The sequence below is a fragment of the Schistocerca nitens genome, chromosome 2 (assembly GCF_023898315.1).
Source record: "Schistocerca nitens isolate TAMUIC-IGC-003100 chromosome 2, iqSchNite1.1, whole genome shotgun sequence".
In the NCBI taxonomy this organism is placed as follows: Eukaryota; Metazoa; Arthropoda; class Insecta; order Orthoptera; family Acrididae; genus Schistocerca; species Schistocerca nitens.
In genome coordinates this window covers 1,067,771,476-1,068,055,307 of record NC_064615.1, presented here as the reverse complement: position 1 = coordinate 1,068,055,307, position 283,832 = coordinate 1,067,771,476, and the positions used below count along the sequence as shown (strand labels likewise).

Genomic DNA, 283,832 nt, shown 5'->3' with positions numbered 1-283,832 from the left:
AATCGGTAAACAAATGGCTCAAAACGCCTTTAGTCATGTACTAGAGAAAATTTATGCTCGAGGCATACAATCATGAATCCTATTTAATTTCAATATATTATTTTTGGGCCGGAACACTGAACCAATGCTCGGTACATTCTTGATACATTTGTATTTTATTCACTTAGCTGACTCATCTTTGATTACCTTATTCTTAGAGATAGTATGAGTATATTTCATTAGTAGTTGTTGTCTCAGCTTCTTTGTACATGCGAGTAACTTTTGGTAATAGTACAGTTCTGAGTGTTCAAAACACACTACGTTTAGTTGACTACTAACTCCACTTATTGGTCCTCTGCTGTTGTGTCAGTTCCACATCTGCAATCATGTACTTACTTCATTGAAGTGTATTTATGCTGAGCTAAAAATAATGTTTCACGTCTGTCATTATGTTATTCAATTACACTCCTGGAAATGGAAAAAAGAACACATTGACACCGGTGGGTCAGACCCACCATACTTGCTCCGGACACTGCGAGAGGGCTGTACAAGCAATGATCACACGCACGGCACAACGGACACACCAGGAACCGCGGTGTTGGCCGTCGAATGGCGCTAGCTGCGCAGCATTTGTGCACCGCCGCCGTCAGTGTCAGCCAGTTTGCCGTGGCATACGGAGCTCCATCGCAGTCTTTAACACTGGTAGCATGCCGCGACAGCGTGGACGTGAACCGTATGTGCAGTTGACGGACTTTGAGCGAGGGCGTATAGTGGGCATGCGGGAGGCCGGGTGGACGTACCGCCGAATTGCTCAACACGTGGGACGTGAGGTCTCCACAGTACATCGATGTTGTCCCCAGTGGTCGGCGGAAGGTGCACGTGCTCGTCGACCTGAGACCGGACCGCAGCGACGCACGGATGCACGCCAAGACCGTAGGATCCTACGCAGTGCCGTAGGGGACTGCACCGCCACTTCCCAGCAAATTAGGGACACTGTTGCTCCTGGGGTATCGGCGAGGACCATTCGCAACCGTCTCCATGAAGCTGGGCTACGGTCCCGCACACCGTTAGGCCGTCTTCCGCTCACGCCCCAACATCATGCAGCCCGCCTCCAGTGGTGTCGCGACAGGCGTGAATGGAGGGACGAATGGAGACGTGTCGTCTTCAGCGATGAGAGTCGCTTCTGCCTTGGTGCCAATGATGGTCGTATGCGTGTTTGGCGCCGTGCAGGTGAGCGCCACAATCAGGACTGCATACGACCGAGGCACACAGGGCCAACACCCGGCATCATGGTGTGGGGAGCGATCTCCTACACTGGCCGTACACCACTGGTGATCGTCGAGGGGACACTGAATAGTGCACGGTACATCCAAACCGTCATCGAACCCATCGTTCTACCATTCCTAGACCGGCAAGGGAACTTGCTGTTCCAACAGGACAATGCACGTCCGCATGTATCCCGTGCCACCCAACGTGCTCTAGAAGGTGTAAGTCAACTACCCTGGCCAGCAAGATCTCCGGATCTGTCCCCCATTGAGCATGTTTGGGACTGGATGAAGCGTCGTCTCACGCGGTCTGCACGTCCAGCACGAACGCTGGTCCAACTGAGGCGCCAGGTGGAAATGGCATGGCAAGCCGTTCCACAGGACCACATCCAGCATCTCTTCGATCGTCTCCATGGGAGAATAGCAGCCTGCATTGCTGCGAAAGGTGGATATACACTGTACTAGTGCCGACATTGTGCATGCTCTGTTGCCTGTGTCTATGTGCCTGTGGTTCTGTCAGTGTGATCATGTGATGTATCTGACCCCAGGAATGTGTCAATAAAGTTTCGCCTTCCTGGGACAATGAATTCACGGTGTTCTTATTTCAATTTCCAGGAGTGTATATTGCTAGTGTATGTAGTTAAGTAATACTCACTCCATTAACATTTAAAGCATAGGATAGCACATTTACTTCATATCCGTAGTGTATTGCAGCTGATCAGTTTGCTCACGTGGCAATCCATTTCCACTCGATCGGACGCTGAAACCACAGGTAGTCTCTCTCGACCTACCAATAAAGTTCATCAAGTAATTATGGACGAGCGTAATGTTAAATTCCTTAAACCTATAGGACACCATGAGCTGCTCTGTCTCATCTAACATAAGGGTACCTACGGTCGCATTCATGCCTCCATCTCATAACCTCAATACATGTAGGTGTGTCCTGTCACACACTACACCAAAATAATGGCCAGCTCCAACCTTATAAATACTTCAGGGACGTGTCCTTCACGTCTCAACCACAACCACTGTTCAATTCTATTACACTGCAATTCCTTGCTACACGAGGTGAGTTTATTCTTACAACTTATCTGCATATTTTTCTTAACACTGAGCAATCTCTTTTACTATTAATTAATTAGCTCTACAGCATACAATAGGTTTCACTATCACTTCAGATCCTGCTTGTAAACGAACTTTTATATCTTGAAACGTCCCCTTAGAACATTTTATACAGGACTGTGCTTAAACTGACGCACAATATTTTTAGCGCAACGCAATCTGACTTTCAAAAAATCCCTATGGAAGAATGGCCCTGACTAACATTAACCTATGCGTTTCACAAATCGCTTTTTTCACAATTACAATAACAAAGAAATCAAATGCACACACTTATTGATACAATGTTGGTCGAAAGCTAAAATTTTCTCACAGTCCATAAAGATAGTCCTGATCATTCATCATAATAGTAATTACAGTTTTTTTTCACAAAGTCTCATTAGTAAAAGAAATTGCACACAGAAGTAGTGGATTTCCATGCAGTCTTGAAGAAGTAGTGTTGTCCTTCCAACGGAAAGACAGTGCTGACTCTTGACATGCTGACAGGTAATGGGCCACAACAGAGCAAACCCACAGCGGAGTCAATCGAAGTTTTGAAGAATATCGTTTGGTAGGTCATCACAGAGTAGACCCACTGCAGTCCTGGTAGAGATTACGGTATTGGTGGCCCACCAGAGGCGCAGACCCACTTCAGTCCTTGCAGAAATAATGGTACTGGTGAGTCAGCAAAGACGCAGACCCACTGTAGTCCTTGTAGAGACGGCCAGCAGCCATCTGTTGCAAATGTGCAGGTGCACAATCACCATCGAAGAGTCTTGCGGACAATATAGAGCAAGTCCATAACCACCACTTGTGCACTCACAAAGTTTTTGAATTGTCCTGAGAACCAGCAATGCTGTTAACCAGTCCCTTGCTGAATTATTAACACACGTGCAAACACTAACAGTCCCTACTTCTCACATATTGTCCATATACTATGACCAATAGAAACGTGTGCAGTGAAATGTAACTTACAAGTTACTTAATTTGATGAACTGCTGTCCATTACAATTTTATAACATAAGAAAACAATAACAAGGTACAAAATACATCATTCAAGAACATAACAATACAGATAACATTTGTAGTACAGGCTTTACAACAGAATAGAAATAAACATATACATCATTGTTACAGGAATGATGAGATAAGTAGATACATAAAAGTTCAGAATAACCTTCGAAACATCAACTTCACACATGAGCATTAAAACAAAACAGAATAAATAATATCTAAGCATATTTACAAGTTAAATAACATATTATTAAAACCAATTATATTTGAGGATAACAGTATTCCTCATCATAGTGAATAGTATTAGAAAAAAATTCTATGAAACTACACAGAGACAGGAAGAAAACAAATACACAAGGGTACACAAACACATAGTGGGATAACACAATGGAAAGGACAGGGTTCGTTTTCAGTGTAACTTTTGGTACTGCAGTATTTTGCGAACAAAACCTTTTTTGTTCTTGGAGATCTCCCTTCGTTCATCATTATTCCCAAAAAGTCCTATCTGTACCTCTTTTCTGTGTTCTAACCATATTTCTTTCAAAATAAATATGGCTCATTGTACAATATTCATTTAGGCCCAAATCGTTTTCATATAACTTTCAAAGCATTCTTTCCCTATTCTCCATAGTTAGGTTCTTATATAGTCTACCCCCTCTTAAGCTAACTTAAATCTACTGAGCTCAGATGCTAAACTAAGGGACGAGGCAATGCAGCAGTACAAAACAATTAACACAAACAGCAATGATAAAAAATTTAAATTCGCAAAGCAAGCAGCAATATTACAACTAATATACGGCACTGTGCAGCAAACAAGAAAAATAAATCAGTAGCAAAACTAGCTTAACAGAGTAATACAAAGTGAAATTTAGTAGCACTATGCATGGCAAACAGCAGCAGCAAATTCTGTAACTAATACCTAAGCATGGCAAAGATCAAGCAGAAAAAATATTACACTAAAGACAACAATGCAGATAAGGGAAATGTCTATTCACATCTTAATATCTATGTCATTAAAGTGGTGCACCACAAAAACTAATTCTACAAAAAAATTACCCAGTACTTGAAAAGAAAATTATATATGCAGTTATTGTTATCAGTCCCTTCTATTTGTTCTTTCCATTCCAAGAGCTCCTTTTTCGAAGAATGTGTATCATAAAATGATTATTTAATAGATCTGTTGACAGAAAGTGTTCACATTAGCAAATGCATTCTATTTTATAAAAGCAGTGCTGCAACACAGTTGGAAACTAGATATCAAATGAAATAAGCAACTATGAAAAGCAAAGCATTTTCAATAGTCATGTGACATTTCATAAGTTAGTAGAAATTCTCTCAACTCTCGTAGAAAGACACTTGTCCTAATCAGGTGTGCAGTTGTACGAATATTTCCCATCAATTCATAAGCATTTCAGTAAGTAGCACAAAATACGAGTAATCATATGTTTCCAAGTAATGAGCGTGTCGTATTTGCGATTCTTTCTACAAAGGAATGTCAATAGCGAGGTTAATGGCCTCTTTTTTTTTTTTACCTAATGGCTGTTTCTCCAGGTGGCTGGCACAGGTGGCCGCTCAAGACGCATTACGTCAAGGTCACTTACCTTTCTTACCGAAATATTTACGACAACAGTTTCCGCTACAGTGGCAGTCTCGTATAAAAATATTTCACAGGTCAAGAATTTGCGTTACAAATCTGTAGAAACAAAATCCTATTGATATAACAGTGTCCAAAAAATTTTCGTCGGCATTGTAATACATTCACGCATTTACATACATTTCATAACTCTTAAAGTACGATTCTTGGTTTCCAACAACCTGTTTCACAAACCAGAGTGAGTCCCTAACCACTACTCATTATTCCTTACCTTATTCGTCGACACTTCTTCAATATTTTATGATAACAGATACATAGCATACTCAAATAACTCATATAGTATCAGCTTATTGATCATAAACATACCGCAACAGCATAATACACATAATCATCGTAGTAATATCATAACACCTCAGTCAACTCTCAAAATCGTTGTAGCTTCCTCCAACAATTTCAAAGCCTAAAAAAAAATTCTCTGCTCATGTCAAAAGTGTCATCTGCCTCAAACGTACTTTAAAAATCGTGATCCCATACCAAATACATTATTCAAAGCTCTCATAGTATCACAATGGCTCCGAAAAAATATGAACAGTTCACAAAGTACAAACAACATACAATTTCGTAAGTGTGAAGTTATCCAACGGTGTAATTACGTAAACGTCTGTCACTGATGTAGTAAAATAAATGTTTGTCTCTCTCAGGTAAATAATCAGATAGCTGTGTAATTCTGTGTTAGAGAAATAAGGTACCGATGTGTAAAGTTGTATAAGCAAATACCATATTAGCTAGGGCTCCTTGTGCTCGCCAAACACATGGTACACAAAGTAAGCGTGTACCCCCCTGAGGATTAATGTAATTATACCCTCAGGTGTTACAGATTACAGCAATGGAATGAAATGTATCACGGAAAACTTTCTTTGCAATTCAAAAATCTTTAAAAATAAATGTTTTATGTACAAAATTAATCACTCAAATGCGTGTACTGTAGCGCTAAATGTGCGTCTTGTTGCAATATAATCTCTGTGGAAGTGTCGTAGTTATCGTCCTCCGAAAGCTAAGTTCTGCAGAAGTCAATGTACTTACCTCATGATACACAAAAGTGAAATGCTTTGCGTATAGATATCGTAGTTGTTATGCTTATTGGCGTGATGAAGAAAGTACTGTACTGTAACGTATTGTTGTGCCATGAAAAAGGCTGTCTCATTGTTGCTATACCACAAGAGTTACTACTAAAACATGTTTTTCTTTCCAGAAGAATTCAGAAAACTGTGCAGATATAAAACAGATACACCGCAAAAGCAACATTGTAAATTGTCACTCATTAGTAGCGTCGTGATAAAAATTGTGTAGCTGTCACGTAAACTAACCACTGTGTCACCTAGTATCTCTCAGAAAGCACTTTAAATTCAGAATGTATTTTCAAATAAACCAAAATGTTGCATTAAAATCTCATTAGCAGTACTAGTAAATGTTCTAAGTATGTGAGCCTTATAGTCGTTACGTAATCGTGGGACAAACAAGCAAGAATGCACACACACAATAACACTGTGTCGTCTGTTCACAATAACAATGCATTCGTAATTTCTGTTTAAATAAGTTCTCTTGGTTCTTGACTGAATATTTAACTTCAAACAGTGTTGCATGTTAACAGATTCTAAGTCTGACAATGCATACTAGAAATGTGAAGTGAAACGTTTTATGGCAAAGACAAAGTTAAAAAGCAGATCATCTTTCAATAAACGGTTTTACATGTGAAATGTGGTGTAAACCTTTACTCTTCGTAGTGCACAGAGTTTCAACTTCAAAGCAATTATCATGTTGTATACATCGGTAAAGAATGCTAAAATTTTTCTCAAGGCTAGCGTCTTATGTTATTGTTCTCGGAGCCAGCGGGCGCACGTGGCTGCCTGCTTGTGCGAGTCATTGTCTGTCTCTTTGTTGGCACGCGCCGTTATTGGGATTAGAAGACCTAACTTCTACAAATTCGCCTTGCCGAGAGGACCCAGCTCTGTTAGAATCCCGCCAGTTCTGATGAAATTCAGGTCTGTCGTTATGTCGGTAGTTTACATAGTTTCTTTTCTCTCTGTCATGTGGTGGAGAATTTCTCCCGGAATCGTAACTGTGCGCCGAACTGTTGCGTCTGAAGTTATTCTGCCTCCCTTGATAATAATTGTTTTGGTTTCCATATCGTCTGTGTCTCTGGCTGTCTCTGTGATAGTCATTACTATGGAAATGCGATCTTTCTCTGTAACTATTATTACTCTGCCAATGGTTGTCATATGGGTGGTGTCTGTTTTGGTCACGATTTGCGTTGTAAGAATAGCCTCGTCGTGTCCAGTTATTATTTCTTTCATCGCGGAATTATGACAGATGTGACCTGTAATTGTTGTACACCTGTTTTCGCGTTCCGCGATTGTCAGTGTCGATTTCCAGTTCTTGTAACAGTCCCTGAAAAGCTTCAATGTCGTCTTTGCAACGTCCTGCTAAAATAATATGTCGTAAATGTTCAGGCAATTTGAGTAAGCAAATGCGGATGAGTTCTGAGGGGCTGTATGGGTTTGAAAGATACTGATTCTTATGCAACATGTCTTCAAAATATTTCACAAGACTGGAAAATTCGGATTGTTCGAAATGTTTCATCATTATGATGTTATGTTTTACTCGGTCTTGTGTAGCTTGAGACCAATATGCTGAGAGGAAGGCATGATAAAAATCTCCTACACTGTGACAATCGTGAATGACCGATCGCATTCTTACAGCTGGTTCATTCTCCAAGTAGCCACACATAAATTCTAATCTGTGCTCCAATGACCAGTTGGGAGGAAAACAATGAGAGAATTGATGGAGCCACGCTTGTGGATGAATGTCGTTGGCAGAATTCTTAAACGTTTTGAATTTACGTGTAGTAATGAACAGCTTATAGTCAAAATCATCGTGTCGGCGAGTAGCATATCGGTCATTGTTACGTCGTGTCGGCGGTTCCATCTCAAAATCCAATGCGCCTTGCCAATTTCTTTCATAATTTCCGAAATGTCCTATGTTATTATTTTGTGGTTGTTCCGTATTTCTATGTCCCTCTTCCTGTACTGGAGCGCGAGTGTCCTCTGAAGTATGTAATTCTTGTATTACCTGCGTCAACTGATCTTGTACTTCCCGGATTTCTCTTTTGTACTGTGTATTGATTTGATTTTGATTTTGTTTGAATTTTCTAATTTGTTCATACTCTTCTGTGTCAGTGAAGGCTACAGGTCTTGTGTCATTCAGATCATCATCTACCTTTGTAGATAAGTTAGTGACCTGATCCGAAAGTTCGGATACTTTCTCTGATAGTGAACACATTTCCTCAGTGTGTTTTTCTGAACCAAGTTTCAGAGTGTCCATTTGTGTTGAAATCGAATCTACTGTGTCCTTCAAGTTTTCTTGAGTTTTTGCAAATTGCGTAACCGAATCGGTAGATGCAACTGAGTCAATTTTAGCTTGCAGGGTGTCGTGATTTTCATGAACAATAGTTTGCAGTTCTTTTATGGCTGCTTCGTGATTCTGTAATGCATTTTCATGACGCGAAAAAATAGGTTGGAAATGCTCACAAATTTGTGTTTTTACGTCATTACAGACTTTTTGACATTTCGATTCAATGTGATGTAACTCAGTAGTTAAATCCTCACGTGTTTGTTCAAGAGTTTGCTCCAATGAGTCTAACTTTTGAAGCTTTTGCTGTGTTTGTCTCTGATTTTGTTCCATTGTGTCTAACTGTTGCTGTGTTTGTCTCTGGTGTTGTTCCATTGTGTCTAACTGTTGCTGTGTTTGTCTCTGGTGTTGTTCCATTGTGTCTAACTTTTTAAGATTTTGTTCCACTGTGTCTAACTTTTGAAGATTTTGTCCCATTTGTTGCATTAATTGCAATAATAATGTATTAGTGTCTGGAATCTGTTTCTCTATGCTTTTTTGCAGTGAATTTGCACCGGCAACATTCACATTTTGACAAGTGGAAAATGTGTCTTGACTCATTTGAGAAAACGGTGAGAACCCAAAACCGGAGTCTACAGTATTTGCAATATTGTGTTCTGTCATTCCCGATTCCTGAGGCGAGCTGTTGCCGACCGATCGATCGATAATGCTTCCCTGTTCACTAATTGTTTCACTGTCCACGCCATTGTTTGCCGTCCGCTCCATTTCCCTATGCACAATTACCAAATTACTACTTTGAACATTAGTTAATTCATTACTCTGCGGCGCTAACAGACTGCTTTCGTCTTCACTGTCATTTCTCAGTTTACTTTGGAGCCTAGTGTTACGTTTTTCACACGCCATTATTGTCACAGTATTTCACACGACAACACAGAAAAACACAATTTGAAGAGCAAAAATAGGGGAACACATTAACATAGCACTGAAAATAATAACTAGTTAATTGCAGCTGCGAAATACTTGGTGCAAATCTACATGCGTGCCACACCTGTTTTACTGTACAACAATGAAAGACTGCAACTACAAAGGAGATTCTCTCTACAATTACGCGCTAGCAATAAACAAAATCTACACTAATTACACAAACTACAAGAAAAAAATCAGAAGATTCCAGTGAAGTATCCTAGGCTAAGGGTCGACATATGAAACGTCCCCTTAGAACATTTTATACAGGACTGTGCTTAAACTGACGCACAATATTTTTAAGCGCAACGCAATCTGACTTTCAAAAAATCCCTACGGAAGAATGGCCCTGACTAACATTAACCTATGCGTTTCACAAATCGCTTACCTCACAAAAATCTTGGTTACTCGAACTACTGCAATACCGCGGGCGCCACTACTGCCAGCTAAATAAAAGATTCAAACTATGGAAGGCACTAACTACTGATAGGGATAGTTGGCAAATGAAAGATATTAATAGAGAACAAACAATGTATTTACCTTGATATCATTATATATATATATATATATATATATATATATATATATATATATATATATATATATATATATATATATATAGCAGTTCATGAAAAATTTCAAAACTCCGCCATCTCTCTCCCCACATCCACCACTGCTGGCGGCTCACCTCCAACTGCGCAACGCTACGCGCTGTTCACAGCCAGCTGCCTAACACTACAATGGCGAGTATTACAACAATGTAGAGCAGCCACAGACTGCACACACCACAGCCAGTGATTTTCATACAGAGGTGGCGTTACCAATAAAAAAACCTAAACAGCCTACTTACAATCTCTTTAAATTACTGTTGGTGGACCATTTGCAATAAAACAACACTTTGTAGTTACTATATTACCCGGGTTCTATACATAATTGTTACTCAAATATGTTGCTATCTTAATTACGTCATACTTCTCTCTTGTTTACGTCACTGTTAGGTTTGTCACATTAGGTATTTTTCTTCACTAATCGGTGGATAGAATGGTTCCAGAACTCATGGCTTGATAGCCATGACGGAAAATTTTTCATATTGGAAAGAAGGGGTCGAAATTTTTGTGGACAGGAAAGATGAAGATTGAGTGGAATCTGAAAGGGAAAGAAGATCTCTCACAGCTGGGACTGCACAGCTGCCACACTGTGTAGAGGTTACAGAACAACCTCCTCCCTACAGCATTCATTGGTTTCAGAAAATTTTTCGTAATGGAAAGAAGGGGTCGCAATTTTTGTAGATAGGAAAGATGAAGAATGAGTGAGACCTGAAATGGGAAAGAAGATCTCACACAGCTGGGACTGCACAGCTGCCACACTGTGTAGAGGTTACAGAACAACCTCCTCCCTACAGCATTCATTCTTAACCTTTGACCACGCCACGTCGATCTGAAAATACTTTATGATGCCTTTTCAGAACCTGTCTCAGTTCTTCCTTCTGATTAGCCGAAATTTTATTGATTTCCTGCAATTTAGCTTTTATTTTGTCCAAAATAATTGCTTCTTCTTCTTCTGTGTTTAGCTTACTGTTACTAAGATTAACACTTTCGTCCCAGTATATCCTATTTTTCAGAACTCGTATAGGCAGCTCCCAAATTTCATCATTAGTTACTACATGTTTATCACTAAAAGGTACTGTAATTTCTCCGGTTATTGGCAAGACCATTTTTAACTGGCTTCTTTCAAAGTCAACAACACTCTGATATTTTGACAGGAAATCTATGCCAATTAAAACTTCAATACTGAGATTGTTTACAATTAAGCATGGATGATCAATTAAATTACCATTAATGTTAAAGGGCAGCAAAGCTTCTTGCTTTACTGTTTTTGACACCTTGCCAGTAGCACCAATTATTCTTAGTCCTGATACCCTCATTACTGTAAGCTTGTCTTTACCTGGTAATGCATCAAAGAAGGACTGAGATATCGCACTCACCTCACTTCCACTGTCTAAGAGACAACGTACATTGATACCCAACATATTCACTATTACTATAGGGTGGCTTATTCTAGGTTGTACAGGTGGTTCCTCAAACTCATCCAATAGTTCCTTTTGAATTTGTCTCCAACTAAAGTGATCGCCATCTGTCTTCATTACATTTAGGTCAAAGTGTGTAGGGGTTTCCTGAATGACATTTTCAGCTGCCTTTTCCAGTCGATCTATTAATTTCAAATCGAAACACCTCACGACTTCCTTACATTTAGTTTGCTGAACATCACCCAAATTACTGTAGTCTGAGCGACTCTGCGCCTCCAGACCGGGCATAACACTAGTTACAGCTAAACCACTTTTGCTATTATCGTCGGGTTCTTTCTCAAGTGACAACTGGTCACAGCTACTGGGTTCATCGACCCCCAACAGGCTACCCTCTACATTCTCACTTACCTCCTGCCCTAAATCTAATAGTACAGTATCAACATCCTGCACAGGCACTTTAGATAAGAGCACATCATCCTCATCGTAAATATAAGCATGAATTTCTTCTGCTTCTTCACCTGACAATTCAGTATTTTGTAGCTCTTCCCTACCATTACACTGCTGCGCCTTCTCTTTCTCTTCCCACTTAGAAAGCGTCTCTAACACGGTATCTATCAAATACTGTGAGTGATCTAATATTTCTGTTGTATCCTTAGATGCTACCGACACTTCATCCACATGTTCAGTTTGAGTATTCTGATCTGTCTTACCAATTACTGTAACTACTGGCTTAGGAAAAGTAACCGCTTGGTGAGCGCCAGTATCCTCATAGACGGGAACTAGTTTTCCTGCCTCTGCCTACTACTGTTTCCTTTATTTATATTATAGTTAACTGGCACAGCATTGCTTTCCGTACTGTTGTTTACCTGCATAATTTTGTTTGGAACAAAATTATTATCATTTGGATGCCATTGTTGGTTCTGATAATTATTTCTCCAATTCCTACCTCTCTTAGGATGGCGAACACCTACTGTTCTGATGTTTACGTTGCCATTCTGCTCGTTCTTAAAATTACTACTATTGTTATTAGCATTTCTGTTATTACGTGCTTGCTCCTCATTGGCAGCAACACGTTCTACACGTTCCAAACATTCAATGAAACGATCCAGATTGTCTTAAGGGGCAGATATAATTCTAGTTTGCCAATACCATGGCAGTTTGGCTTCAAGACCTAGTATAATCATTTCCGGTTTTAGCTTTTCGCCCAAATGTGACAAACGTGAGATCCATGACCTAGCAAACTCTTTAATAGATTCCTTGCCTGCATTGAAGCGTTTTCCACTCCAAAATTCTCTCAACACCTCATTTTCCTTATTACTGGACCAATACTCATTAATGAAAGCTGTTTTAAACTCCGCTAATGTTTTACACTTCAACATAACATCAGCTGACCAACGCATGGCGTCACCTGCTAAATGGCTTCTCATAAATGAGATTTTCTCTCGTTCAGACCAAGTTGGTGGAATCACATCTTCAGAATCGTTCCAGAAATCTAGTTGGTGGATATTTTTATCTGGATCGAACCGCAAGAACTGCCGACACCCGATAAAAGCGGCGTTAGCAGCTACAACTTGTTGTATACTACCATTACCAGAAGTTACTGAAGCTACTTTACTCTCAATGTTAGCAATGTTAGTACTAATATTTTCTACTCTCATTTCAACATTATCTACTCTTTGTACAATATGAGTAGTATCAGTTTTGATTGCATCTATGTCTGCTTGACATATGTTTACTTTTTTATTAACATCTTTGAACCTATCTGAGCACAGTTCAGATTCCGCCTCGATCTTTTCTGCGAACTTGTGCTACAGCTTCGCATCTTCCATTTGGAAGTCTTTGCGAACCTCAGCAACTTCGGATTTTACTGTTTTATACATTTCAGAAAATTGTTGAGCAACCTTTTTCTTAATATCCTCATGATTGTAATCAATTTTATAATTCAAACTGTCTAGATCCTCTTTCAACTTATCGCAACCAGCCTTGAAGGTATCGTCCATTACCTCCAATCGTTTATTAAAATTTGTTTGGCTGGCCACAATCCTATTCTTTACCTCAATTATATCAGATTTTAATTCAGCATTACTGCTTTTGACCTGAGTTATTTCAAACTTTAATTCAGCTGTCATTTTTGCATTACTGGCAGCTATTGCTTGTAATATAACATTCAAATCAATAGCCCCAGCATCTTTGGGTTGCTCACTAGCTGGCTTTTTATCACACTCAGGTGATGAAAAACTAGCTCCAACACCAGAATCATCAAAACTAAATGAAACTTCTGATTGATCAGTTATATCTAACTTATCCTTTTTAAACTCTACCACCTCTGATGGCTGTTTTGTTTTTAATTCATCAGATAAACTATCATCCAATAAATTAACAATTTCTGATTTCTGCTTTACTACAGGTGTCTCTATTATTGAATCATTGCCCCTTTTCACACTATTGTCATGAGACAATACTTCATATTTCACTTTAATATTACTACTTTCATGCATATTTACATTTGAACCGTTGTCTGGATTTACAGTTCCCTCAACAGACATAGGTTCTGATTTAAGTTTAACTTCAGTGTCTTTTGGCGGTTCCATCGTCGACAGTCTTTTAGTGCAGGTTAGTAAAATTTTTAACAGCTTTTCACTTAACTTAGTTCCTTCTGCATGACGTACGGCGTTGCCGGCGCGGCGTACCAGGATTACTGATGCGACGTGGCACGTTGAACTGCAGACGGCACTCTGACGGCTGTTGTGGGTTTGGGTGGCCCGCAACTGTAGGCACGGCTCCGGCTGCTCCGGCAGACGACTGCGATGAGGCGAAACTGGCTTCTCGCGATGCCGGCAGCGCCGCTAGACTCGGTGCCAGCTCCGTTAATCCCGATGCGTCGTTAATCCAATTGCGTCGTCCACATACACACATAACACTTTCACTGTTCTATTACTCAGCTGCGTGTCGCATTTCACTCGCTAATCCGAATATTTAAAAATCACTTTCACTTTTACTCAGTTCGATTTCTGTTTCCCGGCCGATGCACCATATGTGGGGCGGCGGATAGGAATATATGTTGCTGTTATATAAAATTTGTTTGAATGTTGAAACACTGCATTTCCCTGCCGATTAACCATATGTGTGGCGGCGGGTGAAATTATTGTTCTTAAAAATATTCCTATTATTTTTGCTGTTGTTTGCCGTTCTCAACACTGGCTCTCTAACTACAATATTGGCTACCAGAAAGTGATTAGCAAAACGTGAAGCCTGTAATTGGAATTCCTAGTGCCCACTTCATCTGAGAATACACTTATAGCTGCAGCTTATAGCTCTGAGGAATTAGGAGATTGCCGGGATTCATAATCAAAAACAATTTTCTAAAATAGTTGAGTATATTCTGAAAGTCACAGATGAAAAACAAAAGTATCCACACAACCTAACTAACAGAGCAGTTCAGAGTCTAATGCGCTGATGCAACTATAAATGTCCGAATTAAATGTTAAAATGAATGCTCGCCATAATTTGATGATTAGTTTCATCAAACGCCACACTAAATAATTGGTAGAATGTCTGTTCCGCGGCGGCACGTGAAAATACGACAATACGCAAACTGAAGATCGATAATTAAAGTCATCCCAGAATTAACACTTCACTCAAAAATGATTTCATGGTTACGCGTATCCCGAGTAACTTAATACGGCATCCGAGGCGGTTTGTAACAATGATACCGACGCGACGCGACTCCCGACACACATCACGTACTATTCAGTGTCTGGACAGAACTGGTGCCTTGCCTTCCTCGTGCAGCGTTCTTATATATAAAGCCGCAGTGCGGACGGCTAAGGGAACGCCTGATCAAATCGGCTCTCCCGACTAGCCGCTGGGCTAGTAATGCACCACTTTAAGTTACCTAATAAATCATAGCTTCTCTTGCTGATGGCTGATGAAGCTCTTAATTTAAATGTGCATTCAGCACACAGGTAAGTATTGATAATAAAATTTTGACGTGGCTAAGTTAAATATTTTGGGCGAGAGAATTAATTTAATTACACTGCACGCAGTAGACGAGCTCTGAACTGGCCCTTTGGAGATACGCTATCGCTGTAGTTTTATAGGTATTCAAATGAAACTTCTCACATCCTTATGGTGATAGCGGATCTCCATTCTACTTAAATATAAACATCCTAGCCTTATTTATTAGCCTACTTAATCTATCTTGCTTCCTTAAGTTTTAAGACGAAAACCAGAAAATCATGAATTTCCACTAAAATTTTAATTTGTGAAATCCAAAGTACTGTTTTTATTAAATTATTATGAAAGATGAATCTAAATATAAATTTTGAAGTCTCTAGCTCTTTTCTGTTGCTCCAATGATTTTTACAGAAAAACGTCCAAATTTCGAAAATGGCTAAAGTTATCGAACTGATATGCAACACATATTAATTTAGTATTACTCCTGACATGCTAGAAACATTTTAGGTTATTTATTTGATTTTTAAAGTATTGCGCAACATTTATGAAGTCAGAGCTAGTTACAGCGGACTGGGATGGCACACAATGGAAAGGCTGATGTGAATTTACTACGGCATGAGTAGGCTGCTTCCCTACAGTGCGAGACGTAAATATCGAAAAGTGAACAACAACAATATCAGTACCAGATGCGTCTAAACAGAACCAACGCGCTCTTATTCTTTACTTGGCTGCCTAAGGACAAACACTGGCAGATATCCATTGGAGAATGAAGACTGTATGTGGGGCACCTTGTGTATTGAAAAAGACAGTTGTGGAACTGTGCGCCAAGTTTATCTGTTAAACCGCCATCTGCCTCTGACACAGTGAATCATCTTCGTCTTCTCGGAAAAAACTGAGATGCCAAGATGATATACCTGCTTTCTCAGAAGCTTGCGGCAGAAAAGTCGTACACAAACGGCAAGCTTTAGCCTAAAGAGCGAAAAGCACCTTCTATGCTGATGATTATGTCATCATTACTCAAAAAGGAGCTTTAAAATCGGTGGACGGACGTTCTCTGGACCTCTAGATGTCCTCGTTATCTACGAGGTGCTACCCAAAATTTGCAAGGATATCCCCGTAAAAACAAGAAACCTTACCTATCTTAGTTTCCAGTGACACCTTCAAGATAGCCCACTCGTATCTGTGTGGAACACTTACCGTGATTTTCCCACTATTTGAAAGGAATGCTGAAAGTCTGCTCACTGAATCGAGTTCAGAATTAGTCGCGGTACCGCCTGAATTTCTTCTGTCGACTAAAAGCGCCACCCTTACAACTTCAATTCCATTTTCGGAAAGAAATCTCAAGGGGCTAAACCAAGCGAGTATTCTTTTTGCCAGGAATACTTTCGCAATTGGTGGGGTGTGAGGATGCTTTGCATTGTCATGATGCAGGACGCAGTTTTTATTCTCCAATCTCCCACGCCATTTGTGTGTGACGTCCTCCATCAGTCTCCTCGAAACACCGCAGAGGATTCTCCTTCCCCCTCTCTCTGCCCATATCCCCCTTCAGCCCCTCTCTGTCCATTCTCTCCACCCTCTCTCTCCATCCATGCCCACTCTCTATGCACCTCCTCCTGCTCCTCTCTCTTTCGATATCCTCCTTCCCCCCTTTCTGTCAATTTGCCCCTACCCCCTCTGTCAATCTGCTCCTTTGCTCATCTTTTCTTCCCCATACCCCTCTAATTCCATCTCCTCATTCCCCTTCTCTTGTCGTCCTCCCACCTCTCCCTATTCATCTCCTCTGCGTTCCTTCCTCTATCCTTCTCCTCCTCTCTTCTCTCTCTATCTCCTCCTTGTGTCTTTCTATTTCTTCTCACCTCTGTTCGTCTCTGCCTACTCTTCTTCTCTGTCTCTTCCTCCCCCTGTCCCTACCCATCTGCTCCTGTTTCCTTTCTGTGTCCATGTCGTCTTCTCTCGTCTCTCTGTCCATTTCCCCCTTACTCTGTCTATCGCCTCCCCCCCCCTCCCCCCTAGTTTTGCATGTACAGCCAGTGGTGTATGTGGTTACTGTCTGCGGAATGTGTTGTGAATAGAGTTAGTAGTAAAGGAGTAATAAATTACAATGTCATGCATGATGTGGCAGCTGTTCATGCAGCTCAACATTTGACGTCATATCTCCTAAAGAATGTGTCGTACAACGATATACTTTTGTAGGCACTGTCAGTGACATTTGTGAATAACGCCTGTGAAATGTGTTGCAAATAGAGTTATTAGTAAAGAAGCAATATTTTAAAACGTCCTGCATGATGCTGCAGCTTTTCACATATATCAGTATATGTTGGCGTATCTCCTGAACTGTGTGTCGTACAACGATATATTTTTGTATACACATTCAATGGCATATGTGGATTCTGTCAGCAAAAGTGCTGTGAATAGAGTGAGTAGCAACGAAGCAATAAAATTTAAACGTCTTGCGTGATGCAGCAGTGTCTCACACATCTCAGTGTTTATAACGTAATATCTCCTGAACTGTGTGTCTATCTACTATCTATCTACATCTATACTCCGCGAGCCACCTTACGGTGTGTGGCGGAGGGTACTTATTGTACCACTATCTGATCCCCCTTCCCTGTTCCATTCACGAATTGTGCGTGGGAAGAACGACTGCTTGTAAGTCTCCGTATTTGCTCTAATTTCTCGGATCTTTTCGTTGTGATCATTACGCGAGATATATGTGGGCGGTAGTAATATGTTGCCCATCTCTTCCCGGAATGTGCTCTCTCGTAATTTCGATAATAAACCTCTCCGTATTGCGTAACGCCTTTCTTGAAGTGTCTGCCACTGGAGCTTGTTCAGCATCTCCGTAACGCTCTCGCGCTGACTAAATGTCCCCATGACGAATCGCGCTGCTTTTCGCTGGATCATGTCTATCTCTTCTATTAATCCAACCTGGTAAAGGTACGTTGTCCAAGACGCGACGCACACTAGCGACTGCGACGGGTCGCTACGTGACGTCAGAAGTTGCCTGCTGGCGCATGCGCAGTTCGAGTTTGGGATGCGACGCGCGACTGTTGCGGCAGCTGTCGCAGCACTGCACCAGTGAGCAGTGTTGCGACGGAAGTCGCACGACACAAAGACGTACGGCTGCCAGAAAGCCACTCAAGGAAAACTGAAATGAGCCACTCACAGGATGGGATGCTCTGTGAGCTGGTCTCGCAACATCCTTGCCTTTACGATTTGAAGAACCCTAAATATAGAGACACTATGTTCAGAGACAGAATTTGGGAAGAAATTGGTGCACAGTTGAAACTGGCAGGTGAGTGAAATATATAATATTTTCCCATTAATGCAAATTTTTCAGGCCTGTTATGAAAATCATATAATCCATGCAGATGTAGAATTAGAATGATGAAAATGAACTTGAAGGTCAATTTTCGCATTACTCTTTTTTGTGACGATAAAAATTGAAAACGGCAAGTACATTATAAAATGAACAATCTAAAGTATAACGAGAAAGTTACATTTTACAATACCTTCACTTCGAAAGTAAACGGTAGATTGGTGTCTTGATGATACCTTCTAGTTGTGAAAAACCACCACCAGATTGTTGTACAGCTTTCTGTAATCAATAGATGTTCGTTTTTGAGGAAGGCGTTTCTCAACAGATTGCGCAAACAGTTTGCTGCAATAAGTAATTTGTCACATTCACTTCAATTCATTGGTAGAAGGTGGTGCTCAAAAAACTTGTGCCAAAAGTGCACTACTGTTTTACAAGGCCCTTCTGGTCTGACACAGTTCACAACTGAAATTCGTCTTTTGTAAATGCTGGAGTCATCTTTTGAGTGCAGCTTGGCAAGATTAAATGTTCATGTCATCCATAACGATGTATGCTGTCAGAATATAAGAATATGGAAGTTCATTTGGATGGGAATAAAGAGTCAGTCGGCTATGAGAGTTGCCTTAGCTTGTTCCAAAAGTTTCTGCATGGGAGAAACTGACAAGTATAATTTGGGGAAATTTTGTGAACAAGCACGGACATTATTTCTTCCACATTCCTGCTAGTGTATACTGTAGACGTTGAGAATGAATATTCTAGAGATGTTTAAGGTGAACCCTATCTTGTTGTCAAGAACTTGAAACAATGCAATGACGCTAGCGTGCGCTTATTGTTAATAAACTTATCTTTCATTGGAATTTTAGGTGAAATGTGCAAAAACACATGGAGGAATATTCGGGACTCGTATCAGAGAAATAAACGAGAAAGAAAGCTTGGAACAGGTTCAGATGCCTCAGCAAAACCAAGAAAATGGGTTCTGCTTGATCACTTGGCTTTAAGAAACCTACATTTCGTGGCATTTTAAATGAAATTGTCAAGAGCATATGGAGAAATATTAGTAACTCATACCGGAGAAATATATGACATAAAATGGTTTCATTAGGTCCAAACGTGTCAGCGAAACAAAACAAATGCATTCTCTATCGTGTGATGACCACACGATTCTCGTTGCGCGTCGACAGAACTGGCGGCTAGTCGCGACGCTCCCGGAGATATATGAGCCCAAATCTCGGAAACGGAGATCGATATCATTCTGATCTCAACTTTAAAAATAATTTCGATATGTTAGCTTCTTTTCATCGGCAACGATGTATGACCTAACGTGAACCATACGTAAAGTAGCCAGCGACCACATTTTTCACTGTGCACAATTCAAATTTTATGCAGTAGGTTACTTGTAAATTAAGTATCGGAATAACTGTGACGAATATCGGAAAAATAGACACCTCATTATCAAGCTGTGATGTGAAACTGTAAGATACGCAAACATCAATTTTTTGTGCCTTTTACTTTCCTCACAATTGATAGAGAAGTAATATACAGCGAAAAAAACACGCAAAACCGGAAGAGATACTTTTCAATTTTTTAAAGTAAAAGGAGAATCTGTATCGAAAAAGTAACTCTGGGAGCCGATGTAACTTTGTTGCATTTACATACAGTATTTTTTACAGCAAGAAAATCGGAATTCTTATTTTTCTTATGTATTTGAATCCGCCGCCGCCGCCGACCGGAGCTTGGGAAACGGCGACGACTCCAGTCGTGTTGCGGCCGTGTCGCCGTCTGCCAGGGTGGGAAAAGAGGAGGGGGCAGCGTCGCAGTCGCAGCCAACTGTCGCGTCTTGCACAACGTAACTTTAGGGTCCCATACTGATGAGCAATACTCAAGAATCGGACGAACAAGCGTTTTGTAAGCTACTTCTTTCGTCGATGAGTCACATTTTCTTAGAATTCTTCCTATGAATCTCAACCTGGCGCCTGCTTTTCCCACTATTTGTTTTATGTGATCATTCCACTTCAGATCGCTCCGGATAGTAACTCCTAAGTATTTTACGGTCGTTACCGCTTCCAATGATTTACCACCTATGGCATAATCGTACTGGAATGGATTTCTGCCCCTATGTCATGCAGTGATATAATTTTTCTGGTACATTCAGTTGTTTATGGGATTACTGTCTGCAAAATGTGTCGTGAATACAGTAGTACTAATGAACTAATAAAATGGCATGCTTCATGCACTGCTGTTTTCCTGCATAACATCAATAATGTAGAAAGCGATAAACTTTTTTTCCCTTCATCATTTTGTGCAGATCGTCAGCGAGAAAATGTTTCGTAAAAGTTTGAAATTATGTGTAAAATTTTTTGTAAGTCTGTAAGAGCTCTCTTTCTCGAATACTGGATAACTATAGTATGGATATTCGCGCGTCGTGGGTTACACCGCTTTTTGCGCCCAATCCACCCCTTTGATCGGTGACTCATCCCCACAGCGATGATTTCGAGACAAATGTGATGTGTGTGGAGTCCGCATAGCAGGCGGTGGCCGATGCGCAGTCACCAATTTTCGACCAAAGCGCTCGGCGAGTTCATTCGTTTACACGTAAGGGGAGGCCGATGTCGTTTGCCAGCTTTCGGCCGGTCAGCGACGTGCTGCGATGACAGTCCTTTACAGAAAATATTAGGTATAAAAATCAGTTGTACGTTACTTAGAGCGTTATATGTCAGCTTCATCATGACGTGCCCTTCATTTCCTTAATGGGCATAGTTATTGTGATACTTGCATTTAAGTAAGATAGAGAAGTTCGGAAAAATATGCATTGAAAAATAGGGGTCGCTATGATTTTGTGTTTGTAAAATGCCCTCTGTGGCATTGTAGCGATGAGGAAGCGACTTTGCCTTACTTCTCTGGTATCTGTATTACTAATCTGGTGTCTTGCTGCTTCGGTAGTCCCTTGTCGCACAGTAGTAGCGCTCAGGCGGCATGTTCCATGTAGGTTTGTGCTCCCGCTGAAGTGGAGAGGGTCGGGATGCCAGTTGTTAAATGTTAACAACGTTTTGTACTGTACTCGTTTTAATGAAAAATACTTTGAAACATACGCCACAGAATTTCCAATAGGGCGGCTCTTGCCTAAGCCGTTATATTCAACCCGTTACAACACATTAACACAATGCTCACTTTCCGTATTCGTGATAGATACTGCCCAAAACACGTGGCGTTCACTGATAACTAATACCTTCACTTTAACTTTATTTCTTGTGTAACAGCTGGAATATTTACTCGTGACCGTTCTTTTGGAGCCGCCCCCGGTTACTCAACAGTGCGTTTTGAGTGGCGCCTCGCTACTAACTCGCTCTGTCTTCCCGACGCACAAGAGAGACCCCACCTTTCTCCCTCAGCCAATAGGGACGCTTCACTCGTCTCCTAACGCATATATATACACTGCTGGCCACCGTAAATGCAACACCCTGAAGGAAGCATCCGAATCAAGTGAAATTTACACCATGGGTTTGCAGCGATGAGATATGCAACTGATTAGAATTTCAGCGCAGACGCACATCACGCGCGCCTGTGGCGCCACCTCGTAGCGCCATTTAAGGCTTGGCGATTTCGACGAGTGTACGTTCGGCACGTGTGTTTACCTTGTGGTTGTTTCACAAGACGATCAGTTATGCCTCGTAGACAACAGCGAACATCGTTTGATCAAGTATCCGAGTTCGACAGAAGAAGGATAGTGGCTTACCGAGATTGTGGATTATCATACAGAGAAATCGCTAGTCGTGTTGGACGAAACGAAACAACTGTAATGCGGATATGTGACCGTTGGATGCAGGAGGGTACGACGGACCGACGTGGTCGATCGTATTCACCTCGGTGCACCACTGCACGTGCTGATAGGCAAATTGTGCGCATGGCAGTGACGGATCGCTCAGTGGCATCCCGAACCGTAGCACAGCACATTGCGTCTGTAACGCATCATCCAGTGTCTGCGCGTACCATTCGACGCCGTTTACAGCAGAGTGGTCTGTCCGCAAGACGTCCATTGCTTCGTCTACCATTGATTCAGAACCACAGACGTCTCCGTCGCCAATGGTGTGATGACAGACGGATGTGGACGGCAGAATGGAATGACGTTGTGTTTACTGACGAGTCACGCTTCTGTCTGCAGCACCACGATGGTCGGATTCGAGTGTGGAGACACCGTGGAGAGAGGATGCTGGACAGCTGCATTATGCACCGCCACACTGGTCTTGCACCGGGTATTATGGTATGGGGCGGTATTGGATATTACTCTCGCACGCCTCTAGTACGCATTGCCGGTACTTTAAATAGCCGGCGCTACATATCCGAGGTGCTGGAGCCAGTTGTCCTTCCTTACCTTCAGGGCTCGGCCACAGCCATATTTCAACAGGATAATGCGCGACCACACGTGGGACGCATTGTCCAAAGGTTCTTCGTCAATAACCAGATTGAATTGCTTCCCTGGCCGGCTCGCTCTCCGGATCTTTCGCCGATAGAAAACATGTGGTCCATGGTTGTTCAACGAGTGACCCAGATTACATCCCCAGCTGCCACACCAGATGATCTTTGGCAACGTGTGGAAGCTGCTTGGGCTGCTGTACCCCAGGAACACATCCAACGTCTCTTTGACTCAATGCCGAGACGTGTGGCAGCGGTGATCTCCAACAATGGCGGCTACTCTGGCTACTGATTCTGGCAGGAACCACATGTCACAGACGTCTGTAAACGTAATCATTTGATACTTAGTCAACAGGTTATCTACAAAATAAATTTTGTTGTCCTACCTCTTGTCCTTCTTGGTGTTGCATTTACGGTGGCCAGCAGTGTTTATATATACATCAAAACTTTTAGCCAATGGGCTTTTAGATTGCTGTTGCCAGGTGGATCTGACGTCACGTTTGCGGACATTCTGACAGAAGTTTGTCTCGGAACACCAACCCCCGGATAGTCGGGTCTTGTCCCTACTAAGGCTGCACAACATTGCCTCCTATGATATTATCGTTAATGCTCCTTGCTGACACATAACTGTCAGATGTACATGTAGCTTGGCTGCTACTGAGCAATCCCGATTGCATAAATGTGCATAATACTTAGCATAATCACATGAAGGGAATACACGGATGCATTACATTTGGTGGTTATTTCAGAATATGTTCCTGCATACGAAATTTGGCTAACTTATTGAAGTTTTCTTTAAATTAGGGTGGAAGTCTCTGTCACTAACCTCAAGAAAACTAATTAATGTACCACTCTCATTTGCGATCGCGCGCAGCAGCAATTAAACTGGTGTGAAATACCCACTATATTCCTCGTATTTCACAAACGGTTTAAGATAAGAAATGAGATTCTGGAAAATGATAGTACGCAAAGAGGAGAGCATTGTACGATATGATAATTATGTAAAACTTCGTTATCTACTGTGTTATTCTACTAACTCGATGAAAGAATGTAATTTTTAAGGGCCATCGACAGCTGGTGAGACGAGGAACGCTATGGGTTTTGGAATAATGAAAGTGAAGACATTATGCGATTATTTTTGTAACGAGGATGTGCTTTTTCATAAGATACTTACCCTACTTTTTCGCAGTTTTTCAACTAATAAACTTAACAAACCACAATTACAGAATTATCTCGCAGTTATGTCTGCACAACATACTAGCGAGATGACACAGTATAAACTCCGTCGTGGCATGCGTCGTGGCATGAAAGCAATGTGACTGGAGACAGGACGTCGCTGGAGGGTTTAGCACCTCATCTGGGCATATGCAAGTCACCTAACTCCTGTAAATTCCAGGGAGGGGCGGGGGGGGGGGGGGGACCGCGAGAGACTGATGCCACGTTCAATCACATATCATACACGTTCGATTGGGTTCAGATCTGGCGAGTAGGAAGGCCAGCACATCAATTGGAAGTTGCTACTGTGTTTCTCGAACCACTCCATCACACTCCTGGCCTTATGACATGGCGTATTATTTTGATCCAAAATTCTACTGCCATCGGGAAACATAATCGTCATGAAGGGGTGTACCTGGTCTACAACCAGTGTAGGATACTCCTTGGCCGTCATGGGACCTTGCACGAGCCCCACTGGACCCCTGTATGCCCACGTGAATGTTCCCCAGAGCATAATGGAACGCCGCCAGCTTGTATCCGTCCCACAGCACACATATTAAGGGACTGTTCTCCTGGAAGACGACGGATTCACGCCCTCCCATCGGCATGGTGAAGAAAATATCCGAATTCATCAGGCCACGCAACGCTCTGCCACTGCGCCAAAGTCCAGTGGCAGAGGGGACCGCGAGAGACTGATGCCACGTTCAATCACATATCATACATGTTCGATTGGGTTCAGATCTGGCGAGTATGAAGGCCAGCACATCAATTGGAAGTTGCTACTGTGTTTCTCGAACCACTCCATCACACTTCTGGCCTTATGACATGGCGTATTATTTTGATCCAAAATTCTACTGCCATCGGGAAACATAATCGTCATGAAGGGGTGTACCTGGTCTACAACCAGTGTAGGATACTCCTTGGCCGTCATGGGACCTTGCACGAGCCCCACTGGACCCCTGTATGCCCACGTGAATGTTCCCCAGAGCATAATGGAACGCCGCCAGCTTGTATCCGTCCCACAGCACACATATTAAGGGACTGTTCTCCTGGAAGACGACGGATTCACGCCCTCCCATCGGCATGGTGAAGAAAATATCCGAATTCATCAGGTCACGCAACGCTCTGCCACTGCGCCAAAGTCCAGTGGCGATGGTCACGTTCTCGTTTCAGTCGTAGGTGCCGACGTCGCGGTGTTTACATTGGCACATGCATGGGTCGTCGATTGCGGAGGCCCATCGTTAGGAGTGTTCGGTGCACTTTGTGTTCAGGCGCACTTGTACTCTGCCCAGCATTAAAGTCTGATGTTTGTTCCGCCACAGGTCGCCGCCTGCCCCGTTTTACCAGTCTGCCCAGCCTATGACATTTGACATCTGTATTGACAGGTGGCCGGCCACCCCCACGACGTCTGGACGTGTAAGTTTCGCCTATTGTTGAAGACACTCACCACAGCACTACTCGAATACCAGACAAGTCGTGGAGTTTCCGAAATCCTCGTGCCGTGTCTCCGGGCCGTCACAGTCTGCCCTCGGTCAAACTCTGATAGATCGCGCGCCTTCCCCATTCTATACACAGACAGCTCGCTCACTGACACTGCGTGCACCGTGCGTGTGTCTGACTACCAGTCATTCCTCGCCAGGTAACGCTGCTACCGCCTGGGCAAGTTTGTATCGCTACTAAGTCGGTGATCAGAATGTTCTGGCTGATCAGGGTACGCTCTAATCTACCCTCTCCTTCCATGCTGTTGCTGCTATCCACCGTCGTGAAGTCTTTTCTGGCGACTTGAGAGGGGTGAGATTTACAATAAACTTTTTACTTATCTTTTCTTGAACAGTTGGCTCCAGTTCTTCACGTCTAGGGGTCCGATTCTTGAAGCTGAAATTCTAATTTTTTACGTTCTCATTGTTCAATTGATCTAAGTAATTTTGAAGAATGTCGTTGCAGAATTTTTGTTTTTACGTTAATTTGTTGTAGCACATTTACTATATCACTCTGTCTTTTGAATTTTCACATTATCAAAGCCGAAATTACATTGTTCGCCCAAAATACAAAAATAAGTCCGATCACATCAGAGGCATGCTTACAACTACGTGGTGTCTCTCCGCAGTGCCGTATGATTGTTAACCGCGCGTGCTGTATGATTGTTCTCCTGCCTGGGTTACTTCCCTTCAAGTGGACTCTCCCAACATTCCACTGTTTCGTTTATCTCAGCCAGCGTCAGTAGTATCGTTGGTGTGTGTCGTTACGTGAACGTTTAAGTTCCTTTCTTCGTTTGTTTCGTTTTTGTCACTGTTAAAATGCTAACCATTGGAGAACGTGTGTTTTTAGTTGAACAAGTGTTCAAAGCTGGCGGTAAATACACAGTTTTAGTTCGTCAAACATTTAATTCAGTTTTTCCGCAGACAACACTCCAACACTGCGATACTGTGCGAGATTTGATTAACAAATTTCGAAGTACGGGTTCAGTGACAGGTGCACCGAGAAGTGGTCGTCCTAACGTTTTGTCTGAGGATAAACTACTCGATATTTCCGATAAAATGTCCATGAGCCCGAACAAGTCAGTAAGAAAACTCACCCAGGAAATCGATGTTAGTGTCGGAACGGCCCACACGGCTGTAAGGAAAAAATTACCATTTTTCCCATACAAAATGACAGTCATGCAAGAACTGAAAAATACTGATCATGGCAAGAGACTGCATTATTGTCAACGGTTCAAAGATTTCGTTCAACAAAATGGAAGGGATAATCTTAATGAAATGTTTTTTACTGATGAGGTGTGTTTTCATTCATCCGGGTACATGAACTCGCAAAATTCTCGTAGGTGCAGACTGCAAATCCATTGTGTATTCATGAGGAGCCACTTCAGTCTGTGAAAATAGGAGTTTGGATTGCAATTTCTAGGAGTCGGATTGTGGGTCCCATATTTTTCAACGAAACAATAAACGCTCAACGATACTTCAGTGATATTCTGTACCCATTCATTGGAGAACTCGTTTTAAGTGAAATACTGAACGGTGATTTTCAACAAGATGGTGCAACCGCGCATACAGCTCGCGTTTCAACGTCACTGCTTACTGATGTTTTTGGTGATCGCATAATTTCACAGGGACTTGGCCTCTACGATCGCCTGACCTAACACCACCTCACTTTTTCTTCTGGGGTGCGAAAGCAACTGTCTATAAAAACCGTCCAAAATCCATCGATGAATTGAAAAGTGCAATATCCACTTTCACTGCTTCTGTTACAGAAGAAATGTTGCAGCTTTTGTTTGGAAACATGATTAGATTAATTGAATTGTGTATTCAACAACAGGGGAAACACTTTCAACATTTAATGTGAAAATTTGTAGGTAAAAATGAATATTCAATAAATTAGTAACTTGTATTTGACTGAGTTTCATTTCGGTATATTCACTGCGGCATACGGCACGCACGGCTAAAATCATACGGCAATGCGGACAGACTTTTTGAACACCCCGTACTTCACTCTGCGGTAAGAACAATATTCCAAAGGGTTTGCAATTTTATTAACAAATGAATTTCTGTTAGTTTAGATTATTATTTTATTAATGAATCCAGAAATAAACACAATAAACAGTACTAGATTGCGTAATTGATAATAGAATTGTTAACTGTTCCCAATATTTCGTAATTTCAAATGTTTCTAAAAAAATAATTTTAACTGAGCTAGTAAATATCGATTGTAAGAACGAAAATAAAGTAATTCTTTTACATAAATTTTAGCTTGAAATATAACATATTGCGTATAAAATTACACGAAAATTTCGGAAAAACAGCTGAGATAATACTGACCGTCCAAAATACGAAAAATATTATTGGTATCGACTACTACTGTTGGCGATAAGTAATGCTAGAGGAGGGTGTCCCTTTACAATGTACATCCATTTTTGTAACGTAAAACAATCGTTAGTGTTGACTTGATTTTGCTGTGTAAAGGGCCCTGCAGCCATATCTGGAACGCCAGCAGTCGCGCTCAATGTCTCCCCTCGTGGCCGCTTCATGCCGTCATGCTTCCACGTGCCGTTCACCTGGGACGCTGACCAGCCTCCAAGAAGTCGCTACAGCCGGGCCCCGGCCATGTCCTGTGCCAGAAGTTCCCGAGTAACACGAAAACGCGAATTCAGCAGGGAGAAGCTGCGTTTAAACCTCGGCGCAGGCGAGAACGTGATGCTCGCACGGCAGGACCATGCGCTCAGTTGTTTCTGCGAGTCTACTGACGCGGCCTTGAAATCTTTGCCGTAAGTTGCCGCCGCCGGGCTGCGACCCACGGTCCTCCGCCTGACTGTCGAGCCCAGGTAGCCGACGACTCGCCAGACGACCGCCATTGCTTCCCTGCCGTCGGTCCAGACTTCGACTTCGGGCAGCGTCCTGCCTCAAAACACGCGATATCACTCCCATGCTCCGCCCATAGCCGCAGCTGGGCAACGTACGGTGTCCTCGGTTCTACCGTCAAGGTAGCGCGCCGTGTCGGCGTTCCTCTGTGTAAGCAGCTCGCGGCCCTGTTCCTCTGACCATTACCTCGCGTACTCGAGGACGGAAACACATTCGAATGACTGTATGAGTCGTCTGGATTAATTAAAGACATGTTTGTGACCATCCTCTTGCTTTCCACACTCTACAGCCATTTTTGAGCAGTTACATGGTGTAATCCATCTGTATAAATCAGTAAAGAAGTGATAAAGAAGTTACCGTATCCTCACCAGGATCTTCTTCTACTGCTGCACACGTAGTGACGTGGGCCGGTCAAATGTCCAGTGGGCAGGACATTTAGAAATGGGCATTTGCCTGGGAATTTGCCCAAAGCAATTTAAAATGCCCAAATCTGTGCATTTATAAAAAAGTAGTTTTTAAGGTTTTTACTGCTAGAATGTATAACTTACCTATTTAAATAAGGGATGGGACGATACTCTCAACATCAACATTACAAGTTAGTAAATGTTTAACTTTAAACATACGTATGTCATTCATTGGCTTTCTTACTAAGAACGAAAGGAAAGAAGAGAGAAGCACTTTTATTTCTTTACTAGCATTCCAAATTACTGTACCAAATAAGTGCGCCTGTTACTGACAGCTGCTTTCGTGTACAATGTCCTTTTTATTTTTACCACTTCTATTCTTTACGCTCTCTCTCTCTCTCTCTCTCTCTCTCTCTCAAAATGGTTCAAATGGCTCTGAGCACTATGGGACTCAACTGCTGAGGTCATTAGTCCCCTAGAACTTAGAACTAGTTAAACCTAACTAACCTAAGGACATCACACACATCCATGCCCGAGGCAGGATTCGAACCTGCGACCGTAGCGGTCTCGCGGTTCCAGACTGCAGCGCCAGAACCACGCGGCCACTTCGGCCGGCCCTCTCTCTCTCTCTCTCTCTCTCACACACACACACACACACACACACACACACACAGCCGGCCGCCGTGGCCGAGCGGTTCTAGGCGGTTCAATCCGGAACCGCGCTGCTGTTACGGTCGCACGTTCGAATCGTGCCTCGGGCATGGCTGTGTGTGATGTTCTTAGGTTAGTAAGGTTTAAGTAGTTCTAGGTCTAGGTGGCTGATGACCTCAGATATTAAGTCCCATAGTGCTTGGAGCCACACACACAGACACACACACGCACACACACACACACAACGCGTTGAATAGCTGAACGGTGATAAGTTGGTATAAAAAACATTGTCCTTACGTCATCACTTTGTAATATAACACATTTTACAACCCGAGTCAAATCTCTGAATATTACTGGAGAGTGATTATGGATAGCAAAACTATTACTGAATGTACACTCCTGGAAATGGAAAAAAGAACACATTGACACCGGTGTGTCAGACCCACCATACTTGCTCCGGACACTGCGAGAGGGCTGTACAAGCAATGATCACACGCACGGCACAGCGGACACACCAGGAACCGCGGTGTTGGCCGTCGAATGGCGCTACCTGCGCAGCATTTGTGCACCGCCGCCGTCAGTGTCAGCCAGTTTGCCGTGGCATACGGAGCTCCATCGCAGTCTTTAACACTGGTAGCATGCCGCGACAGCGTGGACGTGAACCGTATGTGCAGTTGACGGACTTTGAGCGAGGGCGTATAGTGGGCATGCGGGAGGCCGGGTGGACGTACCGCCGAATTGCTCAACACGTGGGGCGTGAGGTCTCCACAGTACATCGATGTTGTCGCCAGTGGTCGGCGGAAGGTGCACGTGCCCGTCGACCTGGAACCGGACCGCAGCGACGCACGGATGCACGCCAAGACCGTAGGATCCTACGCAGTGCCGTAGGGGACCGCACCGCCACTTCCCAGCAAATTAGGGACACTGTTGCTCCTGGGGTATCGGCGAGGACCATTCGCAACCGTCTCCATGAAGCTGGGCTACGGTCCCGCACACCGTTAGGCCGTCTTCCGCTCACGCCCCAACATCGTGCAGCCCGCCTCCAGTGGTGTCGCGACAGGCGTGAATGGAGGGACGAATGGAGACGTGTCGTCTTCAGCGATGAGAGTCGCTTCTGCCTTGGTGCCAATGATGGTCGTATGCGTGTTTGGCGCCGTGCAGGTGAGTGGCACAATCAGGACTGCATACGACCGAGGCACACAGGGCCAACACCCGGCATCATGGTGTGGGGAGCGATCTCCTACACTGGCCGTACACCACTGGTGATCGTCGAGGGGACACTGAATAGTGCACGGTACATCCAAACCGTCATCGAACCCATCGTTCTACCATTCCTAGACCGGCAAGGGAACTTGCTGTTCCAACAGGACAATGCACGTCCGCTTGTATCCCGTGCCACCCAACGTGCTCTAGAAGGTGTAAGTCAACTACCCTGGCCAGCAAGATCTCCGGATCTGTCCCCCATTGAGCATGTTTGGGACTGGATGAAGCGTTGTCTCACGCGGTCTGCACGTCCAGCACGAACGCTGGTCCAACTGAGGCGCCAGGTGGAAATGGCATGGCAAGCCGTTCCACAGGACTACATCCAGCATCTCTACGATCTTCTCCATGGGAGAATAGCAGCCTGCATTGCTGCGAAAGGTGGATATACACTGTACTAGTGCCGACATTGTGCATGCTCTGTTGCCTGTGTCTATGTGCCTGTGGTTCTGTCAGTGTGATCATGTGATGTATCTGACCCCAGGAATGTGTCAATAAAGTTTCCCCTTCCTGGGACAATGAATTCACGGTGTTCTTATTTCAATTTCCAGGAGTGTATTAAAACAGCTGGCACCTGTTTCTTGATAATAAATGTATACTTAAATGTATTCTTAAACGTTAAACTGTTTTCATTGGAAAAAATGCTTTATTATCACATGCAGACACATTTGAGACAGACTACAGTTAGCCATTCAACTCCTTTCTGTATCTACGGGGTGTTCAAACAGTCTCTCCGCATTGTTAGCCGCGCGTGCCCTATGCCGCAGTGAATATACCGAAATGAAACTCAGTGAAAGACAAGTTATTAATTTATTGAATATTCATTTTTAATTACAAATTTTCACATTAAATGTTGAAAGTGTCGCCCCTGTTGTTGAATACTCAGTTCTAATCATGTTTCCAAACACAAGCTGTAACATTTCTTCTGTAACAGAAGCAGTGAAAGTGGATATTGCAGTTTTCTATTCATCGATGGATTTTTGACAGTTTTTATAGACAGTTGCTTTCGCTGCACCCAAGAAGAAAAAGTCAGGTGGTGTTAGGTCAGGCGATCGTGGAGGCCAAAGTCCCTGTGAAATTATGCGATCACCGAAAACATCAGCAAGTAGTGACATTGAAACGCGAACTCTATGCGCGATTTGCACCATCTTGCTGAAAATAACCGTTCAGTATTTCACTTGACACAATTTCTCCTATGAATGGGTACAGAATATCACTGCAGTATCGTTGTGCGTTTATTGTTTCGTTGAAAAACATGGGACCCACAATCCGACGTCTAGAAATTGCAATCCAAAACCCTTTTTTCATAGAATGAAGAAGTTCCTCATGAATACACAATGGATTTGCAGTACTCCACATACGAGAATTTTGCGAGTTCGTATACCCGGATATATGTAACCACGCCACATCAGTGAAAAACGTTTCTTTAAGAATATCCCTTCCATTTTGTTGAACGAAATTTTTGAACCATTGACAATAATGCAGTCTCTTGCCATGATCAGTATTTTTCTATTCTTGCACGACTGTCACTTTTAACATTTTAACAGTGACAAAAACAAAACAAACGAACTAAACTTAGACGTTCACGTCAACACGTGACACACACCAACGATATTACTGACGCTGGCTGAGATAAAAGAAACAGTGGTGTTGTGGACTGGCAAGACGGGTAGCCGAAAGGCACACGTTTAAGCTCACGCAGGATGGCGTGAGGTCTGGAACAGGTCAGGGATATGAGACTAGCAAAAATAGTACGTATCTGTTGGAATACTTAACTTTAATCCATAATTGGTGAACATCGGTCTGACGGTACATGCATCAAAAGATAAATAGCAAATGATAATGGCGCCTTGCTAGGTCGTAGCAAATGACGCAGCTGAAGGCTACGCTAACTATCGTCTCGGCAAATGAGAGCGTAATTTGTCAGTGAACCATCGCTAGCAAAGTCGGCTGTACAACTGGGGCGAGTGCTAGGAAGTGTCTCTAGACCTGCCGTGTGCCGGCGCTCGGTCTGCAATCACTGACAGTGGCGACACGCGGGTCCGACGTATACTAACGGACCGCGGCCGATTTAAAGGCTACCACCCAGCAAGTGTGGTGTCTGGCCGTGACACCACAAGTGGAATGTTAGGAGAGTCCACTTGAAGCAATGTAACCCAGGCAGACGAACAATCATACGACATGCGCGTCTAACAATCATACGGCACTGTGGAGAGACCTTTTGAACACACCGCACTTCCTTATGACTGCAGTGGTGTGATGATAACATGAGAACAGTAATATAAAAAAAGATTTAATAAGCAACAATCGATGACGATGATGCTGGAATCGTTCGATTCCGATACTAGTCAATTTGCTAGAGAATCGACGATTCTTGGACTCGTGGAAACGGAATCGGCACATGACTCATCCCTAATTAAAATCATTATGGATAAACTTTATTTACTCTAATGTTTTTGCAGAAGTAAAGTATACTGAAAATAAACAATACTTCATTTCAATACTTATTTGTAAACTCGAGATTTATTTTCTTTTTTTTTTTTATTATGTACTACCCCAAGGATTGACCTCATTAAAATGTATAGTTACGCCTACAGTCCAATTTATTTCCCCAAATAACTCTTCCCTAACTCTCAAGCAGCTTTTTCAACTTGGTTACCGAACCAGTACAGAAGTAGTGCTGGAAAACACATTTCCCTACACAAAATACCAATTTAAAATTTTTTATAAGTGCCGCTTATCAATTAATCTTTAAAATGCATAAATGCCCGGGCATTTGCCTAGGCATTCATCCTGGACATTAGCCCCAACTTATCAATGGTGAGGCATTTTACATCAGCATGCACACGTCCATCCCTTCTTCGGCATTGAGCCACGACTCCTGTCACTCATCCCTTCCACCCCAGCAGAACCCTTAACCAGCTGCGAACTTGGCGAGCTTCTCTGGGCTGTGGGAGGATGGTGTCTTCCACCGCGAAGACCGCTGTTTTGTTTCAGGGTCATGAACCACAGACGTGATTCACCGGTAATTTTGACCCTGGGCTTGAAACATGGGTCATCTTGAACCGTTGTTTGCTGTTCAGTGCGCACCTAATCCCGGTAGTTTCATTGTTTGGTCTTCAAAAGACGGGGAACGGACTTCAGCGTAATTCTTCTCGTGTTCATTTCATCAGCTAGAATACATTGACCTGACTCGGATGAAGTTCCAGTCATTACAGAAACTGCATGGATTGTCCGCCTTCTGTCCCTGTGGGTCAATTCAACCACTTTCGCGATTGTTTCTGAAGTTGTGCGCGATGTCAGTCGACCCGACTGTTTGTCTTCCTCCATAGACTCCTGGTCATCTTTAAATCGTTGAAACAACTCAAATGTTTTTGCTTGGCTCAAAGCTTGCTCATCAAAACCCTCTCCTAGCAGGTAGTGGGTTTCAGCTGCAGTTTTGCAGAGCTTAAAACAAAACTTGATGCAGATCCTCTGTTCCTTCACGGCGGCCATTTCGGAATTCCTAGACACAGCAGAACACGGTGTAAAGAAATCAGCAACGAATTTCAAATCAATGCACTCACAATGACGCAGTGTGGCAGACTTGAAGTTAAAAGTCATAATTGGGGCGCCTGGCAACGAAAGATTGTTTGGGCGCAATATTCACCCAAATCCTCGAAAATTTTGGGTAGCACCTCCTACTGAATAAATAGCCAAATGACACAGAACCCATTTAATAAGCAGTCTTGCGCTTTGCAACGAAAGAACAGAGATGCGTTTCGAAATCTGAGCGTCTGCCGGACTATAGTGCCACAGAACACTTTAGCAAACCAAAAGATGATGATTTTATTTTGAACTGTGCTCAGCACAATCGTGGAGCACAAGTCCATGAACCATGGACCTTGCCGTTGGTGGGGACGCTTGCGTGCCTCAGTGATACAGATAGCCGTACCGTAGGTGCAACCACAACGGAGAGGTATCTATTGAGAGGCCAGACAAACGTGTGGTTCCTGAAGAGGGGCAGCAGCCTTTTCAATAGTTGCAGGTGCAACAGTCTGGATGATTGACTGATCTGGCCTTGTAACACTAACCAAAATGGCCTTGCTATGCTGGTACTGCGAACGGCTGAAAACAAGGGTAAACTACATCTGTAATTTTTCCTGAGGGCATGCAGCTTTACTGTATGGTCAAATGATGATGGCATCCTCTTGTGTAAAATATTCCGGAGATAAAATAGTTCCCCATTCGGATCTCCGGGCGGGGACTACTCAAGAGGACGTCGTTATCAGGAGAAAGAAAACTGGCGTTCTACGGATCGGAGTGTGGAATGTCAGATCCCTTAATCGGGCACGTAGGTTAGAAAATCTAAAAAGGAAAATGGATAGGTTAAAGTTACATTTAGTGAGAATTAGCGAAGTTCGGTGGCAGGAGGAACAAGACTTTTGGTCAGGTGAATTCAGGGTTATAAATACAAAATCAAATAGGGGTAATGCAGCCGTAGGTTTAATAATGAATAAAAAATAGGAGTGCGGGTAAGCTACTACAAACAGCATAGTGAACGCCTTATTGTGGCCAAGATGCTGAAGGAATTAGATTAGGAAATGAGACACTTAAATTAGTAAGGGAATTTTGCTATTTGAGGAGCAAAATAACTGATGATGGTCGAAGTAGAGAGGATATAAAATGTAGACTGGCAATGACAAGGAAAGCGTTTCTGAAGAAGAGAAATTTGTTAACATCGAGTATAGATTTAAGTGTCAGGAAGTCGTTTCTGAAAGTATTTGTATGGAGTGTAGCCATGTATGGAAGTGAAACATGGACGATAAATAGTTTGGACAAGAAGAGAATAGAAGCTTTCGAAATGTGGTGCTACAGAAGAATGCTGAAGATTAGATAGGTAGATAACATAACTAATGAGGAGGAATTGAACAGAATGGGGGAGAAGAGGAGTTTGTGGCACAACTTGACTAGAAGAAGGGATCGGTTGGTAGGACATGTTCTGAGGCATCAAGGGATCACCAATTTAGTATTGGAGGGCAGCGTGGGGGATAAAAATCGTAGAGGGAGACCAAGAGATGAATACACTAAACACATTCCGAAGGATGTATGTTGCAGTAGGTACCTGGAGATGAAGTAGCTTGCACCGGATAGAGTAGCATAGAGAGCTGCATCAAACCAGTCTCAGGACTGAAGAGCACAACAACAACAAGTGGGAGCTACAAACAACATTGGACGAGAGGTGACTGACGCAGTCTCAGGATCACAAGTATACACACTAATGACATCTGACCTCGATCTTTGTTAATCTGGAGATGCAGTTGTGCTACATCCCGGAACTGCGTAACTGTGGATATCAGCTAGATACCATGCGTTGTCAAATGTTTTGCAGGTCCTATACTGCTGGCGATACTGCACTGCTGAACTTGCATTCAGCAGGAATGACCAACCGTAGAGAAAGAATCAAGAGACTGGTATGCTCACGCTATTCATAGTATGGACAGCAGCTATAGATCGCAGCGATCCGTCGCATGGACGATAGATCGCTTCGTAGATCGCACGTGTGCGGGCAAATCGCAGCGATCGGTCGCTGATCGCTGGTCGCGTGGCAGTCCCAGGTAGTCGGATGGATCGCGCATGCTTTTGGTACGTTTGTCTAGTTATTAAGCGAGGTTGTATATTTTTGTTTCGTTTCGCTTCGCCCACGTTGAGTAAGAGTTTTACGTTAGTATTTATACACTGAAGAGCCAAAGAAACTGGCACACTTGCCTAATATCGTGTAGCCCCCCCCCCCCCCCCCCCTCGAGCACGCAGAAGTGCCGCAAGACGACGTTACATGGACTCGACTAATGTATGAAGTAGTCCTGTAAGAACTGATACCATGAATCCTTCAGGGCTGTCGATAAATCTGTAAGAGTACGAGGGGGTGGAGATCTCTTCTGAACAGCACGTTACAAGACATCTCAGATATGCTAAATAATGTTCACATCTGGGGAGTCTGGTGGCCAGTGGATGAGAAAAGTGTTCCTGGAGCCACTCTGTAGCAATTTTGGACGTGTAGAGTGTCGCATTGTGCTGCTGGAATTGCCCAAGTCCGCCGGAATACACAATGGACATGAATGAATGCAAGTGATCAGACAGGATGTTTACGTACGTGTCACCTGCCAGAGTCGGATATAGACGTATCAGGGGTCCCATATCACTTCAACTGCAAACGCCCCACACCATTATGAAGCCTCCACCAACTTGAACAGTCACTTGCTGACAAGCAGGCAGTCTCCTTACCCGTACACATCCATCAGCTCGATACAATTTGAAATGAGACTCGTCCGACCAAGGAACGTGTTTCCAGTCATCCACAAGTCAATGTCGATGTTGATGGGCTCAGGCGAGGCGTAAAACTTTGTGTCGTGCAATCATCAAGGGTACACGAGTGAACCTTCGGCTTCGAAAGCCCATATGGATGATGTTTCGCTGAATGGTTCGCACACTGACACTTGTTGATGGCCCAGCATTGAAATCTGCAGCAATTTGCGGAAGGGTTGCACTTCTGTCATGCAGAACAACTCTCTTGAGTCGTCGTTGGTCCCTTTCTTGCAGGATCTTTTTCCGGCCGCAGCGATGTCGGAGATTTGATGTTTTACCGAATTCCTGACATTCACGGTCCACTCGTGAAATGGTCGTACCTGAAAATCCTCACTTCGTCACTACCTCGGAGATGCTGTGTCCTATCGCTCGTGCGCCAACTATAACACCACGTTGAAACTCACTTAAATCTTGATAACCTGCCATAGTAGCAGCAGTAACCGATCTAACAAGTGCGGCAGACACTTGTCTTATATAGGAGTTGCCAGCCTCAGCGCCGTATTCTGCCTGTTTAAATACCTCTGTATTTGAACACACTTGCGTATACCAGTTTCTTTGGCACTTCAGTGTAGTTATTCAGCGACCACAAACCACTGTGCGAAGTGTCGACATTAAGAAGTAATACATTTGGCAGTGAAGAGTATTTTGAACCTTATACTGTAGATGTACAATTGATGGGAAATTCATGGTAAGAGTCAAGATACATTGAGCTCAGTTTGATGATTTTGAGTTATTTATGGAACAGTTACAAGCGTTATAAAATTTTTTTACTTCTAAAGAAAATGACTTACCGTAATACAGGGTCCGGCATAAAAAACTCCCCGATTACAAAGTAACGTGCAGCGGACAGTAGAAGGAACAGAGTGGTGGAGGGCGCGTCGTTAAGTAGCTGCCTACGTGCCGTTTTCAGTGTACGCCATGGCGTGGTCTGGTGAACATCGTGCCTTCGTAGTGGAAGATTTTATTCAAAATGGCGAATCGCCTATTAATACTCAACGTGCTTTTCGCGTTCGCTTTGCGCTCGGACGACGGGACCCTGTTCCCGATAAGAAAACAATTTATTCTTGGGTTGCTAACTTTCGTGAGACAGGTTCCGCATTAAAAAGGAAACCACCTGGACGACCACGGACTGCAACAGGCCCCGGAAATGTTGATGCAGTTAGAGCTTCAGTTCAACAATCTCCTCGACGATCCGCTAAAAAGCATGCGGCAGCATTACGGATATCTGATCGAAGTGTGAGAAGAATCTTGCATCGAGATCTTAAAATGCATCCTTACAAAATTGTAACTACGCAGGAACTGAGTGAACGAGACTGTGGTGTCCGTGTAAGTTTGTGCCAAGACCTTCTTCGGAACATTCGTCCCAACGATATTGTGATTTTTTCTGATGAAGCACACTTTCACCTTGCCGGAACAGTGAACAGCCGAAATTGCAGGTACTGGTGTGAACACAATCCCCAAGAACTTCATCAACGACCACTTCATAGCCCTAAAGTAACAGTATGGTGTGCTGTTTACAATTCCGGAGTGATCGGTCCTTACTTTTTCGAAGAAAATGACAGGAATTTAACCGTCAACAGTGAACGCTATTGTGCCATGCTCCGCGACTTTCTCCAACCGCAACTAAGGGAGCTTTTTGGTGAAATAGAGAACGTGTGGTTCCAGCAAGATGGTGCTACAGCCCACACAGCGCGGCAGTCACTGGCATTGGTGAAGGAAATGTTTCCTGGACATGTGATCTCGTTGCGTGGAGACATTGGCTGGCCCCCACGATTGCCGGACTTAACGCCCTGTGATTTCTTTCTTTGGGGCTATTTAAAAGCAAAAGTTTATGAACAACGTCCACAATATTTACGAGCCCTGAAAGAAGCAATTACACAAGAGGTTGAAGCTATTCCACCTGAAATGACTCAAAGAGTAATGAATAACTTCAGGGAAAGACTCAATCAGTGTGTCGACAGTGCAGGAAGCCATTTAAGGGATGTTTTATTTAAAAAGTAAGACCATAAGAGTATTTTCTAAAATGGCATAATATGTACTTTTATTTAGTATAAATAAAATTGTTCTACCTTATTTGGTTTTGTTTTTATTAGCTTTCCTTAAAGGGGAGGTTTTTCTGCCGGACCTTGTATTAGGAGCAGATCTTAATTTGAATCTTCAGGGCAAATTATTATGCAGCTACATTCAAGTTCCTTGTTGTTTCATAAAATCTAACTCTCCCTTGTACAATTTATGTCTTGCTCGAACAGTCCACGGGTATACAGCCGGTTCATAGTGTCACAATATTTCGGCGATCAGACATGTCGCCATCGTCAGGTGGACTGACGAACTGAGCTCCTGAGTGCGGGCGGCCGATTTAAATCCCCTCCCCCCGCGGGCCGCTCTTTTCGCCGTTCGCGCCCGCGCGCCGGTGGTCGCGAAGACGCGGGCGTCGGAATCTGTCGTAGAGTCGATGTGCTTGCTAGTCCGCCCTGGTCGCCAGTTCGTACTTCTTGCTGAGAGTCTTCTTAATTACATTCAAAGCCGGGTCCCAAGCCTTGCTGAGATTGTAGCCGCAGTCTCGGTTGATAAGATCTTCCCTGGTGCGAATTTCGATAGCCTCCCTTATAACGCTGTCCCAATATTTAGAGGTCTGAGCCAGGATCTGAAGAAGCACAATTTATGTCTTGGTTACCTACTTATTGGAATTCGCTTACTTTCTTCTACAAAATATCACTCGTTACTCCAAAGCACTCGTTTTCAATTCACTTTTAACATTCCACTTCACTAAGCCACTCAGTAGATCCTGTGCTTAGCTTGGCCATGATTAGTAACAGCGCTTTGTGGCAACAGACATTCACACACACACACACACACACACACACACACACACACACGCTACTACTACTACTACTACTACCACCACTACTACTACTATTATTGTTACTACTGATGGTTCTCATGCTTCTGAAAATTCTCAGAGTGTGAAAGGACGATATGTCTGTATTGTGAAGGATTTGCTCTGGGACCATACAAGAAATTCAGTTGTGATTCCGAGTATTTTTACCGCACGTTCGTAGTAAAATTCTTAACAGTACCTAGTGTTATATTTAAGAAATTTACATTTTGTACCATTAAACATTTTTCCACAATTTTTGGAATCACTATAGCCCATAACCTAATTCTGAGAAACTTTTGCACGTGCTTACATTCCGTGAGAATTGTATAACAGTTCCACATCTCATTATGTAGATATTTTATTCGCAGCGGCAGTTCTAGATGATTTATCCGTCGCATAGGTCTAAATCTGTTATTTCTCGCGCTTTGTTTCAGTTACAATTTTGAATCATACGCTATACAACATGACATATCCCTCCCTTCTCGAAGCTGATTTATTATTATTATTATTATTATTATTATTACATTATAACGAGGAGCATTAATATTCATATTCTTCCTTGTCACAAATATTTCGTTGTTTATTTGCGAATGCATGACGTTTTCCGAGTGAATTGTTAGGCAGGAACCTAAGAGTACAGCTTTAATTGCTGCGACTGAAACTCCAATTAAATTTGTAGTTTTTCTTCTCACAAATATTTGTCTCTTTATTTCCCAATAAGTAGCGCTTCCGAGTGTGTGGTTAGGCACGAACCTAGGAGGGCAGCTTAAATTGCTGCGAATGAATCGAGGAACAATAATATTCATACTCTCCCTTGTCACAAAGTCGATAGCCGATTATGCGGTCGTCGATATTGCGCATGACGTTAAAATGACATCACGTTTGCGGGAATTGTTATGAAACGAACATTGCCCTACAGTTTCGAGCCGGTTTGTTGTGCACTGTGATTTCATTCCGGTTAGGCAAAGACGTGTGGTCAATTCTAGTATCCGATTCCACCCGTTGGCTTTGAGCAATGACGTCGTACCTAAGACAAAGACGCTACAAAGAGGCAATCTTTGAAAACAACTGATCGTATCCCAGCTTGCTTCAGGTTGGACCCCTGGAAGCGTTTTCTTGTACGAGCGCGTTTCCGTGTCGTATCGTTCTACTTTTCACCGTGTATCAGCGTTGTTTACCTGCCTTTTCGGTGTCGGTGTTTCGCAGTTTTACCCCAGGCTAGCTGGGAAGTTTTTGGTGTGCGTAGTCCTCTCGTGCCGGGCCCCTCGCTACGTCAGGTGGACCCAAGTCTACCATGGAGGTGTCCGCGGATCAACCTTCGCCACAAATCGCCGGTGGATAGCATCGACACAGAAACCGATCGCCTGACAAATGTCCACCGTCCCGTGTCAAGAACCGTTTTTCCGTGTCGGAGTCGTTCGATGAATCACCTACCCCCTTAGGAGTTGATCTTCCTCGAAGTGAGGCGCGGAACGTCTCGGCTGTGTCTGACCGCCACCTGGCTGTACCTAGGAGTGCAACTCCTCGTACGTTGTCCCGCCACCGTGGCGAGTCTCCTGGGCACCCTGAGCCAGTCAGAAAGTCCTCTGGCCGTCGCTCCAGTCCCTCCTCCGACCACGCAGTTCGTGGGTGGTGACAGCGGCTCGTTCTCTGATACCTCCTTCCTGAAGGACGCCGCACCTGACGGTCCTGTGGATGAGGAGATGGCTCCTGCTTCCTACCCTCCATCTCGAGAGCCCGTCAAGTCCTCTGAAGAAAGATAAGATACTCACTATTGTGGTATATACTGTCACTAATTATAAAAATCTGAACACTGAGCTCCAGCGGCACATTTTCTGTCAATTGCGGGCTGTTTACCAAAAATATCACGTGAAATACCTGCTCGACTGTAGGGACGACCATCTTACCATTATTGAATTTGCCAAATCAAGGGCGATGCCTTACTTTGCCCACGAACTGTCGGGAAATCGTCGAACCAAAATCGTCATCAAGGACTTGCCACCAGACGTTAAGGCAGAGGAGATCAAGGAGGAACTGCTTCAGCTCTGTTTCGACCCTTTGGTCCACCAGTATAGCAAGAGGGATCCTGAGACTCACGCATTGATCCCCTGGCCTACTGATGTCGTTTCCCTTTCCCAGAAGGAGGATGTAGAGCGGATTTACCAAATCCAGTACCTCCTGTACACGAAGGTTCGGATTGAATCGTACAAGGGCCGCAATGGCACCATCATCTGTCGCAAATGCCAACGTTTACGACACACTGGGAATTACTGCTCCCTACCGGCCCATATTTAGTGGAGAACTGCACACTCCCCGCCTCAGAGAAACTCACATGCACCAGGTGTTTGGGCACTACCCCTGATCCCCACCACATGGCATCCTGGAGGGGGTGCCCTGTTTACCAGAAGGCACTGAAATCTTCACGTCCTCCCAAAAAGAACAAATCGACCTCTTCCACCGCAACAGGACACCACCAACTTACCTGTTTCCTGGTGTGCCTCCCTCAGCAGCTGTTCTGGTACCAGCCACTCGGGCACCAGACATTTCTGTAGCTCCTGTGACCCTTTTTGCCCAGACTCCCATGTCATCCTATTGCTGCTGCAGCTCGGTCTCCTCCTCATTGTCCAACTTCCATGACAGCTTCCACTGCTCACCGACTACAGGAACCAGCTGCAGCCCCCTCCAGTCCACTTGTGACCGTATTCCAGCCCTCTGCCTACCACTACACCCGCCCCTGCCTGCCACAGGGGCCAGCAGCCTACTCAGGACGTTCCCCCAGTGGTGGAGACTGTTGCATCCTTTCGGGAGGGCATGCACGAAATCCTCCAGGTCATCTGCTTCTTCATGAAACCCCACATCCGGTCTGTTAATAGTGACACTCCAAGATCATCGCCCTATTGGAAGGACTTAGCCAAATATTGTTGTAATGGCGAATCGATCGCCACACCACCATCAGCCCCCTCGAGATCTTGTCACCTGCATTTTTAATGCCAATGGCATAAAACAGATGATGATGGAGGAGGCACAGCAGTGTTCCTCAGCAAAGCTCTTGTCCATACCCAAGAGACTCTCCAGCCAATGTAACACACAGAGCCAACACCGTGTTACTAGAGGAGGCCGAAATGCACGCGTTTAGCTCATGCAGGCTGGCGTGAGGAGGGAAGAACTATACTGCCGTGAGGTCTGGAACATGACAAGGAATGAGAATCCAGAAAGCGGACGTGAATAGTTTGATATTTAACTTTAATCCATTAATGATGAACGTCGCTCTTGATGGTACATGATTCACAATATTATCTGTTCAGAATACATTGTTATAGTAACTGAATATGGCGCCTTGCTAGGTCGTAGCAAATGACATAGCTGAAGGCTATGCTAAACTGTCGTCTCTGCAAATGAGAGCGTATGTAGTCAGTGAACCATCGCTAGCAAAGTCGGCTGTACAACTGGGGCGAGTGCTAGGAAGTCTCTCTAGACCTGCCGTGTGGCGGCGCTCGGTCTGCAATCACTGATAGTGGCGACACGCGGGTCTGACATATACTAACGGACCGCGGCCTATTTAAAGGCTACCACCTAGCAAGTGTGGTGTCTGGCGGTGACACCACAGAGGCCATAGCAGTTACCATTTCCACACACCTTGGTGGCGTTACCTTTGCAGCAGCATATTTGAGCCCAAACAAGCCACTGCTTGAAGCAGACCTTCGCACATTGAGGTCCTTCGACAGGCTCATCGTTGGGACTGATCTCAGTGTCGAGCAGCCGGCTTGGCATTCTCGGATCTCTAACCCCAAACGCCAGCACCTCCTTGATCTAGAGGGTACTTTAGTGCTGTCAGGCTATGGCATCCACGAACCTACACATACATCAGTCTGCTCTTAATGCCAGTCAGACATTCTAGATGTGGCCATATTCAAAAACGTCGCCGTTCAGTTTTCACTGGAAGCTCTCCACGAACTGGCCTCCGACCGTGACCCAGTACTCCTACACCTCACGGATGATGCTCTTTCATTTAATGCTCATTCCACTGTGATCCTCACCAATTGGGACAAGTTTGCCAGAGTACTTGTTATATCCTAGCCAGTAATGCCAACCGAGCCCGCTGCCAAAAAGGTTGGCAGCATCAAAGTCCGGACGCCGTCCGCATAAGCAGCGCCAGCGATACAGGAAATCGCCGCAAGTCTGCACGCGCCACCGCTGGCTTCTGGCTTCTTAAGCACTGGAGTCGCGAGCGCTAGGACAGTTCTGTATTCGCCGCTCAGTTGTATACTCGCCACCGAATTGTGTACTTGCTAGTCAGTTGTGTGTTCATCGCAGCAGAGTTGTTGTTTGTCGTCAGCCGATGCTGACCTAGCCGCTCCGACTCGAACTAGACAGATTTCTGTAGAACATGTTCACCACTGTGTTCTGTATCGTCGTTAATAAAGATAAGTACCGACTTTCATTTAATCCGAGTGTTTGGGTTTTCATCTTTCTGTTCACTGTTCCAGCGGACCGGTCGGCCCGCTATTAAAAGTGTGGCGGTGACTTCGTAGGCCGTTTCTACAGCGAAGTGTTGTCGCTACGAAGGCCGTCACAAAAGTACTTAATAACACAACTCAGCACGACCTCAACTTGATAACACCAGCCAATGGTTCAAATGGCTCTGAGCACTATGGGACTTAACTGCTGTGGTCATCAGTCCCCTAGAACTTAGAACTACTTAAACCTAACTAACCTAAGGACATCACACACATCCATGCCCAAGGCAGGATTCGAACCTGTGACCGTAGTGGTCGCGCGGTTCCAGACTGTAGCGCCTAGAACCGCTCGGCCACTCCGGCCGGCCACCAGCCAATACAGTCTGTGCTGTGGATTACCTTACTGCAAAAATACAGAAAGCAGTGAAGGTCTCCACCTCCAATGTATCTCAGGCTTGAAGCCCCCTGGACGATTTGCCTCTCCTGTTATGGAAGCCGAAGGTGCAAAAGAACCGCTACTGCCAACGGTGTAAGCAGTTTCGTGATCCTTGGGTCAAACGCCAAATAAGATGCCTCCAGTGCGAATTCTGCCACCGGCTCACCGACTGGAGGTCTGAATAATGGGAGAACAGGATGTCCGCTTTCCTCCTACACCATAAGTCTACCTGGGCTGTCATTCGCACCCCGTAACATGCCAGCGACTGCCCATCCTATTCTAACGGCAGAGGGCTTGTCGTATGATACCCTCCAAATTCTGGAAGCGCTGGCTGATGCGTTCAAGGCCCGAAACCACCCCTTTGTCCAGGACCTTTTTCCGGACGAACTACAGGATGAACACAATGTCCTGATCGCTGTTGCTGTTTTCTGCAACCCTCCACCTCTGTCTGCCCCCCACCTAGCGTCCATGGCAAAAGTCCAGTGGATCCTACAATGGAAGCAGAGGATTCGATGAAATTTTAAATGAATATCTTTGCCACCTTCTGCGCATGCCTCTCATCTTGGTCACCAAAATTTTAAACTGGAGTCTCATGTCTGGCCTTTTCCCCCCATCAGTGGAAACAAGCCAAGCCGATTGTGGTCCCCAGGTGGTTCAAGGATCTTTTGGTTCCCACCAACAACAGGCCCATCAGCCTCCTAAATACCATGGCGAAGGTCCTTGGATCTGCGACCCTCCACCGACTTTTCCAACCTCTGGCGGCGGCTGGGACGATCTGACTTGAACAGTTTGGATTTACTTCACACCTCTCTGCCAAACTTCAGGTCCTGCGAAACACTGAATACATCAGCAAAGGCTTCAACACCGCCAAGTCGACAGCTGCCGTTTTTCTGGACTTGCGGAACGCCTACTACAAGATCTGCAATGACAACCTAGTGCACAAGATGCTGATGCAGACACCTATATCGGATATCTATGTCAAGATCCTGGATGACTTCCTCCGCAGTAGGACTTTCCTAGTGGCTCAATGGGGAATGCGTACCGGCATTTGCCAATTGTTGGCAGGCACTCCACAAAGATCAGTGTTGTCTCCCATTCTATTTAATAACTATGTTAATGATATGCCAGTCATCCTGAGTTGCATCTGGCGCAATATACTGACGACATAGCACTATATACTACTGGCCACATTACTGGCACCGTCGTCGCCTGCCTCCAGCGACAGGTGGACACTACCATCACCTGGTGCTGGACAAACAAAACAGCTCTCAATGGTGCCAAAATGACAGCAGTCTATTTCACCAAACGGCGCACAGTCCTCTGTTGCAATATTTCGATTGCAGGCGTGTAGGTGACCTAGTCTCCAGCAACCACCTATCTAAGGGTCCGGATGGACCACGAGCTGCTATTCCACTGTCATGCAGAGCATGTCGCCAACAAGAGGCAAAAGCTGACCAGAGCTTTGTACCCCTCTTCCGCAGTAGGGAACTTAACCTGCATACCAATCTCTGCATCTACCGAGCAGTTGACCTGCCTGCCCTCACATATGGCTCTGCTGCCACGATTAGTGTCACCAGGATGCGGACATTACAGCACCTGCAGAACAAGGTACTCAGGTGGAGCCCGCACACCCTGCCACTCACGAGAATTGTGACTCTATATGAGGAAGCAGATATTGTTCCCCTCAAGACGACCATATGCGACAACGTGCAGCGGCTCTATGGAAAAGTGGATGCCCTGTGGGACACTGTCCAATGGTTACGCCATGATGGGACCACACTTCCACGCCACTGGCATCGACATCTGGTTCCTCTAACCATTCTAGAGGTATCGGATTCCGACCTTGGCTAACGATAGGCCTGGCATGCCGACCATGGATGCATCCTTTGGCGGGACTAGCCTCCCATTTTACGTCCAATACTTTCCCACCCTACCTGCCCATGTTGGACTAAGTTTTTATGCCTGACTGATGAGTACTGTCACCATTGCAGGATGGTACAGGACTTGAAGTCCACCGCCACACCTCCAAAGTGTATTCCAGTGATGCAGCATCAATGCCCAGTGGTTCAATTTACTACTCCACCAACACAGTTAGACTGCGAAATACCGGTGATGCTGTAGTGTACCATATCAGATTTAAAAAAAATGATCATATCCATAAACAAACGAATAGAGCATACGACAAAATTGCAAGCACATTTCACACGATGAACCCATCAATTAATCACTCAGCCACGAATTATATCGATATGAACTAAAAACTAAACTAAACTGAGTCCGAATAGGCCTCTGAAAGCCCAACGGTACCGACCGATCGCCGTGTCACCCTCAGCCCACTGGCGTCACTGGATGCGGATATGGTGGGGCATGTGGTCAGCACACTGCTCTCCCGGCCGCATGTCAGTTTACGAGACCAGAGCCGATACAATTGAATCAAGTAGCCCCTCAGTTTGCCTCACAAGGGCTGAGTGCGCCCCGCTTGCCAACAGCACTCGGCAGACCAGATGGTCACCCATCCAAGTGCTAGCCCAGCCCGACACCGCTTAACATCGGTGATCTGGCGGGAACCGATGTTACCACTGCGGCAAGGACATTGGCGAAATGAACTAAAGGTAACGAAAATAAATGAGAACAGGTCATGTCTGATATAAATTAGTATCGTAGTTCACGCAAGTAAGAAAAGCACAGAAAACCTTTAAAGCCATTAGAGTGTAGTGCATGGTGAATCAATAATATTGTGAAATAGCGTTAATTTTTAATAATAATTATTGTCTCTAACGGGACTACCGCGAGATTGTGAGCGTTTTGGGTGGGAAGAAACTAAAATCCAACACAACAACGGGAAAATGGAATATATAATTACATATATGAAACATAAAAAGAACAGATGCATGAAATATGGAGAAACCGACTAAGAAATCCTCAGAGGAAGGCCAATACACAAGCAACGAAAGTTCACAAAAGTAACAAAAACTGGAATTGGTAACTAGAATTAACCTTTATATGTCAGTTCTAGTTACAGATTTCTACCATTTCATGGTTGATGATTTACATTGTTTTTCCAGCTGGTGTTTGCACTGAAATGTAATAGGATTTTTACATTTGTAGTTGTTCTCTAAACTACTGCCAAAAAGTAATATATTGGAATCCACAACTAGAGCTGGCCTGTACGTTTTAATTCTAATTAGCGATTCCAACCATTACACTGTTCGTTATTTAGGCCGTTTCTGCAACAAATGTGCACTACAGTGTTACAGGATTTCTACATGAAAAAGACGAATGTTGGAATCGGTATGTACAATGTTTGTTTGTTAGTTTTTCGCCATAGTTCGGAGATCTAATAACTCTAGAAACCCTACAAAAAGCCAGTCAACACGCTTACTGCATAGATGTTCGAAATTGTGAACCTTCGAATGGTTGTAACCGGTAATTAGAATTGACTTGTTGTGTTGCTCAATTCTGGTTACCGGTTCCAACAATTTCAAGGTTCCTTATTTAGATCGTTTTTCCCGCAGGTGAGTACACTAAAGTGTAGCAGTTTTCCTGCATTTGTAATTGCTCTGCGAAAAAATTACAAATGTTCGAATCGGTACCTAGAATTAAGCTACATAGGAGGTCAATTCTAGTTACCGATTCCAGCCATTTCATTGTTCATTATTTAGATCATTTTTGCAGAAGGCGTGTGCACTGCAATGTGATAGCATTTCTGCACTTGTCATTGCTCTCTGAACTACTGCGAAAAAGTATCTAATAATGAGGTCGGTAACGTGAGTACATAGGTCAACTCTGTTACCGATTCCAGCAATTGTTACATTTTCTGAATTTTCGTTATTTGTGTATTGGCTTTTTTTAGGACTTTATTATTTATTATTTATCTCACTTTAAATGTTGTTTTGTCACATTTTAGTTTCTCCTCGCTCTAAACCCCCACTTTCCTTCGGCAGTTACGTTAGACTCAATAATTATTATTATAAATTTACGCTATATTATGATATGACAACTTGACCACGCGGTATATTGTAATGGAATTTAAAGGTTCTCTGTGCTTTTCTTAACCGCATAAATTACGACAGTAATTTATTTTAGCGCCCACCCATACACACACACACACACTCATATATATATATATATATATATATATATATATATATATATATATATATATATATTCCGTTATCTTCAGTTTGTTTCGATGTAATTTGTGGGTAACAAGTGAGTAAATAATCGCATGAATTGTGATTGTAATTTTATCATATGCTACATCCCTGTCTTTACCAATATCATCCGCTATTTTCAAAGATTGCCTCTATGTATGGTGTCATTGTTCAAAGCTGCCGAGTGGAATCGGACACTAGAATTTATCCGAGATGTGAAACAACATATACGTGAGCTCTTCCCAGTGAGCTCAATAGCTGAGTTCATAGACTCTTCGTGAGATACCTATATCTCTGACCGTTTTTAATCTGTGCTCAGCGATGCAGCTGTAAGGACGACTGGCTGGCACAATGTCGCGAAGGAAAACTAACAGCAAGTCGGAGATAAAGACAAGTCCTTCGTTGGCAAAGACGGATCCGTCGTCGATGAGGACGGGTCCGTCTACGATGAAGACTGGGGCGTCGTCGACCGTGTATCCGTCGACTGTGGACTCGACGATCGTTCGCATGCCCTACGACCGCTTCGGTGTTGATACGTTTCATTTCTGGAACGGAGACGTATACGAGGGTGAATTCTGGGCCACAACGGAGAAGACGTACCAAGAATTTCATTTATATCGAGATGGTAAGAGTTAATCACTCATTAGATACAAAAACAGATATAATTTTTCTGATCACCCGAATGTTCGATACCAACCGTCGGCTCTGACCTGTTAACTAACGGCTGCCGTGACGTCACGTTTTGGTGCGTAGTCTGAATTGAATTTCTGTGTAGCCTTACACTCTGTCGGTCGTAATCCGTTTTTTTTTTTTTTTCTTTTACATAAAGTAATTCGTTATTCGCGAAATATGGAAGCAAGTGAGGGACAAGGTCTGCTCCTGGTTTCGAAGATGTGGAAAATAATGGGAATTCGGAACAACATATTCCTCATGGTCGTTTCACTATTGTGAAATTAGTAGATGAATTGAGAGAACCAAAGAATGTCATCAGTTTTGGCAGGCAGTACAATTTAATTGCTTGCTACTGTAAGTGCGGTGTTATGGCAACGACATGACGTTGTCCTAGGTACGAAGAAACGCAAACGCGATTTGTCTATGTGGTGCTGCTGTGCAAAAGATCGTATGTGGCTGTCTATTCGTAGAGGGACGTGTTTGAGAGATCGAGCCTTCCTATGAAAAGTATTTTATTACTATCTCCTATTTGTCTTGCTGTTCATGAGACAGAAACAGACCATAAAACTGTTAAAGACTGCTATTCGTTTAATTGGGAAGTTTGTTCGGATTTTGTCATGAGGAGCAAAATTGGTGGGGCAGGGGTTATTATAGAAATTGACGAACAGCACGAGAGAGTCCTGATATTGGGCCGTGGGTGTAGGAGGCTGTTGTTTCAGGGAATCTCTCTTCTTCAGAAATAATTTTTAAGGTAATAAAAGACAGGGCAGCTTGTAATATGTTTCACTTAGTAAAAAGTTAGATAGCAGATGGATCAGTCATAATGTCAGATGGGTTAGCATATTTGTAGATAGCAACTTAGTTCACGTCGAGGAGGAGGTGGTTTGAAAAGAGAGATTTTTTTTTAATTATTAAAGAAGTGCCCAATTTACGAGAGAGTGGTTACCTCGTGAGCCAAGAGAACAGCTTAATGTCGCAATAATAGATTGGTTTAGCCGGAGGTGTAGGTTAGCATGGAATGTGAAGATTTGAATGTGAGTTGGCGAAGCCAACGAATCTTGCAATAGAAAAAGTGTTTATGGTGAGATACTGATCTGTAGCGCAACCTTTGGTCTAGGTTAGGTTGGAATGCAACATCTAGTTTTGAGTTCGGAAAGCTAACGTATCTGAGAGCAGAAAACCTTTCTATGGTGACAGACAGGTCTTTATCGTAGCCAGAGGTCTAGGATAGGTTCGAATGCAACTGTCTGGTTGTGAATTGGCGAAGGCAACGAATCTTAGAGCTGAAAAGATTTATCTGGTGACACACTGATTGCATCGTAGGCTGAGGTCCATGTTAGGTTATAATTCAACAGTTTTCTCTTTAAGGCCATGAAAACCACATGTTGTAAGAGACTCACCTGTAGTGTAGCAAGAGATCTATGCTAGGTGCAGTGTGCCAATTTCGTTAAGGGTGTCGAAGGAAACGTATGTACGATGCCTGGTTGATCTGTATTGTATGTCGTAATACGTGATGCTCTCCGCAATATTCTACTTGTATTTACGATTTTGCGGAATATTTGGACTATGTAGTTTAATTGCGGGAAAAATGCAGCTGATATTATCTACGAATGAGTATTGTCATCGGCTGACACCATACTAATGATTTAACGTTATCAGTTTGTCCGTTATGATGTTCGTTTGGTTTAGTTCCTAATATGACTCGATTCACGAGGAATTACTTATTAGAAATATTTCACTGTTTAAAAGTATAATATGAGCTATGGTATTCACGAGGCAAACATTATTTCCGAGGGTAATGGGAGCTATTATCAACAGTAGCAGACTTTGGAAAAGTAGCTGACCCTGTAAGCGTGTTTCTAGTTTATTTTTCGTTTTATGTTTTGACTCTTTCGTTTAGTAGCATGTTTTTTTTCAGTTAAATGGGCTGTATTTGGAGAAAAGTAATGTGTATTTCTTACTTTGGTAGTTTCTGGCGTTTTTAACAGATACTGTTAGTTATAGTTTAGTTATAGTTCTCGGTTATGATTCGATTTAGTGTCCAACAATTCATCTGCAGTATTTGTAAATTCGTAACGAAATGATCATATAACTGAAGTGTATTTTCGGATAGTCTCCATTTTTACCAGAACCATTTCTTACCACTTCGTATTTGCGTTATGACGTCCGTTGTAGCGGTAGAGTGTGTTTTTACAATAGGGTCTGTTCGATTCCTTTTCCGTTCTAAACTCTGCTTCTGTCATCATGATATTCGTAATCCGAAGTGTTTTTTTTGCGACGTTGTTTGTTTTTTACTCAACGTTTCCGTCTATTACACTGAAGAAATCCATATTGATATGACCTCATCTTGGGCATAATATTTACGACGCTTGTCCCACGTTTTTTACGACACTTGTCAAAGCCAACGCTGATCATTTTCGGAGGTCGGAAATCGTTGAAGTTGCAGGAGCTCGTAGAGCCGGCGTTCCTTTTGTTGACCTATTATAGAAGTGGGGCGGGAAGCAGGAACAATAATCACTGCATTCGACATCGTGTTGCGCAAGGAATGGGCCGCCGCGAAGAAATAAGCCCTATATCGACCACGTAGCGTTAACAATGGTAGTAAATGCTTCAATGTGTATATAATATGACATAATAGTATCATTAAATATGTAATTGTTTTATAAAGTAACAGATGTACTTAGTGGCATGTAAGTTTTGTAAAGAAATCGGAATTTAACAATAAAAAGGTTGACCGAGGACTGATTCTGAGGCTTTTGTGTGTGTGTGTGTGTGTGTGTGTGTGTGTGTGTGTGTGTGTGTGTGCGTGTTCTTATCATCCTAGTAGAGAGGTTTATTAATAACCCACAGTAGAGACAGGGACTTGTAAATTTTAAAATTTTGCCGGTGAATGGATTATTCGGCTAAAATGCACTTAACGGTGGCTGTGATTCTTCCGCTATGTGATGCTTCTTGTGATTCGTTACCGTTGGTCGTAGCCAATCGCGTGATAGTAACGGTTGTGAGTGAGAATCTCTCGTTCCTATAATCTTGGTTGTCACGAATATTTGGCTGGTTTTTTCTGAATATGTCACGATTTCCGAGGTTGTAGTTCGGTTGGATAGTATCTCAGCTTAAATTGCTGCAAGTGAAACGGGAAGTGCTGAAATTTATAATCTTGCTGTCACAACTATTGGGCGTTTTTTTTTCGAATACATCACTATTTCTGAGGTTGTGGTTAGGTTTGGACCTAATGACACAGCTTAAATTGCTTGCAGCAAATTCAGCTACAACAATGAAATTTTTGACATTGGTTGTCACAAATATTTGGCTGTTTTTTTCCGAATATGTCATGATTTCCAGATTTGTGGTTAAGTTGGGTCCTAATGACACAGCTTAAATTGCTTGCGACAAATTCAGTCGCAACAATGAATTTGTAATATTTATTTTCACAGATATTTGGCTGTTTTTTCCGAATATGTCATGATTTCCAGATTTGTGGTTAAGTTGGGTCTTAATGACACAGCTTAAATTGCTTGCGACAAATTCAGTCGCAACAATGAATTTGTAATATTTATTTTCACAGATATTTGGCTGTTTTTTCCGAATATGTCATGATTTCCAAGGTTGTGGTTAGGTTGGGACCGAATGACACAGCTTAAACTGATCTCAACAAATTCACTTGCATCAATGAAATTATAATTTTAGTTCCAACAAACAGAAAAATATTTATCTCTTCTTCCGAATTTGCCACAATTTCCGAGGTTGTGGTTAGGATGGGACCTGAGAGCACAGCCTAAATTGTTGCGAGTGAAAGGTGGAGCAAAGATGTTTACAATCACTTTAATCATAAACTTTTCGTTGTTTTTTCGTAATATAGTCCTATTTCCGGGTATGTGGTCAGGATGCGGCCTAACAGACCAGCTTAAATGACTGTGAGTGAAGCAAAATACTAGCAAAAATATTAACTTCATTTACAAAGTATGTGAAATTATGAACGAGCAGTATGATTAGCTACCCACATCCGACTCAGTACTGGGCGTGTTCACTTGACAACACCTACCAGACGAACCGTTACCCAACAGCAGCACGCAGCGGAGAAGTCGCTGACACCGAACAGAATATTCGGGTGAACCATTGAAGACTAATTCTTCGAAGACTCACCTGAGCATAACTAAAGTGCACGTCATTTATGACGGCGGCCGAGTTTAGGTTCGTTCTGCGCATCTGACGTCACAAAACACAGTCAACCAATGAACAGAGAACGACGTTGCCAGAGCTCGACTGCAGTGCAGAGCACGGACGAGTGTCTTCAGTTTTAGAAACTTTCAGTCATAAGTAAAGTAATTGAACAAAAGCAATGTCTTGATAGCAGACTTTCTTTTATAGAAAGTTTGGAAAAAGCATTATTTACAACAATTGCTTCATATTCTATTAATTAATTAAACCAAACAAGCAATAAGACTCCTAATTCAGGCGATAGCAAGGAAAGGTGTTTGTATCATTCTCACTAACCGCTTTTTCGCAATAAAGAACAGTGGTAATTGTTTATTTCCTATTGTACTTCGACGAAACGTGAGTAATTCATATACCACCATTGTTTTTCGGTATTTTGCGTGATATTTTAAAGTTCTCCGGGAGATATATTTAACAACGAGCCGTGTTAGCATAACGGTTAAAGTGTCTGACTGCCAAGCGAAAGGTTCTGAATTCAAACCTTGATCGGTGCATAATATTTTCTGTAACGGTTGAAGTGTCTTACTTCATGAATTTTATTCGTTTGAATGTAATTTTTTGAAATTTCTAGTGGCAACTAAAATCGACCATACAGAAAGTATACGCTATGGAGTTTTACCTCTGCAAACTCTTCAAAATTTCGTGCAATGGTTTACTACATCTAATGCTGCACAACATCGAAACAAAATTAAGTTTTTTATGGTGGGAAGGTATCAGTCAAGAAGATGCGTAAAAATCAAATTTTGGGGCCAAATAGTTTTTGTGAGATCGAATGATAAAGTGTGTCAAGGCAGTCGAAACACCATGTGTCTGCACAGGCGAGCAGTGCAATGATGACAAAATCGCGCACATCGCGGAATGTGGGGAGCACGTCTCTGTAGCAGCGAAAGGGTTAATGCGGCCGTGGTGGCTTTACTTCATAAACTGCGCGCTCCCCCCAAAACGTAAGTTTACGTACTATGGCGCTGCTTCTCTTGGCGCATACAACTGGCAACGCAGCAACCTCCCGCGTCTGGGCGGGCATGCGCGAACCGCCAAGATAAAAGAATTGAACTATAGCAGGTAGTTAGTCCAAATACTGTGGAGAGTGATAAACGACGATGAATAGTCAGTGACTTTACAGCCGAATACCAGGCGATCTGCTACTGGGCAGAGGGAAAACCAACTGAAAATGTTTTGGAGATGATTTGCAGTTTCAGCATTTGCCTTACAACCAAAGCAAACCTTGGTCTGACCTGGGAAATGGGAACTATTTCTAATTTAATTCTGGGACGATACGTCCAGGGCAAAAACTTTTAAAAACCTGACATATGGGAAAGTGTTTCTGTTCACACTATTTGATCAAAACTACCTGGACAGAGAATGAAACAACAAGTTTACTGTTATCAGCCACTGTTTATTTACCTCCCCGACGCATTTCAAAGGCTTAAACCTTCATCATCAGGTGGTTTCACATTTGTTAGTATGATATATGTGTGTGTCATGTTACGATTTTTGGAGGGATTCTGGTACTGTCAAGTGGAGAAACAAAACACTATTTCAGAACTTGATTTTAGGGTTTTTCAACAAAAACTAAACATATATATAACGGTAAAAATAAAATGAGTAACATAGAATACCTCCAGAGATCACATGTTCCTTTCACTGTCGTAACACCTTAAGGCATACTTTCACCTTTTGTAAACAAAGATGGCGTCTGGAAGCTATTAGGTGCAAGGATGATGTACCAAAAGAGAAACATTATCAGAAAGTACAAAGAAAATACATCATAAAAACAGCATTACGGAATAAGTTTTAAAGTAGTTTGGAGATATTTGTTTTGAGGTGTTCAATACATGCTTTGGAATGGATATTTCAGGTGGTATATAAATCCGATTCTGTCACACTCGTTTATATAGTCAGGCAACATGTTGCAGACTTTTACTAGATTAATGATATTGACTACATTGGTAAAATTGTACATAAATAACAATTTTGGTTGGAATTCGGAGAGAGGGATGAAAGGATGGAGGCGGCGGAGAGTAAGAGAAAGAGAGACGGAGAGGGGAGAGAGTGGAAGGAGTGACTGGATCACAGCAAACTTTCCGAAGCAGGGGGTTCTAATATTATATCAGTTACATGTACTAACTAACTAAGGTTGGGGTAATATATTGGTTAACGCTTTAAAACATGCAAATAGCTGTAAAATTTGTGCTATTGCTTGATGTATATGTAGTTTCAAGCTGACAGGGGCACAATCTGTTGGTGTGATGTTATATTTGTAAATGAGGTTAATCCATTGTATATTGGGGGGATATCATGGTAACATAACTAAATGTTTAAGGCAAATATGTATTCCTCTGTGCCAACGGATCCCACACTGCAGATAATTAATGCCAACCTACGAAAGCACAACAAAAACCTTCAACTCACGTTACTGAAGTAATGGACCTGATCGAATTCACCCTTCCGCACAACTATTTCAAATTTAACAATAAACTCTACAAACAAACAGATAGCCTGTCAATGGGCTCAGACCTTTCTGGACTGTTAACTGAAATATTTATAAACAATTTAGAAGGCAAAATCCTGAATCCAATCACCACATACTCAGAAATATCATCGACTACTACAGCTATGTGGATGATACCATCATTTTAATCAGTGGCCCAAAAGATAACATCAGTGAGTTGAATCATATTCAACAAGTCCCACGAAAACATAAAATTCACAGTTGAACACCAAGAATGTGGCAGTATAAATCTCCTCCTGTCACCCCACAGCCCACAAAACAGCAGCATTCCAGTACATGATCAATAGAACTATCCAACTAACACTCTCTGAAGATCAGTGTGAACAAGAAATTGAGATAACAAAACAAACAGCTGTTGCAAATGGTTATAACAGTTTCATAGTAGACATCACAAAACACCCAATAACGGGATAGGAGCCACATCACAAAAAAAAAAAAAAAAAAAACAGAAAGAAAATAACATCTTCCATACAATCCAGTTTCTAGGTAATATTTCATTTCAGTTGCCAATGTCCTCAAACGAAAAGGCATACAGATATATTTTACCACAGACAAGATTGGCATAAGATACCTCACAACAGCCCCACACGAAACACACTTCATCACACAGGTGTGTCCAAAATTGAATATTTCGACTGTGACTGCTTCTACATATGCCAGACTGGTAGATCATTTGAGATTATATTCAAAGAACACATGGCAGCACTAAAAAACTAAAAATATCATACATCTGCAATAGTCAACCACCTGTATGAAACAAAACACCATGTTAACAACACAAGTATCAGCATCCTACACATCCAGCCTAAAGGCAAAAAAGTAGACATTTTTCAAATACTGCAAGTATACAAAAATCAAACACAACAACCTGAAACCATCTGAAACGCCAAAAATGACAATATTTCCAGTAGTATCATCTCTGTTTTCAACAACTGTCTACATTATTAAATTTGCAATGCAAACACACGTGCACGCACACACACACACACACACACACACACACACACACACACACACACACACACACACACACACGAGCGCGCACACACACACACGCCTACACGGACGCACCTTAAAATTTACCATAAGTATGTAATGTTACCATGACATCTCCCAAGTGTACAATGGAATTGATCTCATTTACAAATATACCATCGCACCAACAGCTTGTAAACCTTGTCAGCTTGAAGCTATATGTGCATCAAATAATGGCACAAATTTTACATCTATCTGTATATTTTAAAGCATTGACCAATGTATACACCAACATTTAGTTAATTATTACACGTAACTGATATAATATTAGAACCCTCTGCTTTGGAAAGTTTGCTCTCATCCAATCACTCCTTCCACTCTGTCTCTCTCTCTCTCTCTCTTTCTCTTCCCTTCCTTCAGCCTCCAGCCTTTCATCCCTATCTCTGAATCACAAGCAAAATTGTTATTTATGTATAATTTTACCAATGTAGCCAACATAATTATTGTGGTTAAAGTCTGCAACATGTTGCCTGACTACAAAAACGAGTATGAAATTTAAGCTATATGAATTTGACAGAATCGGATTTATATACCACGTGAAATATTTATTCCAGTGTATGTATTCAATACCTCAAAACAAAGATCTCCAAATCTCCTTTAAAACTTATTCAGTAATAATGTTGTTATGATTTATATTCTTTATATTTTGTGATAATATTTCTCTTTTGCTATATGATCCTTGGGCCCAATAGTTTCGAGACGCCATCTTTATTTACAAAATATGAAAGTATAAATGGGATATGCTACGACAGTGAAAGGAACCTGCAACTACTGGAGGTATTCTATTTTACTTATTTTATTTTTACCATTACGTATGTGTTCAGTTTTTTGACAAAGAGAAAACCCAAAACCATGTTGTGAAATAGTGTTTTGTTTCTCCACTAGACAGTGCCACAAATTTCTCCAAAAATCGGAACACAACACATACGTATGGCATACTAACAAATGTAAATCCACCTGACGATGGAGATTTAAACCTTTGAAACGCGTCGGGGAGATAAACAAACAGTGGCTGGTAACAGTAAACTTGTTTCATTCGATGTCAGTAAGGGATACGGTTTAGCGTAACCTAAAGTTTTCGCATTTAAATTCTATCTGGACAGTCCTATGTAATGAGGAATCGATTACTAGATGTCGCAAGTAACAGACTCGCCAGTATTAAAAGGAGATGGGGAGTATTGCGAAGACAGTAGAGAAGCAGTAACAGAACTATGGGTTGGTCAGCAGAGCTCACTCATTTCGAACGTGGAGTGCTCACTGGAAGTTACCTGAGTAACAAATGCTTCAGCGTCATTTCAACCCTTCTAAGCCTGCCCAAGCCGACTGTTGGTGACGTAATGGTGAAGGGCAAACGCAGAGGAACAACAGCAGCTAAACAAGATCAGGCAGACCTCGTGTACTGTTGGATGCGGACCACCGAGTATTACTCTTCGTTGATCCATTATGGATCTGTGTCGCTTGGCCACCAAGAGCTGTTGCAGGACGATTGATTCACGGATCCAGTTATATAGCTCCTTCCGTGTATAGCGATTTTACGACTATGACGAATGGGACCTGAAAATGGCGTCAATGTAATGCCAAAACTGGTAGCACATAGAAGTTCATAAAATAAAATGAATTTCTACAATACATACGGCTGTTGGTAAATTATTGCATCAAGAAAAACCGAGTATTACGGAAGGTGATCATAAAAAATCCTATGACATTAGAGGAAGTTATCACTAGCGAGTTTCCAGTACTACCAGTGGTCCAGCTAGCACAGTGAGAGTGCGTAGAGAGTGAAAAAGAAGGGATATAATGGCAGAGCAGCTCCTCATAAGCCACGCATTTCTGTGGTCAGTGCTAAGCGACGCTTAAGGTGGCGCAAAGAGCGATGCCGCTGGACAGTGGATGACTAGAAATTAGTTATCGAGAGTGATTAACCACGCTATACCCTGTAGCCATCCGATGGGTGGGTTTGGGTTTGGCGAACGTCCGTAGGACAGTACTTGCCAACATGTGTAGTGTCAACAGTGAAGTACAGAAGAAGTGATGTTGTGGTATGGAGAGTTTCTTGTGATTATGGCATGGTTCCCTTACTGCACTTCAGAAAATGTTAAATGCAGAAGGGTACTGCATACTGCATACAGTAGAGGAACAGTTCGGAGACGATTACTGTAACAGCATGGCAATGCACCCTGACATTCCTGAACTGCACTGGTCAACCAAGAGTCCCGACCTCACCCCAACACAACGCCTTTGGGATAAGTTAGAATATCGCCTTCATTCCAGACTCAGGAGTCCAACACGACATCCTTCTCTGGTACCGGGTATTGGGGAAGAATGGGCTGCTATTTCTCCACAGAAATTCAGACACCGCATTGAAAGTCTCCCCAGAAGAGTTCAAGCCGTCGTAAAGGCGAAGGGTGGACGCATCCCATGTCCACTAATAGCTGTCTGGATGCTTTTGATCAGATAGTGACAAAGTCGACAACTTGTTCGACACTGCCGATCGAGTACAAATAATTTGTACAGGGTGGCAACCAGTCAAGGAATATTTCAGGGAACTGCTTTTAAAAAATTATTTCAAAGGCCCCAGTCAAGCCTTCACAAATTTTCTCCCAGAGTAACTTCGGCTGTGCCTACGTGACTAAAGCTGCCAACCTTTCGGAACCAACGCAGTTTTGTCCGGCTAAAACTGCTGACAATAGACACCTTCAGCTCTCTGCTGAATGTGCTAGCGAATTCACGCCATCAGTTTAGTCAACACCGACTGCTAGAAGCAGGTCACATGTGTGGATGCTGGAGGATTCTGCAAAGCAGAACTCAGTCGCTTCTCTCACTTGTGATCCAGACCTCGAGTAGAACTGACGTCCTTGTTGAGAGACAGAGACTCTGTTTCTGCGCCCCGTGATGGGCCGCCAGCAGATCTTAACATGAACCGCCTCCCCTCCCGTGGCCCGCTTCCTTTAGTTTGTCCGACCTCTTAGACTGGCCTAACCTAGGGACTTCCTACCGCAGGAGCGCCCTACATATCCCGTATACTGAAATATATGCTCTGTACCTGACCAAATTTCCTGTTCTCTCAGTTAACATCGGCTGTGGAGCCCACTCCCAAGTACTGACATATAAGAAGCGTGAACTGCGTCAGATGCTGAACGATCACTGTGCAAGACTCGTAGATAACGGGTACTCGTGTAAGGCACTGTTATCAACACCTAACATGGTTTGAAGGGGACCTCACTGTGGATCTCCATCTGGCTCGGTGGTCGAATCGCGCAGTATCCCAATTTATGGGGCAGTCAGATGTGGAAGAGACCCTATGTTGGACTGCATGGGAACGAGAGGGAAGGCATAACTCATCGTCAAGGTTCCAGTCGACCACAAGGGAGGACCCCCATTTGTGCGCTGCGCAAATCGTAACCCTTTCACATCTGTGCCTGTGTCATCCGAGAACAAGTAATCTGCTGCTTGTAATGCAGGGCGAGTCAAAAGTCCTTGGACACCTTCATAAGTTGGAAGATTAAAGGGAAAATTGAAATGTGATGATGGGAACATAGATTTGATGCGGGGCCTCAACTTTTGGAGTGAATGTCATTCATGACCGCCATCTTGAAATCCGCCATTTGGGATTCAAGTCATTTTTTTAAAATGGGAAGGGGGTGTATGACACTTCAGATAACACTCGCTTGAGCTCTGTAATTTAGTGGTGTAACTTGTTTTTGTCTTATCTTGTACAGTTTAGAGGTTATTAATTTCAAATTTCGGAAATTACCTTCATACCGACTGCTACAACACATGTTCTAAGTGTTGTCCATCCTGTGCAGTGCACAACTGTAGTCGCCGAAACCACTCTGACTGCACACGGAGGAGAGCGTTCCCTGCAATTTGGTCACAGGCGTGTTGTATGCGTTCATCCAGGCGTCTCAAATCACAGATGCTCTCAGCATACACTATCTGCTTAACATGTCCCCATAGATAAAAATCAAGGGGCGTTAAGTCAGGGGATCTGGGCGGCCACTTCACGGGACCACAGCGACCAATCCACTTCCCTGGCAGTTGTTCCTCCAACCATTCACGGACACCAATGCCATAGTGTGGAGAGGCTCCATCATGCTGAAAATAAAATGGGAAAATGCCGTCAGCGTTCAGCATGGAAGCGAACACAAGGTCCTGCAGCAGCATCAGATATTGTGGCACTCAGGGTGTTGTAAATGAAAAATGGCCCAATGATGCTGGTGTCCCATATGTCACACCACACCATAACCTTAGCTGGACTATGTTCTCGAATTGGGGCAACCCAGTTAAGATTTGCGTCACTCCAGTATCGACAATTATGTCGATTAACCACCCCGTTCAAACTTACATACGCCTCGTCGCTGAACAATAATCCCTTGGATCCAGTTCGTGTTGCTCAGTATCCCACAGGCAGAACTCCAACTGGTGATCAGGGTCATCCTCGTTAAGACGATGTAGCATCTGTAGCTTGTAACCATGCCACTTATTGGTGTGCAATATCTGGACAATGGGGGTTTGGCTTATTCCATTTGCTAGGGCCACACGACAGGTACTTCGTTTAGGACTTCTCACAAACGACGCAACAACCGCAGTTGCAGTTTCCTCATTGGTGGCAGTCCTTGGTCGACCACTACGTGCCCTATCGTCAACAGAGCCCGTCTCCCGTAATTTGGTGATCACGTGAGCTACCGTGGTGTGCGATACCAGTTCTCTGTCTGGGTGCCATCTGCTCTAGTCAGCTGCTATTGTTCGGGAGCTGTGTTCCCCTGATAAAAGGATGATTTCGATCTCCTGTTCAGACCCATTTTAGATCACCTCGAACAAAGAGAGACATGAGTTGGTATCAAGGTAACTTTGAACATTAATAACCTGTAAACTGTACAAGATAAGACAAAAACAAGTTACACCACTAAATTACAGAGCTCAAGCGAGTGTTATTTGATGTGTCATACATCCCCTTCCCATTTAAAAAAAAATGACTTGAATCCCAAATGGCGGATTTCAAGATGGCGGTCATGAATGACATTCACTCCAAAAGTTGCGGCCCCACATCAAACCTATGTTCCCCTCATCACATTTCAATTTTCCCTTTAATCTTCCAACTTATGAAGGTGTCATCTCACATCATTGGTTGGAGACTAGAAGAAGCCAGAGTAGCAAAAAACTATCCCACACGTAGGATGGCGTTAATGCCAGAACATAAACGAGTGCGTCTGGAGTGACACCGTGATCAGGAAGCATGTACTGCTGATGACTTGCGTCGCATTGTGTTCAGTGACGAATCGCGGCTTTGCGCTACGCTAGATGACCATCGTCGGCGAGCATATCAGCGACGTGAGGAGTGGTCCCATTCTTTCAATATTTCAGAGAGGCACAGAGATGTTTTTCTTGGTGTCTTGGTGCGGGCGGTCATCAGGTATGACTTCAGATCGCGGTTGGTTGTGATTCAGGGAACTCTGGCGGCACAACGGTACGTCATAGACGTACTGCGTGCTCATGTGTTATCTCTCATGTGACTAAGCGTAGTGCCGTTTTCAAGAGGACAATGCTCGTCCACATATGGCAAGTATCTCTAGGAATTGTCTACACAACGTTCTGGTACCCTGTGGCTAGCGAGATCACCGTATCTGTCCCCGATAGAAAGTGCAGGATCAGCTGGGACGCCAACTCCGTTCCAGTGCTAATAACCAGGATATCAAGGTCCAGTTACCACAGTCGTGAGCCAGCTTGCCTCAGGAGAGGATATAATGACACTCTGATATCCTTACCAAGCGAACCAGTGCTTGAATCCATGTCCAGGGGTGGGGGTGGGACAGATAATTGAGGTTTTACTGCAAAATTCTTTGTAAATTTTACTCGATTTTGTAATCAATTAAGTAACGTCACGTAGCCTCTTAACCACTGAAGTTTCATTTTGTTTCCTCCCCTCCTTGTGGGTGCTTCACGTTTTTGTCAGGCAGTGAGAATATCATCACCGCCATCAGCCATGGAACGTCAAAAGTTGGCGAAAGACCTCCTCTAGAGTTCTCGACGCATTACGGTTTTCAGCCTTCTGCATCGATTTCGATTCTTCTTCTTTTCCTAATGTCCATCAACAAATGTCAGCGTGCGAACCATTCAACGACACATCATCGATGTGGGCTTTCGATGACTCTTGATGACTGCACAAAACAAAGCTTTACACCTCGCCCGGGCCCGTCAACATCGACATTGGACTGTTGATGACGGAAACATGTTGCCTGGTCAGACGAGTCTCGTTTCAAATTGTATCGAGCTTATGGACGTGTACAGGTATGGAGACAACCTCATGAATCCATGGACCCTGCATGTCAGCAGGGGACTATTCAAGATGGTGGAGGCTCTGTAGTAGTGTGGGGCGTGTGAGTTGGAGTGATATGGGTCCCCCGATACGTCTAGATACGACTCTGACAGGTGACACATACGTAAGCATACTGTCTGATCACCTGCATCCATTCATGTACATTCTGCATTCCGACGGATTTGGACAAATTCCAGCAGGACAGTGCGACGCCCTACACATCCAGAATCGCTACAGACTGGCTCTACGAACACTCTTCTGAGTTTAAACACTTCCGCTGGCCACCAAACTCCCCAGACATGAACATTACTGAGCATATCTGGGATGCCTTACAATGTGCTTTTCCGAAGAGACCTCCAACCCCTCGTACTCTCATGAACTTATGGACATCGCTGCAGGATTCATTGTGCCAATTCCCTTCAGCACTACTTCAGACATTAGCCGAGTCCATGCCACGTTGTGATGCGGGACTTCTGAGTGCTCGCGGGGACCCTACACGACATTATGCAGGTGTACCAGTTTCTTTGGCTCTTCAGTGTATAATTCACTCCATTTTGTTGCCTGATCCATTTGCTTGTTTTTCCAATATGCTTCTCCTGCAACCTGCATTACTGAATCAGTTTTCCTTATAGCGATCGTACATGGGTAAGGCTGGTTAACAGAGCGAACGCATTTCGTAAAGGACCTGAACGTACTGCTTAAACGAAAATGTGTCCCGTCTTTTAGCGAATATTGAAGTCATCTGTTCAATTTTAGTCAAAAGGTTACTTTGAAAGGATAACAAATCACTTAAGTAGTATGTTGAGTTCGTAAGTAACACGCTTCCTAAGAAAGGATAGACCGAACCGTGCAGATAACAACAGTTAAATTCAGTTCCGCTTTCACACTGAAGTTTGCTATTGCTGTATTACTTTTCTAAATTAAACTTTAAACCATCACGCAATTATAGTGGTCGCCTCGATAAAAGTTCAAGTATGCAGGTTGTCTACAAATTACTTATACAAAAGTAGCCTTTAATTATGAAAAACGTAAATAACTTACAGAAACGTTTGATGCATCGCTGAATGCAATAAATCTTCAAGTTTTATTTACAACTGTTCAGTGTAGCCATGTTTGTAACACGACAAATGCCCCATTTGTAGTCAGTTTCCTGCCAAGTCTTGATGTATGGTGGCAACTGCTTGTGTTATCCGTTGTCGCAACTCGCCGACGTTCATCTGAAGCAGAGGAAAAAAAACTCTCGAATTTAACTGCTGGCCGACCCTGATCCCACATCCTATTAGACATACAGCCACTACCGAGGAAACGATTGTGCCAATTAATAACAGTTTTGTCTTTGAAGTGGTGATTTCTGATATTAAGTCCTGAACTGTCTCTAAACTGTAGTAGCGGATTTGGAGTCATGAAGCCATAAACAACACAGCGCACATTGTGCACCGTTATGCGACTCGATGACGACCGCTGGAATAACTCATTTGAGCATGCCACCTAGCGGGAACGTCGGTAACTAACGAAGTTAGGCGGGAATATTACTTAAATATATTCTGCGTTCAGTGGTGTATCAAACATTTCTGTAAGTTATCTACTCTTTCCAAAATTAAAGCTTACTTTTTTGTAACTAATTTATAAACACCCTGTAATGCAGCCTGTCAACGGATGCTATCAACTAAGAATGACGATATTGCTTATCCGCTGTTTTCGTGTACCTTGAGCGAATAAATCGATTAATCACTCACTGTGTCCCATCGTTCGATTGAAAAGTCGATGTTATCAATATCTGCAAACAACTCACAGTTTTTTGCACAACTCGACTGTATACAACCATTCCATACATAACCTCAACAAGGACTTCTTCGTAGGGATGGGCATTTGCAACTTTATAGTGGTGAGCAAGTGAGCGTGTTCTTCGCAGAGAGGAAGACACGGAGAACACTTTGTGGCACCACCAGTGTGCTCCCTGTCTCTGGCCCACACTTGCTTTGCCTGGTTACTGGTAACGCTGTTATACGGACCATATGAGAGTCACTGTTTCTGACTCCCCCTATAGACATTTACAAGCTCGGACAACTATCACTGGCTATCGTTAAGCTAATACTTGACATATCTAGTTTATGTCACCTGTAACCGACACCATATTAGCTAAGTAGCTTCGCCATACTCAAACTCATATTAAATTCAAAGCTACGCTACTGGCCATTAAAATTGCTACACCAGATGATAAACGGGTATTCATTGGACAAATATATTACACTAGAACTGACATGTGATTTCATTTTGACGCAATTTGGGTCCATAGATCCTGAGAAATCAGTGCCCAGAACAACCACCTCTGGCCCGTAATAACGGCCTTGATACGCCTGGGCATTTAGTCAAACAGAGCTTGGATGGCGTGTACAGGTAGAGCTGCCCATGCAGCTTCAACACGATACCACAGTTCATCAAGAGCAATGACTGGCGTATTGTGACGAGCCAGTTGCTCAGCCACCATTGACCAGAAGTTTTCAAATGGTGAGAGATCTAGAGAATGTGCTGGCGAGGGCAGCAGTCGAATATTTTCTGTATCCAGAAAGGCCCATACAGGACCTGCAACGTGCGGTCGTGCATTATCCCGCTGAAATGTAGAGATTCGCAGGGATCGAATGAAGGGTAGAGCCACGGGTCGTAACACATCTGAAATGTATCGTCCACTGTTCAAAGAGCCGTCAATGAGAACAAGAGGTGACCGAGACGTGTAACCGATGGCACCCCATACCATCACAGCGGGTGATACGCCAGTATGGCGATGACGAATACACGCTTCCAATGTGCGTTCACCGCGATGTCGCCAAACACGGTTGCGACCATCATGATGCTGTAAACAGAACCTGAATTCATCCGAAAAAATGAGGTTTTGCCATTAGTGCACCCAGGTTTGTCGTTGAGTGCACCATCGCAGGCGCTCCTGTCTGTGATGCAGCGTCAAGGGTAACCGCAGCCATGGTCTCCGAGCTGATAGTCGATGCTGCAGCAAACGTCATCGAACTGTTCGTGCAGATGGTTGTTGTCTTGCAGACGACTCCATCTGTTAACTCTAGGGATCGAGACATGGCTGCACGATCCGTTACAGCCATGCGGATAAGATGCCTGTCATCTCGACTGCTAGTGATACGAGGCCGTTGGGATCCAGTACGGCGTTGCTATTACCCTCCTGAACCCACCGATTCCATATTCTGCTAACAGACATTGGATCTCGACCAACGCGAGTAGCAATGTCGCGATACCATAAACCGCACTCGCGATAGGCTACAGTCAGACCTTTATCAAAGTCGGAAACGTGATGGTACGCATTTCTCCTCCTTTTACGAGGCATCACAACAACGTTTCACCAGGCAACGCCGGTCAACTGCTGTTTATGTATGAGAAATCGGTTGGAAACATTCCTCATGTCAGCACGTTGTAGGTGTCGCCACCGGCGCCAATCTTGTGTGAATGCTCTGAAAAGCTAATCATTCGCATATCATAGCATCTTCTTCCCGTCGGTTAAATTTCCGCGTCTGTAGCACGTCATCTTCGTGGTGTAGCAATTTTAATGGCCAGTAGTGTATATGTTCTATTCGGACCCCGAAGGGCACGCTGCATCTTGGCAGAATGACGCTACTGGCTGGTGCGTCACATGATACAGTTCCCTTTAATACTGCTCATTGCCCACCTACCTTCTTAATGAGCACACCACTCTAAATCGTGTCCTGTGAATGAGAAGCAGGGTGGTACACTTACCGCGCGGTATCTTATGTAGCAAAAAGTGTGGATATAGGCTAAAGTTCAAGGTTATATGGATGCTTACTGGTTTTCTGGTCCAACACTGAATTACCGAGTGATTGCTTGACTGTGGCGTGTCTGTCTGCTGATAAAATGCGAGACAGTCGGCGGCGAAGCCAGAACCTGCGACCAACTAATTTTGAAAAGCTTCGGCATATTAGTCGTCAACCTCTCCGAAAGCAGCTCCTACGAAAAGGCTTGGGTCACTACACCTCTGTCTTCGAAAAAAATCGAGATCAAAGTTGAACGCACATGATCTGTTTGATACCAGGTGGAATCGTTAGAACACTCGAAAATAAGGATATTTTGTGTTTACATACAAGACCCAAGACACAATAGTTGCTGAGAAATCGAAGAATTGCTCTATTTGATCCACTGCAGACATACTTTAGTAGCAGCTAAGACCTGCATTGGATCATGGTCAACTTTCGTGAGCGTGGGTTCAAGTTGCACTTTCTGACAACGTTTTTAGTAATTGGCAAGAGACTGAAAGCTGCCACGAAATTTAGATATTTGTTATTTTCAATTAAATAATTTTTCTTCTGAAGGAGGAAATGAGTGATTGGTACAAGTGCGTACGAACTTTGACAACATATGTTTGCTTCTTGCTGCAGATCGTGTTTTTTCCCACAAAATGTATTATTTCTTTCAAGAAATATCAAGATGAAGTAGTAAAATTTATATATTGTTATTTTACACAAAACAATTTTATTGTGAATGGGAAGGAGGGGGGTAGTGTTCAGCGTTGGTGCTACTGACTTCGCTGACACAAGCTTGTTCCTGGTTGCATGTCTGTAGCGATTTTTTTTTTGTTTTTCTCACGAAACAAAAATGGTGAATCTAGTTTCATTATTTTTTTCATGCAATATGAATGATTAGTGTGCCCCCATTTCTCTCTTCAGTCCATATCACATCCTCATAGACACCACACTAGCAATGATATGATAAGAAGATTGCAGCACTACATTGATAACAATGGTCATCACTTCGAACACCTTCTGCCACCTTTTTGACTTTCGTTGACCTTCAAAGACCTTATTGTTACACATCATTGGATTCGTCTCGATAGCCGCTATCAGAAAATAAGTACCAAATTATATCATCGCATTTAAAAAACAAAGTTGACCTTCATATCTCTGAAGCGACCCCACCTAGCAACAAAAAACCAACGTCATATTATGGCCTCGTTGTCCCATGCAACTTTTGTCCCACAAACTTTTCAGTTCCTATCATACTTTCAGAGTTATTCTAGGTGGCAATAGTTGTGATTCATCCTGTATGTATATACAGGCGTCTAGGACTTGTAGAGAGGAGTGAGTAAATAATATTTTGAATAGGAACCCATGTAAGGAAAAGGCCAATTCAGATGTTTAGCTCATCCACTTCTGCTTGAGGAACTGAATTAGGCATGACACAATACAATTATTAAGTAACAACTCGAAAGGAAACATATCGAAACATTCGTTTATCACTTAAGCACATTTCTTTCTATTAAAACTTAAACATTACGTGTTTACATTGTTCCCAAAGAAAAAAGAACCCAGCATACTCTACGTACAGAGGGTAATGTTTAAGTGTTAATAGTAACAAATGTGCTTAAGTGATAATGGATTTTCGTTATGTTTCCTTGCGAATTGTTACCTAACAATTGTAGAGCATCAGACTTAATTGAATACCTCAAGCAAAAGTGGATGATATGCAGTGTTCACCCATGTTGGGAACTGAGAATCTCAACGGTTTTTGCCTCTTTTCTCTATGGATACGGCAAGATATCGGTCGTGGGAATTCCAAGACCATATAAAAATCTCTACAGTAGTTTCACATATTAGCTCAAACAAACAAAAAGAAGTGAGCAGGGGACTTCCGTTTATATATATATAGATATAGAAGGTTTAATAAAATATTTTTATATACATGATTACAACTTACACTTTGCATCTGCTTGCAGTAATGTTCGTTTAGCATGCTTTTGACGGATGATTAAGGCACTGTATGTTCTAATCGCGAAAAGCTATTTGTTATGTGATATAATTACAAGCTGACAATTTTCAGGCTTTTTTTTATTTTACTTGTACTGTGGAACCTTGCTTCTTGCTGAATTCCATGATTCCAGGTCAACGGGACGCACCCTATAGGTTTTAATGAGTGAGTTTGAGAGTTTCAAGAAGTGTAACATAAATAGCCGAATCTTTTGATTGCATTGACTTAGAAGCTTAAAATTTTACCCTGTTAAGGAACCATAGAGTTTAATATATTACATAAATTCAAACTTGATAGGTTTATCCTGAGAAAAAGGGTTTTTAACAGTCAGGTCCTGCTTTTACCGATTAAAACACGGAACCGTAAAAAGATAACAATTTTTACGTTGTTTTCTGAAGGCACGATTTTACGCTTATGGACATTTAAAACAAGCTGCCAAACTTTGCTCCTCTTATGAAACAACGACAGCATATTTTTCCAGCCATTTTTCAGCAGTAATTCATTATAGACAATCACATCATCTGTGAAAAGTCTGAGGTTACCATTAATTTTGTCTGTCAGTCATTAACAGACAAGCCTAGGGAATCCGGAAATGCTTCGCAATTGCTAACTATGTATGGGAGACGGATATGTCCTTCTCTCCCCCCCCCCCCCTCTCTGACAGTCTTCACTTCCTCCATATCTCACTCCACCTTCTCCTCATCCCTCTTTCTGTCCATCCCCTCATGCCCCCTATCCCCCTCCACCACCTCCTCCCCTCTTAAGGTACGTTGTCCAAGACGCGACGCACACTAGCGACTGCGACGGGTCGCTACGTGACGTCAGAAGTTGCCTGCTGGCGCATGCGCAGTTCGAGTTTGGGATGCGACGCGCGACTGTTGCGGCAGCTGTCGCAGCACTGCACCAGTGAGCAGTGTTGCGACGGAAGTCGCACGACACAAAGACGTACGGCTGCCAGAAAGCCACTCAAGGAAAACTGAAATGAGCCACTCACAGGATGTGATGCTCTGTGAGCTGGTCTCGCAACATCCTTGCCTTTACGACTTGAAGAACCCTAAATATAGAGACACTATGTTCAGAGACAGAATTTGGGAAGAAATTGGTGCACAGTTGAAACTGGCAGGTGAGTGAAAAATATAATATTTTCCCATTAATGCAAATTTTTCAGGCCTGTTATGAAAATCATATAATCCATGCAGATGTAGAATTAGAATGATGAAAATGAAGGTCAATTTTCGCATTACTCATTTTTGTGACGATAAAAATTGAAAACGGCAAGTACATTATAAAATGAACAATCTAAAGTATAACGAGAAAGTTACATTTTACAATACCTTCACTTCGAAAGTAAACGGTAGATTGGTGTCTTGATGATACCTTCTAGTTGTGAAAAACCACCACCAGATTGTTGTACAGCTTTCTGTTATCAATAGATGTTCGTTTTTGAGGAAGGCGTTTCTCAACAGATTGCGCAAACAGTTTGCTGCAATAAGTAATTTGTCACATTCACTTCAATTCATTGGTAGAAGGTGGTGTTCAAATAACTTGTGCCAAAAGTGCACTACTGTTTTACAAGGCCCTTCTGGTCTGACACAGTTCACAATTGAAATTCGTCTTTTGTAAATCCTGGAGTCATCTTTTGAGTGCAGCTTGGCAAGATTAAATGTTCATGTCATCCATAACGATGTATGCTGTCAGAATATAAGAATATGGAAGTTCATTTGGATGGGAATAAAGAGTCAGTCGGCTATGAAAGTTGCCTTAGCTTGTTCCAAAAGTTTCTGCATGGGAGAAACTGACAAGTATAATGTGGGGAAATTTTGTGAACAAGCACGGACATTATTTCTTCCACATTTCTGCTAGTGTATACTGTAGACGTTCAGAATGAAAATTCTAGAGATGTTTAAGGTGAAACCCTATCTTGTTGTCGAGAACTTGAAACAATGCAATGACGCTAGCGTGCGCTTATTGTTAATAAACTTATCTTTCATTGGAATTTTAGGTGAAATGTGCAAAAACACATGGAGGAATATTCGGGACTCGTATCAGAGAAATAAACGAGAAAGAAAGCTTGGAACAGGTTCAGATGCCTCAGCAAAACCAAGAAAATGGGTTCTGCTTGATCACTTGGCTTTAAGAAACCTACATTTCGTGGCATTTTAAATGAAATTGTCAAGAGCATATGGATAAATATTAGTAACTCATACCGGAGAAATATATGACATAAAATGGTTTCATTAGGTCCAAATGTGTCAGCGAAACAAAACAAATGCATTCTCTATCGTGTGATGACCACACGATTCTCGTTGCGCGTCGACAGAACTGGCGGCTAGTCGCGACGCTCCCGGAGATATATGAGCCCAAATCTCGGAAACGGAGATCGATATCATTCTGATCTCAACTTTAAAAATAATTTCGATATGTTGGCTTCTTTTCATCAGCAACGATGTATGACCTAACGTGAACCATACGTAAAGTAGCCAGCGACCACATTTTTCACTGTACACAATTCAAATTTTATGCAGTAGGTTACTTGTAAATTAAGTATCGGAATAACTGTGACGAATATCGGAAAAATAGACACCTCATTATCAAGCTGTGATGTGAAACTGTAAGATACGCAAACATCAATTTTTTGTGCCTTTTACTTCCCTCACAATTGATAGAGAAGTAATATACAGCGAAAAAAACACGCAAAACCGGAAGAGATACTTTTCAATTTTTTAAAGTAAAAGGAGAATCTGTATCGAAAAAGTAACTCTGGGAGCCGATGTAACTTTGTTGCATTAACATACAGTATTTTTTACAGCAAGAAAATCGGAATTCTTATTTTTCTTATGTATTTGAATCCGCTGCCGCCGACCAGAGCTTGGGAAACGGCGACGACTCCAGTCGTGTTGCGGCCGTGTCGCCGTCTGCCAGGATGGGAAAAGAGGAGGGGGCAGCGTCGCAGTCGCAGCCAACTGTCGCGTCTTGCACAACGTAACTTTAGTGTCCACCGCCTCCTCCCCCTATCTCTCTCCCCCTCCTCCTCCCCTCTTTCTGTCCGTCCCCTCCTCCCCCTCTCTCTCCACCTCCTCCCCAATCTTTCTGTCCATCTCTTCCTTCCCCCTCTATGCCCACCTCCTCTTCCCCCCTGTCTCTGACACTGATACTCGTTTTTTGTCACTGCTGACGAAACTTTCATTGGGAGTTGAATTCGCTTAAAACGAATGAGAAAATGGTTGGTGTCATCTTCATATGAGACAGAGCTCTTCTGCTGAGAGCTGTGAGGATAGTAGCTCCCATGACAGTATTTCACATAGTTTTAATCTGCGAATGGGTTGAGTTACAAAGTTTCAGACGATTCAGATTCCGTAGTAGTATTCTAATCACAAGTCGATAAGCCATAAATAGAACTTTCTGTTAAAACAGATTGTGACGAAGAAAACAAAACACTGTGTAGTTGTGGTCACAATGTTTGTTTAAAATTATGTATTAGGAGAAAAAATACATAAGAGAAAAACAATCCGTTTAATGTTTAAATGTGCTGCTATCGTAGTTAAAACTGATTGCGAAAAAGAAGACGAAACAGCACCAATTTTTAAGCACGGTATGGAACATCATTTTCTTTCTCGCTGTCGGATTTAACAGGAAACCTGTGCAATGTTGTTCGCCAGGGAAGTGTACTACTACGCTTGCTTTCTATATACAGACAAATCGTAGTTTAATGTTGTTACCAAAAGTCTCGAAAAGATATTGACAGATTTACTTCGAAGTTTTAATGATACGGAGGTATACATATATACAGTGTGGTCCATTGATCGTGACCGGGCCAAATATCTCACGAAATAAGCGTCAAACGAAAAAACTACAAGGAACGAAACTTGTCTAGCTTGAAGGGGGAAACCAGATGGCGCTATGGATGGCCCGCTAGATGGCGCTGCCATAGGTCAAAAGGAAATCAACTGCGTTTTAAAATAGGAACCCCTATTTTTATTACATATTCGTGTAGTACGTGAAGAAATATGAATGTTTTAGTTGGACCACTTTTTTCGCTTTGTGATAGATGGCGCTGTAATAGTCACAAACATATGGCTCACAATTTTAGACGAACAGTTGGTAACAGGTAGGTTTTTTAAATTAAAATACAGAACGTAGGTACGTTTGAACATTTTATTTCGGTTGTTCCAATGTGATACATGTACCTTTGTGAACTTATCATTTCTGAGAACGCATGCTGTTACAGCGTGATTACTTGTCAATACCACATTAATGCAATAAATGCTCAAAATGATGTCCGTCAACCTCAATGCATTTGTCAATACGTGTAACGACATGCCTCTCAACAGCGAGTAGTTCGCCTTCCGTAATGTTCGCACATGCATTGACAATGCGCTGACGCATGTTGTCAGGCGTTGTCGGTGGATCACGATAGCAAATATCCTTCAACTTTCCCCACAGATAGAAATCCGGGGACATCAGATCCGGTGAACGTGCTCGCCGTGGTATGGTGCTTCGACAACCAATCCACCTGTCATGAAATATGCTATTCAATACCGCTTCAACCACACGCGAGCTATGTGCCGGACATCCATCATGTTGGAAGTACATCGCTATTCTGTCAAGCGGTGAAACATCTTGTAGTAACATCGGTAGAACATTACGTAGTAAATCAGCATACACTGCACCATTTAGATTGCCATCGATAAAATGGGGGCCAATTATCCTTCCTCCCATAATGCCGCACCATACATTAACCCGCCAAGGTCGCTGATGTTCCACTTGTCGCAGCCATCGCGGATTTTCCGTTGCCCAATAGTGCATATTATGCCGGTTTACGTTGCCGCTGTTGGTGAATGACGCTTCGTCGCTAAATAGAACGCGTGCAAAAAATGTCCATAGTCCCGTAATTTCTCTTGTGCCCAGTGGCAGAACTGTACACGACGTTCAAAGCTGTCGCCATGCAATTCCTGGTGCATCGAAATATGGTACGGGGGCAATCGATGTCGATGTAGCATTCTCAACGCCGACATGTTTGAGATTCCCGATTCTCGCTCGATTTGTATGCTACTGATGTGTGGATTAGCCGCGACAGCCACTAAAACACCTACTTGGGCATCATCATTTGTTGCAGGTCGTGGTTGACGTTTCACACATGGCTGAACACTTCCTGTTTCCTAAAATAACGTAACTATGCGGCGAACGGTCGGGACCCTTGGATGATGTCGTCCAGGATACCGAGCAGCATACATAGCACACGCCCGTTGGGCATTTTGATCACAATAGCCATACATCAACACGATATCGACCTTTTCTGCAACTCGTAAACGGTCTATTTTAACACAGGTAATGTATCACGAAGCAAATACCGTCCACGCTGGCGGAATGTTACGCGATGCCACGTACTTATACGTTTGTGTCTATTACAGCCCCATCTATGACAAAGCGAAAAAAGTGGTCCAACTAAAACATTCATATTTCTTTATGTACTACACGAATGTGTAACAAAAAATGGGGGTTCCTATTTTGAAAAAAAAAAAAAGCAGTTGACATCCGTTTGACCTATGGCAGCGCCATCTAACGGGCCAACCATAGCGCCATCTGGTTTCCCGCTTCAAGCTAGACGAGTTTCGTTCTTTGTAGTTTTTTCGTTTGATGCTTATTTCGTGAGATATTTGGCCCAGTCACTATCAATGGACCACCCTGTATATAGGGTGACAATTGTTGAATTATATGAAATGAAATCGTCAAAACGTGTGAACGATTCGCATTACGACGCTCAAACTCCAAGGTTGGCCATGGGGCATGATGGGAATTAAGATGTTTGGTTTAGCGACGAAACCCACGTTCATTTGGATTGGTTCGTCAAAAAGCAAAATTTGCGCATTTGGGAGACTGAGAATCCGCAATTCGCCATCGAGATGTCTCTTCACCCTCAACGAGTGACTGTGTGGTGTGCAGTGTCCAGTCACGGAGTAATCGGTGCAATATTCCTTGATGGCACCGTGACTACCGAATGGTACGTGAAGGTTTTGGAAGATGATTTCATCCCCATTATCCAAAGTGACCCCACAAATATATTAAAAATAACTAGCCTATGTTATTAGAGTATCGTGTAAAAATTTGAAGTAAATCTGTCAGTAACTTTTCGAGACTTATGGTAACGACATTAAATTACAACTTGTATTTATATAAAGCAGTAGGGGTCCTAGTACACTTTCCTGGTGAACACCTGAAGTTATTTCTACTTCTGTCGTCGACTCTCTATGCAAGATAATATGCTGCGTCCTCTGCGCCAAGAAATCCTCAACCCAGTCGCAGTTTGGCATTTGCAGTAAGACAAGTGACGGTCGGCAGGCTACGGCGAGTACCGCACGGCGGACGGCCAGATGTACGTGACGGCCGAGTGGCGACAGGACCTGGTGCCTCCCGGCTCCTGGATGGAGATGTACTACCCGGACGGCGGCCGCTACGCGGGTGAGGTCCGGGACCTCGCGTACAACGGGCCGGGCTCCTACGTCTTCAGGTGGGCGCTTCGTACCTCCTGTGCGATGGCTGGCCGTAATGAGAGGTCCCCAGGGGAGGGGGGGTTCGACGTTTTGAAATCGTCTGCACGGTGATGTAGGTCAAGGTGGCGGGTATCAAACCCTGCTGCCATTCACTCTAGTGGGCCCTCGTTTGCGGGTAACCGACGAAAAACGAACTCGAAATTTGACGTGATGCTTTTCACCTTTAAAAGAAGAGACTTTTTAAGAGACTCGTTGGACAGCTTAACGGGTAAGGTATATACCTCATTCTCAAGAGGTTGTGGGTCAAATCTCGTTAGACCTGGTGATATTTTTTATTTTTAAATCTTTATCGTATTGACCTTGACCTTTTACCCAGTTAATAGCATTAAATGTATTTTTATATTTCTATTACTTAGTCACATCATTTTAATCAACATATTAACTTTTACAGTGGCTCCAATTTTTTCTTCCTATCATTCTTTTTCCACTTGGGATCTCTGAGTATGGGAATTTAACTACCTTTATTTATCTATCATAATATTTAAACATCTGAAAGCACCGATATAACATCTAAAAAACAAAAGACGAAATAATCTATTTACATTGACTGTGCAATTGTGTCAAAAATTTATTTTTCAGTACAAGGTGTACATTTCTTTGGACATAAAAAACATTTAGAACATTAATTCTTACTCCATTAAGGACAAAGTAACTCAGATGATGATTTAAAGAAAAGAAGGGATTGTAAATAAATCGAAATTCAGGCAGAGTGAGAAACGGAAATAATGACTACAATAACATGTACAAAAATATGAGATGATAAAACAGGAGAAATTAAATCGAAATTAATACTTAAAAATAATTAAATTCACATGCACATAGGTTCGAGGTCGATAAGGCATGAGAGGAAGATAAAATGAGAGAAATTTGAAACTGTTAATATTTTGATTAAAACGATGTAACAAAGGAACAGAAATAAAAAATATATTTACCGAAATTGATTGTATTAAAATAATGATTAGCGCCCTTTCGATACAGAACTAAAAATAAAAAATTTCAGTGGACCTGATAAGTTTCTAACCGAATAGCTCTTGCATATGAGGCCTATAACTTAGTGCTCAACGAGTCTGTTAGCGAACCTTTTTTTAAAGTTGAAGAGTATTACGCAAAATTCCGAATTTTTTTCGTCGATTACTCGGGGCCCCACCAGGGTCTAAATCACTTTGTAGATGATTTCAAACAGTCGTACCCATCGCTGCGGACTTCTCCTCGTTAGTTAGTTAGTTACATGTGCCACAGAGCACCTGAACGATTCTTTTATCGAAATGACGTGGAACGATTTAGTTTATAGGATATGTCTACATCATAAGTGTTAAAATTAATGAATACACTATTATTTTAATCCTACTCATAAACTACACTTAAAACAAGTCTTTTCCTGACTATAAGTCCTTAAGTGGAAATTCGTCAATGGAATGGAAAGACTGTCCATGAGAAAAGATTTAAGTTGCTTTGCTACTTGTCAGGCATTTTATGTTGTCGGTCAAATGGTTAACAGTTTTTACTGTTGCACATTCAAGTTCTTCCTGAGCCAATGACGGATTTAATAATTGGTAATGTTCATTTTTCCCTCTGGTTTGTAAGTATGGGCACTACTCTGCTTCAAAAGCTGTAAAGCATTATTTGTTACGAATTTCATCAGCGAATATATGTACTGTGATGGTGCTGTTAAAATACCATTCGTAGGTGAACATCCCATATTATGCTTATTGCCCTCTTTTATGTAATCAGCACTTGCTTTTTTAGTGACCAGTTACTTCAGAAAATTATTCCATAATACATTATTGAGTGCAAACATGCAAAATGTGTCAGCAAAAGTAGCTGAATTTAATTGTTTGAGAAGCCCAGTAATATGTTCCTCCCTGGACAAGTTGTCATGAATATGTACACCAAACAATTTGTAGCATATTACCCGCTTTACTGTCTCCTGCTCATGTGCTGCACCACGTGTTGGTACTACTTTATTTATTTCACTGAACTGAATATGATTTTTTTTCAACATTCACAGAGAGTTCATTTTCTGAGAACCACTTAATAACTCTTTGTAAAACATCATTAACAAGGACTGGCTCTCCCAAGGCTGTCAGTAGTTCTAATGGAATGTTGTCTACTCCCGGAGCCTTGTTTTGACTTGGGTCTTTCAGTGCTCTGTCAAACTCTTCATGCAGTATCATATCTCCCATTTCATCTTGTTCTACATCCTCTTCCATTTCCATAATATTGTCCTCAAGAACATCGCCCCTGTATAGACCCTCTATATACTCCTTCCACCTTCTGCTTTCCCTTCTTTGCTTAGAACTGGGTTTCCATCTGAGCTCTTCATATTCATACAAGTGGTTCTCTTTTCTCCAAAGGTCTCTTTGATTTTCATGTAGGCTGTATCTATCTTACCCCTCGTGAGATAAGCCTCTACATCCTTACATTTGTCCTCTAGCCATCCCTGCTTAGCCATTTTGCAGTTCCTGTCCATCTCATTTTTGAGACGTTTGTATTGCTTTTTGCCTGCTTCACTTACTGCATTTTTGTATTTTCTCCTTTCATCAATTAAATTCAGTATCTCTTCTGTTACCGAAGGGTTTCTACTAGCCCTCGTCTTTTTACCTACTTGATCCTCTGCTGCCTTCACTATTTCATCCCTCAAAACTACCCATTCTTCTTCTACTGTATTTCTTTCCCCCATTCCTGTCAATTGTTCCCTTATGCTCTCCCTGAAACTCTGTACAACCTCTGGATCTTTCAGTTTATCCAGGTCCCATCTCCTTAAATTCCCACCTTTTTGCAGTTTCTTCAGTTTTAATCTACAGTTCATAACCAATAGATTGTGGTCAGAGTCCACATCTGCCCCTGGAAATGTCTTACAATTTAAAACCTGGTTCCTAAATCTCTGTCTTACCATTATATAATCTATCTGAAACCTTCTAGTATCTCCAGGATTCATCCATGTATACAACCTTCTTTCATGATTCTTGAACCAAGTGTTAGCTACGATTAAGTTATGCTCTGTGCAAAATTCTACCAGGCGGATTCCTCTTTCATTTCTTAGCCATAATCCATATTCACCTACTACTTTTCCTTCTCTTCCTTTTCCTACTGTTGAAAATGGTTCAAATGGCTCTGAGCACTATGGCACTTAACGTCTGTGGTCATCAGTCCCCTAGAACTTAGAACTACTTAAACCTAACTAACCTAAGGCTATCTCACACATCCAAGCCCGAGGCAGGATTCGAACCTGCGACCGTAGCGGTCACGCGGTTCCAGACTGGGACTTAACATCTGTGGTCATCAGTCCCCTAGAACATAGAACTACTTAAACCTAAGGATATCACACACATCCATGCCCGAGGCAGGATTCGAACCTGTGAACGTACCAGTCACATGGTTCCAGACTGAACCGCCTAGAACCGCACGGTCACACCAGCCTGCCCTACTGTTAATTTCCAGTCACCCATGACTATTAAATATTCGTCTCCCTTCACTACCTGAATAATTTCCTTTATCTCATCATACATCTCATCAATTTATTCATGATCTGCAGAGCTAGTTGGCATATAAACTTGTACTGCTGTAGTAGGCGTGGGCTTTGTGTCTATCTTGGCCACAATAATGCGTTCACTATGCTGTATGTAGTAGCTTACCCGCACTCCTATTTTTTTATTCATTATTAAACCTACTCCTGCATTACCCCTATTTGATTTTGTATTTATAACCCTGTAATCACCTGACCAAAAGTCTTGTTCCTCCTGCCACTGAACTTCACTAATTCCCACTATATCTAACTTTAACCTGTCCATTTCCCTTTCTAAATTTTCTAACGTACTGCCCAATTAAGGGATCTGACATTCCACGCTCCGATCCGTAGAATGCCAGTTTTCTTTCTCCTGATAACGACGTCCTTTTGAGTAGTCCCCACCCGGAGATCTAAATGGGGGACTATTTTACCTCCGGAATATTTTACCCAAGAGGGCGCCATCATCATTTAACCATACAGCAAAGCTGCATACCCTCGGGAAAAATTACGGCTGTAGTTTCCCCTTGCTTTCAGCCGTTCGCAGTACCAGCACAGCCAGGCCGTTTTGGTTAGTGTTACAAGGCCAGATCAGTCAATCATCCAGACTGTTGCCCCTGCAACTACTGAAAAGGCTGCTGCCCCTCTTCAGGAACCACACGTTTGTCTGGCCTCTCAACAGATACCCCTCTGTTATGGTTGCACCTACGGTACGGCTATCTGTATCGTTGAGGCACGCAAGCGTCCCCACCAACGGCAAGATCCATGGTTCATTGGGGGGGGGGGGGGGGGAGTCTTCAAGTATGCCTCTGATTTTATGGTTGACCCTCTTTGCCTCACGATCCACGTGTATGACGCCATCATAATCCCAGAAGACTGTCACTGTGACTTATCCGGCAGAGGGGTTGTCTTGAATTCCTTCTTTTGTAGTGGATGAGGATGGTGCCACTCCATGGACTGCCTTTTTGTTTCCTGAGCAAAGTGGTGCACCCAGCTTTCGTCCACCGTAACGATCTGTGACAGAAAGGCCTCTCTGTCGGTCTCGAAACGCTCCAGCAATTCAGATGAAATGCCCTTTCTTTGAATCTTGTGGCCCGCTGTGAACAATCGTGGAACTCATCGTGAGCACATCTTTGAATATCCGAGAGTCTCGATCATTGCAGACGCACTTCCAATGCTGTCCGACAACTGTAGACCCAATAGTCGAGTTGTGATGGCACAAATAATGGCATCCGCACGATTCAGCATGTTTGAAGCAGTGGCTGTGACAGGACGTCTCGAGCGTGGTTAATCATGGACTTCTGTTTGTGCTTTTTTTTCTGAGGATGTAACTTTCTTTAACCATCGCCCAACTGAACTCCTATGAACTGCAACATCGCCGTACACTGCACACAAACGTTTATGGGTGTTCACCACGGTTTCCTTTTCTGCACACAAGAATTCAAAAACAGCCCGCTGCTTGTAACGTGAGTCGTATGTGGACGTCATTTTGACACTGTGCTATGGCTCTGCTACCTGCCAGAACGGTTCGAAAATCACCGGCGCACAGAACAAACATCAAATGTGAGGCAACAACAAGGACGCTGGTCTATGTATATTAATGGCTTTTTAAAAATAATGTGGGGTATTACTTATTGAACGACCCTCGTATATCGCGTGTGAGATGTCGAAAACTAACCCATGATTGGTTTTCACTTTTGCCCCTATCGTCTGTATTATGATACGCAGGTCTTCAAAGCCCAGGCCCTACTCCCCTCGTGATTACCATGTTCTCCAGAGAGACGTTCTGTCACTTCGTTCTTCGCCCGTGAGACTTGTTTGCCCTCGACAGAAGCATCTAAGTCATCTAACCACTGGACTATATCACGGTGCACTTCCAACAACTTAGCATGGATTTTTACAGTGTTGTTCCGTTTAAAATGCGCAAAACGAATTACCACAGAGCATTCTATTTCATCAATGGAGTTGTAACGTTTCTTTAAAAATATTTATGTCTGTTAATGAATATACTATGCGACATATTTGTCCTACGGAAAGTTACTGTGCAATGTGTTGTTGACCAACTAGTATGCTTCATCAGTTTTACTGTAATCGAAAGAAAATTAAAACAATTTGCAAAACCAGTATGCATTGCCTATAATGAAATCACTCCCTCTGAAATTTACTCAGTCTCGTGAGCACTGATTTCTATGGCCCTGCGCATTAAACTGATAAAATTCCCTATGCAAATAAACAATGAAATACAAGTTTCTTAGCTCTTGAGTCGCATTGGATGTAATCTTGAGTAGTAGGACAACCTGTGTGTCACCCCATGCTCCATTGTTGCCAGATGTATCCAAGATGGTGGCGATGACGCCATCCAAGACGGCATCGTGTAGACTTGGCAACAGCGCATGACGGTCATTCAAGATGGCAGATTTTACGGGGAGTTTGAATTTTGGTGGAAAGATAGGTCAACTGGTCTACCTTCACTAACCTAACACTCCAGAAAAAAATTGACAGGAAATTCAAATTCCAGCAGGATAATACATCACACCACGAAAATGGCGGGAAAATAGACCAATTGGGCTATGTCCACTAATCTAAACTCCCACCCCCTATAAACGTTCAAATTCCAACAGGATAATGCACCAAACCGCTCTTGTTTCTACTAAGCAAAGAAAATCTCAGGAAAATAGCTTACTTGGCCTACCTCCACTAATCTAAGTCACCCGACCGCCACCTCTTCCTACGAACTGGCAACAACTTTTAATTTTTCCAGTAAACAAAATTCAATTCCCATATGTCTTCTAAGCTAACAAAAATTGCGCGAAAGAAAAGACACTTTACTAACCTCAGTCACCAGACTGCTACCACCTCCTAAGGATTCGTGGGAAAAGGACTTGGACATAGGACTTTATTTAAACAATTTCATACAGGAGTGTGCATCACATGGTCATGTTCAAATGGTTCAAATGGCTCTGAGCACTATGGGACTCAACTGCTGTGGTCATCAGTCCCCTAGAACTTAGAACTACTTAAACCTAACTAACCTAAGGACATCACACACACCCATGCCCGAGGCAGGATTCGAACCTGCGACCGTAGCAGCAGCGCGGCTCCGGACTGGAGCGCCTAGAACTGCACGGCCACCGCGGCCGGCCACAAGTTCAGGACTCCAACTGACTTAGTACATATCATTGCCACCAGAGAGCGCCACCGTGACGTCGTCCAAGATAGCGACTGTGACGTCAATCAAGATGGCTCCACCCAGTGTATCCACCATGTGGTTTAAGATTGTATACTTGGCCTACCTGCACTAACCTAACCCCCCCCCCCCCCTCCCCAAGAAAATGGCGGGAAGTTCAAATTCCAGCACGATAATGGCGGGAAAACCGGATTTGTCTTTATTATTATTTAAACAATATCATGCAGGTGAGTTCGCCACGAGGTCTAAAGTCCAACTGGCTTCATACACATAGCCACCAGTAGAGTACTTCATTCAAGATGTCGGATTTTGGCACAAAGTTTGAATTTTGGCGGGAAGATACGCCAAATGAGCTACATCCACTAACCTAAACCTTCATAAAAAAAATTGGTCATAAGTTCGAGTTCCAACACGATAATCGGTCATACCTACGAAAAAATGGTCTGAAATAGGCCAATTGGGTCACATCCACTAACCTAAGTCCACTTCATCCTACAAATTCTTGCCAACTTTGAATTTTGGCGGTCAGTTATGTTTTCGCTGCTAAGCTATGAAAATCAAGTCAAATAAAGTACACTTGTACTAACCTAAGTCACCTCCAGTCGATTGGCGGGAAAAGAACTGAAGTCTTTATTTCAAGCAGTATGGTCATCACTTATGCTCCAACAGACTTAGTACACATCTTTGAGATGGCAACACCCAGTGCGCTCGCTACTAGGTCCAGACTCCAACAGACTTAGTTGAAATAGTCGCCGGCAGAGGAGGCTACCCCTGGCGCCACTAGTCAGCAGTAGCCCGTGCGCACGCCACTGGTCCAGTGACCGCTCACGTCACAGCCCTTGGTCGGACGGTGCCAAAGTTGTTTTCCTGGACAGTGGAATCTGCCCTGACATCACACAACCGCCGGTCCACCACGTGGCTTGCTCGACAAAGAACGCTCTCCCTAAGTTAACTGATCACGCAAGTCTCATTATTCAACCCACATGGCCCGATTACCGAATCCGAGATCATCACGAAAACACACACGCGTATGCGTGAGCCATCGCTCGCGCCGAGCTACCTACCTCCACAAGTCAATCTAACACAAAGTTCCCAACTCAAATCCCTATCTAGAAAAAAATAACAACTCCTATAGGTAAGAAAACTTGTTCACTATACTTTCAACTATCTGTTTGAACTACTTTTCAATGTCCAGACCGCCACCTGTTCCCAGGAACTGGCGCTGAGTTTGAATTCTGACGGTAAAGAAAGGTCACTTGCACTTTCGCTACCAACCTAAGAAAACTGGAGCAAAGAAAGCACAGTTGTACTGACCTCAGCCACCTGACCGCAACCTTTTCCTAGGAACCGGCGCCAAGTTTGAATTCAGGCAGTAAAGAAAGGTCAGTTGCACCTCCGCCACCAACCTAAGGAAATTGTTGCAAACAAAGTTCACTATCACCAAGCCTCCAGGACGCAACCTCTTCCTAGGGGTTTTTGGTAAAAGGACTCAGCCTGCACTAGGCCCTTGGATGGAGGAATGAATGTACTTTATTTAGGGATGAAGTATATGTATCACAGAACACACACACCGACATGTCCCACAGCATAAAGACCTGCAAACCACTCCTACATAACTCATTTATAATGCTCTACACACACACTTGCTAATTGTAAACCGTCAAAAATAACACATCGCACAGCCTACAGACATGCGAACCGCTCGTAAATAATGCAAAACATTTACGTTCAAATAGCCAAACAACTCCTAATTTTCCGAAATAATTTCAATGCAGACCTGCAAACTTCTCCTAAATAATACAGCACAATGATGTGTAGAGGTACTAAGTACTCGTAAACTATTCAAATAGCGCATATAAAGGCCTACAGACCCGCTCCCGAAATAATGCAATCAATGCGCGTGAGCACAGTCCACGGCCCTTCCCCCCCCCCCCCCCCCCCCGTGCATTGAGTACACAGGAGGTAGCGATAAGTGACGTATACTGTGCATGTGTCTTACGTTCTTCTTGCGAGTCCTAGCACCATGTCATAGACGTAACCGATCGGATGTTAAAGCAAAAAACTCTATCGCAACAGCTAATGCATGTTATATCACAAGCAGTCTTCGTTCTACAGATGCACACAAGTACCCATGTTATATGCTATACCCGCTTTACAAATCGAGGTACGACATTACCTCTGAATGAGGTGGTGTTTTCTGTGCAAATAGCGTGACAGAGATCGTACAAATACGTATTATCAGCCAACAATTCAACCTGGTCATAAAATCAATGAACTTTGTAAGTGATTCCGTTAAGGAACGTGGTATGTAAGAGGGAGGTATTTTCGACTCCCTCAAACGTATAATTCTATACAATTTCCATCGCATTCTGTCTCTAGACCACATCAGACGTACCATGATATGTCCAATGAGTTATAGGCGTTGACTGATTGACAAGGAGCACAAACAGTTGTAGTAGGCGATATGTCAATTGAGGTCCTAAGGGGGAAAAATGTACACTATCTAGTCAGATCTCTAGTCTTACTCTATATGTTAGAAATTATATATCATTTGGAATGAGGTCTCTCCATTCAAGCACATACTTGCATAGCCTCACACCCACATGTCAATCATATTTCATGCACTCTCATATCCCTAAATGAGTCACCATTCTGGAACCTATCTGCTACAGTAATAATCCAACATAGTCTTAGTCAGTCCCTATACATCTAGCAACTGCCCCCATTTATACAGCTTTAAACATGTGATCATGCCATTTTAAGTGTGAACTGATCAGAAGTCGGACAAAGCCATATCCACCACCTTCTGCAGTCTGTCTAGAAACAGAGCGAACAGAGTTACTGCGACAGGACCGTGTTTTGACCATTCGGCGGAAATGCGTGCATTGTGGTGCGTTCCCAAACTACATACAAGTACTACAGATCCACGTCCATTCAAATCTAAAAGCCCAACATGCTATCATCGTTTATTCTCTATCCCCCCCCCCCCCAGCAGACAAAAATTAACAACTATAGAAGCTCAAATAACTTCATCCGATATAGAGCTCACATAGACGCCATCACTCGCGCGATGGCGCAAAGCTGCGTTGGCGGTCCAGTGCGGAGAGACAGAGACAGAGAGAGAGATTTCGCAATGCTTCCCAGAATAGCACAGCGTGCAGCTCTCGAGGCATTCCTAACGGCATACTTCGCCCCTCACTGAATTTACCCCTCAAACAACTGCTGCTACTGCTCCCTGTGTCGAACAAATCTATTAAATACACACTTATTGATACACTACAGAGGCTAGTTTAAAGTTTCATCACCTCTACTCAAGGAGAATGATCGTATCCCAGGTACTATACTGTAAATCGCAAGAAACGCCCACTGTGGCCCTGTTTAGTTGTTTGAAACACTGTTTTCAAACGCTGTTTTTTGCTGGTGGTTATGTGCACTAAGCCAGTTGGACTTCGGACCTCATGGCGAAGACAAGTCCGGTGTTCCCGCCATTATCATGCTGGAATTTGAACTACTATCCATTTTTCTTGGGGGTGGTGGGTTAAGTTAGTGGAGGTAGGCCAAGTGTACAATCTTAACACCATGTGTTGGATACACTGGGTGTACCCATCTTGATTGACGGCACGGTCGCCATCTTGGACGACATCACGGGGGCGCTCTCTGGTGGCGACGATATGTACTAAGTCAGTTGGAGTCAAGACCTCATGGTGAATACACTGGGTGCCGCCATCTTCGATTACGTCACAGATGAGAGCGCCCGCCCTCTGGTGGCAACGATATGTACTAAGTCAGTTGGAGTCCTGACCTTGTGATGAACAATCCTGCTTGTAATTGTTTAAATAAAGTCTTATGTCCAAGTCCTTTTCCTGTGAATCCTTTGGAGATGGTAGCAGTCTGGTGACAGGTTAGTAAAGTGTCTTTTCTTTCACGCCATTTTTGTTAGCTTAGTAGGCATATGGGAACTGAATTTTGTTTACTGGAAAATTAAAAGTTGGTGCCAGTTTGTAGGAAGAGGTGGCAGTCGGGTGACTTAGATTAGTGGAGGTAGGCCAAGTAAGTTATTTTCCTGAAATTTTCTTTGCTTAGTAGAGATAAGAGCGGTTTGGTGCATTATCCTGTTGGAATTTTAACTTGCCGCCATTTTCTATGGGGTGGGGAGTTAGGTTAGTGGACGTAGCCCAATTGGTCTATTTTCCCGCCATTTTCGTGGTGTGACACATTATCCTGCTGGAATTTGAATTTCCCACCAATTTTTTTCTGGACGGTTAGGTTAGTGGAGGTAGTCCAGTTAACCTATCTTCCCACCAAATTCAAACTCCCCGCCACAATCCGCCATTTTGGATGACGTCATGCACTGTTGCCAAGTCTACACGACGCCATCTTGGCTGGCATCATCACCACCATCTTGCATACATCTGGCAACAATGGAGAGTGGGGTGACTCACAGGTTGTACTACTACTATCTTGGTATTCTGTCTCTCCACAGTAGGCATACAAAATATAGAATCTTGGCTCAGCGAAGTGTGGTTGAAAGGAAAACGCCGAGCTATGCCATTCGTTGTTCCGATGGTGTGGTGTGCGCCTAATGACCATTATTCAGACTGTTACTTCTGTCTTACAAATATTTCGGGACATTCAAGCAAAACTAGACATAAAATGAAGTATTCAAATGTATCTTCAGTGCATTTGCCTATGCCCCATGATGAGGGGTTGCCTGTTCCTTTCTGTAACTTGAAAGCCACCGAACCAGACACCATCTCAAGTGAATCAGAAAGTTTTGAAGATATAGAAGAGTACTGCCCTTAATATCATGACAGTTCGCCTTAACTGTTTAATCAAAAGGAATTGAACGATTTGGTTCGCGACCTAAAACTTTCGAAACAGCAAGCTGAACTCTTGGGGTCGAGACTGCAACAGCGAAACCTTCTAGCTCCAGGGACAAAAATTTCCTGTTTCAGATCAAGAGGTGCTTCCTTCACTCAATATTTCGATCATCAGAATTCAATGTGCATAGGTAGAGATGTCAATGGTCTGATGATGCAGGTAGGTGTACAACATAATCCAAAGGAGTGGCGACTATTTACTGACTGCAGTAAAACCAGCTTGAAAGTAGTACTCCTGCATAATGGCAATGCATTTCCATCGGTACCTTTGGCTTGTGCAGTAGACACGAAAGAAACTTATGAAACTATGGCTCTGCTGCCAGAGGCAATCAGATATAAGGATCATGAATGGCAGCTCGGCTGTGATTTAAAAGTAGTTGCACTCTTTACAGATTTACAGGTTGGATTCACGGAATACTGGTGCTTTTTGTGTCTTTGGGACAGTCGTGACACCAAGAGCCACTATACAGTCAAGGAATGGCCTATAAGGAAGTTTCCCATATTAAGTGAGGCAAAGCTGAAAGAGGGTATATTTGTTGGACGACAAATAAGAAAATCGCTGAAAGGTCCAACCTTTGATACCAAACTCACAGATATCCAATTAGCTGCTTCGTTTTCTTTTAAAGCAATTGTGAAGGGCTTTTTGGGTAACAGAAAAGACAAAAACTATTACCATTTAACATGATCTGTTGGACAATTGTAAAAACTAGGGTGTAGAATGTCGCTTAAAATTCGCTTTTTGCATTTTCACCTTGATTTCTTTCCGGAAAATTTGGGAGCCGTAAGCGATGAGCATGGTGAACGCTTTCACCAAGACATTCTTGCCATGGACCACCGTTACCAAGGCCGTTGGAACCCTTCGGTGATGGGTGACTACTGCTGGGGTATTGTTAGGGTGAGTGATGAAACGGCAAACAAAAGAAGAGCTCCGTCGTCGCATTTTTCAAAAACCAAAGACGATTAAAGGTGAAAATATCTCCTGAACTAATTTGAACCTTTTATTGGCATCATGACCATATATACATACAAAATAGTATTGATTTTAAACTTTGTGTATGTGAATTTTTGTTTGACTTAATTGTGTCAATTTTCTCTATTACCATTTTTTTCTTCTGCTGTATACCTAGGAAATGTGACGTCATAGAGAAAAATTGATTTTACCAGTGCATTCCGCACCCCAAAATTAGGTAAATCCACCCACTTACAAACCAGATGTAGAAGAAAAGTTTAAATTTGTTAACTAGTGGAATTAGCGATCATGGAGCACATGTGCGGAGACGGCAGATAGGTTTCGCTAGGCTGGAATGTGGGTCGGCTGGGGAGTGTGCTGAGACAGAGCGCGGATTTGCGATAAACGCTGCGTCCGGGTGGCGCAGCGGTTAAGGCAGAGCTATCCCAGGTTTAACTCCTGGTCCAGCACACATTTTCACTCATCGCCACTGATTCTGCACAAGGTCTCACTGCAGCTGACATCATTACTTCCTTCCCTTTCATTCCCTTTCTCCCCCGTTCCTCATTAAAAAAAAAAAAATGGTTCAAATGGCTCTGAGCACTATGGGACTTAACATCTATGGTCATCAGTCCCCTAGAACTTAGAACTACTTAAACCTAACTAACCTAAGGACAGCACACAACACCCAGCCATCACGAGGCAGAGAAAATCCCTGACCCCGCCGGGAATCGAACCCGGGAACCCGGGCGTGGGAAGCGAGAACGCTACCGCACGACCACGAGATGCGGGCGTTCCTGATCAATCTACGTAATATTCATGACACCATCACCACACACTTCACCCAATGGCGATGAATTTCAGTGGGTCGCACTCCATGCCAAAATGGAGAACACTGATTACTCGCTGTTCTTTCAGTGAAAACATTCCCATGTCTAGTTTCAAAATCACTCCCTAATCTTGCTACAGCCTCCAGAGAAGGATGACTGCATGCGGCCCAAAGCAAGGATCAAAGCAGCCAAAGAAGTTAGCACGTATCACACGATTGGTAAAAATAAATAAATAAATAAAATGAAATCCGTAAAATTATGTTTATGAAAAGTTATTATAAACTGAGTAATTTCAATATGAAACTCGCGCAACATAATGCTACTCTTTAACTGGTCCATCTGTTTCTGTTTCTGTTATTGTTAATGTTAAGTACATTCGATACTACTCATAATGACTTCGCATTTAATGTCATATTGGCTATTACGGCGAAATCTAACGATCCTGTCTGAATCATATGTAAACGGTATATTTAAAAAAATCGCTTACTTAGACATCGCTTATTGCGACTAATCATATAAAACGAAGTATTTCTTATTACATGTCTGCTATAAAGTCCAATGTTCATTTTTCTTTGTTACGCATTTGTGGATTATCAACAGCAATATAACACTTATTTTCGAACCCTTGTTTTGTGCAGATTGTCGGTCTCAAACCAGTATGTGGCTTTGTGTTTCTGTGTTCTCTATTTCTTATTTATTTATTTGCAACATGTTCCATTATAATATTTGTAACACTGCATGTATGTACTGAGTGTGATCAACGGTCAATGCAACTATAGCTATAAGAATGTCGCAAAAAAGATGAAAGTAATTTTGAAGAAAAGCCACACGTAATGCGATTAGAAATGTGAACACAGCGATCCTTCGCACACTCAACGATTTCAGCTGTTTGGGAGGACAGAGAGAAAATACAGTCTCTAACAAATGACAATAACGAGGCGTTAAAACAAACGCTTCGTCCAATGCAAAATGCGTACACACATCTTAAATGCAAAAAGCAAACAAAGATAAAAGATTACATTGGCCGTATACTGTAGTATGCGTTATGGCATTCCTTTTTAAAGTTAAAGCAGCAGTTTAAAAACCCAAACAACATTTTTCTTGCTACGATTGTAGAAAACTAGAAAATTAATTTTCAATAAGAGTTATAAGTACAGAAGTGCAATAATAGTTCATTCGTTACTGATGTCTCGCGGTTATGTTTGTAGGATATTTTCAATGCGTTAGGTACAGTACATTACATATATGCAACAATTCAAAGATAAATACAGGAAAAAATGTAGGCCCTTGTGTAATTTGTGTATACAGCACTGACTTTTCATTTTGGTACTGTTGATTAATTTCTTTTAATACAGTAACCGGAACGAACTTGTGTCATTCATGACTATTATGCTACATGGCACTTACAGTAACATTCAAACATGCTCAACATTTAATCGCATTATTATACAAAACTGTGTTTGACATTAAAGAACAGTTTACTTTGTTTGCTACTTTTTCTACATTTACTAGAGGTTTTTACATTTTGGTACTGCTGATTAATTTCTTTTAATACAGTAAGCGGAACGAACTTGTGTCATTCATGACTATTATGCTACATGGCACTTACAGTAAGTAACATTCAAACATGCTCAACATTTAATCGCATTATTATACAAAACTGTGTTTGACATTAAAGAACAGTTTACTTTGTTTGCTACTTTTTCTACATTTACTAGAGGTTTTTACATTTTGCCGGTATGTTATTGGTGCATGCACTGCATAAACTTAAGAAAAATTCCTCTCCGCAAATATTGTATTCTAAATACTGTAGGTGCATTTATTTCTGCTATTTTGAAGTTACTCTACAGCAGCTTACAATTTACAGACACGAAATTTTTATTAAAAAACAATGAAAAAACTCAGGTTGTGCAACTATCGGCTGTAACGACCGCAAACGATTGGTCCTTTCGACGTCGTTATAACTGGTTTGTATTGTACAAAATGTGCGGTCCTAAGATACTCGTCTTCTTCAGTGTGACCCAGGTAAGCTAAAACGTTGGACACTCTTGCCGTAGACTCTTAGAGTGTCGTGTGCCGTACAGTGCTGCCATCCGCATAATGCATACACGAAGATCACCCACCTGTTTTAAACCATACTGCATGTTTCCGTCTGCTTCCGGTCCTGAGAGAGAGAATTATAGACCTTAGAATTTGAATGCATGTCGTAGGAATAGAGGAATAGAGCGCAAGGGTGTGTCCCACTGTATATAATTTTTGCAGGGACTGCTCGATGCTGCACTGCTGGTGGCAAGATGGCCGCCCCAGACTCCTTCCGATACCCACCATCACAGATCCATACGGTCGGCGCTGGCTGGCTATCCCGCAGGTACGTGGCATGCACGTGTCTCTGTCTTGGCATACAAAACATCGGAAGGATATATTGCAGGGTAAGGACAGGTGCACAGTTTTGTAAGAGATCGCTCTCACCGAACTTACAAAGATTTTATGTAAAGCTGGACGAAGCTCATTTCTTAACCAACAATTTGAAAATCATTCTATTGAATATTCAAATAACATATGGGAATGCAGTTACGTAACGTCCTTGGCAACCGCCAATACTTCTATGGGTGAATACCCCGTCATTTTCAAGACGCAAATGAACTGTCAGATCGTCCTGCGTGACAAATTAACCACCTGGTGGCTTGTGCTACGCAAACCTTGAACTGCTGCTTATGCAGGAAGACAACTATTACCACAACAAAACCAAAGATAACCAACGTCGGATGTTATCAGTGGTGAAATATTAACTGACAACTGCTGTTCAATCCATCTGAATGTTTGCATCACTATGGAGATGGAAAAGGGTGGCTATCTTCTCTTCCTAGATGTGCCAGTCAAGAGGAATTGATCAAGAGGAAGCTTGATGGTATTTTGGGACATGTCATTTATAGAAAGCCACATACACTAATTTGTATCTTCAAGCTGATAACATCACCGTTCATCTCATATGACGAGGTGCTACATGCGTCATAGCGCCTCCGCCATCTAAGATTCTGTAAGTTTGTCTGCTGAGTCAGCCCACCTTGAAGTCTGCCATTCGTCAGAATGGATATAGTGAGAGAAACATCAGACGAGCAGCTGCGCTAGCGACAAACCATGGATGGGATGAGTGACGAAAATAATGATGTATCACTGAGGTGTAAAACTTTTTTGCCTTACGCTATTTCCAGCAGGATTAGTCGTATTTTACGGAAACACGGTGTGAAATGCATTTTCAAAATGGTTCAAATGGCTCTGAGCACTATGGGACTTAACTTCTGAGGTCATCAGTCCCCTAGAATTTAGAACTACTTAAACCTAACCAACCTAAGGACATCTCACACATCCATGACCGAGGCAGGATTCGAACCTGCGACCGTAGTGGTCGTGCGGTTCTAGACTGTAGCGCCTAGAACCGCTCGGCTACCACGGCCGGCGAAATGCATTTTCCATTTCCAACTAAGATTAAAGTTATTCCAGGGTCTGTAGAGGACGATCGTCGTTTGCTTAAGGCGGGTTTTGACCATACCCCGTGCAGTTGTGGCACCTGTGCAGTTGTGATATTTCATGCATTCATACCTTATGGAGCCCAACATTCAAAAATTAATCAGACCATCATGACTGTGAAGAACTGATTTATAGAGCATACACGTTTAAAACTTGGTACCTATCATCCGATGGTAAATAACAATACAGAGATTCTGGCATGCACTTACAGCTACTGGGATGGTGTTATTAAGGAAAACGTTGACAGCGGAGTGACGTGTGACCTCGTAAATAGAGACTTACCTGTTTTTCTTAAATTCTGTCCAGAATCCTGCTCTCACCCTGACCAAACACCAGACACAATAAAGGAATCACTGAGTGGGTCTATTGAAAAAATGGAAACATTGGGTCATTTAAAATTCAGTAGTAGTTGCCGCTTGGAAACATGACAAATAAGAGACGACAATTACACTCTTCTTCGTAAATGTTGCAGACGGTCTTTGCTTGTGCGTATTGTGGCGACAATTAATTGTGGAAGTCATGTGTTGCTCTTTGCTGATTGGGGGTCTAATAATGTGTTATAGTTCACAGCAAATTCAAGACACTTGACACTTTGCCTTTTTATGCAATGGGATTGTACCCACATTGAGAGAGTGATATGTTGCTGCAGGTCATTTATTACGCATTTAACCACTTTTTCTGTTGTTCTCTCAGGGTGCATCAGTTGTGTACTATAACTTACATTCGAGTTGTACACAGTTGCGTGTTCAGTGGGTGACTTAGAGCGCTATCTACATGCATTCGTTAACAGCACATGTCTCCATACAATAGTCAGCATAGGGCCTCCAGAGCGTGCTTGATGAATCATGTCCATCGATGGAAAATATATTTCAGTAGCCTCCTCTAGATGAACGAAGACGTTTGTGAAGTACTCCATTTCTCTGCCACATCTTGGACGTAATCGAGTCTTCAGTTTCATAACTGCAGTGATTCTACGTTAGTGACAGGAGTTCGTGAGGTACTGCAATCCCTATGTATACACTTGCTTAACAGATTTTGCTTGTGTTGAAGAGACTGTGTTCTGCCCACTGGTTTAGTGCAGCATGGCGTGTAATTCCACATGTCAAACACCACTGCTATGCATTTCTGTTTTTGTTCTACGATCATTTCTCTCTCCCCAGTACCTTATTTGTATGGAACCGAAACACTATAACAATTCTACAGAATTGATAGCAGCCGCTCAACCATGAAATCCAAGTTTTCTCACCTCCCACCTAACCGTCATAGTACTTGCAGTGTATCCTGATGCGGTTTGCAGTTCCTGTGTGATGGTCTGGATAGATGTCTGCCTGTTACAGATTACGACCCTCTTCAACTGTCAGCAGTCTCTGTCAGTCAACAGACGAGGTCGGCCTATACGCTTTTGTGCTGTACGTGTCCCTTTACGTTTCCACTTCACTATACCATCGGAAACATGGGCCTGGGGATGTTTAGGAGCGTGAAAATCCCGCATACAGACGTATGACACAAGTGACACCCAATCACCCGACCACGTTCGAAGTCCGTGAGTTCCGCGGAACGCCCCATTCTGCTCTCTCACGACGTCTAATGACTACTGATGTCACTGGTATGGAGTACCTAGCAGTAGGTGGCAGCACAATGCACCTAATACGAAAAAACGTATGTTTTTGGGGGTGTCTGAATACTTTTGATCACATAGTGTAGGTTTGACATGGCTAACTGTGATATCCAATCATAATGAGTAATAAATTCATTTCGTAAACAGCTGCACAATATAGCAATGCAAGGGCTCAAATCGATCTGCTGTAGAGTACAAACAGGGTGGACAATACGGCTGTAGAAAAATGGATACACAGAACGTCCTTTCATCGGCTCTGCTAAGCAGATTTTCACATCTTTGTCGCAATATAGACTGCGGTGTTTATTATAGTAAATGAACCTATATCGGTGATGTCTTTCCATCCATTTCGTCTGCGGGAGCGCTGTTGATTATCATACAGTGCTGGACAACTGTGCTTTACACTTGTTTGAGAGAGTCTTGGCGGGATACAGCACCGTCCAGAAGTGCTAATTGAAAATACCTGCAGTCTTTTCTCGAATTTGATTGGCTGGAAGACTAAATGTCAAATAATTTCCTAGAACTGAAGAGAATCGAGATACCTAGGCAGTGTGAGTGTGGATGTATCGTAATTTCTTTGGATGCTGTACACATATAAACGATAATTGGAAACGTGTATATTTTAGAGTGTAAAGTTACTGTTGTCAGTATTCCGACATGTTCAAAGAAAATGACTATGTCCAGTTGTAAGGGAGACATAGATCTGACGTGGAAAATTGCGATTTCAGCGCTTTGATAGCTGTAAGGAAAGTTGTGGTAAGGTCTTATGGGACCAAATAGCTAAGGTCATCGGTCCCTAAGCCTACACATTACTTAATCTAACTTAAAATAACTTACGCTATGGACAACACACACACCCATGCCCGAGGGAGGAGTCGAAGCTCCAACGGGGCAGCCGCATGGACCGTGACAAGGCGCCCTAGACCACGCGGCTACCCCGCGCAGCTAGCTGTAAGGGAGATGAAATATTTCACCTGGAAAATTATGTCCACTCATAAGAAGGATATAGCTTTACGTGGGCAATTTATATTTCCAGAACCACAGTCGTTAGGAGGCGGTTTCTGATACTTATCTCACTGTCGAATGTTACCAGATTTGGGCTGCAGTCGTAATGTTTGATTCCAATTACACTGGTAAAAGTGTGGCTCATTTCCTAGGATGACTCTGCTGCCGCCCAGGTGCGTGGCAGACGTAGCCGATGACTGAAACTAATGGGAATATCCAGCTTAAGACATGAGCCACCGCTGAGTCTCCCGAACTGGTAAAGTGCGGTACAACCGTGTCGCCCTCTGAGCAGATGAATAGCGAACCAATAATCAGTATGTGTTGGCCTCCGTGATCATGTGTGTTGTGAGTAGTCTCTGATTTTTACATGGATATTTGATAAGATTCAATATCGATCACTGAGAAGTGTTGGTGCTGGACCTATTGATAACATCCATATTCATACTGCTCCCATCATCCTGGATACCCTGTGTAGAGGGGATGTTGGATGTGGATGGAACTGTCAGGATGCGCCATATTAAAACTTGTCCGTGTTTCCCAAGTGATTTATTATTTCCAGCTACAGTGCCCCTGTTCCTCTTGGTCTTTCTTACCGGGTTCTGCAATGCAGAGGACACCTCTTCGCTGTCTGAAAAACGGTTTGGCATGGAGTGGCTGCCTCAGCAACCCATGCAACGCCCTGTGGCCCTCGCCTCGGGATGCCTCCGGCGTGTGTTTGGAGTCAATAGGACTGCCCACAGTAGCGAGCCGTGGCTGGGATCGCCACTGGCTGGCTGCGGACCCTGTGTTGGCCTCAGAGAGTCGAACCAGCGACCTGTTGTGGACTGCAACACTGGCGCCCCATCTGCTGCTGCGTGTAGCAAGTGGTGTGATACACTCCGCCGTGCAGGAGAGCTGTTACACTTGAATGCCTTGTTAGTGAACTGGCGCCTATTGATATGCGGCTGCGCACCTCTGCCGCTCGAGCCATGTACTCGTAAGACCTGGGTTGGGCCAGTGCGCCCCTTCTGCCTCTAACTTGTGCCATGCAAACCACTGTGTTTACTCTTTTCAGTGGGACTACAGCCCTGTGGCCTCCATTCTACTTCGCAACCACTGGTAGGGTAACTTACTGTCAACAGGCCCACACCTGGTTGTATCTTGTATGCTCAGAAATATTGCACCATAACTAACCTTTTCCCATCTTAAACAGTGGTACCGCTACACCTGCATGGCCGGGCAGTCCTCTCCAATGGCTGTAGACCTGGCACGATAACTGATACGTGTGTCCATGGCGGCAACTGCCACTGGGCGACTCTCTGCATGTCGGCATCAGGACATGATCGCGCGTTATGTAGAAGTGTTTCAGCTATCTCTGACATCTAACCATGACAAATGTTACTAAGAAATGAAATGTGATTTACGTGTGTGGTGTTTACTGCTTCTCAGTACAGTTCAGTGGACTCTGTCTTGCAGTGGTATTCATTGTTGTTACTATTCTATCAAGTGATAGGCCCTTCCTCCTTCTCCTCATTCATCATCCTGGTGTAACTGTGAGGACCAACTTAGGAATTATATAGTGCTTTAAAAACCAATAGTAATGTCAAATTCCCGATTGATCAATTTCTTGTTTCCGATAGTGGTATTGTGAGCACACACGCCAGTCAATCTCCTGCCCGCCGTCTCCTGCAAATCATTTAAGGACATAGCAAAACTGAGCTGAAATTTGAAATATTCTGCTACCTCCAACTTAATGGGCTTACTGCCAAATGACCTACCTGTGCCAATATCCACCAACAGGATGCAAGGAAGAAATCTGGAAGGAGGTCATAAATCAATTAAGAGAACAATAGGTTTGCCCCTTAATGTATGAAACCTACACTAACAAAATGTGTCATGATGAACTTTGCCCTACAACTCACATGACCATTGGCACTGGATATTTGCACAGTGGCAACGCATTGCATGGTCTGATGAATTCCAATACCTTCATCATCATGTCAATGGGAGGATGTGAATCCGTTGTCTTCCGGGGGAAGAGCTCCTTAACACTTTTTTAATACTTTTACAGGACGGAGACAAGCTGCCAGCGGCACCATTATGCTCTGGGGAACATTCACGTGGCCATCCATGGGATCAGTGGAGCTCGTGCAAGGCACCATGAATCGTACACTGCTTGCAGACCACGTACATCCCTTCATGGCGATCATGTTTCCCGACAGCCGTGGAATTTTTCAGCAAGATAGTGAACCGTGTCACAAGACCAGGAGTATGATGGAGTGGTCTGAAGAAAGCAATAGCGAGTTCCAGTTCATGCGTTGGCCCCTCAGTTCGCCAGATCTGTACCCGACCGAAAACATCTGGGGTGTTATTGAACGTGGCGTCAGAGATCATCGCCCCCTCTCCGGAATTTACTGGAGTTGGGTGACTTGTGTGGGCAGATGGAGTGCCAGTTCCCTCCAGCGTCCTACCAAGTCCTCACTGCTTCCATGCTGCGAAGTGTAACCGCTATTGTCCATGCCAGTGATGGACTTACCGGCTATCATAGTGTTCTGGCTGATCAGTGTATTTACAGATGATGCTCATGATAGCTTTCGCTCTTTCTTAAAGTACCGTATGCACTACATAAGACTTGCACAATTTATGAGTTTTATTCTTTGCTTGACATTCCGATCTCTTGTTCGAATTAATATTAGCAGGTCTCTGATTCTGTCTAGGCCCTGACTCCAATCTGAGGCTATTGTTTTTAGTGGACAGCCATAGATTATAAGTGGCAAGGCCGGTTCCCGTGAGATCACCGAAGTTAAGCGCTGTCGGGCGTAGCCGGCACTTATATGGGTGACCATCCAGCCGCCATGCGCTGTTGCCATTTTTCGGGGTGCACTCAGCCTCGTGATGCCAATTGAGGAGCTACTCGACCGAATAGTAGCGGCTCCGGTCAAAGAAAACCATCGTAACGACCGGGAGAGCGGTGTGCTGACCACACGCCTCTCCTGTCCGCATCCTCAGCTGGGGATGATACTGCGGTCGGATGGTCCCGATGGGCCACTTGTGGCCTGAAGACGGAGTGCTGTAGATTATAAGTAATGCAGTGCGTTGCTCCACCTGGTTGGTCCACGCTATCTGCACATTACTGTAACCCTTCAGGTTTTTTAAAAAAAGAAAAAAAACTTTTCTTTATTTTCGCTTCCTCTGCTTTACAGTAAAGCAATGTCCGCCCCGTTAGCTGAGTGGCCAGCGTGACGGACTGCCGTCCTAAGGAGCCCGGGTTGGATTCCCGGCTGTGTCGGGCATTTTCTCCGCTCCGGGACTGGGTGTTGTGTTGTCTTCATCATCATTTCATCTCCATCCGACGCGCAGGTCGCCCAATGTGGCGTCGAATGTAATAAAACCTGCACCAAGGCGGCCGGACCTGCCCCGCGAGGGGCCTCCCAGCCAATGACGCCAAACGCTCATTTCCGTAGTAAAGCAATAACTTTTCCATGAGCTGGATAGTGTCTTCATTGCTCCTTACTATGACTCCAACGACGTAAGAGGGATTCTGGAAAAAGACTAAGGACTTTTCTGTGGGACTCCATTGAGAAAGTGATGTCGTTGCTACATGTTCTGTTAATCGAAATCTTTGTTTTTATTTCTCTTACGACGCTCTTTAAAATGGTCATATAGGAAGACAAGTCTGGTAGCAGCCAATTACATTTACACTTACGCTGGCCACCCAACTCCCCAGAGGTGAACATTATTAAGCTTGTCTGGGATGCCTTGCAACGTCCTGACCTCCTCGTACTCTTACGGAATTATGGACTGCCCTGTAGCATTCATGATGTCATTTCCCTCCAACACTACTTCAGACATTAGTCGTGTTGCGATACTTCTGCGTAATCGCGTTGGCCCTGCATGATATTAGGCAGGTGTACAAGTTTCTTTGGCTCTTCAGTGAAATTTTGATTGCTATATTCTTTGCCATTAAGTTGATTTTTAGTGTATCACATTCTACATTTAGCTTTATGGTCTGAATGAACTTACTGATATACTATCGTGCGTCTTTTTCATGTTCTGCTCGTCTCGATTACTGAATTTTTTATTCTGTTAGCTTACTGTAATATCGCTGATATTCTTGCAGACAGAGAACTCCAAACAATGGTTGAATGTGCAGACTGCTACGTTTACATGCAAAACAACTCCACAGACGAAAATCAAATATCGGGAACAATTTTCAGCTGCCGTGTTTACTTTAGATTTTGCTAGGCCCTTTAAAATTCGTTTCCCCGATTAACAATTGTTTTACGCGAATGGCCTCTGGTATGAACTATCCGGGTTTCCGATTTAGCACAACAGTTATTTCTCGCCAGTTCAATATAGGAAATGGATATCTTCTTCCTTAATATAATATTACTATCTCAGTAAACAAAAAGGGTTTTGTTGGTACAAGCCGGCTAGGCTATCGTTCGATGATTTAATCCTGCGTGTATATCAGTACAGCGAAACTGGACCACACGAAAACCTCCCTCGTGCAATCATACTTAATTGCAAATGGTCACAGGAGAAACGTTGAAGAAATATAATAGTTTCTGTGAATATAGTCTCGCAACTCAACGTTAATCTGCAATGAACAATACATACCAAATTACCCTGTAACGATGCGCTAATGAAAGGCATGAAAGATGCGAAAACATAAAAAGCATAAATCAAGGAATAAAAAAACCAAAGGACCTATATAAGACACAGTGCCTATGACGTATGGCACTAAATGCTTGGCAACGCAGTGTTTGTAAACACAACACCTTGTAACGACAGACGGTAGCTGCAGTTCCGTACCTCAATCGGTAAAAACGGAACCCTTATAGTCTCACTTTGCTGTCCATATGTCTGCCCTGTCCGACTGTTCATAACCCTTTTATCAGAAACGGATAGAGATATCAAGTTGAAATTTATATCACATACTAATGGCTACGGTACCTTGACTACGTGAAAAATTTGAACTTCAAAGTCAGTGTAATCAAAAGAAACGGCAGTTTTGGTCACAGTCGCAAACTCACTCATCAGTCCCTGTAGGGTACTACCCACTGACCTAAAATCGTGCAATTTGGCAAGAAGCGAGGTTTCACAGTACAAGTGAAGGGAAAAAATTCCAAAATTGTTAGCTTGTTATTATATGACACGAAAGAAATATTTTTTGTCATTTGTTCCCCGTTTGCCTGTCCGTCAATTAAGACACCTGTTCCTCAGGAACGAGTGGATGATGTACCAGGTTGAATGTACCGAGTTGTACTTTATGTCAAATACTAATGTCTTGCTGGTATAAATAATTTAAGCTTCTGAGTCAATACAATCAAAAGATAAGGCCACATATGTCACATACCTGTATGTTGATATTTGCAAATTCACCCATCAAAACATACAATGAGATGACAAAAGTCATGGGATAGCGATAGGCACATATGCAGGTGGCAGTAGAATCGCACATACAAAGTATAAAAGGGTAGTACATTCGCTGAGCTGTCATTTGTAGTCGGGTGATTCGTGTGGAAAGGTTTCCGACATGATTACGCCCGCACAACAGGGAAGAACAGACTTTGAACGCGAAATGCTAGTTGGAGCTAAATGCACGTGACATTCCATTTCGGAAATCGTTTGGAAATTCAATATTCCGAGATCCACAGTATCAAGAATGTGCCGAGGGTACTAAATTGCAAGCATTATCTCCCGCCACGACGGCCTTCACTTAACGACCGAGAGCAGCGGTCTTTGCATAGAGCCGTAAGTGCTAACAGACAAGCAACACTACGTGAAATAATAACAGAAATCAATGTGGGACGTACGACAAACGTATCCGTTAGGACAGAGCGGCGAAATCTGGTGTTAATGGGCTGAGGCAGCAGACGACCGACACGAGTCTTTTCCTAAGTCGCGAGATCAACAGCGGAGCCTCTCTTGTGCTCGTGACCATATCAGTTGGACACTAGACGAGTGGAAAACCGCGGACTGGTCAGATGAGTCCCGATTTCAGTTGCCAAGAGCTGACGGTAGGATTCGAGTGTGGCACAGACACTACGAAGCCATGGAACCAAGTTGTCAACAAGGCACTGTGCAAGTTGGTGGTGCCTCCATAATGATGTGGGCTGTGTTTATATGGAATGGCCAGAATCCTGTGGTCCAACTCAAACGATCACTGACTGGAAACAGTTTTGTTCGGCGAATTGGAGACCCAAACAACGATGCAGCATATCACCAGACCATAGCTATTCGCAGTTGGTTTGAAGAACATTCTGCACAATTCGGGCGAATGATTTGGTCGCTATGATGCCCCGACATGACTCCCATCGAAGATTTAAGGGGCAGAACCGAGAGGTCAGTTCGTGCACAAAATCCTACAGCAGCAACAGTTTCGCAGTTATAGACTGCTATTGAGGTAGCATGGCTGAATATTTCTGCAACCGAGCGAGGTGGCGCAGTGGCTAGCACACTGGACTCGCATTCGGGAGGACGACAGTTCAATCCCGCGTCCGGCCATCCTGATTTAGGTTTTCCGTGATTTCCCTAAATCGCTCCAGGCAAATGCCAGCATGGTTCCTTTGAAAGGGGACGGCCGGCTTCCTTCCCCGTCCTTCCCTAATCCGATGAGACCGATAACACCCCTGTCTGGTCTCCTCCCCCAAACAATCCAATCCAATCCAATATTTCTGCACGGGGCTTCCAACGACTTTTTGACTCCATGCCACGACGAGTTACCGCACTACGTCCGGAAAATAAGGTCAGAAACGATATTATTAGGTATCCCATGACTTTTGTCGCCTCAGCGTATAAATGAATTACCTACATATATGGCCAGTTGAATCACATTTCCATTGGAGTGTTGGAACATTGGTTTCCGAAAAACGGTTTTAATGGTCGTATATAAGGGATAACTATAAAAATTTAAAGATTGTTGTTGTTGTTGTGCTCACTGACTGGTTTGCTGCAGTTCTCCATGCTCCTGTGCAAGCTTCTTCGTCTTCCAGTACCTACTGCAACCTATATCCTTCTGAATCTGCTTAGTGTATTCATCTCTTGGTCTCCCTCTACGATTTTTACACTCCACGCTGCCCTTCAATACTAAATTGGTGATCCCTCGATGCCTCAGAACATGTCCTACCAACTGATCCCTTCTTCTAGTCAAAATGTGCCACAAACTCCTCTTCTCCCCAATTCTATTCAATACCTCCTCATTAGTTACGTGATCTACCCATCTAATCTTCAGCATTCTTCTGTAGCACCACATTTCGAAAGCTTCTATTCTCTTCTTGTCCAAACTTTTTATCGTCCATGTTTCACTTCCATACATGGCTACGCTCCATACAAATACTTTCAGAAACGACTTCCTGACACTTAAATCTATACTCGATGTTAACAAATTTCTCTTCTTTAGAAACGATTTCCTTGCCATTGCCAGTCTACATTTTACATCCTCTCTACTTCGACCATTATCAGTTATTTTGCTCCCCAAATAGCAAAACTCCTTTACTACTTTAAGTGTCTCATTTCCTAATCTAACTCCCTCAGAATCACCCGACTCAATTCGACTACATTCCATTATCCTCGTTTTGCTTTTGTTGATGTTCATCTTATATCCTCCTTTCAAGACACTGTCCATTCCGTTCAACTGCTCTTCCAGGCCCTTTGCTGTCTCTGACATACAATTACAATGTCATCGGCGAACCTCAAATTTTTTATTCCTTCTCCATGGATTTTAATACTTACTCCGAATTTTTCTTTTGTTTCCTTTACTGCTTGCTCAATATACAGATTGAATAACATCGGGGATAGGTTACAACCCTGTCTCACTCCCTTGCCAACCACTGCTTCCCTTTCATGTTTCTCGACTCTTATAACTGCCATCTGGTTTCTGTACAAATTGTAAATAGCCTTTCGCTCCCTGTATTTTACCCCTGCCACCTTCAGAATTTGAAAGAGAGTATACCAGTCAACATTGCCATAGCTTTTTCTAAAATGAGATTTTCACTCTGCAGCGGAGTGTGCGCTGATATGAAACTTCCTGGCAGATTAAAACTGTGTGCCGGACCGAGACTCGAACTCGGGACCTTTGCCTTTTGTGGGCATGTGCTCTACCAACTGAGCTCGCCAAGCACGACTCGCGCCCCGTCCTGACAGCTTTACTTCTGCCAGTACCTCGTCTCCTACCTTCCAAGGAGGAGCACTTGCCCGCGAAAGGCAAAGGTCCCGAGTTCGAGTCTCGGTCCGGCACACAGTTTTAATCTGCCGGGAAGTTTCATATCAGCGCACACTCCGCTGCAGAGTGGAAATCTCATTCTGGAAACATCCCCCATGCTGTGGCTAAGCCATGTCCCCGCAATATCCTTTCTTTCAGGAGTGTTAGTTCTGCAAGGTTCGCAGGAGAGCTTCCGTAAAGTTTGGAAGGTAGAAGACGAAGTACTGGCAGAAGTACAGCTGTGAGGACGGGGCGTGAGTCGTGCTTGGGTAGCTCAGTTGGTAGAGCACTTGCCCGCGAAAGGCAAAGGTCCCGAGACTCGGTCCGGCACACAGTTTTAATCTGCCAGGAAGTTTCAGCTTTCTCTAAGTCCACAAATGCTGGAAATGTAGGTTTGCCTTTCCTTAATCTGTCTTCTAAGATAACATTCAAAAAATGAATTTGTGTGATTGATTTTTTACTTGTTAGTACGAGGCCTGTTCAAAAAAATTCCGGAACATTAGTAATTTCACCAATGGCGTGTAGGAGCGAAATTCGGTTGGCATCCCTGCACAAGCCTGTGTTTAACGAGTAACTGCTGGAAGATTCATTGTTGTATGTCTGTTAGTTACTGTTCAGTGCAGTATTGAGTAGAACGTTGTGTCGTACATTTTGTGTATTCGGAGATGGTAGAGTTAGAGGAGCAACGTGTCTGCGTTAAATTTTGCGTGAAAGTCAAGAAAACCTGTACCGAGACACACGAAATGATGGAGGAAGCCTACGGTGATGAGTGCTCGGTGTTACGAATGACACACGGTTTGGAAATGACCGGAAGGAAGTTAAAGACGTCCTCGTTCAGGACACCTTTCGACGTCTACCGACGTTGCTCATGTCAGGAACGTCAACGAAATTGTGCTTGCCAATCGAAGACTGACTGTCCGAGAGAGTGAACAAGAATGTAACATTACAGTTGGATCATGTCATAAAATGCTGACCCAGCATCTTGGCATGCATCGTGTTGCCGCCGAGTTCGTCCCACGGCTTGTGTGTCAAGACCAGAAAGACCTTCATCTCGTAATGTGTGAAGAGCTTTTGTGTCGCGCAGATGGGAACGAGATGTTCCTTAAGGAGGGTAGGACGTCAAACGGGCCGTCTTGGAGCAGGAGAGACACCACAGGACATTTTATTTTCCACTGTCTATACTTTTACGAATAAATTCATAAAACTTTGTCAGCATGACCAGGAAGGATTCAGGATTCACAATCATAGCAGTGGAAGTTCAAAAAATAACAAAATATTTTTTTTTTACATGTGAAAGTTCATCATTTTTTAACTTCTATTGGCTGCGTTTGTTGCTATAGGTACACGTTTCTTCATAAGCAAGAGAGATTCTTCGATGAATTTTGCACAGCATACAAACCACACTTACAGGTGTATGAAAGCCTAGAAATTACTTAATTTTTGAAAAAATGAATGTGCTGTTACATTTTAAACTTCATGTTTAGAAAAAACTCAAATTTTATAGTTAATTATCTCAATTTTTACGACAGTTTTTAATAGATTTGGAAAATTCTAGAGTTTCATACACCTGTAAGTAAGGTTTGTATGCTGTGCAAAATTCATCGAAGAATCTCTCTTACTTATGAAGAAACGTGTACCTATAGCAACAAATGCAGCGAATGGTAAGTGAACAAAAGGTGAAATACAAGTGTAAAAAAAATAAATTATTTGCTTATATTTTTGAACTTCCTCCCATTATAAATGTAAATCCTGAATCCTTTCTGGTAATTGAGACAAAGTTTTATGAATTTATTTTTAAAAGTATAGACAGTGGAAATTAAAAATCCTGTGGTGTCTCTCCTGCTCCAAGTCGTCCCGTTTGACATCCTACCCCCCTTAAGAGAGTTATAACTGGTGATGAGGCGTGGGTCTACAGTTACGACGTTGAAACCAAAGTTCGATCTTCACAATGGGTCGGGAAAGGTTCTCCAAAATCAGAAAAAGCTCGTCAGGTCAGGTCAAATGTCAAAGCCATGCTGATAATTTTCTTTGTCCCTGTGGCACGGATTCATGATGAACTAATCCTTCAAACTGTTAATCGATGGTACTGTCAGGACGTGTTGCGATTCCTGCGAGAAAATATGAGACGGAAACGGCCTGAAATGTGGCGAGACAATTCATGGCTTTTGCATCACTATAACGCATCCGCAAATTCATCCCTGTAGGTGCGTGACTATTGCACAAAAAAAGAAATCACTGTGCTCCCTCATCCTCCGCACCTCCAACATGGCTCCTGCGGACATTTTTTTATTCCCAAAGTTGAAAGGTCGGAGATTTGCAATGATAGACGAGGTAAAATGAAATTCGCAGTCGGCGCTTTGCGCGATCCAGCAAGAGGCGTACCAAGACTTCCTCCAGAAATGGAAACGGCGTTGGGAGCCTTGTACACTACTGGCCATTAAAATTGCTACACCAAGAAGAAATGCAGATGATAAAAGGGTATTCATTGGACAAATACATTATACTAGAACTGACATGTGATTACATTTTCGCGCAATTTGGGTGCATAGATCCTGAGAAATCAGTACCCAGAAGAACCACCTCTGGTCGTAATAACGGCCTTGATACGCCTGCACATTGAGTCAAGCAGAGCTTGGATGGCGTGTACAGGTACAGCTGCCCATGCAGCTCCAACACGATACCACAGCTCATCAAGAGTAGTGACTGGCGTATTGTGATGAGCCAGTTGCTCGGTCACCATCGACCAGACGTTTTCAGTTGGTGAGAGATATGGATAATGTGCTGGCCAAGGCAGCAGTCGAACGTATCCAGAAAGACCCGTACAGGACCTGCAACATGCGGTCGTGCATTATCCTGCTGAAATGTAGGGTTTCGCAGGGATCGAAATGGTTCAAATTGCTCTGAGCACTATGGGACTTAACATCTGAGGTCATCAGTCCCCTAGAACTTAGAACTACATAAACCTAACTAACCTAAGGACATCACACACATCCATGCCCGAGGCAGGATTCGAACCTGCGACCGTAGCAGACGCGCGGTTCCGGACTGAGGCATCGAGAACCGCTCGACCACCACGGCTGGCCCGCAGGGATCGAATGAAGGGTAGAGCCACGGGTCGTAACACATCTGAAATGTAACGTCCACTGTTCAAACTGGCGTCAATGCGAACAAGAAGTGACCCATACCATCACGCCGGGTGATACGCCAGTATGGCGATGACGAATACACGCTTCCAATGTGCGTTCACCGCGATGTCGCCAAACACGTATGCGACCATCATGATGTTGTAAACAGAACCTGCATTCATCCGAAAAAATGAGGTTTTGCCATTAGTGCACCCAGGTTTGTCGTTGAGTGCACCATCGCAGGCGCTCCTGTCTGTGATGCAGCGTCAAGGGTAACCGCAGCCACGGTCTCCGAGCTGATAGTACACGCTGCAGCAAACGTCGTCGATCAGTTCGTGCAGATGGTCGTTGTCTTGCAAACGTCCCCATCTGTTGACTCAGGGATCGAGATGTGGCTGCACGATTCGTTACAGCCATGCGGATAAGATGCCCGTCATGTCGACTGCTAGTGATACGAGGCCTTTGGGATCCAGCACGCCGTTCCGTATTACCCTCCTGAACCCGCCGATTCCATATTCTGCTAACAGACATTGGATCTCGACCAACGCGAGCAGCAATGTCGCGACACGATAAACCGCAATCGCGATAGGCTACAATCCGACCTTTATCAAAGTCGGAAACGTGATGGTACGCATTTATCCCCCTTACACGAGGCATCACAACAACGTTTCACCAGGCAACGCCGGCCAACTGCGGTTTGTGTATGAGAAATCGGTTGGAAACTTTCCTCATGTCAGCACGTTGTAGGTGTCGCCACCGGCGCCAACCCTGTGTGAATGCTCTGAAAAGCTAATCATTTGCATATCACAGCATCTTCTTCCCGTCGGTTAAATTTCGCGTCTGTAGCACGTCATCTTCGTGGGGTACCAATTTTAATGACCAGTAGTGTATCAGTTGTGAAAGAGAAACCGTGCACAATAAGGTAAGCATAGAAAAATTTTGTGGTCGAAGTTCCGGAATTTTTTGAACAGACCTCGTATTGCACGTATTGGTACAGACTGAAATCCTCGTGTCACAGTACTGTAGCATGCCACTTGGTTGTATGCTCTTCCATAGTATGTAGACTGAAGGCCATACCGTTTTTAAAGCAAATAAATGAATTTCTGAATTGCACACAGGTGCAGACTAAGGAGAACGATCTGTGCTTTGTGGTGCCTGTGCGGTTCTTGCCAGTGGAGCCAGAGGAGGAGGAGGAGTTGATAGAGGAGGCAGAGGGCGACATCGTGAGCACCGAAGAGGAAGAAGAGGTCCCGGAGGAGGAGCTGGCGGCGGAGCCCGAAGTACCTCCCAGGCAGCCGCTCTCCGCCCGGGCCGCCAGCCGCCGGCCCTGACCATCGCTGCCCACTGTCTCATTTGGCTACCTAGATCATTAAAAGCTCTCCTTTCCGCCTCTCCAAAGCTTTGTGCTGCGAAGTACCTGAGTATACAAGTGAAACATATTATTACGAGTGACAGCTATGACCGCCATCTCTAAAACCGGCAGCAGGTAGAAGGCACTGGGTGTAGTCCCACTATTCATCACAAATACCTGCCTGACAGAAAACGTAAAGTACACAGAACAACAGGAGGAAACGAAATGAAATTCACAGATTGAGAGCGTATGTGGTTGCATTGTAAGTAGGCTATTTAGGTTCTTATATTGGTAACGCCACCGCCACGTAGCACTCTGTATGAAAATCACTGGCTGTGCTGTGTGCAGTCTGTGGCTGGGTGGCATTGTTGGAATTTGCTATTGTAGTGTTGGGCAGTTGGCTGTTAACAGCGCGTAGCGTTGCGCAGTTGGAGGTGAGCCGCCAGCAGTGGTGGACGTGGGGCGGGAGATGGCGGAATTTTGAGAGCGGATGATCTGGACGTGTGTCCATCAGAGACAGTACATTTGTAAGACTGGATGTCATGAACTGCTATATATATTATGACTTTTGAACACTATTATGGTAAATACATTGTTTGTTCTCTATCAAAATCTTTCATTTGCTAACTATGCCTATCAGAAGTTAGTGCCTTCAGTAGTTTGAATCTTTTATTTAGCTGGCAGTAGTGGCGCTCGCTGTATTGCGGTAGTTCGAGTAACGAAGATTTTTGTGAGGTAAGTGATTTGTGAAAGGTATAGTTTAATGTTAGTCAGGGCCATTCTTTTGTAGGGATTATTGAAAGTCAGACTGCGTTGCGCTAAAAATATTGTGTGTCAGTTTAAGCACAGTCACTTATAATTTTTCTAAGGAGACGTTTCATATGTCGACCCTTAGCCGAGGATACCTCACTGGAATCTTCTGATTTTTTCTTGTAGTTTGTGTAATTAGTGTAGCTATTGTTTATTGCTAGCGCATAATTATAGAGAGAATTTCCTTTGTAGTTGTAGTTTTTCATTGTTGTTCAGTAAAACAGTTGTGGCATGCATGTAGATTTGCACCAAGTATTTCGCAGCTGCGCTTGCAATTAACGAGATATTATTTTCAATGCTATGTTGATGTGTTCCTTATTTTGCTCTTCAAATTGTGCTTTTCTGTGTTATCGTGTGAAATATTGTGACAATAATGGCGTGTGAAAAACGTAACACTAGGCTCCAAAGTAAACTGAGAAATAATAGTGACGACGAGCGTAGCTTATCAGCACCACTGTGTAGTGAATTAACAGACATTCAAAGTAGTAATTTGGTAATTGTGCATAGGGAAATGGAGCGGGCGGAAAATAATAGCGTAGACAGTGAAACAAACAGTGAACAGGGAAGCATTATCGATCGATCGGTCGGTCGGCAACGGCTCACCTCCAACTGCGCAACGCTACGCGCTGTTAACAGCCAACTGCCCAACACTACAATAGCAAATTCCAACAATGCCACCCAGCCACAGACTGCACACAGCACAGCCAGTGATTTTCATACAGAGCGCTACGTGGCGGTGGCGTTACCAATATAAGAATCTAAACAACCTACTTACAACATAACTGATCAGGAAAGTACTTGGGCTCGAACAAACAGGTCTGTATGAACGTTTGGTTACAGGACCATTATGTACCTCTGAATGTGCTGGTGGGTGTCGTTTTTCTTCAAAACTCTGCAGTAGTGCTCTAGATGTCACGGTAGATGTAATTGTAGACGCCATACGCAATGCAGCAATCTTAACTATAAATGTAAATGCTAAATGTCAATAAACTGCTCCGAGCAATGCGAATGACTGCAAAACGCACAGTGAAGAAATGCAAGTTGATCGCATGGCGTATTTGCACTTTCTATTATATCAGTGTTGAACGTCACGTCATTGACACTTTTGAAGTTGTTCACTGGTTCACCAATATCGTAGCCAGCGTTCTGCCACGCGTAACGAAGCGTTGGTCTGTATACTCCCGCAGGTAACAGATTGTAAATGACAGAATGCATATTCATGATAAAGAATCTGTCGTGCAATTTCGGCTGCATATTACTGGAACATGGTTTAATGAAGTCTTATTCTCTTGGCACATATTTTATATTGCCTGAAGAAATACACATCCAGAGGTTGTTCATATTTTGTAGTTTTAGGCGGAATGATTTTTAAATCTACATGTTTTCCGCCAGATGCTTCCAGTAGTACTCGTTCATCCTTATGTCCAGACCAGGAGTCACAAAGTACTAATGACTTTCTCGACAAATGTGGATTCAAAACTGACAGCAAAAACGTCTTCAGATGTTGTTTCGTTATCTTCCCACTCACACTTGCATCGACGACGACATTTGGAGGGCACCGCGTTTCTATTTTCCTTGCGTGCGCAGCTCGTGGTCGTGTGGTAGCGTTCTCGCTTCCCGCGCCCGGGTTCCCGGGTTCGATTCCCGGCGGGGTCAGGGATTTTCTCTACCTCGTGATGACTGGGTGTTGTGTGATGTCCTTAGGTTAGTTAGGTTTAAGTAGTTCTAAGTTCTAGGGGACTGATGACCATAGATGTTAAGTCCCATAGTGTTCAGAGCCATTTGAACCTATTTTCTTTGACACGCGGGGTCCAAACTTTCGACTGGATTCTTGGAAGCAAATATAGAGTTTGTCTGCCAATCGTCCGTCCATTGATATAGCAACATCGATCGTGTAACTATGTGTTGCACAGTTAACTGATTGCAACATCGCGACAGTGTTTCTCTCCCCTTTCATGGATAGTGTTCTGTCACAAGAAAGTTCATAGTTGAACTGACTCTGATCACAGTTCCATACAGAACTAATATCGATGTTTTCTCTCGTAATATGCTCATTGACGTCAGCAACAAACGTGTGAGCTCTTTCAATCAGCTCTTCTTCGTCATCCTTATCTTTTCGTGCTTGGAGCATAGTGATACGGCGTGATGTTTTCCTAAACTCCTTTTTCAAATTAGTAATAATCCTAGTGAAGCTGTAACGTTTGTACACCCGAGATTTCTGGCTACGTCCAATGCCCAATGTTGTAAATGCCAATAATGAACGGCCGGCCGAAGTGGCCGCGCGGTTCTGGCGCTGCAGTCTGGAACCGCGAGACCGCTACGGTCGCAGGTTCGAATCCTGCCTCGGGCATGGATGTGTGTGATGTCCTTCGGTTAGTTAGGTTTAACTAGTTCTAAGTTCTAGGGGACTAATGACCTCAGCAGTTGAGTCCCATAGTGCTCAGAGCCATTTGAACCAAGCCAATAATGAACGGCGGAACCGCATTCTCGCGCTTCATCTAATTTCGCCATTACACGCTCCTTGATGGTCTTGAACAGCAGTGTACTATTTCCTTTGAAAACTGTATTTCCTTCTCTTTTCTTTGCCACGTAATCCAGTATGTTTTTAATATTGCTTTTAGACTTCAGTTTAGGGTATCTTTTCAGAAGCTTATCGTATGTGACGAAACCTCTTACGTAATAATCATCGTACATGTTCTCCAGTGTGTTGTCATCAAACGCCGTGGTGATACTTGCAACTTTGACCTTCTTCTTGGGAGACGGTTGGTACTCACTGTCACTGCTTCCATCGCCTCTTCCCGCACTTGCCGTAGCACTACCGTTTGCAATGAGTTGTTCGTCATTATGATCCCTATCATCATCATTATGTGTTAGTGTTACAACAGTATCTGTTTCTAACTTATGATCATATTTCTGCACTGTAATAGATACCAGAAAACATGCGAATGATTCGTCTTCTACATCAATACCATCTTCACGAAGAAGGGTTCTTCGTAAATTCATCTCAACCAATCGCAATACATTAGCAGGATTGATTACCAATCGCCGAGCCATCTGACGCTTCAATACACAAATAATGTCACAAAACGCAACTTCAGAGGCACACAGCACCGTCCCTACTGGTCCAGACTGGTGTACAGGCAGGTCAGTGTGCAAGCAGCATGGCATACGCAGAGGCCTCTAACGGACGACTGCAGAGTTCTGCAGATGCGGGAGTATCACTAGTGCAATAAGAGACCTATACATTATTTCTCACACGATTTTGGTGTATTTATGTTTGTTCGAGCCCAAGTACTTTTCTGGTGAGTCAATCTCACAAAGAACTTGGCAGTATGAGCCCACTTACCAGTATGGCATTGCATCCCTTTGGCCTGAATGCATGTACTGATTCGGTTGGGAAGGGTATAATAAAGCCGTTATATCCTCTCTTGAGGCAAGCTCAGCCACAATCGTTGCAACTGGTCCTTTATTTGCACTTGGATGGACTTGATATCTGACGTTAGTCTCTGCCCAATGGTGTGGTATGACACGCAGTGTTGAAGAGAGTCCATTACTTGTTCTGGGATGGCAGGCACAGATGTGTAAAAATTTTAGTGAGTGAAGAAATCTGCAGCTTGAGGCATAAACTTGACACAATACTTATCCTTTCTAGGAATACCGATAGGTCAATCATATTTCAAGACCATACAAGGAAATAAATCTAGTAATATGCCGTTGTTTGGGTGTAATAACCTATATGCTTAGAAACTTTCTTTCAAAGTACTTACATTTTCCAACAATTTCAGCCTTGCCTGCCCTAGACCGCCACGTGCAATGTGTAAATCTGCGGATGTGGTTTCTTGTTTTATCCTGTCATTATAATTCCACTATCTTGTTGGCACTGCAGAGAAAGGCAGCTGCAAGTTAAAAAAAACTATCAATGCATCTCCTCCTGCCTTGGAAGGTGAAGATAACAGAGTCCAAATGCTTCAAGAGAGTGAATCTAAAGGCAGTGCCACGTATGTCTGCTACATTTATCTTCAAAACATATTTGCTCTTTGCAAGTGTAGACAATAATTCATCTTGGCTTGCTATCTGAGTATGAAGTCAGTCATTCATTAAGTATTAATTGTGAGTTTAAAATCACAATGGAGTAGAAGAAAGGCAGTAGACTTCCTGATCATCGTAAGTGTGGTCCAGTTGCTTGAGGTTACATGGAGTCCAGCGGCATAGGCCGAGGTGAGTGGACACAGCTGGAGTGGTAGCGCAGCAGCAGTTGTGTGGTACAGAGTGCAGAGTAATTTAACTTAATTTGAGTTTTTCATATACTTCTGTGAAGAAGTGAACTATATCTGTCTAGAGTACTGTGTAGACTAGTTTTTGGCAAATTACCTTGAGTTTTTGTTTTTGTGTAAAACTTAGTGTAACATGAAACTTCCTGGCAGATTAAAACTGTGTGCCCGACCGAGACTCGAACTCGGGACCTTTGCCTTTCGCGGGCAAGTGCTCTACCAACTGAGCTACCGAAGCACGACTCACGCCCGGTACTCACAGCTTTACTTCTGCCAGTACCTCGTCTCCTACCTTCCAAACTTTACAGAAGCTCTCCTGCGAACCTTGCAGTACTAGCACTCCTGAAAGAAAGGATATTGCGGAGACATGGCTTAGCCACAGCCTGGGGGATGTTTCCAGTTAAAGCATCTGGAATGACAGTACCTACTTGAAACTATGTGCAGCTTAATGATCAGCGCCATGGACATCGTATATGGTTTGCTTGAGCTCTTCTAAGACTGTTTTTCTACTGCATTTTTGTCCATCAGAGATAGACAAAAAGTCTGCAGCAAGTATAGTGAAAATAACATTATGCTGCTCGTGGACATGTTAACACTATGGGCCTGTCTGTGCATCAGGAATACCTTGTTTACAGGATGCATTGTAAGTTTTCTGAGAACAGTTTTATTTTGCAGTACTGAGGAAGTGACATAACTTGCACCCTGCATGATCAACGCAGGCGGAACTGATGCTATTGTTGTGATGAAGTCAAAAACTGTGAAGCTATCCACTGGGTACATTTGGGATTCTGTTTGATTAGTAGGATGTCTTCTGAAGAGGGGTCCAGTAATTTTAAAACCACGTGATAAATGCCCTGTCCTGTGACTATTAGATGATGATTTTACTGATTGACGAATACCCATAAGAAACTTGCAATAATGGGAGGTGTTGAATCTAATTGTACCACACATCATCTTTGTTCCCTGACATAGTGACATTGTAATGTGTGATGCCATTCTCAGTTAAAAAGGAGGTAGAACAAATACTTCGATATATTTTTTGGAATGTAGGTTTTGGTGGCAGACTGACATGTGGTATACCCCAAGATCTTCGTGAAATTGGAACGTGGAAGTCTGGTTGTGAATTGACAAAGCCAACAGATGTGATATCCTGAGAATAATTCATGTTATGGCACTTCTTTTACACACATTGGATTTTGGTGAGTGGTTATACCTGCCATTTTAATGTCGTGGATCACAGTATATGAGTTAAATATTTCTTAGTTATGGCTAACAGATGAACATTTTTGGCTTAAGAGCGAAGATCAGCTACCTATGCCTTACAAGACTGATCAGCCAAGTTGTGTTGCTAATGAAAATGTAACCTAGAGGCAACAGCATACGTATGCTTGCGAAAATATGCAGTGAGAAACACACATTCTTGAAAACAAATGGATGTCGCAGTCTGCTGCAATGACAAGTTTGTGTAACAGCTGGGAAATTTCCAGGCCAAGAAAGCAAAAAAATGTGCCCTTTGGCTAAGTACATCCATTACCTAGAATGCTGCAAAGCGGAGCTGTAATCACTTCATATACAAATCCCAATTTTTAGTTTCATCGCAAAATGCAGGAAGAGCTGAAAGCAACATTGCGGTGCGGTCATTGAGGATAAGTTAGAGGCTGCTGCTAGGTGATGGATGCTGTTTCTGATTGTTGACGTTGTGATAAATGGTCACCACGGTTTTGGATAACGCTTTCTGTTGTTGATTTGATCCTCCACCAATTTCAGCGGCCCTTTCTTAAAGCGGAGTAGATCATTCGTAAACTCTAAAATAGTACTCCGCTAATGTGTTAGAATCACACAATTTCACATCATGAAATGGACAACAGGTATAAGGCACTAGATAATTGTGCCTTACCTTGAAGAAATACCGTGTCGGTAGTCCTCAATAATGATATCAAAGTGTGCCAAGACCTTATCACACTAGATCCTTAATCATTATTTCTACTGGCAAATGGACATTCTCCATAATAATAGCAAATACTCCATATATAAATACGGATGTACATATTTCAAGTCCACTTGTGGGATATGACAAGCCTCGTGACACCGTTGTACCGGTTCACAACACACATCATTCTTTATGGATTATATATCTGTCATGTGTAGTTCTGGAACTGATCATTTGTTATGCTTAGAAGTATACTTATTTTAAAAGGACATATTCGTAGAAGAAACAGTGAAACATAAGGGCAACCAAATACGTAAACTTGATATTACATAAACGAAAACTTAAATGTGGATTGTCGAACAGGGATTTTAACTGCAGTCTGCCTGTGTTCTAATAATCACTGTACCGTCACGCTCGGGCCAGCTCCACAGGAAGAGAGAGAAAGTTTGTGGTAACTTCCTATGGGACCAAACTGCTGAGGTCATCGGCCCCTAGGCTTACGCACTACTTAATCTAACTTACACTACTTACGCTAAGGACAATACACACACACACACACCCATACCCGAGGGAGGCAGTCGCGCGGCGAACCGTAGCAAGGCAAGAGAGAGAGAGAGAGAGAGAGAGAGAGAGAGAGAGAAAGACTAGTCACTTGGTGGTAATGGCTTCTGCATACACATGAATGTGATGTAGCAATTTTTCTTTTTTTTTTTGTCCTCTTTCCAAAGTATTGCGCATTTCAAATGGAAGCAGCACTCCTTACTTGTGTAAAATATGAAAGCAAGACAGAGTCTGTGGCGATAACGGATCGGAGGGTGCAACTCGTCGAACCTCGACTGACCTAGAATCGACCGTGTTCAAATTCTGAAACTGACAATACCCTGATCCGTCTCCCCTAAATTTACCACGCCCGGAAACTTGTAAGTTAGCTGTAACCAGAAATACTCTGCTATTCTTCAAATTGGCCCAACATTACATTCACACATGCAAGTAATAACCAAAAAATTATGACATTATGAAAATCACCCATTAGCCTATGTCAGACAATTGCCACTGTTAAAATATTCTCCATAACTAACTGAACAACTCGTAACTTGTTTCTTTCTAATAAGGCAATGGCGGATAAGGCATAGCGCCCATAATCCATTGGCAGAGCACAATAATGAGCATGAAATCAAATGCGAAACAATAAAACGTGCAAATGGAGGTAAACATTTACGGACTACACAAATAAACAAACGTTGGCAACTAAAAGCAAATGGAAAGAAATAATTTTTTTTAAATTGTTATCTCATTCGTAATTAGTAACTATCGTCTGCAAAAATAATTGTCTCGGAAATTAATATGTTCCCAAAGTTATTATGGTTATGGAACGAAATAATTAAATGAATGAAATATGTTTTAATTACTTTTCTGAACGTTACTGAAAATAAAGAAAATAATATTACAATATGACAGTTTGTAATCAGTAAAATGAATGGCTTGGAAAATTATTGTTGTTCCTAAATAAAAAGTTTTTACTTCACTGATTAGAACCATGTTGTTCGCCGTGTCTCTTAGCCACCGTTCCTTCAAAACAGTTTCACTTGGCTGATGCTACCAGCGAGTTGTCGATGTCCGCATCGTAAATCAATTATCCTTGAGCGTATAATAGTTTTGTTGCTTTCCTTGAACGTGGGCGCCAGTTGTGAATGTAACAACTACACTCGATGTTTGCAGAATTAATTCAAATCGGCGTATCCGCATACGATGACGAGAGTGAAACACACTTTTTTCCATTAACGCCTGACGTACTCTGATGCCATAATGTTTGTTACACACATTAGCCGTAGTTTTCACATTTATAGCTTACGGGTCTGCATATCAAAATTATTAACATCTACATCCATATTTTACAACCATTGTGAGGTGCATGATAGAAGGTACATCCCATTGTACTAGTTATTAGGGTTTCTTCCTGTTTCATACACGTTCAGGAAGAATGAGTGAATGCTTCTGTGCTTGCAGTAATTATTCTAATCTTATCCTCACGGTCCCTATGAGCGATATTCAGGGGGTTGTAGCTGATACCTGGAGTAATCATTTAAAGCAGGTTCTTGAAACTTTGTTAACAGACTCTCATGGGAGATTTTACATCTGCCTTCAAGAGTCTTCCAGTTTAGTTCCTCCAGTATCTTTGTGAGACTTTCCCACAGATTAGACAAACCTGGGACCATTCATGCTGCACTTCTCTGTATACTTCAATATACCCTGTTAGTCCTATTTGGTATGGGTCCCATACACTTGAGTAATACAGGGTGATTCAAAAAGAATACCACAACTTTAAAAATGTGTATTTAATGAAAGAAACATAATATAACCTTCTGTTATACATCATTACAAAGAGTATTTAAAAAGGTTTTTTTCACTCAAAAACAAGTTCAGAGGTGTTCAATATGGCCCCCTCCAGACACACGAGCAATATCAACCCGATACTCCAACTCGTTCCACACTCTCTGTAGCATATCAGGCGTAACAGTTTGGATAGCTGCTGTTATTTCTCGTTTCAAATCATCAATGGTGGCTGGGAGAGGTGGCCGAAACACCATATCCTTAACATACCCCCATAAGAAAAAATCGCAGGGGGTAAGATCAGGGCTTCTTGGAGGCCAGTGATGAAGTGCTCTGTCACGGGCTGCCTGGCGGCCGATCCATCGCCTCGGGTAGTTGACATTCAGGTAGTTATGGACAGATAAGTGCCAATGTGGTGGCGCTCCATCCTGCTGCAATATGAATTGTTGTGCTTCTTGTTCGAGCTGAGGGAACAGCCAATTCTCTAACATCTCCAGATACTGTAGTCCAGTTACAGTAGCACCTTCGAAGAAAAACACCCATTTTCTGTAAACTGTTTATACCAATGTTTAATACACCACCTATCAGGAGGTTTAACACCATACTTCGTTCAAAATGCACGCTGAACAACTGTCGTCGATTCACTTCTGCCGTACTCAATAACACAAAAAGCTTTCTGTTGAGCGGTCGCCATCTTAGCATCAGCTGACGCTGACGCCTAGTCAACAGCGCCTCAAGCGAACAAATGTACAACTAAATGAAACTTTATAGCTCCCTTAATTCGCCGACAGATAGTGCTTAGCTCTACCTTTTGTCGTTGCAGAGTTTTAAATTCCTAAAGTTGTGGTATTCTTTTTGAATCACCCTGTATTCTAGGATTAGTGACATGTGTGATCCATGAATACTCTCCTTTGTAGGTTGATTGCATTTCCCCAATATTCTACCAATAAACCGAAGTCTACCACCTGCTTTACACATGAATTAGATTAGATTAGATTAATACTAGTTCCATGGATGATGAATACGATATTTCGTAATGTGGAACGAGTCGAATTTTCCAATACATGACATAATTAGGTTAATTTAACAACATACTTAAGTTAATATAACAACTTTATTTTTTTGTGTTTTTTGTTTTTCTTTATTTTTTATTTTTATTTTTTTAATTTTTTTAAATATTTTTTTCTTTTGTTTTTCTTAATTTATATCTAAAAATTCCTCTATGGAGTAGAAGGAGTTGTCATTCAGAAATTCTTTTAATTTCTTCTTAAATACTTGTTGGTTATCTGTCAGACTTTTGATACTATTTGGTAAGTGACCAAAGACTTTAGTGGCAGTATCCTATATGATAATTTCATTTCATATCACTACAAAGTATTACACGCAGGTATTTGCATGAGTTGGCCAATTATAACAGTGACCCATTGATATAGGATACTAGGTTTTTTCGTTTTGTGAAGTGCAAAATTTTAGATTTCTGAACATTTAAAGCAAACTGTCAATCTCTGCACTACTTTGAAATCTTATCAATATCTGACTGAATATTTATGCAGCTTCTTTCAGATAACACTTTGTTACTGACTACAGCATCGTCTGCAAAAATCCTAATTTTACTATTAATATTGTCTGCAAGGTCATTAATACAGAATATGAACAGCAAGGTCCCAACACACTTCCCTTGGGACCATCTGAAGTAATTTCTACATCTGACAATGAGTCTCCATCCATGGTAACATGCTGCATCCTCGCTATCAAAAAGTCCTCAATCCAGTCACAAATTTCATTTGATACCCATATGATTGATCATAAACGCAGGTGTGGTACCGAATCAAATGCTTTTCGAAAATAAAATTCATACAACATCTAACTGCCTTGATCCAAAGCTTCCAGTATGTCATGTGAGAAAAGTGCAAGCTGGGTTTCACATGATCTGTTTTTTCGTAATCCATGCTGTCTGACACTGAGGAGGTCACTCTGTTCAAGATACTTTATTATGTTTGAGGTCAGAGTATGTTCTAAGATTCTACAACAAATCAGTGCCAAGGATATTGGATGGTACATCATTTTTACTACCCTTCTTGTAGATGGATGTGACTCATACTTTTTTCCAAGCACTGGGCACAGTTTATCGTTCGAGAGATCTACGACAGATCATAGTTAGCAGAGAGAGAGGCTAACTCAGCTGCTAATTCAGTATAGAATCTGATGGGGATTCTGTGGTGTCACCGCCAGACACCACACTTGCTAGGTGGTAGCCTTTAAATCGGCCGTGGTCCGGTAGTATACGTCGGACCCGCGTGTCGCCACTGTCAGTAATTGCAGACCGAGCGCCACCACACGGCAGGTCTAGAGAGACGTCCTGGCACTCGCCCCAGTTGTACAGCCGACGTTCATAGGAATGGTTCACTGACAATAATGATCTCAATTGCCGAGACGATAATTAGCATAGCCTTCAGCTACGTCATTTGCTACGACCTAGCAAGGCGCCATTTTTCTTTTGCTGGTTATCTTATAAAGACTGTACCGACAGACCGATGTTCTACAATTATGGATTAAAGTTAAGTATTCCAGAAGCTACGTACTTTTCTTTATAGCATTCATTACGTATCCTGTTTCAGACCTCACGCCAGCCTGCGTGAGTTTAAGCGCGTGCCTTTCGGCTTCCTCTCATTGTGTCTAGGCTGTCTTGTCTAGACACAACAGATTCCATCGGGCTCTGGACCTTTGTTCAATTTTAAACATTTCAGTTTCTCTCAACATCACTGACACTAATACTTATTTCACTCATCTTTTCAGTGGTACAAGGATTAAACTGGTGCAATTCTCCTGGGTTTTGCTTTGTAAGAGAACATTTGGAAATGGACTTAAGCATTTCAGCTATGGTCTTCTTACACTCAAATTCAGTTCCTGTCTCATTCACTAGGGACTGGACACTAACTATGCTGCCACTAACAGCCTTTACAGACGACCAGAATTTCTTTGAGTTCCGTGAAAAATCATTGACAGTATTCTGCTGTGTTAGTCATTGAAGGCATCACGCATTATTCTCTTGACAGGCAAAAATGCATTTCATTCGGTGTCTCTCTATCTATATCCCTATGCTTAGTTTTACACCTGTTATGTAGAAATCCTCTATGTGCTCCTGCCCTGTGGCAAATGACCAACACACCTCACAAGGTTGCTAGGTCTTTAATCACAGTACACACTGAGATCATGAATATAGCACTGTCCAAACTCTATGTTTCACTGACCACAAACACAAGTTTTAGCAGTACATACGCAGCATGGGAATCACCTCCACTCTCCTTCTCACTCCCATTTCTTTGTTAATCCCTTCTCTCTGGATGTGGTTCTACATTGCTCAGATACCTCGCTTCACATTTACACTTTCAAAAATTCTCATTATATTGACTTACAGTTTTACCCAAAATTACTATTTCATATTACTCTGTCCATAGAAAATGAATTAAATAGCATGTTAACAAATAAGAAAGTACATAACATCAGAATAAATGAAAATGGCAATCATATCCATAATTACATTGTGTAAACAGAAACATAATTACATCAATATTCAAATTTACAAGACTCATTCTGGTATAACCTTCCCAATGTATGATGAAGATAAAACAGGAAAGAAGTAAAAGAAAATATTGTAAAAGGAAAAAAATGGTATATAAGCCTGTAGTTTTATCTACACAAATCTCAATTTAGTTTTATCTACACAAATCCCAATTTAAAGGTAATAGATGAATTAATATAATATTATCCGTTTGGAGACTCCTCACACTTGTTCATAAGCAAAGCAGTCATGCCATCAGCACTCCTCTTCATGAGATGTAAACAGTATAAGAAGTATAAGTGTTGATTGTACAGTTTGCATAAGGTATAGTGTTTTCTTTGTGTTGCTAACAATAGATGTGGGACAAGAAGAGGGGAAAGACCCATCACTGACCTCTGTTTCTATGGAGAAGTACTAAGAAGGTGATTATGTTTGCCCCTAACCAACAGACAAACCACTATGTACAGTTTAATATGAATTCATTCTATTAGTGCAGATCTGCTTGGAATTTATCTCAAAAGATTGGGGACTATCTAGCTATTAGAAAATCCATGTCCCCATTTCTCTCTTTCGAGGTTCCTGGGACCATCAAAATTATTTCACATACCAGACTGAAATCACATTAGTCCTGAGACTAGTTCAGGATTGGTAGCCAGGACACACATCTACCTTTTGGTGGGGACTGTCCCTTGATCAGTTGGGATATCTTACTGCTTATTACAATTATCTGTACCAAGCACCTGATCTGTCTACTACAATGCCACCTCTTGTTGTGTGGGTAATGAATAGATATCAGTGGCAACTGCATCTCCAGAAGATGCATCTTGACATTGTGAGGGATGGGTTGGATGCAGAACTGTGTATACAGGCACTTTCAAGGTAACCATGTACCTTAAGGGAGGATGTAATGGAAAATGTAAACATTTATTTTAAAAAATCATTACAGCCATATTTACTAATGTACAAATCTAAAATTTTGCACATGTAAAGCAAAAGAGTTGTGTTTTAACGGAAAAATATAATAAAATATGCAGTATTAATATTTTGCCAGAAACTCCAATTTTTAATTTTTTATTGTCTTTCTCATAAAAAGCCAATACTCTAATTCTAATCATGCAATTAATCTGAAAATACACTCCTGGAAATTGAAATAAGAACACCGTGAATTCATTGTCCCAGGAAGGGGAAACTTTATTGACACATTCCTGGGGTCAGATACATCACATGATCACACTGACAGAACCACAGGCACATAGACACAGGCAACAGAGCATGCACAATGTCGGCACTAGTACAGTGTATATCCACCTTTCGCAGCAATGCAGGCTGCTATTCTCCCATGGAGACGATCGTAGAGATGCTGGATGTAGTCCTGTGGAACGGCTTGCAATGCCATTTCCACCTGGCGCCTCAGTTGGACCAGCGTTCGTGCTGGACGTGCAGACCGCGTGAGACGACGCTTCATCCAGTCCCAAACATGCTCAATGGGGGACAGATTCGGAGATCTTGCTGGCCAGGGTAGTTGACTTACACCTTCTAGAGCACGTTGGGTGGCACGGGATACATGCGGACGTGCATTGTCCTGTTGGAAAAGCAAGTTCCCTTGCCGGTCTAGGAATGGTAGAACGATGGGTTCGATGACAGTTTGGATGTACCGTGCACTATTCAGTGTCCCCTCGACGATCACCAGTGGTGTACGGCCAGTGTAGGAGATCGCTCCCCACACCATGATGCCGGGTGTTGGCCCTGTGTGCCTCGGTCATATGCAGTCCTGATTGTGGCGCTCACCTGCACGGCGCCAAACACGCATACGACCATCATTGGCACCAAGGCAGAAGCGACTCTCATCGCTGAAGACGACACGTCTCCATTCGTCCCTCCATTCACGCCTGTCGCGACACCACTGGAGGCGGGCTGCACGATGTTGGGGCGTGAGCGGAAGACGGCCTAACGGTGTGCGGGACCGTAGCCCAGCTTCATGGAGACGGTTGCGAATGGTCCTCGCCGATACCCCAGGAGCAACAGTGTCCCTAATTTGCTGGGTAGTGGCGGTGCGGTCCCCTACGGCACTGCGTAGGATCCTACGGTCTTGGCGTGCATCCGTGCGTCGCTGCGGTCCGGTCCCAGGTCGACGGGCATGTGCACCTTCCGCCGACCACTGGCGACAACATCGATGTACTGTGGAGACCTCACGTCCCACGTGTTGAGCAATTCGGCGGTACGTCCACCCGGCCTCCCGCATGCCCACTATACGCCCTCGCTCAAAGTCCGTCAACTGCACATACGGTTCACATCCACGCTGTCGCGGCATGCTACCAGTGTTAAAGACTGCGATGGAGCTCCGTATGCCACGGCAAACTGGCTGACACTGACGGCGGAGGTGCACAAATGCTGCGCAGCTAGCGCCATTCGACGGCCAACACCGCGGTTCCTGGTGTGTCCGCTGTGCCGTGCGTGTGATCATTGCTTGTACAGCCCTCTCGCAGTGTCCGGAGCAAGTATGGTGGGTCTGACACAGCGGTGTCAATGTGTTCTTTTTTCCATATCCAGGAGTGTATTATTGTAGTGCCCTGAGAAGATTAAGAACACTAAACTACACTTATTAATTTATGGTACAAATTGTATCATTAACAGAGTTTTTAATTCTGCACATCGAAAATTAACTTTTTTCTACAAGATCAGAATGTAATTGCAGGATATCATACTTTTTAGTTCCAGGGAGCCAGTAACACTTTGCAAACATTTCCTGAAAATTTCATAGCATTAGCACAGATACTTTGAGAAAAGGCTTATAAAAAAGAAAAAATGTAAAACAGAGAAAATGAGGTTCAAAGACTTTCTTCTCATACTTCCACATGTAATAAGCTTAACTCAATTTTAAAATCCTCCATACTGATATCCTCATCCTAGAGGTTTCTCTCATCTCCTCTTCGAATCTGCCTGGTCTGTATTTGCAGGTAAGACACTGATCTGTTAGCTTTCTTGACCCTGCTCTTGTCGATGGAGTAAAATACTTTTGTTGTAAACAAACCAGGATCTATACCGACTCTCCTCAGCACTTAGATTCTGCCATTATTTCCATTACTGCATCATAAAACTGCATCACAGGCACCTATTTTGAATACATCAAGTCCACAGAATGTACTTTTTGAGCATCTAGCGCAAATTAAGTTATTGAGGCTTTCATTTTCAGTTTGTCTCTTTCCATGAAGACACTTCCTCAATAAATCAGGATTTCCAAGAAACCTGAATGGTGGCTTAATTGCATTCATAACAGGTCCTGGTAATGAGTGTTTATGTGAATACGTCTCATTTACGTAGTTGAACTCGCACCAGTCGTCTTTTGGACACAGATTGTGCATTGGCGTTTGATCAGTGTATAGTTTGTGTGTGTGTGGGGGGAGGGGGGGGGGGGACACGCCCCCAGAGCACAGGCAATTTCTTTCAGAGTAAGCATGCCATTTCCTCCTAGTGATTTTCCATCCTCAAATACTTCACCTTTCTTCTCTTTCGGCAAGCAATGAAGTCTTGTATGGATTTTGATCTGTTACAGCTTTGAACAAAGAGGTGTCCCCATCACAAAGGTTTTAGTACATCTAACACCATACAGGTCCTCAGATCTGGAGAACATCCTCGTAACTGCAGCAGCCTCCTTGTTACCACTTCAGCCACTGTAATTTTTAAAGAGCATGCTACTGAATGTTTTTCTTTCTACAGTTTCTCATTGTCTCCATTGTTGGACATTTTCCTTGTTGCACACTGGTGGCAGTATTTAGGCACAATTTCTACATCTAAAACTTTACCTGAGCCAGTACCAATAACGGATGCAAGTACATACAGAGATGTGTGACCCCTTTTCATCCAGGTCCCATGTACAGGTGCACACAGGTCAGTAACATTTGTAGGAGATTCACTGCCAAGAATATCTACACCAGGATCTATTTCTTTTTGGTTTATTTCCACGAATTCCTCCAGTGCTTTCTTGATAGAAACTTTGGCAGTATAACATACAGCATCAGACATTTCTTTTTTTTTCCAAACCTTGCACAAGGTGGAGGCATGTTCAGCAAACCACACAATAAATTACCTCCTTCGCTGCCCTGTCCAAGGCATCTCAGAGCATATGCTAACCTAAAATTGCTTTCATAGGTACCAGTGTCCGTTCTTTTTTTTTTTTTTTGGAAGAGGAAAGTAAAAATTCATAGCCACACGAATTACAAATTAATTTAAAATCACAAGCTATTCCCACTCTTCTTTCTTCAACAACTATCATGCATTCTGTATTTTTACAGCTAACACATGAACAACTTTATAGCCTGGCAGAGGAGCTCTAAATCAATAAGTCTGAATCCAGTGGAATCCATATCAACATCATTCACGCACCTGTAGAATTTTCCTGTCCCAAGTTTCGATGCTGAAGCTGCTTCCTCTTTATTCTTGGTAAACCAATTTCCATGAAACCTCCTTTTCCTAAACACAGTTTTTCCACCACCCATTACGCATAAATCTTGACTTCCACATAAAGGTTTGCGAGTTCAACCTTTCACATACTAATATGTGTTAGTATTGTCAAAATGTATGAGTAAATAAACCACATGCAAGAAAGTTTTCAGGCAAAGATATAAATGACAGCCAGAGATACAGATGTCAGCCAGAGATACAGATGACAGCCAGAGATATCAAAGAAAATAGCCTTCACACTGACAAATATTCCGTTGAAGCAAGCAGTTTCACAAATGTCAGAAAAGATGGGAGTGGCATTCCTAAAGCTGCTATCGTGATAAAATTCACTGTGTAGATCAAGAAATTAATATTTTTGAAAAATATATTTTTTGGACCAAAATCCATTACATCCCCCCTTTAAGAACCATAATGAAATAATACCTTTGGAAGAATACGGGCCAATATTTTGCAGTATCAGCTCTGTAATCAACAGTTTTACAAATCAAGATCAAAATGTTGATCTACATTCCCTGTTGACAATGTTCCCAGTATTTTCAGTGATTTTAGGGTGTCAAGTGAATGTGCCAGCAATGCGAGCAAATCACAGTCCCATTAAGACCTTTTGTTTGTCTTTTTAATGTGACTGTATTATCAACCAAGAATCTTAAGATGTTAAAATCAAACTTTTGTTCCCGTAGTTGTTTACAGACCTTCCTTTGTCTCACAATTGGGCAGTTACTTAGCAAACTGCTGCGTGAGAGGAGACATATTTTCACAAAGCGCCAATCACAAATTATTGCATCAAAAGGTATCAATGAAAAGCATTGTATTCATCAACCTGACAATTGTTCATAAAAATTATAGGGGCTATGTTCTAATAACTCAAGTCCTTACGCAGCATAACTGCGTGCAGCTCCCTGATATGAAACAAAAGCCTCATATGTGTCAGAACATTTAGCAGTGGTTGGCAAATAAATAAAAACTTTACAGTGTTTGGTTGCAGTCTCCTTAAATCCTTATACTATTTTTTCTATGCGAATCAGCCTTCAGTCAATGGTAGGCTAGACTTTTGTTAAATCCATGTATGAATGTGTGCTTCCAAATGACATCTTTCATCCATTCATTTTCTGAACTGAGGTCTTAAAGTGCTGCAGTGCCCTGTAAACAGAACAGACGGTACTCTGTTTGCACCACTCTAAGCACCTAGGTTGTTAAAGAGCAGTTAAAATTCATTAATTTTCTAATTGTTGGACTGCTTTCCCCAGTACCAGTGACAGATCAATTTATTTCAATTTATCTCATATATTTGCTTCCAACCCTCAGTGTGTGTTCTAATCTCCACGCAATTGAAAACAACAGGACTGAAGTACACACTAGAGGGCGACCACATAGCACCAAATTCATAGATACACTATGTGATCAAAAGAATCTGGACACCTCGCTGAAAATGACTTACAAGTTCATGGTGCCCTCCATCGGCAATGCTGGAATTCAGTATGGTGTTGGCCCACCCGTACCCTTGATAACAGCTTCCACTCTTGCAGGCATACATTCAATCAGATGCTTGAAGGTTTCTTGGGGAATGGCTTCCCATTCTTCATGGAGTGCTGCACCAAGGAGAAGTATCAATGTCGGTCAATGAGGCCTGGCATAAAGTCGGTGTTCCAAAACATGCCAGAGATGTTCTATAGGATTCAGGTCAGGACTCTGTGCAGGCCAGTCCATTACAGGCATGTTATTGTTATAACCACTCGGCCACAGGCCGTTCATTATGAACAGGGTCTCGATTGTGTTCAAAGATGAAATCGTCATCCCCGAACTGCTCTTCAACAGTGAGAAGCAAGAAGGTGCTTAAGACATCAATGTAGGCCTGTGCTGTGATAGTGCCATGCAAAACAGCAAGGGTTGCAAGCCCTGTCCATGAGAAACATGACCACGCAATATCACCGCCTCCGAATTTTACTCTTGGCACTACACATGCTGGCAGATGACATTCACCGGGCATTCACCATACCCATGTCCTGCCATTGTATCACCACATTGTGTACCGTGATTTGTCACTCCATACGTTTTTTCCACTGTTCAGTCATCCAATGTTTTTGCTCATTACACCAAGCGAGGCATCGTTTGGCATTTACCGGCATGATGTGTGGAATATGAGTTCGACCATGAAGTCCAAGTTTTCTCTCCTGCCACCTGTCATAGTGCTTGCAGTGGATCCTGATGCAGTTTGGAATTCCTGTGTGATGGTCTGGATAGATGTTTGCCTGTTACACATTATGACCCTCTTCAAATATTGGCAGCCTCTGTCAGTCAACAGACGGGGTCGGCCTGTATGCTTTTGTGCTGCACACGTCCCTCCACGTTCCACTTCACTATCACATTGGAAACAGTGTACCTAGGGATGTTTAGGAGTGTGGAAATATCGCGTACAGACGTATGACACAAGTGACACCCAATCACCTGACCACGTTTGAAGTCCATGAGTTCCGCGGAATGTCCCATTCTGCTCTCTCACAATGTCCAATGACTGCTAAGATCGCCGATATGGAGTACCTCGCAGTAGGTGGCCGCACAATTCACCTAATATGAAAAATGTATGTTTTTGGGGGTGTCCAGATACTTTTGATCACATAGTGTAGCTGGCTTGTGGATGTATTATCCTGAGCCAAGTGCTTGGAAAAATGTTTGTGTAAGAATGTACTAGGTTGTTACATACATTGGGTACACACTGAAGAAACATTTTGAGGGATCAGGATGAATCTGATTTAGGACACTGCTCATTATGACACAGTAGGAGATAATCCTTGTCCCAGGAGAGTTTACATTTCATTTATGCAAGTCTACCACATAAACTGGCTGACATGGTAAACAAGCTCCTTTGTGTAGCTAGCAGTGGTACTGAGAAATGTGGGTAGCACTGTACCCAAAGTAGAAGAAAGTATGGCACAATATATCTGTTTGAGGACGATTATGTATTTCTACATTGTAAGCCTTACTTAGACACGTTAAGGACAGGGCTGATTATTAGTGTAGAAAATACGGAGAGAAGAAATGGAATCAATACACTTAAAAAATGCTGTTACTGAACTACTTATCCTTTTGTTCCTTCAGAGCTGGTAATACTCCTGTTATCCATTAGTAAGCAATGATTCCACTTGGTACTACTTGACTTACTGCAACTCACAAAGAAGTATATAAAGTTGCCCCCGACATCTGCACCAGCACAAGTTTCATGCCACTATAGTAAAATTAATGTTCGAAAGATCTTGAAAATAATGGAATCCTATACCTGAACACATTTATTTCCTTAATTCTTCCAGACAAAAAATTCTGGTCTTCACCTCCTCCTAAAAATACAAAGACCACCATTTTGTTGCTATGTGGGAGCAAAATTCAGTTTGCTATTGCACGTATACACTATCTAATCAAAAGTATCTGGACACCCCTATGTAACACAGAATTGATGACTATATGTCACATGAGCCACACCAGCCAATATAAAGGGAAGCAGGAAGTATTGTGTTGTCAACTAGAGAGGCAGTAACAGCAAAATAGGTTGGTCAGGACATCTCAGTGACTTAAAAGGTGGACTAGTGGTGGGATGTCACCTGAGCAACAACTCCATCTGGGACATTTCAACATTTTTAAAGCTGTCCGTGTCAACTGTTGGTGATGTGACTGTGAAGTGGAAATGTGAAAGAACAAACACTCCTAAACCAAGACCAGGCACTGTACTGACAGGCAGGAACTCTCGAGCAATCCAGCTAGCACCAAGACTGTGTGTAGGGAGTTAAAGAGAATGGGGTACAATGATCGAGCAGATAATCACAAGTGACTCATTTCTGTAGTCAGTGCTGAGTGACGATTGAGATGGTGTAAAGAGCAGCACCACTGGACAGTGAGTGACTGAAAATGAATGATTTGGAGTTATGAGTCACGTTATACCTTTGGCAAACTGAGAGAAGGGTTTGGGTTTGGCAAATGCCTGGAGAACATAACCTGCTGTCATGTGTAGTGCCAACCTAAAGAGTACATTCTGGCAGCTATAATGTGTAGAAGTGAGAGAAAGAATGTAATGTGTAGTGATTTCAACATACAGTTGTCAGGCTCAAATGAACTCAACTCAAAAACATTTGAAACCTACTCAGAGTATTAAATTTATGCAATACTAACAACAGCCCTACATATGGGAATGCCTGTCTGGGCAATACCATAATCAATTTCTCAAGAGATCTGTACATTGTTAGCATACCAGATGAACACTTCACAGATCCTGATTCTCTACTCTTCACATACTATTGTGTAGTCAGGTAATAACTTTGTGGCTGCAAATAAGAGGCCAAGCATGACATGGGTTAGAGGTCAGAAAGAGGAATGTATTAAGTTATTCACAGATGCCTACGAAATGTAAACTGGGGCTTTGTTTATGAATACAAAGTGGATAAGTCAGCTGTTGAAACTCCCTTTAACAATTTCTTAAAGACATATATTTACTTACAGTATTCTCACTTGCCACTGAAAAGAAACAGTAATAAATCAAAGAGAAAAGCTAAAAAGCTTAAATGGTACACGGATGACGTTACTGATATCATGAAAAACATACTTTCACTGTACGAAGTGTATAAAAATAAATGCAAAGATGGCACAAAGCAGTATGACATGTACTACTATAAAGCTTACCTGGAAAAAAAAATTACAAAGCCACACTTAAACTTGTCAAGCAAGGTGCCTACGAAAATTACAGAGAAGTAGTTCCCAACAAATGCAAGGCTGCTTGGGATATTATAACACAAGAACTCACTTCTTCCCAAACTCAAGATGTTCCCCCCAGGCCAGAAGAGCTCAGTAAATACTATTACTGTAAATGAACTGAGAACAAAAATTAATCAGTCAAACATATCTGCAATGCAACTGATATATTTCATGATCAGCTTCCTAGAGGGCATGAATTCCATTGGGATCTTGTCATACTCACAGATATAATAAATGCTGTTTCTAAATTTTCACACTCAAAATGTATGGACTGCTACTGGCTATCTAAATACGGCTCACAATAAAAAGGATAATACAGCTTATTTGCAGCTTTGTTTTTATTACGAATAAATGCCTAGAATTTAAGTCTTTCCTGATAACCTCAGAGTTTCTGAAGTTATACCTATATAAAAAAGGGGCAGAAGGATCTACCTGGTAACAATAGACCAGTGTCTATTGTTACAATATTTTCCAAAATATTTGAGGCAATTTTTCACAGCTTAGTAACTATTTTGAAAAACATGACCTCTTTGTAGTGGACAGCATGGTTTTTGACAAGGAAAAAAATACCACTTCTGCAATCCATGAAATTGTTAAACATTAACTGCAATTATAAATGTGTTCTCTCGAGCTATGCAATTTGAGTAAGGCATTTGACAGTATACCCTTGTTAATCAAACATTACTGCAATTAAAAATATGTTTTCTCTTGAGCTATGTGACTTGAATAAGGCATTTGACAGTACCCCTTTGACATCTTACTTGCTGAACTACCGTATTACGGAGTAAATAGCAATAATTAATTCTTATCTAAATAACAGGAGACAATCTGTGTCAATTCAAATAGGCATTCATCCTTTAAGAAAGTCATGTCTGGTATGCCTCATAGCTCTGTCTTTCGACCATTCTTCTTCACTGGTGCAACTAACTATCTGCCACATTACACTGGGTTCTGGTAAGTTATCTGCTACGCAGATGATACAACTTTAATCACCACAAATCAAGATGTGTGAAGGTGACACCAGAAATCACAAGATGCTATCTCCTTAACACTGAAACAGTTCTCATCTAACAAACTAATCCAGAGAAAACTCAGCATCTGCAGCTTGGACTAGCTACAGTTGTAGAATCAAAATCTGTGTAAATGCTTGGAATACACGTGATTCCAAACTAAACTGACATCATATCTGCATGTGTGACCTATCTCATATGAGAATTAGCTGATCTAGTTAAAGTGCGCGTCATTTATGTTGGCGGCCGAGTTTAGGTTCGTTCTGCGCATCTGACGTCACAAAACACAGTCAGCCAATGAACAGAGAACGACGTTGCCAGATCATGATTGCAGTGCATAGCATGGACGAGTGTCTTCAGTTTTAGAAGCGTTCAGTCATAAATAAAGTAATAGAACAAAAGCAATGTCTTGATAGCAGACTTTCCTTTATAGAAAGTTTGGAAAAAGCGTTCTTTATACCAATTGCTTCATATTCTATTAATTAATTAAACCAAACAAGCAATAAGACTCCCAATTCAGGCGATAGCAAGGAAAGGTGTTTGTATCAATCTCACGAACCGCTTTTTCGCAATAAAGAACAGCGGTAATTGTTTATTTCCTATTGTACTTCAACGAAGTGTGAGTAATTCATAGTCATACCAACAGTGTTTGTCAGTATTTTACGTGACCTGTTACACTCCTCTTGGCGTTCTATAGTCAGACGAGCTGCGTAAGCGTAACGGTTAAGGTGTTGGGCTTCTACGCGAAAGGTAGCTGCTTAATATTTTCATTATTTAAAAACAATATCGAAGTGCCTTACTTCACGAATTATATTCGTCTGAATGCAATTTTTTTTTAAATTTCTAGTGCTTTGTCTCTTCATTAACCCTTTCGCTGCTGCAGACACGTGCTCACCGCATTCCGCGCTGTGCGTGATTTTGTCATCACTGCACTGCTCGCCTGTGCAGCCACATGGTGTTCCCACTGCTTTGACACACTTATCATTCGATTTCACAAAAACTATTTGGCCCAAAAATTTGATTTTTACACGTCTTCTTGACTGTTACCTTCCCCCCATAAATGACTTAATTTTGTTTCAATGTTCAACACAGTTATTATGCAGCATTACATGTAGTAATCTTATATGAAATTTAGGTATCTTGTCCACATTTCATTCTCAACATTGTGGCAACTAAAATCGACCATACGGAAAGTATACTCTATGGACTTTTACCTCTGCAAACTCTTCAAAATTTCGTGCAATGGTTTACTATATTTAATGCTGGACAATAACTGCGTTGAACATCGAAACAAAATTAAGTCATTTATGGGGGGAAGGTATCAGTCAAGAAGACATGTAAAAATCTAATTTTTGGGCCAAATAGTTTGTGGAATCGAATGATAAGAGTGTCAAAGCAGTCGGAACACGATGTGTCTGCACAGGCGAGCAGTGCAGTGACAAAATCGCGCACAGCGCGGAATGCAGGGAGCACGTCTTTGTAGCAGCAAAAGGGTTAATGCGGCCGTGGTGGCTTTACTTCACGAACTGCGCGCTCCCCCCTAAACGTAAGCTTGCGAACTATGCTATACTATGGCGCTGCTTCTATTGGTGCGTGCGTCGTGTGCAACTGGCAATGCAGCAATCTCCCGCGTCTGGTCGGGCATGCGCGAGCCGCCAAGATAAAAGAATTGAACTATAATAATAAGTATCTTAGAACAGATTACTTTGGAGTTTTTCAGTCTCATATTTTACAGGCTATTGATATGGAGTTACACATATCATGTCAGTCACATACTACCGATTCAGAAATAGGTGCTACTAATAATGTGTAAGGTTGGTACAAGGAAACACTGTCATCCTTTACTCACCAAGATCAAAATATTGACAGCGGTAGATCTTTGTATCTATATACACTCCTGGAAATGGAAAAAAGAACACATTGACACCGGTGTGTCAGACCCACCATACTTGCTCCAGACACTGCGAGAGGGCTGTACAAGCAATGATCACACGCACGGCACAGCGGACACACCAGGAACCGCGGTGTTGGCCGTCGAATGGCGCTAGCTGCGCAGCATTTGTGCACCTCCGCCGTCAGTGTCAGCCAGTTTGCCGTGGCATACGGAGCTCCATCGCAGTCTTTAACACTGGTAGCATGCCGCGACAGCGTGGACGTGAACCGTATGTGCAGTTGACGTACTTTGAGCGAGGGCGTATAGTGGGCATGCGGGAGGCCGGGTGGACGTACCGCCGAATTGCTCAACACGTGGGGCGTGAGGTCTCCACAGTACATCGATGTTGTCGCCAGTGGTCGGCGGAAGGTGCACGTGCCCGTCGACCTGGGACCGGACCGCAGCGACGCACGGATGCACGCCAAGACCGTAGGATCCTACGCAGTGCCGTAGGGGACCGCACCGCCACTTCCCAGCAAATTAGGGACACTGTTGCTCCTGGGGTATCGGCGAGGACCATTCGCAACCGTCTCCATGAAGCTGGGCTATGGTCCCGCACACCGTTAGGCCGTCTTCCGCTCACGCCCCAACATCGTGCAGCCCGCCTCCAGTGGTGTCGCGACAGGCGTGAATGGAGGGACGAATGGAGACGTGTCGTCTTCAGCGATGAGAGTCGCTTCTGCCTTGGTGCCAATGATGGCCGTATGCGTGTTTGGCGCCGTGCAGGTGAGCGCCACAATCAGGACTGCATACGACCGAGGCACACAGGGCCAACACCCGGCATCATGGTGTGGGGAGCGATCTCCTACACTGGCCGTACACCACTGGTGATCGTCGAGGGAACACTGAATAGTGCACGGTACATCCAAACCGTCATCGAACCCATCGTTCTACCATTCCTAGACCGGCAAGGGAACTTGCTATTCCAACAGGACAATGCACGTCCGCATGTATCCCGTGCCACCCAACGTGCTCTAGAAGGTGTAAGTCAACTATCCTGGCCAGCAAGATCTCCGGATCTGTCCCCCATTGAGCATGTTTGGGACTGGATGAAGCGTCATCTCACGCGGTCTGCACGTCCAGCACGAACGCTGGTCCAACTGAGGCGCCAGGTGGAAATGGCATGGCAAGCCGTTCCACAGGACTACATCCAGCATATCTACGATCGTCTCCATGGGAGAATAGCAGCCTGCATTGCTGCGAAAGGTGGATATACACTGTACTAGTGCCGACATTGTGCATGCTCTGTTGCCTGTGTCTATGTGCCTGTGGTTCTGTCAGTGTGATCATGTGATGTATCTGACCCCAGGAATGTGTCAGTAAGGTTTCCCCTTCCTGGGACAATGAATTCACGGTGTTCTTATTTCAATTTCCAGGAGTGTATCACCAATACATGCCAAAAACAAGATATCTGAGTTTAACACCAGAGACAATATACACTATCACGATGCCAGAAGCAAATAGTACTGACATTCCTAGGCATAGGCTGACAAAAAAGAAGAAACACTTGCATGGTGAACCGTGTGAAATTATTAAATAAACAGCCACATTCTGCACTCAATGCATCTCTCAACAATTTTAAAAGTCATATAAAATTGCTCTGAGCACTATGCGACTTAACTTCTGAGGTCATCAGTCACCTAGAACTTAGAACTAATTAAACCTAACTAACCTAAGGACATCACACACATCCATGTCCGAGGCAGGATTCGAACCTGCGACCGTAGCGGCTGCTCGGCTCCAGACTGTAGCACCTAGAAGCGCACGGCCACTCCGGCCGGCTAAAAGTCATATAAAGGCTGATACAGAATCCATTCTGCAATTTAAGAGAATTCTTGCATACTTACAGTATAGAAATAGAGTTTTAAGATTATTATTGTAATTCTGTACAACTGGTTAATGTAAGATAAATAATTTATATAAGTAATACAAAAATAAATTAATACACTGAATGCTGTTGGTCATGTCATCAGAGTAAAGCCTATTACACTACAGGTGGTTAGCGGCAAACAAGAATCTAAATGTGAAATAGTGAAGTATGGAGGAGGAGGAGAAGGAGGTGGTGGTGTTACAATTTGGGTGTGGTTGGTTGGTTGGAGAAGGGACCAAACTAAGCATTCATCAGTCCCTCCAACCTTAGATTAACTAAAACCGATAAAATACCACATTAAAATAGGGAACTACAATATCCATAAAATGATAAACTATTGACAGGGAAGGAAGGAAAAGGACAGAACAAAAGGTGAGGGAAAGAAAGTGACTAATGACAGGGGTGTGAAGGAAGAAACACAGGAGACAAGAGAGATGCTCAAGACATAACAGATCCCATAAGGAAAGGAGTGGGAAGGCAGAGGGCCGGGATGAACCACCAGGCCCAGTTGAAGCCAATCCAGTAGGGGTGAAGGGGGGGGGGGGAGGGGGGCAAGAGGGCCTGCCATCCCCTCCACTCGCCGATAAGGTGGAAGGTCCCTCCCTTAAACAAAGCGATAAAAACCCCCATCACGAATAAAACGTAAAACTAGATCCACCATTGAGGCATTGTCAGCCAACACCAGAGGTAGCGAGTCTGGAAAGCTAAAAGTCCGTCGCAGGGTGGCTAAGTTGGGGCAGTCCAGTAAGATGTGAGCCACAGTCAACATCGATCCACAACGACAGAGAGGGGGTTCCTCATGATGGAGGAGATAACCATGAGTCAACCAAGTACGGCCGATGCGGAGCCGGCATAGGATGACGGAGGCCTTATAAGAGGCCCAGGAGGAGGACTGCCACAGAGTTGTAGAATCCTTAATCACCCTGAGCTTGTTCAGTGAAGAAAGAATGCGCCATTCTGCATCCGAAAGGCCCAAAACCTGACAACGTAATGCCGAGTGAAGGTCTATTTCTGGAATGCCAATAGCAAGTGATGGCCTAGTAGTAGCTAACTTAGCTAGTCGATCAGCAAGTTCACTGCCAGGAATCCCAACATGGCCTGGGTTCCAAATGGAAACCACCGAGCATCCACATTGAGCAAGGAGAGATAGGGAGTCCTGGATAGCGATGAACAACGGGTGGCGAGGGGAGCACTGGCCGATAGTGTGCAAACCACTCAATGAGTCACTACAGATAGTGAAGGATGGTCCTGAGCAGGAGTGGATATGGCCCAGTGCGTGCAAGATGGCTACCAATTCTGCAGTAAAAACACTACAGCCATCGGGCAAGGAACAAAGTTCTGTGCATCGTGCAGAGGTGTAAGCAAAACCAGTGCAGCCAGCAACCATGGAGCCATCAGTATAATTCACTTCTGAACCTTGGAATGAACTGAGGAGACAGTAGAATTGGTGGCAAATAGCCAGAATCGATTGAGAGATCAAGACAGAGCTGTGGCCGAGAGACGCACCAAGGAGGGGTACATCCGTGTGCAGAGAAGAGAGGCGGAAAGGAAATTGCTGGAGCTCAGAAAAGAGCGACTGAATGCGGACAGCCATGGTAAGCCCACATCGTGGCCGCCGCTGCGGCAGGGTGATCTGCGTGTCTGGATGAAGGAGACCATAAATAGGGTGCTTTTGGGTGCAGCAAATGCAGAGTGCATAAGATATCAGCTGTTGTTGGCGCAAAACTCGCAGTAGTGGAATCCCTGCCTCTGCAAGAAGGCTAAGTACGGGGCTAGTCCGGAAGGCACCAGTCACAAGTCAGACCCTACAGTCGTGGATGGGGTCTAGGATCTGCAGCTTTGAAGGCAACGCACAACCATAGACAGGACTTCCATAGTCTAAACGAGACTGGAGCAACACTTGATACAATCGCACGAGAACAGTGCGGTCTGCACCCCAGGCAGTATTGCACAGACACCTAAGAACATTGAGATGGGACCAGCACGTCCTCTTCAGCTGGCGAGGATGAGGGAGCCGTGTCAACCGGGCATCGAAGACCAGACCCAAAAAGTGATGGGTGTCCACTACCTCGAGGGGCTGGCCATCGAGAAACAGGTCTGGATGGGGATGGACTGTATGGCGACAGCAGAAATGCATGACACACGTCTCAGCCGCCAAAACCTGAAAGCCATGGGAGAGAGCCCATGAGTGGGCCTGACGGATTTCCCCCTGTAGACAGCGTTCTGCAGCGCCCATTAGGAGGAGGTGAGGTAGATACAAAAATCGTCAGCATAAAAAGAAGGGGGCATTGCCGGCCCAACAGCTGTCACCAGACCATTAATGGCTATGAGGGGATGCTCACCACGGAATCCAGTGGAACCCCATTTTCTTGCCGATGGGGAGTGCTGTAGGAGCAGCCAACTTGGACTCGGAAAGAACGACAAGAAAGGAAGTTACGGATAAAAATGGGCACAGCGCCACGAAAGCCCCATTCGTGAAGGATGGTGAGAATGTGGTGGCGCCAGGTGGTGTCATAGGCATTATGAAAATCAAAGAAGACTGCAAAGAGGTGTTGCCAATGGGCAAAAGCCAAACGGATAGCAGACTCCAGGTGCACCAAGTTATCCACCGTAGAGCGGCCACAGCGAAAGTCACTTTGAGTCGAAGACAAAAAGGTCACGGGATTCGAGGAGCCAAAGCAGCCGCTGTCTCACCATGTGTTCAAGGAGCTTGCAGAGGTTGTTACTAAGGCTAATTGGATAGTAGCTATCCAACTGAAGAGGCGGCTTCCCTGGCTTCAACACCATAACAACAATGCTTTCCTGCCACTGGGTAGGAATGACTCTTGAGTGCTCTTTCAGGAGGAGGAACGTGGGCGGATACAGAGTCGATGCCGAAGCTTAAGCAAAGTGTAGAGCCAAATTTTCTGCTAAGAAGTCTGGATTGGTAAGGACAACACAATGCACAGAAATTCCTGCAACCCCGATGGGAGGACGGTGGCCAAAAATTCAACCGAGTTTCGCCCAGACTTGTGAAGAAGGGGTGTGTGGTCCTATGGCAGCTACATATCGTTCCCAGCAAATCCGTTTCTGAAATTTGATTAGGTAGCGGGCCCGGGTGCGGAGTCATTTAAACACCAAAAGAAGAGCAGTAGAAGGGTGCCGCTTGAAGTGTTGAATAGCACAGCGGCGGTCTTTTATGGCTGCAGCAATTTCCGGAGTCCACCAAGGGACCATCTTCCAGCTTCGGGAACCTGAGGAAGAAGGGATTGCTGAAATAGCTGCTGAAAGGATGGCAGCAGTCACAGTCTGAGTAGATTCATCAACAGTACCAATGGCAATACAGGAGGGATGGGAGCAGAGGAGAAAGCACCCCAATCCGCCTTAGATATGGCCCACCTGGGAGGGTGATGGAGCGAGAGACACTGAAGGAAGGTCACTGTTACATAAGTCATCGTGGACTCCCCACTGAATGGAGAGGAGGAGGCCGGGACTGCAGATGGAGAGGTCAATGGTAGAGTAAGTGCTGTGCACTGCACTAAAGTGTGTGGGAGCACCTATGTTTAGTAAACAGAGGTCAAGCCCTGCCAGAACAGCTTCAACTGTCCTGCCCAGGGCAGTAGTCGTATGGGTACCCCAAAGAGTGCTGTGGGCATTTAAGTCCTCTAATAGCAGGAAGGGAGAAGCGAGTTGTTGAAGAAGGGTGGTGAGGGCAAGGAATGTGGGCGGCCTGTCAGGCGGGAGGTAGAGATTACAGATTGTGTTTGGAGTGGCCGGAACCCACGAAGGGCGGGTGAGTAAGAATTGACAAAATGGGTCTCCTGGAGAGTAGAAGGAAAGAAGGGGCTCCAACTCTGGAAGGTGACACAAATACCCATTACAATTCCACTGGAGGATTCTCAAGCTGGAGTCCATAGGGGAAGCGAAGGGACCGGAGTCGGTCACGCTGCCGAGTCGCCATCCATCACCGATAAGGTTGGTTGGTTGGTTTGTGTGGGGAAGGAGACCAGACAGCGTGGTCATCGGTCTCATCGGATTAGGGAAGGATGGGGAAGGAAGTCGGCCGTGCCCTTTCAGAGGAATCATCCCGGCATTTGCCTGGAGTGATTTAGGGAAATCACGGAAAACCTAAATCAGGATGGCCGGACGCGGGATTGAACCGTCGTCCTCCCGAATGCGAGTCCAGTGCCTAACCACTGCGCCACCTCGCTCGGTCACCGATAAGGATGGGGTAATATCAATATAGGTGGGGTCAGACACTGTTGGTTCATTGGCTGGAGGAGGGGAAGGCTGCACCTCAAGGGGTACTGGAGGAGCCTTGCCCTTGTTCTTGCATTTCTGCTTCTTCTCTTGGGAAGGAAGAGAAGGGCAGACTTCAGCGAGGGCGGGCGCGGAATTACACTGGGCAATCTTGGTGCCCACTGGCCGCGGATCGCGCTGCCGATGTGGAGCAGGAGATCGCCTTTCAGGGGGGTGCCGGGAAGAGGAGTCCCAGGAGGGAGCTCCAGCACCGGTGGCCGCCAAAGGTGGGAAGCACTTCTCCAGCAGGGGAGGGGGAGCAGTGCCTGAAGGGTAGGATATGGGTACTGATGGGGAGGGGGAGTGGGAGAGGGAGGAGGAGGCTGAAGGCATCTACATCTACATCCATACTCCACAAGCCACCTGACGGTGTCTGGCGGAGGATACCTTGAGTGCCTCTATCGGTTCTCCCTTCCATTCCAGTCTCATATTGTTCATGGAAAGAAGGATCGTCTGTATGCCTCTGTGTGGGCTCTCATCTCTCTGATTTTATCCTCACGGTCTCTTCGCAAGATATACGTAGGAGAGAGCAATATACTGCTTGAATCCTCAGCGAAGGTATGTTCTTGAAACTTTAACAAAAGCCCATACCGAGCTACTGAGCGTCTCTCCTGCTGTCTTCCACAGGAGTTTATCTATCATCTCCATAACGCTTTCGCGATTACTAAATGACCCTGTAACAAAGCGCGCTGCTCTCCGTTGGATCTTCTCTATATCTTCTGTCAACCCTATCGGGTATGGATCCCACACTGGTGACCAGTATTCAAGCAGTGGGCAAACAAGTGTACTGTAACCTACTTCCTTTGTTTTCGGATTGCATTTCCTTGGGATTCTTTCAATGAATCTCAGTCTGGCATCTGCTTTACTGACGATCAACTTTATATGATCATTCCATTTTAAATCACTCCTGATGCATACTCCCAGATAATTTATGGAATTAACTGCTTCCAGTTGCTGACCTGCTGTTTTGTAGCTAAATGATAAGGGATCTTTCTTTCTATGTATTCGCAGCACTTTACACTTGTCTACATTGAGATTCAATTGCCATTCCCTGCACCATGTGTCAATTCGCTGCACATCCTCCTGCATTTCAGTACAATTTTCCATTGTTACAAGCTCTTGATACACCACAGCATCATCTGCAAAAAGCCTCAGTGAACTTCCGATGTTATCCACAAGGTCATTTATGTATATTATGAATAGCAACGGTCCTACGACACTCCCCTGCAGCACACCCGAAATCACTCTAACTTCGGAAGACACCTCTCCATTGAGAATGACATGCTGCGTTCTGTTATCTAGGAACTCTTCAATCCAATCACACAATTGGTCTGATAGTCCATATGCTCTTACTTTGTTCATTAAACGAATGTGGGGAACTGTATTGAATGCTTTGCAGAAGTCAAGAAACACGGCATCTACCCGGGAACCTGTGCCTGTGGCCCTCAGAGTCTCATGGACGAATAGCCTGAGCTGGGTTTCACACGATCGTCTTTTTCGAAACCCATGCTGATTCCTACAGAGTAGATTTCTAGTCTCCAGAAAAGTCATTATACTCGAACATAATACCTGTTCCAAAATTCTACAATTGATCGACGTTCGAGATATAGGTCTCTAGTTCTGCACATCTGTTCGACGTCCCTTCTTCAAAATGGGGCTGACCTGTGCCCTTTTCCAATCCTTTGGGACACTATGCTCTTCTAGAGACCTACGGTACACCACTGCAAGAAGGTGGGCAAGTTCCTTTGCGTACTCTGTGTAAAATCGAACTGGTATCCCATCAGGTCCAGTGGCCTTTCCTCTTTTGAGCGATTTTAATTGTTTCTCTATCCCTCTGTCGTCTATTTCGATATCTACCATTTTGTCATCTGTGCGACAATCTAGAGAAGGAACTACAGTGCAGTCTTGCTCTGTGAAACAGCTTTGGAAAAAGACATTTTGTATTTCGGCCTTTAGTCTGTCATCCTCTTGTTTCAGTACCATTTTGGTCACAGAATGTCTGGACATTTTGTTTTGATCCACCTACCACTTTGACATAATTGGACGCCTCTCGCATAGCCCTCCTCACACTACATTTCACTTCACGTAATTTTTGTTTGTCTGCAAGGCTTTGGCTATATTTATGTTTGCTGTGAAGTTCCCTTTGCTTCTGCAGCAGTTTTCTAACTCGGTTGTTGTACCAAGGTGGCTCTTTTCCATCTCTTATGATCTTGCTTGACACATACTCATCTAATGCATATTGTATGATGGTTTTGAACTTTGTCTACTGATCCTCAACACTATCTGTACTTGAGACAAAACTTGTGTTGAGCCATCAAGAACTCTGAAATGTGCTTTTTGTCACTTTTGCTAAACAGAAAAATCTTCCAACCTTTTTTAATATTTCTATTTACGGCTGAAATCATCGATGCAGTAACCGCTTTATGATCGCTGATTCCCTGTTCTGCGTTAATTGTTTCAAATAGTTTGGGTCTGTTTGTCACCAGAAGGTCTAATATATTATTGCCATGAGTCAGTTGTCTGTTTAACTGCTGAAGGTAGTTTTCAGATAAAAAACTTAAAAAACTGGATTCTTGGTCCCTGCCACCTGTTATAAACGTTTGAGCCTCCCAGTCTATATCCGGCAAATTAAAATCTCCACGCAGAACTATAACATGGTGGGGAAATCTACTCGAAATATTTTCCAAATTTTCCTTCAGGTGCTCTGCCACAACAGCTGCTGAGCCAGGAGGCCTATAGAGACATCCAGTTACCATGTTAGAGCCTGCTTTAACCGTGACCTTCACCCAAATTATTTCACATTTCCGATCTCCGTTAATTTCCTTTGATACTATTGCACTTTTTATCGCTATAAACACGCCTCCCCCTTCACTGTCCAGCCTGTCTCTGCGGTATACATTCCACTCTGAGTTTAGAATTTCATTACTGTTTATATCTGGTTTCAGCCAATTTTCTGTCCCTAGTACTATGTGGGCATTGTGACCATTTATTAATGAGAGCAGTTCTGGGACCTTTCTATAGACGCTCCTGCAGTTTACTATTGCCACATTAATATTGTTATTCCTTGTTGCGTTTTGCCTACTACTACTTTGCTGCGTCTCAGGAGGCGTCTTGTCGGGCCTTGAGAGGGAATTCTATAACCTAAAAAACCCACATGTGCACTGCACACGTACTCCGCTACCCTTGTAGCCGCTTCCTGCGTGTAGTGCACACCTGACCTATTCAGGGGCAGTCTACATTTCTCCACCCGATAGCGGAGGTCGAGAAATTTGCACCCCAGATCTCCGCATGGGGCGAATGGGGTGGGGCTGGGAAGAGGAGGGGGTAGGAGGGGGAATGGACATAACGGAAGCGAAAGTAGAAGACGTAGACACGGGATGGAGCCGGTCATACTTTTGATGAGCCTCAGTGTAGGTGAGCCGATCGAAGGTTTTGTACTCTTGAATCCTTCTTTCTTTCACAAACACCGGGCATACAGGCGAGCGTGGAGAATGCTGTCCATAACAATTTACACACAGTGGTGGGGGAGCACAGGCACTCGCCTCATGGGGGCGGGGGGGGGGGGGGAGCACAGGCACTCCCCTCATGGAGGGGGCACCCACAGTCACCGTAGAGGGGATCAGTGGTGCAGCGGGAAGACATGTGTCCAAACCGTAAGCATTTAAAGCATCTCATCAGTGGTGGAATATAAGGTTTTATATCACACTGATACACCATTACCTTGACCTCCTCTGAGAGGACATCCCCCTCGAAGGCCAGGATAAAGGCGCCCGTAGTGGTGCGATTGTTTGGAGGGCCTCGCTGCACATGGCGGATAAAACAAACCCCTCACCGCTTGAGGTTAGCACGGAGCTCCTTGTCAGTTTGGAGAAGAAGATCTCAGTGGAAAATAATGCCCTGTACCGAGTTCAAAGACTGGTGGGGCGTGACAGAGGCTGGGATGTCACCGAGACGGTCATAAGCACGCAGGGCGTCAGATTGGGCAGCAGAAGATGTCTTTATTAGGAAAGCACCAGACTGCATTTTACTCACCGATTCCTCTTCGCCCTACTTATCTTCAATCATCTCCACGAAAAACAAAGGCTTGGTCATGGCAAAATTTCCCCCATCCCTCCCGGTGCAAACCAGATACCGAGGGAAAGGTTTCAACCCAAGCCAGCCAGCTTGACCCTCCTCCCACGGGGTGGCCAGGGAGGGTAGGCCGAAGGATCAGAAGGAGCAGTGTCACATCAGTTACCACTCTTAGAAACGGCCACAGTATGGCCAGGATGGTGAAACTTTTGTCGCTTCACGCGCAAGGCCGCACAACAACCCTGGGTTCGGTGTGGGACAGCGGTGGGGTGGGTAGACTGCTGTGGCCCGTTGTGGACTACTGCGCTCTATGGCGAGATGATGGCCTAATTTTCAGCCGTCCTGCGAATTCCCCTCCACTAGCCACTGGCAGCCAATAATATTCATTCTCTTAATGAGCGGCTAGCAGCAAGTTACAGCTAGACAGCAAGAATCTCACTCCTAGATGCTGCACTGTTGCCGTACTTCATGACATCCAAATTATTCATTCAACAGTCACTGTGAATGTTTAAGTGCGATTTTAAAAGCCAGATGACGGCAACAAAGTGAAATGCTTCACAACCAGGCGAGGGGTATTATTTACCGCATTTATAACTTTTTCAAACATGAATTTGAAAACAGGCCTCCTACTGTTGACATTTGAAGACACAAGAACAGACTCCAGAATCATGTGGTGTCAGCAAGAGAACTGTAAAGAGTATTGTAAGGGAAAGTGTCAGAGCTGTAGGAACCGTAGAAAAAGTTGGTTTCATATTGCCTACAAAGCATCAAAATTGTAAGGAACCTGTAACACAAATGGATGGTTTTAACAACAATGTTTCAAAGTACTCCATGTTAATTATGAATGCCCAACATCACAAGATCATGTTACAGTTAGGCAGGAGGAAACCGGCTTCAATGGTAAGTGCTTTGTCAATGCAAAGAGTTTTAAGACATTTGTTCCAGATATGTTAAGAAGAGAATTTTTAGACCAAAGAAGTGATAAGAGATGTAGCACTACCTACATCCCATACAAAGATTCACGATACACGAGAAGTGGGTAGTTCAACAGTTTATTACCTTGATGAAACAAGGGTCAATAAGAATCACTCCACAAAATCTGCAGGAAATTGAATGATGGGACTGGTGGTTTAAAAGTTTTCATAGGAATAGGTTCTCAGATAATTATTCAGCATGCTGACTCTTCTTCTGGGTCTGTTTACTCTCAGAAACTTGTGATTACGTGTAACAAAAACAGCAGCGACTACCATTCGTAAATGAACGCTGTCAGTCTCATGACGTTATTCACAATTCTTGGCATTTGCTTCGAAGTCGGTCATTGTCAGTTATATTTCAACTGTTACAGACAAAACATCAAGTACAAACACCAGAAAAATGGATATTTTTCCCTGGCTTAAAAATAAAAATATTAAGCACAGTATAAATCAGATTTGTGTCAATCTCCTGCAGCTCCTTAATTTATACAAGTCACGTGGCAGAACATACAAACTTGACTTCCTTTAACGTGAATGGGGTCTCTCAGTTATGTGTCACTGTCAGTGTAGCCCTATGGAATTAATCTGAGCAAAGGATATGGCTATATGGGATTAAAAAACCATTCAAGATAACATTCACTGAATCGCTTGTGCATGAGGCAATAGACAACATCCCATCTGAAGCATGGGCACAGTCTGTGTGGCAAGCTGAAAAGCTTCAGAAACAATAATTTGACAACAGGGAAGTGATGGTGGATATTAGCCTTAAACCTATCATCATAAATTTACAATCAGATTGTTCGGAAACAGACTCAAATAGAAATGACAATGGTATTATTATGTAGACTTTGAAACAAAGTATTAATAATATTACTTAGTTTTAAAGACTTGTGGTTTAAAACGTGCTTGTCAACATATTAGTTGCATACGTAATAACGAGAACTTCATAGCCTTTCTGATTAGGACTTTGTATCCTTTGAATTATGCAGACTATAATGTTCAACATATTGCCAAAGGAGAAGTTAAGCTTCTCCCACCATGTTGTATGCTCTAGTACTGTGTGAGAATGCAGCTGCATAAATTTGTCAAAAGTCTGATTTTTCCACTTGTACACCACTGTTATTTTCAAGTTACGAACTGGATCAGGCCATAAAATGACTAACTGTTACTTGATGAAATATCGGTGGTTTTCGATTTATTCGTAATCATTCCCTGCAGTTATTCTCAGATGATGGTTAATTGTTTGCTTGTTCAATGGATTATAAATGTGGTCTCTCACTGTAATGTCGAACGATTTAGTTTACATCATAATGCCCATTAACAGTGTAAAATATGACAATGTCCTAACCATTTTTACGATAGTCTTTTCATTAGTCTTTTCTACCGCTAATTCTTTTTTATGCGCAGTGATTGCACTTAACTACAATCAAACACATCAACACATACACCTCATACATATTCTTAAAAATCCTATTGAGTGGAAGCAGTTGTCAAGCAAATATAATGATTTCGGTTTTTGCTTGAAGTTAATTTTCTCATTTATTAAATTTTTACTTATAATAGTTCAAATCACAATAAGTGTTATTTTCAAGTTACGAACTGGATAAGGCCATAAAATGACAAAATGGTAGATATCGAAATAGACGACAGAGGGATAGAGAAACAATTAAAATGAGGAAAGGCCGTTGGACCTGATGGGATACCAGTTCGATTTTACACAGAGTATGCGAAGGAACGTGCCCACCTTCTTGCAGTGGTGTACCATAGGTCTCTAGAAGAGCGTAGCGTTCCAAAAGATTGGAAAAGGGCACAGGTCATCCCCGTTTTCAAGAAGGGACATCGAACTGATGTGCAGAACTATAGACCTATATCTCTGACGTCAATCTGTTGTACAATTTTGGAACACGTATTATGTTAGAGTATAATGAGTTTTCTGGAGACTAGAAATCCACTCTGTAGGAATCAGCATGGGTTTCGAAAAAGACGGTCGTGTGAAACCCAGCTCGGGCTATTCGTCCACGAGACTCAGAGGGTCATAGACACGGGTTCACAGGTAGATGCCGTGTTTCTTGACTTCCGCAAGGCGTTCGATACAGTTCCCCACAGTCGTTTAATGAACAAAGTAAGAGCATATGGACTATCAGACCAATTGTGTGATTGGATTGAAGAGTTCCTAGATAACAGAACGCAGCATGTCATTCTCAATGGAGAGAAGTCTTCCAAAGTAAGAGTGATTTCAGGTGTGCCGCAGGGGAGTGTCATAGGACCGTTGCTATTCACAGTATACATAAATGACCTTGTGGATGACATTGAAAGTTCACTGAGACTTTTTGCAGATGATGCTGTGATGTATCGAGAGGTTGTAACAATGGAAAATTGTACTGAAATGCAGGAGGATGTGCAGCAAATTGACGCATGGTGCAGGGAATAGCAATTGAATCTCAATGTAGACAAGTGTAATGTGCTGCGAATACATAGAAAGAAAGATCCCTTATCATTTAGCTACAATATAGCAGGTCAGCAACTGGAAGCAGTTAATTCCATAAATTATCTGGGAGTACGCATTAAGAGTGATTTAAAATGGAATGATCATATAAAGTTGATCGTCGGTAAAGCAGATGCCAGACTGAGATTCATTGGAAGAATCCTAAGGAAATGCAATCTGAAAAAAAAGGAAGTAGGTTACAGTAAGCTTGTTCGGCCACTGCTTGAATACCGCTCAGCAATGTGGGATCTGTACCAGATAGGGTTGATAGAAGAGATAGAGAAGATCCAACGGAGAGCAGCGCGCTTCGTTACAGGATCATTTAGTAATCGCGATAGCATTACGGAGATGATAGCTAAACTCCAGTGGAAGACTCTGCAGGAGAGACGCTCAGTAGCTCGGTATGGGCTTTTGTTAAAGTTTCGAGAACATACCTTCACCGAAGAGTTGGGTTGCGGTTGTTTGGGGAAGGAGGCCAGGCAGCGAGGTCATTGGTCTCATCGGATTAGGGAAGGAAGTCGGCCGTGCCCTTTCAAAGGAACCATCCCGGCATTTGCCTGGAGCGATTTAGGGAATTCACGGAAAACCTAAATCAGGACGGCCGGATGCAGGATTGAACCATCGCCCTCCTGAGTGCGAGTCCAGTGTCTAACCACTGCGCCACCACGCTCGGTCACCGAAGAGTCTAGCAGTATATCGCTCCCTCCTACATATATCTCGCGAAGAGACCATGAGGATAAAATCAGAGAGATTAGAGGCCACACAGAAGCATACAGACAATCCTTCTTTCCACGAACAATACGAGACTGGAATAGAAGGCAGAACCGATAGAGGTAGTCATAGTACCCTCCGCCATACACCGTCAGGTGGCTTGCGGAGTATGGATGTAGATGTAGAAGTGATAATTACTGCAAGCAGTTTCAATGATCTTGTCATTAGACAATTGTCATTTTGAGAAAAATTGTACTTCACGTCTTCGCAAAGCCGTGTCAGCTGTTCTTTCCTCCCACAGCCCACAGTAAATATGTGGACACAAAGTCATCAAGACGATTTTAAATTTCTCTTATGACGACTGACCAAAATTGGTTTTAATATTTACTATTCCCCTCATAGATTTGAACGTATAATACAATGTACCTTAGGCAAATGAACCCAGCTGTTGTACGCAGCAACGCAGTTCGGCAGTGTGGACTTTCTTTGCCACACTCTGATGCCGCACATGCACAGTTCTCATCCCTCCACTGCTCCGCCTCTACGTACGGAAGCACCATCTTACATGACGTGAGCTATAGATGTGCGTAACTATTAACTCTCTCATAACAAAAGTCTAGAAATAATACAATATTATTGTGATTTAATATGCAAAGCTTCAAGCTATTATACTCTTCAGTATTTTCAAGCTAGTAAGTTAAGACCAAACTGCTGTTATAATGTGAAACAAAAAAATCTTTCAACTAAAAGCAATGTGAAATGCGCACACACACTTCTGGGTTGGACTTTTTTAACACACTAATTTAAAATTACTTATCAAAGATCCACTTTCCTCTGCATACAAATCTTTCACAGTGTTCAAATGGTTCACAGGGCTCTAAGCACTATGGGACTTAACATCTGAGGTCATCAGTCCCCTAGACTTAGAAACTACTTAAACCTAACTAACCTAAGGATTCGAACCTGCGACCGTAACAGTAGCGCGGTTCCAGACTGAAGCACCTAGAACTGCTCGGCCACAGTGGGCAGCTTTCACAGTGTGTGTCTACCAGATGAGATAATTAAATAATGCTAAAAAACTTCATAATAGACTGCAACTGCAAATTTGGATTGGGGAATCGGGAAATCCACTGACATAAGCAACTTTGGCAAAGGATAGATTCTTGTGCTCCAGTACAACATCTCGAAAACTATGACCTGGTCAACCGTTAGAGTGATACTGTCATCAACATCTATGGAAAGTTGTTGCAACCATGTGTAGGAAACAAAGTGTTTGTAATCCACACCTCATCACAGAATGTTGAGGTCAAAGGTTTGCCCACTCTGTAAGGCAGGGCATGCAGAGACTGGTGGCAGATCTGCTGGTGCTGGTTGCTGAACTTTGCACACCACAGCAGACGACTCCTGTGTGCCATCATGTTAACCCAACGGCACTGTCAGTTATGGCTGAAATGAGTGTGAGCTCTTCAAGCCTAGACTATGGATCAATGGAAATGTTTCACCTGGTTGGATGGCTCACATCTCCTCCGACACCAGATCAATGGCCGTGTCTACACAAGCTATCATCCAGGCAAACAGCTGCTCCAATCCCATACAGTGCCACAGACACAGGCCGCTGGAGGCAGTATTACGCTATGCAGAACATTCACCTGAGCTTCCATGGGGCCTGTGGTAGCAATTAAGGGCAGCATGAAAGCTACAGACTACATGCTTATTATTTTGGAAAGTCTACATCCCTTTACACTTGTTGTCTTCATCTTTCAGCAGAATAACCGACGATGTCACAAGGCAAGTACAGGCTATTTTCCTGTGTTAAAAATATGGTTTGGAAAGTTGTTATTCTGAATGATTATAACATTCAGATTGCATTTCTGATCAATATTCACACAAAACAACTTTTTTTCTGTACCTAAAGCTTATAAATCATTTAATAAGTCATTAAATTTCAAGATTTTGTCATGTGACCGAAAGCACTCTGTTATTGGGTGAAACTCTGGTGACGTCACAGTCTAGGGGCAAGATGAAGCTATCGTGTGCTATGAGTGTTAACCAAAGTTACTAGTGTTTTTACATAGTTTTTCTCAAACAGTTTTGTTATTTAATGGTGGAAAATGTATTTACAACTGTAACAATGGAAGGAATTTTGTGAAGGCTGATAGTGGAAGCCTTCCATAAGTAGTTTATGCATTTATTGTCTTTTCATTCTTTTTTTTTTAAAAAAAGAACTGATTTTTATATCCTGAAAATAAGAAATGTGGAAACAACATTGCATGGTGACTGGGATGGAAGTACTGTGACACAGTAATAAGCTGCAGAATTGTATTAAAACCGTGTGAATCTGGAACTGGATTATATGTTTGAAATATACTGAAAAGACTTTCCAGGGCAAATTGGGCACCATAAAGCAAAGTGGAAACTTTTTCATTCAGAAGATAATTCTGATTGCCAGAACAACTACTGCTTTCCAGTACCCCTTACCTCAATTTTTAAATTTTCAGACTATGTAATAACAATCATGCGAGCTGCAGGGCATCACTGTGTTTGCCTTCAACAGATTTACATGTAGTTTCTCTGTTTCTCTAGGTCATTAATTTAAACTGCCAGAAAATTAGGTTCATAAAATATGCACTTGACGCAACAGAATTTTAAAGTATATGTTATTCTAATGCACACATAACAGCTGCTCAAACTATTATTTAAAAGTGCTCAAGCAGAACCTACTTTCATTTTACCATAATGCCCTGGGATTATTACATTTCCTTGTAGGTTCTAAGCGATGGTCAATTTTTCTCTCTCACAATCATACAGTTTTGCAAAACGCTCAATGGAGACAGCTGGAGGTGGCAAATTATCGTATTCATCGACTTGTTTGGGAATAATAACGTGGATGGAAACTGTTAAATGGATTTTCAGATTCTTCAAAATAAGAGCTACATCAGGTATGAAAAACAGATTCTCGACACCACCCTTGTGATTCATCTGAAATTGGTCAGGTGCAAAATGAAGCTAATAAATGAAAATAGATATGAAAATGTAATACGATACAGAATTTAAATATCTGACATAACTGCACTATGAATAAAGTACACACAAGACAACATTAGTATTAACTGAAGGAAAAGAAGGACTGCTCCACACAAGGACAGATCTTGCAAACATTGCATTAGAAGTCAAGTCCAGTACACTACCTATTACTCTATAAGGGACAACGTGTTCATATGGAGTTTTTATCTACTTCAAAATGATCCCCACAGACACACACTTTGTGACTGCCACCAGTTTTGGATCTCTACTGGCAAGTTGCAACCACTTTTCATGCATCTTCTCATTCTGTGGAACACCCAAAAACAATTTTCAGGATTTTTATAGATGTATTTGTACAATATGGCACTACATGTCACTTGTAACTGATTTTTCAAAACATACTTACCAAAACAAGATAACACTGTGAATGAGCAGCGTGCTAGCCAGTGATGTCACAGGCATCATGACTCAAATGAAGCATTTTAGTGGGATTTCAAATTTTTTTAAAAAAATAGTGAAATTCATGAGGAGGAAAAAGTCATGTTATGTGCAAAAAATGACATAATTAACCATTTATGACGATTTCCAGAAAACAGTCAAATACCTTTTTAAGTTAAGAGTGGTTTGAGAAGCACGATAGTTAGAGGTCTGCGTGGATGCGGATATCCGCGGATATCTGCGGTATTTGTTATTTGGCGGATAAAATCGTGACCGGCGCGGATATCCGCGGGTCATCTGCGGATAATGAGCACGGCATCTGCCCAGTACGTATGTTGCAATGTTAGTTCAAAACTTCAAGTCTGTTGACATTCTTGGAATCTTGCAGGGCCCGGGTAGAGCGGATATCTGTTGTCCTTAGCCCCTGGTTACGACCGACGTAGCTGTACCCAAGAGACCTACGCCTAATCCGTTTCTGCGACCGTGTCTTTTTTGTGGCCCGTGAAGTACTCTCTGGGTGGCAAACCTGCCCACTGTCTACCAGACAGGTGCCCGTTGCAATTTTCCGCTGACTTCAGTTAGCGCTTTGTAGTGACCGAGTGACAACGTGCATCATAGCAAATATCAGTGAGAGTTCTTTCTTCAAATGAACACCATATCGATGGATGCAATTTCGTGTAAGGTGAAAAAAGGTGATTTTACATTAGTGAAGGAAAACAAATTGAAATCGCCAATTTGGAAAAAATTTGCATACATATTTGATGGCAATGAAAAGATAAGAGATATAGTGGCTTGTTTTGCATGTAGAAAAGTATATTCCTACAGTGGACACAAAATTGGAACTTCAAATTTGCTAAAACATTCGTGTGAGGCTCGACAAAGTAGCATAATTACTTATTTAAATACCAAGAGAGACGTGAAAGTTCCTGAAGTTCCGCCAAATTTGAAGAGAGCCGCGACAGAAAAACTTATCAATCTTGTCAGCAAAGACATTTTACCATTCGAAGTTGCATGTGGATCTGGGTTTCTCGAGACGGCACAGTTTCTAATTGAAGTGGGGGCCAAGTACGGTGCAGTAAGTGATGTGTCGGCAGCGGGGCCAACACCTTGTAGATCGAAGTGGCTGAAAGTGCACGCTAAACTAACGCAGACGGGCGTGAAGTACTGGAACATGAGACTTATTAATGAATAAGAAGAAAAGTACGTAGCTGGAATAAGATACTTAACTTTATTCTCTTGTTGGAATACATCTCTTGAATAGTAGTAAGCTATAAGCACTGATACAAATGGCGCCTTGCTAGGTAGTAGCTATGGAATAGGCTGAAGGCTATTCTATCAGTCTCTCGGCAAATGAGAGGAAGACTTGGTAGGTCTGGTCGCAAGCTATGTCGTCCGTACAACTGGGGCGAGGTCATGTCCGTGTCTTGTGACCTGCCATGTGGTGGCGCTAGGTTTGCGATTACACAGTGGCGACACGCGGGTCCGACATGTACTACAGGACCGCGGCCGATTTAAGTTACCACCTAGCAAGTGTGGTGTCTAGCGGTGACACCACAGTAAGTGCTAAGGAACTGCTACCTCATCCAACCACTCCTAATTTCTATAACCACTGATTTTGTTGTCACTCTTCGGAAGACGAATTATTTCTTCCAAACAACGTCAATTATTGCTGGCAGTTTAACTTTTTCACAGGTGCGTCAGCGTTTTGCAGTGAAGGCCTAATATTGTAAATATTTCACCTGGAAGTGACGAGGACTGAACGCGTAAGCTATAATATAATCATGAGCTGCCATGAATGGCTTCAAAATTTGACACATCCAAGCAGTGAGTACAAAAAAGCTGTCGGTAAATGGTGCAATGTGCTAGTAACAGTTTAAAACCATCGCCATTTTCAACTGTCTTGGCACAAGAGCAGTGAAATATAATTGTTTCTATACACGTATTTTCATCATTTAATACTATCACATTGAATTTAATTTTTTTAAAATAGCGTTTCCAATCTCACGACATCCGAGCTGCTACTGTGTACGCTCTGGAGCGCCAATGTTTTCCTGTTTGGAATGGTCTGCTTTAGAGTAGGTATAGAGCATTTCCTGTGATTTAAGAAGTCAAAAGTAGTTAAGTTGTCGCAGAAATGGCACCCTAACAATAACTATGTCATTACATACCATAATTCTAAGTATCCGCGCAGATAGTGAACCCGCATTGATAGCTTGGCTAGCCAGTTTACCCAATTTCAGCAAATGGGAATCATCTGGGATGCTATCAAGTGCCAGATCCACAACCACAAACCATCACCATGTAATTTATGAGAACTGCATGATCTGTCCGTAGATATCTGGTACCACATATCAGTAGATATCTGGTACCACATACATACAGGAACCTACTACTGACTCATGCAATTCACGCCACACAAAACTGCTACTTACGTTCTGAAGGTAGAGCAACACACTGTTAAGCAGATGGTCATAATGTTTGGCTCGTCAGTGTATCTCTTATTTAAAAAAAATTATTTATAAACTAAAATTGGTATATTCATAAAATTAGTCATGATCATGAAATATTGTTAATTACCAATTTTGTGAGAACATTACTGATTCCCAGAGATGTAAAAGTTTATAGTGGAATACAAAGGGTGTTTCAAAATGGATATAGATGTTTTAACACTTTGTAGCATTTATTACATTCAGTTTATAACTATCAATAATACAGCAAATGAAGGAGCTCAAACAGTTTTTCTTACAAGTTTTCAACACAAGCACCATTCGTCACACTACTTCAATCCTTTTGGGTAGATCCTTTACAAATCCAAAGGTAAAAATCACGTGGCATCCAATCGGGTGAACATGAAAGCAAAACAAGCTCTGTCATGCGGCCCCTAGCAGTCAATCCAGTGGTCAGATGTAACGTTGTCTAACCAGTCACGTACTGAGTTATGCCCTCAAGGTTGCACATAATCTTACTGCCAAATAAAGTTCTGTGGTTCAGCTTCTCAGCTGAGGAAAGAGCCATAGTTCTAGAGCATCGAGACAACACCAGTTACTGTGCAGAACTTAATACAAAATGCATATTGCACTGTAACAACAGACTCAGTCCTTGCAAACTGTAAAACACAAAAAGCTTTATGTTTACTAGTCGCCATATTTGCGACTAGTGCATTCTAACAGTACACAGGACACAGTACATGCGCATATCAAAACTATTTAAATTGCTCTATCATTTCATGTATTATGTATAATAGTAAGTTGAATGTAATAAATGCTACAATGGCTTAAAACCCCGATATTCATTTTGGAACACTTGGTATAATTATTTTATATCATTAGCATGAACATTAATCTTCTGTATATCTTAAAGAAATGAGACAATGTATTGTGAGAACAAGGATAATATGGTATGATGCACTATACAGTTGGGAGGGAGGGAGAAGACAGTGTTTTAGTGTATTAATAATAATATTAGAAAATGATCTGAATGATTGTATGGTCTTTCAACCTTTTTTTCATGAGGTTGGGAGGGGGGGGGGGGAGGTTAACTTTTTTCTAAAGTAAGTTTGAACCTTCCATACGATAATATTCTGCGCCTCCCACATAAAGAATAAACTCTTCAGGTTCATGATATATCCAAAACAGCCATAATTATTTAGTCTCGCATAGTTTTCACCAACCCCATAACCAGTAGTTGCTCTCTGCCGCTTATATTCCCATGATAAAAACTATGTCCTCAACAAGAACTGATAATGCAATACAAATTTCATTTATCAAAAGATGAAATGTATTCATTAAATTTAATTTCTACACATGTTGACAGACAATACAGACAATACACTTTACATCACCTTATATACAAAAACACAAAAATAAACTCTCATCCTCCATATCTTACAAAACTTGAATCCAAATTTCGATTCCCAACACTAGCCACACACAACTACAATGCTGGAAACAGATAAATAATTTATGAAAAAAGTTGCATGATCGAACATTATGAACTTTTGCTGTTTAATTGCAGACAGTACTTATGAGAAGCAATAATCTCAGTAATTGTAGTGTACCTAGTGGAAATCATTCATAAACAGGTCTAAACTATAGAGATGTTATGAATGTGTGATAAATATATGTACATAAATAATGTATCACTAACAAATAATTTAATGTTTTCAATCAGACTACACTGTAGCAAGAAAATTGCACAATTAATATTTAGACTGTTTTTGTTTGAGGACAGCCTGGACACATTTGGCCATAGTTGGTGATGCTCTGCTTATGGTATCAGTCATGAAGAAATCTTCAAGTTCTTTCTGCTTCACATCAAGAGGTAAGCTATCTAGCTGGGTCTTCACATTCTGAAAACAAAATACAAAGAATTTACATAAATTAGACTAAACTAACATAAATGTTATTTGAGAAACACGAAGCGTATCTTCATCAGATGCTGAAATAGGGAACTACAGGAACAGAGTAAAGAAATACAAATTAAATACAGATACTGCATGTTTAGTGTAAGTCAAGTTTTCAAGCAGCTCCTTTGTCAAGGAAAATGTAAAAAGGTAAAAGAAAGAAATATCTGAACTGGGTCAAAAGAAGAGTGATTCTAGACTTGAGTAGGGAGGACAGAGCACATGAAAGAGATCTAGTAAAATGATATACCTTATTTACCCAAGTATAAGGCAACAGTGAATATAAGATGACCCTCCCCTTTTCTTCGGAGGTTCCTTGAGAAAATTTTATTTTTGATGTCCTCTGACTAATAAACATGACAAACTTTTTTAATTGGTATGAAGTATCTGCCTGGATGCATGAGTATTTTGTAAACAGTTCCCTTTTGAGATCTCTCTCAAACTGTTTTTGCAGCATGCCATTTTACAAAGCTGAAAAACTTTTCTTCTCAATTTGAGTTTCCCATTTTTTTGAAGGCTGCACTATCTGATCTCAAAATTTAAGTCTCCATAGTAATCCCATACTAGTGGCACCATTGTACGGAGTGTTCCTCAACTTAAATTTCCATCTGCAAACTCAGCACAATAATAATTTCAAAAACTTTCTCTTTATCATGCACTGAAAAAAAAAAAAAAAAAATGTCACTTCAAATACAATGCATCTGTTTGAAAACTGGTGAAATTCTTTCAACACTTGCCTACAAAATACATTTTGAGTATTACCAAAGTAAACTGCAGACACATCTTATTGGCTTGTACTAAACAACCAAGCTGCCCTTCTTGTGGCATCATCAATCAGGTCAGAAGACCTGATACCTGGCTGCCAGGAGCGGCAGGTCTTGTCACTCCCCTCCTCGTATTCCTCCTAGTGCTTGACAAATCTGGTGCCACTGATCCGCTCCAACCCCTCCAAATTAAATCTGCTCATACCCTCAACTGCCAAAGTAAATGTAAGACTATTCTTATCTTAATCTATCAGACAACATAAGAATGTTGACATAAGCAACATCAGTTTAATCCTGCAAATTTAAGGTGACTGTGTATTTTTCAAATGATGAATTTGGGACAAAACCTCATCTGATAATCAAGTAAATAGGGTAACTGGGAACTAGATAATCCTCCTCTTCTATCACAAATAATGATAGTATCAAAAACTATTCGTTGTTTTAATTTCTGTTTGCAAAATGCAAAATTACATTTTTAAGAAATCACAACATACTTATTACATATTAATAATTAAAAAAATCAAGCTTCAAAATACACATCTTTTCTTCACAAAGAATGTACGAAAGAAAAACTAAGGACTTTGTGCATTGAATGCACAAGTGAAAGTTTACTGGAATGCTTTTAGGAATGTCACACAACATGTACCGTGTACTTGTCAGTCGCTAAAAGCATAGATGCTATAATGCATGCTACACTAGCATCATTCAACTTTTGTTTCTCTCTAAATCATCCTTGGACGCTATGATAGCCTAGTAAAGATGAAAGTAATCACAAAAATAAAGGCCACTTATATAAGCGTGCATTGGTTTGATGAAACCAAATGGTTGCCAAGGGCTATGCTCTCAATGAGCTCCCGGAAAAACTGTGTTTCCCTTCACAGGAGCAAATTCTGCTGCCACTACCTAGCACATTGAGTCTTTACTGTTCAGAGAGACTAAAGACTGGAGGCATATCCCGAGAGTTGCCATCCAGTTCTATGTAAGCCAGTCCAACCCTGTCCACATCACATTTTTCATTTTTGGGAATTACAATGAATTACAGCAACAAGTGTCACACATTCAGTTATCAGTTTACAAGGGAATTTCAGATCCAATTACTGAACCATTTAAATATCCATTACCGTAGCTGTGTATTTCATCTTAACACTCACTAGTACTCTGGATCTGGGTTCCATTTCTCCTGTTGAAAACACGCCATACACTGATGAGCCAAACATTATGACCACCTGCTTAATAGTGTGTTGTTCCACCTTTGGAACACAATTCAGCAGCGATTCTGCATGGCATCGACAATTATGGAGGTGAGTAGCACCACACTTCTATGCGAAGGTCATCAAATTCCAGTAAATTATGGGCCAGCAATTGTGGAAGTGGAGCTTGCATCCAGTAGTGTCCCAGATGTGTTCCCTCATGTGCAGATCAGCCGAAATGGATGGCTAAAGTATCAATGTGAGTTCACTATCATGCTGCTGCCTAAAACCACTACAGCACAATTCTGGTCTCGTGACATGGACATTTATCTTGCTAAAAGATGTCACCATCGCCAGGGCAGACATCGAGCATGAAGACATACAAGAGATCCACAATAACATTCAAGTAGTCACTAGCTTCCTTTGTGCCTTTGTTACCACAGGTCTCAATGGAAGCCTAGGCGAATGAACCCCATAGCAAAGTACTGACCCAACCGGCCTGAGATGCTGCCGTGGTGCACTACTGGAGCAGCTGTTCATCTGGATGACAGCATATCCTAACATGACCACTGATGTGGTTTAACAAGAAATGTGTCATCCAACCAAATGACATGTTACCCTTGCTCCACGATCCAGTCTTGATCATCTCATGTCCAATGCAAAGTTCAGCAATGTGCACTGAATGGTGGGCTACAAAACATTGGTGCCTGCATCAGCACTGTACTCTGTCATCAAATTTGCCACAGATTGCTATCTATCCTGCTTTACAGAGTGGGTAAGCTACTGACCTCCGCATTCTGTGACAGGTTTGGATGTCCGACACCTAGTTTCACTCTCCTTCACTCCCTTTCCACAGACGATCACAAAAGTAGCATGCAAACAGCTGACCACCCTTGTTATTTCTGAGATGCTCATTTCCAGGCATTGGATCATAAAATCAGCTCTTTGTCAATGTCACTTATGTCACTGGGTTTCTCCTGCATGTGGCCTGCATTTTCGCTATAATGATTCCTCATCTGTCTCTGCTCTGCTAATATACTTTCCTTGTTCTGTCACATGCTCACAATGCAACCAAGTGGCATTCTATCTCATGGTGAGCAGTTCCCATAATGTTCTGGCTGATCTGCATATAATGCTGGTGGGCTTTACCTTGTCCAATCCACAAAACTTTCTGTAACATTGTCTGTGCAGGATAGAGCTAATTCCCTCAACCTCCTGCACCTTTTATGAGAGTGGCAAGAAAAAATGCACAGGCATATAGGTTTGGGGACAAAATTAAACTTGATGCCATTCAACACTGGCTGTTGACAGTCTTCTCTTTATAGAAATAGTAACTTAACTGCTCTACGAATGTAGAACTTAGCTGCATCAATAAGTCATTTTACATGAATAAACCTCGTCTTCAAGGTGCTTACGAGTTTATGATCAGAATGCATATCATCTCTCTGAATTTTCTAAAGAAATATTTGCAAGATATGTGGAAAAAAGAGTACCGGGAAATAAACTGCATACTGTTGTAGCATGTACATTTGAGACTCGAGAAAGTATACTTATTGTGAATGCCCCATAGATAATACAAGCTAAAATAATCAACATAACAACAACAACACCAACAACAATAACAACATACTACTACTACTACTACTACTACTACTACTTTCCTTGGACATGAAGTAGTGGGAAATTTAAGAAGGTAATCTGGGACACAAAATCAAATTGTGAAAGTGCATCCTTCTGGTGGATGTAGGACAACAGCTGACAATATAAGTAATGGAAATTGAATACCACATTTTCAATGTATCTGTTATTCAGACAGCTAGTTCCAATACTCATTTGCATCATCTTCAGGCCCCTTTATCAAAAACCAACTTATATAATTACAATGCTTGTGTCGAGCAACTTAATTAATGAAAAAAGTAAGATACCACAACTCTTTTAATATCATTACACGAACAAAACACAACCAAAGTACCTTCTAAGTGTACACATCATGGAAAAGCTTTGTAGATATATAATCCCCCCAACCGATTTTTGGCCTATCATTCTACATACACTGTTTGTCATGGATTATCACAATGTATTATACTATGCGTTCCAATATTTACAAAGGTAATTCCTCAGAAATACTGATTAACTAAATGCTATGACTTTCTTTTTTTGGGGAGAGGGTTCTAGTTATGCATTAGCTTCTCTCTTCATCCAGAATACGCTCATACAATTCCTAAGTTGATGGATTGCAGTAATGTTCTAGTTGCACCAATTTCTCAACTATACCAAAGTATTCTTCTATGTGGAACTTCCAAAATTCTTTTCATTTTATGGTCCTCTACACCTTTCTTGGAGAATATGCTGTTTTACCAATGACTGATCATTTTGTTGTCTGCTATACATGGTAAGAGTTTAATGGGGTATCAGATAGTGTTCCATACTTGCTCCCCACTTTGATGCGACATTAGCTATGGGCAGCCAGATATAATGGTACACACTGTCCTAGTACTGCTGCAGGTACACTGACTATGACAGTGTTCAACTAATTTACATAGGATGATTTTTATTAAATGAGTATTAAATACCGAAGTCCTTCAGATCAAGCTGTTACTTTCGTTCCTTGGAGGTCGTCTATCCTAAACATTGTATTTACATATGTTGTTATGCTTGTACACTTTGCTTGCAGCTGAACAGCAGTATGTGGGTTCCTTGCTGCCATTTCATTCTGTACACCACTTCTACAACCTTCTACATATCATGCTTTTTGTATATCACTGTATATCAGTTGTATCATGTTTAATATTTAGCCCTTTTCAAAATTTACAATTGTTTGAGACTATCCATGTACTCGTGTGCACACTCCCAGTGTACTTTGGTTGTATTTTGTTCCTTTGATGATGTTAAGGCAGTTGTGGTATCTTATTTTTTACATTCATTAAGTTATTAGACACAGGCATTGTAACTATGCAAGTTCTTTTTGGATAAACAGTATCTGAAGATTATGCAAATGTAGTACTGAAACTAGTTGTCTGAATCATAAGTATTTTGAACATACAGCTGTGTATTCCATTTCCTTTCCTTTTTATAAAATCAGAGGGTTGAAATAGCAGAATCCACGGTCAGAAATGGAACTTAACGATATTGATATACCTAATGATATGGTTGTGACAAATACAGCTATATCCTCTTCCCAAAAAAATCTACACGCAGAAGTCTGATCTGTAACTAAATACAATTTCTGATCTGTGTCTACTCAATGTGACACACACACACACACACACACACACACACACACACACACACACACACACACACAGAGAGAGAGAGAGAGAGAGAGAGAGAGAGACCATACCTTTGCAAGTTCTGTAGCTTGAACAAAGAAGTTTGCTTCTTCCACGTTGCCATACCGAACCAGATTTGGTGAAACCTCCTCCAGTCGATGCCTGATTTCATTCAGATTATCATATGGTAGAGTTTTGCCAATTATCTGGAAAGTACACAAAATCCATTTACATTATAGCTGTCAAAATCCATTACTTATGTCCAAAAAGCCACACAGGTATCGCCATTATTTCTTCATATATGAACAAACAAATAACTTAAGTCTACTCAGTCAGAACCAGCACTGTCTTAGTTTGACTACTTATCTTCAGAGCAAATCTTAGAACAACATTATGTCAAACACTGCATACAATGCGAAATGAAAAATCCTGGTGGAATATATATAATTTAAGGAGCAAAGATAACAACTCACTGAACAGTACAGGCACTGATTTGCCGAAAGGCCCATAAACAATACAGAGAACTTTGCTAACTTTCAGGTGAATCCTTTTTCTGAGCTGTAGAGTTAGAAAGTAAAATGAGATAAACAGAATTACTCAGATAGTAATGGAAGTTTGAAGTTTAATTGTCATGGAAAGTGAAGCTGGATAGCAGGGAAAGGAAGAGAGGGGAAAATTGAAGGTGAACATGGACTATGCGGACAGAGTGAAAGGCAAAGCCACATGGAAGAATTTTGCTCAGAGCATAATTTAATCAATGACGAGACTTGGTTTAAGAAACACATAACAATTATATTGACAAAAGCGGAAAATAAAAATGCAGCAAGTTAGTGTGTGTGTGTGTGTGTGTGTGTGTGTGTGTGTGTGTGTGTGTGTGTGTGTGTTTGGTTCCGATGGGTGCCCAATGGCGAGACCATCATCGTCCTTACACTTACACGGACAAAAGAATGTGGAGATGAACTAAAAGTGTTTTACATGCATGCACTTGAAATTACCAAACGGTCACTGTGCATCACATGCACTCTCATGCGCACTAAAACCAATTAGGAGGGGAGAGAGTTAATCAAGAAATTAAAACAGAGAGAAAGTGAAAGACAGAATAACTAAAAGAAAAGCAAAGGTAAATTTCACTGGCTGACCCCTTCCAAAAATCTATGATATGTGGGCCACCCTTTTACACATTAAGAACATCTCCCTAAAATCTTGTTAAAAATGTTGGACAATTCACAAAACTTTAAAACTCTAACCACATTCATTTGATCATCACATAAAATATACGGCAGATCCGCCGCAGTCCGCTGGTCAGCAAATAAAATGCAGTATAATAAAAAGTGGCGCACCGTGATCTGCACGCCACAAGCACCACACATTGGAGGGTCCTCTTGCCGGAGTAAGAATCCATGTGACATAGGGCTGTGACCTATGGTAAGACGAGTAAGAAGGACCTCATCCTGCCGACGTGACTTGAAGGAGGTACTCCACAGGCGAGTTGTGGGCTTGTTGATACAGAGCTTGTTATCGGTCACTGCCAGCCACTCGTCTTCCCACTGACACAGGACTCTGTACCTCAACAGCAAGATGATAGCATGCAGGGAGATAGCACACCGAATTACCAGAGGATCACAACATGCCTCCTTGACTGCTCGATCCAACCTTTCATTCCCCGCAGTTCCAATGTGCCCAGGTACCCAGCAGAAAGACACCTCCTTCCCCAGTCATTGTGGTTGTAGGGGGGCATCCTGAATATTCTGTGTTACTGTATCTGCTGGGTACAAAAGTTGGAGAGAGTAAAGGGTGCTCAGGAAGTCTGAGCAGACAAGAAATCTAACACTAGGAGAACGTCTCATCTGTTCCAGTGCTCGGAAGATCGCATATCATTCTGCATTAAAGACGGTAAATTCTGGAGGCAGTCTGACCTTGAGGACATGATCCGGGAAAACGACAGAGTAACCAACAGAGTCCCCTTGCTTAAACCCAACTGTAAAAACAGCTACTTGGTCACGGTACTCAGATATAATATTAGAGAATATCACATTAAAAACTGAAGCAGGAGTGCTATCTCTGCTGTACCACACCAAATCTAAAATCACTCTCGGTCTCTCCAGTAACCAGCAGGCATTTAAAACCCTGGATTTAGGGTCATATGGGTTCCACACTGAGTGACTCCAGCACACGCTGCATGCGGATCCCAAATAGCATCATGGCTCGTGGACCGCTGGAAAATCAGCACAGATGCTAGGTGTAGGACTGGTCCAATAAGCATCCGTGGCCAGCCGAATACCCTCATGATGGACAGTATCAATGATACACGAGTAAGAGGGCGTCGCTGATCTATACACTGTGCAACGTTAGTCCAGCCCTGAACGCACAAAAGACCGATACAACTGAAGGAGACGCACCATGTCCACTCCCCAAGACCTGTGGCTAACGCACTTTATAATGTTCAGTGCCTTCAGGTTTCTGGCTTTCAGGTCTCGCAGATGTGATAACTACGACAATGGGGAGTCAAAAATGAGGCCCAGAAACCACACTGTATCTCTAAAATGTAGGATGGTATTCCCCATATTCAAGGCAGGCAAATTAAAAAGATGATGAGAAAGATTAAAATGCGCGCGCGCACGCACGCACACACGCACACACGCACACACGCACACACGCACACACACACACACACACACACACACACACACACACACTCACTCACACGCTCACACACTCTTATCTGCAGGAAACTGCTTACCATAGATGTGGTACTGTTGATGGCTATGGCAAAGGGGGGTAACACTTAAAACACTGCCCTGAGAAACACCGTTCTCCTGCTCAAATCGATCAGCCAGCATGTCACCAACTCGGGTCCTAAAAAACGCTGAGACAAGAAAGACCGTATGAAGATTTCGAGGTGGCCATGAAAGCTCCACTGACACAGTTGTGCGAGAATAGTGTCTCCATGTAGTATCGTATGCCATACTTATATCGAATAATATGCTGATACAGTGACGCTTATGGAGGAAAGCCTGCTGAACAGCCACCTCTAGGAGGATTAGATTGTTGAAACTGGACCGAAATCTTCAGAATCCACGTGAGAGCGGCTAAGGAGTTGCCTGGTCTCTAACAGCCAGACCAGACGATGGTTACCAGTTCGCTCCAGGCTGTACCCTACACAGCTCATTAAAGCGATACTCCGATAACAACTGGGACATGTGCAGTCCTTTCCTGGTTTGATGAGAAGGATCAGAATTGCCTCCCTTCACAAGCTGGGGAAGTTGCCTGTCTGCCATATTAGATTAAAACATTCGAGGAGGATTTCCTTTGATGCCACTGGTAAATGTTGAAGCATGCAGTACTGGATTTGTCATGACTGGGTGCAGTGTCACGAATCTCAGTCAGTGTAAATTCAAACTCCCACATGTAGAAAGGGGAGTTGTAGGCCTCAGAACTGTTGGACCTGAAGTCCAATTTTTCCCTCTCTACAGTCGCATGAAAGCAACAAAATGCCGGATCCTGGCATGCATTGGCAGCATTTTGTGCAAAATGTTCGACCAGCATCTGAACAATGTCTCTTGGTATTGATTGGAGGCCCCATGGTTCAGCACTGCTGCTATCAGTAAATGGCTACATTTACCAGAAATCCTCCAGATGGCTTCCCATACTTTTATAGAAAAGTGGAATGATTGATCCAAGTCCAGGAATGCTTGCCATGAACTTTTCTTACTATCCCTAATGACACATACAGCCTTGGCTCTCGCGACTCTGAAGGCCCTAAGGTTGTCTGCTGTGGGTCAGCATTTAAAATGTCAAAGAGTCGCACACCTTTCCCAGATCGCGGAATGGCACTCATCTGACACCAAAGTACTGGTTGCCTCCTAAGATGACCTGAGGGCTGTGGGGTGGAAAAGTCAGCACACCACTCATGTGATGTGGTCAACCCATCCTTGGACACTGTCACAGTGTTTGAACACAGCCAGCTGGCTGAAAAGTGTCCAGTTAGCCCTGCTGACTACCCTTTTGGAGGCTTAACTTCAGGTGGTGAGCCATTTAGTAGGAGAAAGCAGATTGGGAAATGGTCACTGGAATGAAGGTCATCAATGACCTCTGACCTCCCCCTGAACAGAGTCGGCGAGGGCAGGAGAACAGAAAGAGAAGTTGATAGCTGAGAATGACCAAGTAGCAGTAGGGAAATGTATGTGAGTACCTGTGTTGAGGATGCACAGCTCGTCAGATGTCATGAGGCTCTCCAAAATCCGACCACGAGGGCAAGTACTGGTCGAGCCCCACAGGACATAATGGGCAATAAAGGCTCCCAGGAGAAGGAACGGACGTGAGAGTTGTGCAATAAGATCTGTGAGAGCCTCAGAGTCTAGTGCATCTTGCGGTAAATACAGTGAGCAAAGAGTGATCCTTCAAAACACATGAATTTGAACTGCAACTGTTTGCAGAACAGAGGAGTGGTGCGTATTAGTAACAAACACTGCGACACCTCCCTTAACCCTTTCTCCCAATAAGCCATCCATGCGATACAGCATATATCCCTGTACCACAGGGACATCTGTATCTTTAAAATGCAATCTTGTAAACAAAAGCACAAGGGATGTGCCTGTGCTAGGAGTTACAGTTCCTCCACACGAGTCCTGAACCCATTCATGTTACACTGTAGTATGGGAGCCGCCATCGGTGTGGTTTTAATTTACCCCTATCTTTGCACCAGGGAGGTGAAGCACTTGAAGAGCGAGGGGGGGGGGGGGGGGGAGGTTGGAGGGGCTGTCTGGCTCCAAGGCATCTAACTCCATGATATCGTCATCATCAGTCAGACTGGAAAGAATGACGTCTGACAGCACTTGGGACAGCTTTTGACCTGAACATCATGAGCCATCGGTCCCAGCGTCATGAGCAGCTTTTCCGCAGTTTCCACAGATCGCTTCACCTCCACAACTCATGGTTGTATGGCTGAAATGCTGGCATTTATAGCACCACATAGGGTTTGGAACATGTGTTATTGTTGTGGTCTTCAGTCCTGAGACTGGTTTGATGCAGCTCTCCATGCTACTCTATCCTGTGCAAGCTTCTTCATCTCCCAGTACTTACTGCAACCTACATCCTTCTGAATCTGCTTAGTGTATTCATCTCTTGGTCTCCCTCTAAGATTTTTATCCTCCATGCAGCCCTCCAATGCTAAATTTGTGATCCCTTGATGGCTCAGAACATGTCCTACCAACCGGTCCCTTCTTCTTGTCAAATTGTGCCACAAACTCCTCTTCTCCCCAATTCTATTCAATACCTCCTCATTAGTTATGTGATCTACCCATCTAATCTTCAGCATTCTTCTATAGCACCACATTTCGAAAGCTTCTATTCTCTTCTTGTCCAAACTATTTGTAGTCCATGTTTCACTTCCATACATGGCTACACTCCATACAAATACTTTCAGAAACGACTTCCTGACACTTAAATCTATACTCGATGTTAACAAATTTCTCTTCTTCAGAAACACTTTCCTTGTCATTGCCAGTCTACATTTTATATCCTCTCTACCTCGACCATCATCAGTTATTTTGCTCCCCAAATAGCAAAACTCCTTTACTACTTTAAGTGTCTCATTTCCTAATCTAATTCCCTCAGCATCACCCGACTTATCTCGACTACATTCCATTATCCTCTTTTTGCTTTTGTTGATGGTTTGGAACATAAGGCCGAATATTAAGTCAAAGGAACCCTGCCATAAGATGTTCAGGCAGTGTTGGAGAATTGAATGTGACAATGAAAGTGGCAGTCTTTTCAGTTACTTCATTGTTCCTGTGTGTTTGTTGCCCCACGTCAACTATTCCCTGGGATGCTCATTCCTGCTTCAGTTCTGCTATGTCCAAGTCCATGATATCTCGGAATTTGACAACACCCTTACTGAAGTTGAGACAGGTGTGCATCTCAACAATGATATCATAGTCACACAGTTTCTGCAATTTCTCATGAAGGTCTACCTGCTTTGACCTGTTAGTTTCAACCAACAATGAGCCATTACACAATCATTTTATAGATTCTAATGTTCCAGCATGGCCTCCCAAACCTTCACAGATATAAAACGGGGACACTTTTTCATTTTCAATGTCCCCTCCTTCCTCTTTATCATCTGAAAGACATTGTTATTCTTGACTCCATGAGCCCTGTTACTGCAGTCCAAAGTATTCTTATTATCAGGAGGACTACCCTCTCCCATTCTTTTGGATGAATGGGTGTGAATACTCCCACGTGGTACACCCTTCCCACTGGTAGGTGAAGATGATGATTTCAAGGGTTTCATCTCGGTCCCCTGAGCAGCTTGGGAAATAACTGTCCACTCAGAGCCCTGCCTGCCTGAGTAAGCCTTATACATCTGAGATGGGGAACGTTCCCCAGAGGTTGCATGCTAACAACTGTTCCACCTAAACAGCCATGCATCCCACCAGCAGGGGAAGTTTATCCCATCCTCACGATCCGGGTGGTCAAGCCACGATCCCCATTCCCTGAGACATACAACGTTCCACTGCCACGCCGGGCGGTGGTCGCTGAAGCATGACCAGAGCTTACGGTGACTGGGGACTGGCGGTACTTACCAGTCCCCAGCTCAGGAGCCCCAGGGTCGCCAAGCCCATACCCAGCAAATCAATGCTGAACCCCTAAGGACAGCAGCAAATGAAGCAGGCAAAACGGAGTATGTATTTCTAAAAAGTGGGACTGACAAGGAATGGAAAATGGCTAAGCAGGAATGGCTAGACAAGAAATGCAAGACTGTAGACCATGCATGTCTAGCGGAAAGACAAGAGATTTTCTGAAAAAGGAGAAACAGTTGTACGAATACCGACAGCTCAGATGAAAAACAACTGAAAGTTGGAAGGAATACATATAGAAGGGCTATATAAGAGTAATGAACTTCAAAGACAATATTACAGAAAACAGAGAATGTACTTCAAAATAAGACTGGAGAACTGAAAGGTCTAAATTGAAACAAAGTCACCATTGTAGGTGAGTCCCCTTAAAAACTATCAAGATTTCTTCAGAGAGCCAACCATGACAAAACTGTGCCACCTGGTGTGCAAGACATAAGAGACTGGAAAGTATACTCAAATTTCATGAAAAATATAATTCTTTCAATTCCAAAGAAGGCAGGTGCTGAGAGATGTGAATATCACAGAATCATCAGTTACTGATGAAAGAATGGAAAAACTTAGAAGCTGAACTCAGGGAAGGTCAGTTCATGTTCTGAAATATAGTAACAAGCATGACAAAAATGACTCTGTGACCTATCTTAGAAGATAAGGTGAAGAAACACAAATCTACATTTACGAAAAGGATAGTTGCTCCTCGGCATGTAGTGGAGATGCTGACAAGGAGAACCTCCCCATCGCACCCCCCTCAGATTTAGTTATAAGTTGGCACAGTGGATAGGCCTTGGAAAAACTGAACACACATCAATCGAGAAAACAGGAAGAAGTTGTGTGAAACTATGAAAACAAATAAGCAAAATATACAAACTGAGTAGTCCATGCGCAAGATAGGCAACATCAAGGATAATATGAGCTGAGGAGCATCGTGGTCCCGTGGTTAGCGTGGGCAACTGCGGAACGAGAGGTCCCTGGTTCAAGTTTTCCCTCGAGTGAAAAGTTTATTTTTTTTTTATTTTCAGACAATAATCAAAGTTCAAGCTCTTACACATAATCAACTTCGCTCTCCAAAATTCCAGGACATGTTCAGATTTGCTTGGACATATGCAGGATTTGACGGTCTACACACGGAAAATTTAAAAACGTTAAAAAGATGTTTTGACAGAGCACAGAGAAAACTGCGCGACTGTGAAGCTGTTGCATTCATTTGTTGCAGTTTATGTGACAAACTCTTATGTTTTCATCACTTTTTTGGGAGTGATTATCACATCCACGCGAAAACCTAAATCGGGCAAGGTAGAAGAATCTTTTTACCCATTCGCCAAGTGTACAAGTTAGGTGGGTCTACAACATATTCCTGTCATGTGACGCACATGCCCTCACCAGTGCCGTATAGAATATATCAGACGTGTTTTCCTGTGGAGGAATCGGTTGACCTATGACCTTTTGATCAAATGTTTTCAGTTCCCATTGGAGAGGCATATCCTTTCATCTACTAATCGCACGGTTTTGCAGTGCGGTCGCAAAACACAGACACTAAACTTATTACAGTGAACAGAGACGTCAATGAACGAACAACAGATCATAACTTTGTGCGAAAATAAAGAAAGTAAAATTTACACTCGAGGGAAGACTTGAACCAAGAACCTCTCGTTCCACAGCTGCTCACGCTAACCACGGGACCACGGCGCTCCTGAGCGTATATTGGCCTTGATGCTGCTCATCTTGCGCATGGACTATTCAGTTTGTATATTTTGTTTATTTTTTTCGTAGTTCCACACAACTTCTTCCTGTTTTCTCGATTGATGTGTGTTCAGTTTTTCAAGGCCTATCCACTGCCAGAAAATGAGCTTTCAGCCAACAAGACCTTCACACACACACACACACACACACACACACACACACACACACCTGCAGCGTCTGTACTTATTTGCATCTCCACTATATGACGAGTAGCAACTATCCTTTTTATAATATTTTCCATTGTTGGAATCTACACTTAGAGAATTTGTAGATTCTGTGAAAGCTTTTGGCAATGGTGACTGGATTATATTTTTTGAAATTCTGAAGGCATCAGAGATTAAATACAGGGAGCAAAAGGTTATGTATAACTTGTACAGAAACCAGACTGCAGGTATAAGAGTCCAAGGACATGAAAGGGAAGCAGTTGTTGAGAAGGGAGTGAGAAAGGGTTGAACAAGCAGTAAATGATACCAAGAAGAAATTTAGGAAGGGAATTAAAGTTCTGGGAAAAGAAATAACTTCGCGGTTTACCAATGACATTGTAATTTTAATAGATGTAGCAAAGGACTTGGAAGAGCAGTTGAACAGAAACAGAAGTGTCTTGAAAGGAGTTCACAAGATTAACATCAACAAAAGTAAAACAGTGGTAGTGAAACATAGCCAAATTAAATCAGGTGATGCAAAGCATATTAGATTAGGAAACTAGACGCTAAAAGCAGTAGACGAGTTTTGCTACTTAAGCCACAAAATAACTGGTGATGTTCAAAGTAGAGAGGATATAAAATGGAGACTGTCAATACCATGGAAAACACCACTTGTGAAACAGAGAAATTTTTTATCATCACATATAAATTTATATGTTTGGAAGTATTTTCTGAACATATTAGTCTGGAGTTTAGTACTGCACAGAAGTGATGTGGATATAAGCAAGTTCAGACAAGAGAATAGAACCTTTTGACATGTGGCGCTACAGAAGAATGTTGCGGATAAGAGAGGCAGACCAAATAACTAATGGTGGTACTGAATGAACTGTGAAAAAAAAATTGACACAATTTGACGAAAAGAAGGGATCAGTTGATGGGACGCATCCTGAGGTATGAAGGAACTGTTAGTGTGCAGAGGATAAAAATTAATGAGGACAACCAAGGTTTGTATATGATAAGCAGGCCAAATGGATATAGGTCTCAGCAATTATGCAAATGTGAAGTGGCTTGCAAAATGGTTCAAATGGCTCTGAGCACTATGGGACTCAACTGCTGAGGTCATTAGTCCCCTAGAACTTAGAACTAGTTAAACCTAACTAACCTAAGGACATCACACACATCCATGCCCGAGGCAGGATTCGAACCTGCGACCGTAGCGGTCTCGCGGTTCCAGACTGCAGCGCCAGAACCGCGCGGCCACTTCGGCCGGCGAAGTGGCTTGCACATGATAGAGAAGTGTGAAGAGCTCCATCAAAGCAGTCTTCACAGAGAAGACAACAATATAGCATGGAAAAATGCTAGTTAAGTTCTCAGTCTTGCTTATGTACTTTTTAACATCTCAGCACCTCTTATTCACTAAGTTGCTACCTTTACTATACACAATGATGTACGCTTCACATGAACATACAATGAAACAATATGCAGTCCTTTTGACTATGATGACACATGAAATAAGAAAATTATTAAATCTTTAGAAAGGAGCTGCCAAACACTCCCAATGATGAAAGGAACTAAAGCTACGGAAATCTCACATTAAATTCTGCCCCCAGCAGAATGAATGTATCTTATACTAAGAAAAAATATATAATGAAAAGATCAACTGCATACTGTACTAGGGAAAAAAAAGCTTTCCTGAGCAATGCTCTTCTCAATAGAGGTATTCACACACATATCACAGCCCATCTTGCAACTTCAATCTGAAAATATCTGCCCCTTACTCTCTATAAACTTCAAAACGTTTCCTGCATACTCTGAAAGAAAAGATATTTAAACTGAAGACGATTCATTCTGAAACAACCCCTCGTCTGGGTTATGACATTCCCTGTAGTAGACTTTCTTCCAGAGTGCTTGCCCAGCATTTTATGGAGGAAACCTCCTGTTATGCTTTGAAAATAGGAGCAAGATACTGACAAATTGAAGTTGTGATGTTGGTTGTGAGCGGTGCCTTCATAGCTGTACTGGTTAAAAAAACTGCCAGAAAAAAACTCTAATACAGAATAATCTTTACTTTCCTGACAATCCTCATCAGGGATTCCCATTCTTGGTGACTTGTGTTTATAGGCTAATAGCGAGCTGTATAGCTAATCATGAAGTACCGTAACTTTTTTGAGAATAGCTATAAATTTATATTAATAATTATTCATCATTTAGAGATAACAGTTATACTGTGTCCTGGTTTCTTGTACTGTCATCACAGATTATAAGGTATGCGTATGTCAATGTAATTGTTAGACATTCTCTGAATAGAGATTAAAAATTTAAGTAAATTTACAGCAGTCTTCAAAAAAGTTACACACACACACACACACACACACACACACACACACACACACACACCTATATAAATCTATACATAAACAGAACAACATTCACTGTTAACCATTTTTATCCAATAGCAGAAGACTCAAGTGACAAATTTTTAGTTAAATGGATAGTGGTGGAGATTGATTAGCCTAGGCTCCAATCTTACAGAGATGGTGAGTTCCGCGATGACATCTTAGGACCTGCTAGCAAGTTTGAAGTGAGTATCTATATTACCGGGTAACTATCCCACAACCTGTGACCAGTTGCAGGTTGCCCATATAATTACTGATCGAATTTAAAATGCTGTCATAATCTACTCATTAAGAGGTACACTCTTATATAAAACTTTTAATGCAATAAGACAAGTACTACAGTTAAAAACTGTGTGTTCATCCTGAGATAGTGCAACTGGCCTTCATCTAGTACTTGAGAATGAGGGGACTTGCAACTTCCAACAAACTTCACACACAATTTCAACTTTTTGTCACTGACACCCCATAAAACGGTAAAAGGCAAACAGTTTATTGCTTACTATTGTACATTTTCCCTGTTCATGCAGTAGAACTTCAGCATCAAACATGACATGTTAATTGATTTCTCCTTTACTTAGCAACTTTATTTGCCAGGCAGTTTGCAGACAATGTACACATATACCACTGAATTTACCTACAAGACTGCAAATTAGCCAGGCTATATTCATCCAGTGTTTCATAATACAAGCACTTGGTGACTCCCAATGACCTTTAAGCATAATTTCAAACCATTTCTAAACTTCTTCCCACTTACATGCTTCACGTCAAATATTTAAAACATTAACTCATTTACAGAGCACCAGATGTTTGAAAATGTTTTATACAAAGACGTTTGATTCTTTAAAAAATCAAGGGTTTACAGAACAAATCTGATTCTAATCTCTGGTGTAGATCTGAATATATCATGATCATATCTAATGTCTTACAGAGAAGATTTAAAACTATAGAAGGTACACATTCACTTTGACTAGTTCCGATTATTTCAGTTCAACTACCATATGGTGTGATTTCTTCCACATTATTAGAAAACTTTTTTAATGCTTACTATTCAGGGAAAATGTTATACTTGGCTGTAGAACATCTTACCTCAGACAGAGCTCGTATAATTTTCCAGTCTTCTCTTGCAAGACCAGGTGGGGTAACAGCAACCAGTGTCTGCTGAGCTCGGCCTTCTGTGTTCACATAAGATGCCTGCTTTTCTGTGTAAGCAGCACCAGGGAAAATGGCATCAGCCATTGACGCCCCGACATCGCCGTGGTGGCCTGAAAAGTAAGAACACTAGCTATTTTCCTCTTCTGTGAAATTAAGAATACCTATCTGCTTGTCATGGTCATATCAGCATGCTAATCCACAATATACAAACATCAAAATGACAAGAACAACAGTGTCAAATTATTCAAAACATTAGGTGTAGCAAACTGGAAAACTGTGCAAATTCAAGTTAACAATGGGAAAGCCAGTACAATTGTAGACATGCCGGCCCGCCACTGGCCCTGAAGACAAAGTAGTGAATGAAGGGACATGTTTAACAGAATTCTTCTGTAATTCATATTCTTCACTAAATACAATAATATAAAAATATATGCGAGGACACGCTATCAATATACAAAAGCCACTCTAGCTCCATTACGTAGCATCATCATTTAAATTACATTATTTTTAAGAAAATATTCTTCAATGTAGCTGCGTTCAGTAAAATGGATAAAAAAAGGTGCTAGGTAATTATACTTGCCTTGATAAATTACAAATGCATCAGCAGGTAAATCTGATCGAGATATAGTGCCTTCATCTGCACCTAACAAGAACAGGACTTTTGGTGGATTGTTTCGAATTTCTTCAACACCAGCTTTGTACCCAATGTCAAGAGCAGCTACTTGAGATGCTACACGGTGCAGTACATTCAGAATCTTCCAATCAGCTGGAGCCTGTTAATTCAAGATGAACCACATGTTAATCACTATAACTACAAAAACTTTTCTTCTATCCATAAAATATTATGGAGTCATATATTGTTTAAAGTTTCTAGCAAATCACCTTTTGTTTGTGATATTTATTACACATGCTAAGTGACAGTGGAAATGCTGTATAATAATTAGTCTGTCAATGTGTAAAATGAAGAGAGTACTGAAGAAACACTACACAGCTGGAGAACATTTTAGAATTCAGTGTTTACGCTCAGTAAAAATAAAACATGATGTGTTAACAGAGATCAGAAAAGCAAAGACCTGAAAATAGAAGCAGCTCTTATCAAAAAAATTTTGTTCTGTTATTATGAGGTCTGAGAAAAGACAAGATTACACAGAAAAATATATGATCTCTAACTTAAAAGAACTGAATGGAACTTAAATGTTAAAGTACTATTTAAACATGTCCACTAAGGGTAAAAGTCTATATAATTGTCTTTAGGTTGGCAACAATCAAGATCATACCATCGAAGAATGATGTACAGGACATATTTGTGACAGATATTAGGATGGATGGATGGATGAATTAAATTAAGAATGAGTAAGTGACTGAGGATTGGATACATAACACAAATAGCAAAGATGATGAATGTATGAATGAGGTTGATTGGACATAAAAATATAAATAACAGCACAAAAAGAAAGAAGGAATCTAACAACGGAGTGACATCACTGATAATATCTTAAACTCAGAAGTTATTGATACAAGGTACAGCCAAATGCGGAAGGCTTGTGGGAGGAAACTGATAAAATAATATAAGGGGCATTCAAAAAGAAACGAGCTGGAGGCATAATTACAGAAACCAGTACCTGTATGTTCGAAGTATTGACCCTGGCTGTTGAGACACTTGCCGCAATGTGACACAAGGCAGTGAATGACTGTCTCATAACTGCAATGTTAACCAGTTCCACAGGTACAGCTGGACATCGTTGTCCGAGGTGAATCGTTTATCCCTCAGAAGAGATCCGGAGTGTATGGAGAGTGGCCGAGAACTTCCCATTTGAATTTCTGTAGGAGTGCCGCGACTGTTGGCCATATGAGGCTTTGCATTGTCATGGAGCAGAATGACCCCATGGGTGAGATTTCCTGGTCATTTTGATTTGATCGCTTGACGAAGGGTGGTCAAGGGTTTTTTTTTTTGTTTTTTTTTTTTTTGTTTGTTTGTTTGGTTTTAGGGCGCAAAACTGCTATGGTCACTAGCGCCCGGTCCGTCACTTAGGAAACAGTAAAAACCGAAAATGGAAACCAGCAGAAATGGGAACGAAACTCAAAAAATTGGAGAAACTAAAAGCAGAAGGAAGGCTTAAAAATCCACTACAGAAAGGGGTTGGTTGTCCCCAAAAAAAGCTTCAAATGACTGACATCATTTCACTGTCACTAATAAACTGGAGAAAGCGGTCGGCTGAGCGCGCATCATCTGCTAAAATCGACGAGAGATCAGGCGATAGCTGTAGACGGGAGCGTAACGGATTAAAATAGGGGCATTCAATTAAAAGGTGTCTTACCGTCCACAGCTGAGAGCAGTGGGGACAGAGTGGGGGAGGATCGCCGCTTAAAAGATGTCGATGGCTAAAAAGACAGTGCCCTATCCGAAGTCTAGTTAAAATTATCTCCTCCCGACGACGCGTTCGGGAGGAAGAGGTCCAAGCACAAGGAAGAGCTTTCACGTCCCGCAATTTATTATGGGGAAGTGTCGACCAATGTGCGTGCCATAAAAGAACAACTCGACGACATAAAATGCTCCATAGGTCGGTGAAGGGAATCGATTGAATAGCTGGCCGAAGAAGAGAGTCTGCAGCCTTGGCCGCTATATCGGCCGCCTCATTTCCACAGATACCAACGTGTCCCGGAAGCCAGAGGAATGCCACCGAGACGCCCCCCAGGTGGAGCAGGCGCAGACAGTCCTGAATCCGGTGGACCAGAGGGTGGACAGGGTAGAGAGCTTGGAGAATGAGGAGAGAGCTGAGAGAATCTGAGCAGATAATATACTGTATCCGCTGATGGCGGCGGATGTAGTGGACATCCTGGAGAACAGCGTAAAGCTCCGCAGTATAAACCGAACACTGGTCAGGAAGCCGAAATTGATTTGGGGTGTCGCCAACAATATAGGCACTCCCTACACTACACGTAACGATGTTTCCGAGCCATCAGTGTAAATAAATGCGGCTTCCTTCATTTGTGCACATAGAGCAGCAAATGCCCGACGATAAACAAGTGAAGGGGTACCATCCTTGGGAAATTGACAAAGGTCACGGAGCAGGCAGATCCGGGGACGGAGCCAAGGAGGTGCTGTACCCCAAGTTGTCAAGAAGGTTTTAGGAAAGCGAAAGGAAAGAGAATGGAGCAGTTGACGGAAGCGGACTCCCGGTGGTAGTAGGGAGGAGGGGCGGCCTGCATACCCTACATCAAAGGAGATGTCGAAAAAAATGTCATGGGCCTGATTAGCAGGCATGGAAGACAGATGGCTAGCATGACAACTCAGAAGGACTGCTCGCCGATTGGACAGCGGAGGTTCAGCAGTCTCAGCATAAAGGCTTTCCACAGGGCTGGTGCAAAAAGCTCCAGACACTAAACGTAATCCACGGTGGTGGATTGAGTCGAGACGACGAAGAATAGACGGCCGAGCAGAGGAGTAAACTATGCTTCCATAGTCCAATTTCGAGTGCACTAAGGCGCGATAGAGGCGGAGAAGGATCACTCTGTCCGCTCCCCAGGAGGTACCATTCAGGACACGGAGGGTGTTAAGGGATCGCAGACAGCGAGCCGAAAGATAGGAAACGTGGGAGGACCAGCACAGTTTTCTGTCAAACATAAGACCCAAGAATTTAGCGACGTCTGAAAATGGAAGGTTGACAGGACCTAGATGTAAGGAGGGCGGAAGAAACTCCTTACGTCTCCAAAAATTAACACAAACGGTCTTACTGGGAGAAAAACGGAAGCCAGTTTCGATGCTCCAAGAGTAGAGGCGATCGAGACATCCTTGAAGATGTCGTTCAAGAAGGCTGGTCCATTGAGAGCTGTAGTAGATCGCAAAATTGTTCACAAAGAGGGAGCCCGAGACATCAGGAAGGAGACAATCCATAATTGGATTTATGGCAATGGCAAACAGTACAACACTCAGCACGGAGCCCTGGGGTACCCCGTTTTCTTGGGAGAAAGTACGGGAGAGAGTAGTGTTCACCCGCACTCTAAATGTGCGCTCTGCCATAAATTCGCAAAGAAAAAGGGGCAGCCGACCTTGAAAGCCCCAAGAGAACAGTGTGCGAAGGATGCCTGTCCTCCAACAGGTATTGTATGCTCTCTCCAGATCAAAAAATATTGCTACTGTTTGGCGTTTCTGGAGAAAATTGTTCATGATATAAGTGGAGAGAGAAACAAGATGGTCAACTGCAGATCGATGCTTTCAGAAACCGCATTAGGCAGGTGTTAAAAATGGTTCAAATGGCTCTGAGCACTATGGGACTTAACATCTATGGTCAACAGTCCCCTAGAACTCAGAACTACTTAAACCTAACTAACCTAAGGACATCACACAACACCCAGCCATCACGAGGCAGAGAAAATCCCTGACCCCGCCGGGAATCGAACCCGGGAACCCGGGCGTGGGAAGCGAGAACGCTACCGCACGACCACGAGATGCGGGCAGGTGTTAAAAGACTGCGGGACTCCAGCCACCAAACTAAACGGCAATTCACCATACGCTCCAAAACCTTACATACACTACTCGTGAGAGAAATGGGGCGATAGCTAGAGGGGAGATGTTTGTCCTTTCCAGGTTTAGGAACAGGAACGACGATAGCTTCCCGCCATCGTATGGGAAAAGTACTGTCGGTCCAAATTCGATTATAAATGCGAAGGAAGTAACGCAGACTATGGGTTGATAAATGCAGCAACAGTTGGATGTGGATACCATCCGGTCCTGGGGTGGAGGAGCCAGAAGAATAGAGTGCATGTTGGAGTTCCCACATGGAGAAAACAGTATTATAGCTTTCACAATTTTGAGAGAAGAAAGCAAGAGGTTGCACTTCCGCTGCACGTTTCTTCGGGAGAAACGCTGGCGGTAATTTGAAGAGCTCGAAATCGCAGCAAAGTGTTTACCCAAGGAGTTAGAAATTGCGACGAGGTCCACTAACGTATCACGCGCGACAGTGAGCCCAGAGACCGGGGAGAAACTAGACACGCCAGATAACCGTCGAATTCGACTCCAAACTTCCGAGGACGGAGTGAAGTTGTTAAATGAGCTAGTAAAGAATTTCCAGCTTGCCTTCTTGCTATCGCGGATGACGCAACAGCATCGCACACGGAACTGCTTATAGCGGATACAGTTGGCCAAAGTAGGATGGTGGCGGAAAATGCGAAGAGCACGTCGCCGCTCACGTATTGCGTCATGGCATGCCTCGTTCCACCAAGGAACTGGGGGGCGCCGGGGCAATTCGGAGGTGCGTGGTATTGAACGTTCCACAGCTGTAAGAATAACGTCGGTAAGATGTGTGACCTCATCGTCGACGCTAGGAAAGTGACTGACGGTCATCGAATGACGCTAGAGACGAAAATAGTGACCAATCGGCTTGGGCAAACTTTCAGCGTCGCGGGCGCATATAGGGCAGTTGAGGCTGCAGTCGAAGGACACATGGAAAGTGGTCACTCGAGTGTGTATCATCAAGGGCGAACCATTCGAAGCGCCGAGCTAGCGGAACAGTACCGACCGAAAGGTCCAAATGAGAGAAATTTGTCGTGGAGGCAGACAAAAATGTAGGGACCCCAGTGTTGAGGCAAACTAGATCCGCTTGGTGGAAGACGTCTAGCAATAGTGAGCCACGTGGACAAGGATGTGGAGATCCCCAAAGCGGGTGGTGGGCATTGAAGTCCCCAACCAGCAAATAGGGGGGTGGAAGCTGACCAAGAAGATGAAGGAGATCAGCTCGAGCCATTGGTGTGGACGATGGAATGTATATAGTACAAAGAGAAAAGGTATATCCAGAAAGGGAAAGACAGACAGCGACAGCTTGGAAGGAAGTGTTTAAGGGGATTGGGTGATAATGGGGAGTATCATGGAGAAGAATCATGAGTCCTCCATGGGCTGGAATGCCTTCAACAGAGGGGAGATCAAATCGGACGGACTGAAAATGGGGGAGAACAAAGCGGTCATGGGGACGCAGCTTTGTTTCCTGAAGACAGAAGATGACCGGCGAGTAGGATCGTAAGAGGATCGACAATTCATCCCGATTGGCTCGAATGCCGCGGATATTCCAGTGGATAATGGACGTAGGGTGAACAGAAAATGGAGGAATGTGACCAAGGTTGCCGTCAACTCAACGACTGCTCAGAGCTTGCGACCGACAGCATGGAATGGCATTCAGCCGAAGGCAGAAGATCCTGATCCATAGGTTGTTCAGGAGCAGCTCCTGCCACCAGCGATCAGCCGGTTGATCAGCCGCCAGCAGTGCGCCTCGGCGACACAGAAGACGGCCGAGGGCGATTTCCGCCAGGTGGTGCTGTAGATGGGACACGCCATGGCGGAGAAGGAGATGAACTGGGTTTCCTATTAGCCTTCTTGGAAATATGATGTTTAGATGAAGGAGGAACCGATGGTTGTGAAGTTGGGGTACGTAAAAAATCTTCACGAGTATGCTCTTTTTTCGAAGTCTTGGTGTCTGACTTTTGGGCTCGAGATTTAGCAGAACCCAATGAAGGGTGAGCCATAGAGTGGGCAGGCAAAAGTGGTGAGGTTGAACGGGCGATCTTTGCGCTGGCCGATCTGACGACCGTGGTACTAAAGGTGAGGTCGCAAGTCTGCGTGGCCGCCTCCTTTGTTGGCCGAGGAGAAGCAAGGACAGTGCTGTATTTTCCTGTCTGAGGCACGTTGGGCTGTCGACTGGCGAATAATTTTCGAGCAGCAAATGTCGACACCTTTTCCTTCACTCTGATTTCCTGGATGAGTTTTTCGTCTTTAAAAATGGGGCAATCTCGAGAGGAAGCAGCGTGATCACCCATAAAGTTGATGCAGCGAGGGGATGGAGGTGGACAAGCACCCTCATGGGCATCCTTGCCACATGTAACACATTTGGCCGAATTGGAACAGGACTGGCTGGTGTGATTGAACCGCTGACACCGATAGCAACACGTAGGGTTTGGGACGTAAGGGCGAACGTAAATTATCTCATAGCCTGCTTTGATTTTCGATGGGAGTTGAACTTTGTCAAATGTCAAGAAGACAGTGCGGGTTGGAATGATGTTCGTGTCAACCTTTTTCATAACTCTATGAACAGCCATTACGCCCTGGTCAGACAGGTAGTGCCGAATTTCTTCGTCAGACAGTCCATCGAGGGAGCGTGTATAAACGACTCCACGCGAGGAATTTAAAGTGTGATGCAGTTCAACCCGGACAGGGAAGGTGTGGAGCAGTGAAGTACGCAGCAATTTTTGTGCTTGGAGGGCACTGACTGTTTCTAACAACAAGGTGCCATTCCGTAATCTGGAACAAGACTTTACAGGACCTGCAATTGCATCGACACCTTTCTGAACAATGAAAGGGTTGACCGTGGAGAAGTCGTGACCTTCGTCAGACTGAGAAACAACAAGGAACTGTGGCAACGATGGAAGAACTGTCTGTGGCTGAGACTCAGTATACTTACGCTTGTGAGCAGACATAGTGGAAGGTGAGGAAACCATTGCGGAAGAATCCCCCATGATTACCGGCGTCTCCGATGGCGCGCTCCTCCCTTGTAGGGGCCCTCTCTGAGGGCACTCCCGCCTTAGGTGATTGTTCACACCTCAGGTCACACCTCCCGACAAACGGACGGAGAGACCAATCGGCACTTTCGGAAGGTATCAGCTCGGGTAATCACCCCCCTCCCCCCCCTGGGCCTGGCCGTTACCAGGGGGTACGTACGTGTCCTACCTGTCTACCCAGGGCGGGGAATTACGCGTTACCCCGTCACCGGCTACGCATGGAAATGCGTGGGTTGGCCTTCAGACACGCACAGGGAGGAAAAAAGAGAAAGGGAAAGGAAAGAAGAGGGGTCTCAAATGCCGCAGCGGAGAAAAGGGCAAAGAGAAGAGGTAAGGAAAAGAGAAGGACAGAGGAAGGACGAAGACTTGCAAGCGGAGAAAGCAAAGAATTTGTAACAGTTTCAAGCGTCCGTCTCCAGACGTAGGCACAAACCATACTCCCAGAGGGGGAGAAAGGGAAGGAAAGAGCCAGAGCTGAGGGGGGGGGGGGGGGGGGCGAAGATGGGGGATGGGGAAGGATGCGGAAAGGGAAAGTATGCAGCCCGGAAAAGAAGGAAGGCCACATTAGCTCGGGGTCCCGTGCTCACTACGCACGTATCCACAAAAGAGTTGTGGACCCCCTGGGGGGTGGTCAAGGTTTGTGAGTAATGCTGGGCATTCCCTGTTGTCCTGTGCTGCAGGAAGTGAATCAGAAGGGGGCCATCTTGGTCAAAGAAGAACGTCAGCATAACCTCTCCTGCACTCGTGTGGACGACGACGTCTAGCTGAGCTGCATGTATGGAACTGGTTAACTTCTCAGCCCCGGGAATTTTATGAGACAGCCTTGTGTCACAGTGGGACAAGTGTCTCAACAGCCAGGGTCAATACTTCTAATGTACAGTTACTTGTTTCTGTAATTATGCCACCGGTTTGTTTCTTTTTGAACGCTCCTTATGCATGGGTCAAATGCAGTTTTAACATTTGACAGTAAATGACTGCATATCTGTATGACATCATCACAAATACTTTATCACATGGTCAATGGCATACTTTATTCTTGAAATGGTTTCTTTACAAGAAACAAAGTAATGAGAACATGGTACTTTGTCCTCTAATTTTGATGTATGGTGGAACAAATTTATCTTTCTCTTCGATTGATATTAAAAATGGACTATGATGTGTAGGTTTACCCCTTATTTGCATGCGTCATCAATAAAAGTTAAGTCTTGTATAAAAAGTTGAGAAGCACAGATAAGACATTACAGACACTCATCCTATACCATGTTTGTCCATCTTCAGTATGTCAAGTAGCTGCGATTTGTCATAACTTTGTTTCTACAGTAAGACATGCACTCATTTATAATCTGTGGTGTATGGCATAAGAGGTCCACCAACAGATCACATAATTCTTATGCATTACAAATATGTGTTTTGTGACTTCTGAATTGATGTCTGATGGCATCCCAGAAGTGCGTGTGCTTTAGTATGAATGGGTTGATATCCACCAACTTTTGAGGCAGACAACTGTAGATCAACATGATGCTTCTCAAGTCACTACAGCATTTTTCTGATCTTTTGACAACATCTGCATTATTGAACTGTGGATATCTTGCAGTGTACTAATCCTGTCAGTAGATACACTTAGCACTGGATAACATGGATGTCAATGAAGGCACCATGGTGCAGTCACTGTTCCCATGACTAGATGTGTTAGGTATCAGTGAAAGTGAAACAGAAGGAAGACAAGGACGTCTGGTCATATGAGTATAGGGTAATATTAACAGCAGTGGGAAATGGTGTAATGGGAGTACGATTCATTACGAATAGAAAGGTACGGCAGAGAGTGTGTTACAGTGAACAGTTGGTGATAGGATTGTTTTTGTCAGACTCGACAGCAAACCAACATTGATAGCAATAGTTCAGGTATACATGATGACGTCGCAAGTTGAAGATGAAGAGGCAGAGAAGGTGTACTGAAAGGGTATTACAGTACATGAAGGGAGATGAAAATTTAATAGACATGGGGGGACTGGAATGTAGTTGTAGGGGAAGGAGTAGAAGAAAAGGTTACAGGAGAATATGGACTTGGGACAAGGAATGAGAGAGGAAAAAGACTAATCGAGTTCTGTAATAAATTTCAGCTGGTGATAGCGAATACTCTGTTCAAGAATCACAAGAGGAGGAGGTGTACTTGGAAAAGATCGGCTGGTATGGGAATAGTTCAGTTAGATTACATCGTGGCCAGACAGAGATTCCGAAATCAGATACTGCATTGTAAGACGCAGATATAGACTCAGATCACACTGTAGTAATGATGAAGAGTAGGCTGAAGTTCAAGAGATTATTCTGGAAGAATCAATATGCAAAGAAGTGGGATACAGAAGTACTAAGGGATGAAGACAAATGCTTGAGGTTCTCCAAGGCTATAGATACAGCAATAAGGAATAGCTCAGTAGGCAGTCCAGTTGAAGAGGAAAGGACATCTCTAAAAAGGACAACACGGAAAGAAAAACACTGGTATAAAGAAGGTAACTGGGAAGAAACCCTAGGTAACAGAAGAAATACTTCAGTTGATAGATGAAAGAAGGAAGTACAAAAATGTTTAGGGAAATTCAGGAACACAGAAATACAAGTCGCTGAGGAATTAAATGCACAGGAGGTGCAGGGAAGCTAAGACGAAATTGCTGCATGAAAAATGTGAAGAAATAAGAAAAAAATATGATTGTTGGAAGCACTGATTCAGCATACCGGAAAGTCAAAACAACATTCAGTGACATTAAAAGCAAAAGTGGGAAGATTAAGAGTGCAATGGGAATTCCATTGTTATATGCAGAGGAGAGAGCAGATAGGTGGAAAGAGTACATTGAAGGCCTCTATGGGAGGCAAGACTTGTCTGATGTGGTAGAAGAATAAACAGGAGTCAATTTAGAAGAGACAGGGAATCCAGTACTAGAATCAGAATTTAAGAGAGCTTTGGAGGACTTGGGATTAAATAAGGCAGAAGGGATAGATAACATTCCACCACAATTTCTAAAATTGTTGGGGGGAGTGACAACAAAATGAGTATTCAAGTTGATGTGTAGAATGGTGACATACCATCTGACTTTCAGAAAAATATCACACACACAATTCTAAAGACTGCAAGAGTTGACACGTGCAAGAACTATTGCACAATCAGCTTAACAACTCATGCATCCAAGTTGCTTACAAGAATTATATACAGAAGAATGGAAAAGAAAACTGAGAATGTGACAGATGATGATCAGTTTGGCTTTAGAATAATTACAGAAACCAGAGAGGCAATTCTGATGATGCAGTTGATAACGGAAGCAAGACTAGAGAAAAATCAAGACATGTTCATAGGATTTGTCGACCTGGAGAAAGCGTTTGACAATGTAAAATGGTGCAAGATGTTTGAAACTCTGAAAAAAGTAGGGGTAAGCTATACGGAGAGACAGGTCATATACAATATGTACAACAGCCAAGAGGGAATAATAAGAGTGGATGACCAAGAACGAAGTGCTCATATTAAAAAGGGTGTAAGACAAGAATTAGCTTTTCGCCCCTACTGTTCAATCTGTACATAGAGGAAGCAAAGATGGAAATAAAAGTAACGTTCGGGAGTGGAATTAAAATTCAAGGTGAAAGGATATCAATGATACAATTCGTTGATGACATTGCAATAAGTCTAATGAGTCCAGAGTATGGACTGAGAGTAAATCGAAGAAAGGTGAAGGTAATGAGAAGTAGTAGAAATGAGAACAGTGAGAAACTTAACATCGGGATTGCTGGTCATGGAGTAAATGAAGTTAAGGATTTCCGCTACCTAGGCAGTAAAATAACCAATGATGGACGGAGCAAAAGGGGGAGCAAAAGCAGACTAGCACTGGCAAACAGGGAATTCCTGGCCCAGAAAAGTCAACTAGTATGAAACATAGGCCTTAATTTGAGGAAGGAATTTCTGAGAATGTATGTTTGGAGCACAGCATTGTGTGGTAGTGAAACATGGACTGTGGGACAACTAGAGCAGAAGAGAATCGAAGTATTTGAGATGTGGTGCTACAAGCGAATGTTGAAAATTAAGTGGACTAATAAGGTAAGGAATTAGGACGTTCTGAGTAGAATCGCAGAGGAAAGGAATATGTGGATAACACTGACAAGGAGAAGGAACAAGATGATAGGACATCTGTTAAGACATCAGGGAATTACTTCCACAGTACTTGAGGAAGCTGTAGAGGGCAAAAATTGTACAGGAAGACAGTGATTGGAATACATCCAGCAAATAATTGAGGACATAGGTTGCAAGTGCTACTCTGAGATGAACAGGTTGGCACAGGACAGGAATTTGTGGTAGGTCACATCAAACCAGTCAGAAGACTCATGACCGAAAAAAGTGATTAAATGTACAGGAAGTTACTGTGAGCAGCTGCACTATTACTGCGCAGTTTAAAGTTGAACCACTCATTACTACAGATAAACAAAGCAATGCCTGGTGCTATATGAGGTCACAAACTATAAAAAGTTTTGAGAAAAGCTAATGGGATGATTATGTACTATTTATTCGAATCTAAGCCACACCTGAAATTTGAGACTCGAAATTCAAGGGGAGAGAAACGCTTTAGGCCACACCTCCAAATCGAAACAATGTTGGTCCATTGTAATATGAGACACAATTTAGGTCGAATGAATGACGATACAGCTACAGTAGTTTGGTTCGAATCGTAAGCTTAGCAGTTAAGCTTCACCAGGTACCCATTGCTATGCATCAGGCACTCTGTCCGTATTTATATGGGTACCCTTCCTTTTCACGTGCTTCATCTGGTTTGAATTAATTGCTTATTTTTCTTTGATCTGATAAGTGCCATTCTCTTCGTTATAGGTGTTTATGCTGAAAATGCATTACTGTACTGTGTCATGCATTGTTTGTCGCTTTCTGATAATGAGTGTATACAGCCTATCGCCGCTCGCGGCATGGCTTGCTTTTGTGCACGCTACCACCACTTACAATTTAAAAAAGGGAGGGAGAGAGAGAGAGAGAGAGAGAGAGAGAGAGAGAGAGAGAGAGAGAGAGAGAGGAATCATCTCATTAGCGAAACAATGGCAAGAGACTGCTTTCTTTGATAACGCTCAACATGAACCAAATAATAGACTGCGTATGATAGATGATGTTCTGAACGAGAGTTTAGCGAAAATTTTTCTCCGTTTGAAAACACCTCTTTAGTACATTACATTCTGCACAGAAATTAGAGTCATCTTAGATTTAAAAATCTAGTCAATTGCCGTGCTTCATTTCTGACTGTATCACTATTACGCATAAGAATAATATGAATATAAACATGACATAATATGTATTTTCTTTCGTGTTTGCTGTTGGCACACTGTAGTTTCATAGTTTATTAGGCAGACAGGATTTAAATGAGATAGCAGCCAACACGAAAGAATACATGGCAAAATGTTTACATTCGTATTATTCTTATGATGAAGAGAATACTGCATGTGATTCACAATTCATAAAAGTTCCTATTAGCAACCATCTCTTTTCACAGGTAGTAAAAAATTCAGAACATAGAGTTGGGCATATTGACGAACATCCCAAACAGTCTTGCCAGTCGGATTTTTGTAGTACATTGAAATGCTGCTACATTCGAACAGTACGGAATTTTTTCAAAATGGCTCTGTGCACTATGGGACTTAACATCTGAGGTCATCAGTCCCCTAGAACTTAGAAATACTTAAACCTAACTAACCTAAGGACATCACACACATCCATGCCCAAGGCAGGATTCGAACCCGAGACAGTAGCAGTCGCGCGGTTCCAGACTGTAGCGCCTAGAACCGCTCGGCCACACTGGCCGGCACAGAATTTGTATTTACTTCGTTGGATAATGTATGAAAACGGAAACAAAGAAAGCTTCATCATAGGTTTAAGAGTAGTCGAATCATAGCTGATAAGGAAAAGCTGAACGAAGCGAAAAAGAGCGTAAAGAGAGCAATGAGAGAAGCATTCAACGAATTCGAACATAAAACATTGGCAAACAATCTAAAAAAGAACCCTAAAAAGTTTTGGTCATATGTAAAATCGGTAAGCGGATCTAAATCCCCTATTCAGTCACTCGTTGACCACGATGGCACCGAAACAGAGGACGACCGAAGAAAGGCAGAAATACTGAATTCAGTGTTCCGAAACTGTTTCACTGCGGAAAATCGTAACACGGTCCCTGACTTCAGCCGTCGCACGGACGCCAAAATGGAAAATATTGAAATAAACGATATCGGAATTGAAAAACAACTGCTATCACTTAGTAGCGGAAAAGCATCCGGACCAGACGAGATACCCGTAAGATTCTACAGTGATTATGCTAAAGAACTTGCCCCCTTTCTATCAGCAATTTATCGTAGATCTCTGGAAGAACGTAAAGTACCTAGCGACTGGAAGAAAGCGCAGGTCGTTCCCATTTTCAAGAAGGGTCATAAATCAGATGCGAATAATTATAGGCCTATTTCGCTTACGTCAATCTGTTGTAGAATAATGGAACATGTTTTATGTTCTCGTATTATGACGTTCTTAGATAATACAAATCTCCTTCATCATAACCAACATGGATTCCGCAAACAGAGATCATGTGAAACTCAGCTCGCCCTATTTGTCCAAGAAATTCACAGTGCCGTAGACACTGGCGAGCAGATTGATGCCGTATTCCTGGACTTCAGGAAGGCATTTGATACGGTTCCGCACTTACGTTTAGTGAAAAAAATACGAGCTTACGGAATATCGGACCAGGTTTGTGATTGGATTCAGGATTTCCTAGAAGAAAGAACACAACATGTCATTCTTAACGGATCAAAATCTGCAGATGTAGAGGTAATTTCGGGAGTACCGCAAGGAAGCGTGATAGGACCTTTATTGTTTACAATATACATAAATGACTTAGTTGACAACATCGGTAGCTCCGTGAGGCTATTTGCAGATGACACGGTTGTCTACAAGAAAGTAGCAACATCAGAAGACTCGTACGTACTCCAGGAAGACCTGCAGAGGATTAATGAATGGTGCGACAGCTGGCAGCTTTCCCTAAACGTAGATAAATGTAATATAATGCGCATACATAGGGGCAGAAATCCATTCCAGTACGATTATGCCATAGGTGGTAAATCATTGGAAGCGGTAACGACCGTAAAATACTTAGGAGTTACTATCCGGAGCGATCTGAAGTGGAATGATCACATAAAACAAATAGTGGGAAAAGCAGGCGCCAGGTTGAGATTCATAGGAAGAATTCTAAGAAAATGTGACTCATCGACGAAAGAAGTAGCTTACAAAACGCTTGTTCGTCCGATTCTTGAGTATTGCTCATCAGTATGGGACCTTTACCAGGTTGGATTAATAGAAGAGATAGACATGATCCAGCGAAAAGCAGCGCGATTCGTCATGGGGACATTTAGTCAGCGCGAGAGCGTTACGGAGATGCTGAACAAGCTCCAGTGGCGGACACTTCAAGAAAGGCGTTACGCAATACGGAGAGGTTTATTATCGAAATTACGAGAGAGCACATTCCGGGAAGAGATGGGCAACATATTACTACCGCCCACATATATCTCGCGTAATGATCACAACGAAAAGATCCGAGAAATTAGAGCAAATACGGAGACTTACAAGCAGTCGTTCTTCCCACGCACAATTCGTGAATGGAACAGGGAAGGGGGGATCAGATAGTGGTACAATAAGTACCCTCCGCCACACACCGTAAGGTGGCTCGCGGAGTATAGATGTAGATGTAGATGTAGAAAATGCAGTGGTCAAAACTCGGGGCGGAGAAAAAAGCTCGTCTTTCGCCTTTTTTTTTTAATTTTAATTTATTTACTGACGCAGAGGTTTTGGCACCAGTATTTATCTTTGTGCCTGCAAAGCATGCCTGTGTAGCGCTACATGTATTCGACGGCAGAAGTTAGTTGTGGTAGCATCTACCAACATTTTTCAGAAATTCTGCTTACTTTGCACTCTATTCTAAGCCGCAGGCAGTTGTTTGGATTACAAAAACCAGAGAAATGTGTGGCTTAGATTCGAGTAAATACGGTAATGACAGTGCCCAGCATGTTCCACTAGAAACTCAAAATTCCATTGTAATTACTGTATTTATCCAACTATAATATGAAGTTTTTTTCACAAATTCATCATTTGAAAAATGCATGGTCATCTTACACTCACAGATTAAACTACTGCTACCGAGGTCAATATTTTTATTTTGTATAATAAATTAACGTAGCAGTCATCTTACATTTATAGGTAAGGCTTTGGCAACTGAGGTCAATTGCAGATTTAATTTGAAGAATTAGGAAGGGATGGAGGGGGAGTAGTAACACCAGTTTGGATGTGCACTAGGATGAATGTGGAGGGGATTGGTGTGCAGACAGCAAATTTCATCATACTGCCACCCATGGGAAAATATGACACATACCTTGAACTTTTTATGAGCGTCTACCATGTTTAAACTGCAATTTACCTGAACCAAATCCTAGTAGGATGTGGCTTAACTAAAAACTGGACAAATATTGACAATGTATAGATTTCTAGAGGAGACAAATACTAATAAAAATATGTTTGCAAAGAACACTTGAAACACACCACAAAACATTAAATATGAGCTTCAACAATGGTGCCCACGCTGCTACTGTTCTACAGCACAGTTGATTTTCAAGTTCAGTTGCAGTGTTAATCCAAAGTGGTATTATTTATGTCAAGTAATCAGCTGAAGAGAGCCACCAAGACAACATAATGTTGTCATTCAGTTTGCCTACACTGGCAGTGCTGTAAGAATTGTAAATTAAAGCTATTACTATGTTGAGAAGCACAGATCTATGAGTTCACAGTTCATAAGTGGTTCGCACATACAATATGACACTAATTTTAAGTTAATGTTAAGTCATGAAATGAAGGCCACAAACAACTTTGCAGCAGGCAGAAGAAAACTGGTATCACAGAAGTGAATGTTAGTTGATCAGATAAAGAAAAAATTAAAGAAATTCGTTTCAACACATCAAACTTTCACTGGATCGACGCATGGAAGATTTCACAAATTGGAGCAGCAGGTTGTTCAGTAGGTGCAAGAGAAATTCAAATGAAGATGCTAAGGATAGGGAATTTTCCAACTGCATGCATCACGGAATTCAAAACAAGTACTGGCTGAAGTATGAGGACGATGATGAGCATGGGCTTACATTATGGTACAATGCTAGCAGAGTGACTTCCCACAGCATTTTACAAAAAACTACTTGCATATCAATGTCATAAAATCAATATAAGGAAATAGTTCAATTGTTTGCTAGGCTATATGGGCAACGCCAATCAGATGCTAGTTTATTTTGATATGATATCAAATACTGCTTTCATCATGAGGGGCATTAAAAGTGGTGCTGTAAGAAGTTTTGGCTAGGAAAAGTTGCTGGGTGCACTAGCGACAAATGACCTGATGCCAGATTGGTTGAAGCTACTTTGATATCTAATACTAGGATGTTTGTTTAACACAAGCAAAATTTTGGATTCTCTATTCATTCAGGGGACAACTCACACAGGAAGTTAAGTAACTGATAGTAATGAACGACACAGACCTGGTATGACATCACAGCTAGTAAGTAATGGCTGTTGTTGTGAATAGACCTTTTAAGGCTCACTTGTGACAGATTTACAGTTAGTGGCTCCTTCAGGGAGACCATGCCTTCACTCCGGGGGGAAGTTAAAGAAACCCTAATATCCCTTCTGGGCCAGTGGATCCTTACTGTCTGGGGCAGAATTTCAAGTGAATCTATTATGAAAGGATTCAAAAACTCCTGCACATACAATGCCATGGATGGCTCAGAAGGAAACATACTAAGGAAGGAATTTCAGGAAGGAATAAATGCCAACAGGCTTACAGATAAAGGAAATGATACAACTGATTACTAGTAAGCAAAAACGAAGAAGTGAAGATAAAAACTGATGTAACCCATTCCTCTTTGTTTCTTTATTTCTCTTGATATTATCAATAAATAGCGTAATTTTAGAATATGTATAGTGTTATCCTTTTTAGGCACATACTTTATATCAATAAAACAGTTGGTAATTTTGATTAGTCATAATATGTTAAAATAACAATTTATGAGGCAATCTCTGGGGAAGGGGTGGGGGGTGGGGAAGGGGGGGGGTGTCATCTTAGTCACCTAAATATGGTAGTTACCTGCCATTTCCACATAAGTTTGCCTACGTCTGTAGCCAGTCTATTCTCATTAGTGTGGTGTTTTTGTAAGTTTTCTTAACACAGACCACTACTATAAAAACTTTTAACTACACACATCAAAAAATGTTTTACATTACCTCGGTTCCAAGAGTTCCGGAACCCATACAGAAAACTGGAATAGAGATCAACGTAAACACCATTTCCTCCCTTTTTATTGCTCATGAAAACCACACACTACATGTTGTACCACCATAAAGCGAGACCTTCAGAGGTGGTGGTCCAGATTGCTGTACACACCGGTACCTCTAATACCCAGTAGCACGTCCTCTTGCATCGATGCATGCCTGTATTCATTGTGGCATACTATCCACAAGTTCATTAAGGCACTGTTGGTCCACTCAATGGCAAGTCAGCATAGATCCCTCAGAGTGGTTGGTGGGTCACGTCATCCATAAACAGCCCTTTTCAATCTATCCCAGGCATGTTCGACAGGATTCATGTCTGGAGAACATGCTGGCCACTCTAGTCAAGTGGTGATGTTATCCTGAAGGAAGTCATTCACAAGATGTGCACAATGGGGGCGCAAATTGTCATCCACGAAGACGAATCCCTCGCCAATATGCTGCCGATATGGTTGCACTATCTGTCAGAGGATGGCATTCACGTATTGTACAGCCATTACAGCACCTTCCATGATCACCGCGGCGTACGTCAGCCCCATATAATGCCACCCCAGAGCAGCAGGGGAACCTCCACCTTGCTGCACTCGCTGGACACTGTGTCTAAGGCGTTCAGACTGACCGGGTTGCCTCCAAACATGTCTCGGACTATTGTCTGGTTGAAGGCATATGCGACATTCATCGGTGAAGAGAACGTGATGCCAATCCTTAGCAGTCCATTTAGCATGTTGTTGGACCCATCTGTACCGCGCTGCATGGTGGTGTAACTGCAAAGATGGACCTTGCCATGGACGTCAAGAGTGAAGTTGCGCATCATGCAGCATATTGCAAACAGTTTGAATCTCAACATGACGTCCTGTGGCTGCACGGAATCCGTAGGCAGTGATCATCCACTGCGAAATGGCTCTGAGCACTATGGGACTTAACTTCTTAAGTCATCAGTCCCCTAGAACTTAGAACTACTTAAACCTAACTAACCTAAGGACATCACACACATCCATGCCCGAGGCAGGATTCGAACCTGCGACCATAGCAGTCACGCGGTTCCAGACTGAAGCTCATAGAACCGCTCGGCCACACCGGCCAGCTCATCCATTGCAGTAGTAGCCCTTGGGTGGCCTGAGCAAGGCATGTCATCAACAGTTCCTGTCTCTCTGTCTCTCCTCCATGTCTGAACATCACTACTTTGGTTCACTCCGAGATGCCTGGACACTTCCCTTGTTGAGAGCCCTCCCTGGCACAAAGTAACAATGCGGACGCAATCGAACCACAGTATTGACCGTCCAGGCATGGTTTAACTACAGACAACATGAGCCGTGTTCCTCCTTCCTGGTGGAATGACTGGAACTGATTGGCTGTCAGACCCCCTACGTCTAATAGGCGTTGCTCATACATGGTTGTTTACATCTTTGGGCGGGTTTAGTGACATCTCTGAACAGTCAAAGGGACTGTATCTGTGATACAATATCCACAGTCAACGTCTATCTTCAAGAGTTCTGGGAACAGAGGTGATGCAAAACTTTTTTTGATGTGTGTATATTAATTTCATTTCAAATGTGAACATTTCACACTGTATCTGGGAGTAAGATATGGATATGGATGAAATACATGAATATTTTTATCCTATCACTTTTATCTGCAATTCCGGGACATATTCCGGAAAATTTTATCTTCACCATCTAGCAATTCCAACTGATGTTAGTACATCATTAAAAATGACTTTTTGTGAGCAAGTTGTGAAACTCCTTTCAGCAAACACAGGCTACTTTTCAATATTGTGTTTACTTTATAGGTTCCATCATGCATTACATTTAATTTCAGTTGTTTCAGGGTGGTTTTCAAGATCTATTGATATCCCTTACCTTTCACAAAAATTTATTGGCGAAAGGTATTTGGGGATATGAGACTTTCTAGATGTTTTGTAGTCAAAGTTTTTTGGAAAAAAAATTTCATTTTATTGATAAAGGGAAAAATACAGTACTTATTATGAATACAAATGAGCAAGCTTTACTGACAGAAGATCTGATCATTTGTTGTCCAGGAAAATAATTAAGAACTTAAAAATGTAAATTATTATAAAAGATAATTTATTAAGAAGCATATGTTCCATTATTTGTCTGAGGTATTCCGTGTGGGCTCCTTGCTGTACCAACAGCGTTAAAACTGTACTTGACGTCATAACATGCAAAGTAATCGAAAGCAGCAAAAAGTCTTCTGCGAAAACTATGGGGTCACAGAATACCAATGAGCAGAAGATTATAACAATAGTGTACATACTGGCATTAAAACTATTGTGTGTTTTTTTTTCCTTCAGAAATCTGGATTTTGTTCAAGTGTGTTGTTACTAGAGCATTAAACTCTGATCATATTTTGTAATTAAATGTAGAATAAAAGCCTTCCTGTAAAACAGAGTAAATGAGTCCTGGTTTTGGTAGAAGTTGAGTTCTTCTACAGACAAAAGAAGAATTATCAACAAGTCCGGGGTTCGCAGACTTCTCGGAGCTGAAGACCAGTGATGACATAATTTATAAATTAATTGAACTCTCACAACATCCAGAAATTAAAAAATAAAAATAAATAAAAAAGAAAATAAATGCAGTACAAACATACCACAAGATTCAAAATCATGTCCGCTTGTCCACAGAATGTGATATTACTAAGTTCACAAACTAACACAGTAAACAATGCACATTACATTAGTATAGTGCCTAGAAAAACTGCTGTACCTTTACGGCAGTAGCTGTATTCCTTGCGAGCTGTTGTGCTAGTGCCAGTATGGTGGCACCATCTGGCCTCTGCAACTGATCTGCACCAAGTATAATTATTGGCCTCTTGGAACACGACAAAACTTGGCTGTAAGGATGCTGTCCTGACACCAACTGTTTCAACACATCAGCACTGTCACCTAAATGCTGTAACAGAAGTAATTTGTCATTTTCGTCTTCTGGAAAAAGCTGTTAAGTTAATACTGAAATAAATACAATAAAATAAATACAGCTGAATTATTCCTGGAATATGGTAGTACTTCTAGATGAGATTTACTTTACAAAACTGCAGGGGGGGGGGGGGGAGGAGAAAGAAAGAAAGGAAAATAATAATAATATTCTTCACAACTTTCTACTGAAAACTAACTTTACCCAGCGTCATTTCAACTGCATCTAGTACATCCAAAAACTATTTTTCTAATTTTGTTGAAGTCGCTCAAATTTTTAGTATTTGGGAAAAGGGAGAAAAATGTATTGTTAAAGTGAAATTTGCGTAAGTACCTCATGCAACATCAGAATCATTCTAAGGATACTCCATCCTCAAAGTGCAAAAATTTACTGGCAATAGATATATTGATTGTCAACTTGTTCATGACTGCCTCAAGATTTTGAGTTCCAATAATAGGTGCTTCCTCTGCCTTAATCAGTGCCACACAGCAGAAGACTAACTGGAAGAAGGGAAAGTGTTTTGTCTCTTTTGCAAGAAAGGTCACCACAAGTCAGTCTGTAAAATTTAGCACATTCTACTTCATCAGCATCTCTTGCCGAATACAGTTCTGTCAACAATGTGAACACTGTGCATCTACGATACACATGCCTTCAGACAACCTATGTGTACGTAATAGGGTCCACCACAGTAAATAGACTTACACGCTGCATTATGGTGGCAGCCAGTCTAGTTTTATCAGTAGACTGCTGATCGATAACTTAAAACTAGAAGTCACTAAAAATCATCCCCTGAAAATCGATGCATTCGAGTTTTCATTCGCTACAACACCCTCTCGATGTCTGGTCAGACTGGCACTGAGAAGCATGTTACTGTTAAGGTTACTGTATTTGAGAGTTTCCATTCCTTTTCAAGACATCTGCTTGTACCACAAGCACTGAAAATTAAATACAGTACTGATACTGAATTGGCCGATCGAGCAGAAGGATACAATGATTTTCCCCCAGAATTGCAAATCAGAGCAGAACATTATTGGAGACTGCAGCACCAATACATGTCTCTGAATCACTGGCCTTGTTGCCTTCGAAATTCAGATGGATCCTTATCGGAAGCCGCTTAAGTATTTCTGCAGACCGAACTATCATCAACCTGCCATGCAATCACACATCTGAAAATAGTCAGGAGTTTTGGAGATTTAGAGGCAGTTGGTATATGCACCGATCAAGAGTGTGCGATGAGTGCAAAAGATTCCAAACTTCAAGGAATTTCATGCTTCCTATTCTGTCAAGGGTCAACAAAGTGTAGTCCATCTTCCATGGAAATCTGAAGTCATATTTCCGTATAACCTCAGTATTCCAAAAAATATTTCCTTACATTACAGAGATGTCTGGAGAATAATGACACCCTTTGTGCTCCACGTGAGACCCAGAAATGAACAAGTTGAACTATCCCCACACCAGGATTCAACCAATGCCTTTTATTTGTCCCACCAAATAGTAAGGAGGGAGAAACATAGAAGCACAAAATTGTGAACCGTATTCGAAGCATGTTCACAGAAAAGGACTCTCCTTCACTTTATGTTGTCTTAGAAGTCCTCAAGTACCTGCAGTGCTTATGCACTTTCAAATGTGATGTTTTGCCATTGTTTCAAGTTTTACCCAAGAACTCTTACAGTTTGTCCTCCATCTGGACGACAGAGACCTGGTTAGACTCTTGTGTTACAGTAACATTGAGCACAGCCTAAATGAATCAAATTTAAAAGACTTCCCTTCGAGCTTAAATGTGGTCTGTTCTTTCTTTCAGAAGGTCTGTGAGAATTGTCAAGCTAGTACTCATTGCAATTTCTTATTGCAAGTTCCTTGTTGGACCACAACACTAATGTGAACGCCTTTAGAGGAGGTGCTGCAGACAAGAAGGGTGCGATAACTCTCTACTACAAGCCGGCTGCATTCACAAGTCAAATTAAACTGTGTATGTTAAAGTGGGCAACAAACTCTCAGCAGCAAGTTACAATATGGAAATCGGAAGGACAAGAGCTCAGAAAAACTTTGCACGTGTTGCAGGTTCACTGGAACACAATAGAAGAAACGTTTTGTATCAAGCAACAGCAAGTTATCGACAATGTATCTCAGTCCGTGGCCACCAAAAGGAGCTTACTACAAGCAACCATTAATTTATATGACCCTTTAGGTTTGGTAACACCAGTATCCATAGCAGGAAAGATTTTATTTCAAGATACTTGGATACTTGGGCCAGGATGGGATGAACCTTTGCCTTAGCATCTTGCGGTTCGATGGCATACTTGGACCTCAGCTCTTCCAAAACTATCACACTCTTATGTGAGAAAGTGGATACAAGACTTCAGGACCACATCACAAATGTCTTTCGTGCTGCTTCAGAGACAGCATAAGGCACAATCTTGTATATTAGGTCAAGCACTAATAACAAGTCCCATTTGCTATCACAGTGGAAGCACTGTCGAGGAAAAGACAATCCTGTGGATCATCTATCTACAGAACCCTTGCCTCAGACGCCACATACAATGCACATACAGAGAAATAGCCCACCTCAGCTATCACAACAACGCAGTCTCAGGGCAAATTAATATCTTGCACCAGGCACTTTTCCAGAAACTAAGGACATTCACCTGGATCCACAGGTCCTCCTTGTGGTAATGCCCCAACCACTAACAGATGTTGAACGATTTAATTCTCACTGGAAACTGCAATATGTCACAGCCCATGTTTTTAGATTTAAAAAATGACTGACTGGCAAAGTGAACTTGCACAGAGAATTTACTGTGGAAGAACCACATCCACCCAACTGTATTGGATTAAAATTACACAACACCATTGTTGTTTTCTTTTATTTTCTCTTTTTCTTTCTTTCTCTCCAAGAAATTCAAGCTCATAAGGACACTGCACCACTAACCACAGGATCAAAAATAAAAGGTCTCAACTCATGTTACATCTCAGTTGTCGTTTACAACACCCCAAGTTAACCACAGAAGAATGACACTCATTTACTGTAGACAGAAATAATCATTTCACAAAGCTTTCAATGTTGCATACATACACATGCTTGCACCATCTTGGAATCAGAATTGTACTTTCAGAGCTTCACACTTCCTCATGTGAATCCTCACGCAGTGTCACTGGTTGAGAAACAGAAGCTCCAATGCCAGTCGACCATGAAACAATGCACAGACCCTTCCATGTAACCTGTGTTTATTTTCCAGAACCACTATATGCCAAAGTAGGAAATACAAGCACTAAATACTATGTTGCCTTATTTACCTGTGCTGTGTTAAGAGATTTTCACCTAGAGCTAGACCGTATGCAGCGCATCAACTGACCGATTATTACTGGTGTTACAAAGATTTATTGGTCAATGCAGTTAACAAAGAAACAATGGAATTGTGGTTAAGAATATCTGTTGATAAGACTCACCAATAATTCCCTCAACAAGGCTTAACTTTGAAATTTATAGCTCTGCGTATGGCTTGGTGGGGTGGGGAAGATTCTGGGAAAGAATCGTCAGCTCAACAAAAAGATGTCTCAGGAAAATACTCAGACCCTCGACTATAGATACGTAGCACTACACGCTGTGCTCGTAAATACTGAAGCCATGCTGAACTGAAGGCCCATTTCCCAAATTGAGGACAAAGTACTCACTCCAACACACTTCATCATGGAAAAGAAACTTACAGCATTGCCAACTGGAACTGAGCCATTGACCGCAGCAGACTCGATGAGACAGTTCAAATTCCATCAGAAAACAGTAGCAGATTACGTAACTTCCACCAAGTGAAATGCTCACTTCTAAAAGCAGTTCTTCCACAGCACCTGTCGAAAAGGGCAAGAGTACAGGACCCGAAAGAAGGCAGTGATGGAATGTGACACACAGCCATCCTTGTGACTGCTGATGGCTTGCATATTACTAGACCTGTCCACCTGGCCATACCTCTGGAGATAGACCAAGGAGGGGAGGATATGAAGAATCACTGAAACAACGCTTCCTCCCTGTAGTGTCCATGAACTGTCAGTGACGTGTTACGTAATCTCTCTCTGGTATAGACACACTGTAAAATAAACTTAATTGTGTTTGATGTTCACATTACATTGTAACTGCCCCCAACATTTAAAATTTAAATTGAGAGTTTCTTCTTACCCTACTATTAGACCAGTATTAACACCTGTATTAAGATGCCAGGATATACGCGTCATGGGAAATGATAAACATTTTCTGCAAAGTTGAGAAAGCAACTGATTAGAACAGTGGAAATATACACCCTGAAAATGAGACCAGCAATATAAATGATAAAACAGAATGCTATATACAAGTCAGCCTAATCAGAATGGAGGAGTGTGACAACCAGATGTTTGTGAAAACAGAAAAACAAAAAACTGGAATTTTAGGTTACATAAGAAACTTCTCTCACTTATGGGCTGAACTTCACAGGTGACAAATGGTCTAACAAACTGCATGTGGGAAATAAACTGACAGATTTGTTGCCAGATATATGCTGTCTGACAACAAAATAGAAGCACTCAAAAAGCGGGGAGGAAATGAAATGGAACTTCACAGGTTGGGAGGGTATGTGATGACATTACAGTGATTACAAAATAAAGCCAAGTTTACAAAGAACATTTATCGGTATGACATAGCGCCCCCTCTAGCTGACATGCCTACACTGATTCATTTGGGCAGGTGTCGTCAAGTCACTGCATCACCTCCGGTCATTGATATCCTGGACAGTGAAATGGAGTTGACTACCGAGCTTGTTCCACAAATGTTCTATCAGAGATAGATCTGAGGATCTTGCTGGTCACAGGTATACCTCAACACAGACAGTCCAAGAGACATGTGCCGTATGTGAACGAGCATTGTTCTGTTGAAAAATGACACTACAATAGTGTTGTTTGAGAAGTTACACACGAGGTCGTGGGATGTAAATGATGAACTATTGTGCCATCTGAGTTCCTTCAATCGCTACCAGTCACACCACAGTTATGCTACTGTGCCCCTCTAACCATTGGAAGAATGGAAACTCACCCCAGGTTGCCGCCATATGCACAAACGATAGTCAGCAAAAATGTGTAGAACTACAATTTATTGCATCCCACAATGTGATGACATTCATCAGCAGTCCATGTTTCCTAGTCATTGAGAACACTGAAATTACTGTCTCATGTGTAGACTCCCATTAATGCTACACTACAAATGACTGTCTTGTGAAACTCCAGCTGCTGTTAGTCTCTAAACAATAGTGCAGGATGTCACAGAATGTTGCACGGAGTCCAATACTTTTTCTCAGATCGCAGTCACAGATACGAAGAGGTCATGACGTGCTTGATGCACAATATGGCGATCCTCCCTTGTGGTGGTCGGACGTGGTTGTCCAGAAAATTAATGATGATTATGAATGCCCTAAGGTTCCTCCGCTGCCCAATGTCAGGGCACTGTCACATCCAGATGCCCAACAAATCTAGATATTGCACAATTCGACCAGCTGGAAAAACTGAGACACGTAATGAGGCCCCTTCAAACTCTATCAGTTGCTAATAGCACATCCCACCTGAGCATGAAGCATCTCTGTGTCCTTTACAGAGATAACATCCGATGCTGTTCACACCCCTTTCACAAGGTACATTCAAAAAATTCAGGCACATTCATAATTTTACACCAATGGTGTGTTGCAGCAAAATGTGGTTGGCATCCCTGCAGACACCACTGTTTAATGTGTAACTGTTGAAAGTTTCATTGCTGTATGTCTGTTAGTTATTGTTCAGTGCTGTATCGAGTAGAACACTGTGTCATACAGTTTGTGAATTTCGATAGGCAGAGTTACAGGAACAACGCATCTACATTAAATTTTGTGTGAAATTCAATAAAACATTTACAGACACATACCAAATGATGCAGAAAGCTTATGGTGATGAATGCTTAAGCCCTACTCGGTGTTACGAATGGTTCACAAGGTTTAAAAACGGCCAAACAGAAGTTAAAGATGAACCTTGTTCAGGATGCCCTTCGATGTCTACCGAAGACCCTCATCTCATGAACGTCAACTAAATTGTGCATGTCAATTGAAGATTGATTATAAGAGAGATTGCAGATGAATGTAACATTCATAATCCTTACACAGAATCTTCGAATGGATCATGCTGCCGCTAAGTTCGTCCCACCCACAGCTCGTGAGTCATGACCAGAAAGGCCTTTGCCTCACTATTTGTGAAGAGCTATTGGATGGCGCAAATGAGAACGAGATGTTCCTTAAGAGAATCTAATTGGTGATAATAGGCGGGTCTACAATTATGATGTTGAGACCAAGGTTCAACCTTCACAATGGGTCGGGAAATGTACTACATGGTTCAAATGGCTCTGAGCACTATGGGACTTAACTTCTGAGGTCATCAGTCCCCTAGAACTTAGAACTACTTAAACCTAACTAGCCTAAGGACATCACACACATCCATGCCCGAGGCAGGATTCGAACCTGCGACCATAGCGGTTGCGCGGCTCCAGACTGTAGTACCACAGGGACAAACTGTTAATCGATGGTACTATTGGGGCATGTTATGACACCTGTGAGAAAATGTGAGAAGGAAACGGCCTGAAATGTGGCGAGATAGTTCATGCCTCTTGCCTCATGATAACACACCTACACAATCATCCCATTAGTGTGTGACTATCAAACAAAAAATGAAATCACTTGCTGCCTCATCTTCCACACTCCAGACCTGGCCCCTGCAGACTTTTTTATTTCCAATGTTGAAAATTCCGCAAAAAGGATGAAGATTTGCAACGATTGATGAAACAAAAGAAAATTTGCAGATAGTGTTTCACGCGAACCAGCAAGAGTTGTATCAAGACTGCGTCCGGGATTGGAAATGGTGTTTGGAGCAGTGTACCAATTGTGGAGGAGAGTATTCCGGAGGAGACCATGCACAATAAGTAAAATGTAAGCGCAGAAATATTTTGTAGACAAAGTTCTGGAATGTTTTGAACAGACCCCGTAACGCAAACAATGCTAAGACACTCTGGTGGCTGTTCTTCCTGTCACAGATAATTTCAACTCTTACGTAACTGCTGATAATGTGTATATGTATGAAGATGCATTGACATCCATCTATGTCTTCTGAGTGTTTCATTTATTTGTCAGGCAGTGTACTATAGTGTATCACTAAAATCAAAAATGTGATGGTGAAAGAAAAATGAAATTCATTCATGAACAGGAAAAATAGGCGTAGGGGTAAATAAGGGCATGACCAAAAGATGATGAAATATCAACACCAAGGAATAAATCCAGCATTACTAACGCAAACAACCAAAGATTACTGATGTCAGATAATGTTACAGCTTCACAACAGACAGTTACCATCTTGAGTAAGCCAGTTCCATAATATAGAACGACAATCAATTTTTAACCTAAGATTTTTTTTTTTTATCTTGTCCTACACTGTTTTTAAAAACAAGCTGCTTACCTCATACTCGTATGTTAAATTCACTTTAGGCCCAATAAGAGCTATTTCACTCTCCTTGTGTAGATATGCCTTTCGTATCCTAGCATTCAAGATAGGTGCTTCAAACCTAGGATTGGTACCAATCAACAGGATACGATCTGCTTCCTCAACCCCTGAAACAGTTCCAGATGAAATTAGTGCTGAAAGGGGGGTGGTGTAAGACAGGAGAAAAAAAATGAAACATGTCACTACCTAAATATAAAAGATGGTAGTAATTTTTGTTTACAGTGACCATGTGTTGGTGTGTACAATATGTAACAAAAATTGAGCATCAGCAACTGAACAACTGAATTCCGAAGATAATCTATTCATTTCAAGTTTTGATACTGTTATGCATAAGTTACAAAATGCCACACTGACAGCAAAAATCCACATAGCATCAACAAAAAATATGAATACCACACATCCACAAATCTGAATTTCGGTTCATTAACACAAATTTACTATAAAATCAGCTACTCTCAGACATAACTGTGTGTGTGTGTGTGTGTGTGTGACAAATGTATATGCTACGAGTGGCAGACATAAAAAACTATAGACATCATTAACCTGACACTAAGTATGAACAACGAATAGTCATCAAACCACAACTTCAAGTTTAATCTGATGCAGTATTTCATTTGCTCACTAAGCATTTGTATTTTAGTTTTTAATCTGACTAAGATTCATGAGAAACTTGCAGTTATCCCTCTGCCTTCTTCCTCTGAAACACCAGAATCTGAAGGACAGTCACTAAATTTCTTTCTGAATGGAAATATTTACCTGCTATCCTGCTGTTCAGAATATAATTCGATCTCAGATCTGTTCCAGAACCATCTTGAGGGAACGTGTATTCTGTGCACAAAGCTTCTGATCCCAATCTGTTCAGCAAATCTTTCAGCGCAACAAGGGCCTGAAAATGGCATTAGAACAATCAGTGTGTACTAAGATTTCAATTAATAAAATAATCAATGAGTCAAGTACAAAACTAATCAAAATTTACTTATAAATATGATAAGGGAAGTTCTGGAAGAATGCAAATAATTTATGAGTAAAGGAGACACTGAATAGTAAAAAAGTTGAGTCATTGGAAAAAAATAGGGAATTGAGCTAGCTTTTGGACTATTGCTTTAACAATTGTAAGTACACTAGAGAGAGAGAGAGAGAGAGAGAGAGAGAGAGAGAGAGAGACTTGACATGTCACAAATTAGGCAGTGAAAATTTTGCATAATTTATAACATGACAAATAAGGCCAACTGGCAGTTTTAGCCAATACAATGCAAAACTTGCATCTTTTTTAGACAAAAGTCACAAAATTCTGCATTTCCCTGTTCCTGTGTAAAAATGTAAATCTGAAGGCAGTATTTTACTAACATCAGTAACTCACTGTCATTTAATGCTGAAAATGGATCTTGACTTTTTTCGAAGACTTAAGTACACATATAATCTTAAAAAGAACTGATGCCCTCGATGTCACTTCAGCCGAAAACATCTTTATCCACCACTCTCACACATTCTCAGCATTCTGTTGCATCACCAGCAACACATTCTCTCTCTCTCTCTCTCTCTCTCTCTCTCTCTCCCCAGCTCATTAAAATATTCACCCAAAAACTAGAGAAGTCTACTTTCTTTTTTTTGTTTGATTACTGACTCAATGCTTCTACTGCTAAATTACATTCCGCCAGAGATTCTGTTGCCATATTTAAAGTGCCATATTTGGTAGTTTTCGTGTTTATATTTGCATACTAAAAAAATACACAGTTTAACTGATGCACAACATTAAAGCTCTCTCCAAACTGTCTCTCTTCAGTGTGATTTGTTCTATGTTAGTGTCAGGAAATGCGATGTATGATAAAACTGTTATCCCTATTCCATATTAAAATTGTTCGAAGAAAGATTTTTTAATTGTGGAAAGTGGAATTTTTTGTGATGAAGCTAGTAAGATATCGAAAAACAGGAAGGGACAAATACATCAGACAGCGATAAAGAAAACAAACACAGGGGATTGCAGTTTCGAGTTAGGTTGCTAATTCTTATAGCCATAGAGCCATGCAAATCTGTGATGTCAAGGAACATAATGCAACTGACAGGTAAACAAAAAATAACACAAAATTAACAAAGATGCTCAAAAAACAAGCCATCACAAAATAACACAAATTGCGAAAAAGTAACAGCGAAATTATCCATCAAATAAAAACGTTTTCCTGTCACTAGTCAAGGACTTCACAGATATCTAACAAAAACAGTGTATGGAGTTCAAATTTCACTATACTCATAGTTACTTTATTTGAAGCAAGGCTCCTGTTTCAATTCAGGAAATAGCATATTTCTATCTGATGACTTAAAACTACTCTGAGAGTCTACACATGGAGTGCTCTGGAGAATTCAAATGTGTCATTATGCTAATTTTAATAACAAGCAAAGAATTAACACTAGTAATATAAAATGAAGGTTTGTTTGAACACCACATGTTCAATTTGGCAGAGAGCATTTCCTTGTCTTCCTCTGTCCATAAAACAAACTCAGGAAACCAGTTAAGGAAAAACAAGCACGCTCAGTAATTACCTCTGCATCTACCAGCCCACCAGCAATGGCAGCCACACTGCAGCCTGCTGCTTTAATTGCCTTGCATGCTGATATGAGAGCATCTTCCCATTCAACTGCTATCAGCTCACCAGATGCATTTTTCAGCATGGGGGTCACTAACCTCTGTCGTTTAAGTCCATCGCAGGCAAAGCGTGATTTATCTGATAGCCACTCTTCATTTATTTCCTAGTAACAGAAATTTGGTCGTAAATTATTTTACAAAAAAGTCATTTTGATTATGTTGCATTTACTCTAACCCAATATCAAATCATGCTGGTATGTAAATAGTGAAGCAGTAATTAAATTAATAATGAACGCTGAAGCTAAGAAGAAACTCAAATGATAGGAAACTACCACACCTTTATAAATAACAATAAGAATGTGTCATCATTTTATTAAAATAATGACAGATATAAGCCACTACTATTTACTTTATAGTGAAATGTGTGAACCAGACAATTTTCTTTTGCCTTTCACCTGTTGTACTTCTATGCACACAATTATACAGTGCTAATAACATAAGTTTAATGTATTTGCTTTTGCTGTATGTACTGTTGTATCTTCAAGGATCCCCTATTGGAAATTTGTGGCAGAAGTCACCTTCAGCTGTCACTATGTTGATATAGGGGTTTCTTCTGACAAATGTGAGGAAGAAATGCATTTACATGTAGATGCAATATCAGAAATTATGATGAACTTTGTGTTTATTTGTTATCATTTTTGGCTTCAAGTACAGTGTGATACAGACACTGGATAAATCAGGATTATGTACACACTCAACATATGTACAATCATACTTTCTACAAGGTTACATATGAAATATAGCACTTAAAAGAATTATACTTCAAATATAAACTGCAGCTTATATATTTGAATAACTTAATATTCAACTAACAGCCACAGAATACAGAAAGGTTGAAAAGGGCACAAGAGTAGTATTTTTGGGTTTTATTGGTAGCCTACGTGCTTACGCTGTAACACACTGCTTTGCCGCCTACATTCTACCTCGGTCCCACACGCACTGCAGCCAATGAGCAATCCATTTGCAAATTTGTATTTAAAAAAGTGTAGTGATTGTTTCAGCACAAATGAGTCATCATCAACAAAAGTTCACCCTTTACAGCCCTCTTTTCTCCAGCACAGTAGTTACAATTTCTGAAATCTGTTTTTGGATGTGGTAATAAAACAATGAGAAAATGGAAGAAATCCAGCAGGAAATAGATAATAGATAATAATCAATAAAAGAAATAATAGATAATAATAGATGATGATAATAATAATAATAATAAATAACACACAATAAATAATAGACAATAAATAATATATCACACACAAGAGTATTTACAAAAATACAGTTGAGATTTCCCAAAAATTTGCTTGGACAAGCACATTTCCTCAAAATATTTTTGTGTATGACACATCTTATGAAACCAAAATATAAAATGGAGGAACACAGTTCTAAAATTTCAACAAGTTGTGACAGGCTCACGTTCATGATATTGTGGAGCGAGAAGAGGAGTTTGAAGCTTCGATTCAGTTATTGTGAAATGGATAATAGTAGCTAGAACTTGTGCAATGAATAAAAAGTGTTTTGCAACTGTTAGCAGACTATTCATTCCTGTTCTCTTTCCATAAAACAATATGCAAGAAAACAATTGTTACATCATTAGGGCATTAATAGAAAAAGTAATATAGGCAAAAACCATAAGACAAGAATAAAATTGTTGAGACTTGTGGGTATCTCGCTGGATAGTGACACTAAAACTTGATCGTTGGTGGAAGGCCCCAACTGGCACAGAACGGCCAATTTTTCCTTTGCCTGCTGTTCTGCTTAGATAAAGTTGTAATATTTTATTTGCATATTTGTTTTGGCTTCTGTAACCAGAGTAAGTTAACATAAAAGTTTTCTGGGTATGGTACCATGTCATATTGTGAAAAATGCATTACTATTTACATTCATTGCTCAACGTTAAGGTTGTCTTTAGCACAGAAACAGGTGCACAACACTGCAACAAAATTTTTTGACCATTTACCCAGTGATATAAAATGTCTAAAAGGCAGCAAGGTAAAACTTGAAGATAAATTGGAAAAGTTTCTCCTTGACAACTACTCGTACTCCGTAGAAGAATTGCTATGTTTGTAATGTGTAAAACGTCATGGGTAGGAATTGCTAACTCAATCTGTATATCTTGTTTTCATTTTGGGGAAAAAATTATATGGTGATGTTAAGAGTACAAATAGATGTACAAATTAATTTGCAATATGAATGTAAAATGACTCCTTCCACATCATGACAATGTATCGTGCAAAATGATCCATGGAACATGAAACTAACTAACTAACTGAACTAACTGGTGAAACAGCATTCTGACCATGGTCACAGTGGTTCTCTTCTGTGTCCACTGATTTATTTTTGCACTCTAGAGTCACTTATATTTTGTCATGACTGCATCCTTGATTAAGGACTGCAACTTTTGAATACGTTGGCTGTAGGGTCCGCCTGTAGTTCATTGTAAATAGGGTCATTTCATAACTCTTTCATCTTTTCTTCATGCTGCACTGTCCTAGATGACAGTAGCATTGCCTTTACATGCTTGTAGTAATACCACAGTACTGTTGTTCTTTAGTTCTGGGATAGATGCCCTTTCCTCACAGCTATGGTTATGCTTTGTTGGCTTGGCACATAGCAGAATGATTTTCTCAGCTTCTGTTGGAGTATCAGAAAGCTGCTTCCGTGCACTTGATGAATTTTTCTGTAGGGATTCACTGAAGTGTGAAATCAATGTTTAGTCCCTTAGCTAGTGCTTCTGTGGCCTTATTGGAGATAGAATGAGATGAGAGATATATCACTCTATGAAATGCATCCAGCTATGGCTTAGTGTTGTGTGTTGTCTTTTCTAGTTGCTCTCATTCTTCTTCTGGTGACTGGTGACAGTTTCATTAGTTGCACACAATTGCAGGTGAGTGATACTGTCGACATTATCCCATTAAGTTGACGACACTATCTGATATCAGAAGACATATTTGTAACAGTCTTCTTTCGTGGAAATCAAGTTCTCTTCACACTGGCTGAATGCACCCCTTCAGAAGACATTTATTGGCTCGCCTGTAGATGGTTCTTGCTTTGTAGGTGATGATGTTCAGTTTAAAATGCAGGAATTTAGGTGTGATATGATCCCACCAAACCAAGTAGATTAGATCATTGAAAAGTTTCCCTATCTTCTTCCTAAATATTTACAACTTGTGAACTTTGCTGCAGGATTCCTGCTCATACAGGTTGCTAATACAGTAATGTAGGCTTCTGCAGCCAGAGGCTTTGTTGTAATAGTTACAATAGTTACAGAAGAAGTGAGGATTTGCTGTTTGCCTCTTGCAGTTGTGTCCTCATTGGTGACTGGTAGTACCAGTGAAGGAGATGTGATTTCCTCCTGCTGGATGTAGCTGTGCAGTGGCAGTTATTAGCCAGTAACATTCAGTGTCTTCTTGTTAGTGCATCCCTTTGTACTCTGACAGCTGACAGCCACAGTACCAGTAGCAACATGCATATGGGAAAACAAGCACTGCATTCGACTTGGGCAGCAGAACAAATCTGCAGTGGTCAAACACCATTAAGACTGTGGAAAGGAAACAAAAAATTTAACGAAACCTGCGTACATCCAGAAATCGTGGAATTCAGGATCACAGAGGCCATCAAATCGTTAAAATACCCGAATGACATGAATAGAGAGAAAGGACTCAGGCTTGCCCCATCCTGGCTGTCAGTCATCGGACCCTAACAGGCTGCACTAACAACATGAGACTTTAGCGTTATTGTCTAGTAACTGCTGCCATGCAGCCTGTGTCCAGGAGGAAGAAAGCAAGAGTCCACACTTCATCTACTGATGACTGCCAATCGTGGCACACATTGCAAGAAGTGATAGACAACAGCAGATCCCAACTCCCTCCACCACAGTAACATATTACAATAAAGTTTCCCACTTCTTCCACCTCAGGTAACCAATTATATCAACTTTTTTTAATTATGACATAATGCAATGCTCTTTACAATGAACTACAGGTGGACCCTACAGCCAACGTATTCATAAGTTGCAGTCCTTAAAGATGCAAGAATTATGCTGACACAGCCAAGGGACTCATTCCAGGAATCCCACTACCACCTAGAAGTGCCAAAAATACACAAGAAACACCATCTTTTAAGGCCGACTGTGATTGGGATCACCCCACCTACGAACATTTTGGCAAAGTAATTAGTCAGCAAATTAAGACCTCTAGTTCACAAAACAGACTCTTATGTGAAGAATTTTAAGCATTTTACTGAATACATAGAGGGATGAACTATTTTACCCACGGACATGATTGTCAGCTTGGATGTAAAGTCACTATTAACAAACATGCCAGTAGACAAAACTGTTCATATCTTACAATAGCATGTCACTCCAGGCATGTGTGACCTGGTTGAACTACGTTTGCCATTAACATACTTCAATTGGCAAGAAGAATACTACAAGCAAATTGACAGTATGGAAATGAGTTCTCCCCTAACCCCATTCGCAGCCAGCATGTTCATGAAGGCCTATGAAGCCACCACACTTCGTTCTGCTACTTACGCCCACACTGCTGGTTCAGATACATAGACAACACTATATGGTCCCACAGTGAAACAAAGCTACACATTTTACAAATATTTGAAGAAAATGTATGGAAAGATCTAGTTCATACTTCAAGCAGAGAAGAATGGTGTAATTTCATTCCTAGACGTGGACAATGGCTGGCACACTGGGGCACAGCATATACCTGAAGTTGGCACGAAAGGACATGCAGACTGCAAGAAAAAAATTCTGTACGAGCTTTTAGAGGTTTCCAATTCACTCAAGATTTATTGTTGCAACAGTGCATATGGAGTACATAAAATGATTACACTTACAAATCAATGGCACAAGCAGTTCTGAGCTGCCAGGCTCATATTAGTATATATTAATATGTGGTGCAGTCTCCACAGACGACAATGCAGGTGCTGGTGCTGGCATTGGCTCTGACATTCAGTTGATCACACAGATGGCAAATATTGTCCTGGGTTATGTTATGCCACACCTGCTCAACATGTTCACATAGTTCTGTAAGTCTCTTTCGCTGATGAATCGCACAAGTCAATTCTCATCCCATCGTTTCCCAAATGTACTTGTTTGGAGACAAGTCCGGAGATCATGCTGGCCAGGTAAGTTGCTGCACATCTTGCACAGCACATTGAGTTTCACAGGCAGTTTGTGGATGAGCATTATCCTGTTGGAACAACACATCACCTTCCTGTTGCAAGCACAGCAAAAGAATGCGTCTAACAACATTCTGCACATACCGAGTGCTGCTTAGCATCCCCTTCACAAACACAAAAGGTGAAAGAGTTTTAGCTTATCCCACCCTAGACCATAAGGCCTGTGAGGGACTAGTGTGTCTCTGACAAATGCTCTCAATGATACAGCACTCACCAGGACTATGTCGTATGCGCAAATGGCCATCACTTGCATGCAGGGAGAATCTGCTTTCATCGCTGAAAACCACAGTGCGTCATTCCATCTTCCAAGTGATCCTCTTACAGCACCAATCAAGCCTGTGCGCATGAATGTTGTGGCTTGAGTGGAAGATGTGCTAGAGGTGCATATGCCCTTAGTCCCACTACTAATAACTTTCTTACAACAGTAAATTTTAACACATCTAGGCTCACAAGCCCTCTTATCTGTGCTGTATTAGCCATACGATCTGCCACTACTGCCCGTGCAGTACAATGATCCTAGCGGGCATCTGTGCTGCGTGGACATCCAGAATGTCTTCTATTTGTGTGGAAATGTTCAAATGACCACTGATATCAGCACTGGCACACAATTAATGCAGCACATCTAACTTGTGTGAATTCTCCGAAATGACATATCCCACCACTTTGAAGGCCATAATTTGACCCCTTTCAAACTCATTCAGTTGACTGTAGGAAGCTTGAGTGTGTCTGTGACATGGTTGCCTGCTTGCTTTACACATTTGCACCACACTGAGCTTTCTGTCTGTGAGCATTCCCTAATAAAGGCCTTGTTGGCCACAAGCTCACTTTCTGACCGTCTTTTTGTTGTGCCTATCTGTGACTCAGTATCTCTGCTATATGGTGACTAGTAACTATCCTTTTCATAACACTGTTACATTCCATCCTGGGTTTTCATTATTTGAGTTACCCTATTAATGGGTAGACACAGACAGTGCACTAGAAGCTATCCTGAGTCCAGCCTGTCTGCTACAACAACCACAAGATCGAGAATGTGCTAGGCACCGCCAACGACAAGATAGATTCACTGCACACCAAGTCTGCACAAGGTGGAAATTGAGTGTAGAGAAATACACACTGGTGAGACTAGCAAGAAAGTAGCAATGTGCATATGGGAGCATGAGTGCTACAGTCAACTTGGGCTGTACAACAAATCTGCAGGAAGCTGTGGCAAGCAAATAAAATTTAATGAGTGGATCGTTAAACACAAGGTCAGAGAGGCCATCAAAATATCGAAACATCTCAGCAACACGAACAGAGGGGAAGGACTCTAGCCTGCCCCACTATAGCTGTCAGCCATCACAGCATAACAGGCCACGCTAACAACATGAGACGCAAGCGTTAACAGGAAAGCAACTACTGCCACACGACCTGCGTCCAGCAGGAGGAAATCAGAAGTTCACACCTGATGACTACCATTCATAGTACGTATTGCAAGAAACAACAGACAACAGTAGATCTTCACTCCCACAAGCACAATAGCCTACTGTAGTAAAGTTCCCACTAGTTCTGCCTGATGTGGTCAACTACAGCCTTTTTAATTATCACATAATGTCACACTCAGTGCGTAGTCATAAGAAAAACTAATTGACTCTTGACAGCAGAAGTACTCCAGTGGACCCACAAGAAGGCCACTGTAACAGTGATATCACCAGTAATACTCTTTTATAATATAACATGGTACCATACACAGAAAACTTTTGTCGTTTTATTTGTAATCCTTAATCATCACCTGAAGATTTGTTACATTTTTGATACTTATACCCAGAAAATAAACCTATTTCAAAGTATCTCAGATAAAATAGTAGTCTGGATTTTGGTCTGAAACTACATTTATCAAGTAATTTCACATTTTAGCATTATGAGGGAGAATTTACATCTATTGTCGGATTTATACAAAGTATGAATTTTTCAAATTCCTAATCACAGCAGACAATATATTTTTGTGAACTCTCCTCCCGAACAGGCCATGAAGGCCCAACGGTACTGATTGGCCGCCGTGTCATCCTCAGCCCACAGGCGTCACTGGATGCGAATATGGAGTGGCATGTGGTCAGCACATTGCTCTCCCAGCCATATGCCAGTTTCCGAGACTGGGGCCGCTACTTCTCAATCAAGTAGCTCCTCAGTTTGCCTCACAAAGGCTGAGTACACCCCGCTTGCCAACAGCACTCAGCAGACCGGATGGTCAACCATCCAAGTGCTAGCCCAACCCGACAGTGCTTAACTTTGGTGATCTGACGGGAACTGGTGTTACCACTGCGGGAAGATTACTCTCACGTTATAGAAATTGGCAAAATACTACTCCTGGGAAGCAAAAATAAACAGAAGCAAAGGTGGTCTGTTTCATTATCTTCAGGTCCAAGAGGTTGACTGCAGAGTCTGAGACAATTTTTCTGCCTATGAGACATTTATTTACGATCTCATTTTTGCTACCTATAAATACAAGTTGCTACCCAAAATTTTTGGGACTGGTGCTGCCATCTGTTGAAAGCCTTGCCTTTAGACTAATGGTCACCATCAACCTTGAAGTAGTTCCCATTCTCATGTACACACCGATCCCAGTGCTTCTGCCACTGGTCAAATGTTTTCTGGAAGTCCTGTTCTTTGGGGGTGTATCACTGCCAGTGATACTTCTTGAATCCTCTCCAGAGTGTGTAACCAATGGCCTTTCAACCTGAGTTTCAGTTTTGGGAATAGCGCTATGTCGCAAGGTGCCAAATCTGGCGAGTACAGTGGGTGGGGTACAACTGCCATGTTGCTGTTTGCCAGAAAGGTCCTGGTGGGCAAGGACATGTGACAGGGCGTGTTGTCGTGATGCAGCAACCAGTTCCCTTGACGCCAAAGTTTGGGCCGTTGTCGCTGCACGTTTTCACGAGCCATCGCAAAACGTCACAGTAGTACGCGGAATTCACTGTTTGGTTGGGTGGGATGAATTCTTTGTGCACAATTCCCTTGGTACCAAAAAAACTGATAATCATGCTCTTCACTTTGCTCTTCACCTGTCTCACGTTTTTGGGTCTTGGAGAGCCCGGGCTCTTCCACTGGGACGATTGTTGCTTTGTCTCTGGGTCATAACCATAAATCCAGCTCTCGCCGCCGGTGATAACCCGTGATAAGAAGGTTGGATCATCAGATGCCGTCTGACGAAGGTCTGTGAACACTTCAACCACACATCAAACACAGAGTATTATGGATATCACTGTGGACACACAACACGTCCTCCCAGCTGAATGCCACTCCGCACACTGACTCATCAGATAAGCAGCTCTCGCCACCTAGCGGTGGAAAGATCTACTACTCCTACTTTCCAGATGGCAGCACCAGTCCCGAAAATTTTGGATTCCACTGCATATAAAAAATGTAGCCAGTTTTTGTTTACTGGTACTACAGAGCCCGTGGCAAAGTCCAATTGGGGAAGCTAATGTACACAACAATGTGTCTGCAAAATAAAAAGGGTCAACATAATGATATACCAGTGTTCTTGTGCCTGTAAGTTCTGCTCTCATGCCACTGGTCAATTGGGGGCAGTTGAATGCCTGTATAATATATAAGCCACATGCGGCAAAGTAGGATGCAGCTGTAGGACCTAGCATCTTGTTACAACAAAGCAACATGTACGTTTGTGTGCCAGCTGAAGTCAAATGTTGGTAAATGTAGACACTTTAGCATGGCAGGTTTAAGTGGTGCATATTTTGGACTATAGTTGTGTAAGATATCACTAGAGGCAGGGCTTGATGTACCTTGTTTAGAACACTGCCAACATCGGCAAGTATTTGTGGGATACCTGTTACCGAATGCTTTGTGCACTCGGCTTTGCTGTGTATTGCTTGTTTTCTTATTTTGGAGAGAGTGAAAAAACTAATCCTGGTCCATCACAGAGTTCTATTATGACCACACACACACACACACACACACACACACACACACACACACACACAGACAAAACATCAGCACAGATCCCTATAGCCATTATCATTGCATAGAAACATAGAACACTAGTCCTAAAAGAAGGTGAGGGCTTCTTTTCTTGCACCAGTCCTCTTCCCACAGACGGTCTACATTCTTGTCTATCTATGCTCATGACCAACTGCCATCGTATAGTGCCTGCAAACCATACTACAGCAACCATAAAACAAAACCAGTCAATGTATTTTGACCAAGCTGAGAGACTTCCCATAATGTGCAAACAGAATTTTTTTTCAGATCTACTTCCACTCTATCAGCAGTGTGGCGAAGTATGGATTGCTTGGCTACAAATGCCCACGAAAGGGCTTTGCTGTATGCTTATCAGAGCTTATGTGTAACCAGTTCGGAATCAATATTTTGCAGATTTTGTAATTGACAAGTTGGGCGAAGAAAAGAACTATAATGATGTGAAACACCATAAATCGCAGAAGCACTCATCACTGGTGGAATAATGCTACTGCTTCTCAACAGAAACCATCTTTTGTCGAAAACTAAAACAGACCCATGAGAAGGAAAGAAGCAAAAATCATCCAGAAAAGAACTGTTGAAGTTTTTGCAAATACAAACATTCCAGTCAAAAAGCTCTTATAGTGGAGAATGTAAACTATTAATCTGTTATATTATTATTTTTTTCTCCAATCTTGAATTTTTTGTAAAAACCATTTAAAAGCAGTAAGGTTCTGTCTTCAGGCCTGAACTGTGGCAATGTTTTAATTTTTACATTTAATCATCTTTAATTTTAAAAAAAGGCAAGCCAATTTTGACAAAAAATAGATGCTAATTTCTCTAAGAATAGAAGCTACATTTTAAGGTCCCTCGTTATGATGAAACTGTGATATTCTTACTAAATAATTCTATGCCTTCCCTCAACCTACCTCATTTTCTCGTGGAAGTATCCTGAGGACCTCGCCTGTTCGTGTTGTAACCACAATGTTGCTTCCTACAGCATCCAGAACATCAACACTTTCAGTTTTCCTTGTTTCCCAAGGTCGAGCAGTGAAGGAGTATGGCTTTGATGTTAAAGCACCCACTGGGCATAGATCAATCACATTTCCAGAAAGTTCAGATAGGAAAAACTTCTGCACATATGTTCCAACCTGGAAAACAATTTACATTAAATGTTGTACAAACTAGCTAAGGTAGAGGACCACTAGCTAAGGTAGAGGACCACTAGCAGTTAGGCCTACCAATGACAAAAGAGGTACACAATACTAAATACACAGGTTTTCATACATGAAAAAGGAACATCTTTGTACACTAAACATTTACAACCAAGCATAAACTCCAACCCTTTAAAGTTTTCATTTCTTTTGGTCTGCTTGTCTTCCTACAAAGTAACGTGTATTACTAGCATCTGACAAGCAATTCTTAAAACAGTTACCTTAATCTAACAACATAATTAAAAAAAAAAAATAATAATAATAATAATAATAATAATGTTCTTCATGCAGTAAAATTTAAAAAATTCTAACATCTTGCATAATACTACCAGACTCTTGTCAATGAAAAATGGATTACTTTCTAATGCATTTTCATTTCAGATGAAGGAAAGAAACTGCAAAAACAGCATCACGAGGAGGGGTAGGGGAGGGGGGGTGGGGCAATGGAAGGGGGGGAGGGAGGATAGCAGTACGCAGTAACTTAACATTTAGCACTAACTTCCTTTGAGGTGAATGATATTCCCACCTCATTTTTCCCTTTATTTTTCAAAAATCTCAGAAAAAAGGCAAGTTTGATCAATCTTAACAACTCACTGACAAAGATAACAACAGATGAAGAAGAACAGATGGAAAACAGGGTGCTGGAGGGGAAAGGGGGGGGGGAGTAGCAATGGCTTTGTTAGATGAGCTATGTTATTATCCTCTTTGAGAGATTTCTGGTAAATTGATGGGCTTGTGACAAAGCAAGCTGGGATAATTTTACTTCCTCTCTTGTTTTGCTATCTGCCTACTTCAATTCGCTTTTTCTTTTTTTTTTTTAATTTTAACTAATTACCATTAACATATGTGAATATAATCTGTATTATCATAATAGAGAAAGGCTGACCCTCAGTTTTAAAGAATATAGCAACAGATCTAATTTTGTGCTTAGTTTTATGTATGTAATGGATTTTTCTAATTTATTTTGACTATTCCTAGTTAGTATCTTTCATTATAGGGTGAAACCAGAAATTGTTTCTTAACTTAAATTCTATTGTTGACATAAACAAATATATATTCTGTACTAATTATAAACATTTGGAGGAACAAATACCAGTAATCTTAAAGTATCTATTTCGCTCTATTCAAAAACATATTAGCAAAGCCAGCCCTTCATTAATTCCAAAGTAATTAACAGTTTTGTCAAATGTATTGCTTTCATATCTATGTATGTTAATTTCATCATTTAAGCAAATAATTTGGCCTAACCCTTGTAGTAGAATAAACTGTTAAAAAGACAGAATTTTTCAATGTATTCAGTTAATTTAATGAATTGAGTTTTAATTGCAATTTCTGTAAATTTAACTTTAAACAATGTGTAATTTCAGGGCCTATTATATGGGCCCAATTTTTGGTCATGAGACAGTCAGTCCACGGCCAAGTTTCAGACGAGGAACCTGTGTTGGTTAGAACGACAACAATGCTTCAACTTAACTGTGAAATAAATGTTACACAATTAGGCCACATGTTGAAACAATGACAGTGTCTGCTCCATACACACCTATCTATTCTTCAAGAACTGTGAACTTTGTGGTTAGGTTTCTACTGCTGGCAGATGTTCAATAGTAAACGTAGCAGTATGTGGAGGTTCGCCTACACACTATTAGTGAGGCTTATCGAAAGTTAAACAATAGTGTACTGGCCATATAACTGTGAATTATTAGGGGGCTGTGAAAACTGAAATTAAATTACTGTGAAACACAACTGTGCACCTGTGTGCTACATTATTTACAGTAGTCAGTATCAGAATCCACAACCCATTTTTCAGCCAGTGTAGCAATGCAGTACATTGGCACCGAGGACAATCAAAACAAATGTATAATTTAAGCAGGCAGAACTGTTACAGGCTGATGAGGATCAAGCCCTACTCTTCCCAAATACAGGTCCAATACTTTGACTTGCCCATGTTTCCTTAAAAGCTATGACACTTTTTGATACCGTATGTATGACACACAAACCGTAAGAAACTTTCGGTGATGTGGCTGGTAACAATAGATGAAATGACAGTACATGAATGACGCTGACTGGTACTGCATGTTTTCTAGTCACTACCAAGAGCTAAGAAACAACCTGTTTTTAATTTGAGTTGGATGCCAATAAATAAAACTTCTTCCACCTACAGTCAATAAAATTCTTCAGGGTATGTGACTGCATTGTCAATGCGTAAAAGTCTTCGACGTTTTGGGCACTTGCAAATGGCCTTTCACAGGGTGTTTTTTGCCAACTGCTGAATGAGAAAAACATTTAGTTCTTATATACTGGCAAAAGAGGCAGTTATCGTAATCTGATAGGGTACTGAGGATAAGGAGAAGGGATGTTAAGATGTCCTTTTATTGGTTTTTGCATTATTTCTTGTCACTGGTGGAAGTAGATGATGTTCCTGACTGCTGTTCACTTAACTGCTTGCCGCTGGTGGAAATAGGGGAATGAGACAGAAGCAGCAGTTGTAACGTAGCCCCCTCCCCTCACCTTCAATATCCTTCTAGATTACAAATACACCCTTTACCATCAGTAGATAGGAACTTAAAGTTTTTCTCATTCAACAGTTAGCAAAAATCACGTGCTGACTTACCCTGAAGAACTTTATTGGCTGTGACAACAGCCGCAGAGACCTACGCTTGCATTCTTCCATCTATGTCTACAAAATCACTTTGCAACTTTCGCCTATGTGTTTGGCAGAGGGTACACAGAACCACTTATAGAATATTTCTGTACTGTTTCACTCTCTAATAGCATGGGGGAAAAATGAACACCTAAATCTTTCCAGGTAAGCAAATATCTTGTCTAAATCATTTTGTGACTCATTTGATATTCTGCTGGCTTTACTAGATGGTAAACAACAGTGTCATCTGCAGACAATCTTAAGACGATTGATCAGATTGTCTTCTAAATCATGTATAAAGATCAAGAATAGCAGTGAGCCAACAATACAATCTAGAATGGAAGATTTTTCCTTTATTAAGTGACTTAACTTGTACGTCGTAGGCTAGTTTCGCATCATACAGATAGTTTTGAGGGAAAGCCATGAAACTCATGAGAGCAGTTAATTTGTTACTAGAAACACATTTTGGGGTCTACGGACTGTATAATGCAGTCTGAGGTAGTGGCTGCACTGTCAAAGCAGTGCTTAGCTTAAAGTGCAGCAAACCGAGTGACCAGTAAATATAGTTATGCAATAATTGTCATAGATTATGGAGCCCCAATCTGAATTTCTGGTTAAGTTACAACATGACGCATTAGCCTAAACTGATTGAAAACTGGGTTGTACAGTAGCTCCCAGAGTTTCCTGACAGCCTTATTTCTGAGTATACAGCACAGCCTGAGATGGTGACCAGGTTAAGACATGAGAGATTAGCTTACATTGCTGCAAGAAAAGTGAACACTGACAACAACTCATCAACAGATAACTACGTGCTGTCTTTTTAATATATTGTGCAGTAAGTCCTTCATGCTAACTGATTAAGAATCATATCCCTGCTTCAATTTATATATAAACAAGAGCAGAAGTCAAAACCACTTTCAGGTCCTGGATATCTTTTTTTGGGATAATAACTTTAATTACAAAAAGAATCACATTTACTTAATAATTTACTCAAATTAGAAATTGTAGCATAACTATCTGAGTTAGCCTGAAATCGAAGGAAACAATCTTGTTAAAGCACAACACTTGAAATATTTCCTTTTGCAGTATTGTGTTATCGGGTAAGTCATATACCAAAACTGTGATGACAGAAATAGCAGACCATGAAAGTTGCTGCCAGTGTCTTTCTTGACAAAACTCAGCTTAGAAAGTAGAAAATCACATCAAAACTCACAGAAAAAATTATCTTCCACTAAAAGCTAATAAAATCAATTGCCTGTACATTGTGTGAAGAAGATTGAATGGGAACCATTGCTTGAATATATGCTAGTGTTCAAAACATTCATGAAGTTTGTACTGTGCAGTACTTGTTTCGTTTCCTATGGGTAACACGGATCGCAATGCCCACATAGTGGAGTGTTAATAGCAGGTTATCTACCTTCAGGCATTCTAAAACTCACCATATGGAGGAAGTGGCAGAATTCACATGTTTGTTGCCATGTACAGATTTACCAATAAGGGCAGAAATTTTGTGCTGCAAGGAAATTCTAGTCACAATTACAGATAGTAAATGATGATAACAGACAGGAACACTAGCATGTGTCCCATGTATGAATGAAAGTCACTTTGTTTTAGATACATGTTTCTACAATGTCTGCACCAGTATTTTCTCACCTATTTTCAAACCAACACCCAGAAGGGATTTAAGAAAAGTAGAGTAAAGTAAAGGCACACGAAAAAGTCTCGTTCACAAGTAGAGGAACGTAAATGTGTCATCTGATGAGAAAAATCACATTTCTGCCTGTACATGCTAATGATGCACAGTGTCATGTTGATTATAAACCTCAGAAAGCATTCCAAGAAGACAGTACTCAAGCTGAGTTTCAGGCTTCATGAATTAGGAGAGGCTATTAATACACAGAAGTAGACCTTTTTGAAGTGGCAGGCACTTTTGATCACAAAGGATACATCTATAGGCCCCCCGATGAACCATGGACCTTGCCGTTGGTGGGGAGGCTTGCGTGCCTCAGCGATACAGATAGCCGTACCGTAGGTGCAACCACAACGGAGGGGTATCTGTTTAGAGGCCAGACAAATGTGTGGTTCCTGAAGAGGGGCAGCAGCCTTTTCAGTAGTTGCAGGGGCAACAGTCTGGATGATTGACTGATCTAGCCTTGTAACACTAACCAAAACAGCCTTGCTGTGCTGGTACTGCAAACGGCTGAAAGCAAGGGAAAACTACAGCCGTAATTTTTCCCGAGGGCATGTAGCTTTACTGTATGGTTAAATGATGATGGCGTCCTCTTGGGTAAAATAATCCGGAGGTAAAATAGTCTCCCATTCGGATCTCCGGGCGGGGACTACTCAGGACATCGTTATCAGGAGAAAGAAAACTGGCGTTCTACGGATCGGAGCGTGGAATATCAGATCCCTTAATCGGGCAGGTAGGTTAGAAAATTTAAAAAGGGAAATGGATAGGTTAAAGTTAGATATAGTGGGAATTAGTGAAGTTCGGTGGCAGGAGGAACAAGACTTCTGGTCGGGTGACTACAGGGTTATAAACACAAAATCAAATAGAGGTAATGCAGGAGTAGGTTTAATAATGAATAGGAAAATAGGAATGCGGTAAGCTACTACAAACAGCATAGTGAATGCATTACTGTGGCCAAGATAGATACGAAGCCCATGCCTACCACAGTAGTACAAGTTTATATGCCTACTAGCTCTGCAGATGACGAAGAAATTGAAGAAATGTATGATGAAATAAAAGAAATTATTCAGATAGTGAAGGGAGACGAAAATTTAATAGTCATGGGTGACTGGAATTCGTCATTAGGAAAAGGGAGAGAAGGAAACAGTAGGTGAATATGGATTGGGGGTAAGAAACGAAAGAGGAAGCCGCCTGATGGAATTTTGCACAGAGCACAACCTAATCATAGCTAACACTTGGTTCAAGACTCATAAAAGAAGATTGTATACATGGAAGAAGCCTGGAGATACTGACAGGTTTCAGATAGATTTTATAATGGTAAGACAGAGATTTAGGAACCAGGTTTTAAATCGTAAGACATTTCCAGGGGCAGACATGGACTCTGACCACAATCTATTCGTTATGAACTGTAGATTAAAACTGAAGAAACTGCAAAAAGGTGGGAATTTAAGGAGATGGGACCTTGATAAACTGACTAAACCAGAAGTTGTACAGAGTTTCAGGGAGAGCATAAGGGAACAATTGGCAAGAATGGGGGAAAGAAATACAGTAGAAGAAGAATGGGTAGCTTTGAGGGATGAAGTGGTGAAGGCAGCAGAGGATCAATTAGGTAAAAAGACGAGGGCTAGTAGAAATCGTTGGGTAACAGAAGAAATATTGAATTTAATTGATGAAAGGAGAAAATATAAAAATGCAGTAAATGAAGCAGGCATAAAGGAATACAAACGTCTCAAAAATGAGATCGACAGAAAGTGCAAAATGGCTAAACAGGGATGGCTAGAGGACAAATGTAAGGATGTAGAGGCTTGTCTCACTAGGGGTAAGATAGATACTGCCTACAGGAAAATTAAAGAGACCTTTGGAGAGAAGAGAACCACTTGTATGAATATCAAGAGCTCAGATGGAAACCCAGTTCTAAGCAAAGAAGGGAAAGTAGAAAGGTGGAAGGAGTATATAGAGGGTCTATACAAGGGCGATGTACTTGAGGACAATATTATGGAAATGGAAGAGGATGTAGATGAAGATGAAATGGGATATATGATGCTGTGTGAAGAGTTTGACAGAGCCCTGAAAGACCTGAGTCGAAACAAGGCCCCAGGAGTAGACAACATTCCATTAGAACTACTGGCGGCCATGGGAGAGCCAGTCCTGACAAAACTCTACCATCTGGTGAGCAAGATGTATGAGACAGGCGAAATACCCTCAGACTTCAAGAAGAATATAATAATTCCAATCCCAAAGAAAGCAGGTGTTGACAGATGTGAAAATTACCGAACTATCAGTTTAATAAGTCACGGCTGCAAAATACTAACTCGAATTCTTTACAGACAAATGGAAAAACTAGTAGAAACCGACCTTGGGGAAGATCAGTTTGGGTTCCGTAGAAATATCGGAACACGTGAGGCAATACTGACCCTACGACTTATCTTAGAAGCCAGATTAAGGAAAGGCAAACCTACGTTCCTAGCATTTGTAGACAGAGAAAGCTTTTGACAATGTTGACTGGAATACTCTCTTTCAAATTCTGAAGGTGGCAGGGGTAAAATACAGGGAGCGAAAAGCTATTTACAATTTGTACAGAAACCAGATGGCAGTTATAAGAGTCAAGGGACATGAAAGGGAAGCAGTGGTTGGGAAAGGAGTGAGACAGGGTTGTAGCCTCTCCCCGATGTTATTCAATCTCTATATCAAGCAAGCAGTGAAGGAAACAAAAGAAAAATTTGGAGTAGGTATTAAAATCCATGGAGAAGAAATAAAAACTTTGAGGTTCGCCGATGACATTGTAATGCTGTCAGAGACAGCTAAGGACTTGGAAGAGCAGTTGAACGGAATGGATAGTGTCTTGAAAGGAGGGTATAAGATGAACATCAACAAAAGCAAAACGAGGATAATGGAATGTAGTCGAATTAAGTCGGGTGATGCAGAGGGAATTAGATTAGGAAATGAGACACTTAAAGTAGTAAAGGAGTTTTGCTATTTAGGGAGCAAAATAACTGATGATGGTTGAAGTAGAGAGGATATAAAATGTAGACTGTCAATGGCAAGGAAAGCGTTTCTGAAGAAGAGAAATTTGTTAACATCGAGTACAGATTTAAGTGTCAGGAAGTCGTTTCTGAAAATATTTGTATGGAGTGCAGCCATGTATGGAAGTGAAACATGGACGATAAATAGTTTGGACAAGAAGAGAATAGAAGCTTTCGAAATGTGGTGCTACAGAAGAATGCTGAAGATTAGATGGGTAGATCACATAACTAATGAGGAAGTGTTGAATAGGATTGGGGAGAAGAGGAGTTTGTGGCACAACTTGACTAGAAGAAGGGATCGGTTGGTAGGACATGTTCTGAGGCATCAAGGGATCACCAATTTAGTATTGGAGGGCAGTGTGGAGGGTAAAAATCGTAGAGGGAGACCGAGAGATGAATACACTAAGCAGATTCAGAAGGATGTAGGTTGCAGTAGGTACTGAGAGATGAAGAAGCTTGCACAGGATAGAGTAGCATGGAGAGTTGCATCAAACCAGTCTCAGGACTGAAGACCACAACAACAACAACATCTATAGGGTTTCCAAGAAGCCCCCTCTTGATTTTGTACAATTCAAAAATAAAGACTTGTTCTATTGGTAACCACTTGCAAAAGAACAACTGACTTCAAGTAGTGTGATCAATAATACAGACCAAAATATCATATTAAGGAAGAGGAACTATGTGATAGATCTCTTCATGGAAACAACTGCAAATAAAGTACTTCAAGTACAACAGACTTTCAGCAGAGTATCACAAATCAATGTAACACAGGAAAACTACATAATCTTCAAGAACTATATGTGTGAGAGCTCTATTTTTTAATAAGGGAGGTAGAAAGTTTTAGAAACCATCTCCATGGGTATGTTAGCTGGTACAGAAGTGAAATATAACATGTAAGAGTAATGAACACATGGGTGCTGAAAAGGAAAGTAAGATTATTTTTCATATTTTCTATATGTTGCTCCCATTACTAAGTACTGCCCTAACAATGGAAATTACAAGCTTCCTGGCAATTAATGTATCTGCTTCCACACTAGCTAACCTTTGCAATTAACACTGTACCAAGTAGTACCTTCAGCTTGTTGACACTTTATTTTCCAATTTCTTATTTTTGTGACACATCTTCATGTATAAGTTACAGTTCATTCATTCACACATCCTGCTCCACCAATCCCATTATTAACAAGAGCCTTCAGGGATCTGGAAGGAGTAAAGTTATGCTCTAACAGGTAGAAGCAACCACTACTGGCTACTTCAGTAAAGAATACTAACAACAGCAACTAGCACTAATATCTGATAATTATGGGTATTACTTCTAGATTTCACAGTATCATCGTCTACATATATTTTATTTTGATAAGTAACACATTTAATAGTAATTATATCTGAATGTCAGTTTTAATCTTGGTACAAAGCACGAAACATGAATCTAATATCTTTTGATGGAAACATGAGCATGGCATGCTAGCAACATCTGTGTTAAGTAGGTACAGCAAAGCCCTACTTCTCCACTTTCCGAAGAGCTTTAAGAAAATTATGTAAAATGCAGGAAAACATGAAAGGTGTGAAATAACTTTATAGGGTGGTAAAAGTTATGCACAGAAACCCCCTCACATTGCATTTACATTGTGTGTGTGTGTGTGTGTGTGTGTGTGTGTGTGTGTGTGTGTGTGTGTGATATGGGTACATACAATATGCGTCAAAAAACTCTGATACTTTTTTACTATCCAATAAAGCTTCTCGCAATTTGGTACTATGTTTAGCCGTCAGCATGACATTTCCTAACACTTTAGCACAACAAATCTCACTCAAAATGACGTATTCTCTGCTCTGGCATAAAGTCGAACACCGGCATGCCAGTTGGGAATGTTAGAGCAGAGCTGGCTGTGAAGAAGACATTAGCCAATTGCACGCTGACCAACCCCTCTCCTGGATGACAATGCAACGGCAGCGTCCTCTATGCGAAGAGAACATAAGCGCCGTGCCAACTGGCCATGGCCAGTTCTGCGAGTTCTACAGCAGAGAGTTCAAGAATAGCAACACGACTAGTCATATCGCTTCTACTATGTAGCATTGTCTATACTTCTTGTTTGTCTGTCGCCCTCTGCTTGTGACACACCTGTATTTCTCAAAGTTAAGAACTGTCATTTACACTCCTGGAAATGGAAAAAAGAACACATTGACACCGGTGTGTCAGACCCACCATACTTGCTCCGGACACTGCGAGAGGGCTGTACAAGCAATGATCACACGCACGGCACAGCGGACACACCACGAACTGCGGTGTTGGCCGTCGAATGGCGCTAGCTGCGCAGCATTTGTGCACCGCCGCCGTCAGTGTCAGCCAGTTTGCCGTGGCATACGGAGCTCCATCGCAGTCTTTAACACTGGTAGCATGCCGCGACAGCGTGGACGTGAACCGTATGTGCAGTTGACGGACTTTGAGCGAGGGCGTATAGTGGGCATGCGGGAGGCCGGGTGGACGTACCGCCGAATTGCTCAACAGGTGGGGCGTGAGGTCTCCACAGTACATCGATGTTGTCGCCAGTGGTCGGCGGAAGATGCACGTGCCCGTCGACCTGGGACCGGACCGCAGCCACGCACGGATGCACGCCAAGACCGTAGGATCCTACGCAGTGCCGTAGGGGACCGCACCGCCACTTCTCAGCAAATTAGGGACACTGTTGCTCCTGGGGTATCGGCGAGGACCATTCGCAACCGTCTCCATGAAGCTGGGCTACGGTCCCGCACACCGTTAGGCCGTCTTCCGCTCACGCCCCAACATCGTGCAGCCCGCCTCCAGTGGTGTCGCGACAGGCGTGAATGGAGGGACGAATGGAGACGTGTCGTCTTCAGCGATGAGAGTCGCTTCTGCCTTGGTGCCAATGATGGTCGTATGCGTGTTTGGCGCCGTGCAGGTGAGCGCCACAATCAGGACTGCATACGACCGAGGCACACAGGGCCAACACCCGGCATCATGGTGTGGGGAGCGATCTCCTACACTGGCCGTACACCACTGGTGATCGTCGAGGGGACACTGAATAGTGCACGGTACATCCAAACCGTCATCGAACCCATCGTTCTACCATTCCTAGACCGGCAAGGGAACTTGCTGTTCCAACAGGACAATGCACGTCCGCATGTATCCCGTGCCACCCAACGTGCTCTAGAAGGTGTAAGTCAACTACCCTGGCCAGCAAGATCTCCGGATCTGTCCCCCATTGAGCATGTTTGGGACTGGATGAAGCGTCGTCTCACGCGGTCTGCACGTCCAGCACGAACGCTGGTCCAACTGAGGCGCCAGGTGAAAATGGCATGGCAAGCCGTTCCACAGGACTACATCCAGCATCTCTACGATCGTCTCCATGGGAGAACAGCAGCCTGCATTGCTGCGAAAGGTGGATATACACTGTACTAGTGCCGACATTGTGCATGCTCTGTTGCCTGTGTCTATGTGCCTGTGGTTCTGTCAGTGTGATCATGTGATGTATCTGACCCCAGGAATGTGTCAATAAAGTTTCCCCTTCCTGGGACAATGAATTCACGGTGTTCTTATTTCAATTTCCAGGAGTGTATTTTCTGTAAATAAAAATCATTAATACAATTCGCTCAAATTGTTGTCTAGCAATCCAAGAAAGCAGGTTTCCTACGCACTCCAGATTTGATAAGTAGGCAGGATACAACATTCTGGAGAGGCATGACAGTAGCCAACTGAGGAACTGCTATGTTAGTTTCAGTTTTTGTGAAGCTACAGCGCCATATTTGGCAGGTACTTTTGATCACAAAGGATACATCTACAGGGTTTCCAAGAAGATCCCTCTTTATTTTGTACAATTCAAAAAACAGCATTTTAGTCTCTTAACTAGTGACTTCCCTCCTGTGCACAGGTATCACTAAGTGCCTACAGCCAGACAACTTGTTTGGTGTTAGGCTCAGAAATAATATATACAAACCTTCCTCATGAATCAGTCTGCCTTTTAGTGAAAACTGTATCAAAATCACTACAGTAGCTCCTGAGAGCCGCCTTATCCAGTTAAAATGTTCAGAAAAGTGTCATCAGTGACTAAGCGTGATATCCTGAATTTATCTAACTGTTTTAAGATTTTTATAAATATTGCAAAGTGTGTTAAATAGGGCACACGAACTTAGTAATCAGGATACACTACAGATCAACCTGTCATCATTGGCCTTTATTTCACATCCACAATTGTTGGCTCCACCAACCTGCAACTGAACAGTCACCTTCAAATCTAGCCAAAGCATTGGGTTACATTACAGATTAGATTGTCACCTCGATCACGCTCTCAGACAAGAGGATGGAGGGAATATCATATCGCACTTTAGCCTTTTAAGCCCACACATTAAGATACCATTTTATTTATTATCTGGCCTTTAGTTTGGATGGTCTTAGATAAATGTGACATAATGCACAAATAGGTCCAGTAGTTCCTACTTCTACAAAACTGAAAACTGTGGGTTGTTTTTAATTTTTTACCAATTTTTTAATTTTTTCCCAATTGAAGCTTTGATACCTACCTCTGCAGCATAAATATATATTTTTTACTGTCTTCACTGCAGCATTTATATTGGCAGAAGAAGAAAACCCTACTGCAACCTCCCTATCACCTCTCGCATTGTCATTGTTTCCTGTATATGAAAGATCATATCTTCAACAAATATAATTTCAATACTGACAACATTATCGTAAATGCGTAGGAAATCTTGCACTCTATGCTCAACTGCAGCTTTTCCCATGATGAACCAAGCAGATTTTCACTGTCATCATTATTACTCAGATCTTCCACGCTTTGTTATTAGCACTACAGTTCATGAGAATGGTTTCACATTTTTAAAAGATTGTGGTTTTTATGATCTATCGGTCACAAACCGTAATTTTTTCAGAGCAATCATTGTTGGTGCCTACCATTACTGTAAGATGAACTTGACTGTGTTTCTCTCCATGACAATGTTCACCTTTAAAGGCAAATGTTCCATTTGGAAGGATGCTGAAAGAGAGAGATGCCAGTTTCATCTATGTTGAAGATGTCCTTCAGTTTATGCCGCTTTATAAGTTTTTGTAATCTACCGCTCTGTCAGTCACTAACAATTCTTATCCTTACAATGTTTCTTTCGCCACATACAGTTTTGTATGCCACTTCTTGAACCTATCAATCCATCTGTTAGATGTGAAATCGTCCTCAATTCTATTTTTACAGTAACTGGCATAGTCCATCTGTTTTTAATTTAGACCACTGTTACTCGCACTTTTGACAATTATGTTCAGCAAACACGAGTACCTCTAAACTCTGCTCTAATGCAATCGTTTTCTGTGAATAACTTCAGTTCTTCTGAGAATTGTTACTTTCTGTTCCATCAAAAGATTTTTCTTATCTCTTTTCAAAATGTTTTCCACCTTGCAGGGTGTGTACGTGAACAAGGAAAAAAAATTCCCGGATTTTTCCTGGATTTCCCAGTTAAAAATACACTTTCTCCCGGGTGACAATATATTGTTCCTTATCAATCCTTTGAATGATTATGGTTTTATACACGGGCGTACAATTTCCCGGTACTTTAGAAAATGAAACTTAGGGAAAAAGACACAATTTGGAAACATCTTTGATGTGAAGCAACATGTACGCTGTGTATTTTCGTATTACGAAAGTAGTCACTGGAATACCACCAAACACCCCATGTTACTTTCCAAATCATTGAAACAGAGATTTTGATGCACTTTTGTAGGCCGTTCATAGCTCATGTCACATGATCTTGCCAGCTGGTGACAGCAGATAGCCGCCCACGGTGGCCAAGCGGTTTTAGGCGCTCAGTCAAGAACCGCACGACTGCTACGGTCGCAGGTTCGAATCCTGCCTTGGGCATCGATGTGTGTGATGTCCTTAGGTTAGTTAGGTTTAAGTAATTCTAAGTTCTAGGGGACTGATGACCTGAGATGGTAAGTCCCATAGTGCTCAGAACCATTTGAACCATTTTTGACAGCGGATATTCAGACCATGGGACACGTGATGTAGTCAGCCAACAGCAACATCACTGTTATGTAGCACGAACACACAAGTAGGGAAAGTTAATAGTTCAAATTAATATACATAGTATTGCTACAAGAAAAGCAAAGTTTTCACATATAATATTGTTCTCAAGCTGCAAGAGAAGCTATGCTTTCGCATATACTGTTGATCTTTTTTGCGCGTGTTACGCTTTAAGATATATCACACAAATGTGCCAGAAATATTTTTAGTAATGACATAAATGTCTGATCTTCAGGGTTCGAAATTCTTCTAAATGGCGCATCACCAAAGAGTTGATTTTTAAATGAGAGTCAAACGCTCTGTGATTTAATAAATTCATGGTACATTCTTGCACATAGTTCAACATACGTAAAAGGATATTTACTTTGAAAGTAATGCTTTTCAAACCACTATTCGTAATATTTTCCTGCGACCTGTTAGAAATAGATTCGTTTCAGGAGTTGCCAGAAAACGTAGATAACAGGCGACACTGCACTTGGGTAGCTATCATGGCGTAGGAAGCCCGTATGTACATATGTGTAAAACATTGAAAGATCATACATTATGTCATAAAAGAAACAAGACATCAGAGGATACTGCAAGGGCGTCGGAATTTCGTAAACAATATTAAAATGTGCACATTTAAAGTGCATACTTAAAATGCACATTTGTATGTCCGGATTCCCAATGAAGTAGATCTCGACCTGATATTAAGCTTTTCAGTATGGTTTTCAGGATGTAAATTTTCTTGGAGCACCAGTACTGTATTATATTATGTTTGGTTCTTTATTATGACATAATGCCATACGTGCTAGAAAATGCAAACGTGCACTTGAAATGCAGCGAACAATTGAAACTAACCAGTACTGTGGAATTACACATTTCGTTTCAAATACATTGACTGCCTCTGCAGAAAAGGTTAACAAAAGTCAAATTTCTTTAGCAAACAGACAAAAATAACTTCATTGTTCAGCAAGGCGATTAATGCTTGACTGTCAGAAAGGCGGAAATAAAATAAAATCTGAAACTAATGACATATTTTAACCTTCCGTAATTATGTGAATGTGTTTTAATTCACTTGATAGCTCCCGGCCACAGATATCCGTTTTGTTTTCATTTGACGTGAGAGTAAACAAAGGGGAAACAGCAAAATCACTAAATGTAAACACGGGTCATGTGGAGACTACACACTAGAACTCATACTGCTCAGTGCATCAACCCGGATCTACGACATTTGTGAACCGAGTCAATACTAAAAAAAATCGAATTTTCAAAATAGGTTCATGTTGTAGCGCACACCTTTCTGAAAAGTCTGAATCATACATAAAACATATGTATTCGAGGAAATTTAAGACATATTATTTGCTCTTAAGTATGCCAAAGTGCAGTGCCACGCCTCTTCATAAAGCATTTTTCTACAGCACGTCCAAATTATATTCAGCCGAGTGGAAACTGCAATGTCCTGTGGTGCCTCTCCTGCTCCCAGCCAGGGAGTTTGACAGCCCGTCCCTCTTTTTTTTTTAAAAAAAAAAAAAAAAAAAAAAAAAACAACTCGCAATTAATAGCAGATGGGATTATTTGTAATCGAGAGAACAAGAACTCTTCAGAAACTCTAAACTCTTTATTGCCTATTAGTTAATAACTTGCTGTTGAGTGTGACATAAAATTAAATATAGGATATATAAAACCAATACTGACAAGAGATAAGCAAGAAATTACACATTTCTTCAAACCTTAGCTCCTAGCATCTTTTCTCTCTAACCTTGCTACAGCTTTACATGGCGTGCTTTCCTTTCTGTGAAAGAATCTATTACCTCATCAAAGTTCGTCAAACGTTTTACTACATGAAAAATTGGAATGTCGTTATCTAATACTGAAAAAGCTGTTAATACAAATAATACCCAAGACTAGTGTGGTTTCTCGATCAGATTACGTCTACTAGATTACGTCTGCTAGATAAAACAAAACAGGTCTTTCTAATATGGCAACAATTTTGTAACACACCAAATAAACGAGACTGTCTTGGCACAAATGGCCATTTTTATAACACGACAGAATATAATCCACGAAGTACCAATATAAATTCCTATTAGGCCTACTAAAAGCAAAAAGCATTATGTTAGGAAATAGTTTCACATTTCATTCATATGCACCAGCTTCTCAAGCATGAGATCGAAAAGTAGTATTAAGAAATTTTTATATAAATTTGGAATCATCTTATTCTTCCATAATGTGTGTGATGTCCCCGTTTCTTCTCCTTCCTCGTTCTAACAATCTTGTCATCACCAATTCTGTAGCTATTGCTGCCATTGTCATAATTTGCTCTCCAATTAACTTCACTAACCCTGTCAGAATCACAGGTTTAGTTATCCCGTGATTATTTTCTGGTTAGGCGTTATTACGTGTTTGAACAACATGTTTTCCACATTACTTCCAGAATAGAACTTACGTGTCTGCTAGCCGGGGACTGTAGAACTGGTCCTTACTAGTGTAGCGATCTGGCCAAAAATTTTCTGTCAAAATTTCATTTTCTTGGATACACCGAGAAGATAATATGTAATCTTTCTCACCTGTTATTCCTGACAGTTGTTTATTTCCCTTCTGGTAGTCTGAATCTATGGATTTCGCTAGTAATTATAATAATGCTGATCATTTGCAAACCCAATCAACCAAATAATCAGACAGTGATTGGTATTCATCCTTTCGGCTTTACTCTCTCAGCTCATACTGCCCCGCCCCCTTTTGTCTGCGGAAAGTTTATTTCTAGATGTGACGAGGATTCTCCTGACAGAGACATCACGTACACTATGCATGCATTCAAAAGTCAACTTATGATTCATTCAGAAATGTGTTCAAAAATGTTCAAAAACCAACTGGGAAGTGTTTCAAAATCATATGAATAATCGATAGACAAACGTGCGCTGGATGCTAGGCACTTTGTGAAACAACTTTTTTTTTCCTGAAGAATATAAATTTGGCGCCCCATTTTCCCGGTACCATCTAGCTGCTTGCTGTGACTGCTTGCACAGCCAACAGCCACATTCCTGTAGCCAGAAGCGGGAGAATCTACTACTCAAACGTGATTCAACTGCGCATGCGCATGAGCCCGCGCGTAACTGCTAAAACAAATAGAATGTAAACAGTTGCGACTTCACACTCATTGGAGGCAATTTATTGTTATGAAGCACTGCATAGTCTTCCTAAAGCCTTTGACACATTTTCAATTGGCAGAGGCTTGCATGAGCACTGTGTGTCGTTGCTGTATATGGCACATTTCCTTTGCAATTTAAGCTATTTTAATTTTTTTTCTCGTTTACGTTATTGTTTAAGTATTATTCTGCAGTAGCAGGATACAGTAATATCCTTTGTTTGAGTATCGGTTCTTACCAGTCAAAATTACAAAAATTTAACTGAGAACTCAAACAATGAAAAATTCCCGGAATTCTAAAAATATCCCGGGTTTTTCCCAGTTTTCTCCTGGATGAAAAAATTCACGGGTTTTTCCCGGATCTCCCAGTTGTCCCGGGTCGTATACACCCTGACCTTGAAACTGCAACAGTGAACACTAAAATTCTACCTGAAAGATACAGCAAATAACACAACCCTTCCATCAAATATATAATGCTAACAACAATGCTACATGGTAGACACAATTTACTATTGGAAAGGTGGTTGACAGTAGTAACTGTGTTGAATAAAACTGACACTCCTCAGTCCGCAGCAATCGCTTTGTCAGCACTAGTGTAATCAGATTTAGCTACCAGACAATGCTCTGTTCAGTGCATACACGAACTATAAACAAAGCTATATTATTAGTTACAAATACTGGGAAGGTGATGTCCTCTGTGCACGGTCATAATCACAGGGCAAAGTTTACAATGAAACAAAATGGCTACAACAACGTCCGTAAACTACCTTTTGTACAGCACGCAGTACTGAAAACTAAGGTTGGCACTGATAAGAAACAGGTGAATTAGTCTCAAGTCCCACCTTCTTCCAATTTCTACCAAAACGGTTACTACAATCAACCACCAAGTCAAATTGAGCTTTGAACCAGCACCATGAATTGCTCCAACTTTTACTGGTTCATGTTTGGTGAGTACAGTACCCAGGGCACAAGAAAGTTAACTGCATAACATTTGTAAATACCACTTGAAGACCAACACCATGCCAGCATTATTTTATGTCAATTACACCTATTTTTTTCTCCACAAACACTGTTTCATGGAGCATAAATCGTGGGAAAATTACAAATACGTTAACAGAGAAACAGGTGCAAATTAACTTTGTGATCATAGGAATTTTAATGTGAATGTCAAAAAATGTTGCAAATAGCAGGAAAATGTTGAGTCTGAGAACATAAAATTGAGGTTATCCTATAATTGTGATATAAATCAGGTCAGCGATAAGCATCTACTTTGCATTTTTTTATTCTACTTGAACAGCAGCAACAATATAAATGATGCTGTAACAATATAATAGCATGCATTTATTAATGATGAGCCACAGAAAAGGCTACTCATTGGTAGTTAAGGAATTAAAATACATCTCTACCTGCATATCACTGCCACGGCCAGTGGTACCCAGGTCATCAACACCTGCTACTTCTGATGCAAATCGAATGCATCTTGTACAGTGAATACATCTTGTCATTATGGTCTTAATTAAAGGACCAACATCCTTGTCTTCAACTGCCCTGGAGAAATAAAACACAGACACTAAGTTATGTGCTACAGAATATTTAATTAAAATGTACAATAATTCAAAACAATAGTTTCAAACAAACATCTGCAAGGCATTCACACTGATTAGTAAACTAATTTTTCCAGTACAAATCACCAACATAGGCAGTTCTTTTCGGGTTCACTGTATTTCAATTTCTGTCTCACTGCTTTGGACAATTTGCTAAAACTTCTTAGAGATGCAAATGTTTATTGTGTGTACAGTAGCCACACTGAACATTTTAGCTGCATCAACCATATTACATTTATTCAATAATTCAGCTCTTTTCTTCCACAATAATTTCCATAAGTTGTTTAATTGGCCAACGGCTGAGGTACAGATGTTGCCCTGCAATGTTCACTACGTATGCTACTTAACTGTAACATCGTAGACTGTTACACATATGCAAATTGTACTAGTGGAAAAACACTAAAAATGAGACACTACTGCACCTATCCACAATGGTCAGCAGTTGCCTCCGTAGGTTTCTGTTATTTCTTTTTCACCCTGTGTATGTATCTGCAAGTAGTGGTTTGGTAGCAATTCAACACTAAAGATTACTACATGACGTCCAAGACATAAATAGTTAAATAATGTAAAAATATTATCACGAAAAAAGTGGAAATATATACTTACATACAAAGGCAAAATAAGACTAAGCATGTGAGCCATAATGTAGAGAAATTCATGGATTTTGATTGTGACAAGGACACAGGTGTGTGTGTGTGGGGGGGGGGGGGGGCGCTTCGTCACATGTCTCACCTGCTTGCACATTTCTTTTTTCATTGCTTCATATGCTATAACACATTTGGTAAAGCACAAGTGTGAAAGTGTGGACATCAACAGAGGCAGCAGTAGTAAGAAGTATGATGATACTGCGTAGCATGTTCACGAAACACATCTCTCTGTAAAGATAAAAATCTTTTAATTCTCAGTGTAGCTGCCTTTCTTCTAACGTGTGGTGGATCCATGTAATTACTCGAAGCTAAAGAAAGAATTAAATGCTGGTTTTCTCATGAATTCTGCATTCTAAACTTACACTCACAATCACTCAAGCAAAGAGAACTGATAAGTTTTGTGCAGGCTGCCATAAATGTGTATGCCTCTTTTGAACCTGTCAGTGCACAGAGTAATTAGCCAGTCCCACAGTGGAGTCTATGTCACTACATAAATGCTGCAATGAGCAGATGTGCCCAAACTACTGCCAGTACCATGGGAGAGAAGTTTTTGCATTCACTACAGATGGATGGATAGATAAGTAAGGCCATGTGACATTATATTATCGGCACTGTTCATTATACTAATAAACTGAAATTGCAATGTCTGATAATTTTCGCAACAAAATTTCCAGGAGATGGAACTCAAACTGATAAGAATATCTATAACACGAAAATAATCGATTATTGATAATATAATGTAAATGGATAGATAAAAAAATCTACTGCCACTGCCACTTAGTGAGTAGATTTTTTTATCTATCCATTTACATGCTAAGAATATCTGTAACACAATAACTAGAAGAGTTGCATGGAAAATCATTGATACTGATTTATGAAAATAGTGTCCTTTCATCTTTTAGACAAGGTAAAATGGCTCCAGATGATTTCATCAGATCATCATGCTTCATGCGCTACCTATCCACTGCCCTTTATTTTATATTTGACTGTAATTAACAGGAGGAGGATGTCAAAGATCCAACAGTGTGTCATGTTTTGTATGACACTGTTACAGGATACATCCAAAAGCAGTACATAAGGGCAAACATTTTCTTTGATCTTCATCCTTATAGTTACTCACACACAAATATCAAGCTTTCACAACCCATGGTTGCTTCATCAGGAAAGAGGGAAGGAGAGGGAAAGACGAAAGGATGTGGGTTTTAAGGGAGAGAGTAAGACATATGTCTGCTTGTGTCTGCATATGTGCGGTTGTGTGTGTGTGTGTGTGTGTGTGTGTGTGTGTGTGTGTGTGTGTGCGTATGTATACCTGTCCCTTTTTCCCCCTAAGGTATGTCTTTCCGCTCCCGGGATTGGAATGACTCCTCACCCTCTCCCTTAAAACCCACATCCTTTCGTCTTTTCCTCTCCTTCCCTCTTTCCTGATGAAGCAACCATGGGTTGCGAAAGCCTGATATTTGTGTGTGTGTTTGTGTGTTTTTTATTGTCTCTCGACCAGTGCTTTCCCATTTGGCAAGTCACAGCATCTTTTTTTTTTTAAAATATGAATTTAGCGTGTTACAGATTTGTTTAAAATTAAAATGCTCAATTTCATTTCTTAATTCAGTTTTCTCCAATCAACCATTATCTGTTCAGTTTTAAGTGACACACTACTTACAAAAACATTGCTATTTCTGGAGCTTATTGCTGTTGTCAGTTGTGTCGATGTAACAAAACAAACAGCCTTACTTAATAGTAAAAACACTAATTGAGACACTGCACAAAGAGCCACAAACACTGCATAAGCCAGCACTGTGCACAACCATGCTGCAATGGTTCTTTGCTTTACTCCTGAGGAACAAGTAGTAGACACAGAATACCAGGTCAAGCGATTAGCATAGGTGAAGCAGCATGTGTTCTCTTTGCAAAAGGTAATTGCTATGGTACCTGAACCTTTTGGGTGTTTTGGCCAGATACTGACAATGAGATCATGCACACTGTGACAGCCTGTCCACAGTGCACACCCACCAAGCAGCATCACAGGCCTCTCTTTCCCCCTTGCCCCCCCCCCCCCAATGACTGTGGGAGCGTATACATGCTGATTTTCTGGGTCCCTTCCGTAACTCCTTTAGGCTTGTAGTTGCTGATACTTTTGAAAATTTCCTTATGTAGTTCGCTGCCCGTCCATGTGTACAGCAGCTACGCTCATGGCCCTCTCAAAGATTTTTTCCTTGGAAGGATTGCCATATAGGCTTGTGATGGACAATGACCCACAGTTTGTGTCTCAAGTTTTTGAAGATTTTTATACGAAGAGTAGCATCCAGTATGTTACGGCCCCTCCCTTTCATCCACAGTCCTATGGAGAGGCAGAGTGGCTGGTCACATTTAACCCACATGAAAAAAATAAATCATTCAATGTACTCCAGAGGATATCCTCGATAGGTTCTTGAGTTCATATAGGTTCACTCAGTTGGCAACTGTAGCCCGGGAGAGCTGCTTCACAGCCACCAGCCTCATACACTGCGTCATCTGCTCCGACTGACACCTGGCCACTGCCAGCATTCACCTCGTAGCAATTGCATTCAGGCTCCACTGTCTGGGCCTGCGGATTTGGCTGGCATCATAACTGTATACCAACAGTCATCCATCACCACCAAGGTGGCTGTCTCTCTGTCACGGACAGCATCGTAAGTGCACGCCAACAAGGTCGCTGTGCACGTGTTATGCGCACCATGGCTCTGTGTTACAACACACTGACCAGCTCCATTCCATGCATGACCAATCACGTAACAAAAAGCCCTCAGTCCCTGCAGTTGCCTCCCTCATCTGCACCGGCTGCCATGGTGTGGTACACTCCTGCTCTGCTTGGTTGGTTGGTTGGTTTGTTTGTTTGGGGTATAAAAGGACCAACTAAAGGGTCATTAGTCCCATTTTCATGACACAGGCAAGGCTCAAGGTACAAAAGCACCCAACACCACACCTAAAACAAAAACGAATGGAACATACCAAAAACTGGGAAAACATACACAAGGAAAAGTAGAAGAAGGTATTAAACCCATAGAGCATATGGTCTGGGCCGGCTGATCACAATAATAAAAAGAGGATGAGCCAGCCACTCTTCAACACATTAAAATGTCCACCCCAAAAAGAGATGAAACACATGTAGGGAAAAGACGACCATCAAGACAAACAAATGCAAAGAAAGTGCGACAGAGGTAAAATGGAGAAAGGATGACGACCTCAGAGAGAAGGCTAAATGCCCACCCTTAAATGGTACGATAAAAACCTCTCTCGCAAATAAAATGTAAAACTAAATCTGCTGTTGACGCATTGTCACCCAACACCAAAGGTAGGGTGCTGGGAAGACTAAAAGTCCGCCACAGAGTGGCTAAACGTGGGCAGTCCAGCAAGATGTGGATGACAGTCATGTGTGAGCCACAGTGACACCGAAGTGTGTCCACGTGACGGAGAAGGTACCTATATGTTAGCCACGTATGGCCAATGCGGAGCCAGCAGAGAACCACAGAGTCCCTGCAAGAGGCCCGCATGGAGGCCTTCCACACATTCATAGTATCCTTAAGGGCACACAGTTTGTTGTGCGCACTGAGATTATGCCATACCGTCTCCCAAAGCTGAAAAACCTTGCGGCATAATAATGATAGCAGGTCAGTTACAGAGATGCCAATCTTCAGAAGCGGTTTCTGTGTAGTCTGTTTGGCCAGCCTGTCGGCAAGTTCATGTCCTGGGATTCCGACGTGGCCTGGGGTCCGCACATACACCACAAAACGACCAGACCGTTCCAAGGCATAGATGGAATCCTGGAAGGTCGCTACCAAATGATGGCGGGGCTAGGACTGGTTGATAGCTTGTAGGTTGCTCAAGGAGTCAGTACAGAGAAGAAACGACTCACCAGGGCATGAGCGGATGCGCTCAAGAGCACAAGAAATGGCCGTCAGCTCTGCAATGAAAATACTGCAGCCATCTGGCAAGGAGTGCTGTTCAATATGTCCTCCATAAAGATAAGCGAAGCCAACATGACCGTCAGCCATCGAGTTGTCAGTGTGAACCACTCCGTGGTCCCGGTACATGTCAAGAAGTGAGAGGACGTGACAGCGGAGAGCTGTGCCATTAACTGAGTCCTTAGGACAATGTGAAAGGTCCAGGTAAAGCTTCGGCCTAGGTGTACACCGTGGAAGTGTACGTGAATGGACCCTGAGTATAAGTGGTAGAGGCAAGGACTCCACTTCAGACAGAAGAGATCGTACTTGAATCGCAATCTTAAGCCCTGACCTGGGCCTCCGATGCGGGAGACGAACCGCCGTGGATGGGAAAAGAAGACTGTAATTCGGATGTTCAGGAGAACTACGAATATGTGCAACATAACTGGTAAGCAGTTGTGCATGCCTGACCTTCAATGGAGGGACTCCGGCCTCCACCAGGATGCTCTTCACCAGACTCGTCCTAAAAACTCCTGTTGCTAGTCCGCCAGAGTCGTAGACTGGGTTGAGTAAACGCAATGCTGAGGGCACCGCCGAACCATAAACCAGGCTCCCATAGTCAAGGCGGGATTAAACAAGTGCTCTGTAGAGCTGCAGCAGTGTAGAGCGATCTGCACCCAAGTTGGTGTTGCTCAGGCAGCAGAGGACATTGAGGTGCTGTCAGCACTTCCGCTTCAGCCAACGAAGATGAGGAAGCCATGACAATCAGGCGTCAAAAACCAGTCCTACGAATCGATATATCTCCACTATAGTGAGTGGATCATCATCAAGGTAAAGCTCTGGTTATGGATGAACAGTATCACGCCGACAGAAGTGCATGACAGAAGACTTCGCAGCTGAAAACTGGAAGCCATGGGCTAGAGCCCATGACTGGACCTTGTGGATGGCTCCCTGTAGGCGCTGTTCAGCAGTACCAGTACCGGAGCAGTAGTACGAAATGCAGAAGTTGTCTGCATACAGAGAAGGTGAGACTGATGGCCAGACAGCTGCTGCTAGACTGTTAATGGCCACTAAAAATAGAGACACACTCAATACAGAGCCCTGCGGGACCCCATTCTCCTGGATATGGGGCGAACTATGGGAGGCACCACCTTGGACACACAAAGTACAGAGCAACAGGAAATTTTGGATAAAAATCAGGAGTGGGCCACAGAAACCCCCCCTCATATAATGTGGCAAGGATATGTCGTCGCTAGGTCATGTCGTATAGCTTTTCGTAAATCAATAAAGACGGCAACCACGTGTTGGCATCTGGAAAATGCTGTTCAGATGGCAGACTCGAGGGAAACTAGATTATCAATGGTAGAGCGACACTGGTGTAAACTGCCCTCGCATGGAGTCAGTAGGCCACGTGACTCCAGGACCCAACAAAGCCGCCGACCTACCATAATTTGTAACAGCTTACAAAGGACGTTGGTGACGCTGATGGGACGATAGCTATCCACATCAAGCAGGTTTTTACCAGGTGTGAGCACTGGAATGATGGTGCTCTCCCGCCATTGCGATGGAAAGCCGCGATCACACCAGGTCCGGTTGATGATGACGAGGAGATGTCGCTTGTGGTCGGATGAGAGAGATTTGATCATCTGACTGTGGATACGATCTGGCCCAGGAGCTGTGTTGGGGCAATGTGCAAGAACACTGAGGAGCTCCCAATCTGTAAATGGAGCGTATACCATGTTAGCGGAGGAGGAGGAGGAGGAGGAAATTAGTGTTTAACGTCCCGTCGACAACGAGGTCATTAGAGACGGAGCGCAAGCTCGGGTGAGGGAAGGATAGGGAAGGAAATCGGCCGTGCCCTTTCAAAGGAACCATCCCGGCATTTGCCTGAAGCGAGTCAGGGAAATCACGGAAAACCTAAATCAGGATGGCCGGAGACGGGATTGAACCGGCGTCCTCCCGAATGCGAGTCCAGTGTGCTAACCACTGCGCCACCTCGCTCGGTGTAAATAGAGCATTATAAGGTTCCACTTTGACATTCAGTGAACGAGAGGGCTTTTCTTTCCATCCGCTGTTTGAGAGTACAAAATGCTGGGGGATAATTTCCGGACACAGAGGCTCGAACATAGTGCTCGGCAATGGCACCCAAAAACTCGTCTGATCTTTGTCCAGATTTGGGAAGGTGATGTATGGCACCCAATGGTCAAGACGGACTCTCCCAACACTTGTTTCCGTCTTTTTATAAGCTGACAAACGTGGTCATGGAGCCGTTTAAAAGCTATTAGGTGCTCTAGGGAAGGGTGCCGCTTATGTCGCTGTAGAGCTCACCGACACTCTTTAATGGCCTCAGCGATTTCCAGCGACCACCACGGTACTGACTTTCACTGGGGGCACCTAAAGAACAAGGGATTGTGTTTTCCGCTGCAAAAACAATCATTCTAATGACTCGCTCAACTACCACATCGATGGTATATTGTGGGGGAGATTCAACAGTGACAGCAGAGGTGAGAGCTTCCCAGTCTGCCTTGTTTAAAGCCTGTCTTGGCAGATGTCTGGGGGAATGGCACTGGGGGCTGACAGGACAGCGGGAAAGTGGTTACTACCACATAAGTCATCGTGGGCTCTCCAGTGGACAGATGGGAGAAGTTCTGGGCTGCAGAGGGATAAATCAATAGCCGAGTAAGTGCCGTAAGCCACAATGGAATGTGTGGGGACCTTAGTATTTAAGAGGCAAAGTTAGAGTTGAGACAGGAAACTTTCGACATCTATAGCTCGGCCAGTAAGCACAGTGCCACCCCACGACGGGTTATGGGCATTAAAATCTCCCAAAAGTAGGAAAGGTTTAGGGAGTTGATGAATCAGTGCAGCCAATGCGTTCAGGGGTACTGCACTATCTGGAGGAAGATATATGTTGCAGACAGTTATTTCCTGCGCTGTCCTTATCCAGACAGCCACAGCTTCAAGAGCGGTTTGAAAGGGCACAGGTTCACTACATACTGAGCTAGGGACATAGACACAAACTCCACCTGACACACTATTATAATTGCTATGGTTCTTGTAATACCCCTATAGCCACGATGGGCAGGGGTCCACATTGCTGGGAACCAGGTTTCCTGGAGGGCAATGCAGAAAGCAGGTGTAATGCAACCGCAGCAGTTCCACTGGAGGATGACGATATTGTGAGGCTGGGAAGGCATGAAGCATGCAAGGAGGCAGGTTACGTCTCAGGGTCACCTGCTGCCACTGATTGAGTATTTGTATCCATTCCTATTGTGAATGAGGCATCAGTGAGATCCAGGTCCTCGGGGAATGCTTAGATCTCCACCTCATCTGCAGGTGCAGAATTGTTAGGGAGTGGTGGTGTTGGGGCCACCGGAGAGTCCTTTTTCTTAGCAGACTTGTTTGTTTGCTTGCCCTCTTGTTTCTCTTTAGGGGCTTGCTGGGATGACTTCTCCGAAGTAGCTTCAGGCACGGAGGAAGACCATGAAGCTTTTCGTCCAGCAGCTTTTGGCTCTTTTAGCCACTGGCTAGTGGCTTCTATGGCATTAGTGGAGACCTTGGAAAAGAGTGTCCCAATGGACCCCTTCCGCATGAGAGGAGCTGGAGGGGAAGGGGGCTTGCTCCTGAAGAAGGTACTTTGGGAACAACAGAAGGAGATTTTCCCTCTACCACCAAGTGGGCAGATGTATTCTGGAAGCCCGGAGTGCCCACTGTTCGTGGCACAAAGTGTGGTATGACTGGCACTGGTGATGGTGATGGTAATGTAGCTGCAGCATATGTGGACGTCAACCGAATGGGGTGTAATTCTTCAAATTTATGTTCAGCCTCTCAGTAAGTCAACTGGTCCAGAGTCTCGTACTCCACGATTTTCCACTCCGTTTGGAGTACTGTGCAGTCTGGCGAGCAGGGAGGATTCCGTTTTCTGCAATCGATACAAGTGGGAGGAGGCACACGGAGTATCTGGATGCAGTGGACATCTGCAGTCTTGACATGTGGCGTTGGAAGTGCAGTGGGAAGACATGTGCCCGAATTTCCAGCACTTAAAGCACCGCATACGGGGAGGGACATATGGTTTAACGTCACAGTGGTTAACCAACACCTTGACCTTTTCAGGCAATAAATCACCCTCAAAGGCCAAGATGAAGGCACCGGTAGCAACCCTGTTGTCTTTGGATCCCCTGTAAATGCGCAGGATGAAATGACAATGCCACAGTCCTAGATCGGCGCGGAGCTCATGGTCAGACTGCAAGAGGAGGTCGCGATGGAAAATAATCCCCTGGACCATGTTGAGGCTCTTATGGGTTTTATGGGGAGTGAAGGAAACAGGAATATTACCCAGCCGGTCACAAGAGAGTAACGCCCGGGATTGGCTTGGGGATGCTGTTTGAATCAAGACTGCACTGCTTCTCATCTTGGACAGCACTGTCACTTCCCCAAACTTATCCTTAAAATGTTCAACAAAAACTGTGGCTTCATAGGTAGAAAGGAGTCTCCATCCATTCTGCAACAGACTAAATACCAAGGCAAATACGGCTCTCTTCTTTCTGTAGCCCTACATTCTTCCCATGGTGTAGTGATGGAGGGAAACGATTTGGGTCATACCTGTCATCATTGTACCCGATCTTGCCCTTCTTAGAAACTGCTAGCACCATACGGTCACCAGCAAGAGATGACTTATCCTGCTTCATTGCGGTCATCCGCCCTGATGCCACCCATTCCGATCAGGGGCATCCCGCACGGGCACCACCCACATCAGCAAAGGCCACCTAGCATGATATGCATTGCCTGGAGTCCTGATGCCCCAGGAAGACAGCCATCTACTCCTCTGCATACGTGGGGAGTTTACAGCTCAGGCATCAGCAGTGCGATCCCTGTGTTGTCCGGGGGTGACCACGAAATGGGTACATGATGGCCCCACCACAATGGACTGGCTACAGTGCTGGATATTGAGTGCAGTGAAATCCAATACTGTCAGGGGGGCGAAAGAAGACAGGAGATAATGGCAGGTCAAATCATAAAAATGGACTTGAACTTATAGGGCCGAAAAGTGAGAGACTGCTTTCAGTCACTTCTTACGACAAGCAGGGATACCTCGGGCCTATTCTAACCCCTGGACCAGCAGGGGGGACTCCTCCTCTGGCTTTGACACTGTCTTCATTCTGGGTTCACCGCCGCTAGGTGGAGTAGTCAGTTTCAGGCCACCTCCATCTCCACAGCCCATCACTGCACAGTCATCTTCTCTGCTGCCTCCACCGCCAAGTCCCTGCCAGGGTGTGTGTATGGATACAGCATCGTCATCACCAGTGCTCCCTTATGGCCTCTCGCCTCTCATGGCCTGCCTGCACATGCAGTATTTCAGACCCAATTTTCCTGTGACAGCACAATAACTGCTCCAGCAGTCGTCAACTACCAATGAAGACACGGACATCTTGACAGTGGACACTTTTCCCCACGAGAGAAGGAGAGTTGTAACCCAATAGCATGGCAAGAACACGGAACCAAACAGCGAGTGATGCAAGTGTGCCTCCATGGCCAGCCTAGAGAGTTCACCTCTCAACGAAGCCAGACGAGCAGCAAGTGCTGTGCCATGTGCACAACAGCCCAATATAAGCCCGGCGTGCCGGGCCCTCAGCCTCATTTACATTTATTAATTATTGTTTGCTTACCTACAAAACTGTATATTGATGTGTTCTATAGTTTTGAGACTTTCTACTGCTCTATACTTCATTCAGTGTTATTGTGTATCTCTTCATGTGGAAGTAGAATAAAATTAAGAATGTTATGTCTGATACGGAAACTGTACAACATTACAACAGTAGGTAAACCATATATGGGTGTCACATAACATCTGTGTACTGGCTATAGGTTGAATTACCAATCGTTTATCAAAAAATGGCCCTTGTGCTTCTTCCCTCTACATTGCAAATCTCCTTCCTCAAAATAATGTCTTACCAGTTTTAAACATGTCATTCCCAATCATAAGGAATAAAACAGAAAAAGGAGACAACATTATATTAACCTCTATGTTTCATAATACAGAACAAATTTACAGATACAATGGAGTTGCTGGACTGCCAGCAAAGAGAACAACGTAAATTAACAATACGTTAGCATACACAGTGCAGAACAATAAATAATTTGTTTACAAGTCACAGAACTGGAAATCAGTAAAGAGCAGTACTCAACCCAAAGGTTAGTTTGATCACAACAGTAGATTCATAGGCCTCTGCCTTCCTCTAGCCTATGAGAACAGGTACCCCCTCAAGGTTAAAGGATACTTACATTTTAATGCTGAATATGAACTGTGGTACAACTTCAAAGTTTTATAGTCACCATTGCCAATGGCAAAACTCTCGTTAAATGTGTAGAAAAAATTCCAAGAGCATCAGAAGTCTAAAACCCAAACTTTTGGAATTATAACTTGATATACAGGGTGTCCCATTTATCTTGATCCCCCCCCCCCTCCCCCCCGAAGTAAATGTTTGTCCAGATGCAAATTTACAAAAGTTCTTTAGCTGTCAGGGGGTGACATCAATCAGCATGATTGCCTTCATTGTAGCTTTGCTTTTTACGAAGATATGAACAGCGGTATGACTTTTTAAAAAGGTATCCTGTATTTTTTATTCTGTAATTCATTTCCTCTTCTATAGACCTATTCAAAAATGTATCACAGTGTACCATTCACTGAAACACAACATTATTAATTACGTAACACAACATTGACAATGACACACCAAGTGCTTAGTGCAGGTACTCTGAGTAATGGAACAATTCCACATGCAGACATTGACAGAGGACAAATGTAACATAAGTAGAATGCACACCCGTCATTCCGTCAACCATCGTCAGCTGAACAGTTGTGTGAGTAGGAAGTACACCAATGAAGGGAAGGGAGAAATGCTATTCATCTATGGGGAATTTAAGTTAGCAGAACAGAAATTCCAATACTGTTTTCTTCTGTACAGGTACATTTAGTACAGTAGTTTAGTCCTTTTAAATACTGTTGCATAGAGTAGGCATACAGTAAAGGCTGTCCTTCCTTCAAACTGCATCGACATAACGATTCTATTATTGTTGTTGTTGTTGAAGGTTGGCGAAATGCTATGCAGGCAGCGGAACTGTAGAGAGAGCGACATCCTGACAAGAAACCACCTTCCTGATGGATGTTTTCTCGTCTTGTTGTGACGCTTCAGGAAACGGGAAGTTTTAACCCTCTACAACACAATCGTTGTAGCATTTGCATACACAAAACTGCCAAAGTTACTGTTCTCGCTTCCGCTGCTATGAATCCACATGTGAGCACACGACACTTGAACACGTGATTGGCATTCCTAAAATCAGTGTACATTGTGTTCTCACATGTCACCAGTTCCAACCTTACCATGTACACCTACATCAAGAATTGCATGGGAATGATTTCCAGAATCGTGTACAGTTCTGTCAGGGGGCACAGCAGAAAATCTTCGCCAACCAGAACTTCTTCTCTAATGTTCTATACCGATGTATGTTCCTTCTCAAACAAAGGACAGGTAAATACAAGGAATATGCATTATTGGCCCAGCAATAACCCACGATGGCTTAGACAGGTGGAACATCAGCATCAACGAAGAGTTAACGTCTGGTACAGGATGCTTGGTACTACAATTATTGGCCCTTATTTCGTCAATGGTAGTCTCAACGGCACAGCATATGCCAATTTCCTCAGATAAATTCTTCCTCCTCTTCTGGATGTAGTGCTGCTAAGAACCAGAATGCTTATGTGGTATCAACACGATGAATATTCCGCACATAATGCCTTGCGTGCTTGTCATGTTCTGAACCGAAGGTATCCTGCCAGATGGATTGATCAAGAAGGAACAGTTACTTGGGAGGCTAGGTCTCCTGATTTAAATCCTCTGGATTTTTTCCTTTGGGTGTGCATTAAAGATATTGTCTATGACGATATTCCAACAACTCCAGAGGACATGCAGGAACACATTGTGCTTGCTTGTAATTCTCTTCAGCAGGCAACAATGGAAGCAGTAAATAATTCTTTCATTCAACGGGTGCAGCAGTGTATCTGTGTCCAGGGTCACCACTTTTAGCACCTTTGAATGTTCTACTCATGGGCAACGGTAATGTAAAGTCAAAGTCAATTTTGTGTTATGTTTTTACTTGGTTTTCATTTGTTTTCTGACAACTCCAACAAGTGGATGAGTTGGTGATCCCGGGCTCAAAGTCAATGTTGTGTTATGTAATTAATAATGTTGTGTTTCACTGAATGGTACACTGTGATACATTTTTGAATAGGTCTTTAGGAGAGGAAATGAATTACCGTATAAAAAATACAGTGTACCATTTCAAAAAGTCATACCACTGTTCATATCTTTGTAAAAAACAAAGCTACAACGAAGACAACCATGCTATTTGATGTCCCCCTGACGGATAAAGTACATTTGCTTGAAACATTTTGTAATTTGCATCTGGACATACAGTTATTTAGGGTGGTGAAGATAAGTGGAAAACCTGTATATTCAGATACTTACAAAGTTCTATTGAAATAAATGCAACAAGCACAAACATCTTGCAAAATTTGTGCAAAGTACAAGGAGTAGAGGGGGGCAAGGGAGAAAGGAAGAGGGGGGGGGGGGGAGAGGGGGAAGGAGAGGGTGGAGGAGATTATATTGGGGGGGAAGGCCGTAGTTTGAATACCAACAATTTTTTCTGATCTGTTATGTGTTTATGTACCATCCATCAATTATCTGTAAATGAGTAGTGACCTTTCCTCACTCAGATTTGTTGTTTCCAGTGTCACACATATTACAATGGAAAATCCAGGATGGAATGTAACAATACCAGAGAAGGAAAGTTGCTACTCACCATATAGCGGAGATGCTGAGTCGCAATAGGCACAATACAAAGACTCACACACTCATAGCTTTCGGCCATTAAGGCCTTTGTCAGTAGTAGAGCTTGCAGTGCGGTTCGTAAGGCAACAAGAGAGACACAGGAAAGAAACGAAAGAAGGATGGACATTGAGTACAGAGATGCAAAAGAAAATAGGTACAAAGGAAAACAGCACAGGGTTAGGATCGAAGAAAAGCCGTCAGGCAAAAATCAAACAACGGAAAATCCAGGATGGGATGAAACAATACCAGAGAAGGAAAGTTGCTACTCAACATATAGCAGAGATGCTGAGTCGCGATAGGCACAGTAAAAAGATTCACACACTGATAGCTTTCAGCCATGAAAATTATTTAAAATTAATGCAATACTTACCTCTTTCCTGAGAAGTTTATGTCGACAAATCGGCTCCTATCGCTTCCAAAGGCCATGCTCTGATCCTGCAAATCACATTCACCACCCTGGTCGCAGATGGGGCAGTCAAGAGGGTGATTCACCAGCAGGAATTCCATGACACCCTCTCGAGCCTTGCGGGTCATTTCAGAGTTTGTCTTGATTCGCCAGCCTTTCATCACTGGCATAGCACAGGCTGCCACTGGCTGATAATATTGAACACGTTAATATGTCATATCCTCTAAAATTCTATATATACAATTACAAAGTGGTATCTTTAAAAGGAAACAGTAAGTGCATATCAATACATGAGTGTTACTGAAATAAAAAGAACAAGTCAACTACCCCCTTCACACTTTTGATTTTGCTCTACTTTCTTGTTTAATAGTCTTATTAGCATTAAAATTAGGTTTCCATTCATTCACACTTTTATTTAGGGTATGGCTATACTAATGTTACTTCCAATATTCCTCCTTTCTTACCCATATTAGCATTTGTGCTTTTTGGGAAAATGGACTGCCTGTAAACTTGAGCCTGAGCACTAATATTATTGTTGGTCTTGCATTTTGTGTGTGTGTGTGTGTGTGTGTGTGTGTGTGTGTGTGTGTGTGTGTGTGTGTGTGTGTGTAATAAACAACTTCAGTTATGTACTGACAGCACCTAGTCACAGTAACAGTAACACAATACTTCCCCGAAGCACATCTCTGATGATGAGTATTAATGGGCCACCCAAAGAGCCCACTTCGGCTTCCACTTTGAAGGTCTCTGACTCTTGCCCAGGACCTGCAGTTATTTAACCATCATCATTTGTGCAGGCAAACTTCTTGTTGCCTGCCTTAGTTCTTGACAGACCCTACCGTTGTAAGCTGTCTCTTCTGCACAGGTCCTCCAGCTTTGTTATCCATGTGCTGCCCATCCTCTCCAGGGACTCACACAGTGTGTGGTTGACGCAGCATTCCCATGTTGTTGGGTCAGCGGCCCTGTGGTGTCGCTGGTGCTGTACCACCACTTCCTCTTCACTGTCTGCCAGTGGCCACAAACCTCATGCTGATCACAGCATCTTCTTCGCCTCGGGGTGTACCACTCATACCCTTTGGGCAACGGCTCTCTGGGACATTGACCTGATTACAGAATTCATCTTGAGTAATAAATGAATGGTTTTCCAACTGTGTTTCCCTGACACCTAGCAAGCACCCATTCACCATGTCGCTACTACCCTCACCTTGAGTGGTGGATTACTGGCATCCTGCCTCAATCTACCCAGTTCCAACACCCGTTGTAGCAGCTGACCACCTCTGTCGCTATAATACTCACAGAATTTTCATCACGAATCAGGCCATACTAGTCCCTAATCAGAGATAGTTTGATTTCACTAACTTATTCTTGTCAGTTAACTGCTTTTGAAATTTTAGTGAAGTTTCATTCTTCCATACCATTGTCATTATATTATTAAACAACAATATTATTAAACTACCCAGCATCCTCACACATTTCACTAACTTTGACAGCTCATTTAGCACAATCAGAAATATCTTTTCATCCCACATAACATCCACAAATGTAAAAGCGAGAGACAGGCACCAATATTTGTGTTCGTTATTCACCATAAACACACTAATCTTTACAGAGTATTAAATTCCTAACAATATTTGTGTAACCTGCAAGTAACACGTTAATGTGGCTACTTAGAGTTCTTTCATTCCTGCACGTTCAACAACACATTTGATTTTAAGACAAAGGCAAAACAGTTTCTTCTTCACAAATAAACAAATAAATCTGAAATTATTATGCCTTTAACTTACAACTTTACAATTTAATAAACTTAGAAGAGTGTCTAAAGAAAATTAAAAAAACGGGTGTGTTCCCTCTTCAGCATTTAAAATATTAGTAATCATATATGACTGAAAACTTTGATGCTTCTGATCACCTAAGTGTCTACTTATTTCACTGTGATGATTAGGCCTGTTGACATTATGACTAAGCGCTACAATCTACAATCTGCGCTGAGGTGCCACCCCAAGGATTATTTACCCTCATAATTATAGACTTACATCACTGACTCCACTCTATTGTAGAATTATGGACCATGTTTTATGTTCATTCAATAAATTTTTTGAGAATGAAAAATCTCTGTAACAATCAGCAGGGATTACACAAACAGTCTTGACACACAACTTGCTCTGTTCACTAGTGAGATCCAAAACGCTGTGCTCACATTAACGCTGTGTTTCTTGACTTTTGGGAGGTATTCCAATATATAAGTGGCGTTCAAAAAGAAACGAGCTGGAAGCAAAATTACAGAAAGCAGTAACTGTACGTTAGAAGTACTGACCCTGGCTGTTGAGACACTTGTCCCGCTACATCTCCAAACATCTACAGCTGGACATTGCCGTCCGAGGTATTTGCCCTTATGCTAACGTTCTTCTTTGACCAAGATGGCCCCCTTCTGAGTCACTTCCTGCAGCATGGGACAACAGTGAATGCCCAGCATTTCTCACAAACCTTGACCACCCTTCGCCAAGCGATCAAATCAAAACGACCACGTAATCTCACCCGTGGGGTCATTCTGCTCCATGACAATGCAAAGCCTCATACGGCCAACACAGTCGCGGCACTCCTGCAGAAATTTAAATGGGAGGTTCTCGGCCACCCTCCATACAGTCCGGACCTCTCTCCCTGTGATTATGTGATTTTTAGTCCCCTTAAAAAGGCTCTGAGGGGCAAACAATGTCCAGCTGTACGTGCAGAACTGGTTAACATCACAGCCCCAGGAATTTTATGAGATAGCCATTCACCGCCTTGTGTCACAGTGGGACAAGTGTTTCAACAGCCAGGGTCAATACTTCTACGATACAGCTACTAGTTTCTATAATTATACCTCCGGCTTGTTTTTTTTTGATCGCCCCTTATAGTTCCACATTGTCATTTAGTAAAACAAAACATACCCTTACCGCAATTCAGAACAGATTTTGAATTAGATTCAGGACATTCTTGCAAATAGAATGCCAAAAAAGACATACCTAACAGGCTGAAATCGAAAGAAGTAAAGGTGATTTCAGGATTACCACAAAGCAGTATTACAGGATCATTACTGTTTACAAACATTGGCAGTTCCAAGAGGACATTTATGGGCAAAAACAAATGTAAGATATTGCATATAAAAATGCAAAGTGCTCAATTCTGTCCCTTCTCATCTTACCCAGGATCGCTTCCAAAAAGTGTACCTTCGTCACTTGTATTCCGTTCAGATCTGTCTTTCTCCAAGTATAACATTCTTATCCAGTGGTCCAAACTGACTTGCAAATCTTTGCACGGCACTTTCAATTACCTTCTGCCATGTACTTAGTCATTCTTCCAATGTCTGCTCATTGTCTTCCCAAATCATCATGCTGTTTGTATATGCTATGATTTTCATATCATCTGCCACTGACCTTTGGCGAACTTTCCTGATGATCACTTTGTTTTAAAACTTGGACAACTGCAGCCAAAATTTCATATGGTGATGTAAAATCTTCCACACTGGCTATTGACTTACTTAATTCCTTTGGCCCCTATGGGGGCATAGGGCATCCAGGAGAACTCGCCATCCGTCTCTGTCTTTGGCCATTTGCCTCAATTCTGCCCACGTCTTGCCAACTCTTTTTGCTTCCTCTCCCATGTGCCCCTTGGTCTTCCTCTCTTCCTTGTTCCCTGGGGACCATCTGGTTTTCTCAAGGTGTGCCCCAACCAGCCCCACTTTCTCTCTCGTATCTGGTCTTCAATAGGTATCTGGTTTGTTATTCGCCAGAGCTCCTCATTACATATTTTTTCTGGCCACCAGATATTCATGATGCGTCGAAGACATCTATTTATGAAGCTTTGTAACTGGGTTGTTATCTTTTTATCCATTTTCCAGCTTTCACTGGCGTACAGAAGGACAGCCTTCACATTTGTATTAAAAATACGGATTTTTGTTTTGTATGTGATATTTCTATTTTTCCATATTGGATACAATTGTATGAAGGCAGCATTTGCCTTTTTAATGCGGTTTTTCACGTCATCTCCAGCTCCACCATCTTCCGCCACTATACTACCCAGATACAGGAATGAGTTGACAGTCTACACTCGCTGCTCACCTATTAACAGGGGCACCTCCATGTTACCTGAATTTACTCTCATTTCCTTTGTTTTGCCTGTATTTATCTTGAGGCCAGCAGTCTCTGCTTCTTCTTTCAGCAAGCTTAATTTAGCTTGCATATCAGTCAGCCTTGGAGCTAATAAAACTATGTCATCTGCAAAATCCAAATCCTCCAGACGTTCGTGAATCCCCCACTGGATTCCTCGTCTCCTGCCTGCGGTGACTCTTCTCATAACAGAGTCTAGAATGAGTAGAAAAAGTGTTTGTGACAAAATGCAACCCTGCCGGACTCCAGTTGTTACTTTTATGGGCTCTGTCATATTTCCCTTGTGGAGTATGCAGCATTCGTAGCCATCATATAGATCTTTTATGATGTTTAAGATCTTCTGTGGTATGCCATACTTCCGCAACACCTGCCAGAGCACTTTATGTTTCACGGAATCGAAGGCCTTTTGAAAATCAATGAATGCCAGGTACATGGTTGCTTGGAATTCTTTGCTTTGCTCTAAGATGATCCTAAGAGTGTTAATAAGATCAACACAGCTGCGTTGTGCCCTAAAACCGGCCTGTTCTTTACGCAGTTGCTTTTCAAGGGATTCTTTAATTCTGTTTAAAATAATTCTGGTGAGGACCTTACTGGGCACTGATAACAATGTAATACCACGCCAGTTGTTACAGTCTGACAAATTTCCCTTTTTTGGGAGCTTTACCACCAAGCCATTTTTCCACTCCTTTGGAGATTTCTCTTCAAGCCAAATATGCTTCAGCAAAGGATGGAGCATTTTAACAGTACTTTCAGTATCGGCTTTTAAGAGCTCCGGTGCTATGTTGTCTAGGCCTGGAGCCTTTGTATATTTTAGTGTTTTCAAGGCAATCCTAATTTCGTCCATTGTGGGGCACTGCAAATTTATATTTTGGTCTTCTTCGACTTCCTCTGGAACATCTCTTACTTGTTTCTCTTGGTTGTCTTCACAATTTAACAGTTCCCTGAAGTGCTCCTCCCATCTCTGTAGCTGTGCCTGTTGAGTTTTAAGCATCACACCATTCTTGTTCTTAACTGGTCCTCCATGTCTGAAGTTCTTCACTGACAACCGTTTGGTAATGTTGTAGAGGTCTTTCATATTTCCTTGTCTTGCTGCCTCTTCTGCTAATTTTGCTTGCTCGTCTATCCATTTCCTTTTATCTCGATGTAGCAATGTTTTCACTTTTTTGTTTGCCTCCATGTATTCTTTATGCGCTCCGCTCTTCTGCGCTCTTGTCTTACAAAAATTTAACTTAAGTTTTAGTTCTTTCCTGTGGCTGATTTCATTCCACGTAGCATCGGAGATCCATTCCTTCCTTTGATGTGCCTTAAATCCTAGGATTTTTTCTCCCACATCTAAATAATTGTTCTTGATTTTTTGCCAGCATGTATCAATTCCCTCTTCCATAAAGTTTTCTTCAGAGAGGACCTGGAATCTGTTTTGTAGTTCAAGGGCAAATGTTTCTTTGATCTGTTGGTCTTTTAATCTTGCCACCTCTATTTTCTTGCACCTATGATTGAGCTTGGTTCTATTTGCCACTATCTTCAGTCTGAATTCCGCCAAAACTAGGTGGTGGTCACTTCCAACGTCTGCCCCTCTTCTATTTCTAACAGAGAGTGTCGGAACTTGCGGCTTATGACTATGTGGTCTATTTGATTTTCGGTAACGTGGTCTGGAGAAACCCATGTTATCTTATGGCAGTTACGATGTGGAAACAATGTGCCTCCAATGACTAGGTCATGTTGAGCACATGTATCTATCAACAGTTCACCATTTACATTCCTGATCCCCAAGCCATGCACACCCATGATATGTTCAAGCCCTCCATTTTCTGAACCAACTTTTGCGTTCAAGTCACCCATTAAAAGTTTTATGTCCCTAGAATTATTAAAATATTTTAATTAAAGTCACTATCAGTTTCGCATCAATGGAGATGCAGCTTCAGGTGATCTGTACAAGGAATTAAAATATTACAGAATTACAAAGGCTTGAGAATAGATGTGCACCATATATCATGAGAGTTGTGTACTTGCAGGTTTACTGAACAGTCATGGTGTGGCGAAGTGATTGCTTAGAGCCAAGTCCCATCATTCACTGTCAAGACTGAAACATATAACATGCTGAAAGCAATAGTCCACGATTAAACCAACTGGGACTGCAGAGCACCTGTAAGTGATGGAAAGCCACATAAACCTATTTACTTTTCTGTCTCCCATTTATGGGAACTAACTAAAAATGCCACATTATCATGTCTTAATTTTGACAGGTAGATACAACTGAGCCAGAATGTCTAAGTATGCCGTAGACAGCATATAAGTATACATAGCACCAGCATAAACTGTACTGATGACTCGGTATTATGAGCCATGTGTGCAAGGTGGTGCTAGCACAAGTCTCAGAGCAAACTGACACTATCTTTGACAAGAAAGGTCATGGTTCGCTTTACAGTGTGCTACCTTACATACTGTTACATGTTATATGGTCACTAGAATTTATTTTAAGTCATTTGTTCTTAAAAACAATAAAAACCTTTAAAATACAAGATAATATAATCCTGAAAGGCCTAACTAACATCATGACTTTTTATGCTGCACCCCTACAGGAGACTTATTCTTGGCTGTGTTTGTTCTCAATTGGCGAACAGGAAAATTTTTGAAAAGCACACTTCTTTACAGATTACTGTGTGCCCTGCCATGTTACAAACACATTGTATACTCACTGGTTCTAAAAATAAAGCAATAGAGCATTCAAAAAAATTCATATTATTAGCTAAGCTTTTCAGGATTATATTATCTTGTATTTTAAAGGTTTTGATCATTTTTAACTATGAATTCTTTTAAAAAAGAAAAATTTCTAGCAACCATATAACACACAATAAAGCCAACCCCCACATTTCTTGTTATAGATAGCTACAGTTCGGTCCAAGAATCGGACTAACACAATGTCGCAAATGTGGCTCTTAATACCAACTCATCAGTACAGTTTATGCAGGTGCCATATACTCTTCTATGCTATCTATGTCATGGTAAGACAGGCAGTCTCTATTATATCTATCTCTGAAGTTATGAGGTGCTAATATGTTGTTTTCAATTAGTCTGCATAATTTTACAGTAGATAGAAATTTAAGTAGATTCATCTGAATTCCTGTGAGTTACAGGTGCTCCACGGTCCCAATTTGTTCAATGGACTACCGCTTTTAGCACGCTATCTATTTCTATATTGACAATGAATAACGAGACTTGGCCCTAAGCAATCACTTCACCACACCATGACTGTTTAGAAAATATGTGAGTACATAACTCTCATTGATTTATGGCTCTTTATTGTAGTACACCATCTGTTCTCAAGCAACTGTAATTCTTTAATGTTTTAATTTCTTGTACCAATCACCTGAATATGCATCTCTATTAATGGTTCAAATGGCTCTGAGCACTATGGGACTTAACTTCTGAGGTCATCAATCCCCTAGAACTTACAACTACTTAAACCTAACTAACCTAAGGACATCACACACATCCATGCCCGAGGCAGGATTCGAACCTGCGACCGTAGCAGCAGCCCGGTTCCAGACTGAAGCACCTAGAACTGCTCGGCTACAGTGGCCGGCTGCATCATTATTATTGCGAACTGGCAGTGACATTTTAATTAAAGCATTTTTCCTTACGATGTCCACAACTATATTGAAAAGCACTGGCAAGAGCATACTTCCTTGTCAAACCTATCTATCTTCTCTACATCATTCTGATTTGCCATCTATCATTACACAATTCAGGTATTTGTTAAAAATGTTTCTGATTCTGAGTTGCATTCAGTTTCATACTCATCTATTCAGACCTTATCATATCTCTTCCCTTGTAACAATGTCTTAAGCCATTTCTATCTCTATGAACACAACTACAATGTCTTATCAAAATACCCATTTCTTTTCTACTACCTGCCTAGCTACAAATATGACATCTATAGTTGATCTTCCAGGTCAAAATCCTTATTGTTGTTTTCATAATTAAGGGTCCGTCTTGTTTCTAGTTTTCTGTAAGATTATCTTTTCATAAATCTTCATGAATGGCACAATAATGCAGTTCCTCTGTAGTTCTCAAAGACTGCCTTGTTACCCTTCTGAAAAATAAGTGAAGTACAGGGTTATTACAAATGATTGAAGCGATTTCACAGCTCTACGATAACTTTATTATTTGAGATATTTTCACAATGCTTTGCACACAGATACAAAAACTGAAAAAGATTTTTTAGGCATTCACAAATGTTCGATATGTGCCCCTTTAGTGATTCGGCAGACATCAAGCCGATAATAAAGTTCCTCCCACACTCGGCGCAGCATGTCCCCATCAATGAGTTCGAAAGCATCGTTGATGCGAGCTCCCAGTTCTGGCACGTTTCTTGGTAGAGGAGGTTTGAACACTGAATCTTTCACATAACCCCACAGAAAGAAATCGCATGGGGTTAAGTCGGGAGAGCGTGGAGGCCATGACATGAATTGCTGATCATGATCTCCACCACGACCGATCCATCGGTTTTCCAATCTCCTGTTTAAGAAAGGCCGAACATCATGATGGAAGTACGGTGGAGCACCATCCTGTTGAAAGATGAAGTCGGCGCTGTCGGTCTCCAGTTGTGGCATGAGCTAATTTTCCAGCATGTCCAGATACACATGTCCTGTAACGTTTTTTTCGCAGAAGAAAAAGGGGCCGTAAACTTTAAACCGTGAGATTGCAGAGGCATCCAGAAGCTTTAAACTGCGCATACCATCGCCAAATGGAGTTAGCAGTTGGTGGGTCTTTGTTTTACTTCGTCCTGAAGTGTCGTTGCACTGTTATGACTGACTGATGTGAGTGCATTTCAAGCACGACATATGCTTTCTCGGCTCCTGTCACCATTTTGTCTCACTGCGCTCTCGAGCGCTCTGGCGGCAGAAACCTGAAAAGCGGCTTCAGCCGAACAAAACTTTATGAGCTTTTCTATGTATCTGTAGTGTGTCGTGACCATATGTCAATGAATGGAGCTACAGTGAATTTATGAAATTGCTTCAATCATTTGTAATAGCCCTGTATTTAGGTTTGTCCAATCATCAGGAATCTCTCCATATGTCCATACTATCCTCATTATTCTATGCAGCCACTGACTTCCAACATGTTCTATGAATTTGAACATTGCCACTGTGATGTCATCTGCTCCAGGAGCTTTGTCATCTTTCATTTCTAACACAGCTACCTCTACATCCAACATCTGCAAATCTTCTCTTTCTATTTCCTCCACAATCGTGTTATTTCTCTTATCTCCCTCCATTTCATTCAATTTATTTGTTCCATTCTGTCCTTCACACATATTTCGGAAGTATTTTTTCCATATTTTCAAACCTACTTCTTCCGGTAATACTTTCTTTCTGCTTCCTTCTGTCGTCTAATGTGTAGTATATCATCAGCGTGCCGTCCTTAAAATTCTCGTCTTCTTATTGACGGAAGGAAAGAGCTAAAAACAAGCACTTCCCCTTGGAGAAAGGTGCACAAAATATGCCACAGAAACAGCAGCAGAGGTCCCGAACCAAATATTAAATGTCTGCCATATTGCAATGATGGATAAAAAGTAAAACACGGTTGACAGCCCATGTGCCATTCACTAAGATGACTATAACTCAGGAGGCAAACATACACTGGAAGATAAGTGTTTAAAAAAGAGCACTGGGTCAGGAAATGGTGAACTGTTAAAGGTTGGTGACAATGAACACAAAGTGGTTGGGATCATCGTATAACAAATGGCGATGACTAAAATGACAGTCCCAATACATTACATAGCTAAAATGATCTTCTTGTGACAAGAGGGTCGAGAGGAGGTTGGCCAAGCAGTTGGGAGAGGTTTAATTCCCCGGAGCTTTTTCCCCCCATGAAGTGAAGACCAGTGGTGATGCCAAAGTGACATCATCTGCGAGCATACAGCAACATGGGGATCTTCAAAAGGAAGCCTCACTTCCCAAAGGACCAACGTGACCAGGAACACACGTGAACATCACAGTGTCTCCCTCAACAGCAAGCAAGTGGGAGCTTTCTTGGACCCATTGCACTACGTGATGGACTGTGTACAGTAAACAGAGGCTCTAAAGCCCACTGAGAGAATCAGAGCATGTGACAATTAAAAAGCCTGTGTCACCAGGCGCACTGGGTGGCCTGATAGAGGGTGAAGAGCTCTGCTGTGAATACTGAGCAGAGATCAGGAAGCCGAGACGAAGGCACATCCGATACTATGGGCAGTCTTAGCAATAGCACCTTGGTGTCACTGATGATCAAGAAACCTACGGCTTAGTCTGAACCTGATTAGTGTCCTTGAGAAATGAGTGAAGGTCAAGATGAACATGGGCAGCTGCACAAAGCCAAGGCGATGAAGGGTTCACCCGCAACAGGAACATGGCAGCTAGCATGAAGTTAAGCTGCCAGAGCAGTAGATGAAAGCGAACTCCGGGAGGTAACAGAGAAAAAGGATGCACCCCATAATGACAGTCAACGGAGTCATTGAAAAAGGGAGCATCAGGCATGACAGACAAACGGCATGCCCGTCTACTGAGGAGGACATAATGCCAGTATGACAACGGTAATTCAGCAGCTTCTGTACAGACTCGTAAACAGGCTAGTGTAAAATCGCCAGTGGCCAAACATCTTCCATGATGGCAGATTGTGCTAAGACAGTATAACATGGACGGATGTGCAGAGGACTAAACAAAACACCCATGGTATAGTTTCGAACAGACACGGGATCAATATAAATGGAGGAGAGCGGTCCAATCTGCTCCACAGGAGATACCACGTAGGACACTTAGGTACCGGGTACAGCATGCAGCCGGGTGAGACACATGGGAGGACCAAGAAAGTCTCCTATCAAGCATGAGCCCCAGGCACCCCATAGTTTCAGTGAATGGAAGAGCACCAGGCCCAAGATGTAAATATGGTGGAAGAAACCCATTGCGCTGCCAGAAATTCATACAAGCGATTTTGTCAGTGGAAAAGCAAAAGCCACTGTTGGTTCTCCAAAGGCAAAGACAATTCAGATGTAGCTGAAGATGCCACTCGAGGATACAATTCCACGGAGAACTTCAACAGATTGCAAAGTCATTGATCAAAAGGGAGCTGGAGATTTCTGGCAGGAGATAGTCCATAGCAGGATAGTGGCTATAGCAGAGAGATGACGCTGAGGATGGAGTCTTGAGGCACCCCATTCTCATGGATAAAGATATCCAACAAGGCCAAAACCTTATGTATTCTCTTAAAAATCCCTGAAAGAAATGGGGCAGCTGGTCTCAGAAGTCCCACGTGTATAGAGTACAGAGGATACCAGTCCCCCATCAGGTGTCACGGGCTTTCTTCAAATCAAAAACCATGGCCACAGTCTGGTATTTCTGCAGAAAACTGTTCATTACATGGGTTGACAAAGTGAAGACCTGGTCAACTGCAGAATGGCACACGAAATCCACATTATGCAGTGGTTAGTAGATTGCAAGACTCGAGCCACCATATTAGTCTGCCATAAATCGTATGTTCCATCACCTTGCAAAAACATCTGGTGAGAGAAACAGGGCAGCAGTGAGAAGTAAGCTGTTTGTCCTTACTGGGTTTTGGTATGGGTACAACAGAGGCTTCACACCAGCATCTGGGAAACGTACCATCTGACTAAATACAATTGTATATATGAAGGAGAAAATACTTGCCTGCAAGAGAAAGGTGCTGGAACATCTGAACATGAACATCATCTGGCCAGGGGTCGGAAGATCACGATAAGGTGAGAGCATGGTCAAGCTCCCTCACAGTTAAGGCGGCATTGTAGCATTTACGATTCTGAGAGGAGAAGAACATCACCTGCACCTCCTCCACACATTTCTGAGGGAGAAGGGCAGGGTGATAATAGATGGAGCTCAAAATCTCCACAAAAAAACCGGCCCAAGGTGATGGAGACAGCAATAGGGTCCACAATGACATCATCTGCTACAATCAGGCTGGAAATTGGGAAATTAACCTCAGTCCCAGAGAGCCCCAAACAATGGAAGGGGGAGTAGGACTATTAAACCAACTAGTAAAGGAAATCCAGCTAGCTTTTTTGCTATCCCAAAGAATGGGAAGACACTGTGCATGCAATTGTTTATAATGAAAAATGTTCACCATCCTACGATGGTGGTTAAAAGTGCAGAGACCACATCTCTGCACATTAATCACATTGCAGTAGGCTTCAGTCCACTAGGGGACTGTGACAAAGCACAGTAAAGATGAGGTGTGAGGTACGGAACATTCTGTGTTGGTAAGGATAATGTTTCTAAGGTACTCTACCTGGTCATCACAACTGGGGAACTGTTGCTCATCGAAAGTTACCAGGGAGGAGGAAAGCCTCAATTTGCTTTAGAAAGCTGCCAATTAGGTTTACATGCAGGTGGAGTAGGTGTCAGCAAACAAATAGCACAGGGGAAATGGTCGCCCACGTTCATGTCAGAGAGAATAGACCACTCAAGACAACTGGCAAGCTGGGCAATGCAGAATGAGAAGTTCAAATGGGAACAGGTGTGCATGGAGTTTGAAAGGAACATGGATGTTCTAGTGTTAAGACAGATGAGGTTGAGTTGATTCAGGTCAGCCAAGAGGGAACCTCTCGGACAGGTTCTCAAAGGGCTCCAAAGGGGACAGCTGGTATTAAAGTTGCCGAGGAGAAAAATGGGGGTGAGGGAGCTGACCGATAAGCTGGAGTAAATCTGTCCTGAAGACAGCAAATGACAAAGGGTGAAACGAGGAAGGAAAATACAGCTTGCAGCTGGGTTTTCAATGAGATGGTTTGGCTACAGATGTCATCCCGAATGAGCAGCATGACTCCCCCCATGAGATGGAGTGCCGTTCTTGGGCAGAAGAGCAAAGCGGACTGGAGGGAAACGAGGTCAAAGCAGTTACGAGGATGCAATTTCTTTTCTTGAAGGCAGAAAACAACTGGATGCTGCAATTCCAAGATCAGCTGCAATTCCTCCTTTTTGGATCTAATGCTACTAATTTTCCATTGGAGAAGTGTCATATCGGGGAATGGGGACGAGGGAACAAACGAAGGGCAGTCTCCTCAGTGGATGCTGAGTGTCAGCCTTCGAAGAATCACTGCTACAGGGTGCAGAGGCTGGAGGATCTTGGTCCACAAAATCTATGGATGTGTCAGCATTCACCCTGGGTTGGCCTACAGATTCTAGGGCAAAGAAACATTAGGCGATGCACACCAACGAAATGTAGGTCAACCATTTGATGGGATCACACTGCAACATTACTGAAGAGGACCTTCGAGCACGGAAGGAGAACATCGTCTGCTTTTGTTTGATTTTTTGAAGCCTTTACTGTTGTTAGATGAAGACTCAGACATTTGTTGGCTGGAGGGACCAAAAAGTCTTCGTGAGAGTGTTCCTTTTGTCCTTTCCAGCCCACTGGCTTTTAGCAAGTGATTTCGCTGCTGGGGGCAAAGATTTGATGGCTTGTTGTGCACTTGTAGGAGAAGGAAATGGGAGTGTTACCATGATACTGGGTGATTTAATAACTGCAGTACTGAATTGAAGGTCGCAAGCTTGTGTGGCCCTGGCAAGGCATAGCAAGAATGGTACTAAAGGTGCCAGATAGAAAATGCATGGTTTTACACTAGCCAAAAACTTGCCAGCGATAGGGTAGGGTACTTTTCCTTTACCAAGATTCGCTTCATGGCCCACTCATTGAGATATGGAATGATTCAGCATGGTCGCCATTACAATTGATAAAATGGGGAGGAGGACATGGGCAATCACCTTCATGAGAATCTCTGCCACAAGTAACATTTGGCGTTTTTTTGACAAGATACACGAGTGTGGTTATAGCACTGACACTGGTAGCAACACATCAGGCTTGGAATGTATTGTCGAATCTTTATGACTTCATAGCCTGCCTTATCTTTGATGCAAGCATTATTCGATCAAATGTGAGAAAAAGAGTGCAGTTAGGCACCAAGTTTGCAGCAAATGGCGTGACGTAATTGCCTTACGGACCAAATACATGCATATTTGATAAACAATGTGCACAGTCCACGACACGCACAGCTAGCTCTTACCACTCAACAACAAGTTTATGTCAATGCCAGTAGGTGGTAGCACACTGCAGCAGCCTTTTCCCCCGTTCACTTGGCATAAATCCCGCCAGACAGTAGCACATTCCTCGGATTTACCAGTTCACACTCTATATAGTAAAATTAGATTGGACATCATAGTTATACTGATAGAATAACCTATTTTGTGGCATTCTGAATGAGATACAGCATATCAAGTTTTGGGTTTTATCATACAGTAATCCATTAGAGCTGCTGAGAACCACAAAGCACATCATCATCATCATCATCAACTGTGAGAATGTAGCATTTATTCAGGCTTGTGACATCCGTTGATCTTATGTGAGTCAGGTTTATCTCCACTGTAGGTCCACATTGTACATATATATGAACCTTCAAGAAAAGCTATCTCACCGATTTCTCTGATTTCACTTAAATGCGTGGTCCAAGACGGTGTGCTTTTGGCCCTTATGGGTATCAGCACCTCATTTGTATTCTCGTCATGTGATCTTGTTGGTAGATAGTATTACCTGAATTAATCATTTCTGCAAACGGCAGTTTGTGTTTGGAGTTGGTTATTTACTGTGCACCATCTGGCTTTTCCAGTGCAGTGTCAACTTGAACTCTGTTGAGTTTGTTTTAATTGCTTGTAGAAAACAAAACTAGCAGCAAAAATTAGCCACACAGAAATAGGGCCACCTAAACCAGATCCATTGTCTGAGAAAGTGACGAAATGAAATAAGCGTGACTACAAGCGAACATTTAACAAAGAAGTGTATAGTAAGTGTAAGTTGTTGTGTGAATGCAATGTAAGAATGTCTAATTTTCAGCCTGGAAGTTGACTTGATAACTAATATTTGTATTAGGGATCTTCTACATTTGCCTGACAAAATGAAAAAAGCACGAAAAGTCCCACATACACAAAAATGCAAAACAGAGAGTAGTAAAAGCTTAAACATTATTTCATTCTCACCATAAACTTTACTTAATTATGTATAAAACAACAAAATTCCACAAAAACTTTTCTTGTTTTTCAGACAGATTATGCATATTCATATTATTATTATTATTGACAGCAGTTGAAGTTTTATAAATATGCTGATAAGCATAACTGTTATACAGCAGATTCTACTAATCTCCCACGTTCATGTTTCTCTCAATTTAAAAATTTGTGAACACCTGGAATGTATATTTACAAGCTGCCACTGGGAACATGCAAACCCTACCTGTCAACTCGGGGCTGGGAATTACACATTACCCGGTCACCTGTTACATGTCAAAAGCTTGGGCTGGTCTTCAGGAGTGCACAGGGAGGAAGAAGAAACAAAACAAGACCTCAAATATCGAAGCAGAGGAAGGGGAGGAGATGAAGACTAAAGAAAGAAGGAAAAAACAGACGAGAGACTGTTCCAATACTGGGCTACCACAACTTTACAAAACAGTCCCAAAAATATCCAAGATGTGTTGCACAAGGAAGGGGATAGAGAACAGCAGGATAGACATCCAGCACAGAAATAGAAGAGATGCTGCAAAGAGGGGGACCGTGGTAGCCAAGCACAAACTTGTCAAAGAGTGGTGAATGGCAGTTAGCTCTAAATATAGAAAAATATATGTTAATGCAGATGGGTACAAAAAACAAATCCTTAATGTTTGAATACAGCATTAGTAGTGTGCTGCTTGACACAGCCACATCAATTAAATACCAAAGCATAACATTGCAATGTGTTATGAAATATAACGAGCATGTAAGAATTGTAGTTAGGAGGGTTGGGTTGTTTGGGGAAGGAGATCAGACAGCGAGGTCATCGGTCTCATAGGATTAGGGAAGGATGGGGAAGGAGGTCGGCCGTGCCCTTTCAAAAGAACCATCCTGGCATTTGCCTGGAGCGATTTAGGGAAATCACGGAAACCCTAAATCAGGATGGCCGGACGCGGGATTGCACCGTCATCCTCCCGAATGCGAGTCCAGTGTCTAACCACTGCACCACCTCACTCGGTTGTAGTTAGGAAGGCGAATGTTTGACTTTTGCTTTATTGGAAGTATTCTAGGACAGTGTGACTCACTGGTAAAGGAGACTGCATACAGGACACTAGTGCAACCCATTCTTGCGTACAGCTTGAGTGTTTCGGATTCACACCAAGTCAGATGGAAGACATCAAAGCAATTCAGATGCAGGCTACTATATTTGTTACTTGTAGATTCAAATAACACCCAAGTATTACAGACATGCTTCAGGAACTCAAATGTTAATCCCTGGAGGGAAGGCGACATTCTGTTTGAGGAACACTGTTGAGAAAATTTAGAGCACCAGCATTTGAAGCTGACTGTAGCACGACTCTACTGCTGCTGCTGACATACATTTGTGTAAGTACCACAAAAATATGGAAAGTTAGTGCTCATACAGAGCCACATAGTCATTTTTCACTCGCTGTGCTTGCGAGTGGAACAGGAAACAAAATTACACGTAGTGGTTCAGAGTACCCTCTGCCATACAGCATATGATTGCTTGTGGAGTATGTATGTAGTTGTATATGTAGACACAAACTATTTCTGCTGCTGCATGACAGCTGCTGAGAAATACATTATCTTCATAAATACACTTAGATTAACATTTCTCAACTGAGTCCATCCTTCACCACAAATGTGATATACTATTTATCCTAAAAAACACAAAGAAAAGCTGTCATCAGCTGGCTTAAACGCCACAATGCTTTACCATGTATGCTCCTACTGGAGGTAGTACGCTTTTGTCTTCTCTCACCTGTAAACTGACTTACTTAATCTATTATAGGGATACCTATAGTTCAAAACTGATCTCAATCACAGTCAACGTTGTACTTTTCACATTAACAAACTCCACAAGGCAGTGGGGAAAAAAAGGAGTTGATACAGTGCCAAATACAAGGTTTCTTTCACATACAGTATTTCTTACTTTGCTTATGGGCACAATACCACTTACAAATCATTGGTTGGTTGGTTTTTGGGGGAAGAGACCAAACAGCGAGGTCATCGGTCTCATCGGATTAGGGAAGGAAGTCGGCCGTGCAATTTAGGGAAATCACGGAAAACATAAATCAGGATGGCCGGACGCGGGATTGAACCGTCGTCCTCCCGAATGCGAGTCCAGTGTGCTAACCACTGCGCCACCTCGCTCGGTCTACAAATCATTACTGATGCTCATAAATAATTGTATTATTATTATTGATAAAGTGGTATAATGCAGTATTTAAAAAAAGTAGACTGTATAAAGCATTCACAAGGAAAAAAAAGAGATCATCATTAATTAGAAGAATAAACTGCATGTCCATACCTTTGGGGATTTCTCCACTTCTACCAAGCACATTCTGCAGTTTCCCGCAACGGACAAGCGCTCATGGTAGCAAAACCTTGGTATTTCTACACCAACCATAGCTGCTGCCTGTTATTAAGAACAAAATAATGCCATTATGCACATTATTAGATATTTTCAAATTAACATATCAATATACACTCCTGGAAATTGAAATAAGAACACCGTGAATTCATTGTCCCAGGAAGGGGAAACTTTATTGACACATTCCTGGGGTCAGATACATCACATGATCACACTGACAGAACCACAGGCACATAGACACAGGCAACAGAGCATGCACAATGTCGGCACTAGTACAGTGTATATCCACCTTTCGCAGCAATGCAGGCTGCTATTCTCCCATGGAGACGATCGTAGAGATGCTGGATGTAGTCCTGTGGAACGGCTTGCCATGCCATTTCCACCTGGCGCCTCAGTTGGACCAGCGTTCGTGCCGGACGTGCAGACCGCGTGAGACGACGCTTCATCCAGTCCCAAACATGCTCAATGGGGGACAGATCCGAAGATCTTGCTGGCCAGGGTAGTTGACTTACACCTTCTAGAGCACGTTGGGTGGCACGGGATACATGCGGACGTGCATTGTCCTGTTGGAAGAGCAAGTTCCCTTGCCGGTCTAGGAATGGTAGAACGATGGGTTCGATGACGGTTTGGATGTACCGTGCACTATTCAGTGTCCCCTCGACGATCACCAGTGGTGTACGGCCAGTGTAGGAGATCGCTCCCCACACCATGATGCCGGGTGTTGGCCCTGTGTGCCTCGGTCGTATGCAGTCCTGATTGTGGCGCTCACCTGCACGGCGCCAAACACGCATACGACCATCATTGGCACCAAGGCAGAAGCGACTCTCATCGCTGAAGACGACACGTCTCCATTCGTCCCTCCATTCACGCCTGTCGCGACACCACTGGAGGCGGGCTGCACGATGTTGGGGCGTGAGCGGAAGACGGCCTAACGGTGTGCGGGACCGTAGCCCAGCTTCATGGAGATGGTTGCGAATGGTCCTCGCCGATACCCCAGGAGCAACAGTGTCCCTAATTTGCTGGGAAGTGGCGGTGCGGTCCCCTACGGCACTGCGTAGGATCCTACGGTCTTGGCGTGCATCCGTGCGTCGCTGCGGTCCGGTCCCAGGTCGACGGGCACGTGCACCTTCCGCCGACCACTGGCGACAACATCGATGTACTGTGGAGACCTCACGCCCCACGTGTTGAGCAATTCGGCGGTACGTCCACCCGGCCTCCCGCATGCCCACTATACGCCCTCGCTCAAAGTCCGTCAACTGCACATACGGTTCACGTCCACGCTGTCGCGGCATGCTACCTGTGTTAAAGACTGCGATGGAGCTCCGTATGCCACGGCAAACTGGCTGACACTGACGGCGGCGGTGCACAAATGCTGCGCAGCTAGCGCCATTCGACGGCCAACACCGCGGTTCCTGGTGTGTCCGCTGTGCCGTGCGTGTGATCATTTCTTGTACAGCCCTCTCGCAGTGTCCGGAGCAAGTATGGTGGGTCTGACACACCGGTGTCAATGTGTTCTTTTTTCCATTTCAAGGAGTGTATTATGCGCACAATATAGCTCGGCAGATTTTGTAGGGATGTTGGGAGTGCAAGCATGTGAACTTTGCCTAGCATATGGGACGGGCTGATGTGCAGGAGAGAGGGGCAAATGTCCGCCACCTCCTCCATTCCATAATGGTATCAACATTGCATTCACAATGCTTATGGCACTGATATATTACCATGACACGCTGCATTTTTTCCTAGCTACAGTTGGCAACAATCCTTATAGGCCACAGCCATTCAACTTACAATGATCCTCTGCTCACACAAAAAAGCCTAGTTACACTGTGCCTATAGTACTCCAAAGCCTGGAGTAATTAATGTGTTGCAGCAGGACTAAGTACGTTTCCACTGTACAGAATGAATTCATAAAAATGAAACTTAATGCATTTGTAAAAATCTATGGTATACTATGTGAAGTTTACAGCAGGTTTAGATCATACAGAACAAGCAGAATAAAAGTCAGAATTATCAATCTTCATTTTCAAAGTGTTTTCCACAGTAGCATTCCTATCACAAATACACTGCAACTGCAAGATATCACTTTACATTAAGCATTGCACATAGTTTCAAGATGTGTGCAGTAGTAATTTTTAGATTACCATATTCTTCGTTTCCAAATCAAAGACTTGTGGAAGATATAACGTACCGACGACCACTACTTTGGTCCCAAAAACATTTCTAGACTATTTATTTTGAATCTGTGAGAATATATTCTTATTTCCATATTAAAACTATTATGTTGCTCATGTTATTAGCAATACGTCATTTAGTTATTGTGGCTGGTTCATGCAGTATATTACACCTATATAGTCCTAGATGGAGGTGGCAAGCATGTATGATAATTGCTGTTTTGTTCTGCACTTTATTGGTGGCACTGGTAACAAACTGATCTGTACCAGTGACAATACAATACTTTTTAAACAGACTAACATGTAGTGTAGCAGTGGAACTTAGGTTACACTGATGATTACAGTTTGGTTCTGAGTTGGCTAAGCCAATGAATGTGTTGCGATAATTTTATATATATATTATTCTTTTCCTGATAAAAGCATCTATTTTGACATTATGTTCTGATATATTTTCAGTTTTTAACACTTTTCATGGTGTTAATAACAAGAAAATTGGCACCCAAAAGCCCCTAATCCCGCAGAAGTTCCGTTACTTTTTTGCTTTTTATTTTCCTAATGTTGTCATGTTGTTAGTGATATCAACTACCGGTCATGTCTCGAGATCTGTACCTCGATCATGCAGATATCAGTCTGTCGGTGCAGTATCACATTGCTGGCTAAAATCTAAAAATTTACAACACAAATGTCAAACTTATAAGACACCAATCTTGAAAGAAATAAATAATCATCCATCCAGATTCAGCCAACTGAAGAAGGGAAGGAGATTAACATGGGAAAAAATGAATACTTTCACTTAAAAGACTCGAAACCAAATAACTGAACTGACTTTCTCACAGAACACAACCTAGAACACTTCACAGACTGACAAACCTGCCAACCAATTTTTTCTCCATAGTTATTCAGTATGATTATGATTCATTATTTTCACCCTTCCGAGACCCAGTAAACACCCATTTTCCATGTACAGCCTACAGTTCACAAGTGTTCGCAGTCTGGGTAGTCCCATAACAATGACAAGATGGACTACTCACATTTGGTAGCGAGTTATTTTTCTGGACTGATCCACAGCAGTCAATAGGACTTCAGAAGCCACTGGAGTCTGTTTAAATAAAGAAATTGGCTCACTCTTTTAAACAGCTGATTATTTCCACTTTCCATGGATCATCCCTACAATACATAGCTTTAACATCTTTAACATGTAACATATCAAGTGGTTTACAGTAACAATATATTCCCACAGTAATGTATCGCTACATGCTGACCCCATATAGACATATGTGTCTTATTTATATTTTCATTTACTTTAATCTAGGCTTAATGTCAACATCTGGAAAGGGTCCATGTAGTGACTATTAAGAACCTCTTTTACAGAATAAAAAACATTCAGAAAAAAATATTTTATAAACCATCTATCACCAACCATTATTTGGTGAAGATGTTATATGTTTGTTCCTTTTTTTTGTAGAAGTAAAATTAAGATATGGTAGGAATGACAAACTTCCAAGAGTGTGTAAAATATGTATTATGACAAGTCAAGTAGTTTATGGACAACTTCGAAAGGATTTGTGGGCAGAATTTCTGAATGATTGGCGTACACGGCAACAAAATAAATAGGCAGACATAAACCAAGGGTGACAATTTCACGAGCAACTCCACTGCAATTCATTCAGTGGCAGTGTTCACTGAACTTAACTGTCCCATCACTTAAAAACAGACTTTTCAAGTACGAGACTTGCTCTGAGGCAAGTACTGCACGTAGTCAGAAAAACGAAATGAACATACAGACCTGCAGGACAGTTGTTCCTGGATCCACAAGCACACGTTTATCATCTATAAAAACTTCCAATTTTTCTGGAGCTTTATTAGCAGTGCCTCTAATACAAGAGGCCGTCTGTGGCCTCTGCAGGGCAAGAACCCGTGAAACCGGCAATCGCAACATTTTCAGTTCGGCCTATAAAAATGAGACAAACGCATATCACAAACTGGATCAGATTTGTATGTTTCTAGAAGAACACAAAGGAGGGCTGTGTTTTATATTGAAGTAATATGAGGCAATGTTATGACACATAATGTTATCTACAAGCAATTGCGAATAACAAACACCATTAACAATTTTGTTTCGTACCCCGACAACCCAACCTACACCATCCACAGCATAGGTTGCCGATACTGCAACAGAGGTCAGAAATCCAGCAGATTCCGTCGCAGTGTTGGTCACAGTGCTACAAGGCGAATATCAAGTATCGACCAGCAAACTTGAAAGTGAAAACATAAATTTGATTCCTGTGAGACACATTCCTTTCGCCCCTCCAGCTGTATACTGAAAAGGCGTAACAAAATACTGGGAATCCGTCTACAGCCACTTAGTCTGCACAATCATTAGAACTGTATGGACAGTCTCCGTGTTCACAGAACGAACATGTATTCGACAATACCGAATGATATGGTGTTCACTATACACCAGGCCTTTTTTTACTTCTAATTATTTGTCCTCTAACTGCCCAGTTATTTAGCCAGCCGTATTAATTTATTTAATGTGTTTAGAAAATATGTATTCATTTGTTATGTTTATAATGGAATTTCGATACATTTCACTCTTGCTTAATTACGTATTATCAATACAAATAAATCAAACACATTTTATTGTTTGCATTATTATTTTCCCTTTAATGTGTGATGTAACAATTCTATATCGAGGATGTTCTTAACTGAGAATCGTTTTACATTTTGGCAACGAAGCTCGAGCATAACTCGAACCACGGCACTGTTTTCAGAAGACCGTGCCCGAGTATAGCTCGTGCCGCTATTTTCTCGATGCACGAGTCACCTAATTCTCAAAAACTGAATTCATTTCGCATAAGAACTATTAACGGATGTATTGGCGACCTGTCCGTTGACAGATAATGCCTTCTGTTGTCAGTTTCTAAAATTTCTCGTACTTTGAAGGAAACAGTAGTGAAGTAAGAGCTGTTCTTGGTCGCGACTGAGTGAGCCAATGTGTGTTCGTGCTGTCGTGAGTATCTTGCATGTACTCGTTAGGTTTTGTAGTTTGCTGTAATTCTGTTACAAATATGTGATGTTTGTTGAGTGAGAAAGGAATTTTGGAAGCTCAAGAGGAAGAATTCAGTGATTCTGGATCACAATAAGAAATATGGCAATGGGAAAAGGCAGAAGAAAATTCATATTGAAGTAAGCTGCAATCTCCTACAATTTTTCGTAGCTAATGTTGATGTTACAGATACCGCTGCTGTAATTAGAATTTAGTCCAATTTTCTTTGGCTTAATCTCGTTTTTTGCAAATGAATCTCATAATGAATCAGCATCCAGCATAGGTAGCCAAGATATGTTTGGAAAAGACGAGACAATGCACTGGTAAAATAAGCAGGAAACAAACAAACTGGCGCTGCCCTGAATGCAAAATACTTCTCTGCATGCTAGAATCTTCACACTTTTTCATACAGAAGCCAATTACGTTTTAAATTACTGAAGAACTCACCTCGCACTTTTTTGGAAGGATAATTATACCTTCTGTTGCCTTGTTGTATAGTTTGTAATACATCAAAGAACTGAAATAAATATAAAAAATAAACCTTGAAGCTTGATCTTTTTTAGTGGATATTACCCTTTAAGATATATCAAACACAAATGTACCCATAACATTTTCAATTATGGCGTTAATGATTGGTTTTCTGGGCCCAAATTTTTTCTAGGTGGCTGGGTCTCAAAGTGTCCAGTTCACACTTGCAACTAAAGTGACGCCACAGCTAGTGGCATACGCAAGTGGCACCATAGGTGCATGTGTGAACACACAGTTTTCGGTGGCAGTCATTCAAGTGACACAACTTTTGTCAAGCGAAAAGCAATTAAACATTGTGAAGCCACTAGTCGAGTTCTCTGGGGGCTGTATTTCGAAACACGAGGACTCTGTCGTAGTTATTGTGGAATAATTGCTGATGTATTACATTCGATTCTAGTGTGCTTTCATTTTTTTTTTTTCAGTGGAATAAAAAGTCAAAGCAGCTGATAAACTTTAAAAGCTTCTGGAACTTGAAGAAGAGCAACGTATTATTACTGTTAAATTTTCTGTAACAAAAGAGTCTTGAAAGATAGGATGAATAAATAAATAAATATAATATGTCACCAGAAAAAGAGTCATATAAACCTCGTGGTTTGAGAGACCAAGCACTGTATAAATTATGGGCTGTGTGTGGGAATTAGCTCACAGTGTGATGTGGCAGATGTGAAACAAAAAATAAGAGGTATTCGAAATGCCTACAGTAATGAATACAGTAAAATTCTAAGATCTTGAAAGAGTGATGCGTCTGTATTCGATATTTAAATGCCAAATATTGGGTAGTTTGCCATAGAAGACAGAATTTTCGTCTTTGACTGTTAAATCATTTGTAAATGTGTTTGATGCCCCTATTTTAATCCAGCACAAAATTCATTCTGGATTCAAAATTTGTATTTCGTTTTTGTTGTATTTAATTCTTGTCACAGTTCGAATGCCACAACCTGCATTGTAACATTAATACCCAACCATGTGATATCAGTCCATGTACTGGAAACTGTTGCATTACATAGAATTTGCGGCATATAGGGCAAACTTCAACGATATTTCATAAGACACTTTACTGTATTCAAATGAAAACCACTTTCAGTGTTAACTCATTAAGGCTAATTCACACATAACGGAATAGAACGCCATGTAAAAGCATTCCACACACCATTTCAAATGACAGCATTCACACAGGGCGTCAACAGCACAGAATGGGACGTCGCCATCAAGGTTTCTCGAGAAGACATTGGTGGGGAGAACTGTGACATCATCTGCTAAGATCTCGGGTCCATGAAAACACAGTCCCTGTACCGAAGTTGTGATATCACACTAGCTACCTTGCCCAATATACACTACCAATGCATCAAGGGATAGGTGGAAAATCATTATGTCAGTCAACACAAAACGTCCTTACTGTGTCACAAGATATCAACAGCATGAGTGTATTTAAGTGTGGGGCTATGAAGTTTTAAACTGGTCTGAAATAGTAACACGCTCCCTGCTGGAGATAATCACTCCAACTCGTAAGTCCTGTACTGTCACGAGCAGTGAAGCACTCCACAGTGTCCATGTCTCTCGTTAGTTCTGCTAACATCGTAGGTTAACCTATTCTCATCATGTCCATTCATGTTACACATACACACACACACACACACACACACACACACACACACATATATATATATATATATATATATATATATATATATATATCCTACACATCTTTTCCTCGATATCTGAGAAAGTAAAGATACATTCTAAGTAGTGTATCTCTGTCTCTTCTGACTCACATTGACCTTTGTCTGTCATGTTGTCTGCATACCAGAGGGAAACTCTTGACCTCATTATCCACTTCCCCCTAATCTGAGACACCATTCACAATTCAAGAACCCACACCTCATTTCTTGGAATGGTTATGATTGTTAAATGAAACAGCCAATCACAATGTAGTTGCAGAACCGCCATCTCAGCTGTATGCGAAAGTATACAAACGACTTCAGTTGTTTGCACTATGCTAAAAATGTTATCTTCAGTAGTTTTCTCTCTGCACCATACTTTGTTTAAGGCATAAGGTATCCACAAATAAAATATTTGCACATTTAAATTGTTATACAGAACACCTGAAGCTTGTCAAGTGTCACAATGTTAACTCAAAGTTTAATATGTCTGAAAAAAATACATAAAATTCATCAGTAATACCACATTGTTGTATCCACAGCTGAAATATCCACCAAAACTGATACCTAAGACCTGAAATTAAGTGCCTCAATGGTACTTTGACGTCTAAATTATTTTAAAAAACATGTGACAAAAAATAACGTTTACGCCCGAAAAAAGAAAAAGGGGTGTAAACAGTCAGACAGACAGGTAGACAACAAAGTGATCCTATAAGGATTCCTTTTTTTACCCTTAAAAACGAGCTTTCAAGGAAGGCTGCAACATTTACCAGTCGTAGCTATGGTGCATACTCTCGAAAACGGTTACACATTTTATCTTCATAATGAATTACTAAATGCTACCAAAATCTTATAGTCATGCTCCAAAATACGAGATATAACTACACAACACAGCCAAAGACAACGAACTGATCAAGCAAACTTTAGGGGGAAGAGGTTGTTTCAATGAGATCTTCATTATATTGTATTACTTAAACTACATATTCATGTAATACACAAATATAAGTTGGTTATGCTCTAAATATACACTCCTGGAAATTGAAATAAGAACACCGTGAATTCATTGTCCCAGGAAGGGGAAACTTTATTGACACATTCCTGGGGTCAGATACATCACATGATCACACTGACAGAACCACAGGCACATAGACACAGGCAACAGAGCATGCACAATGTCGGCACTAGTACAGTGTATATCCACCTTTCGCAGCAATGCAGGCTGCTATTCTCCCATTGACACGATCGTAGAGATGCTGGATGTAGTCCTGTGGAACGGCTTGCCATGCCATTTCCACCTGGCGCCTCAGTTGGACCAGCGTTCGTGCTGGACGTGCAGACCGCGTGAGACGACGCTTCATCCAGTCCCAAACATGCTCAATGGGGGACAGATCCGGAGATCTTGCTGGCCAGGGTAGTTGACTTACACCTTCTAGAGCACGTTGGGTGGCACGGGATACATGCGGACGTGCATTGTCCTGTTGGAAGAGCAAGTACCCTTGCCGGTCTAGGAATGGTAGAACGATGGGTTCGATGACGGTTTGGATGTACCGTGCACTATTCAGTGTCCCCTCGACGATCACCAGTGGTGTACGGCCAGTGTAGGAGATCGCTTCCCACACCATGATGCCGGGTGTTGGCCCTGTGTGCCTCGGTCGTATGCAGTCCTGATTGTGGCGCTCACCTGCACGGCGCCAAACACGCATACGACCATCATTGGCACCAAGGCAGAAGCGACTCTCATCGCTGAAGACGACACGTCTCCATTCGTCCCTCCATTCACGCCTGTCGCGACACCACTGGAGGCGGGCTGCACGATGTTGGGGCGTGAGCGGAAGACGGCCTAACGGTGTGCGGGACCGTAGCCCAGCTTCATGGAGACGGTTGCGAATGGTCCTCGCCGATACCCCAGGAGCAACAGTGTCCCTAATTTGCTGGGAAGTGGCGGTGCGGTCCCCTACGGCACTGCGTAGGATCCTACGGTCTTGGCGTGCATCCGTGCGTCGCTGCGGTCCGGTCCCAGGTCGACGGGCACGTGCACCTTCCGCCGACCACTGGCGACAACATCAATGTACTGTGGAGACCTCACGCCCCACGTGTTGAGCAATTCGGCGGTACGTCCACCCGGCCTCCCGCATGCCCACTATACGCCCTCGCTCAAAGTCCGTCAACTGCACATACGGTTCACGTCCACGCTGTCGCGGCATGCTACCAGTGTTAAAGACTGCGATGGAGCTCCGTATGCCACGGCAAACTGGCTGACACTGACGGCGGCGGTGCACAAATGCTGCGCAGCTAGCGCCATTCGACGGCCAACACCGCGGTTCCTGGTGTGTCCGCTCTGCCGTGCGTTTGATCATTGCTTGTACAGCCCTCTCGCAGTGTCCGGAGCAAGTATGGTGGGTCTGACACACCGGTGTCAATGTGTTCTTTTTTCCATTTCCAGGAGTGTAAGATCTAAATGGCAAAGGTTTCGCACAGAGAGAGGAAAATTCGATATCTCGAAAATATGTTCTCCGTACCACGAAAATTTAATCTTCGCACCAAAATAAAATTCTTTCTCAATACAAGTAAGATTTCGATTGCAAAACTTATGTGCATTACTCTCATAACTTGATTGTTCTCCAACATTAAAAATACACATGTTTCACACAATAGCACTTTTGACAAAACTTACAGGTTTAGTAGCACTTGTTGAAAACTCCTGTTTGGTATCTGTATACCACACTTTGCAAGGCACAATGGACCCTCAAGTTAAATATTTCTCCAGACAAATTATCTGTTGTTGGCATCCATCCACCCTCAAAGAATGATGGTTAGCATACTTGGTTCAGAGTCAGCAATGTCTGCTGTGGCAGAAAAGTTCCACTCCATAACAGCAGTCCCTACTGCAGTTTGGGCATGTGAAACTTGAGGAACTTCGGACGAAGCCGCTCTCCCTTGCCGTCTTGTCCTCTTCCTGATTGTTCTTCTGTGCATTCGTCATCTGCAACCTTGAGCCCATTTCACACAGTTAATCGCCACTTCATACAGTCATTAGCAGTACTTTCCCAGCGACTTGGATCAATACTAGCTTGGTCAGGTTTCTCTTGCACGCATCCTTGAAGCGAAGATGCGGTCTTCCCACTGGCCTCGCACCCTCCTGAGGTTCTCCATACAGCACCTTTTTCAGTATTCGCTGAAAAACTTCGCACCTGACATGTCCCAGCCACCTTACAGTTCGGTGGCTCAGGAGAGCATGAATGCTGGTTGATCTTGCAAGCTTTAATACTTTGCTTTTCGGTATTCTTTCTCTCCAAGTGATCTGAGAGATCCTCTATACTTTGTTTTTCGGTACTCTTTCTCTCCAAGTGATCTGACAGATCCTCCGGAGACAGTGGGTATAAAAGCTGTTTAGTCGAGATTCATGCTTAGCAAGAGTTGTGCATGTCTCACAGCTATAGAGAATGGTGCTGATTACACAGGCGTTGTACACTTGTCATTTAGCTTTTATTTTGAGCAGTCCATTGTTCCATACTCTGTTTTTCAATCTGAAAATGACAAATTATACTTTTGCGAATCTGTTAGTAATCTCAGTATTCATAGACAAGTTGCTAAATTTTGCAGATCCCAAATAGGTAAATTCATCAGCTACCTGGAGAGAATTGCTGTCAATGCTTATGGATGGAAGGATGATGGTGCCTTGCGCCATGATCTTAGTTTTTGGAGGCTGATAGTAAGATGAAAGTTTCACATCCATGTGATAATTTGTTAATTAATACTGCAGCTCATCTTCTGTGTTTGTTACCAGAGCTGCATCGTCTGCATATAACAGCTCACAAAATATAAAAACTGTCTCTTGGCCTTGAAGTGGGCAACGCTGAAAAGATTTTCATCAGACTTAGTATGTAAATACCCTCCTTCCCCATAATCTTCAAACGCAAATTTCAGCAGAAGGGGAGAGAAAATCCCCAACAGAGCAGGAGCTAACACACACCACTGCTTTACACCCCTATTAACAGGGGATGCCTTGCATGTTTTCCAATGAAGGAGATTGTTGCTTGCGTTTTCTCTTGGAAACAGCCAGTCATTTGTAGCAGTTTAGTGGGCATCCAAACCGCTGCAGCAACTGAAAGAACCCATTTCTGCTCACTAAATCACGTGCTTCAAGCAGGTCAACAAAAACAATATAAATGGCATCCACTGCTCATGGCACCTCTCTTGCAGTTTTCATATAGAGAAGACCATATCCAAGGTTGATCAGCTAGGTCTGAAGCCGCACTGACTGGGTAGAATCTGGAAGTTAGGATTTGTAATCGCATTACATGACTCTTACATATGCCTTCCCAGCTAAAGTTAGCCGTGAAATGCCTCGATAATTGTTGCAGTCACTTCTGTTACTTCTGTTAGTACAGTGTAACACTCTTAGATTCCTGCATACTCAGTGAGATGTAACCTTTTTCCCAGCTTGTTACGAGATGTGAGTGTGTCTGAGAAGGACAGACTTGTAATACTTAATAACCTTTGCAGGGATCCCATCTTACCTGGAGCCTTTCCATTAGCAAAGGAATCTACTGCTCTACTAAGTTCCTCCACAGTAGGCATTACATCTAGTTCTTCCATAACCAGTATTTGTTTGATGGTGTCAAGTGCATCCCTGCTAACTTCTTTCTCATATGCATATAACTCGATGTAGTGCTGAATCCAGCGTTCCATTTGCTTGTGTTCATCAGTAATGACTTCACCTGTCTTAGACTTCAAATGAGTTATTTTTCTGACAGTTGTACCCATTGCTTTCTTAATATTATCATACATTACCTCAGCATCCCCAGAATCAGCAGCTTTCTGTTTACAGGCACATAAGTTCAGCCAGTAGTTATGTGCACATCTCCTGGATGTTTGTTGTTCTTTGCTTCTTGCAAGTCATCCCGAGATCTTCCATTTGGGTTTCTTTTGTAAGCAAGAAAGGCTTTCCACTTAGCTTCAGTAACTGGTTCAATCTGTTCAAGATTTTCCTTGTGCCAGTCCTTGTTTCTATTTTCTTTTATTCTATGAGCCACTATTGTCAAATTCTAGATGAAGCCAGAAAGTTGTGACTATTTGTTATCAATACTCCTTTCTGCTTGTACATTTCCTGGTAAAGCACATTCAAAATTATGAGAAATTCCTGTTTTCGTTGTGAGTCATGAACATGATATGCGCTGATCCAGGGGCGCCCTCTGGGTTTGGCATGGTGATACTTCTTAGGGGTGAGCCTCATTGTGCACACTACCAGAGCGTGCTCAGTGTCGCAATCAGCGCTATGATAGCTTCGTATCAGTAGGACTTTTTGACAATGGTACACCTAGCTATGACTAAATCATGTTGGTGCCAGTGATGAGAGTGGGGGTGTCTCCAAAACACCTTGTGTCGATCCTTAGGTTGAAAGAATGTACTTGTAAATCTTAGTCCATAAAAGCAACAGACTTTCAGCAGTCTTTGCCCATTTACATTCACGTTTCCCACTCCATAATGACCCAGGGAAGTCGGCCACACGTAATTACTTAACTCCCCTAGGTATATACAGTGACTCAGAGCCAGGTACTTTGGATGTTCTGTCGATGAGTAAAACATAAAACAGATTCTTGTCTTCCATGATGGATGATAAACTGGGAGCTCACACATTCAAGAGTTGATAGTGTCACTTGAAGAGCACATTTGTAAATATAGAATCCGCTCTGTTCCACCAGGTGGTGGCATAGTACAGTTCAGGAGGGCGTTTTAAACGGTGAATGCTACATCCTAAAGTCTTGGCTCACCTTGAAACTTCCTCTGTCAGAAGAATGTGTAGTTAGCCTCTCTGATACAGCCCATGTCTGCAAGTCGCGTCTTCTGCAGACCCACAATGTCCAAATTCAAGTAATTGAGCACCGTGTCAACTACAGCAGCCTTAAGAATGAAATCAATCTCTTGGATAGCGTCAATGTACTTTTGGCACATGAACCTGACATTACCAGGTGGCAATACGAAATGGTGATTTCTTTATTATTTCCTTTTTGCTTTTAGTAGGTGCACTATATTGATCCACTTGTCGAAGATTGCTTCTAAGCTCTACACTCTCTATGAGACTGTCTGGTGGCTGCCTTGCTTGAGATGGGCAGTAGCTGCCCAGTGAGATGCAGTGCTGTCTCCCACCATCCTGGTACTCGAGTCTTACGCCAACCAGACAGAGCTCATAACTAGTAACTGCCTCTTTCTGTGTTGTCCCAATTTCCTTAGACGCCGCGGGAGTGTTTTCTCTAGGACGCTACACGAATGAGCGATAAATATAAAGACACGCCAATTACCCAGTCACACAGTCTCCCTCTCGACCTAAATGATAGTGTCCAGAGGAAATGCAAGCCAATATGTCTGGCATCACTTTAGTTGCAGGAGCTGCCAGGAGGGGATGTAGTACATCTTCCAGCCGCCTTTGGCGCCCCACTCCTGATTTTATTTCAAGGTTTTCTCCCTTAGCCTTCACCCCTCGAGAGACTAACCACAATTACTTATGAAAATACACATGGCTCACTTATTGGCACTATTGATATAACTTAAAGATTGTTGACAATCTTATTCAATCTTTGTATCACAATTAAAGAAACCAAAACATATAAGAAATTTGTTCTATAGAATTACAAAAAACTCGTAGGAACTACTGGTCACCTAAATTACAGCTTAACCCTCTGGTGGTTGCACCATTGCATACACACCACATTTCTTTAGTTTTTTTAGTGTCCACAGGCTGGTCCTAGTAGTTGGCTTCCATAAAATCTAGTACTCAATCTTCATCATAAATGAAGTGTGTGTGACCTTGTTTGAAACCAGATTTGGTCATCATTCAGTTGCAACACGAATGACAACTTCAGTTCAGCCTCTGTGCTATGAATTCTGGCAAGCGCTTATTGATGTAAATATCTGTTCAACTTAACATCTATATGTGAGCCGTTCCATTGGCTCTGTCGAACTGTCTTTGGCTTTTCTAGACTTTTCAACATTTCTATTTGTCAGTGCATCTGGGGTGAAGGATGAACAGCTACAGTGACACTTTAATTCTCAGATATTGTGTTTTCTCAACTTATATTTAAAGTTAAATTAAGTGTGTATGTACTCCTATAACCATTTTTATTGTGTATCCATCCCATATTTCTGATTCCCATTCTAATATTTCTATACTCCCTTTATTATTCTTTACCCTGTCTGCTAAAGAGAACGTGGTGCTTCCATATATGTGTCTTGCTTCACAGACACAGATTCTTTGAATGGAAGTGGCAGTTTAACTAACTTATTTGCAGAGTTTAAGTAAAGTTCTGCTGGAGCTAAGAGACATTAGTGGAAACTGGTCAGTAGCTATCGTGTAGGTTGGTGCAGGTAGCTGGCTCATATTTTCTCTGACCATTTCCACTGCTATATGTGGATCTTGGTCTGGTGGCATGGTATGGTACTGTACTCTGGGGTTTTGGTAAGTAAGGGTGTCTTTTCAGGTCATCACTATGAATGTAAGTAGGAAGTTGGAATGTGTAAGACTTGGTTTAGTTTGAGATGCTAATTCATTTCTTTCATTGTAAATCATACCACAGAATTTACTTCAGTTAGGGAGTGCTATTGTGCGTATTAATATTTCATGTCTTTAACTTGATTCTTCATCCTACCGCCGCTTAGTGATGGGAGAGTACTTGACCAATCTACATCTCATTTCAGTTAGTGTAAATCTCTTATGCGTGAATGACTTGTGTGTTTTCTGTATGTTTGTGTTCGATTCCCTTTTCGTGGTTGGATTTTATTTCGTTTCACAACTTTCGGTTTTTCTGTGTCAAGTGAGATGGTGATATGAACCATGTGTTTCTTATATGGCATATTGAGCCTTCAAATCTGCTAATTTACTGTGACTTCTTTTAATAACTTTCCTTGTGCATGTAAATTTTGTTCTTCAAATATCTTTTGTGAATTCTGTGTTTTAGATTTTGCTTGTTCTCTGAATTAGACCAAGTGGATTCCAGCGACATGGGGAGCTCTCACCTAAACATACAAGGGGGTACCTAAAAGAAACCAGACTTTTTTAAAACTTAATTATTCATATTTTCAGCACAAACCTTCTATCCCCTTCAAACTACTCTCCACTTGTACAAACACTTGTCTAATCTTTTATTCCATTTTTCAAAACATTGTTTAAGTTCGTCTTTTGTGATTCTTGACAGCGCCTCCACAGTTTTCTCTTCCCCTCAGCATCATCAGCTAAATGCTTTCCTTTCATGTCTCTTTGCAGTCTAGGAAAAAGTAAAAAGTCGCATAGAGCAGCGTCAGGAGAGTACGTGAGTTGAGGAAAAGGGGTCATACCATTTTTGGTTAAGAACTGCAGTACAGACAAGGCTGTGTGAGCAGGGGAATTGTCATGATGAAAAAAGCAGTCACATTACTGACACAAATCAGGGTGCTTCCTTCGCACACTGTTGCGAAATCTTTTCAGAACTTCCAAACAGAAAACCTGATTAGCTGTCTGACCCTGTGGAGCAATCTCCGAGTGGACGACTCCTCTCACGTCGAAAAAACAAATGAGCATTGTTTTAATGTTTGACTTCCGCGAACGAGCTTTCTAAGGGCGAGGCAAACTTGAAGTATTCCACTTGCTTGTTTGTTGCTATGATTCAGGACCCAAGACTAAATTTCGTCACCTGTGATAATTTTTGAAAAAAAAGTGTGGATCAGGACTCTTCTTTCAAAGTACAGCATGCGTCCACACGACCTTGTTTTTGTTCAGCAGTCAGCAGTAGTGGCACGAGTTTTGCAGCTATCCTTTTCATTCCCAAATTTTCTGTCACAATTCGCTGCACTGAACTCCAGGTCACTCCCAACAGCCCCAAAATTTCTCCAGTGATCTTCGTTGATGACTGCACGAATGTTTTTAACATTTCCAAGTGTTTGGTCAGTGGGAGGACCATTAGAACGAGATTTGTCATCAACTGACATTTCACCATTTTTGAACCGCGAAAAGCACTCAGGCACTTGAATTTTCCCGATAGCATCGTCCTCGTAAGTCGTTTTCAACTTTTCGAGAGTTACTGTTCCACTTTTTCCGAGCATAAAGCAGAATTTCAGCCGCACACTGTTCACAAAAATCAGCCATTTCAAAAACGGCAATCAAACAAAACAGTTGTTACTATTAACTCTCCCGAAACTAGTCCTGAACTTCTTCAGCTACGGCACCCAGCTTAATACTCTGGAATTATAGCTCTATGCATTAGCGGCAAAATGCGGAGCTACAAAAGTTCTGCCCAAGAAAAAATTTGCTCGGTTTCTTTTGGGGATCCCCTCATAATCGTTATTCAAGCTCATTGTTCAACCTGAGTTTCAAATCATGTTTCAGTTTGCTTTTATTCCAGACGTTTCCTATTTCTCATACTTCTGAAGCAGATTACTTCTATCTGAGTATTGTAGTGTTGCTCTTGGGGCAAAAAAAGAAAAAGAATTGTTATTTTTTATTTTTTTTTAAAAAATGTCGAAAAACTGAATATTTTGGTGGGCCACTTGGCAACAGAATCAGGATCAGGGATTGATTACCATATTATAATAACATACATTGAGCATTAAATACCTGTATAAGAAAAACATTATCATTTCTGTGCATTTTTATATTCGCAGTGTAGTCATACCCGGAACAACACTAAGGGACCAGAAGATTTATAGACTTTTAAAAAAATGCAACACTACACAATTAAAAAAAAAAGTTGGTTCAGAAATAATAGGAAAACGATAATGTTCCTTCTGCCTCTTGCTGTGTTTGGCCCATCAGCGTGATCATAATTTCTGGTGATGAACTAACACAAAATAATTATCAATTAAGTAAATGAGGAGATGGAAATCATCAAGGTTAATTTACTAAAAAAATAAGCACACTTATCTTTAACACACTTTTTTTAATGCTACGTACCTTTTCATATTAAATTACAATAGATGACCATTGTGGTTAAATACTTTATACATAACATTCAAAATGTCCTCTTGAGACTATCTGTTTATAATCAGTTACAAGAAATTACATGTTTTCTGATTAGAAAAATAACAATTAGCATATTCACTCAATATTTTCACATGAAATATAAAATACCGTTGCGGAACGCGGCAAGTCCGTGTCCGCCTTTCATGGAATACAAACAGTAAAAGGTGAGGTGCCAAATGCCTCATTTGTCTTGAAACAACAAAATTTCTTTTTTATATCATTGATCGATACATGTACATAGAGATTTACAGGCACTGTGCAAGAACGGCAAAGATAAAGAATAATAGATTCTGTCACTGCAATGCGATGGTTCATTTCTTTTACTTTACAATTGTTTGATAACTTTAGGCCATCAGGCGTGTACTATTGAGCGTATATTAATGTTTGTTATGTAAAAATTACTAATATTACACTGCCTCCCATGAGGAGGGAAGGAATACCGAAGGTATTACTTTATTCCTCATGCCCATTGGGATATTTGTAATTTTCGGGTGTAACATACAGGTTATTAAAAGTTTTCATTTCACATTTACTCCATAATAAAAGAATTAACGTTTCAATTTGTAGTTACTGATGGTGGATCATTGTGAATTTGTTCTGTGTTTCTGTCAGTCTTTGTATGGATTCAGTCTTTCTTAATGATTCTTAAAATTAAGGATATAAGTACAGATATTTACAAAATTTATAAGGAAAAAGAGTCACACTTCATTTTTCATCATTGCAAAAGTAATTTGACTATCACAACTGGTACACAACTTTTTGTTTCTACTGTATTCATTATATTGTCACCGTCTTGTCAGTTGATTGCTGTGTCTGTTATCGCACTTAATTATACATTTATTTTCGTCGCACATTCACTATTTATGATAGACTTGGATTGTAGAGCGGCTACTGGTGATGGCTTCGACAAGGAAGTCCGTATCTTTCACTTTCGGGGCTCGAGAGTGGCTCTCCAAATTATTACACATATGAAACAGATAAAATATCTTATATTAGAATAGCTTACAAAACTAATCTTAGGTACATGTAGGATGGGATATAGGAAGGATCGGATCCTTTGACGTATTTTTGTGTGCTTATTTTTATTCGCATCGTGACCTCTCGTTAAAGTTTACGTTTCAACAGTGTTCAGAGGTGACCTTGGGACTTATCTCTGTGTATAATCACTCATTATACTAATTTCGCTAACTTATCTATCTCAGAGTCTCTCAGAAGGTTTTTTGATACATACAAAAATGTTTTCAGTACTGGGTGTCAATGTTTTTGCTACAGAATGTAGCGCACAGCAACTGCTGTTGGCGGTTGAACGTTTACATTATTTCGTCATATGGGGGTTCTCCACCTCCAGTGTTGCGAGCAGTCTTGAAATGCAGTCTGCGTGTAAGTGATCATAGCTTACTTGCAGAGCGTTGATTTCGCGTTTGAGGTGCAGTGTGTCGCTTTTGTCCGTCGGATCGTGGCTTTGTGCTTTTTAGATTGCTGGAGCGAGCTTCTGATTATGAGACACCACACACATCAATGAATTTTGCTCATATATGGTGCAGTAGAATACTGCCACTGAAAATCGTCGAACTTTACAACTTCACTTGCTCTGTGGTGAGCGTGTGCGTGAACATTGTATTCGATGAAATTCTCACTTCATAACGTCACACTGTGTTTACAAGTTGATTTACATACTAATATTTACAAGAGTTCATTTAAATCGAGAAATTATCTAACTGATCACTTTGAATCAGAACAATTGTTTCTTAATTAGTCTTTTCTTTTACCATTTATGCCTACAGTCACAGGTAAGCTATTAAAAGTCCTTTTTCTTTGTCCAAATGCATTCCAATCTCCTTTACAAATTAATTTCATTCATAGTAATCTCTATCACGCTTGCTTATTCATTTAGTAGGCCCAATACATTTTTAATGATCATCTTATTTACTGACTTGTGAGTGGTGCTTCATTTATGTCAAAGTTTCTCTCGTATGTGCTTGCCTTTAAAGAGAATTCGAGGATAGATTTGAAAATAGCAAATCGGCCTCTGGATTTCGTGTAGAAATACACTCCTGGAAATGGAAAAAAGAACACATTGACACCGGTGTGTCAGACCCACCATACTTGCTCCGGACACTGCGAGAGGGCTGAACAAGCAATGATCACACGCACGGCACAGCGGACACACCAGGAACCGCGGTGTTGGCCGTCGAATGGCGCTAGCTGCGCAGCATTTGTGCACCGCCGCCGTCAGTGTCAGCCAGTTTGCCGTGGCATACGGAGCTCCATCGCAGTCTTTAACACTGGTAGCATGCCGCGACAGCGTGGACGTGAACCGTATGTGCAGTTGACGGACTTTGAGCGAGGGCGTATAGTGGGCATGCGGGAGGCCGGGTGGACGTACCGCCGAATTGCTCAACACGTGGGGCGTGAGGTCTCCACAGTACATTGATGTTGTCGCCAGTGGTCGGCGGAAGGTGCACGTGCCCGTCGACCTGGGACCGGA

At 42.3% G+C, this 283,832-nt stretch overlaps 1 protein-coding gene across 1 annotated transcript; it reads right to left on the bottom strand.

Annotated features, from left to right (window-relative positions):
* Positions 1–155,074: 155,074 nt before the first annotated feature.
* On the bottom strand, positions 155,075–268,366 carry LOC126237452 (NADH-ubiquinone oxidoreductase 75 kDa subunit, mitochondrial). The gene is made up of 14 exons (XM_049947585.1): positions 268,244–268,366; positions 267,905–268,069; positions 263,885–263,992; positions 246,330–246,553; positions 232,310–232,451; positions 214,097–214,318; positions 203,927–204,133; positions 202,145–202,274; positions 201,344–201,495; positions 193,652–193,837; positions 173,592–173,784; positions 172,946–173,121; positions 161,017–161,151; positions 155,075–155,668 (listed from the first exon to the last, which is right to left on the bottom strand). The coding sequence occupies exons 2-14, from the start codon at positions 268,055–268,057 to the stop codon at positions 155,519–155,521; spliced, it is 2,178 nt and encodes a 725-aa protein (XP_049803542.1). The 5' UTR covers positions 268,058–268,069; positions 268,244–268,366; the 3' UTR covers positions 155,075–155,518.
* Positions 268,367–283,832: the final 15,466 nt, after the last annotated feature.

Bases quoted from the DNA above. Each gene is read 5' to 3' on its own strand.
- LOC126237452 (XM_049947585.1), bottom strand. From the start codon at position 268,057: ATGTTGCGATTGCCGGTTTCACGGGTTCTTGCCCTGCAGAGGCCACAG. The intron at 232,452-246,329 runs GTAAGTATTGCA...TTATTTCTCCAG, and splicing joins ATAAACTTCTCAGGAAAGAG to GGCAGTTGAAGACAAGGATG. The intron at 214,319-232,309 runs GTAGAGATGTAT...ATTGTTTTCCAG, and splicing joins GCCGTGGCAGTGATATGCAG to GTTGGAACATATGTGCAGAA.